Here is a 288,358-nt window from a genome sequence, read left to right on the forward strand (position 1 = left end):
ATTATGGTCCTTTTCATCCCAGGATATTCTATGGTTCTATGATTCTATGAATTGAAACCCACGTTCATCAAAGAGAGCATTGGTTTGAAAATATTGGGTGTTGGTTTCAGTAGTAAAGAAAACAAGCTCAAAATATGATACAGCTGTGCTGATCTCTTTGAGATTATTTTGAAAAGCTGGCTATTTGCCCTCTCTGACATGAACATGGCAAATAATTTAATGTTCATGCCACCCCTATTTTGGCATCATATCTATGAATCATGTGGTCACCACTTTTCAAATTGGTAGGAGATTAGAAAAGAGTTAATGACTGAAGTTTTGGTCATTACTTGTTCCATTGTTCCATAATGAAAAGCATTGTGAAATGAAATATCAAGGCATAAAAGACATTTTCTGTCATGACTCACAAGTCACGGGGGAAGTCTTTCTTAGTACATCTTTAGGACTGTCTTTCTAATTTTGGAAGTTTCCAGTTGAGTTGATCAACTTAGTATCCCTGAGTGTCAGGCATAGTCCAGATATTCATGGCTTTGAGTCCAGAGGCTTCCACACCACTGAGTAATCAGCCATTTGCAATCACTTTGTGTGTCTTAAGTGAATATGCTCAATCATGTTTCATCTGTGTTTCCAAATTTCCTAATTAGAAGGGAGGTTTGCAATTAGATCTTCCTTAAGCCAACAAACATGCACTTATTGTTTGCCTGCATTTTTAAAATTATTATTATTATTATTAATATAAACTAAATATATGTGAAGGGCAGGCCCAGTTAGGTTGCATGGTGAGACACACAAAATCCTGAACATTGCTGCAACAAAAACTGTATGGCCTTCCCAGAGGCCTGGAACCATTTATTTGTGTGTCTCTTTATTACACTTGCACCATTTGTGTTAAACACGTTTGTGTGTGAGAATCCCCTTTGGGAGCAATACTCTTGAACCTAGTCCACCTGGGCACTGTGCTTATCTGCATGTCATTTCAGAGCAAAGCTGATAACCTAATTAGATGACATGCTGGGTAATTCTCAGCACAGCAGTGAGCCTTATCACCTCACTAGTTCCTCTCTGTGAGCCACCTTTATCTCAGAGCATGTGTGTGACCCTAATATCTGGCCCAAGACGAACTTTGTATCACTATTACAAATTGGCTCTGCTAGAGAACTGTGAGCTTGCACCTTTCTGAATTTTAATTTTTGTCCTTTTTTTTTTTTTTTTTTTTTTCCTGACTGAACTTGCACAAGTTAAAAGCAGGGATTTTTGTGGAGATAGAACTGAAATTAGACATAATATCAAGTGAACTTTGAGTTTTCGGGTCAGGGAAAGTCTAAGGGGCAGTGAATGCTAATCCAGCCATGGCAGATATGTCTCATACATTTGAATTGTGCTAGCACATAGGTTATGCATCATGAACTGTGCAGTCCTTTTGCTTGTGTCTGAGAACCTTGTTAAGCTGTAGATATGATAACATTTACAAAGATGGACAGTAAGTGATTGACTACACACACACTAGCATAACATCAAATTTCTCTTTTTATCTGCTCTGCTAAGCAACAGCCATAGTCTTTGTTCTTGATTTCATGGAGAAAAAGAAGGCAGAAAATAGTCACCAGCCTTCCTCTACTCCATGAAAGAGCCACACCACATTTCACACTTGCACTGACAAGCTCACTAGGTGACATATACCAGATTTCTGAAAAGTACTGTGGAAGTTCAAACAAACATTGTCTCATTTTTACTCCAATAGCAGCCTGTTTGTTCCATCCAATAATGCCTCTAGCTTTCTTGCTGTTGTACTGAACACACGCATACACCTGCCATACATTTGGCATCAAAGGCATTGTACAGCTTATGTTGCAGAGCAAACATGCAACTGAGAGAAAAACACAGCAATCAAAAGCAGACAGTGCTTCGATTTGATTTAATGTGAAAAACATGAATTTGTAACAAGTACACTGCTTTTATTTTTGTCTTCTAGTGCTGTACAAGAATATTCTTTTGATGATAATTTGAGCAAACAAGATGTCTGTCAAAACTTCTGTAGCTGGATCAACAGATGTAGGGTAGCATTTTTGCCTTTTTTTTTTTTTTCTAATGTCTGTTTGCATTACAGGTGCAACTGGAAACGCTCATTTTGTCCAAGATAATGTGCAAAGTTGTCAGTGTCTCAGTACCCTCCTCATTGAAGGAAAACACTCTCCTTATCCCGTGACATGTCAAACACTTACAGCCTTGATTTCATATTTGCAAAGCTAGATCCTTTGGATTCTTAATATTATTAATGTTTGGAGAGGCTTAAAATTCTCTTCTCACACTATCCGCATAATACCTGATCTGTCACACCTAATCTACTGCTCTCTAGTTTGCATTCACCTATCATAACTAGGATAAAACAAGGTCCTAGGAAGAAACGTGATCATGAAGTAAGCATTAGAAAGAGTTGAATCAAATGGGACCAGCCTAAAAAATAAGGAGGCAGTTTAGCTTGCCATTTCAGCAAAAGCTATGATTGGAAGTTTAATAAAAGAAGGTAATAATTTGCAGCTGTCATTGAAAAAGTCTTTGAAGTTGTGTTTACATGTTGATTTTTAAAATTCGTTAGTTGACTTTCTTAAGATTTCCATTACAAAATATCTTATTAGGGTGAATCTAGAAAAGAAGGAATCACAATAAAGCAGAGGTATTACGTTTGTGGAATTCATCCCTGTGGAAAATGACATGCCCCGCTGACCTGAGTGAGAAATACTGAAGGGATAAGCTAGTGCTGTCATGGCGGGGGTCTTGAGTATGTCCTGCACACAAATGCCATTCAAGGACTCTAGTATTTTGGGTTTGGGCTCCAGACAGTAATTAGGTGACTCAGATTGCTGTCCAATAGATTAAATGCAATTGATTTCATCTTCAGTATACTTCTTAGTAAATCATTATTGTGTATGAAGTTTTGCACACACACATGAATAAATTAAATTGTAGTCATGTCAACAGCAAATACACTTTTCAAACCTTGGTTATAGAGTAGAAAAATTGGGTGAATTTGTCAGTTAGTAATCAAAACAAAACATAGATAACAAATCATCAATGATTTTTAACAGCAGGATAAAATCTCCAGTGTGGCAAATACGATCTGAATAACTGCTTTTGCTGCACTGTATCACAGCCACTCCTCTTCTGGTGATAGAAGTAGCATACTTGCACACATTTTAGATCTTTGGTTTAAGAAACGTAGTTTAGAAGGTAAGGCACAGACTCACATGGGACTGAATAAAAGACAGTAGATGGCTTATGAACAAACAATTACCACTCGAGGGGAGATATGTTCTTATATAGTTAGTGGCGTAAACGTTCTCAGGAATACTACCAGCTAAATCTGCACTCCTGTGAGTGGCAATATCCATCAGTGGGATTCATAGAAGAAGGAGTTGATTCATTCTGCATCAAGCAACTTATCTTGGTTTTAATGATAAGAAAAGGCAACTGGGAACATAAACTGTAGAAGAACTTAAAAATTAAGAGAAGTATTTTTTGAAAGCAGCAGTAGCAATAAATATTTCTAAAGTTAACAAAAGCATAGGTAATTTATTTTTTTTAGATAAATATTTTAAAATAAATATCAAATAGTTCCTCTTGGTGACTCTTCTTTTTCTTTTTTTTTTTTTTCTTTTCTTTTCTTTTTTTTAATGTTACTTTAGCTTCACTCATTATGTTTATCTATTTTTGTGCTTTTCTTATAACTCACTTTCAAATGAGCAAGTATTATTTACATGAGGCACTAAGTAACATTAGCACTAGATCCCATGTCTTCTTATCACTGCCAAACATTAAAAAAAGACGAAAAAAAAAAAAATTATCTTCAACTCAATACAGCATTTAAAAAAAAAAAAAAAAAAAAAAAAAAAACTTAAAATCAATTTTTCAGCTTTATGTTGGAGCACTGGAACAGGCTGCCCAGGGAGGTTGTGGAGTCTCCTTCTCTGCAGACATTGAAGTCCTGCCTGGATGCCTACTTGTGCGACCTGGTGTAGGGAACCTCAATGATCTCTGGAGGTCCCTTCCAACCCCTATGATTCTGTGATAATATTCATTATTTGCCTCTACAACAAATAACCTCTGAGGTGCTGCCAGATAAGTTCATGCCTTCCCATTGGGACCATCAGTACCATTTATTTTGGTTATGCAATGCCCACAATTTTCACTGTGCCAATTTAGTGCAACTTTTACCCAAGTGACGCTTCATTAGAGGTAGTGACCTCTATGAATATCTTCCCAGGATTTGCAAACAAATTATCTTTTTTTTGAAGTTTTTTTTAGTTTGTAGTGACAGTTTCACCCAAAGAACACCACTTGCAGCCATCTATTCCTGCAGCATATTCTCACCTCATTTCATAAAGTGGTGATGTCTCTTCATCATGTCAAATAGAGTTTTTGGATTCCACCCATTCACCCCAAGTGTTTTTTTATTTTTATGTCAGATCTGACATCCTATTTTTTTTTTTTTTTCCTGCAGAACAAGTACCACATCACATCAGATTCATTGGTAGCATTTCACAACTCAGTCATGCTTGGCATCATTAAGAGTGCTTCTTATTAATACTATTTTATGTTATATCATACTTTATTTTTAATTTTTGGCACTGCTTTCCTGCTAACCTATAACACTAGGATGAATATCAATTAATGGTTGTATTCTAAACCTGTAGTAAAACTACCTAAAATAACACCAGCAAATCTGTGGCGGAATTTGCCATATAATAGGCTTCTAGTATTGTTATAGCGGTTTTAGCAGAAAACAATTTGATACATATGGCTACAGGTTTAGCTGCAGTATTTTTTGCTATAGCCATCTTCAGCGAGTCAGCATTGTATCTTAACACAAGTCTATTTGCCCTTGCCAATTTAAGCAATGCCATCTATGCCTGCTTTCCCTCAAGGGGCTGATTTTCCTTTATCATTGGAATGACTTTATCATTTTCTCACCTACCTCTGGCTCATTGGGAAAGCCCTGCCAGTGTTCTTTATTTTACTATTCACTTTAGGTTGTTATAAAACATTTTTGCCCTTCCTCTAAGGTGTTTTTGGGCTATGAAATGACTTTTATGTATCCTTTTGAATATATATTCCTGTAACACCTTTGCAATTGCCAAGTTGTTTCCTTTAAATAAAACTCAATCTATGACTGAACAGTCCCTTGCAAAACTCTTGGAAAATTCTGATCTTGCTGGTAATATCCCATGCTGGTAATTTTGATGATTTTCTGAAGTCTTACAGCAGCTGTAGCTCTGGCATTCTCTGCCTACCTCTAATCCAAGCCCTGTTAAGTTTGTTCCGGTGTTGACTTCTCCATAGTACTGTAATAGTCATTGTTCTACTGCTTGTTTGCTCAGAGAGTGTTAGCGTAGTTATTAAATTCTTCCCACTTTTATATCAGTTTGTAATTATTAGTTTGTATCTGAAAAAATGATCATTTCCAGGTTCTCAAACACTGGAATTATTTGCCAGATTCCCTAATGATATCACTAAATAATGTCTCACTAACTTCATCTAAAGAAGAGAATTACAAGAAGAGTTAGAAGGAAGGATGTGAAGCTTCTTATTTCTATTTCTTAAGGTCAAAGTCTCCTTCTGAACAGACTGAAATCTAGTTTTGGTTAGTGGTTAGTGTGGTCGAAGTGATGCATGGACCAGCGCTGATCATTTTTCAATCACACTACTGTGAATAGGCTCTGCCAGATCCTCCCTTGGAACTTCCACAGAAAATTTAAACTTTTGCTTACTAGCATAATAACTATGTGCTACTGATTATTTAAATAAATCCATCCATTTCAGATGGATGCTTATGATGCTTCTTAGACCCTTTGACACCATTCAACTTAAGCAGCATGCTTTGTCGCAAATGTCTTTGTATAATTTAGCATTAAGCTTGGGACAGGAAAGACAATGCTTCTTGTATCAGGCATTTTAGCGATGATTTCAGACTCATTTTAATCTGCATATATACCTTGTAGTGTTTAAGTCCCTAGCAGTTGGAATATGTCTATTATATAGAACTTGTATTATCCTTATTCAGATTTTGGCCACAATCTTGGTCTCTTTATAAAATATGAACAGCTCAGGGCTCTTGTTCATCAACATCTAATGTCTTATTTTGTTCATTTTTAAACCAAAATATTGCTTGGGCAGGTCTTACTAGTGTATAGTAAAAATGTACATGTTGCTTTTATATAAACCAGCCACATATATCTCAAAGAGATACTTTATTTAGACCCTAGCCCCTTTGTATGTTTTCTCTGGGTGAAGTCCGTAAGCCAGAAGAATTTTCCAGGTGACTCAGTGGTCCAGGCCTCTACCTTAAACAAGACTCTCTCAGGATTTTCTTTCTGCTATGTCATTTAGTATGTGTATAATGAATGTAACTATTATTTTAGAAGGTCTTTCTAAATCAATTTTTCTCATAAGTGACAGTTTTATTGAGAGTGCATTGTACTTTGGCTCTGTGCTTGTATAATAAATCTGATATTCCTGGGATGAGTGCACAGTGCATCCAGAGAACGACTGGAGAGCACTGATGCCTCTCATTGCCCATTTTTCAGGTGTTGATGCTACATCAGCTCAGTGGTGTCAGAGTCATATATTCAGATGTACCAAAGAAGACAGCAGTTGAATTAGGCAGAGAAAGGCATGAATGCCACCTTCTTGAAAAATGTACTTTGCTTGGCATTATTTGTAAGAGGGTACTGGGGTTGCTCTTCTTTCACTACAAAGTTGATTTTTACTACCCCAAGACAATTTTATAAGGAAAAAATCATCTAAGATTTAGGCAATCAAAATATTTTTAGTTTAGTTACTGAATAGGAACTCAGATGTCCCAGATCATTATTCTGCCAAAGTTAAAAATTCCATATTTATATAAATAATACTCCCCCATCTTTAATTTTTTTTTGCTTTTGCTCATATATACTGTTCAAATTATTTGTGAGTCTCGCTGTGTGGAGCTGGAATATCTTATATTAAGCCAAGTTAAAAACTCCTTCAACTACTTATTCAGCTCCTTTTTTCAACTTTAACTGTACTGGCTCATAGTTAATCCAGATTTCTTTGGCATGTGCATATGGTTCCATGCTCATGAGATCTGGGGTGTACATACATGCAAGATGCATGTTGATCCTGGCAGTCCCAGAAGGTTCTTGGTGGTTGAGAGGCCTTAACTGCTACCCTTAAATTTAGAAGGGACAGGATGGGTTATTTTTCCCTTCTATTGATGACATTTATCAGCACTTTGATCAGTTTTCTAGAGATTTCCTATTATCTTTTCATATAATCTTTTCCTTATTAAATCTACTGCTGTTCTATATGTCAGGTGCATTTTTGAGTGTAAAGAAGATCAGCCTTCTTTTTTGTTTTATTTTATTTTTTATTTTTTGTGCCCATATGTCAGAGCTATTTTCACAAGGAAAATGGATAAAGGATCCATTTGTTTTTCAAAGTGAAGGGATAAGACAACTTTTACTCAAGCAATTAGATTTCCATGTTATACATTATGAATGGCTTCATTAATGCTATTAATGACTGCATTAAAGTCATATTTAGAAATGCCATGCAACAGTAGTATTCCATGCCTCCACTGAATCAACAAACAGTTCACGTAACTTTTGATCTGTGTCTAAAAAGTTGTAACAGAGAGCAAATATTACACATTTTAAACATAGACACTAATGCAGACTGAAAATTATCCAGAAATCTAGCAGCCATTCTCTAATCAAAATAATGATTAAATGTTTACCATTGTTGAAAGACTTTTTTTTTTTTAACTCAGTTCAGCTTCCAAAGTGTGTAGATAGAAGACATTTTATACATTCATTATATAGATATATTAATACAAGATATTTTTTTCATTCTTTAATATTTGTTCAACCATTTTCCATCTCAGACCTGGAGGCTGTTCATCTGTGATCAACAGGAACAGAATAAATGCACAAAACTCTAGAATTATGGTAGAAATGGTGCATCTAGACATGTAGGTTACTCCAAAAGCAATGCCTTTTATTTGTTACTGTGGAAACTAGACAAATACAAAGACAAATAATACTATTTGATACAGCAAATTCTGAGCTACAAAATAATATATATTTTTTTCATGTCACTACAATTAGCTGTGTATTTTCACCAGCAATGACCAAGGCCCTGTGTGCCGCACTCTGCACTCAATCCCACTATTGCAGCTGCCATTGCTTAAATACACCACCCATTGCCTCCCTGTGCTCACATCCACTGTTTGGGCTCCATAAATTCTCATCAAATGTCAGTGGATATCAGTGGGTACATTTTTTTCTGCAGGGAAGAATTCAGTGACGCATCTTTGCTTCATACACACTTCCATGTCAGATGTCTTTCTGTCAGACTGCCCTTCTGCTACCATTTGTCCCAGACAGCAAAATGTAATGGGATATTGGTGGGAAGGTTCAATCTTTACTGCTGTACCACCAACATCTGCCTCTGACATCATGGGCCAACATAATAAAATAGGAGGCATTACTTTCGGAGCTATCTTCATTTTTCCTTTTGTCTGTCATGATCAATCTTCTCATGTTCTAGAAACATCAGAGAAATATCTTTACTGATAAAAATTAGGTGAAAGGGTGTGCGTAAAATCTTCTTCACACACACACAAAAAATAATCAGTGAAGATAATTTTTCAAATGGAATTTATTACTCATTGAAGGATGACATCCTTTTACATACGTAGAAGGAAGCAGAGTGGATGTAGCATGTAGCACTAAGTAAAACAAATCTAGTCTCACTTACTAAGCTTTGCTGTAGAAGGATCATCTTCTGGTAATCTAAGACAATCAGTACGCTTGTACAGTTTTTGCTTCTCCTTTGAGAATTAGCACTGTGTCAGAATTTTTTGTAGACTGAACTGTTATTCCAGGTAAAGTACTGAAAATCCATTAAATGGGGAATGCCCTTTGCCTTGGCAAGATCCCTTACCTAAATGATGGATCTGTAACCTGTATTATTGTCTGTTCTGAGCTGAAGTTTGTGTTACCAATTTATCAGCACTATAGCATTAACCTATCTTGTTCGAGACAATGATGTTGCTCTGGTTTGCAAGTATATAGTGAAGAGTCTCTTCTAACTGATAGGTATCCTGACAGAAATTGCTGAAATGAAGTTACAGCATTTCTACTAACTCCCAACTGCTGTGAAGGAGGCAGAACCCTGCTGTTTTCTCTAACATGATTTTCTTGGTTCCTGAAAAGAGCTTTTGTCTGATACTACCTATGGCAGTAAAAATTCAAAATCGGAAGTGGATCACAGCCAACTCTTCCACTTGTGCTAAGGATAAGTATGCCATTAACCACGTCTCTTAAAGTTATTTATCTCATGAAAGCAAGTGAGTTCAAAGACCTCCATTTACTGTTATATGAATGCAAATATCTGTTATCAGGTCTTTGCTGTTTAAGTTAGGCATTTGGCAGGAATGGAAGTGGAGTTTGCAGTGCAATACAGCCAATGTCTATAGCCTGTTTGTAAAATAATATCTGCTAGATAATAAAAATATATAGGCTCTCTCTTTCTCTCCGTCTTTCTCCCCTGCATATACATATGTACATATATATGTATACATTTATATGTACACATAAAATAAGGTAGAATTTAGAACATTATTGACATCAGCCTTTGCTTTTACATGTATTTGTTTGAATATCTCTCCAGTGAACTTGAGACCTCCCTCCCAGGGACACAAGATGGTCATACATAATTCTCACACTGAACTTTATGGGAAAGTGTCTTCCATCTCTGAATCTCTGTGACTCTCATCTGTTCAACTGTCTCAATTTTTTTTCTCAAGGTACAGCATAAAGATCAGTGTGAACATTAACGCTATTGCTAATCACAATGTTTCCCAGGGATAGCTTTTTTTTCCCCCAAAATGTAAACACTCCCTGAACTAGAATAGAATTATAGAACCATGGAACAGAATGGCTAGTGCTAGAAGGCCCTTAAAGATCACCTAGTTTCAACCCCCTGCATGTCAGGCTGCCCAGAGCCCCATCCAACCTGGCTTTGAACACCTTCAGGGGCATCCACAGGTTCTCTAGAAAGCCTGTGCCAGTGCCACCTGGCACTGTACAGAATTTCCCCTCAACACCTAACCTAAATCTCCCCTCTTTTAGATTAAAACCATTCCCATTGTCCTGTCACTATCAGACCATGTAAAAAGTCCGACCCCTCCTGCTTGTAAGCTTCTCTCAAGTACTTCAAGGACTCATTGATGTCTCTCTGGAGCCTTCTCTTCTCCAAGATGAACAAGCCCAACTCCCTCGATGTTTCTTAATTGGAGAGGTGCTCCAGCCCTGACCATCTTCATGGTTCTTCTCTGGACCCTTTGCAAAAGCTCCACACCTTTTGTGTCCTGGGGGCCCCAGGCCTGGATACAGTAATCTAGTTGGGCCTCACAGGCACAGAGTAGAGGGAGACAATCCCCTCCGTCTCCCTGCTGGCTACCCCTCTTTTGATGCAGCCCATGATATTGTTGGCCTTCTGGGCTGCAAGTGCACTCTGCTGGCTCATGCCAAACTTTTCATCTACCAGGAGCCCCAAGTCCATCTTCACAGGGCTACTCTCAATGATTTATTTTCCAAGCCTGTAGACGTATCTGGGATTGCCCCAACCCAAGTGCAACACCTTGCACTTGAACTTGTTGAACCTCATTAGAATATCGTGAGCCCACATTTCAGATTCATCTGGATGGCATCCCTTCCTTCTACTGTGTCAGCTGAACCGCTCAGCTTGGTGTCATCTGCAAAATTGCTGCGTGCACTTGATCCCAGTTACTTTGAAGAAGAAAGCATTGTTGATGGCCTGGCTGGCAATTCTATTCCCTAGATACTTCCACATCTTGCTTCTACCTCAAAACAGCTTTAATTTGCCTTTAGAAAGCTAATTCACATGAACAAAGATAAAATCTATTTGCAGAAGATACTAAAAGTTTGTTGAGAAAAATTTGTGGTGCTGAAATGTCCTCTCCCAATTTGTCTGCTTGCAGAGAGACAAGTAGGACAGAATTATAAGTAATTTATTTTCTCCAACTTAAAATCCACATTTTTTTCCAGAAGATTTTCAGAAATGGTTGCTGACTTGTCTCAAAATAAAATGTTCTGTGAAAGATATTTTTCATGAAACTCATTATTTAAAAATCAGGTTCTTTTAATTTACTTCAGATGGAGTCACTAAATACACACTTATGAAGATAGTCCACGTTGCACAAGAGCAGATGTGTTAGAGGGAGCTATGTAATATAAATTTCATCTACTAGCATGGATACATTATGACATGACTGTGTGTGACTCCAGTGTTTTAACTTAGCTGATCAGGTAATATGCCTGTTATGTACCAGCTACAGCCATTATAATGTGCAAGTAAGCAAAATGCTTGAAATAATAATAACAGTGGCAACAAGAATAATATCACTTTAGTTGCGTTCATTTCTAATACTAGCAGATAAAGAACTACTCTCCAAAATGGATTCACAATGTTTTATAATGCAACACATATTCAATCAGAGGAAAGTTAAAAGGTCAGATAAGTAAGTTGCAGGAGTTATTCTAGGATGAGAGGAGCACTGCAGGCTGCTGAGGGGCCTTGAGAACATACAGGAGCATGGCTCTGCTCCTCAACAGTTTTCCCTCTGCCTAGGAAGTGGGGCTACTTCCCTTGAGTGCTTGTAAAGAAGTAGAAAAGATCTCAACTGCTCAAGGACAGTTACCTCAGTCAGCAATAAGTCATGCCCCTTCACATGTGAAGTAGAGACAAGGCCACAAACTGGAACAGCCTCTCTAGAGTTATGGTTCCAAGCTTGTCAGAGTTCAAGAAACATCTAGACAAACCTCTCAGGTGGTCCTGTGTGGAGCCAAGAGTTAGATTTGATGATAATTATGAGTCCCTTCCAACTTGGGATATTCTAGGATTCTGTGAGTGAGAATGAAATACCTTGCACAGAAAGTCTGCAAGCTATTTCCCAGTCCGTAGACTTGAAAATCACAGACAAGATGTGGAATTACAGAACCATTTTTATTGCTGCAAAATTACACAGTTTTATTGCTTTCAAACAAACATTGTAGCATATTTCAACTGTGTGCAAAGCAGTGTATTCACTCATGTTACTTTTAACAGAAAATCTCTTGAAAACAAGTTGGGCAAGGAATGTTTGTCATAACTGCTGGCCGAGCAAGTCATGCAAACCCAACTAGATAAATAAGCTCTGTCCTGCCACTTGTAATTTCATCCTCTATTATGTTTCTTCAGAAGGTTCTTAATTTTCATCTAAATGTCTCCATCTTAATGAGAATAAGACTTGCATTTGGCTAGATCAATAACAACAGAAATTATACAAAACTTATCCTTTCTTGTAACTGAACTATAGAACATATATATAACAACTTAAAAACAACCAACCAACCAACCAAAAATATAAGCAAGCAAACAAATTAACAGAGTTAAGTCTCTATTGAAATGTGCCTTTTAAAGATCTGTTCAGGAGTCTTGCAAATCCAGTGAAGAAGCTTTTGAGGAAGTGGATGTTGTATGTACAAAATGTTGGAAGAGATTAGTCACATAGGTTTTGCATTCTTCATGCTGTTTCTACAGGAGATGTGCTGAAAGCCATAAAGATATGCTTCTTTCTCCAACTAATTTATTTCACATATACAATAATTTGCAGTCAATAAATCTAGGATAGATTTCGATGGTATGGCATTGGTGTGGCAAACAGAATGGATAACTTTATTCATAATATGGTTGTGGTATTTTTATAATCCGTTTTGTAATGTGATATCACTGGAGAGTATCATCAACCAGTGTTCAATATTAAACAAAGTTTTCCAAATCAACGCATGCTATATACTAATTCATGTCATCAGGGATCCATCTTATGGTGTAAGAGACTCATCTTGTGTGCACATGGCTTTCAACAAGATGATAGTACTGAGAAATTTACTCATACATTTTTATAGCTGGGCACTCCAGATGGAACATTTTACCATAGTAGGACATTTTACCAAGAGGAAAATAACTCCCTCACCAGTCAGACTTCTCTTGACTTAGAAAAACAAAACTCGTGGAAGGGTGGGAACTTTTGAGCTCTTTAATGAGAAATAATGACTTTAAAATAACAGTCTCAGTGGGGAATATTCAAAGAACCATTGTTTATTTCTTCCACCTGTTGGCTTGTATGTTTGGCTTCTCATAAAAAGCAAAATGTTTAATTTGAGAAAATAATTTCCTTAGAAATATCAATTAAAGAGGAAAATGTGTTCAAATCCAGTCATATAAACAATCAAGAGTTTAATATTTGTAAAAAATAATTTATAGTTCAAATCTCTGTGTAATGGTCTACTTATATTCTAAACTTTGAGAAAATAGAAATCTTGATCCTGCATCTCACTGTGTTAGTCATCAGGCTTAGTTTAGGTGTAGTCTACATTTTTTCAAGTGTTTTCAGCTGTTAGGAAGAGAAGGTTCAGGCTTCCAGCAATCTAATGACCAGTTCCTTCAGATTGCTGCCTTTCCTGAAGGGCCTTCCTTAAAGTCCAAGCTGCGCTAAAAGAATGCAAAATTGGCTCTCTCTGATTCTGGATGTTCTGGATGTACTACTTGTAACATTTCAACACACATAGGCACAGATCCAATAAAACATGTGCAAAGTTTGAAAGCCATGAGTAACTCCAGTTGAACATGCCAAAGATGGTAGGATGAACCGCTGAATTCCAGAGTCAAAATATAGAATGAAACAGGGTCTTCAAACACACAACTGCAAACTTTAGAAGGACAGTTAATCAGTACTTGTCAAGAAGGATGAGAAGGATGTTGCTTTTTAGGTTATTCTCATAAGTCATTATGGTATCTAACTTCATCAAACAATTCCTGAGAAATATATTTGCATTTAATTTTCCTTTTCTTAAGTTTCTGCTTATTATGGCTTTTAACTCCAGTAGGAGATTGGATATTGGACTGAATTGTATAAGTAATATTTTTCTACTTCAGCAAAACCATTAGATTTACATAACCGAGCACTGAGTAGAGACTGGAAATATTTTTAAAGGTCAAATCATAAAACTGTAAACTCCAGAGGGAATTATCTCCAGAGAGTTATATCAAGTGTACCACTCCCCCTGTATGAAAGCTTAATTGATGTCACTTGGTTGAAATTATTATCTCTTGAGCTGTAAGCTGATATGACGTTATGTAAGGTATCAGAGTAAAATGCATTTTCAGATCAGATTTTAAGCCCAGCTTGCGGTATCACAATTGTTCATTGTAAAAAATGATTATTATGTCACAAACAGAGGATTATGATGTCAGGTGGGGAATAAGTGCAGAGCAGATAAATTCTTAAGAAACAACAGCGATTCTGTTTTCATGCACTGTCTTCAGAAAGAAGGAATGGGAGAAAAGGAGTGCAAGGAAATATATTGCACAGAAGAACACTTGTTTCCAAATAAGACATTTCATAAAGTTTTCCATAAGGTGACAGCTGCTTTTTCAAGCACCACATTCTGTTCTCTGTTACATCAGTGCAAATCCAGAGGAACTGCATTTGAATTGTTTTTTGCTAACGATTGACATCAGGGTAACCGAGAGTAAAATTTGGCTTTAATACATTTTCTCAGAAACAGAAACCATTTTTTCCCCTCAAAATAGGGAAGGGGGAATTACCACACATCATATGACATCATGTATCGTTCAACACTTCGGAAGAAAAATGGAGAGCAAGAGCTGTTTGAAGTCTGGGATGTTGCTTTTTTCCCCTCTTCTCCTCCTTCCAATTTTCACAATTTATTGGGAAACACCCCTTTTCTGAAGCACTGTATTGACCTTTTGGACACAGGGGAGCTCTCCCGCAGTTGGTTTTGCCATCACAATAAACCCTTTAAGGACAGTAATTCTAGTCTTCAGCACACCGTTCACTGTCGTTAGCAACATAATGCAAGTAGTTTCAAGGACCCTTAACAGCAGCTAAAAAGGACCGCTTGAAACAAATTTAGACTTGATAAACTTAGGTCTGAGGTCTGGAATATTGCTTTAAGTGGTAAATACTGGTCTTTGTTTGCAATGTCATGTAAAACCATCTTCCTGAAGCCACCAAGCTTTCCATACCTTTGTTCTGTGGTGGGGGAGGAGGAAAGCGAGATTTCAGCTTCTAAAAGCAAATGACAAGTAGTTTCAGAACCTAAATACTAACACACCAACCTGCTGGCTTCATTTGTATTCAACAGATGCTTCGTTTTTTCCCCCTCGCTGCCTAGTCTGTACTGATCAGTATAAACAATGGAATTTTTGTCTTTATGAACATATTCTTGTTCTGTTTCACTCCAAGGTAGAGATAAACATGCAAGAAAAAAAAAAAAAAGAGAAAAAAAAGGAGAAAAGCGACCTTCACGGGCACATATTTATAGCTTTTTTAAGATTGTTATGTAAAGCTTTAAGAAATACTCTGGAATTTGGCTGAGAGATTCATGAAATCAGTATAAGAGGCGTATAAGCTTTAAACAGAAAAATAAAACAACAATAAAAACCTGAGGGATCCATCTGTGAGATATTTTTAAATGCCAGGGAAAATGAAGAAGAAGGCTAATTATGCTAACTTTATGTTACACTATTCATATGCAACGTGTATTGTCTCTCCCTATATGTGTGCATGTATATATATGCTCAGTATGTACATATTTGAGTCCTTTTTTTTTTTTTTTTTTTCCCCCCCCCATAACTGTTGGTACAACATGATATGTGCTGTAATTACACTATTTTTCATGTACAGAACACCTGGCTTATATATATATTTCCTTCCTAGTTTGATCATAAGGTGTTGCTATGTAGCTAATTTTGATTCAGAATTATTATTTTTTTTTTTCATTGTTATGGAAAACATTTACTGTCAGTACCAGCATCTTTGTCTTCTTTCTCCTCTGGCACAGGGAATGGGGCAGGCTATGAAAGAGAAGAAAGCTGCTATATAGTGTCAGCAGATTTCCGTTATCGTATGATCTCCAGCAGGGTGTCAGGCTGCACTCCTCCCCACATCTGGCCATATGTTTCCTTTATCACCTTTACCACTGCTGTTAGTGCTCAGTCACTGGGTGACTGCTTCAGGAAGCTCTGAGTGCTGAAATTGCAGCTTCAACTACTTGGGGAGAGGAATAGAAAGATGGACTGCCACTGCTTGGACTTAGGTTTGGCTGCACATTCACCAAAGCCAAGTGCTTATTAGAGAGTCAAGAATGTGTGTTTTACTACCTGTTGCTCCTTCTATTAATACTTTCTGTACATATATATAAATATCAAAGTAGCAAAATATCTCATATTTGAAGAATTTCTAGAATGTCTGAGAATGCCTGGGAAATAACTAGAATTTCAGCTATTTTCTAGTTCTCTTTAGAACTGCTCAAATGTTATATGTGTGTGCATGTGTGCTGTACACAGTTGCACTACATTTGAATTTCCACCAATAAAGATGTGATCCAGGAAACTGTCACCTTCAACCTTGTATTGTTTCAATAGGTCCTGAAAAGTTTGCATAAAATGTTCTTTCTGATCCCATGTGAGCAGTTATAGGACTCACCTGGCACAAACTTTACAATATTCAAGTGTTGCCACCATCATTTCCAAACATTAAAGCCAATATTCAGGTCTGTACACACAATTCCTTGGTTGTAATCCACCAATTTAAGTAGATGAGCTGATCAGATGGTGCTGAAATGCACCATTCACCACCTCACTGTGCTCACATCCACTATCTGGGCACCATAAGTGGTCAGCAAGTGTCAGTGGGTACAATGTTTTCCACGTGGAGGAATTCAGTGACACACCTTTGCTTCTTCTGCATTTCCACATGAGGTGGCATTTTGTCAGGCTGCCCCTCCACTGCCATTTGTCATACACCAAAATGTAATGAAATATTGGCAGGAAGGTTCAACATCTGCTGGCCTCTGATGTCATGGGCCAACACCAAAAAAAAATAGGAGGCATTACTTTCGGAGCAGACCACATAACTTTGTTTTGGATTTCAAGTCTTCATGAGACAAAAGGAATTTGTCTTTCCTGTATTTATATTCACCTTCTTAAAATACCATATATGATGATATCAGAGAAACAAATAGGAAAACAATGTAGTGGATAGCTTTTCTAAAATGGTTACAAATTCAAACCAGAGAACGGATAAAGTTCCCCTCCCCTTCTGAAACCCCTGTACACTAGGGATTCAGAGAGGGAAAGAGAGAGTTAGTTAATGCTTTCTTAGAGTCTGTTTTTCTTTGAATCTACCCCCTGGCCCCTCCTCTTCTAGCACACACTTTCACATATTGCTGACTCTAAAAGCATTCGCAGAGGTCAAATTATTGAAAGTTCAACCAAGTTTTCCTAAGCTATCATAGTTTACCTTTCATTCCCAGTTTCCGCAGAGTAATGATTAAATAGCTATCAGTTTTGGCATCAGAAGCCATAAGCTGACTCTTTAGACCCTGTTTTGTGTGATATTGTTTGATCTTCTAAAGATGATTTCCACCCACGCACTCTGTTCAACAAAATATGACTTCTAATTTGTCTATGAAAAAACATCCTCATTAAAAAGTTTTCAGTTTAGAAACTCAAATACAGCAGAATATGACAGCCAGTGGTTACAGTTTTGTTGTTTTTATGTCTTTGTCATATACTAATGAACCACTCAGCACAAGGAAGAAAAAAATGAAAAAGTGAAAAAGAGAAGAAACAAAGGTCCAGAAAAGAACAATGATCGTTGCAGATGTTGCATAGCTTTTCCATTTGTGGTTTCTGCATATAACTGCTGCAATTCACCTGGGCTATTTAAAAGCCTGTGATGAATAGGTGGCACAAAAGATAGTGTCATGTCTTTCAAGTCTTTGACAGTTGGCAGGAGAGGTTACTAAGCAAAATCACACAGGGCCAAAAGGTTGGCCATGATGGATCCCAGATACAATAGAACTGGGAATTTTCTGTATACCTAGTGATAAGGAGGGACTTCCAGAGCTGACAGGAAGGACTTGTGTCCTATGATGAATGAAGAGGTAAGGATACTATTGGCATAGTTTAAGAAACACTGGATCAATTTCTTGCCATGTTACTGTCTTAGTGTGTGGCCCTGAACAAATCCCAAAGGATCAGACCTTGAAAGGTGTATAAGGGTCTAAAGATGCAAATCAAAACATAAGGGGACTTTCAAAGACAAGTAGGAAATTCCGAAAGGCATATTTTGATATTGATCTACATCCCTCTAAGGTCATGCCCTTATTTTTCTGAGACACAGCAGTCCTCTGGGTTTTGTGCAGGAAAGCATTTTACTTATTGTCAATTGTTTTTAGGGAAGGGAAGGGAAGGGAAGGGAAGGGAAGGGAAGGGAAGGGAAGGGAAGGGAAGGGAAGGGAAGGGAAGGGAAGGGAAGGGAAGGGAAGGGAAGGGAAGGGAAGGGAAGGGAAGGGAAGGGAAGGGAAGGGAAGGGAAGGGAAGGGAAGGGAAGGGAAGGGAAGGGAAGGGAAGGGAAGGGAAGGGGAAGGGAGGGGAAGGGAAGGGGAAGGGGAAGGGGAAGGGGAAGGGGAAGGGGAAGGGGAAGGGGAAGGGGAAGGGGAAGGGGAAGGGAAGGGAGGTGGATGCTAATGGCTGAAACTGTAAATGAACACCAAAGTAACTGAATCAGTGAAACATTTGTGTGTAAGAGAACTTGCAAGATGGTTTTTCTACCTGCGGTGGGGAAAAGGACAGGACTGCTTTATTATCTGTCTTAGAGCTCTACCAACTATTAAATATATAGGGCTAGAGAAACAAGAATTCTGCAGGCTGTTTGGGAGGAGAACTTCTACCTCGATTACAATTCCCTCAACTAAGGGAAACTTATTCCAGGCCTGGAATATGATTTAAGGGAATTTTTAAGGGAAATTTTCATTGTTGTTCCTTTTTTTCCCTCTTCTTTGTAATTACTTTTCTTAAATTGGCTTTTCTCTGAAGAATTAAAACATTGAATTGGGCTTTGCATTTCCCTCATTCCCTGTAAAAAAAACATATGTCCTTGCCCTTATTTCCTCAATGAAGACCCAGCAGCCAATAAACATAAGAAATCAGAGGAATGGAAGTAGCTGAACTTGAAAGTTAATAGATTTGGAAGTTTTTTTCAATTTGGATGACTACCTATTGGAAACAAATCCATTGGAAACAGAACCTACTGACCCATAACATGAGTTGGGGAAAATAAGCTTTTTGTTACTGCTTTATATATTAATTATATATTAATATTAATATTACATTCTTGGCACTGAGCTATTAAGATGAGTTTCTTACTACGGCTCTGGATATCATAGGTCATGTACACTTGATTATGAAGATGAACATCAAGCAGCTGAGGTCAAGGGAATAGAAAAAGTTTGTTTAGGTTCAAAGAGCTATTTGTAAATGCTGCTGTTCAGACGGACGTATAACCTGTCTACAGAACAGGATGCAAAGAATATTTTTGCAGAATTTGATGAGGTGTTTAATAGACCTGAAAGCATTGTGAATAAAACACATCATACTGATACAGATCCCATTATGCTGCCAAAAGCACAAACATCACATATAGAACAGTCTCATTAGTCCTGAGTATTGAAGAAAAAGTTGATTGTGACAAGATGGCAAGAAGGAGTGCTATTGAAAGAAGGCAGGTACTAACTGACTTGGTTAACAACTTGATCACATGCAATAATCAGAAATGTTACAGGTTTATGTAGATTCAAGAGATTCATATAAGGCTACCAAATGCAATATAGCCCAAGGGAGAGCTGGGGAAAGACATGTCTAGACTTCTAACAGCAAGGATATTTCCAGGTCTAGGTGCTAGCTAGTGATCTTAGCAACTCTAGCTTGATAAAATGTTAACATTTACACCTTTGTCTGCTTTATGCTGCTGCATTTTAAGCAATTTTGCTCCGTGATTACTTCAGAACTGAAAAACTGCCACTTCACGGAATTTCAAATCGTTTAAGATCCAGGTGGAAGAAGCAATTTACATCTTGAACTAGTCTGATAATCATCAACACTGTTAAAGAAAATAATCCAATACTTAGTTCAGCAGATCTGGATATCACAAGTATTTATCTTCACCATACAGGCTTTTTATAGGTTTCTTTTTCTTTTCTTTTCCTTTCTTTTCTTTTTTTTTTTTTTTTTTTTTTTTTCTTTTTCCCTCATTGCATATCAAAGAGAAAAGAGTACCCTTGTCAGCCCAGAGGAGCAATGCTGTCAAATTGTCTCCAGGTTTAGGTTGTTGTCTAACATAGGCAAAGAATTTGAACCTAACTGTAGAGCTTCATCTATGCTGTCTTCAGAAGTGAGGCCAGCATCTACAGTTCTTCTGCATCTCTGCTTACTCAGCTTTTGACCAATGCCTGTTCATAATTCTTTCTGCTGTTAGCTTGCACTGTATCTGCATGAAAAGCAATACCCATGAGGATTATTTTATTATTATTATTATTATTATTATTATTGTCATCATCATCATCATCATGTTTCTGGAATGTCCCCACAGAAATGTCTGTAGCATCCCAAATAAAGAGTGGACATCTGTGACGTAAAAACAGAATATGTTAGCTGAGGTCTGGATCTTCTTAAAATAGGATTTTTTTTCTGAACTCAATGTGTTGCAAAACTGCATCCTGAGCGTCTCACACATCATATGACAAGCACATTTATTTATAATTGAGCTCTAGGCTGAGGCTCCTTTGGGCCAATAATTATTCAGTTATTCTAAAGTGTGTTACAAGTATCATTATGTATACAACTGGAACAATTTCAAAGGGACCCTGTGCAGAATTGTAAATATTCTGCTTATCAAGCAACTCACCTGCTATGGAAAGAAACAGCAAAGAGTATATCTGAGATAGAATTTCACATTTCCTTTGGGAATGTGTCCTATAAAGAGATTTTTAACATTCAAATACAACATGAGGGTTATTTTATTTTTGGTTGTTTTGTTTTGGTTATTTTGTTTCTCTTTTCTCTGATGTTGTCCAGAACATGCATAATAAACCCAAGAAATCTTATATTGCTAGTCAAGTACTGCCTATTGAATTTGGAAGCTGCTAATTCCTATGTGTTTTGAAGAAAAACCTGATTGTATCAATATAAACAAGTAATGACTCATCTGAGATACAGGAAACAATTCTGAAAACATGAGTACATTTTTAAAGCACACTGAAGATGTTCTTAGAGCAGCTAAGATTTTAAGAGCTTCTATGTGTAAAAATGAGAGCAGCAGCAAGAAAATTTGCAGTAATCATGAGTCAAGTAAGACTGTTTCTGTCTAATGAGAAGCATCAAATGATGCCAACTTTGTAAGTGTTTGAAAGAATAATTCTGCACAAATGGTCAATATTAAAAGCCCAGACACATCCAAGAAAAAGTTTTTTTATAGGATTTATCAACATGAACTTGTTGCACATATTAAAAGGCAGTATAAAAATCTCCAAATAATAATGACACACAGAATGAGACCAGAAACATTACACAGAACCCACAGGTGTCTATCTGGATTTTGGGAAGTAAAACACTGTATAGAATGTCATATAAATGCTGTTACAGAAAACAAAAAGCCTGCAACAGCTATGGGAAATGATGGAGAAGAACTGTTGTTTCTTTTGAACTCACAGAGTAATAATGGAATAATTAAGCTAAAAACTGTGGTCTTCTTCAGGGGCAAAGGATATTATTTGAAAAACCAAAGAAAGCTGGGATTTTACTTTCCCCTCCCTCCAAACTCAGCAGTTAGATCACTTTCAAAGGACCAAAGAAAAAAAGGTGAATGGTTTGTCATTTGAAAGTGAGTTGTTGCCGACCCTGAATTCCCAGAGTTGACGTTTCTGGCACTTGCTGTAAGCATGTTGGCCAAATAATTCCTTCCAAGCTGAGCCCAGTTTCGCCTTGGCAGAAGCACCATATGGCAATGGGTGTCTTCGAGATATAAAGCCTCTTCAAACACCACTGAAGTGCTGCCATTGCCCCTCTCCTTTTAAGGGGGTGTAGCATATGCTATCCTGACTAGCTGATTAGCACTACTTAGAGCTAAATAGCAGGAGGACGACCCAGAGGGTCAGATTTTACCCTTCTCTTTGGACTGGCATATTCCACAGAGGAAGGCAAAATGTGAGTTGTCTTACACATAAAGGATGCAAAGAGATAGCATCTCTCATCTCTCTTAAAATGATGTTCTATCTCTAAAAGCACAATCTTTGATAAGTTATGACTCATTGTATTTGATCCACATGTTTTCTGAACAAAATATATATTGGCTGGGGACCATGATTTATTTATTTGGTTGGTGGAAAATAGCCTGGAGTATCACACAGTCATTCTACACTAGAAAGATGCAATTTTATCTTCTTACTCTGTTTTCCTTACGCGAGAAAGAAAAAAAAGAAAGGTAGTTGAGTCTTCTTTATGCAACGAGAAATACATTGAGTGTAACAACATTGTAAAATGATGTGCTTTGTGAAGTCCTGAATATGGTGCACATTTTGTGTTTTGTTTCTAATTGTTTGCTGCCTACAAAAGGATAATTCATTAGGCCAATTCTCCAAATAATCTCAAAGCAACATGAATTCCTTTGCAGAGTGAATGTCTGTAGCAAGTAATCCATGGAAAACAGACAGGCATTCCTTGTCATTTTGGAGCTCTAATCCACTGCCTGGAGCATGAAAATGCTCAGGATAACAAGTGTGGGAATGACCAAAATCAACATTATTTTTGGATTTTATTTTCTTAACAATGCTGTTGGTCAATAGAGTTGCTGAATCTGTCAGATACAATGCCATGGGATTAATGAATTAAGCTTAGGAAGCAGAAGAATTTTTAAAAGAGAGGGGAAAAGCTCCTTCTTTTCCACTGGTGTGTGAATATTAAGGAATGAAAGCAGCAATGCCAGAATTTTCACTCTTGCTTTACCATAGCACCAAGTCTTGTTCTGCATGAGCCTTTACATTTTAATTAGAACCATACTGACACCCGCATTTGCAACTATGAACTTCAGCTTTAAAGTTAGGAATATTTCCTAGGCACTGACTTATTAGCTAGGTTTGACAACAGAAAATAGATGCTGTGTTCTGTAAAATTCAAAGTGTAGTGTGATCACCTTTGGTGGGATCAGACAACTGATTTTTAACCAAAGGAAAAAAAAAAAAAAAAAAAAAAAAAAAAAAAGAAGGGAAGAAATGTCACTTAGATGCTGCAGACATCACAGCACACTGACAGAGTTCTTATGGAAAAGTATAGAGCAAAATAAACAGAGGTCACCCCTCTCTCATGACGATAGTGCTTCGTAAAGGTTGATTTCCAACTTTTCTGTCGTTATTGCATGAGGAATTCAATACATGACATGTTTCAGTATCAGACACTACTTTTCAGATTTCATATTAAATCGACATTCAACTCAGAGAAGAAAATTTAATTAACCATCACTCAGGAAGGGGTTGTTCAGATGTGTGGGAGGGGAGAGTTTCAGTTTGCTTACATGTTTGTATTTACAGCTCTCTAACATTTAGAAGACCTCTGGGGATTTTATATGTCCTTTTGTTTAAACAAACAAAACTCTTTATCTGCCTTTACTGCATAAAAATATAAGGTTAAAATAATCAGAAATTTGAAGGTTTGGAACACTTTTAAGAATGCTTCAGAGAATCCTCCAATGTAATTTATAAGCCCCTCTAGACCTGTGCATGTCTCGAACTGACTGCTGGAGTGGGCTTTGCGAGGAATTTCTTCTGCGGAACCGGAGTAGTGCGGGAGGTGGGGAGGGTGGGAGGGTTGGAGCAACCTTCCCTAACAAGGCTTTAAAAGCTTCAGTGGTAAAGTTATGCTGATGGAATACTTCGTTACTTGTTTCTAGCTGGGAGCGACCCAAAGAGGATTATGTTATGGGCAGGAGATGTTATTTATGTGGGTAGCAACATTGTGGCTTGCGTTGTGCTGTTGTTTTTCAAGGGGGACGAACACCTTTTAATTAGAAGCATAAAATGAAATATTAACAGAAAACAACAACAACAACAACAACAACAACAACAAAAAAAAACTGGACGACGACATAAAATACCTCGTGAAATTTATAGCTCCTTGCTTTTCCCAAGCTCGCTGGAGGTTTCTGTTCCCTCCTCTCATCTCCGCCGCGATTTTTTTTCTTTTTTTTTTTTTCTTTGCATGTGTGCTGTGACAGCAGGGAAGGGGGGGGGGGGAAGAGGGGGGGTCGAGCTTCCCTGCGCTCCCATTGTCAGCCGCTCCTGGGAGCGCGGGGAGAGCCGGTGTCCCCCGCGTCTCTCCCTCCATGTGCGCGGGGAGCGCGGGGCTGCCTCGGCGCCGCGCCCGCCCCTCCCGCCCGGGACCCGCCCGCCGCGCGGGGAGCGGGGCGCCCGCCAGCCCCGGCCCGGCCCGGCCCCGGCCCCGGCCCCTGCCCCCGGCCCGCGCCGCCGCCCGCCCGCCGCCGCCCGCATCATGCCGCCCCCCCGCCCGTACGCCACTCGCGCCCGGGGGCTGCCTCCTTTTCCGGCCCGCGGCGTGTGCGTGAGAGGGGCTTGAAGTTACCCCGGAGGCGGCGGAGGAGAGACGCGGGGCCGGGGCGGCTGTTGGCGGCGGCGGGGCGCGGCGGGGCGCGGCGGGGCGCGGAGCCCACCCCCATCACCTGTTACCTCCGCTCCCCAGGTTGCCTGAAGTTCCCCGGCGGCGCCCGGCAGGACGGGGAGCGCCGCGGCTCCGGCTCGCAGGGACCCTACAGTGGCTGCTGCAGCATGGGCTGGCTCAGGGGGATTGCCTTGCTTTCCTTGGGAGTATTATTAGCAGGAAGAGTGAACTGCCAGCATGTGAAGAATAACGTGCCAAGACTCAAATTATCCTATAAAGGTAAGTCTGTTGTTCTCTCTTATTCTCGGATTCCCGCTCCTCCTTGCCCGGTCACCCTCCCCCCCACCCCGCCCGCTCCTCACCTTCCTCCCGGCTTTCCCTTATCTCTGGAAGGGGAAACTGTTGTATGGAGAAATTTCTGAGAAAACACTTAAAAAGCCACTCCGTGCTCCTATACCCCGCAGTTTGAGCACAAAGAGTTAGTTGCGTTTGCAGACAGGGACTGGGGATCGTGCTGATCCACGAAGAGTGTTTTCTGCCTTGTGCTATTCCATCGGACTTTACTCTTTAAAACGATGAGCCTGGCCGCTCCGCTCATCACTCGTTCTGGGCACGGAGTGCAGCCCCGGTACAGATCTCTTTCAGACAGGAATAGATGAAGCTTTATATTTTCCCTTTTTAGACATGAAGTGGTTAATTTTCAAGTCATGAATATTCAGACTGTACAAATCTGACAATCAGATGCCTAACATAAGCAGTAGATGGTGGGTTTGCCAAGAAACTATAAACTGAAAGGAGCAGATCAGTCCAGAACAGGGGGAAAGGACTGTTATGCACTGGAAAGCACTGCCTGTGGATGTTGAGTGCAGCGCGATTTATTTGATCTGAGGTTGTGTTTGGTGTAGTCTGATGCGTTTCATTAAAGATCACAGAGAAGGTGTAACTGAAGAAAGAGCTCTGAGATTACGTTAATGTGGAAATTGTGTAATACCACTCACGCTGCAATTGTCAGTAATTAACTTTTGTACCATATTGCTAGCATTAAGAGAGGGCTCTGAAGTAGGCAGATTCTTTTCTTCATCAGAGTAGTTCCTCTGTAAATACATTTTCAGGAGAATGCACAAAATCTGAAGAATATGTAACTGGGAAAGAAGACTGAAATGTAGGGGCTGTGGAGCATTGTTATTAAAAGGGTGTGTGTGTGTGTGTGTGTGTGCATTTTTCTCAGTAGAGCTGCCTTCTCATAATTCTCAGATTATTGGAGGTTGGGAGAAGGAGCAGCAGCTCAGATTCTGAGGGAACGGAGGAAAAGTATCACACTACAGTGGAAAAGAGTACATGTGTGTGCATGCCTGGTCAGAGATGTCAATCCTAGTTTACAGTATAGTGGCAGTACATCTCTTGCCAGTAGAAATACATTTCCTATTTTTTTTTTTTCTTTTTTTTTTGCATGCTGCAAATGAGAGGGGGAAAGTCCACTCTGATATGATGTCATTTTAATACTCCAGTTAAAATATATATATATATATATATTAACACCTGCAAAACTTGGATGCATTGTATGCAATAAATACATGTGCACAATTTTATTAAAGAATACTCATATGCATATTTGTGTGTGTTTAAACATGAATGGATTTATCTGAAAAGAAGAGTTAAAGGGATTCAGAATGTGTTTGTTTAGTTTTCATAAGAGAAGCCATTTCTATTTTACACAAAATTGTATATTATGAATAATGTAGACTTCTACATAACTACATGTCAAACAAAATCATTAAAAACCTCTTAATTGCTTCCAAACTTTCACAATCATGCCTAAACTAAGATTAGTCCATAGAAGCATTAATCCTATAAAAATATCCTGTAAAGGGGTTTAATGGCTAATTAATTATTGTTTATTATTTTTCACCCTTTTAAAGTTTATTGATGGATCAGGTCTGCTCCCCCCTCTTGCACAGGCTGATGTTAGAAACCAAAGGATGGCCCAATCTGGTTGGCAGTCGTTTTTTATTCCAATGCTACTGTATCCATATGCAATTTATCAACATTTTGCTACTCCGCTGATTGGTTGCTTTCCAGTTCAAGCCTTACTGGGCAAAAAGGTCTAATTCTCATTTTGCAAGTATATCAGACAACAAATTTTGATATAAAGCCAGTCCTATATGCACACAACAGGAAACAGAAAGAAGCATTGACACTGTTTTTGTAACTGCTGGATCGCTGTAAAAAGATAATGAGTTCAAATGCTGAGCAACCCTGCTTCCTCCCTAGCAAAGAAAGTAAACACATGTTTAATTCAAAGCAAGTTAAAGTTAAGTCTGAAGACTTACAGGAATTCTCACTCTGGCCTTTGATTCATATGTGTACTTAATCACATATTTGACTTAAAACATGTGTAACCCTAAAAATCAAATGAGACCACTCACATGCTTAACGTTAAGTACCAGTGTAAATGCTTGGCCAGGTCAAGAGGAGCGTGTTGCATGTGCTGCTGCATTGATCCCTCAGAATAGGGATATCATTATTAGCCAGGGGAAACTAAGCCTTATCAGCTGGTGCTGTTCAAGACAAATTTTCCTTCCAGCCTAGTGCACAGATAAATGTTAATACTTTGGCTAGGAACAGCTTGGAGAGCTGTAGGTATTGAAAATATGTCTTTCAGGCACTCTCTGAATACCTTACATGCTAATATGCATATCAGGGTATACCTCACTGCTGGGTGGTGCTACATGATTTATCTCTATCCAAGCTCCTTGCCATTAGGATAAGAAACTCCCCAGTCACTGATCAGTTCTGCCTCTCTTTATAGAACTGTGGTTGAGTAAAATAAGACTGAGGATATTAAAAAGAATAGGTGGGGTGTAAAGTATGACCCAAGTGACTTCTCTTTTCAGTGGCTGTCATTGTTCTTTAACATGCGTGCTTGTATTTTTTTTTTTTTTTTTTTTTTTTGTCTAAACAAATACCTTGGAGCTAATTGTGGATGCTTTACTTCAAAAGAAAAGCAAGGATGCATTTTAACTTCTTGTTTTTTTTGACTGCTGGATGTCAAACATGGTTAAAAAGCTCAGGCATTTGCTTTAAAAGTTAGTGAAATGAGTCATGAAGGGTTAAAGCCCTGCCAACCCTGATTTCCTATGGTCACTTGTTTTCAAAGGTCCAGCATTAGCTCTGCCATTTCCCAGGTTGCTGGACAGAAGTTTCGGTGAACTCCCATTTTTGCTTCCTCTTAACTTCTTGTCACTCAGTCTTGTAGCAGATTTAGAAGCATCCTACAGGGCACACTGCAGATAGGAAGGGGAAGGGAAGGTGTGTAAATGCATATATTAAGGCCACGTCTGCGGCCTGAAAAGGTTCTTTCTGTTTATTGTAAAACAGAACTCTGGTTATTTGGCTTACATCACCTTGATTTTGAGGTGTATTAAAGGAAGGAAATTTGAGGAGAGCATTGGGGAAATCCTTGTTCAGCTCAGGTCTGTGGAGAAACTCCTATTCAGTAGCTCCAAGCATTTTCCTCTCAGTGCATGGATTGGGAAGGTTTTACAAAGATGATATGTGTCTCTTTATTTCATTCAAAGAGAATTAATATGATTAAGGGACTGATCCAAAGCTCACTGAAGTCAGTCAGTTCTAGATCATAGCCAAACAGCTATAAAACTGAAAGCTCAACTGAGCCCCTCAACATTAGAGGTCCTCTATATGTGTCCTTCAAAGATTTTGTGTCTTTATTACAGAGTTAACAAGAAGCACTATTGTTGATATGCCAAATGTAATGGAATCTTTCCTTAAAATGTGATGGCTTTTTGTTGTTGTTTTTTTAATTGAATTGGCTTAACTCTCAACACTGTAAGTCTCTATGCTGTGTCACCAGGTCACAGATTGTGTTCGGGAAACTTCTATTGAACAGAGAGTTATCAGAAAGATGGTGACCAAGTCGAGTGTGCAAAGTTTAAAACAATAAATACAGCCTTAACTCCAGATGGATTTTTTTTGCATCGTTTATTGTTTCTTATTTTCTTTTGCTGTCCTCTGCATGGGGGGAGTTAATGTCACAAGCAGAGACAGAACCATTGACAGTAACACTTAAATATAAACATATAAGTCCCAAAAAAAGAGTTTCCATTAACAGTTCCTTGATTTACAGATTTTTCCTTAAGCAGCCCCAGTTTTTGTCTCCACATGAGTAAAACTTGTGAACCCGACTTTCTCAAATCCATCTGTTGCATCCTATTTTTCTGCTGAAAATTACTAAATGCTGTAAGTATGTTTTGTAAGAGTACATGTGTGGTTCTTCTTTGTTATTGTTGCTCAATTGGATACATATTACTTGAGAACAAATAAGTGGAAAAGCATTGCACAGATTTAGCTCTATTAGTCCCTGGCTCCATTTCAAGTCATATTAAAAATAAGTGTTTTGTTTAAAATTGGAGTGATAGTAAGAACTGCTCCTTCCTTGACGTACAGTTGATTTACATCTTTATGTGATGGATTTTTATACGGACGAAATCCTGGCCCCTGCAAGAGAAATGGCAAATCTTCTGCCTGATTCAATCAGTGCAGCACATTGTGACGAGGGAGGAATGACACTGCTCTGAATTACCTGTATGTATGCCAGGGTAAATGTGATATTCGGTTTAGGTTACTGACCTAGTTGGGTTGTAGCTGATGACCTGCTGGTAGGTTTGACTGTGGTTTTTCCTTTCAATCAAACTCTATAAATCACAATTCAGTAACTCCATAAATATGGAGAAAGCAGGGCAGAGTGGGAGAAGGACAAGGGAGAGGAACCTCAGCCAGCACAGGCTATCTTGAGCTGGGACCACTATTTAAGTTTGTCTCAGATTTCAAAGTATCTCTTTAAAAAGCTTCATGCTTAAACTCAGAGATAAAAGCCTCTCTAACATCCTTGAAAAGGAGAAGAAGGGCAGCCTAGATTTGGTAAGAAGACTGGGAAGGAAGGCAAGCAGGAGATGCTGTTAGGCTCATCACACTGCTCAGCTTCCACTACTCCTGCACAGGGTTTCTGCATTGCCTGGCACTCTGTGTCCTTGCCATTATCTCAGTGCAGGCTGGAAGCAATGAAGACATCAGATGCAACCATAGATTTTGTCAGACTTTTTTTTTTTTTTTTTCTTCTTTCCCCATAAATGTTGAGTACTTTGGAGAAGCTCTGTGTGTTGCTCTATCTTGCCTTGCTTGAGTGGGGTCTTTATGAGACATGGGAACTGTTAGGAGAGACCATAGAACAACCCAAATGAATCTTGCCTGCCTCTGTCATGTCCCACACGTTGAATGTAGGGAGAAGCTGATAAAGAAAATGCCTAAGCTCAGATCTTGCCTATATAGGGAAATTTTCAGCTCACTAATTAGGGCCTGTAACACACAGAGTAATTGGAACAAGGAGGGTGAAAACCTAGCCCAACATTTCATTTTGCATTTCCAACTTTCCCATTTCATTCCAGTGGAAAAAGTGGTTTCTGAATTACAGAGCCTCCCTTTTCTGAGAAGCTGAAGTTCTCTATAATTCTTTGTGCTGTAGGGATTGCAAATGACTAAATTGTTCATGGCAGGTGCTGTACTGACAGCAGTGGACAGTCTGCTTTTTAGCTGTGTACAAGGTGTGCAGCACTTACCCCTGCTGTTTATTACAGCAGCTTTAAAACTCTCCTAGCAAACAATTTAAACATCTGTATTTTCACTGAGTTCAATGGATCTGCTGATACATAAAGTGTTTCTAAAAATCTGCTTCTGTGCTTGAAGTCTTTCTGATCAGGACTGAAACATCTACCTGTTTGTTTGCTTGCTTTTTTTTCTTTTTCTTTTTTTTGCATGTATTTATTCCATAAAACTTAGCAAATCAATATTTAAAATAAGAAACCCAGTCTTTGCAGGTTGCTACAATATAAATGGATTATTTATGATAATCTCTTCTGAATATGCATCTACATATACAGAAAGAACTTACATGGAGCTCCATCCAAGAAGAAACCACTGAATGATTTGTATTTTCAGTTCTTTCTTTTTGCTTGGAAGTGTGTTTCAGGCTTTATTTAATGCATGGCTGTAATCTGATCCTTTTATTATGATTTAGGTTTGACTAATCACTGGTTCACTGTACAACCTTTAGTGCCCACAACTGGTATTAAGGAGACATCAATTTATTTACTCCTGGGCCACAGGCTTTTTGTCTTACACATACCTGGAAGATAGCAATAGAAGCACAGGTAATGCAGAGTTGTTCCAATATTTTGAACATTTTCTATATCAGTCGAAGCCTGGCTTGACCCTGAAGGAAAATCATATCTTTACCTGGGGCAGTGCCTGAGTGATGGAGAGGAAAACAAATCCTTTTGAGTGATGTCAATGGTTGTGACATTTTCCAGTTGTTTGAAAGCTAAAAAGGATAAGACTGTCTTCAGGCTCCCACATGTTCTTTTTTTTTTTTTTTTTTTTTTTTTTGAGGAAATATGTGGGGTAGATCCCATCAGTTCTATGTCAAAATTTTAAATGGAAGTTCTGTAGCTCATCCTGGTGCACTTGTTAATTAAGGTTACATGTGAAAGTTGCTGCTGGTGTTGTGCTGCGGCTGGTGGGCGATTCAGCAAATTCCTTCCCTTGCAGGATTAAAGCTCCCTTCAGGAATGTCTGCAAGTTCACGGTCCTCCCACATAAAGCCTTCATATAGGTTAGCTGCTCTCTTGCAGTAACAGCTGTGGATGTTGAGAATAACTGCAGGGATCGTACATTTACTTGACTTTTCCTATTTTTTTCCAAGTGGGACAGTGCCCCAGTGCACAAGAGAAAGGGATGGCCACAGCTGTTTAGAGCATCAAAAATCTTAAGAGTGCTGTAGCCTTTCTCCTGCACAGTAGGAGTTCTCTGCGGTATCTTTCTCTCTCTTTTTGACTGACTATGTCAGTCACATTAAGCTCTTGTTACTGTCAATGGGTGGAGAGGGGAACCTCCAGAGAGCTAATCTTGGGCTAGGCACACTGAATGAGACTTTAAGGGCGCACATCACTCTTCAGTGACTGGAAAGGAAATTAAGCTCCTTGTTCATTCATTTAGGTTTTTTTTCTTACTGAGAGGATATCAAAAGAAGGTACCAGTTAAATGCTGTGGAAGAATTTAGGCTGTTTCTTGATCTCAAAACAGTCAAATTTGAGAATGTGTCTCTGTCTAAATGAACATTTAAAGCTGTTAAAAATCTAACTGCCAAAACCTATGTATGCCCTCAGTCTCTGATCTGGAGGTCACCTGCGATTCGATCTAAATTTGCATCAAGCTTTCAGTCACAGTGAGAAATTTACAGTACTACTAAATTCTTCATTGTTCTTAAAACAATTCCCTAACTTACATTTCCCATGTCTCTCCTCCTTAATAAGCTTGTTCCAAATCTAGTGACACATGTTGCAAGTGACTGTCTGGGGCTGCAGAGCTTTACTAATTTAATAGCTTAATCATTCAGAGCTTTCAATAAGCTGTCCCCTGATCAGTTCCACTACTTTCTGAAGGTTTCTAATCTTTAAATAAAAAATATTTTCAAGACCCAATTTTGTATCAGATGGTTTGTATCAGATGGTTTGTGAATATGCAAACGTGCATGTACAATCTAAAGGACAGGTGCCTGAACACTCAGTCTTCCCTTTTTCAGTTGACCTATTTCATTAGTGAATGCAGGATGAAACCTAATTTAGGTTCATTTCTAAAAATTCTAAGTTTGACTTACACTTTTGGGGATTCTTTTCTCACCTTGGTGACTGCAAATTCTCCTTGAGCTGGACTCATCTATAGAAATCCGTGCAATGCGTGAGCATTACTTTCTGTCACATTTCATTTTCATCCTTTGCTGCTTGATAGCCAAACATGGGAAAGTCAAAAGTTTTTAACATTCTTCTAATGTTTTAAAATTGTTTGACACATGTTGGGCTGCTTGCTTATCTCTCCAGCTGAATGTTGCAGAAACATTAGAAGTGAGCAGTCAAATAAAATTCTCGTCTCTTATAAATATTTTCGTGCAAAGTTGGATCTTGCAGGGAACAATTCGAGGAATGAAGTAGTTATTTGCTTTCAACTTGTGCAAGGAAGAAAAAGAAAATTCTCCTTTACTCTCCACTCTAATGAAGCAAAGCTCATGTTGGTTCTGACGGCCCCTCTTGGCTCCTTTTGAAATTCCAGCCTTGTGTGAGAAAAGGACACAAAAAAGCTCTGTGAGATAATTTAAAGGATTTAGAGCTGCCTTTCAAAGGGGAGGGGTTGGTGGCCTTTTCTAGAGGCAACAGAGGATAAATACAGCTCACAAGCATCCAAAAGAGCTGCAGAGAGTGCAGGATACAGCTTTCATCAGCAGCTGACACCGGAATAGCTATCCTTTGGTATACACAGATCTGACACCTGGCACGGAACATAGTGAGGTCTCTTAAGATGAAGGAAAGATTTGGAGGTGTTAATGTTAGTTTTACTTCCTTTATGGATTTCCCAGTGCAACTTTACTACTTTTTACATAAACATGTAGTCTAAAATGGCTCTGACTCCTGGTAGAGCTCTTTTTCTCCAAACACAACAAAATTCATATCAGCAATGATGAGTATTGGTCTGTAATACCTATAGCTTAAGCTGATCTCATCCCCATCATGCAAGACACTGTATACATCTCTGTTCTGCTAGCCCTATATGATAGCTATAGCATTCTTTCAGTTAATGGGAAGGACAGCAGAAATATCTTTTTGTGGATAACAGCAAGAAAATTTTATCTTCCAGATTACTTTCTCATATTCTTCACTAATACAGCAAATGAACAGCTACATCAAGACTTCTTGTTCCAACACCTTACAAACAACAATATAAATGAATTTTTGAATTGCACAATCAGGAAATCACTTTATTTTTAAATTGCTGATCTTCCAGGATGTATCAGAGACCATCAAGTGAGTGCAAATGTAAATTCAGACATACAGGAAGGCATGTTAACATTTTAAAAGAACCCTTGTTATCACTTATCTGAAATGTCCTAAACATCAACAAGACAGTATTTGAAGGATGTTGGTTGTATGGTTATCAGTATGGTAACCTTTCCCCCACACTGCTGTTCAAAATATGTATTCTCAGTCATACATAATGTAGTCATAATAACTGACCTCAAAGAAATGGGCAAGCAAGATTTCATCTCATGAGCAAAGATTTAGAAATTTGTAAAATTTGAAAGAATATTCCATATAGCTCTTCTTAAAGGAATGTTTTGAAAGTAAAAATAAGAATGACTGTTGGAAATTTTGTTTTTCTTTGCACTCCGGAGTATAGAAAACAAAATTTACATAAATTTATCATTCTAACTTTTCAGATTTTTCCAGACCCTTTTTTCCATCTGTGATGTTTTACTCCGTACAGGGAACAGTAGTCTACTGAGTATTTTACTTCCTTTTCTGACATCCCTTTTCAATTTTGCATCTTTCATCATTCTTCTAACACCCATAGCAACTCTTTAGTGGACAACAGTCATGCAAATTAGGAAAGTTTTTTTAGCCTCACCCACAAGTGGAAGTTGGAGGTTAACAGAAACCCAACACCATGGCCGAAGGTACACAGGAAATCCGTACTGTAACGGGAATGAAAGAAAACACCATAAATGTGAAATCCTATTAATTCTTTGGCTCTTCTCTGTCAGCTTCTTCACCTGCGAAGTGATATTAAGTAATCTCATGAGGAATTGCTCAAGGTCAGAGACTTGCTGTGCTTATTCAGCACTGTATCCACTCTCAGAATAATTTCATTAATATATATATTCAAAATTCAGCCAGAACTTAGTTTTGATCAACATACAAAGACCTTACAGGTATATTAAAGTCATTACAATAATTATATTCACCACTCTGCTTGTTTGTAACATGAAACACATGCCTGTTATCCAGAAAAGCCATATAAATTAATGCAATTTAGATATTCCAGATGATTCTATGTAGGATAACTTCACAATATTTTTTGGAGTTTCTACCTTTATTTCACACTAAATACACTGTGAAGGTGATTACAGATGGCTCCATCTGAAGAAATGTATGTTTAGTCTTTGTAATTCTGTCTACAGAAGTATGTGAGAGCTTGCAAGAACCTGGCCTGGTTCTGTAAGTTCAAACTAGACCTCTCCTTTTTACTTTTGTAACCATAGCAGAAAATCAACTTTAAAAACAAAGGGAGAGTAAGATAATGCTTTTTTTGTGTTTTTTTTTTTTTTTTTTTTTTTTTTTTTGTATGTGTGGGTGTGCTTATCAGACAAAACTAAAAACCTTCAGACACTTCCCTTTCTACTCAGTCCGAACATATCTTAACAGAGGTGCCTAATACTCCTCTGCTCTTACATGCATATGTGCTTACCAAGAGATTCTGGACTCTAAACTTCTTTTTCTTTCCATACACAGCCCTTTTTCTCATTCTCCATGCCCCATGCTTTCCAGCTATCTCCAGGAGAAGAGCATCCCTTCTCTATCACTGGGGAAATATTTGGTAATCAGCTCAGTCAGATATAATTGCCTGTCATTTGTGACTTGCTTATTGGAAAACTATAGCCTAACAGCCTTAGTTCAAATCTCATAATGAGGATTAACTGCTATAATAAATTCATAAAGAGAATTATGCATCTCTATAAGATTCCTAGAATAAATAAGAGATCGCCTGTTCCCCCTGTCATCCTGGCCTCTGTGAAGATAAAATTGGTTGTTCGTATATTCCACATATCTTATATGGGACATGTAAATTTTACCTTTAGTGAACTAACACGAGGAATTTCTTTGCTTTGCTTTTATGTTTTCTCATGCCACTTACATGATGTCATGGATGCTTTGAATAACATTCTTCTTCCACAATACAATACCAATTTTCATGCTATTAATTAAGGAATACAGAAGAGAGACATATATGGTTTTGGTGAGGCAAAATTCTGTAGTCTGTCTTGTTAGACTAAGATATCTTATCAAAGCATGTTTTTTGTGTTGCTTTGGTGATGCTAGAAAAGCTAAATTCAATTCCGGAGGCTGCCATTCAGATCATCAGAAACCAGCACAAAAGATTCAGTTTACTGAAGTAAAGAAACTTTTGCATTTGCTTCTCATTATCAAATCTCATGTGTACTATTAATCTATATTAGAAATTTTAAGCGATCAGCAATTATCCTCATGTAAATCAAATATAACTTCATTAAATGATTGTGTCTGCAGTGGTGCAAGAGAGAAGGGAATTAGACCACTGATACTGCTAATTGACATTGCTCCAAAGAGAATGAGGACAAGACTGAGCAATACACCTTCTATATTCTAACATTATTTGCATAGATGAGTCTATAAGCAGCTTTTTAAAGGACATTTCTCATAATTGCCATTCTCTTAAAACTTTTTTTCTGTCAGTGTGTAGGAATATGACAAATGCTGAATTTTGTTTCACTGAAGGTTCACCACCATTACTATGCATACAAACTATTTTACCTTATGCCAGACATATGGTAGTGATCAATGTATGTAAATTGTATGAGGAGAAGTGAAATATGAATTTTTAGGCTAGGAAGCATGTACTCGTTTCTCGTTATAAGACACTGGAACTTTAATTCTTAAAACAAATTTTCTTTGAAAATAAAAGCTAGTGAGCAGGAAGAGTAGCAATAATTTTTGATAATCACCATGAAAGGACAATATTGTCCTGAGCAGAGCAACTCAGTTAGATTCTTTGGACATCAAGATTTAGCAGAGAATTGCTTGCATGTGCAAGCCAAAAGATGAGCCTTTGGTGTGCAGAGATGAAGAAATGAGCTGCTATGGGACACTTTTTAGTGAGTCCATATGATGGGCAAGTGCTCAGCAGCACAACTCAAGTTTTCCCAAACGTAATGTTTTAACAGAAAGGTATATTCTGTTCACTTTCACCCCTAGACATCATATTCATGCATCCATCATGCAGTGAATTCAACCTATTCTAAAAAATCAGGTTTTCTTGAGAGTCTGATTTGTTTTGTTGGATGCCAACTGATGGAGAAAAAAAACATAGTTTAAATCAGTTCTGCCTTTCAAATACTTTTCAAAATTGCTCTCTCTCAGCCCATCCTTGAGAAACTGATTCCAGTTTTGTGACGATAATGCATTCACTTTGTACTCAAGTTTTTCTATTCCATTCCAAGAAAGTTTTTTTTTCCTCATTGTTTCTTTTTCTTCTTTTTTTTTTTTCTTTTTTTTTTTCTTTTTTTTTTTCTTTCCATATTCAGTACTTCGGAGTAGGAAACTAATCTAGAGTCTGACAGGCCTTTATTCTAAGGTATTGTCATATTTTTCAATCTGAACTGAAAAATGGACAGATCACTGGGTTTCATAAATGTGCTGAGAAGCTGTCAAAGCTCTTATTTGCATGTGAATGGTCAGCCGAGATAGAAAGAGAGATATGTAAATAATTCTGCAGCTAGCTCCTGACAAAGATCGTTGCATTTCAAAGTGCTGTGAAAAGCAGTACCATAAAACTTCAACCTATTCACAGGTATGGAAACTCCCATGCCTTAAATAGATTTATTGTAATGATGACCATTTGGGGAAAAGTGAATCTTACAAAGCAAGATCAAGTCTTCCACAACTATACATTTTCTGCTTCTTTTAATATATATTAAAAAAAAAAAAAAGAAAAAAAAAGAAAAAAAAAAAAAGTATATAAGCTTAAACCTTCTCTTCCTCCCAAAGGGGGAAGGGAGTGGGAAGGGGGAAGAATAGAAAGAAATAATAAAGGAAGAACAAGATCTGAGAGGTAAGCAGATGTAGGCCTTCACTGAAGAACCAGAGGAAGGGTGGAAGGAACATAAAGGATATGAGTATTATTCTGAATCGTGTCTGTCAGTGTCTGTTCCAAGAGACATTCAAAATAATTCATTACTTGAATCTGGTTTACATAGCACTCAGCATTTCACTATTCTCCACTGCTGCACTTCAATATGTGTTTAACTAGGTAGGGTAGGTAGATGGTTTAGTTTAATGCTAAATGTATCCTTCAAAAGATGCAGTTCTTCATGCATGTGGAGGAGCAAAATAAATGAAAATAAACAGTAGAAGAACGAGGAACATGGAGTAAAATAAAAATCTTAATAGGCTCTGTGCCAGACAGTTTTCTATATGTTTTATTGTACTTTATGTCTGCTTAGAATTGGCACGTGTATATATGGAGAGAGAAAGATTTAGTAAGCCTTTCATGCCTGAAACAGCTCCAAAAACTGTGATTAGGCAGGCACAAATGGTTCCAAAGTAAAGTTCACCTCAGAAAGTGATGTGAATTATGTACCTACCTGTTAATCATAAGATAACGTGGGACTGTTGCTGTAGTTTACCTAGCAGTAATCATTTTCCTTGATATTATTTTATAGTTTCCATCTACTTACCTCAAAATACCATGATGTATTTCATTCCAGCTCCATAATTCAGTAAATAGCTTGTGTCACTCCTGTAATCATTTATAGCACACATTCTCTTTCTCAAAAAGATTCTGTGCACTAATTTGATCTGGTTAAATTATGCTGAAAAGGATTCACAGAAACAAAGTTAAATGCAATTTCATTCACTGAATTTAGAAAGGGCAATTATTCAAAGGCTCTGGGATTTGCTAAATCACACTAATATTCCTGTAACAAAATGTGATTTGTCTGAGTACTTATGAGGAGATTAAAAATGAAAATAAAAGAACTGATGTTACAAACTCCTACTCACACGAGTAGTCCCATTGATTTTAATATACATGGCACGCTGGAGTGAAGTGCCCTTTTGGGAGGCTATGTACGTTCTTCTTCACATGTGGAATAATAATCCAGAAAAAAAAAACAAAACAAAACAAACAAAAAAAAGCAATTATTTGGAACACTTGAAATTGTTGAGCTTTGCCCAGTGAATGGGAAGAAATGAGGCAAACACTATTCAATATGTTGTTCTGTTTCCAAATTAAATAGTTTTTATCCAGTAACAGTCTCTCTTGATTCTACTTATCCCATAGATCCACACTGCTCTAAAATACCACAAGAAGAGCATTCTTTGCCTTGCTGTGTTTTGGAGGATCCTCATGTCCAGCGGGACACAAAAATGTCAAGTGAAGTCTCCACAGCAACTCTGGCTCAGTCTGGTGGATCTTTGAGTCATTTTTGGGATGTGTATCAATGTCAATTAATTTTTTTTTTTAAATGTCAAAGCAAGTTTAAACCAAGTTTGTGAGCAATGGAATACATTGTATCTTACTTTATCTCAGTTTTCCCTTCTAAAGGCCTTTCATTTCAAACATTCTACGTAGAATTCTGTCTGTGTACATAACATAGAGCACAAATTAGACGCAAGTCAGCCTTGAAGCTGTTCCACTGATTTTAGCATAGTAACTTTAGATAAGTAATACTTCAGTCTTACAATAGATTTTCCGTAATGAAATTGTTCTGTTTCAGTAACCATTCCCATATCTTTCTGAAGAGGTCACAGCCTTGTGGAAACTTTTGTCTGTTACTGGAGCAGTGCTTACTCACTATAGCTATAGCTTGAGGCACTTTGAGTGAAAGTTGCTTCTGCCTGCTTCTCACATGAGCTAATATGAAAGGACCCAAGAGCTCTTCTCCATAGCGGGAGACTCCAGAGCTGCTTTCCTGCCACTCTAAATAGCTGCTAACACTAGCAGATGGGCGAGGAATCCCTGCTCCTTTTCAAGCTTCAATCTGACGAAGTGGGCCTGCCAGCACGGGCCATGTGCTCCCTCACTCCATACGTATTTTCAGAGGTCTCTTGGAACACTTTGCAGAAGATCAAGAGAAATCTCAACCTCTGAGATTTATCAGATGTATCAGTGAGGATGGTAAGGCACTGGAACAGGTTGCCTGGAGATATGGTGGATGCCCTGTCCCTGAAGGCTTTCAAGGCAAGACTGGATCAGGCCCTGGGCAGCCTTATCTAGCTGTGCATGTCCCTGTTCATTGCAGGGGAATTGGACTAAATGACCTTTAAAGGCCCCTTGCAACTCTAAGGATCCTGTGATTCTATGATTCTATCCATTTATGGAGAATTTCTATTATCCAAAAAATTATTGTGGCCTATGTCATCACATCTTAGGAAAATGCAGAAAATCCCTGCAGTAGAGGGTGGTGGGGCAATAACATTTTTCATGTTTTATAATAGGTACACATTTAAAGAAGGAAATAAAAAGAATGCTTTCTATTAAAAATAGGAGTGGAAACAATTTGTGGCATAAAATCCAATAAGAAAAAACATTTACTTTACTGAACTCTGGTGAAGGCGGCTGTGAAGTTTTTCACTAGGCTGGAACAGGACATCAATTTCATTAGGGTTGTTACTTAAACTGCGTTAGCAATCAGTACAACCCACAGAGTATTTCCTTAGTAAACAGGTATATGCTGCTGTGGAACAGTGGCATCCTAACACTTCTGTAGTGCTAGCTGATATTAGAAGGTAGAAAATGCATTATATAGTAATATACACAAGGAGATCTCAAGGAGATCACTTAATGTGAGAAAGTCTATGATCCTGTTCACTTGATAAATAGAGGATGTGCAGGCATCAGACATGCATGTAACATTGCCAGCCAGCAGCAGGATATGTGGAATATACATGCAACATGAGATACTCCTTCACTTGCCTTCCTGTACTGAAATCAGAAATTTTCTCCCACCCAACTGTTCTGATGGGGTATGGGGCATATCTGAGTTCAGTCTTTCCCTCTGCAGAGCTGAACTAAGGGAACAAAGTTTCTAAAGTGTCTGAATTCTGAATGTGTCCTTAGGTGCATGTATGCATTTACCTACATAACATACACAAACATAAAGATATTTACATAACCCTGCTTGGACCAGATTCATAAACAGTGCAAAATTACACCACACCCTGCTGCAAGTTATTTTTAGCACTTCCTCAATGTAAATGTCTAATTCAACATTAAGTTTCAAAATAATGAATGATGTGTTTTATGTTTCAGTGGGTATAAACGTTTTCATTGCATAGTAGATGATTTAAGCATGAAAGGTCTTGCATTCCTAAAGCTGCTACAGAATGTGGGTGGGAGGTGGATCATTTCTCCTTTGCTCATACCAGGAAGCAAAGAGTATTAGTAGCGTCATGAAGTTTCATTAAGACAGTGTTAACATTACTGGAAGATACACGTGTACGTTGTAGAGAGTGACAGCTTGATTACAGTAAAAATATCAGGTGCTCTGAAAACCAGGACATTGGCTTTAGCTTTTATAAAAGGTGTTAGCAGTGCTGGTATTGAAACTACCCAATCATGAGCCTTCTACAGCAATCAGTGAGGCCAGATATAAAGGAGATCAATTGCCACTTAAAAAAAAAAAAAAAAAACCTTCAGGTGTAACTTGAGAGCTATTAGGAACTATGTCTTCTCTCATCTTCTTTCTTTAATCATCCATAGCTGGTCATCAGTAGTCACTGCATGACACTGGCTTTTGGTCTGGCTGGATATTGCTGTTCTAATGTTCCATCTCCAAGACCAGCCTGGAAATTTCTGCACCGATGTCAAGATTTATATACAGTTCTGTCTCCAGGAATAAGATGATTCCCAGATATACCTGCTAAGGAACAGCAAAACTCAGCCAGTAAGAAATGAGATGACCATAAAGAAAGATTGTTTCTTTTCTTTTCTTGCAGTCTCCCTGTGTTTTAAACTGGAAGCAGAGTGGAATTCTATCCTTACATGCATTAAAAAAAAAAAAATAACAGAACTGTTTCTAACAAAAACATTACTCATGCTAGTATCATAGCCTTAACTTTACATTTATTGGCATAAAGGCTGACTTATAAAGCTGTGTGGATGTTTGCCATATGCAAATCCATCCATCCATAAATCAGCGTACAGTGGAGACTGCACAGCTGAAGAGACTGTAATGGTAAATGAAACCTTTCACCACCAGGTCAAATGCAGTTCAGCATATGTAGTAAATGAAAAGCACTATCATACAGGAATTGATTTGTGGTGTGTATGAAATGAGTGAGTGACCAGTTCATGCTGCTTCACTCACCACCACAACTGGCACTCCAGGTTTGAGCTGGCACGTAAGAACTGAGCTGCAACAGCGAAGTGCTGAAGCAACCTGGCTGATGGTTGCTCTCTCTAAGTCATGCATAAACAGAGAATTTGCCTTGTGGGACTGTCTGGTAGTGTATTACAAGGATTAAGCAGGCGTTTTCCATCAAAATGAATTGTCAATGAAAAAGGAAGTTTCCATTTAATCAAAATTTTCCACCAGTTCTATCCAAATGAAAACATACTTTGGATCATTGCACTGCTTTACGGCATATGATTTTGTACTCATCTGACATTAAACTGTGTGTGAATAGGGTTACAGCAAAGTTTATAAGAACTTCATGTGGTTTAGGCGTTTGCTTTCCCACCTTTTTCTGCATGAGACCAAAACTCCTGTTAAAATCTTTGACACTACCTCAGAAAACAGCATAAGCATTATATGATAGCAGCACAGCTTAAGACATCAGCACAACTTAAGACATACAGTCCAGCCTTGAATCCTGAGTAACTGGTAAGAATCAACAATGAAGTGTTTATCTTTGTATAGGTTAGTATCAGAAGATGCCATGCAAGACAGGACACTCAGAAACATTTCAAGATTTCTCAGTTTGAGGATATAATTTGGCCGTATCTGGGCTGTTTTTTCCCTGTTAGAGCCTAGGAAAGTTAAACATCCAGACCAGAACAGACAGGTGAACTGATCAAAACAAAAAGCTGTACATTCCTGCATTTCATTTTTTTCTAAGTTGTCACTCTGTGAAAAATTCAGCATTTTGACTGTTTGTCTTAATTTTAAAACAGCCGTTGGAATATTGTAATTTCCCTTGAGGCAAAAAAGTTCTTCAGCTTTACTTATTCCTGCTATGAAGCTATATTGTCCCAGAAAAGCAGTGCTTCATGAAGCTCCTGTGTGAGTTGTGAAGCTCCAAACCATCCCAACCTTTACAGCTAAGTGTTAATGTCAAAACATAGTCCTCGACATTCACTGCAACAAAAATAGCATTAAAAAATGTATTTAATTCTTTAATAGCATTTAATACATTAATTAGAGAAAAAATATTGTTATTTGTTACAATATGTTGAACAGAAATATTATGTAAATAAGTTCTAAATTATTTGGTACATTTCATTATTCATTATCCTTCCTTCATAGAAAGCAGATGAGCTGCCTGCTATATTGGATAAAATAAGATTATACCACAGTTGAGAGCTATTGCTCAATTTTTTTTAAGAATAAAGCATTTAAGATTTTGATAGGCTCAGATGTGCGTTTGCCTTCATGCTTCAAGGACATTAATAACATCAGGAAAACTGTGGCTAAAACAGATAGTCTTCAATTTCACGTTCTAACACAAACTTTCTGTGAGACCTCAGATAATACTCCTGTGCCTTGGCCTCCAATGTGTTCTTACACATTTTTTTTATCTTCCAGTGATAGTGAGTATTTTTCAAAGGCAAGAACTGTTTATGCGTAATGGGATTCTACCTGGGCTTTTCAGAACAAGTGGTACAACTGATAAATAATACTACTATTTAGTTCAAGGCTCAATCAAATGCATAAGTACTGAAACAAAAAGCCTTACTCTTCTTTATTTTTACTCTAGTAAGAAAGCCATAGAAAAGACATTTAAATATATACAAAAAGAAATGATGAACAATTCCTTAACAGTATATCCACATTGATTTCACACACTCAGGTTCAAAACACTTCAGTCATTTGAAAAGTACCTTTCTGACTGCCTTGCTTTTGCAGCTGAGAAGTGAAATGCTTTGGAAGACTGTTCATTTTAGACAGTTAAAAAAGGCATTGTTAGTTTAAAAAGTCACTTTTATAGTTTACCCTTGTTCTAAAAGATTATGTAAATGATTATTTCCCATCATGCATTCAAAAGTTGACAATTTCTGTTTTCCAAATTTCTCCCTTGCATCAGGCAATACTCTATATGTGAAGGCTGAAATTTTTTTCAAGTTTGCTACATTCATTCACTTCAGCATGAAAAGACAGATTTGTTTCACAGAATTTCTGTTGAGGAGATGCAATTTCATTTTCGTTCTGATTGATGATGAAATGCTCTGTGCATTTTCTTCTCTCTTTCTTCCTTTCTTCCTTTCTTTCTCTCTTTACATATACATGTACATAATCTGTGGTTTCAGGTGCAGTTTGTTATACTAGTCAGCTGGAATACTCTAGATTATCAGGGGACTTCCAGGTGTCATGCAAGAAAAATGACTGTTTTCCAAAACAAGCTGTGCAGTCCCCTAGGCTCTGGCATAGATGAATATATGAGTGTTATTAAGCACAGAAAACATTTCTGAAAAGTTAATCCCATGTTGTGTTTGAATGTTAAGGAAATCATGTACTCATTCTGAGGGGTTTAACCTTTCTTCAGAAGGTAAGTCTGAAACAAAAGTCCATATTTACAAAAGGTTTTCTTTATTTTCCATAAGGAATACAATAAAAAAAAAGAATTTTTCCTTTGCTAGAATTGCTGTTTCCTTGATGTAAGTACTCATTATCATTGTTGATTTACTCAAATACAGGTTATTACAGTAATAATAAGTGACAAGCTTTGTGTTATTTTGAAATAACACACATTATGGTTCACATCATGTCTTCAGAGACTCAAGCAATGTGTTATTTCATATTGACAAATGCTCCAAAGTGTTTGCTCTTATGAATAAAGATTTCTGCATGTAAATTGACTTTGAAGTGCACACTGTGCAATAGCATTTGGATGTTGGGCCTCACCACATTAATCCTCAACCTCTGTCACCTTCTGCTAGTATTACTACTTTCCATACTCTGGCATTTTTTCAAAGCTAACTGGAAGACATCAGTGGACTTGATTAGTCCTTTAAACTAGTTGTTCCTGCTTGTGAGATTCTGGATAAATTCTTATCTTTAGTATCACTCTATGAAGGTGTAATCTGAAGCCTATTAAATTAATTTATTTAGGTTGCCTACAAATTAGGTCATGGTCTCTGGTTATAGGTGATGTTACGACATTATTTCTCTTTTCAGTCTCAATCCCAACAGCTGGCAGGGCAAAGTACAACCTGAAATTTCTGACAAAATAATTTAAGTGGTATGTCAATGGCACTGAATCTTGCTATGCAAATTAGAAAGTGCTTTAACCTGCAGAACTGGTTAAGGTTAAAGAACCAATTTTTTTCACAGGTACCTACCAGTTTAAAATATTTCTTATAGTCATTGATTTAGTCCTTTGAAACCATACTGTAAATATGTGTTACTGAAGATTAAGAATGCTAACAGAAAGTAACATAGGACCTGATGTTACACAACTTATTCTGGGCCTCAAGGGAGCTGCATTGTGTTCTGTTAGACTGCTCAGATTCTGAAAAAGTCTTCTGGGATGGATAAATCCATGTCCAAGCATGCCCAGTGGAGCCAATTCCATGAGGCTGACAGTGAATTTGCTCTCATAAAAGAAATATCTAAGACTGTTTTGTTGCAAAATCCAGGGGGAAAAAAGGGAAAAAAGAAAAAAAAAAAAAAGAATATGAATTAAATCATCTGAACATCTTTTCCAGTTCCAGTGAATTTTACCTCCTACATAACGTTTCCAATATAGAAAGTATTTCAAGAGGAAAATCTCACATGGATTAATGTTTATTGGTTGCCAAGGCAATAGTTTGGAGACCTCTCTAGCACAAAACAGACATCATAAGCAGAAGTAGGTTAGTATAAGGAGAAAATTTATAGACTATATGGAAGAAAATGTTCCAAGTGTTTGTTGAAAAAAAAAAAGATTTTATTTTTCAGGAATAAAAATAAGTAGCTCTAGCAGCTGCCACTGAGATTGACAGCTGAGAAAAAAAAAAAAAAAAACAACAACACAATTGAAATTTAAAGAAATAAAATAAGTACTGGGAAGTTCTGTATTTACTTCTGTTCAGCGAATAACATCTTTAAACTTTTTGTAATCATAAGAGAGTACCAGTATATTGGGCTTTTCCAAACCAAACACAACTGTGGATCTAAACAAAAGAAGGCATTTAAAACAACATTCACTTTGAATTATTTCAAGCCTAACAAGTATTTTCAAGGGCATTTCTAACAGAAACAGGAGCAGAATTCTGTACAGATCTGTTCCAGCGTACAACTGTACCACATTTTACTAGAAGGGTTCCTCAGGAAGGCCTTCATATAAAGTTTCCCTATCACCATCATAGGCTGCCCATATTATGGAGAGAGCAAGAAGTTACAATTTTCCTTTTAGGGCTGAACACACTGATTAATGCTGTTTTATTTTCAGCCATCTTAAGTCTGCAGATCTTTTTGCAGTTCTAAGCAAAACCAGGAGGACTGAGTGACAATGAATTTTTGGATTCTTTGATAGACTGATTTCAAATTATACGCAGTTTTATCTATACACTTTGATATTTCTAAAGCAGCTCTGAACTTTGTTTTTTCAAAGACAGCTAGTCAGCTGAAGAGTTTAACGTCTTTGAAAATACTGTCTTTTAAGAGACAGGTTGAATCAGAAAAATATTGCTCATTCATTCTTTAAAAGTTATGTGTTCTCATCTCTGGCTCGTGGTATACATTTTTTAATGACATCCATTGTTTGTGGATCACTTTTAATCAGTTGTCAAAATAGTCTCTATACTTTCTAATGTATACATGAACATTCGTATTCTAATATATGTGTACAAATTAAACTAAATATTAATAATACATTGTATTATAGGAAGAATATGTATATAGAAACAAATGGAAAAAAAAGAAGAAAAAGAAATATATTCAACCTTGAAATCCAAACTGTTTAGACTTGGAAACATTACCTATTTTTTTCCTTATGTAGCAGTTTATTGTTCTTAGCATAGTGTTATTTAATGTCCTGAAGAACTAGACCATACTAGTTTCCTGATATTTTTAACTACACTGGATCAGAGGGCTACTCATCTCTATCACCATGAAAACCATAGTTCATACTCTCAGCACATCCTATTTTATTTACATCTCAACTAAGAATTTTCTGCCTTGATCATTTACCTGAGAGATTTTCAGGCACATAAGATCATCTCTCTGTCTTTATCAGAGATATCTCGTAAGATAGCAATACTCTCCAACATCTTTCACGAATGGTGTGCAGTACCTTAACTGAGTAATGAGAGCAAATAAACTTTGATATCTAACTGAGAGCTCAGATATGAGAAGCTTTATTTAAGGACTCAAGATTTTATGAAGATTATTCAGAGCAGTGGTTTCTTAGTTATTCATGGAAGCGGTCACCTACTCAAGTTGTAATGTGCATATGAACAGGTGTTATTTTCTCCTTTTGCTGATGAATGTATTCAACATATACTCTTTTGAGTATGTGTGGCTATTTCTATTTCTATTACAGTTTGTTTCATGGTTTTATTTCATCAATCAGGAACCAGAGTTCCAGTAGCATCAGGGGTAGAAAATGAGCTTAGAAGTTAGTCTGTCTTGCTTGGTAAAGAAACATACAGAGGTATGTTACAACATTTAGTATAGGAATCTTAGAAAATCGTGTATGCCATAGCTCACAGTTCTCTATGATCCACAAAACTCCCAAGAAATATGTGTCTTTATGCCAGATACATTTGATGCATCTGCAAAATGTTTCTGAAGATCAGCTTTTATCTTGCTAAGTTGATTAATGTATTTATAAACAGTTTGCTGCTATATAGTATCATATGCTTTGACCATCTAAAACTGTTCAGGAATGAAATTCACTTGATGTAGGGATCAGCTATAGTGAAAATATTCCATCGTGAGACACACACAATAGGCCCAGAGTTCCTGAAATTATTCCAGTCATGCAGACAATGTCTGTTGTTGAATTCTGATGCAGTAAATGTTGTCTAATGGCCATTGATCACTGCATCTTCTGTGAGGCATGAGGAAATATATCAAGAAACAGAAAGTGTAACCTGGTGATCTGTAACAGGAGACCTAGGTCTAAAATAAAAACAACAATAATAATAAATCCACTCCTATCAATATGAATAAAGTTTATCTAACTGGATATTGGAATAAACAAATTACGTAGAACTGGATAGTGCAAACCTTGGAACCATGGCCCTGTGCTCTAAAAATTCCCAATAGAGTAAAAAGCATTCAGTTATCTCTGTTCAAACATTTTGATATCCTTGTCTTTTACACATGTTTTTCAAAAGCAAATGCAAAACTAACCTATAGGTTTGATAAAGTGATTTTTCTACAGAGTTTAAAGCAGCAAGCTTACTGAAATGCAGTGCAAGGTTTCTTATGGGTTTTCAGGAAGAGGAGCCTAGTTCCCAATCATGATTAAAGCCTTCAGAACCGAATTAAACTTCTTCATGCTTCATCTGTTAAATGGTTACCAAATGGTCTTTAAACCATGCCTGAAGGGCTAGAGGGTGAAAAGTATTGATATTATAAATAATGAATGATAACCATGGACAATAGAAGGAATTTGTCTTCACTAAGTTAGGAGAAGATTATAATTCTGCTGAAGCAATTACCGATACTATACTTCTGTTTATCAAAAACAGTTGAGGTTTGGGAGAATGTTAACTTATAGAAAAAATGAGAGTATTTTGAAAAAGCATCATTTTCATTACATGACAAATAAATGTCTCTACATTTCATATAAAGCCTGTGGCCCTATAAGGATGATTTAGTCACATTAAAATAAAAGGAAGTGTTATTACTGAAGAGTCAAGCTGAGAATTCCTAAAGAGTTATTTATTTCTACTGAAACAAAGAGAGTAGCAGTCACACAAGTTTGGACATTGCAGTTTTGCTTCTGAATATGCTTAAATTTAGCAGCCCTCACAGCAGTTCTTGATTGATCATTTATATGAATGCATCTTAATTTTGTTTTGTTTTGTTTTGTTCTGTTTTCTTAAATGTATTGATTTTCAGCAGTAATAGTTTATAGTTCCTAAAATCTGAGGATATATGCGATAATTTTGGCTCATGTTTGATCCCAGTGAAAACGCTACCTTTGAATCTCTTCTGAATTACCTGGGATTTCTATTTTGAATTCATATTGGACTTGTATTGAATGTAAAACCTATAATAACTAGAAGATAAACCAAAACCTCAATAACAGGAACCTTTTATATTGACTGTGAATGTCTATTTAAAAGGATTTGTGTTCATCATTTTTTATAATTCATTGTGATATTGTATTCCATCACTAGCAGCTTAATTTATTTCTTTCACCATCTGTTATTTTTTTTCTCTTCCATGCCAAAAAAATCAATAGTGCTCAATGAGCAAAATGGAGCTATTCTATTATCCAACTAAACTGGTTTTAAGATATTTTTATTCAAAATATTTTGGCCTATTTCTTACACTGGTTTTATTTATCTAACCAATTCTTTTGTTTTCTAAACCCATAAAACAAGAGAAAATAAATACTGTGTGTGAGCTGTCAGTGCCAGCACGTTAGTAGCCACTACTTTATGAGACGTATATCAAACTGGTTGGATTTTAATTATAGTCAATAGGTAGAGCCTAGTAATAAGTCTGGGCACCCTTGCGATAACTCTATCTAGCTCACTCCTCATATAGAACAGGTTGTGCCATTTTCACAAACACAGACCAGTAGTCAAAACAGTTTCCACTGTAGGCCATGTTAATCTAGTGATATCAAAAAAATGTCCTTGTGTGTTCCCTAAGCCACCAAAATAATTCGCAAGTTTTGTGAGTTCCTAGATTGGCAGCTGTGCTCTCATTTACGATCTGCCCCTATGAAAAGTACATTTAAATCTTGAGACTACAAAGTTTTAGATCAGAACACCTTACTGAATACTGGAGCAAATGAAAACTATAATCACTAGAACAGAAACTCTTTAGGAAGACTAAAATACAGAAATGGCATGGCCCACAAACATTTGTTCATGAATTAGATGTTCATCCATCTGTGGTAGGGTTTCATTACACATACTGCAAGGATAAGATAGTAAATGAGGGTAATGTTATACTGGAACTTCAAAACTGTGACCACTTTCTGATCTAAATAGGAATAAGTTGGACATGGGTGATATAGCTATTTAAGTGCCTTGTCCCAAAAATCACTGCAATATTTAATATGGGTTTAACCTTTCACTTTTAGGGCTAGACATTCCATAATCTTAATTTCTTAAACTATTGGTGTCATTGAGCCCATATTCTTACCTGGCTCTTTCTAAATGACACTCAAATAGTGGGGTGTATGATCAGTCAAAAACTATGGCAGTAAATTTCTCATGGTTTTTAGCATATTAGACCCATGCTCTTCTGCATAAGAAATAAAGGACAACAAGGATTTTGCTGTGAAAAACATAGCTAACTGTACTGAATTCCTTTTTGTATGCAGTTATAGCTTAATACAATTCTTTCTTTCTACTGAATTCTATTACTATAATGCCAGGAATTATGTTGGATTTCAGGTTCATATCCCAACTGTACGATTCAGGATATGCTTCAGACCTGTTTATTCAAATCATTTTATTCAGACTGTGGCTAAAATAAACAGAGAAGCAATTTAAAGAAACTTGACGCAGGTCTTTCTGAAAGCCTAGTAGACATAATGATTAATATTTCCAGGAAGGCTAATGATTAGACAAAATAATGGTATAGAGAAGAGCTTTCAGGAAAAAAAAAAAAAAAGAGGGAGAGAAAGAGCTCTTACTGAAAATTGTTGGTAACCTAAACCACCTGCAAAAATACAGTATTTGCAATAGAAGCCCTTAACGTTAAAATAGGTAAAAATAATACAATTATTAAATTAAATATAATTGAGAGGTAAAATATTCTGATTGATAAGTGGCAATATTGTGCCTGCTGCTTTTGTTTTCAACTTTAAATACAGCATGCTTTTCATAAAATATACATTCAAATGGATTTGATAAAAAAAAAAATAATAGCAGAAAAAATATATTATGATTTTGCACAGTTATCACTACAGGATGTAGCTTTTTGTCAGCTAGCAATTCATCAGCGCTGAGGGTGCTTGCCATACACACCTAAGAACGTCCTCATGTAAGCATTGCTGTTTTCTCATGAAGTCTCATTTATCTTCCTACACAGGTCATTAAATTTTGAACCTTCTTGCTTGAAGTTGTGTCTATGGTTGCCACTTTCTCTGTACATACTCCCACAGAATTTTTGTGCTCCTGAGATCTCTTTATTTCAGTGACACTACCAACAACAAAATACTGGAATTTATGTAGCTAAAAAACCAAGGAAAGATTTTGTTTTACTTTCATCCAAGTTTCTAATTCTAACAGATTGCAATCATTTTCTCGAGCTACAAGATCTCACTTTTAGTCAGACCTGATATGTCTTTGTCTACTGTCAGCCACATAACACAGGATACAAATAAACCACCATTATCTTGAGAATTTCAGCTTGCATAGTAGCACGGTAGTTCTGCTTTAGGTAACAGTGTGCCATTACAGGAAATCCTTATTGGTTTCCTCATAAAACTTGAACTTTTTTCTAGTCCACCCATGATGAGTGTGTATTTTGATTCCATGTTTTTTTTTTTTTTTTTTTTTTTCCTCTTCTGCTACTAGTTATTTGGCTCATGATTGTTCTAGATGATTGCCCATGTGTATTCCACCTCTGGTTCATATACACTATATATGATATCAATTTTTTTTCAGCAGCTACTGGGACTGCATCTGGCTTCTGGGTGATAACATCATTTCCTGCACCCAAATTGGATGGAGTGAAATCAACATTCCCTCAGTTCCCTCATGTAGTCATAGGTCATTTTGACTTCTCAACGTACAACATGATTTTTAATACCAGTACATGAACAGCAGGGTGAATGGAAAGGTTATTCTAACTTGTATTATATTCATGGATGGTTTCTTTCTTTCTTTTTTTTTTTTTTTTTGCATTATTATTTTTTTCAGTTGTACTGCTTAGTTAGGCAAAATGATAATCATAGAATCATAGAATCATAGATTGTTTTAGGCTGGAAGAGACCTTTAAGATCATCTAGTTCCAAGCTCCCTGCAATACGCAGGGACACCTCCTTCCAGACCAGATTGCTCGAAGCCCCATCCAGCCTGGCCTTGAATGTTTCCAGGGAGGGGTCATTCAAAACCTCACTGGGAAACCTGTTCCAAAGAGGTTTGTTTCTTATTCTGCCCTAGAATTGTGGAAATGCTGAAGGAAGGCAGCTTATGTAGACAGACACTCCAGTAAGACAAGAAACTGAACACCTGTAAGAGAAAGAAAAATATTTGTATTCAACAAGGCAGACATAGCAGTGTCGTTCCTTTTTAACCAAATGGTTTCAGAATAATTCAAGTCCATTGCTATATGTTGTATACTTTGGAAAAGTGCGTGGGAGTAATTCAGAGGAATCTGAACAGACAGCTGAGTGTTCTGCTCACCTCCACATCAGCGTTTATTAATTAGAGGTTACCAGAATAGGCAAAATATATGGCAGAATCTAGCTTCTGTGGCATATATCTTTAAATGTGGTAAATAGCAGCTCAGGTTTGCTTTACTAGAGCTCTAAAAATATTATGTACTTAAAACATTCCAAGATTTCTTTGCTTTATGAGACCACAGTTGGCACACATCAAATAGAGGTCAGGCTTTATTTCCTCCTACCTTCATTTGATATCCTTTTTGTTCTTGAACCCAACTAACAATGCACTTCTTTCCTGGAACCACAGTAAAACTTTGTTCTGGTGAAAGAACTTTTAGTCTCTAGCAACTTAGCAACTTGTTCTTTATACCATGGAGTCACTGAAATTTCATTTTCAGTAGGTATAATAATCACTTGAAGAGTTGTGGAGATTCCTGGTTTCTAATGTAATCCTAATGATGAAGTGACACCATAACCACCAGTTCTGTTTTCCATGTACATAAATAAATAAATCACAGATTTTGATCAGGTCACGTATGCTTTTTGCCATACCCTTGGAACTTGTTTCCCATTAAAACATTTTTTAAAAATTAGTTTGAACTAATCAGACTTTACGGGAGCTTCTCCAGACTCTTTATGCAAGTCATGTGAATGCAATACTGATGAATGCAATACTGATGATGTTTGGTTATGTCTAGCCTAGATAAAACAGTTGAGTTAAATAAATTGGGGATAAAAGGGCTCAGACTTTGAGAAGCATCTATTTCTCAAAAATTTTCAGGGGAACTATATGAAAATTAATCTTTTTAGCCTTGCACTGTACCTAATCAGAGGCCACAGGCATTTACAAGGTCTCTCGGCAGCCAGTTCTGTCAGTTGTGAGGTCAATGATTCCTCATCAAGAAAAGCAGCATCCAGGAAAAAATGATAGGACAAGTATTTATTAACCTTGAATAAATCTATTTCTTCAAAACAGCTCTGTCTAATAATAGAGATGAGCCATGGTTCTTCCCCACTGCTACAGAATCTATCTGCAGTCTGAGCTGGCAAAGGAATTTAGGACTGGTTGAGCCTGCTCTTCCCTCTATACCTCTGTGTGTGGGAGTAAGGAGAGGGTGAGATCATTCAGTGCACAACAGAGCCCCAACAAAGACTCCTGACTTGTGAGTCTGAACTCACATTTGTGGGTCTCATATACACCAGAGTAAAACTGCCAGAAACTGCCCAGTCTCAGCTGTTTTTTTGCTATGTAATTCTTCTTTTGCTGTCTCTAAGGTAACTGGAATCTGTGTGCTTTTTATCTTTCAGCACATCAAATGTATCAGATAATAGTTAGAGTTGGAACAATAGAAGATGAGATGCTGTGTCAGCATGTGGGCTGCAAATGGAACAAAAGAGTTTTCTTAAATTCAGTACGTTCTGAAAATACAAAGTTAGTAGCTACGTTCAGCCATGCAGTAACAGGACATAAAAGGAAAATGAGTTACTTTTAATCTTGCAGGCTTTTTTGTCTTTCTATATCAACATCCCCATCTTAAAAAGCCATAAACTATTATGTTAACATAGTATTATTTTTTTTTATTCCGCTCACTAAGTAGCTCTGCTTTTTTTTTCTTTTTCTTTTTTTTTTTTTTTTGTTGTTTTCTTTTTCCCCATGCTATTATTTTGGAAAATAGACCATAAAACAAGTTGTGTTTCTTAAGGCTTACTGTGCTCTTTATGACTGTGGTGCACATGTTGTCCAGCAGCTAGAGTGAGATTTGGAGAATGCTGAAGTCAAAAGAACCAAAATTTGCACTGACATTATTAATTGTCATTAAGATGGTGTTTACCTATGCACCTTTTAATTGATATTCACCGCACTGTTCCATGAAGATTTTTCACAAGGCCCTTAATGTGGTAATTTAATAAAGATGAAGAGCAGCAACAACAGTGAAGTGTACTCTTTCTACCTGAAGACAAAATTCACATGAAAGATATAATGGACTGTTTTTCAAAACACTAATCCACAGAAATTATTGCCTCTTTGTGCTTGCATGATTGTTAAGTAATTTTATTTTAAAGGATATTGTGTTGAAAATATCTGAGAGGAGAATGAATGAAATATGATTAATAGCTGAACATCTACATAGCTTTATGGCAATATACCTGCTATTTTAGAATCTGACCTAAATTGTGTAAGAATTCCTGTATCTGACAAATTTGATATACAAATATTAAAGTACAACTTTGGAGATTTCTGTCCTCTCTCTTTTAATGAAAGCTATGTATCCTCACTTGTCCAAGAATTAGAATTTATGCTCCAGTGCATGTTTTAAGGATTTCCAGTGCTTTACAAGGATTGGCACATGCCACGTCTCCTGTTGTAATTTGGGTTGCTTTCTGCTCCCTCTTATAGTAAAGAAATTGTTACCAACCCTCAGGAACAATCAGCTTTATGAGAGACTCATGAGACTTCTTTTTTTCATGTTTTACCTTCTTTTTTTTTTTTTTTTTTTTTAATTTATTAGGACAAACTTGTCAGTAATGCTCTGTTATTTCTTGTTGGGGCCTAATTTATCAATGCTAAATTAGTAATTTTAAATCACAGGGGAAATAAGTATAGGAAGATACCAGATCAACCTCTTGCTGAAATCAAGGCTGTCTTCAGATTTAGGTGAGGTTGTTTTGTATCTGGTCCAGCCAAGTTTGAATTCCACAGCCTCTCTGAGCATCTCATTTTAGTCAAGACTTCTTTCTTATATCCTATTCAGTATTTCCCCATTGCAATTTGTTATGTTACCTCTTGTCCTTACACTATGCACTTGTGGCAAGAATCTGGTTCTCTTTCCTTTATAAATCCCCCAACAGAGAATTGAAGAAAACAATTAGATCACCCCTTAGAATTACTTTATTTTTCTATACATAATATTTTCTCAGATATTGTAAGTTTAAGTGTTTTGATACTGCATTGGCCTAAAATGGCACTCAGTATTGTGGTTCCCCGGAGTTCAGGTGAGTACAACTTCAGAATTTTCTTGCTTCAATATTATGGACATATTCCACAGCTAGAATAGTAAAAGGAGCTTTAAAGCCTTTATTTCTGTGTTGCAGTACTTCTGCACTGCTCAAGTAGGTGACCAAGAGTGAAACTCAAGTTCTGTTGTTTATTGAAATACGATTAGATCTTTGCATGAAAGGTAAATTGCAATGTAACTGTTTTATTAGCTGTTAAAATTGTATTTACTGAATCAGTATCTAATACACCTGGATGACAAATTATGCTTACTTTCTCTCCCACCAAATTCTTCATATTTACTCTATATGGGTAGTGGCAGTGTAGTTAAACATACAAATGAATCAAACTCTGGAGGGCAAAGACTGAACACAATTACAGTCTTAACATTAGATCATAATTGCTGGCATAGTTAAATTTTGGTTTATTTAAATATAGCCACCAAATTATGATGTGCTCTAATGCATGGGAATGAATTGCACTTTTGTTATGTTCAGTGAATACTTAGCTATATCCTTTATGTAAACATCCTACTCACGGTAATCCAGTAAGGACATAAGGTAGAGTCTGTTTATTTTAAGAGGTAAACCACTCAGGATTATACAGGAATTAGGATGTACATGCAGATATGGAGGTTTCTGATGTAAGAAAACTTCAAGTTGTCCATTTTGCTTTGCTTTTACACCATAGTATAAGTTCAGCTACCTAGAAAATAGTCTATATTCCTGATTTACAGAAACATTTTAATGCTTGTAACCTGAAACAGGACTTCAGTAGAAGCTGAGTGTGTGCTAAATTTTAAGAGTAATAAAAAAGCATGCATTTCTTCATGCTTTTATGGCTATTGAGCATTACTGAAAACATAATTGATATTTTTATGTATACGTAAATCTGAATACTAACTAAGCATGCCTTGTACATCCTGTGATAAATCAATGGCTTTAGCTTCTCATAACCTATAATGATTTGGACTGAAAGTTTGTATGATGAGTGTTCCGGTTCCTGCTGCTTGGAATTTTTTGGCCAACACAATCAATTCTGTATGTGAATATGTGACATAAAACCTGGACAATCACTTGCACTCTGTCTGAATTCCAGAGAGGAAGCCTTGCTCTCATCACTGGAGGATTCAGCAACTCATTTTATATTCATGAACTGAATCGGTCCCATACAACCTTTGATTACACATTTTTTACCTATTATTTCCAAGGGATTTTTGTTTCCCTTGATGTACAGGATGAAAGTGGGTAAAGAAGTAGGATGAGGTCAGAGGTGTTTGTCTATAACACCTCTGCTTCATTTATTGCTGCATCGGGTATCTGTATTAGAGGTAATATGTGAATTAAGGTACTTGATCTCTGTCCTGAATGTATAACCTTGCTGTTCTATCATACTTAAATGATGTGTGAACTGAGAATTCTTTTCTTTTCTGTCTAACTACCTTCCCTGTGGATTGACAGAAGTATTTTTGGGCCTTGCAAAGTATGGGGTTTTGTTCAGAAACAGCATATCTCATCATGCTAAGTTTTCTCAGTGATCATGGCTTGTTGATTCAAGTCGAACACATGATTTTTAGGACACTTCTGTTTTAATCGTCCCTGTGTCTACATAAATCACAATGGCTTCTCTTTTACCAAGTCAATTGATACATACAATTAAAATGCTGCAGTTTAATGTTGATATCTGTTTTGTAGAGATTTAAATATTTAAATTTCTAAATGGGATTTTATTAATTTGTTAAATATAGGCAGATTTGATTTCTTTTGGAGATTATCAGACATACCTCCTGACTACCACTGACCTACGTAACACCTCTTGTAGGCAAACTGCTTCTTGATATAACAGAACTTAGACTCAAGTCAGGTAGCCAAGCTAGGTATAGTACATGCTGTCCATTAATTCAACATTATTCTGAAACAGAGCTCTCATATGTCATAGAGAGCAGCAGAACATGCATATCTTAGAGAGACTTTGAGCCAACACCAAATACCATTTACTAAAGATCACTCTCAACTCATAAGATCTATACTGAGGCAAAATAGAAAACTCTCACTGCTTATATTTTCTCCACAGAGATCATTGTAAAGCATATCAAATTGAACATTTAATCACAAGATAAGAAAAGTATTTGGAGCAGTGTGCATAAGAGTGTAAGCAACTGACCCTGTGTTATCAGGGTCCTGTGTTTTAGCTTAGAGTGCATTCTTTTTTAAAAATGTTTCTGAGGTTATAAGGGTAAATGTTTTGGAGGAAGTTCCTGAAAACACAGGTCCTGTAGGAATCATACCCTTAATCCATTGGCTTGATTCAGTTTTCAACACAGTCAGTAAAATCCCACTGCCTTTGCTTGCCTTTGGATTAGACCTCAAGGGTCATTAACCAGTTGAACTAAGCAGTGGAGCAGATGGAAACTTCCTCAACTTTCTACCAGATTGCTATTCAGACTTGTTAGCATCTGAATCTCAAGAGTGCACTCTAGAATATACATCTGCAGAAAACAGCACATATAGCAAATGTGTAAATTTTTTGTCTTAAGTCTCAAAGCTTATACTTCTGAAAAGAGCAACTGCAACTTTCTCTTTAGGTAACTGGGTACTATATTCATATTTACCTCCAAACTTGAAGACCTTTTTTAGAACCTATTCATATTTAACGATCATAATACTATTTAATTAAGGAATGTACCATTTGAACTGTAGTCATCCGCTACAGTCAGAGTGCTTTTCCTCTGACCACCATGGAGAGTTGGTTGTTATAATTTCATTTGCTCAAATTAGCGTGTTAACTCCCTCTGAAGAGGTAAGTAGTATGGCACAGCTTGAGGCAGGACCTCTGCACACAAATCCTTTTAGTTCATAGCAGGGTTCAGGCAGGCAAATGTTGACATTTAGAAATTGTTTCCCCAGTAGGTCAAATTAGTGCTAGTGGCTACAGAAGGAAAACACTTCTGCCCTGATGCCTTTCATAATTAGACTAGCTAGGAATAAACCTAAATGTTTGCCTTCATACTTGAAGACATGTCCTCTGCTGCTGGAATTATATTTGATTAAGGAAAACAAAACAAAATGCTTTCTCTTGAATACACACTTGTCAGTACATGAAACAGAAATGATTACAATAAATGAACATAACTATGTAGTACATTGATTGTACACAGACCAGTAATGTTCCATGAAAACTCAGCGTTCACTGATTTCAAAGCTGCAAAATACATATTCCTGAAGATCTTCAAATATATATTGAAACCACTTGATCATAAAGACAAGGAATAATTTCCCTAACTATTTTATTAGTAAGAATGTACTCTGCAATAGAATGTCATAATATAGCTTTGTAATGTCCTTCTTTGGTATTACATAGTCTTCAAAATTGATAAACATGTAGAAAGTTTACTGTTGTGGTGATAGTTTATTCCAGATTTAAACAAAATCCTACTGGATAGTGAATTCTACAGAAATACTTAGTAAGCTTAACTTAAATTATGGCAACATCTGCTTTAAATTAATCTGAGTTTATTAAAAGTAACAGTGTAATAGAGCAACAGAGTTGTACCAATTTATATAATCTGAAATTTGTCTCTCTTGAACTCATTTAGAATCACCCAGTAGTGCTTTAATTTGGAAACACTGAATCAGTGTCCTGTTCAATTTTATGTAAATAGGTATTTTAATATAAATATATATATATATTATTATTTTCTAAATATCTAGACTTTTTCATTTACAGAAATGTGTTACTACTATATGAGCATCAAGGAGAAATGTCTGCTCTAATTTCGAGTGGGATTTTTGTGTAAATGCTCCTTATCTATCAAGTGACCTGTGGTATCTTGGGTCAATATGGGCATTTGGAAGACTGTACAGCAGTTGAATATACACTTGAATATTATACTCAAGAGAGTCTTCTTTTGGAGGGAAATTAGCAAAGTAACCAGTGAGCTGTTGGAAATGAGTAACATAATTGGGTCTGGAAGGGTAAATGGAAAATGCTCTGCTTTTTCCCCCAAAAGATTCTTATTTTTAAAGTGTCCTTTACTTAAAACAAGCTTGTACTGAGGCTATACAACCTGCCTAAGCAATTCATTAAACTCATTGGGCAGGCATGGTAACTAAGTGCCAATAACAATTGTTTCACGAGTTCAGGTGAAAAGTTGCCTTGTTTCAAATCACTTGAAGTACTAAGAGATTTAGAATGCAAATCAGTGAACTAAATTAAAATTCCTAGTAGGTTTTACAGAAATTATTAGATTTTAGTAATTTTCATTTTATGTAATCAATAAAAGGTACCATGCTGTGCTTTCCATCTCAATGTGTCTGGGCCATTTCATTAATGCTTGGAGTGTACGGGTAATACTCTGATGGTATTTATTCTATCAGCATCTGAAGAAAATAGGAATTTGATCTCAGATCTTTGTCAATGTAAGGAAAGTGTAGTTTTCATGATTGGAAAGACAAATTATGCACTAAAGTTGCACAAGAGCATCAGAAACAAAACTTTCATTATTTCTTTTTCCTGATGCAAAATTTCACTAAACTTACTTCCTCATGCTAATGCTGAGAATAATTATGCTATTGTGGTGATGCAATACTATCATTTACTTAGATAGTCAAGACACCTAGGATCAGAGATGTGGGCTAGACCTCTAATGTGCTACTGTAATTGAGAGGAAAATAATAATAATAATAATAAAAATTGGCTGGGAAGAGACACATTTGAAGTTTACCAGCTTTGAATCATGCCAGCTTTCCTTTCCCAGCTAATTTCATTGAACAAAATATTGCATGTTTTTGATAGTTTTATAACAGTATTTTTGCTTTTTCAATTGTTGTTTGTGTGCACGTTACCTCCCTCCTCCTAACACGTACTGCAGAATATCAGGGGAGACAGGGCTGGACGTTTTGTATGTATTTAGGTAACTTCAAAAGCAAGGTCTCCTATTTATTTCAATGGAAACTACAAAGGATACAAAGAGCACAGTAACAGTATTTGATAGAACAAATTCTCAACTACAGAACACTCTTTTTCAACATAGTCACCACCATCAGCTTTGCATTTTTGACAGCAATGAACATGAACCTGTTTTATGACCATATGCCATGGTCATAAAAATCTGTACCAGTGGAGATGACCAACTGTTTCACAGCTGCTATGATTACATTGTTGCTAGGAAAATGTTGCCGGCACAGTCCATCAGCCCAAACGAATGTTAGTCAGAATACACCAAGTCCAGACTATATGGTGGGTGTGGGGACAGTACATCCATGATTGGCAGTGTGCTCCACAGTCTTGAAACTGGCATGGGTATAGAAGACTGTCTTCTTCTCTGGCCTGATTCTGGATGTTTGAGCCTTCAGCTTAGTCAGTGTTGTAGTATAAGTTGTCAGAAGTGAAGGAACCTCCCTTTCCTATCCCAAAAGAACACATCACTTTACCTGCTGAGGGCTGCATCTTGAACCTTTTCTTTGATGGGGAATTCCCATATCATCACACATGAACTGCTGTTTTGACTCTGGCTTGTAGTGGTGACACCATGTCTCGTCACCAATAATGATGTGATCCAGGAAACTCATCTTCAGCCTTGTATTAGTTCAAATGATCCTGAAAAACTTGCATATAGTAATCTTTCTTTTCCTGTGTGAGCATTTGTGGGACCCACCTGGCAGAAATTTTGATATGATATTCCAACATTGTTTCCAACACACTGAAGATGATATTCAACTCTGTATACAGCTCTCTGTTTCTAATGCACTGATTCATGTGGATGAACTGATTGAGCGACTCTTCATTTCTTGATGTAAGAGTTGTGCATGGCTGTCCAGGACATGACTTATTTGTCACTGTTACTGGCAGACATTTTGTCAGACTGCCCCTCTGCTACTGTCTGTTGTACAGCAAAAATTGTAATGGAATGTTGGGGAAAAGATTCAACCTCTACTGCCATACCACCAATATCTGCCTCTGATGTTGTGGACCAACATAATGAAATAGGAGGCATTACTTTTAGAGCAGCCCTTGTAGTTCAACCATTTCTGCTAACAACATCCAGCAAGAATCCAATAAGAAGTGGTTCAGCTGACATTGGAGTAAAAACATCCTCAACTACTTTCAATTATCTTTGAAGTCCTTTTGAATGGTGCCCTAAAAGGAGCCTGATGCTTCAGGTGATTTGGTGCTTGAACAAATCCAGTTGTATTTACACTGATATGTCTTTGAGAAATCCAAATCTGGTCATGCATTAAGACCATCCAGACAGCAGGTGTAATGTGAATGCTGATAATCCGCTCCTTTTCCTCTTACTGCTGATGATTCTTTTTGCTGTTTGCTTAAAAGATCAAATACCTACCCATTATTTCAAAACAAAAGATATTTAGAAGAAGTTAGAGGTTGAAATACAGTTGCAGAAAGTAGGTTCAGTCACCCTGAAATGATGCTGTTTCAAAATATTTCCTCTCACCTGGGATGGCCCCGAAGGCTTTGAGGTGAGGCAGAGGGATAAGGAAAGGCCAGGGAGGCTCCATTGGCAGCCACACCACACAGCCCAGGTGAGAAAGGAGTGTCAACTGTTATTTTACACTTAATATCTTGCAGCTTGGCTCTTCTCAAGACCTAAGTCATGGCTGTATTTGTATGCATACACAGTGAGGTGGTAAATATGCTGGCTCCAATCATAGCCACAGCAAACTCATAATAATAGAGATTTATAATAGAGGTTCTTCACAGTGGGAGAAAGTAAAGTTAAGTTAATCACATGGTGTTAGTTCCCCAGAATACTCTTTAAACCTCTGACAGCTTGAAGTTCAGGAACTCTGAGCTAGAATCAGTACCTAAATTAATTAAACTTTTACTCTCTATATTATATAACACTGACCTTTGAAATTATGAACAAATACTAACATCTACACCAGTCCATGTCAAGAAACTCCACAGCTTAACTGTGTTTTGTGCAAAGTGGATTAAGACATTTTTGAGGGAACATTGAATTATCTAAATCACTTTACGCTATAATTTCTTGGTGGTATCACAGTTAAAATTTCATGTTTGTTTGTGTGCCATGAAATTTTAGGTGAAAACCCACCCCTCTCAGCCTTTTTGGACTATACTTGGAATCCAGAAAATTGATGTGAAATTTAATTTAATTTTTTTTTTCTTTTGCATTTTGATTCTAGATGTTTCTTTGAAATTCCTTGTTTTTCCTTTGGTTGTGTAATCACTGCAAAAACAATGAGAATAGAATGAGTTTTGGTCATTTAGAAAGAAATTTAAAACACTGATGGATAGAAGAGCATTAAACGTGAAATGAATTAGGCATCATCTCTTAGTCTGTTTGGCACAGAATTATGTTCAAGGAGTGTCAGTAGTAGAAGCCCCTCCTTCTGTCTGCTTTGATTAAATTGCATTAGCAGAGCTGTGTTGGTCTGTATGCGAGCTACACAGACTGTTTAACTGCACTCAGTGCTTTCATGCTCTTGCTGAAACTCATCCAAATCCTCACCTGAACATTAGAGGAAACGAGCTATCAGTAGAGAGAAGGATGTAAAATGTGGATTTTACTCATGCATTATAATATGAAAAGACAATTCCTGAAAGTGCTGGATATGTGATCAAAGTGAAGAGTGGATTCCATTCCATAAAAACAAATTTTAACAGAAGGAGTGTTGATAGCTATGTCTGAAATAGAAAATTTGTACCCATATAAGAAAGGCTGGATGTAGTCCATCTAAGCCAGCTGCTATATAAAATAAAATTATTTACCTACAAGTATAACTGGCCCCAAATCTATTTGCTTTTTTTTTTTTTTTTTTTTAATCACAGAACTGTGAAGAGTTTTTGTACATATTGACTAGTTCAGCTTACTAAATAATTTATGCAGTTATATATTGTGAACTCAATTATTAAAAATGCAATAGAATTAAATGAAAAGGGACTGAATCTCTGCTGTATTTCCCCATACATCACAATATTTTAAGCTGTAGAAAAACACTGTCTCACGCAGTCTCCTTTATCACAGACAATTATGTCTGAGTTTTCAATTGTCATGCTAAATTATTAGGAATATAGAATAAAGCATAGTCCTATTAAGGGATGAATGAGAAAAATAAGCTGGCCTTGTCTTGGCCCAACCTCTCAGAATTTTTTCTCAAACATCATGTCATTCTAAGTAGTTTGTTGCTTGACTGTCATCAAACAACTTGTCTGGTTTTGATATTACATTAGAAATAATAATTAAAAAAAAATAAAAATTATAAGCTTAAAGCTTGCCTGCTTAGCCTGCAGCGGCACCCTTGATGCTTAATGGAGGCAAATTAAGATGAGGAGCAAAATCAGTCTTTTACAGACAATGTTATTAGACACTACAGGTATACAAGTGAGTTTAAAGCTAGCTCAGGTGTATTTACATTGCATTATGATCAATATTTTGAGCAAATAGAAACTGTTCCTTTCTTGCTTTGCTTTTTTCTCTGAGGAAAAAAAGAAAAACAAAAAACAAGTCCATGAACTGGTAATCTCTATCTTGCTTTTTTTACAGGGAACAGCCAGTGAACAAAATATGTGCTCTGTACAATAGTTGGACCCAACTTACATACAGGCCATAGACCCTAGAAGATATGACAGTCTTCCAGTCACATTCCCATGTGCCTTTGTGCCATGGGAAAACAACTGTCTTTCTATGCTGTTAGTCATTGAAAAGGCATTCATAACTCTGTGATATTTATTTGTGATATTTATTGAGACAATAATGAATTATTTATAATAAGGTAATCCTCAAAGAAACAACTAAACCATTTCACTTTCTTGATAACCAGTACCAGTTCTGCTTGTTGAAGCATAGCTTGTTGGTACCAGCAGTATCACACAAATGGCTGAGAAGTGGTGAACTAATAACTAGATTGGAGATAGTTAATGAGTGGGATTTAGCTGGTCACTTATCAGTACCAGCTGATGATGCAATTTAAGGTTATATAGTGTCACGTTAAACTAACCAAGCACATTCAAGATACTTTACTCAAGGTATAGTGCTGAGTTAGTGTTCCTAAAGTGTTTCTCCTATTTGAGTTGAATCATGGAAACAGAATCACAGAACCATAGAATGATTTGGATTGGAAGAGACCTTTAAGATCATTTAGTTCCAACCCCTCATTATAAGCAGGGTCACCTTCCATTAGACCATGTTGTTCAAAGTTTGGGTTGAAAGGAACCTTTAAAAATCATGTAATTCATTTCCCCTTGTGGGGACTGTCCAAGTCACTTCCAACCTGATCTTGAGCACTTCTAGGGATGAGACATCCACAGTTTCTCTGGGCAACCTATTCCAGTACCGCACCACCCTCATAGTAAAGAATTTCTTCCTTATATCTAATCTAAAGTTTAAAACCATTATCCCTTGTGGTTTCACTACATGGTCTTATGAAAAGTCTATCTTTGTTTTCCTCATAAGATTCTTCCAAAGTACTGAAAGGCTGTATAATAAGTTCTTTCCCAAGTCTTCTCCAGGCTGAACAAGCCCAGATTTCTCAGCCTTTCTTCATAGGAGAGGTGCTCCAGCCCTCAGACCATCTTCATGGGCCTCCTCTGGACCTACTCCATAGCTCTATATCTTTCTTGTGCTGCAGGGCCGCAAGCCTGGACACAGTAGTCCAGATGAGGCTTCACAAGAGCTGAGTGGAATGGGAGGATCACCTCCCTTAACCTGTTGGTCATGCTTCTTTTGATGCAGCCCAGAATATATTTGGATTTTTGAGCTGCAAGTGTACTGTGCAGGCTCTTGTCCAATTTTTCATCCACTGATGAAAAATCCGACTCCTTTTCTAGAGGGCTACTCCAAGTCTACTCATCTCTTATTCTGTACTAATGTATGGGATTGCCCTGACCTAGGTGCAGCATCTTACACTTGGCCTTGTCAAACTGCATGAGGGTCATGGAGGCTCACCTCTCAAACCTGCTGAGATCTCTCTGGAACTACTGTTTTGTCAGCTGCACCACTCAACTTGATGTCATCTGCAAACTTGCTGAGAATGCACTGACTGTGTCATTAATTAAGGTATTAAACAGTACCAGACTCAATATGGACCCAAGAGACACTACTCATCTTTAATCTCCACCTGGACAAAGAAACACTGACTGTAATTCCCTGATGTGGTCATCCAGATAATTCCTTTTCCACAAGATAAGAAATGTTTGTTAGCAATTTTCATTAGCTCATTATTTTATTGTATTATTTTGCCATATCTTAGAAAACCTTAAGGGTTACAGAAGTCGCCCTTAATACCTATAGGTTCATTAGAACACAAATGGGAAGTAGTGAAGATGTTACCTACTCAGACATTAAGCTAGACAAGTTTTCCCTTAGGCAGAAATCTGTTTAGTTAAATCAGATTCAATGAAAAAAAAGAAAGGGTATAGATAATATTTTTATTTCCAATTTTATAATGTAGTGCTTAACTCCTTATAAAGTTCACAGGTAAATATATACCAAAACCTTGAGCACAAAATCAAATTCATGATATAAGATATTACAAATAACTTTACAAATATCATTGTTTAGTTCAGAGGTTAATATTTCTTATGTTTTATAAGAAAACAACTCTGAGCAATAAGGATAACCTGGATTCATTTTCAGAGGCAAAAAAAATGTGGAACTAATAAAAGGCAAACAGGTTAGCTTTTGAAATCTAAATGTTTTATGTCTTTAAAATGTCATGTGACTCCTTCAATTATTCAAATCAAGAACACTCTAAGGGCTGTCATGTAGCTAAATAGTGCTGACATTAATGAACTAAAATCTACTCTCAGTTTTACAGTATAAAAAACATATGCATCTGTATTTTGAAGTCAAAGGAGTCCATGCTTATGCCGGTGCAACTGAAACAAAACATTGGTGCAACATTCCTCTTTTCAAGTATCTGGTTTTAATCAAACTGTACTCATGGCTCTCAGTTTTTCTTTGCTCTAGTGGAAGGTAAGCAGGAGTGTTTCATTTAAAATTCTTGGATTGCATCATGAGCATGCTAAAAACTGTATATCTTGTCCTAGCTACTTTCAATTGATAAATTGTAATGAAAACATAATTCCCAGAATGATGTTCAGTTCTGTTCCCTGAACTATGTTTCCAACTACCTGTTCAGAAACAAAAGTATTACAACAAAAATAATGATTCTGTTTTTCTTTTACTCCTTCCAGTAGAGTTCAGTGAAATCAGGTGATTGGCAACTGTTATGATAAGGTAGATGAAGAGGATGAAAGCTAGGATAGATTGAACAGCTGTGAGAGGCTCTGTTCCAATTGTATTTTGATTACCGATAAGATAACCCTCCCTTTTCTGCCTGCAATTTATCTCATTCAAACTACAATAACACAGAATTGCCATTAACAGCATATGCTGTGTAGTCTCAAGTTTATTGGGCTCATACTATACAAAAAAAAAATTGAAGGTACTGATTGCAAAATTTTTCTTTTTATATTACTAAAAATGGGTAAGCAGCCTGTTTCACTGTGTGAGCTCATGCATCTGCATGTGTTTTGTTTCAATTCAGATAAAATGATTACTTTTTGATATTCTCAAGTAACATAATTCTAAAATTATGTGAAATTATACGTTTTTGAGGTTTGGGCATTTTGTTGTTGTTTTTTGTGTGTTTTTGTGTGTGTGTGTGTATTTTTTTTTTTATCTTTTGTTGATAGTTTGATGAGTTAAAGACATACCAAAACAAAACTTTCCTTGCTAAGGGCCTGATCCTAAGTTCCCAGTGATATTTGAGGAGGTGTAGGTGAAAAAAATAAACCAAATCTTGCCTCCTCAACCTCCCACCCCACCAAAACAACAACAAACAAATAATAACAAAACAAATTATCCAAAAATATTGGATGTGTGTGTCACTCAGGATCAGACTTGGGATGCAGACAAGCTCATCTGACTTCAGATATCTCACAAGCACCCAAGTCAGTTCCTGTCAGTGTTTGTAATATAGGAATATGTCACTGAAACCTCTCTATGTGCACCACAGCTGTTGTCTGATTGGGACCTTTCCCCTGTTCTATCCCTGGTTTTGCCAAGCAGTCTCTGCTGGCTAATGCCTTGCAGGAAGCCGTCCTACTTTTCCTTGACTTTTTGACAGGGGCAGATTTCACCACTGACATTCATAACAATAAATATGGAGGCTATAGAAGAGGTTAGAATTTAGACTATCCACTCCTTTCTTTGCACAGTAGAATTGGTATCTTAGAAATCAGCAAATAATCACTCAGAGAGTAATGACTAATTTATATCTGGGACTATTTAGACAGATATACAAGCTGTTATAAAGTACAGGCAAATATGCATGTGTAAGCAACAAATGCATGTGCAAACATGCAGCCACCTGATATTCTGTAGCCAAGGTAAAAGCCTGGCGAGAGAAGAAGGAAATGTTCTAGCATGACGTTGTGGGAGGCACTGCTCACAATTCAGCAAAATCCCTGTTTGATGGCATAATACGCATTGACTCATCTTTTATCTACTGCTAGGAGATATACAATGAGATCTTATCATTCCAGGCAAAGGAATGAAGGTTGAGAATTTTGTGCAACCAACAACCCACTCATTTGATTTTCAAGCATGTTATGACAAGCAGAACTGACTGCGTAATACAGTCACTGCAGAGTCACCAGTAATAGGCCAGGGCCAGATCTGAATCCTTGTGAAGAAACTTGGATTTTTATAGCTATGGATATAAGTTTTTGATTTTTAATTCTTATCAAAAAAAGTCTTGACTGACATGTTGTGAAGACTATAAGCGGATCGCAAACCAAAGCTCATGAGTGTTCTCGTTTGAAACACAGAAAAAGTCTGCACACTAAAAAGATATTTGCCTGGTCATAGATAAATTTAAAAAATAAGAGTATTTATTTTTTTTTGCTCTTCATTTGACAAACTCCACTGAAGGAACACAGACATAAACCAAGGTTTACAGTGAAATACCAACCATGGATAAAACAAACCTCAGGATCTGCCTGACTGTATTCATATTATCTATAGTTGTGGTTTTCTGGCTTATTCCTTAATGACAAAATTGTCATAAAAATAAACCAAATCTACATTCCTTCTGCATGCATATTTCCATTGATTTCACTTTAGGAATTTGATCATCTTTGTGTATACATACTATTAAATTGCAGTTCCATTAGCAAATTAAATAATCATATATTAAAAGGAAGGAAAAATTGAAGGACTGGTTTTCTTGTGTAAATTTGCGAGGTTGATCTGGCAAAGTATGTGTTCTGACACAAGTCGCACTGGATCAACAGAAATGTCAGTTAAAAAAGAAAGACCACAGAAAGACTACAGAGAGACACACAGAAATAAGGTCAAATACCAGAAAGCTTGGACACTAGTAGAGAAGAGAGAATAAAGTAGAACAAGCAAAGCAGTTGGGACTGTGAATTTTAGGTTGTTAAAGTGCTCATTATCAAAAGCTGGCCCACAAATCTTGAGAAACTCAAACTCCAGTTGGTTTCAGTGATCATCACAACTGAAATTTTATTATAATACAATGTGTTTTTTTTAACAGATGGTGCATTTCAAGCTGTTAGTTTGGGTCACCTGCAACACTCTTAATGAATGTGGGTATCAAGCACTAATAACAAAAGCGATGAAGTCTTTATTACATTCAAAATATCATCACTCATTCTAGATTTACTTCTTATATCATTTTATAGATGATAGTAAAGTCATAATGTGCAGCTGTTAGCTTTATAGGGAAAAATAAAAAGCAACAAAAATGATGATAGTTGAGGATGTGTCAGAAAGAAATAAAAAATGCTCTCTGAGTAATCATTGAATTAATGGTTCTTTACTGCAACAGTTGGTGGGACAATGTTATAATCTTTACAGTAAAAATAACTGGAAAAAGCATAAAAGAATTCAAAAAATGACTAAAGGACTTTTAATATAGGCAACCATTGTATATCTGCACAGGTCATAGATTTGCCAAACTTCAAGATGAACAATAAGAAAAATGGAAAAGAATTAGAGTATCCGTAGTAGACAGCATTAGTTTCATTGACTTATTGAGGACATTCATCATTTTTTTCTTGTCATTGCAATGCAATCTTTGTTGTAAATCTTGGTTTATTTTAGCACTGATCAGCCATGTACGTTGCCAACATGACTGATCGACACTTAACAGAATTGATGGATATCAGTGACCTTTTGGGAATGTGCCCTCTCACTGCTGTTTCTGTCATTGTCTCAGCAATAGTCTCTGGTTGGTTACTGAAAAGACACTAGATGGTAAACACTTTGAAACTAATTAATCTGAGGAAATTGAATACTTGATTTGTATTGATTGTGCAAATGTCATTGCTTTGTTCTTCAAGAGCACTTTGCAGAATGTCATATAAAGTTATATTAATCACTGAAGAAATACATGTACTTTAGAATAAACAGTAGAGGAAATACAGACATTATTTAGGTTTTCATCTCTTAGTTTTGTTGTAACCATATTCTAATGAAATTATCAGTGAATGAGAATCAACAGCACCCAAATGTAATTTTTCTCCATAACATATTCTCTGTTTGATTCCTGAGAAGGAGAAACCTGATTTTAACATTATTTAAACTATACTGCCTTGTATATGATGAGGCCTAACTTTTTTTTCTTTTTTTCATTGAAAATTGCGAAACGACAATATTTCCTGAATCAATATACAGTTTCCAGGAGAAATGTCCTACTTTTAAGGAAAGTAATTTTTTTTTTTTTTTTTTTTAAATCCAGAGCCACAAAAGGCAGAATCATACCTCTATGAGTTCAAACTAAGAGAGATGAAAAAATTACAAAGGCTTCTGACAGCTATATTATAAAAAAAAAAAAAAAAAAAAAAAAAAGATCAGATACAGATGACAGCAAAGCATTTCTAGCCAAGAGAGTTCTAAGACAAGTTAGGCAGTCAATCATTTGCATCACTCGCTATTCAGAAAGTCGACATTCAACATCTGAATCAGTCATTACAATGTAAAGAGAATTAGTAAAGTCTAACAAAATGCAAATAAGTGAACTAGAGGACAATACAGTCAAATTCTAAAACTTGGCAGGAAGCCAGAAGAATTATTTTGACAAGAATGCTTGGGATTATTTGATTTCTTCTTGTTACCTCAAAAAAAAAAAAAAAAAAAGAAAAAAAAAAAGTCTCAAGCAGTACAAATTTTATAGAGTGAAAATGTATAGTTATATTTAGCCAGTTAAAAACTAAGAGAATGAGGAACAAAATTTATTGTGTGATCTGATATGTTGCTCCACTTTAACATCAGTGAACTATTTGATTCTAGAGGGAGGTTTTTTACAATAGTGGGGCAAATCTGGGCTGAAGAATGAACATTCTTATGGTTATATTCATCGAATGTGTTGCCTTTTAATTCTCTCCACATTAGCCTTTATAGAATATCTGCTTCAAAATCCACCTGATATATGCAAATGTGAAAAATAGATTTAACATCTCTGGGATTACTGAGCTGGAGATGGTGAAATTCTGTGAAACAATCTTCAACTAACAACTTTGTTGTCCTGGTTACAGTAAAAGAAGGGGAAAAAAGAATAATAATTCTGAAAAAAATATTAATCAAAAGCTTCTTCTATAACAGCAGCTTCACCTTCATTTTTATCTGCATAGAGTATGTTATCATTTACTCAATAAGTAATTGAATCAGTGGTGGAAAATTGAAGTGAACTTGTTGAAAACTAAGAAGTCACAGCAGGTAGCTGCACCACTAGGCAGAAGCTAGACATTTAACAGCTGCTCTTAAGTAGAAAGACAGACGTCTTTGCCTTGGCAGAGCTTGGTCATGACGCATATGTTAGCTGCCTGGAGGTCTGACCATGTCCTCTCTTGGAGTGCTCCAAGCCCTTGGATTCAAATGTATCTGATTCCTCTCATCTGTCCCCATGGGTGTTGTGTGAGGAGATGTTTTGGCATCGATGCAACTGCTTCTGTGCCTAAAACTGTACTTGGTTCTGTGTATCACAAGGCCAGGGCTTGAACCATGTAGGATTTCTCATCATGGAGAAAGTTTCTTATCAGTATCTTACATGACTTGAAATGATAAAGTTGACTTTGGTCCCAATATAATGTAGGTAGACAGGACTGAAGAAAGAGTGCTTTCATGAAAGATTATACTAGTACATTCTGCATTATTGTATTGGAAAATATTTTACAGCACTTTCAGGCAAATGAATTTATCTTTGTTAATCCTTTTGTATAGCCCAGAGGAATCCTGTGGATTCTTGCACTTAAATTAATCCTGTTCTTGGCATGTTCTGGGAGGAGTATGAGGACTAGAAAATTATTCTTAAGTTTAAAAAGAAGTAACATTAACTTATCTAGTTTTATTCCTGTGATGGATAAGTACACAACTCCCATTATCACTAAGCTGAGATGATAGTAATACACAGAAAAAGATTGTGTGTGTCTTCTTAACTCATCAGGTAGTCTTTCTTATCCTCTTTCTCATAACTTACAGATGTGTGAAGCAGATCTGTATGTTAGAATTATGAGACTTCATGTTTAAATGTGTTTTTTATCAGCTGATCATCCTCAGCTTCGTGCTTGTAAATCTCACTGATTGAACAAAGCTGAATTTTGTCCAGCAGTTGATTAGTAACATGGATAGAATTTTGACTATCTAAAATCTCATACACAATTTTAATTAATTTATGACCTTTGTTTGTGTAGAGCTGAATCTCAGTAGCAGTCTGAGTGCGAATACTTGAGATAATAATAATACTCACAGGTCCAAGCATATAATACTTTCACAGATTTTCATTCCGTAATAATAAATTAAAAAAAATAATAATCCATACAAGTCAAAATATAAGTCTGTATTCTATTTGACCAGATTAAAATAGAAAACTTTATCTTTATCTTGCAGAAATGTTGGAATCCAATAATATAGTCAATTTCAATGGACTGGCTAATAGTTCCAGTTATCATACTTTCCTCTTGGATGAAGAACGAAGTCGGCTGTATGTTGGAGCAAAAGACCACATATTTTCTTTCAACCTGGTTAACATCAAGGAATATCAAAAGGTACAGTTAGTCATGTTTTATATGTCTTATATGTTTTATATGTTTCACAGTTTTGTATAGAACTATATGACTTACGTAGTAATTGTCTGTATATCAGGAATACTACTATGGCTAAACAGCCAAACATTTGTCAACTCTATGAAGAGAAACATTATGAGCCTTTAAGTGTTGAATCATTTTTATTTTCCCAAACTATGAAAATTTAAATCATAAATGAATAATCCAGCTAATTCGCAAACAAGATATACTTTGTCTTTGTTTAAAACCAAACAAAAATACAATTATTAAAGTCTACAAAAAAGGCCTAATTTCTTCATTTGCAGATAGAAATATTCTATTCATGAGTCTGTGTTGTATTTTTATCTTTAATCCAGCACTTTAAAGCACTTTGCTCCTGCTGCTCACTAACCAAAATAGATTAAGTATTAAAAAAAAGAGAAATAGATTTGTACAAGCTTGGCATTCTTGAAGAGAAGTATAATTTTACAGTAAAAGTTGGAGACATTAAAATCTGACAAATATTTTAGCCATGTTCTGGAATATGCTTCCTTGGGGCCTAAATAAAACATTTTCGTTTCTTATTTACTTTAATGTTACAAAATACTAAAAAGGTAAACAATGGGACAGAAGTTTGATTTGTTATATTTAAGCATTTTGAAGGCACATTTTCAAATACAGGGAGTACTCTTTTATGAGAGATATATTGCTTCAATACCGGGGGATTTTTTTCTTGGTGTTCCTGACCTTTTGCCCGTTCCACTATTAGCTTCCTAAGGTGATAGCAATAAATACCTTGTGTTTTTTGTTCATAGAGAAGACAGGTTATTCATTTGTATTCTCTAAGGAGAAAGGATAAAAGGAAAACTGTGTATTTTCTTTTCTATTCTCTTTAGAGCAGCTATAAAGGAAACTAGCTATTTATTTGAATTCTCTGAGGGATTCATAGTTTAATGTGCAAAACATATGGAGTAATTAAAGGAAACAAGGTGTTTCCATTGCAGAAAACTGTTCTGTAGAACGACAGGGGTTGTATTTTACTTACTTTGCTATTCAGATATGTTTAGAACACTATTTGAAATTCTATACAAATATTATTGTATTATATAAAGAATTGCTGTTGATTATATGGAACTTAAATAAGAGACAGACTTTAGATTTAAGAATAAACAAAATTCTTCAAAAATTTTGGGGTCTGCTTATTGAGGACAGGAGGGACACTGAAGAAACTTCAATCAAAGTAACAACTAAGTTGGTACTGCAATTAAATTTCATCTTTCAGCATATTAAAATTAAGTCCAATCCAACCAGGCATTGAACAGTTCCAGGGATGGGACATCCATGACTTCCTTTGACAACCTCTTCTGGTGCCTATAAGGACTAAGGAATTTATTCCCTATATATAATCTAATTCTACCCTCTTTGTGATTAAAGATGTTACCCCTTGTACTATCAATACTTACCCTTGTAAAATGTCCCTTTCCAGCTTGCTTGTAAGTAACTTAATGTCTTCCCAGAGTCTTTCTCTTCTTCAGTTTGAACAACCCTAACTCACCCTGTCTTTATAGGAGAGGTGCTCCAGCCATCTTTGTGGCCCTTCCTCTCAACTCTCGATTTCCTTCCAGGCTATCTGTCCTTGCTTCCAGCCTCTGCAGGTTTCTGTTTTGTGCTTGAGTATGTCCTTGTTCATCCATGCAGTCCTCCTGGAGTTGCCCGACTTCCTTCCATTGCTTAAAAATGGTTCAATTTTGCTGACATTTAAACCAGAATAGAGAAAATTCCATGGTGTAAGAATCGGGGAAAAAGAACAGCTAACCATTCATTTAATAGATTAAAATATTGCTTTAATTAACATAAGAATCTTTGCCCAAAACTTGATCTGAACTTGACCTGGTCCTTCTGGGGGATCTGAGAAATTTTGTTAATGTTTTTTCAACCTAGTAAATTTTTATTTTTACATCTCTTTGTATTTTAAGCTGGGCATAGAAACAGGAAGTAGAAGGAATCCTTGGAGAGACAATGTGCTTATAGAATTTTCAACATTATTGTATAGACCTCAGACAATCAATTTCTGTTTTCTGATTTTATTATATTTTAAGAAAATTCCAGATTTAAAAACACAGTTGGAAACTGTATTTTTGAATGACACATATAACATCTTCTTCATCCTCTTTTGTCACTCATATCCATTATTTTTCTGTTTCTATTTTGTTTCTTTTTGAATACTTTCCTTTTTACTTTCTTTTCACAAACACTATTGAACACCATGATTGTAATTCAGACTTATGGCCATTTATATTGCATTATCTGAGACTCCCAAATGAGCAGCCTGCCATTTTATGTGAAGATCATGTTTTATTCTATATGTAATTCCTAAAAGCTTTTCAAAACAAAACAAAACAAACAAACAAACAAACAAAAACCCCAAAATAATAATAATTAAAAAAAAACAACAAAGCCTTGAATAATTGACTGTGAGGGGTCTCCATTTTCTCCATTTTCTGCAAAGCAAACACTACAGTAAACCTATGTTTAAGTTTTTGCATATTTGAGTAGCTCAGTTTGAACAGAATAAACATTTCTGTTTCAATGGTGTGATACTTTTCAAATATCACAGCTTTTTTTTATTATTTAATTAACTAAATCAAGAAAAATACAGAACTAGTAATGACACTGAAGAGGCCAATGTCTCATTTACAATGCTGTAGCTGTAATCTGAGATTGTATTTCACATAGATCAGATTTACTTCTAGGAACTATCTGAAATTTTTGGCTCTGAGTCTCCATTTCATTATGTCAGATTTAAAAGTGGAAGAATACTCACTTAATAGAGTCAACTCTCTATTCATATTCAAGATTTGCTGCTGAGGTCATAATATAGATTATATTTCAAGATTGTTTTTACTGTGATTCTTATCATCTCTATTTTGCTCCTATCATTTCAATTCTTTGTTGACAAATTTTGTCAAAGTAGAGGAAATAAGAATGAACAGAAGACAAAATGAGTGAAGACACTCTGTAACACTTGGTCTGCAGTTTGTGATAACTGAAGCATGAAATAACGTGATTTTTTGCTCTATGTCTTTAGATTACTTGGCCTGTATCTCATTCCCGAAGGGATGAGTGCAAGTGGGCTGGAAAAGATATTCTGGTAAGTACAAATCTCTTTAGCATTTTTTTTTCTTTTATAAAACATTCTAAATGTTTTATTAGATTTTATTGTGTTCATTCTTAAACTGTAAGGCCGCATATCTGAGCTACTTCAAACTTCTTAATTCTATACAATTAAATTTTACCTTTATGACTAGAGGCAAGTTTCTAAGTGGAAATCATAGGAATGAAATTAAGTTTTGTAAGGAAAAACGAAAGTTTATTCTCAAGAAAAAGAAGGGAAAGGAGACATCAGCATGAGAAATATTAACCCTTGCATAATGTTCTTCTGATCTCAGGTTACTGACGTTCTGCTTTATTTTTGTATTCATGAAGGTTTCAAACCCACAATGATTCCCAAGCACTTCTTTCTCTTTCTGGCATCCCACTGTCTCACTGAAGTCAGCAGTTTTCCCTAAAATCTTTTTTTTTTTTTTTTTTTTTTTTTTTGCATTGAGTACTTAGCAAGATCATGATCAAAATGGTTTTAATATTCTGTATTTGGTACCCCCGGATAGACACAGTTACACTAGACACAATTTTCTGTACATTTTCCCACATTCCTCTGTATGTCTGTATGTCTTATTCCCTGTATTTTATGAGGTAGGACAGGAATAGCCAATGTCCTCTAAATAATACTCATTCCTCACTGAGAATAACTGTTGCCTTTATAACAAATGTATGGGAAATGGGAAGACAGGGCTGGAAAGAAAGGAAAATGGAAGAAAATAAACCAAATAAATACTTGCATAGCATACTCAAATGAGAAATCACTGTGATTGCCAACAACTGAGAGTAGAAGTTGGCCTTGTGTGTATATGCTATTGGCCTGATTTTCAGGGATGATTCTGTAAAATATTCATAATGCCATCCACATGCCTCTAGAGAGCTCCATCTGAATAATTTCCTAGGTCACAATAAACATAATTTCATCATTCTTTACCTAAGACAGAGGGGACACTGTCTTCATTAAAAGCTATTTGGGAACAGTAGAGGATCTAGGTAAAAAGCTAAGAACTGTGGGATAAACTATATATGTGAAAGGGCAACTGCAGTGTCTGATACTCAAGTTACCTCATTTGATAGAAATAAAATGTTTAAATTAATTCTACTTAGTGTTAAATTATTTTCAGACCATTAAAAATGAGGACTAGACTGTCTAATTTTCAAGGTTAAAAAAAAGGTTAATGTTAAATATTTAAAAATAAGGTAAAAATTCTGGACAAATTAACTAACCTTGCATCTTGATCTTATTCTAAATATTACGATATTACATGAAGTAGATTTTTTTTATAGCTTTTGGTGAAATCTAGAAAAGTAACAAGAGATTCCCATTCTCCTACTGCTGTAAGAATGGGAGGTCTATTTATACTGTAACTAATTTACCCATCTTTAATCTTTTGCATCCTATGGTGTTAAGGCAGCTGCATCCACTAATCATAAGTAAAAGTGGTAGCCAATACGTTACCATAATGCTGTGTATGACCTGGCACATTATCTGCCTGCTATGAACCTATGCAGTAGAAGCAGCACACTCACGAGTTGATGGAAGAGGATAATGAAAAACATGAGCACAGCACTGAGGAAAAAATGTGAGATAATAGTAGCACAGCAGTACAGAAAACTATTGGAAGAACCAGATAATTCATTTTGGAAAATACTTTTCACATACTTGGGTTGTTAGGGATGATGTTTTTTGTTTTTTGTTTTTTGTTTTTTGTTTTGTTTTGTTTTGTTTTTGCTACTGGTATTTTTATTTATTTTTATTTATTATTTTCATTAGGTCTGCTCCAAAAGTAATGCCTCCTATTTTATTATGTTGACCCACAATGTCAGAGTCTTACATTGGTGGTGTGGCACTAGATGTTGAACATTTCCACCAATATTCCATTACATTTTATTGCCATATGACAGATGGTAGCTGAAGCATAGTCTGACAGAATGGTGCCGGACATGAAAGTGCATATGAAGAAAAGGTGCGTAATGTAATTCCTCCATGCAGAAAAAATTGCACTCATTGACATCCATGGACTCTTGATGAAGATTTGTGGAGCCCAACCAGTGGATGTGGGCACAGTGAGGCAATGAGTGGAGCATTTCTTCAGTGGCAACAGTGAAAGAAAGAGAAACCACATTCCGGATGGTGATGCTCTCACATCACTAAATGAAGGGTGTCTTGATCAACCCATTCATGTGAATTGGCAGATAACAACCAGGGAAGTTGAATATGAAATCAAATACTGGCTTCATTGTATTGGAAAGTGTATGGTAGCAATGTTGGAATATCACAAAGCTTGTACCAGATGAGTCCAATGAATGCACACACGGAAACAGAAAGAACACTGTATGCAAGTCCATCAGGGCCTATTGAGCCAAAATGAGGATGGAGGTGACAGTCTCCTGGGTTGCACCATTACTGATGACAAGGTGTGGTGCCGCCACCACAAATCAGTGTCAAAATGACAGTCCATAGAGTCGTGATATGTGAATTCCCCATCCAAGAAAAAGTTTAAGATGCAGCCCTCAGCAGCTAGAAGTGATGTGCACTATTTTTTTGAATAGGAAAAGGGTGATTTTTCTGGATTTCCTGGAACCTGAAACAACCATCAACTCTGACCACTACATCATGACACTGACAAAGCTGAAGGCTCAAACATCCAGAGTCAGTCCAGAGAAGAGAACCTTTTACTTGCAACATGAGCCTAGGCTCCTTGCCAGTTTGAGGACTGTGGATCACATGGTCAATCATGGCAGAACTGTCATACCACACATTCCATACTGTCCATTTTTTGTGCCTTCTGATTTCCATGTTTAGGCTGATGAAAAATGGACTGTGTGGGCAACATTTTCCTAGCAACTGTGAAACAGTGGGTCACCTCTGATGGCTTTTGGCTTTTACAAAACATGGCATGCAGTCTCTTGTTCATTGCTAGTGAAAATGCATATCTAACGGTGGTGGCTGTGTTGAAAAAAAATGTTTTGAGGTTGAGAACTTGCTCTATCAAGTAGTGTTACTGTGCTCTTTGTATCTGTTGTAGTTTCCACGGAAATAGATAAGAGGCATTACTTATAGAGTGACCTACGTATATTTTGGTCTGCTCAGGTCATCATCTTGGAATATTTACAGCTTCCTTTTATTGCTATAATACAATATACTACTAATAAAGTATTTAGAATAACTTCTTCAGCTGTAATTAGAGATAAAGCTTCAGCTGTAATTAGAGATAAAGACCATATAAGGAACTTATTATTCCTTCATTTATTCCTTAAAACCATTGTCAGTGCCTTGGGAGTGTGAAATATAAAGGCCATAAAAATAACTCAACAGTCTCTCATTAGTGAGAACAAGAGAAATAGAGGACAAATTAAGTGCCCTATGAAAGATGCTTGATTTAACATTGCTTTCAGCAACGTACCACTGCTAAGATATTAAATACTCCTCACTTGTGATGGTTCAAAACTTTTCAAATGACAGTCTGTACTTTTGCGTTGAGATACTTTAAAAAAAAAAAAAAATTATTGATCTCCAGGGGAAACGAGTGGTGAAAATGCAAGTCCTCACTAATAGGCCAGGTGCACTGCAGCAGCTGCAGTGCAAGTACAACCTTGTCTCTGCCCTGCTCCTAACCTCGGCTCTGACCTCAGAGATTTCCTCTCATAATTATAAGAGGTAATTTACCATCATTTTTACTCCTTCAGAGGGATTCCTTGCACTGACACTGTCGGTCATGTTGATCTGGGTGCAGCAGACTTGCAGTACAGGCAGCTGGCTTGGGATTCAAGGAGGGTGGCCTACTTGAACTGCTCTCGTGCTTCTGGACTCTGTTCCTCAAGAAGTCTTTCTCGTTCTTATTTCTTAGCTGCTATTTATTAAAGGGCTTAGTGTATGTTAATTAATTAAGTTTTGCTCACTATATAGATAAATATTTTTAAAATATGCTTTGGATTTCTTTCCCTGTAAGGGAGAAAGAAAGCTGAAAGATTTAGCCCAACTATGCAATAGATCAGGACTTCTCTGATAGAAGTTAACTCTTAACTTTTCACAAATTATAAATTAAAAATAACAAAAGCAGAAAAGTAATATTGCTTATGAGAAATTAAAAGCTCTAAATAACAAGTATAATGTTTGCTTATGTAATCCAACTAAATGAGCAGTTCTTTGAGGATTTCTCACTGCTCTGGAACTCAGTCTCTCATTTGATCTATTCACCTATTCTAGTTTTTTTTAAGTCCTGTAACTATTTCCAATGATTCCTGACTAGACGTTGGTACTGATTAAAGAAGACAGGATGTCTACGGGATGTTTCTCAGTTCAACTTTTATGCTGAAACTTACGAGTGTGGACATGCTCATAGTCACATCCCTCCCTAGTGAGCCTCAATACTTTTTTGTCAAGATCTAACAGGCACCTGTGATCCAGCACGAACACATGGCAACCCCTGTATTACATATGGGTTAAATAATTGGAAACCTTGAAAACCTTGAATATGTGTATCTGAAGTGCACATTAGGATGTTGTTTTCAAGAGTGATTTGTCTATCTAATTTATTTAACTGTCCTTATATATCCCAGCCTAAATTAAATTTTGAAATGGTACCATACCTAAATCTTTAAATTTCAATGGATACTTTAAGAAAGTCATGTAGGACAAACTAGATGATGATAGATACTTTGCATTCAGTATGATTTTTCTAGTGAGAATTGGATATTGGTATACAATGAGATACAAAGAGTACCAAGCTATTTTACTTTGCACTAGCAAGATTCCTCATGCATTCTCTCAAATGAACAGCTATATTTGTACCGAGAGTTAGATTTCGATGTCACTGAATGCAATAGCTAAGCTGTGTCAGCACAGTTGTGTGTATTAACACTGACTATATTATAATTTGTATGAGGCTGATATCTACTTGAGCTGTTTAATTGTCATTAGACTTCAACTATTTAACAGTTACATGAATTCAGCTGTGATCAGCTTTTATTATTGATAGCGTTTTAGGCAGTATTTTAGAAGACCTTCAAATCAGAACCATTTTCCTATTAAAGGTGCAGTAGACTCTTTACAGGACATACAGTATAGCTATATTCTATGTCTGCATCTCTGCATTTTAGTGTGGTATAATCATTGAGTTATCATTATGATTCATGTACATAGAATCACATAACTGTAATTTAGTTCACCATGTCTTTCATAAAGATAATACTCAAGTCAAAATGTTCATGTATCACCTAAGTTTTTGCATTCTTTAAAGTTTTTCAGATATTCCCTAAATCTTAGGAAAACAAACAGTTCTAAAGCCATCATTGTGCAACAACTTGATTGAAAAAGGAAAGAAAAAGTAAAATAACATGATGTTCAACTTAACAAGTGTTCCTCATATCTCATGATACTTTGGAATAATTAAGTTGGCAACGAATGAGCACTTTTCCCTTTAACTCATTTTATTACTGTTGTTGCTTTAGGGAAAATAGAAGAACATGGAAGCAGAAAGCTAAAATAATTCTTTTCATATGTTATTGTAAACAAAGATCAGAAGAGGAAATCTGAAAATTAAATACACAGTTCTGCCTAGATCTAGAAAGCTTGCTGCTAAATTCATCTGATAGTTGTTTATCAGGTCAATTTACTGCTGGCCCTTGGGGTCTGCAAAAGAACAGTTTGTCTCTTTATTCAGTCTTGTTCCTTTGGAGAGCATTCAGTCAGATTTCCAACTTTTCTATCACCGAACTTTGTCACCATGAGCGTTTTCTTTCTGACTCTATCTCCAGCATGACACTGAAATCCCTTCATAGACTCAGGACATGCGTATGGAGAAAGTGCATGTTTTCTGGGAGTAGTAAGAGATAAGGCGGGCAACAGATCCAAAGTGATGGACCACCAGTGCGGATAAGGACAGGATTTTCTCTTCTCATTAACTTCTATAAGAAGAAATGTGACTTCTGAAATGCTAGTAGACAAACAGTGCCACTGCACTTGTCCATTCTACTGCCTGTTCCAAGTAGTAAACCTGGAAGAAATTATTATTTTGCAGTCTTCTCACTCATTGACCTTGTCCATAATCTTTAATGTGTTCATGATTTCCTACCAATGCATTTCTTACCATTTGGGAGAGGAGGGAACAAGGCATCTTGTAGGTTGTATGCTGCTTTAATATTGCCACTGCGTGGAACTGTTTTGTATAGAATGCACACAACACAGAAGGACAGATAGGGAAAAAATAAAACAATCCTACAGCTCCTTCTCATAGAAGAAGTGAGCTGAGCATGGTGAAAACAAAGTATATTACACCAGTGCCTTTCAAAGTCATGTGGAGCTTTCTAACATAATTTTCTCTGCAAAGAAATTCTATCTGCACCAGCTCCAGTTCTGGAACACTTGCTGGCATAATGTCTCATCTATGGCTCAGAATCTATTCAGGAGTTGAGCCTACAGCTTGTGTTCATTTAGGCTTTTGCGTATACTTTTTTAGTACAGTCAGTTACCGTAAAGTAATAGCTTGTGTACTGATATAGTTGGAAGGACTGAGTTGTCAGTTGTTCATAGTTTACCTATTTACATATCACGCAAAGTCATTTACATCTTTGACTGTAGGGATCAAATTGATACAGATCAAAGAGAAAACTGATTTTCCAATATCTGGATTATTTTTTTGTTGTTGTTTATAGGTGTGACTTTAGAAGGAAGGAAGGAAATTTTATATTCATTAGATATCCTGAAGAAATGGCTTTTTTGTCTTTCAAGTATGAATTCACAGAAGCAGAGAAGGGTAAATTAAAGGAGAAATGAAGGAAAATTTGTTCCCAAATTATAGGTTTTAGTTTCTGAGCAGTATTTTTTCCTCATGAACTCTAGTTTGGCCTTGACAAAACTACTGCTGTTTAAAAATGACTTTGGGTAATTCCTTGCTGTGATTTATTGCATCCCACAATGGTCAGAGTAAATTTGTCCTTTTTACATTTCTTTCCAGAGAAAAAACATTAACTTGATAACTATTGGAAGTCATAGATGTGTTCAGTACTGGTTTTCTTTCAGAGGGTTTCAGGGTGAAGCTCATATAGTCAGAGAAGAGCATTTTCCTTGGTGCCATTCACATCTCTTTCCCTCTCCCTTTCTCTCTCTCTTTTTTCCCTGAATTTGTGTCAGGTTCTTTCTTTCTTGGCTAACAGACATATGTTTAGGTTTTTGTTGCTTTAATGAAAGGAAGTGTAATGTAAAATTGAAGGATAGCTCAAAGATCACAGTTCCTTACTGAATGTGCACTATTTCCCTATTAAATTAGTCTACAAAAAAATTTCTTACTTTTGTTCTGTTACATGCATCTACCACACAATAGTTTAACTAAATTCATCCTTTCGTGATACAAATCTAATATTATCTGCCTAACTAAAAGAGCTAAATACTAGTTAATGTTCTTAAAATAACCTTGGGGATGATACATAATTATTTCATATGTCAAAGCTAATATTTTAGCTTTGACATCCACATCTTCATGTCAACAAATATTCTTTGAATAAGCCTTATTATTGTAGAGAGAATTTTGGATTCTGAAGATGGCAGGACAAGAAAACTAAGAATACTAAATAAAGAAAGAAATGTCTCCCCCCTCCTTTTTTTTTTCTTTTTTTTTTCTTCTTCTGACTGTTCAAGGTGATCTGTGTCGACACAGCTCATCTGTTGATTTTCCCTTGCTGATCGACATATTCCAAATCTTTAGGTTACTATACCTGTATCATGAATTGCCCCCCAACGCCCTAAAAAAAACAAAAAAACAAAACCATGTGGCACCAAATTTTTACTGACTGGGAATTCAGAATAGTTTAATTTCCAAATCCAAATGTAAGGGATCCCACAGTAAGTAACATATAACTTCAGAGTCTGTCTTGCAGAGTATATTTATTTACTGGCCTACATATTGCTAAGCAACAGTCACAAGGATGCCACAGTCTTTTGCTTTCTTTCAGCACTTCACACATTTACATTTACTTTCAACACAGAAGTTTTGAGTATATTTATCTTAGGTGTCTGTGAATGGCAGCCATTACAAGATATGCCTAATGCTGAATAAAGGCAAGCTGACTGATACAGAGTCCAAGTGGCTTATGTGCACATAATAGACTTGGCAACCTGTTTGTCTGAAGTACTCCACCCAATTAGCAGGTGTTGATCCCTTTCGGAAAGGTGGAATGTAATCTGATTTCTCCAGGAGACAGGTGATCACCCCACCCAGATAGAAAAGATAAATGGGAGAGACTCCTTAGATCTAGACTGTGGTCGCAACTTAAACTGTTGCTGGGCTTGGTGATACTACTTGAGTTGAAACCAAATGGCATAGTTCATTGCTTTGCTAATAGAGCCATGTCCCAAATGTGGAACAGCTTTAACCTGTAGAGCAAAAACAATCTTGTTCTAAAGTTATAGTCAGAAAAGAATCATCTGCCACTTGGCCTCAAAACTCTGTAATGCTTTGAGTTATTTCTGAAATGTTTTTCTGTTCCTTACGTAAATTAATTCTGTAAGAAATAAATACTACTGAAGAACATAACAATTCAAAATAAATGAAGTTTTTTAATAAAGCTCCTGGAAAGGTTCAGTGTACAACAATCAATTTTGCAATTGTCACTGCAAAATCCTGAAAATCAATTCTGGATTTATATACAATGCTGGACTGTATTCACAAAAGGCTTTCGTTTATCTTGTTAACTACACATTAACCAGATGTACAAAAATATGGACTGATCCTTAAAATTGGTATTTTGTGTTGCAGCCTTGGCCTCCCTTTAGCAAGTCCAGAACAGTTATTATCTGCATCTACTCAATGAAGATTTATGGACAAAGTACATCTCCAAATTTAGACATTCCAAAGGCAGAACAAATCTGTAGAAACTTTGCTTCTTAAGACCTCAGACTAGGCTAGATGATTGTTGCTAACAACAAAGATTCCCTGATTTCACTGATGTCACTGAAGTGTTTTGTTCTTGGAGTCAAAGTGCCAGTATTGACCAACAGATTTACAGGAAGGCAGGCAGGCAGGCAGAGAAACAATTTTGTTTCATCCTTACTAACACAAAGCAGGAAGCAAAGGAGCTTTCCATCTGCTGTGCAAGTGTTTTGATGATAAAACTATTTGCTAATATGGCATGCAGCTTTGTGGCTTGAAGGAATCAGGATATATCTGACTGTTTTTCAGTAGGTTTTTCTTTTAATCACATGCTTTGTTAGTTGGCTTCTTGTTTCTTGTCTTGATGTTTTCATGGTTTAAATTCAAGCAGACATTCTGCAACTTGAGTAAATTATACATTTTAAATATTCTCATGAACTGTTATCATATGAAAAAAATCAGACAGATAACAGGCATAACTTAATTGGGAAGATAACTATGGAAGTACAGTAAGATGCACTAAGCAACCAAGAATGTCTTATCAATCCTCATCAGCACACTCAGTCAGAATTTTCTGAGGGCACATCTCAAGAGCGGAGGAAAATCTAGTTATGGAATTAATCAAGTACTTATCTGTAATGTTGGCTGTGGTGACCAAGTCTAAGAGAGTAGCGTAATTTCTGACATCTTGGGAGGTTTTGAGTAGTTCACAGTGGCCACTGGATATCAGGATCTGCCACCCTTTTCAAAGCTCAAAGTTAGTGGATGCTTTTAAAGTAGGATTAGAATTCAGTTAAAAACAAAACAAAACAAAACAAAACAAAACAAAACAAAACAAAAAAACCACCATAGATTTATAGAAATGACGAGATATTTTGTTTGCCTAAAAGTATTCAAGCTTTCTTTTGGATAATATATATATATTTTTTTTTTTTTAAGAATATTATTTATTTATCTGTTTATTTGATGAACTAACGGAGATGTAATCCCTAAGAACTAAGTTTAATAGAAATTCTGTAACACAGACCCCAATAAGTAAGCTGCTCAACTAACTTCACTCAGCAATGCAAACTGACTTTCAGAGGTTAGGACCATAAAACATTGAACTTCTGACTGCAAGATGCAGTAATGAGAAAACAGGAATAGAAATGAAGTTATTGATCCAAGCTCCAAGAAGTACACCGCAGTAAGTCACTGCTTGCAAATGTTTTCATGCCAGCTGTGTGCAATGCTGGCCTCCCCCGCTCTAAAATCATACACCTGCTTAGTCAGGTTCAGTTGGAAGGTTATCTCCTGGAGTACAGGTGCCAGGCATAATTTACCCACCTGTCAGACTCTGTGAAAATTGTATATTACTGGGAAACATTCCCATTGCTGCCAATGCAGCACTTAGAATAATGGCTTTGCAGCAGTGTTACCAATTAGGTTACTCCAATAAAATGAAATTTAAAAAAGATAATCTCATTTTAACAGGACTGAAATCATTTGCTTTGTTCCCTGCCTACTTCAGGCCTGTTTAAGCAGACTGTGCTCTTTGATCAATGTTTTTAAGTGCTACTGTAATTCAGAGAGGGAAGCAGTAAAAAATCTTAAATAATTTTACTGCATTTAAAAAAACTTGCACACAAGCAGCAATAGCTATGAAAGCATATTCATTGTAGAGTTCACTCCAAAGAGGGCCTCCTTGCACATGCTAATGTGCTGATGTGTTTGCAGAATCTAGTTGATCCTAATACTCTGTGTACAAGTTACAAATATACATGTATTGCTCTGTCACTCCAGAAATATTTTCCCTGAAACAGTGCTGTTGCATACTGAAAAAAATGCTGTGCCAATACAAACTGAACTGATTGCAGCTGGCAGTAGCCCACTAGGAAAAGAGAGGAGCAAAAAAGCTCCCTGATAACTTGGGAACATCTTTCAACAGTGTGATAAATTTGAATGACAGCAGTAATATGAGGAATTACTTACTCTCCATGGATACCCCTGACCTTGCCACTTGAGAATTCAACTAATTAGACAGAAGGAAAAAAAAAAAAAGTAAACATACTAATTAAACTCATGCATAGGACTTAATATGGAAACTGTCCATCCACTTTGATTTGAGAGACAAAACACGTATTTGTTTTGTTTGTCCAGCTGTTAGATTATAGCTTTAAATCCCCTTGTCGATCCAATTTAGACAAAACCTTCTGATATTTTAATCACTTGGCTATGAGGGAAGGTTCAAATAAAGGAAGAATGTTTTACAGGGTCTGATCCTTATCTGGATTAAATCAGCAGAAAACTGTTGAAGATAGTGGATTATTTTGTCTTCTACATAGTGTCCCCATAATCTGGTCCTTCATTTTTTGCAGTAATATCTGTGAAGCAGTATAATCATAAATGATATTTTTCTTGAAAGCAAAAAAGGAAAATCTTTAAAATGAGGAAAAAAAAGTCTAGATGTTTGTTGGTCATGTGGATTTACCCCTTAAACTTCCACCTAAAAAGATGTCATTGAAAACTCTTTGCTGCATCAGTAATCCAGACAGAAGGACGTAAGTTCCTGGTTTTTGAGGAAGAGATAATTACTGGAAACTCGTAAAACCCACCTAAATTCAGTTTTAATTTTCATATGTAGAGCAGATGTTTTGACAGATGGATGGACTTTATTTTTATATGTGTCCGGGAAAAGTCGGCAAAACACAGCCTAATCAGTGTTATATATCTGTGGTGTTTGTTTTTCAGTTTTTCTGCTTTTGACTTCCATGCTTTGGTTGCAGACATTTTCTTTGTAATTTATTTTTTCAGGCTAATCTCTCTCTTCATAATCCCTTCTATCAATTTGATACAAAAATATTGGAAATCTCTTAAAAATTAAATGTGTATGTTTGGTTAGTGTCAGGCATATTGATCTTCATATGGTGGATGTCTTGCTGGAAAGCTTAATTAACACTTTATCTTCTCTTAAAGACAGGCCCTCTGTCCTTACATATAATATATAATATTTGGTATTGGAATTTAGATTTCAGATCTCTGTCCAGACACATTGAACCTCACTGACTTTAATTCACACTCTGAATTTGTGACAGTTTCTCAACTTGTACTACAAATAGGATTTTAGTACAGAAGGATTTGCAGTAAAAATTGTTTTGCTTCAGTATCTTAACATGATGGAAAAGATTTTAGCTACTTTTAATTTTTATTTTAATAAACTCTCAGTGCTGCACGTAGCATAGTCAGGACAAATTACAGTGCCTTTATTTGTCTGTGCTTTAGAGAATATTGGCAATCATGTCTCATAGTGTGGTTAGTTTACAAAGGCGGATCCAGTATTTACATGGTGAAAATTTTATAAAGGTAGCAATCTAAAGAGTTTTGCTCTGTGAGGGCAGAAAATGAGAGACCTCATAGGTTACGCTAAGAGGTTCCAGACGATGCTGGGGCTTAGCTGCTTAGATTTAAAGATAGAGATGCTTCAGAACAAGGCCAAAGGCATAGCCTAGAGCTCTCAGGGAAACTTTATACTATTTATTGAAATAGAAATGAAGATTAATCCTCTACAGAGCTAGGCAAGACAAATGAATGGGGGTTTTCAGGACTGCTGTAACTCCCACATGGTACACCTAATTTTCTCTTTGAATGTCTACCTCAATTATTCTGTACCATATGAAAACATTTATGCTTTCTGCTGTATATATGTATAAATACATTGAATCTTTAAGATGAAAACCTGTATTTAGCTATATACAGAAAGAAAAATTTCCTAATATGAAATTGCCCGTTATAAGAAATAGGACTACTTGGTGGAAAAATTTATAATGATTCACTATGGTGATTCCAATGTTCTTTTTAAAAATGTATTGCCATTAATTATCCAAGTTGTATGTTCCTGTCTACAAAGAAATCTGCAAACTTTTCATTCATTTTCATTTGTATTAATCTAAAAATATTTTCCACCTTCACTCCACCCATGATTTCCGCTTTGAAAGTCTAATTTTCTTTCTAAAACTGTTTTACTTAAAGAAAAACATTCAAAAGTTATGAATATGTATAGAATATGGAACATTTAAACAACATTCTCTTCCTGGGAAAAGCAAAAGTGGATTCAGAGTTCCTTGGAGAGTGAACAGAGATGCGGACAGTAGTTAAGTTCCCTGATAATTTGACTATTATAGCTTCTGGCTCTTGGTTCCTTTCATAGAATAGAATCATAGAATTGCTCAGGTTGAAAAAGACCTTAAAGATCATTGAGTCCAACCACAACCTAACCATTGTACCCTAACTATTAACAACATTCCACTAAATCATGCCCATGGATGAGCACCACATCCAAATGGTTTGTAAACATTCAGAGATGGTGACTCAACCACCTCCCGGGGAGCCTATTCTAGTGCTTAAAACCCTTTCTGAAAAGAAGATTTTCCTGATATCCAACCTAAACTTACACTGGTGCAGCTTGGGCCATTTCCCCTCATCCTGTGAGAAGAGACCAACCCTGCTCTCACTGTAAGCACTTTTCAGATATTGGAAGAGAGCAATAAGGTCTCCCCTTAGCCTGCTTTTCCCCAGACTGAACAGCCCCAGTTCCTTCAGTCTTTCCATAGGGCATATTTCCAAGCCCTTCACAAGCCTTGTTGCCCTTCTTTGGACCTGCTCCAGCACCTCAATGTCCTTTCTGTTCTGAGGTGCCCAAAACTGAACACAGTACTTGAGATGATGCCTCACCAGGGCTGAGTACCGAGGTACCTTCTGTACCTCCAGTGGATATTTTCTCCTATCTGCTAGATGCCAGGATGCTACATTCCTTTTTTAGTCTTTGCTTCCTTTTCAGTACCTTGTGCTCTGAGAGCATGTAGTGAAATGCCTCCTTTTGCTGGCTTGGACCTTCATGCCAACAGTACAGTGCTGGCCTGAAGGCCCGGCTGCAGGAGATGCAGCTGCCAAGTGGGACAAGTCCAGTTAGAGGCAACCACGTAATTCTGGGCCTCCAGCCAAGTGGGTTGGTTGTTGCTTTGTAGTTGAACTGATGTAGCCACCAGTGTTGGGACCAGCAGAACTGTGTGCCAGGTTTCACAACTGAATACCAATGCAACCAGGGAAAGAATGAGGAAACAGATCCTGGCCACTTGAGTCAGGTCACCCAAATCTCCTGTAGGGGTAGGTCCAAGTCTTCTCAAGGCACATGCATTTTCCCTGATAGTACTGTCTTCAGCATACATGCATGCTGAGATTTGGAGTTTAAATAAATCATTCAGACCAGTTAAAATTGTTATAGTATAGATTTATTTTTATTTTTTCTTCCCAGAGTCACATAAATGGGGAAAATTAAATATTCATCATCATGGAGCAGATTCTTGCTCAACTCAGGGTATCACTCACAAACTCACAGGTACAATGACGTTTCCACACATCATAGTATATCTGTGCAGTTGAACTTAAGCACGGTTAGACAAAGGAAGGACTCCGATTATGCTGCAATTGAAATCAATGAGGCTGTTACTATTGTTCCAGCAAGAATAGCAGTCTCTCAGGGAGGGAGGAAACTTCACTTTGAGCTTCCTGAGTTGACAAGGGCTTAAATCAGAACTATAACTTTACTTTGATGTCATTTATTGTGGTTTAATACCCCTCTTTATTTATTTTTTTACAATCATGTAAAACATATAAAGAAATCTAATCTGTTAGGGAGGTGTATGAGAATTTACTGAATAGACCTTAATGGTTCCTTTATGCAGCTATAAAACACAGGGAAGCTATATGAGCAGTCTGAGCAGGACTGGGAACTTTAAATGTTATATAAATTTATTTGTTATTGCCAAAGGTTTATTGTTCTAAGTATTTACCTTCCCCCCTGTTTAACTAGATTGTGTCTTTCTCAGACATCTACTGTAAAATAATGTGTTGCATAATGAAATAAAGAGAGCTTGAAAGCAGGGATGAATAAGCCGAATTTTTATAATATAAGCAATTTTTATATAAATATAATATATTTCTGGTTTAACTCTACCAATAATAACACAGTTCCGCTACAATCCTGAACAGTTGAAGCAAAAGTATAGCTATCATAAAGCTAAATTCTTCCTTCCTTCCTTCCTTTCTTCCTTCCTTCCTTCCTTCCTTCCTTCCTTCCTTCCTTCCTTCCTTCCTTTCTTTTTCTTTTTCTTTTTCTTTTTCTTTTTCTTTTTCTTTTTCTTTTTCTTTTTCTTTTTCTTTTTCTTTTTCTTTTTCTTTTTCTTTTTCTTTTTCTTTTTCTTTTTCTTTTTCTTTTTCTTTCTTTTTCTTTTTCTTTTTCTTTTTCTTTTTCTTTTCTTTTCCTTTTCCTTTTCCTTTTCCTTTTCCTTTTTCTTTTTCTTTTTCTTTTTCCTTTTCTTTTCTTTTTTCCTTTTCTTTTTTTTTCTTTTCTTTTTCCTTTTCTTTTTATTTCAGTCTTTCTCCCATAGGCTAATCTGGAATAATTCAATGCAGCTCTGCTCCCAAACCATGGAGGGTTTTCCATCTCATCTTTAAAACAGTAGCTATCTAAAACCTTTTGCTTTATGTCATAGGCAGCTGACTGATTGTATATAATGTCACAGCTACCATGTTGCTGTAAATCAGAATAGCTCCATTGAAACCTGTTTAAATCCACGCTGGATGTAGATCTAGCTTTTTGTAAAGATGTATGACCATTGGCACCTGATATTTCATTTTCTCCAGGCAAGCAATTATTAAAAACTTTTTTAAAACATAGTAGATCATAAAGATATTTCTAAAATCATAAAAATAAAATCAGGAAAATCAAGGCATAATGCTACTGAAACAGTAATGTAATTAAATTTGTCCAGATCCAAATTGAAACGAAGAAAATTCTGGTTTCTTTAGTAATGCACAATTTGCTGGTCAGTTTTAAATTAAGCAGAGTCAATGTTAGATGCTTCAGCTGGAGCATGGAATATCAGAGCTTAAATAAAGATCTGCTTCAGTTTTGTTTATTGTAATGTTTTGTGAATTTACAGTAGTTGCTCATTTTTACTCTTGCAGGCATTGAATTATTAATATATTTACACAGTTTCTCCATATTTCCTTTATTGAAAAGAACTAAGGAAAATAACATTAAGAACAATATAGAAATACAATGTAATTTAAATGATTTATGCCAAGTATTTGCTTAATACTCTATACTATTCTACCAGTGCAAAGCAGTTTGTGATTTGATAAGATAAATGTATTTTTGTGTTTATATATATGTGGGAGGAAGAATATGCATGCACTAGAGTTTGTGTGTTGTTTCATTAAGAAAGGTCAGAATGGAAAGAATTAAGAGAGTCCTCTGTAACATCCATCTCTATCTCTTTCAATTTCCTGTTGGATTACCTTAACTATCTTTATGTTTTTTCTTCCATCTCAGTTGGAAAGATATCTTAAGTTGTCAGCAGTAGACCAAAGACATAGTATGATTTTGTATACTTTTCTCTGGGGTACTCTTTTTAATACATCTCCATTATCTGTTATGCAAATAAAGAGTAACATTTGAAGAGCGATGTCATTTTAGTGCAGTGCATTATGAGAAGCAGAGAATCAGTATTTTATCTAAGTTTGTTGCTTGTCCAAGTAGTAGCCTAAGGCATGCTTCAAATTGCACATGCATTTTCATGGCAGAGACATCATTTTCTGTTTGAGATTATCTAGTTAAATTAGCAAGCAAGTTATAGAGAGGGAGGATGCCAGTCGATGAGATCTTTGCAAAGGTGGTTATCACCACTGCACTGAGTACTGTTAGCAGAAGTAGAAAATGGAGAGTATAGCAACAGAGATGGATGAGCAAGCCCTTTTGGGGCTGAACCCAAATGCTGATGCAAACTTCAGACAAATAGAAAATATATACATACTCCTCTTTTTTTTTTTTTTTTTTTTTAACATAAACTTTCCTGGAAATTGCTATTTTATTTCATTTTTCTTTTTTCCTATTTGAAATTCATTATTTATAATTGTTTTAGTAGACTGATTCACAGGCATTAATGTTTATTTTCATTGTTAGACCTGATTGAAATGAAAATATTAAATAAACAGAAAAAAAAAGTCCATCTTGACTATCAAGTTAGATATTTCCATTTTAATACCATTAGGGCATTAATGATGAGATTTTTGCTAACAGATAACAGATTATGTTTGTGCTAGGGACTGTTAGTACTTTTTATGGGTGCTGAGAACTAAAATCACTCATGATGGATAATTTGGTCAGGTAGAAAATGTAAAGTCCAAGTCTTGCATAGCTTACATTCCAGGAGTCATACACAGTTTCAATAAAGCTAAATGCATGTATTCATCCTTTCAGAACTGTTTGCTAAGCATAGACAATGGAAATGAGGCAGCATTTGTATTGTTAGAAATGTTATATTAATGATTTGTTTTTCATCAACTCTTTCCATCTGGCCCATCTTTTTTTTTTCTAACTGTTACTTAATTGAATACAAACAGTTGGTCCATTTTTCTTCATTATTTCATTCTGACACTTTTCTATAAATGGGCTTTGTCTTACAAACATGGCAGTGCCATAAATTACAGAGATGAAAAGTGTCTGAAAAAAAAATGAAGAAAATTTGTTGTGTAATTTTTTCTTCAGGGCTGGACACTTTATTAAATGACAACCAAAGATATTTAAATGAGATCCTAAATCAGGCTATTTATTAAGTACTTCATTCTAAACATGCTTATAAACAGCTTGAAATAATCACACCTTTAAAATCTGCTCATTCAGACGTATATCCACAACTCAGAAACACTCCTATTAGTCATAATCACTGAATTAACTTTGTGGATAAATGTTTTTTTTTTCATTTTCTTTGCAGAGAGAATGTGCTAATTTCATCAAGGTGCTTAAGACGTACAACCAAACACACTTGTATGCCTGTGGAACGGGGGCTTTTCATCCCGTGTGCACTTATATTGAAGTTGGAAGCCATCCTGAGGTAAATTATCTTAAAACAATATTTCTCTTTTCCCTCATTTAATCTTTATTGGTGTTTAGCCATGAGGCACACTCCCTTGTTTCTGTGGCTCAGGGAACAGATCTGGTAGAACCTGCTTCTGCCTCTGGTGCTGATGTGCTGATGGATGGATCACAACTGAATCTATGCTTTTCTCCCACACACACAGCATCCTTTCCCCCAGGGTCTTAAATAAATACCAATAAGCCCATTCTGCCTACTTCATAGTTGAGCCAGTGCTTTTAATCTGAGACCAGCTTTGTCTTTTAATGTTTTACTAGTTGGTACAGTCTGACACCACAGTAGATTTCTTCCAGCTAGGATTTAAAACAGTGTTACATATTCATAAATACCACTTCTCAGGTTTGACCTGACATAGCAACTGCATTTCGTATACAACCTAAGTTTTGTTTCCTCACAAAATAAATCATTTTCCCTCTCTTTTCCTCATTTTTTTAAACCTTTATTTTGCTGACTTTTGCTTAGTCCTGCAAAAAGCATAGAGTAGCTCTTGCACTGTTTTGTCAGTGATTGTGATAACTAAATAGATAAACACGGTCTTTTCCTGTGAAAAATAGTGTCATCCACAAAAAGCAATAGATCCATGCTTATTTCTCTGGCTGAAAATTATACTAAAATGTCTCTGTGCTCCTGCAGTTAATTCCATTTCAATCCTTTTCCTTTTAGGAAAGCCAATATATATATATATATATATTCTTTTTTTTTTTTTTTCTTTTTTCTATTAATCTGAGTACATGATATCAGTAAATCCACTTTTAATTTTTTTTCATTCTGACTTAACTGAGTGTTGCTCCATAGACTGTTTCAGTTTAGCAGCCAGATTCCTGATGTATTTTCAGCAATCACTCACTACATTTAAGGATATATTTTATTGGTGAACCTATAGTCATGTTACTGGTAGCTTCAGTGATCTCCGAAGAACAACTCTTTCAACTTACCTGATGGTTTTGCAATTCGGGTTTTCAGATTTCTGTGACAAGAAAGACATCACTGTTAACTGAATGAGGACTCAATTATTTAAAAACCAGAAATTCTTCTTGTAGAAAAGCTAATAGATTTTTTGAGTGTTAACTTTATAGTTTGAAAACTATTCTTCTCTATAAAAATGTCTTTTGATATTTGAAACATGAGTCTTATAAACATAAGGTTTTGAAGGAATAAAGGAGCTGCAGTGTAGAAGGGTTTTGTGTGGTTTTTTTTTTTTTTTTTTTTTTTTTTTTTCCTATATACATATATATATTAGTTAATGTTTTATTCCAGAATGCATTTTTGGCAATTAGTGATTGTATCTTGACCACACACAGTATGTCATTGCTTACTGCATTAAACAGATTCTCTGCTTCCTGAGATCCATTTGGGAATTGGTAGACATATTAATTAACTCTAGTTCCGTAAGATGTGTGTCAATCAATCCTTGGCTATCTGCCAAGTGAATCTATCTGCAGAGAGATAGCTGGTATGAGGTCATTTACTTCTGCGTTTGGCTATTTTATGACTGTGTCATAAAAATAACACACAGTTTATCAAGAATTTATAGGAAGGATGATCTGAGATGTGAGGCCAGATCCAACCTTGGTTTAACATTCTGTGTTTTGAAAGACTTGGGTCAATGATGCATTTGGCCCAGGAGCTGAAAGAAGATGTTTGTTTTAGCTTTCTTCTAGCAGTTCATAACAATCAACAAAATATAAATCACTGCTTTTTTTGGTCAGTTTGTTAGCACCCAGTGCTGGAATCATTTTCATGGACTGTGGTTTCAGCTTCCCAAGCCAGAGAAAGGAGGATCTTCCTCTGAACTGCCATTGTCACTGTTAGCTTCTGATTTCATATTTAAACTGTGAATGAAATTATCCTCATCTTCTGCTTCTGTATTCTCTGGATTACTGTGCAGGAGGAGTCACTTCCTTTTCAGTCCATCTCTATCTGTGCTAAGAGAAACTGGGACGAGAAGGAGGCAGCTGTACCCACCTAATACCAGGCTTTCACAAATGTGATAGTCAGCCTATGACCTGTGTCTTGATAAAGCGAGAATGGGTTGAGTTAGGTTTGCCACGAGAAATATTCTCGACTGCCTCTCTCTGAGTTAGAGCTTTTTCTTTTACACAGCGGCCTAGGCAGAAATTACAAATGTGCACCTTCTGCAGGAGCAGGGGCAAGAGGAGTGTGTTTGACTGACAGCAGCTATTCCAGAGCGGGGGGATGCAATCTTAGCCCTGCACTCTGCATCTTTAGGAGCCAGCTGGTTTATGTGTTGATGTCAAACAGCAGCTATGGACATGTCAAAGAGCCATGCTTCTGTATCATAAACAGTTTATGCCTTCATAACACGCTAAAAAAGGTAAAAAGTAAAAATGACAGTGAGGGATTGATTTTGAGTAAAAAAAATTGCTATCTAAAATACTTCCTGAAGATTCATTTTTGGCCACAAACTTGTGGAAAATTAACGAAACTTCACCATCTGCTTATTTTAAAGCACTTAGAGAGGTAAATGTGAACAGATTAGAGGAATAGTTGGCGAATGTACCTACTGTCTAATAAAATTGCTTGTTTATGTGACGGCAGAATAGAACCCACCTGTCTGAGATTGCTGGAGGAGAGGAAATTAGTGTGTGTCAAACTGAAGAGGATGGAAAAAATGTAATTTAAAGAAAAGAGTGGGAAGTGATAGAGGAGACACTGGAAACAATTGGCATAGGCTGCAAGAGACTGGAATATGGTACAACTCTTATGTCTAGGGAAAGGAAATAAATTACTTTGTGTGACAGTCATAAAGTAATGGGGAATATGATTTGTTAAGTCTGTTAAATATCTCTTCTATATGAAACAGTATTACAGCCCTATTCCATACTTGAAGAAAGCCATTTTTAGTGATGAAACTAGGCAGATATAATTGAGTTTGATGAACTACAGTATAGGAAATAATAATAAAAAGGTAAAAGGATATGAACAGCATGCTGTGCATCTGATTAAAAATGATCTGTGCAAATGTATACAGCCTAATATGTTGTGAATTACACTGCATTCTAAGGAGTAAAGCAGACTAATCTGCGCTTAAATCCATTCCAGATGTGGGAGTGAATAACCACAGTATTTAGAGAGAAGAATAAAGCTAATGTTTGAATAGACTTTAAGCACGTAAGCCATGAGTAAGCAGGAAAGAACATATTTAGACAGAACATAACATGTGTGTGTGCAGAATACCTGAGAAGAACCTAATTTAAACCTTGAGGTCATCCATGGGAGAGGCTATATTTGTACCTTCACTGAATGCGGCAAACTGGCTTGTATGCAAATATCTATACTGTATGTGTCTGAATTTAAGTAAGATGACCTAATACAGACACCTACATCAGCTCTGGAGACCTAAAGTTGGGCAACATGCAACATTCTCTCCAGCTAATGCAATATAGTACAAGAAAGCAATTACTACAAAATATAAGAAAATGATTAGCTGAGCTATGCTTTACTCCCACTGACTTCTGTGGAAACAGTACCAAATGTGCAGAAATGATATCCTTATGGCTGCAAAATTGCAGAAGTCAGATCTGCACTTGAAAGGAACACATACAACTGCGGGGAGACACAGAGGTGCATTAAACTCACTAGAAAAGCACAACAGGATGCAGAATGCACCTGCTTGTGCATGCCTGAGCAGGGGGAGCAGCCCTGCTCCATTTCCCTAGGGCTCCCTTTGGGGTAGTTTGCATGAACAAGTGGGGAACAGTCCTGTTTAAGGAAAGAACAGAATTTTCCATTTACTTAACCCTTACATACAGGTGGAAGTATAGAGTACACTTTTTTTAACACTCGAGGCAGGAACTGCAAAGAGCTGTACAAAACTGTTTGCCAGATCCTCAGCATGAAAACATTGGAATTTCTTCAGTGGAGGTAATTCAATAGATGCTGTCTGAAGAACTAACCCATCTTCTTTTATTGTCTCCTAATTCCAAATTTCTTGTCAGTGTCTCACAGATTAAAACTCATTTTTAACTGGATGAACTTAAAAGGTCTGAGATCCCTTTAGTTGCAGTTTACTTCTTATTCGTAATCAATAAAGAAGCTCTAAGTTTAGTTCAGATTTATGATGTACATAAAACATTAAGTTATTGCATATGAAGTTATATAATGCTACCACCTGTAATGTATTTACTTTTTCCGGTCTCTGTGTATTTTAAAAATTTTTAGTTCAACTCATAAAATTTTGCTGAATTATACCTTCTTCTTTTTTTTTCCTCCTTCTGTACTTTACATTAGAAGCAGTCTAGAGTGCATTTTCTAAGTAATGGACATCCTGTTCTTATATATTTATGCATCTGCTTTTTTCAACCGTCTCTACGTATATGTGTTGGTACATATTACACAAATATATGAATATAGTGATAGAAAAAGTTTTTTGTTTTTTGTTTTTTTTTTCTTAAAAGAATGACTTTGCAGAGACACTTTGCATGAAGAACCAGTGGTACTGTTGAAACAAAATGTTGTGTAACGTGTAGGAGGCCTACTGGAAAGCTGGGGAGGGACTTTTTAGAAGGTAGTGACAGGATGAGGGGAAATGGTTTTGAACTGGAAAAGGTTAGGTTTAGACTAGATACTGGGAAAAAAAATTTTACTGTGAGGGTTGTGAGACACTGGAACAGGTTGCACAGAGAGGTTGTGGATCCCCCCCCCCCCTCCCTGGAAGCATTCAAGGCCTGGCTGGATGGGGCTTTGAGCAATCTGGTCTAGAGGCAGGTGTTCCTGCCTATAGTAGGGGAGTTGGAAATAGATGATCTTAAAGATCCCTTCCGACCTGAATCATTCTATGATTCTATGATTACATTCTATCATTCATTTCCTACTATAAAATCCACAGTGAAATATTGATTTCTCTAGCAGCAGATGTGGCATAAATAGGCCCAACTTTATTGAAGACAGTAGAGTAGACTACATCAGTTAAGAATCTGATCTACTGTTTTTAAGTGAAACATTTGAGCAAATGATTTTTTAGGTTAAGAATCAACTGAGGTTAATTGACTTCCCATCTAATTTATTATACCTTTATGTAGTTATTATATGCTTAACAAATATATATTAAAAATATGAATGGAAGAGATACTCTTAAAGGATGACCCTTATTTGTGATGATGGTACGTCATGTTGATGTAGTAACTATGTGATACTACTGTTTTTTATTACATACCAATTCTAAGCACAACTGTAGTGATAGAGAAATGTTGATAAAATAATATCTAGTTTACAGGCAATAAGAGCTTATTTCAGTCTGGAGACGATGTACTTTTCAGGCTAGTTCAGATCCAGTCAGTACACATGAAAATAAAGATCTCCAGCTTGTGTAAGCACTTTTTAAAGCATTGCTTTCAGTCTTCTGGTTGATTTTGCCCTGGAAAAACAATTATTTCTTTATGCTTTCTGCTATATTAGAAAAGTGCAGGTACTGGATTTTTTTTGCTGCAGTTCAGGCTTGCAGAAAGAGTAGTCATCATTAAGCTCACATCAGTCCAGGTATCTCACAGGACCAATGGCTAAAATCACAAAATAAAGGGCCTTGATTCCTCTGGAGGCTGATGGATCTACAAAACATTACTTCTACTAATCCATATTGATTTCCAGTCCTTTAGGCTACCCTACATGAAGACTGCATGAAATCAGGCTTTTCACATGTGTACAGTTTACCTCCACTTGTCAAGAAGAGTAAATCTTGGCATGTGTGTAATCTTCCTAGCGTTTAGGAAGTATATAGTTTTATATGCAGTTATATGTAGCTGTATATAGTATGTAGTATTTTTTGCAAGCCTTAATTGACTGTATTATTGATTGGGAAGGGATATGTCAGAGAACTTTCCCTTGACTCAAAGACAATATTTACAGGAGTACAGGAAGGGAACAGAGAGCATCTCGATCCTTTGTCATAGCACAAACTAGGTGAGCAGTTTATTCTGGTAATCCTTGACAAACACTTCCATAAGAAAACCAGGATGTGTTGTTGGACGATCAACATATTGATAAGCACCATCATGCAGCAGTATTTATTTCTTATTTCCCAAATGGCTTCTCTTGTTACATGGTATGATCTTGTGATAAAGTTACAGAAGTAGGAGATCAACATGCAAAGATAACTTGAACCCCTTTTAAAAGACTTTTTGAAAAACTCCATAAACCTCTTTGTAAACAAATATGAATCAGGCTGATAGTTAAAGCCTATTATTTATGAAGGCCTCTCTTTGAATACATTGTAGATCTCCTTTGACTTTAGTTGCATTTTGAATACTTGTCTGGTAAATGATATGATAACAAAATTCAGATTTTTCAAAACCCCATTCTGTCACTGTGAAACAAAAGATAAGTCCAATAAAAATTTATTTCCAGAGTAGTTGTTTTAAAGTGAGGCTATTATTCTTAATACGTTAATTTAGCCATTGGAATAGGTTAATTTATGAGCTAAACTTCATTAAATTGAGTAAAACACATGGCAACAGTGGCTGAAATCACTCCTACCCCTCACTGTTATGTAAGTCTACACAGCTGCTACAGAGGTTTTATCCTAAGCACAGAGAGATACTGAAGAAAATAATATTGTGATTTTTTTTTTTCAAAGTATCCGATTTTAACAGGATAAGAATTGATTTCTTAATAATATTATAATAGTTACTAAACTTTTGGAGTAAACCACAAAGTTAAATGTATAATCATTTAAATTTGCAGGCAGTGTTCATTTTCCTGACATAGTCAATCGAGAAGGATGAGCCTTTATGGCAGTGGAATATTTGAGAACCAACTGATCCACTTCTTCCATTTATCAGCAAAAAGATACAATTGTAAAAATAGGACTACTCCAAATTATATACGTGCAAAGAATCTGGTTCAGTATCTTGAAATTCAGATAGAATGAAAATACCATTTGGGGGGAAAATATTTAGCAGAGTCGTGCTTTACCCGTTTACAGGAAATGTGAACATTGTAGGTTTTCAGTTGTCTTTTAATGCATTCAGTTCTGCCCTTGTATATTTCATAATTACACCTACGCAATTTGGAATCTATTTATGTCTGAAGTGACAGAAAGTCAGTAATTATGTCTGAGATTCACTTGGAGACTTACAACTTGAACATTTACAAGCTGGAAATAAAATCAAATTTTAAAACTGTCATGAGTCAAAACAGTATGTTGAATTATTTTATTTTTACACCTTTATTTCAAAGACCACAGACTTAATTGACTTAAGCAAAATGAAAGCACAGTTCTTCATTAAGTCATATAGAGAAGAGGTCTGAGATATGATAAGAAGCAGAACAAAGACATGAAATTTATAACCGCAATGGCTATTTGTTGCACAGCAGAAAACACTAATGAATCCCCTATAATTATTAAAGTCTGATTAGTTCAGCTATTTAGCAAATAACTTTTGTTTAGAACTTGATAAATATATCTAAATTGTTATGGCAGATCTCTTGAGTCCATTCGTAAACAATGTATATAGATATAGAGAGATATTAATAATTTAAGTCTAATAACTCTAAATTCACTTTACTGTATATATATGTTTCAAAGAAAATGTAAATTAAAGTCACGCTGCAGGTGATTTTCTAGCACTCTGCAGTTTGGTTTAATTGAAAACTTCCATGAGATGAAAGAGCACTGATAAGAATGAGTTCTGTAGGATGCACCGGTGTTTCTGTGGATTTGGTTTGATCAATAGAGGCTTCTCATGCCACTGAATGAAATTTGGTAGTACCAAAATCCTGTATTTTATTCTGATATTCCAAAAAAAAAATTACCTCACACAAAGTAACAAAAAAAAAATCTAGATTTTCTTAATGCAAAAAAGAGCATAGCATGAAGGGTAGCACTGATTTTGAACCCATCGTCTCCTAATGAGTGAAATCTATGCGCTAGCACGCTTCCACTGAGATAACTAAAAAGACCATTGTTTCCCCAATGTACCAAGCTTTTGGCCTTCTGTTACTGAGAAATGCTGGTTGATTGCAGTGGAGAACTGTATACAGTATGCCACAGCTGAATGACTTCCATGAATGAGAAACTAAAGCCAGTCGACATATTCATTAGGTTCAAAGAAATGTGTCTCAGAACTGTGGGAAAACTTTTGTTTATTCTGCTAGAGGGGAGGAAAAAAAAAAAAAAAGAAAAAGAAAAAAGAAAAAGAAAAAGAAAAAAAAAAAGATAGAAAGAGACCTCCATGGAAGGAAATTCATGGAATGGAGTGTGTGCACGTGCACATACGGGATTGCTAAGTGGATTTTCACTTCTAAGATATGTACTATTTTACTTTATGAATCTATGCCTTAAAATCATGTCACAGAAAGGATGAGTAACACTGAGTATGTTCAGATAATGCATGATTCAAGTTAAAGGAACTCTTAGGAGCTTGTTCTAATATCTGTTTTATTTTAAAATCTGGCGTGCTTTTTTCATGAAACAATTTTCTTCAGTGGAGCCCTGTATCAGTGTAACAGACTGATGTTTACTTGTTTGTATAATTAGAGAAAAAGCATGATTTTCTAGCATTATTAGAGGAATGACTCAGAGTTTTGTGATTGCTTTAAAAATATTAATTGTAATGATTGCTACTAGTGATGCTGAGAATACATCCACTATTTGCAAGTGGATATTAATTATTTTTTCTATCAATTAAAGGATGTTATGATAAGTTATTTATTTCCAGAATGTAAATATTCCCACTGGCACATGATTACCTAATTTTGCCCTGAGATAATACAATTACTCATTACAAACTTAGATTGTTTTATTTAGAGAGATGACAGTCAGATTAAGATGTAGATCCAGTTTTCTGTCTGCGATTACTGTGTTCATCCATGAGTAGAGTCCATAGTGTTCCTAATAACACAGAAGCTCAGCATTTGCCTCTTGTTAGAGTAACAATTTAAAGCATTAACCCAGCTTCACAGTCATGAAACATATGCAAAATTTCATCCACTCACCTTCTGAAATAAAAGATAAGTATGGCTGAATCCTTTGATCTTTCAACCAACACAAGGGAGAAAAGAAATAACAAACCACCATCTGTTGAGAAAACAATTTAATAAAAACAATGGAAAGCCAGCATATAGTGTAGACAGCTTTAATTGAGGAAATGATTTATAAATAGAATTATTTCTTGATTTAGAGGTGCAGAAAGAAGCAAAACTGAAAGAAGTCATTACGAAGCACAGATTTTGATAGATCAGCATCAAAGCAACAATTTTTATTGTGTGATCTTTGTCACAAATCTCCATTTGACATGGCCTGACCTCATGGAGAAGAATCACATGTTAAGTGTGATTTCTACAGCTGAAGGAAGTGACTGTATTTTGTTTCTAGCTCAGTACAAACATCTTGTCAAATAGGCTTTAAACAGTCAAGGTCACAATGCAGCAGGTTTCAGCTGTGGGTGATGCTCCACATTCAGGCCATGGAGCTGTGAAATGCACAACTACAAACTAATGGGAGAATATCATAAATATGCAGATGCAAGGAGATAACCAAGATCCTGCTGACATTAACTGACTTTGCTGGACTTTGTCTAAAATTTTATGAGCTAATCTGTTGTGAAATACTTTTCAGATTTGAGTTTTAAAGGCTGTGGGATCTTTCAACTCTCAGAACTTAAACGTACCATTTAAAAAGTGAGTCTGAAAACATCACTTATTTCCATACTTTGAGACCAACCTCACACATACCCCTTTTGCATCCTCTCATTGTCTGTTCTGCACAGTGGCAGGCCTCTGGTCATTCCCTGAAAGGCCCAGGCTGTTTGTGGCAGAAGTATGGCCTTCTTGGTGGCCATGGCTAAGTTTCTCTACAAAAACATCCTCCTGCTACATCTGGTTCTAAGAGACTCACTCACTCAGAATACCCAGAAAAGGAGCATTTCTCCAGTGCGAAGATGAGAGTACTCATGGATTTAAAAGTAATTTTTCAGACAGATTCAGGAAATAAAAAAAAGTAGTTTTCCAACAATTGGAGGCTCCCTTGGTATGCTTCCAAGCACCCTATTCTTCCTTTCATTAACAGCTGCGTTTGGCATGACAAAACTGGCTTCTCCACAATGATTAAATCTTATTTCTCCTTTGACAAAAAGCAGAGTAGCTGCAGGTGAAGCTACTATTTCTGTGAGTAAAGACCAGTGCATAGGTATTTCCAGTGGTTGCCTGATGGAACACTACATAATTGTTCTTCTCTTGCTATCTTGACCATCCTCTTTTTATGGACAGACTTATATTTATGTGAAAATGTTTCCATAATACTTTCCAGATGCCTTCTTGCTTTTACAAGATTCATATATTGAATTTCTTCTCTGCCTTGTGTTGTACAAAGAACATCTCAAATATGTTACTATCAAAATAAGTTCGAAAAGTACAACTATTCCATGTTCAATAAGAAAATAATGGTAAATATAGATGCTTTGATTAATGATTAGTACTTTGCTTGTTAAAGAGAATATAAGAATAAAATTAATAAATAAGAATTAATATATAAATATATGTAAATAAGAATTAATCTCATATATGAATATAAGCCATGGAGAATACGCCTGCAAAAGGTAACATCTCTCCAAAATATGAGCAGATAGTTTAACCAAGACACCACTTTCTAAATTTAAAAAATACCTTTATAAACTGAAAGACAATGTTTTTTATTTGTTTGTTTGTTTTGTTTTTGTTTTTGTTTTTGTTTTTGTTTTTAGTATACAATCTTTCATCCTTTTTCATCACTTTTTTTTTCTGGTATAAGATGACACAGATTAACCATCAAGTATTTCAAGATCTCAAAAGTCTGACTGGACTCCTCCATCCTTAAACAGTACCTTTTTGGGAATACGAGGCCCAGTACAGCAATGAATGTTTGATTGCTGCAATAGTACATTGCACTAGAAGGAAATCTAGATTTAGGAGTGGGAAATGGATAAGAGATTGTGTTTTTTGCAGAGAAGGAACAAAGGACTGTTTATAAAAGTATCTAAAAAAATCAGATATAGAAACAGGGTATGAGCATGGAATCATAGACTCCTTAGAGTTGGAAGGACTGGTGAAGGCCATAAATAATCATTTTTCATGTAAGTAAGTCCTTATGTCTTTTGCTGTGAAGAATTAATCAATTTACTGCTGGATGTCTGTGGGATATTAGGAATAGTAACTAGCAAGAATAGTAATGAAATAGGCAATATATTAAATGTTTGTGCTAGTCCCATATGCCTACTGCTTATGTGATGTTGGAAATCAATCTAAGGGATCACGGCAGCTCTTTCCATCCTACAAATCTAAGAATAAAACCTCTTGAAGTCAGAGGGGGAAAGAAAAGTATTTACTCTTCCATTCATTTTCAGTTCTAGTTTACATAGTTTGTAACAACTTGCTTTCTGTTTGTGGCACTCAGTAAATCTGTTTGGAAATGTGCTGGCTCCTCTTTGAGCTCTTCAGCATAAACTAGACTGAATCTCTGTATCTTCTTTCAAATATCGTTCATATGAGAGAAATGTACTGTGCCCCTCTGTTCCTTCCTTCACCTCTCCCTCGTTTATGTAAGACAGATGATTTAGTGACTATGACTTGACTCAGAAGGAATACATGCCTGAGACTTCTACGTGCCCCTGTGGACTTTGAGTAAATTAGTTATTTCCTAAGTAACTTATTTCACTGGAAAAGGGTGAGTAACTTTCCACTATTACTTGGGAACTCAAGCAAAGACAATTTAATACCTTTTTTTTTTTTTTTTTTTTTCAGCTTCTAAGTTATTTGTTTTTATTTACTTCCTAAAGGAAATTTTATTTTTTAAAATGAATATGAGGAACAGACTAGATGAGAAACCAGTCAGTTGCCAGTGGAAAACATAGATAAAAAAAAAAAAAGTAGTATGTAGAATAAATAAATATACTGTGGTGAATTCATGCCTGTAAGAACTTCAGGTGACTTATGGCATCTAATCTGTTCTAATTTGTTTACATCTGGAATTTTCTATAAGTTTGGACTGTCTTCTCTCCTAGTGATATAATTCACAACTAGCAATTATTGCAGTACAGTAGTAATTTGCAATTTGATTCTTTTTCAAATACTTTACATCTATTTATAATCATATATATTGTCCAGTTCTAAGCAACTATCTTCTTTTTACTTTGTGCATCAATCAGCTCTAGAAGAGCTGTCATGTGACTTTTCTAACATTTTCATGTATTTTACTAAATAAATATTACCTGATTTGTGAAAATCTGTGGATTCCTTTGAGTTGCAACGTGATCACACTCAGGGAGATACGTTAATAAATGTTTGCAAGTACCTAATCAGATGAGAGCGCAATACTCTCCATTAGTGAAATATGATCCATAGTGAATCTTTTATGGGAGTGCTAATAACTATCTTTAGGTTAAAGTGCTCTGATGTCATTGTATAACGGTATATGTCTTTAGATGTGCATCATTACAGCAATGTAATTAAAGATTATTTAGTTATTAAATGGTTAGCTTTGAGGAATCCTTGAATAATATGGCTTCAAACATGCCTTTGGAAAGAAATTAATCAAGGAAATTAAAAATCAGTTTAAATGCAGAATATCTGGCAAAATATGCTTGGTGGCAGAAAGCTGAGGAAGATATGTCCAGTTATTTTTAAACATAAAATAATCTTGGTTGTCCTTGTATGTAAGACAAAGTTTAGGCTGTTGATTAAAAAGAACAATGGCAAAATGGCTGAATAAAAATGCAGTGTCAAAATTATCGCTGTCCTGTTTCAAGTACTGCTTGAATGTAGAGCTCAAGTAACACTCTGGATGGGAGAAATATCAAAATTTGCTTGATCCTTTTCACACCTCTTCTCTACATGGAGTTAAAATTCTGGAAATGAGTGACTAGAGTTTTACCAACAGCTCTATCTGACTCATCAGAAAGATGCTTTCAGGAATTGTTAGCCCAGTGCTTTCTTCTGTGCTTAATATAAACCATACCAGGAATGTTGAGCAAGTGGCTTGATCTGGGTGTAAACATTTCTGAGCACTGTTCAAGTGGGAATATGACACGGGTGACACCCTTGACAGAGTGGGGCACTACAGAAGTGAGAGAAATTTATTTTTCCTCATAATTTCTGAGCTGGATTGAAAGTTCATAGATGTTCATAGATGTTGACTTAAAAATCATTTCCTAGTTTTATGCAACCAGCAGTGACAAATGTACAGTATATTTTGCTTTTCTCTTTGTTTAAATAGAAACAATCCATTAGGTAAACAGAATCATCTAAGACCTTTTCACATGTACACAAGAAGTTATAAAGTTCAAATCACTGCTGTCCTCCTGAAGCACTGGCTTTGCTCCAGGCATTGACATTGTTCACATACCTTAAGTTTTATCCTTATTTAAATGTTTTGCCTGATCATGTCTCTTAACAAAAGAGGGAGAAAAAAAGAAATCTCTCATACTGCCAAAAGTTTTGCTCATGACGTGGTTAGAAAAGTATTGTAAAAAATAATAATGAAAAAAAGAGTTAGTTTCTGGATATAAATTTGCATCTTTCATGCTATGATTTGTATTTTCAAATCAGTGAGATAAATTAGCACTAGTGGCACCATCTTATCAACCATATGCAAAGCTACTGCACAATTTCATTGGAGGATGATACCAGTATTATAGATTCTCCCTCAGACCTCAGGCTTCTCAGGAGGCCAAGAGGTTTGGCCTTAATTGGGTTTACACTCTACAATTGAGATTTCTTGAAAGATGAGGCTTCAGTCATTGTTATGTGAAAATGATCCCAGGCCCCCAGGCCAGAAAAAACCTCCTCCAGACAAGCTAAAATAATCCTGGTGGAGTGTCTGCACAGTGAATAAGCTTCAGATGTCCTTCAAAGACCCTCTACACACATAATGACCTAGCTTCCAAAATATATAAAGTTATAATATGTAAGAGTGAAAATAATAATAGTAATAATAATTATTAATACTAATAATAAAACATTTAATATAAGGAGTCTAATAGAATTGGCCTTTCCATTCTACAGTTTCTTAGATACCACAGATTTTTACTTCTTGAGCAGAGTAGAAAGAGTAGAAGTATATATATTAGTTGTTGAAGGGAAATTAAGAAGGAAAAAAAAAGTCTGAGAGAGTAAGACTCTATCCCAAGGAATTATTTTCCCCTGATGTATAATTTATTTTTTCTAATTATGAGTCAATATATGAGTAATCAAAAAACAAATGGCACTGATTACTTTTTCAAAGCAGTAAATCAAATCATTTCATTCTTTACTTCCAGGTTGTTTGAAGTATGGAAACAGCACAAAATCTGAAAAAGTTTACAAAACATTACTTTCTGAAGCTAACATTTATTTATCAGCTTGCAAAGGGTTTCATAAGAGATATGACTGCACCTACAATACAAACCATGTGTCAAACAGCAGAAAACTGGAGCAAAAATACTGTTTTTTTTTTTTTTTTTTTTTCTTTTTCATGACTTGAGTCAGGTTTCATTTTCTACTTGGCTAAGCATCAGTGATCGTGAAGGTGCTGTATCAACAATAGTCATGGTGGCACATTCAATTTAACTCTAGCTGGTTGAAGTGCTTAACTTCATTTACTTTTTCTGAACAACAATTTGTTTTATTCTGTTTTAACAAACCTTTCTATTTATGCATTTTATCATCTTGAGTTATAGGAATTGCAGATCTGTTTTCATTACTCAAGTGTGGGAGTAAGGAAAGAGTAACACCCTTCATCAGCTTATGGTCGCTATGCCAAAGATCTTTTCCTGGAATACATACTGGATAACAAATCTCTCGAAGTTTGCAGACTTTAATCTAGATTAAGAATTTTGGTTCCTCGTTGAAAAATCTGTTAAACTCATACTGAATTTAGGACATGAAAAGTTTACACATCACTTAATATGGAACAAGATCACAAAAATACTTCAATCTGATACATCTACTAAATTGATGTATTCTCTGAAAAATTAGTGGGGACATACATAAAAGTGGGAAAAAGTAGTAGGGAGGGAACCAGAAAATGAGAGTCTGAACAAGGCAGTCGGGGTTTGGATTGTGAAAGACTTCTCTGCATGACTTAAGCCTTGTCCATAAGTAAACCTGTGAATGTCTCACTAAGGTAGTGCAAATCCCTGTACAGACATTCTCATTTCAGTTTAAGTATTATTTCAGATCTGCTTTTAGCTGCCTGCAAGTGACTGAAATAAGCTGTTCTTAAACTAAGCTCAGTGTACAGTCACAGAGTACATCTGTTTACAGGAGCCTCATTACATTCAAACATACTGATACAGCTCTGAAGATTAGTGCTTGGATTGAAACGGCTATTTAGCCTTTCAAAGGATTTTGCAGGAAAGCAAGCTGGGGTACAAGCTCTCTCTGCTTGTCATTTGTACGTTTGTGAATTTGGCTTTTATTTCTTTGTGAAAATGTGTTTTGATGCTGACACTGAAAAGCCATGACCCACTGTAAAAAGGATTAACTTGAAGGGAGATAGTAAGAATGCATTGTAAACAATGGTTAATACCGAAATTTTAAATCTGTCTGTAAAAAATTATAGCATGATAAATTTTTTTATCGCAAGATAATTTCCTGACATTATAAAAACAGTGATGTATCAGAAACACAAAATAAAAGTCTTAAAGAGAAAGCTAAAGGAAAGTAAATATCTGGGTTTTTTTCTTCTTTTTTTTTCTTTTCTTTTCTTTTTTTTTTTTTTCTTTTCTTTTTTTTCCGTTTAAGAATGATAGGGAATCCTTTGATTTATTTTAACTGACATTACAAGAAGTAGTTTAGATAACACTTAAGGACTTAGACTCATTTATTTATTTATTTATTTATTTATTTATTTATTTATTTATTTATATCAGTATATTTCATAGAGTATTAATGATAATAAATAATGAAATACTTTAAAACAGATAATAGAAGACAGAAAAGCTGGAGATTTCAGTTGCATATAAAAAGCCTGGCATTACACTCATTCCAAGTGCAGACTTACTCTCATGAGCCATGTTAATGATTTGAGTAAAAGGAATTAAAACCTGATCTAAAATGATTCATTTGATAGGGGAAAAATAAGAAAGAAATAAAATATAGGGAGTGGTGACTTTTTAAAGCTATACCCACACCTTTATTATTATTATTTTTTTAACTTCATTTATCTGGTTGAGCAACAAAACAGAAACAAATCCAGACTTAGTCCTTTTAAAACGTCAGAAACAAATGTTAACGTGGTTTTGAATTACTGCAGGAGATAAACTGGAGCAAAAAAACAATATATATATTTTTTTAATTGATGGCTCACCATTTTTGACTGATCTCCATTAAGGAAAATATATTTGCAATACTTCTGTGGAATTGAGAATATGTGATTAAATGTTGTGCCTTAACAACATTGTATTAAAAAAGGAAAGGAAAAGAAAAGAAAAGGAAAGGAAAGGAAAGGAAAGGAAAGGAAAGGAAAGGAAAGGAAAGGAAAGGAAAGGAAAGGAAAGGAAAGGAAAGGAAAGGAAAGGAAAGGAAAGGAAAGGAAAGGAAAGGAAAGGAAAGGAAAGGAAAGGAAAGGAAAGGAAAGGAAAGGAAGAAGAAAGGAAATCCTAATTCTAAGAATTTTTAAGAAATCATTATTTCAGATGAACATAACTTATTTCAAATTTATGATGTTGAAATTACATCAGTATATTCAAAATATTATCTTCTGAAGGCAAAATTCACTAATGACAAATGTCTATTAAGTACATATTTGGAAAGAAATCCATATTATAATTATGATTGAATAACTGCATTGGCTAGTTCAAGTTTCCCTGACCACTTTTTATGAGTCTACTGCTTCCAAGTTAACAGGACTGAAGTAAAATTTGAAGACAATAAGAGAAACGGCAACCAAAATTCAAGCAGAATCCTTATTGAAAACCAAAAGCAATGCTACAATACTGCAATAAAAGGCAGTATTTTAAGAAGAGAAATAAAGCATGTGAAAATTAGTGTCTATTGTAAGAAGAGAGATTTTAAATGTACTAACCCTTTGATAAGAGCTGAGGAGAGCTGTAAAAGTAAGCATAAAGAACTATCATTATCATTACACAAATGAAGGAATGAAGCAATGCTGAATTTAGTCACAATAATAACTGTTCAACTAACTTCCGTTAAAAAGAGATTGCTGTTTTTTTTTTTTTTTTTTTTTTCCCAAGCAATTTCAGTGAATGATTTAAGACAAAGAACTTTGGAGCTGAATATTTGTTTGAAAAGTTGTTTCTAAAGCCAACTCTCTTGTGCTCTGTGATCACCATCTACTCGTTTATATCTATACAGCTAGGATTAGGCTCTATATGCCAGTCTGTCAAACTTGGGCATTAATGACCTATGTACATAATTGCACACTGAAGTGCTTTTATAAAAGCAGCCTCAAAACCCCATTCAGAACTAACCTGAGCAAATGATTTCATTGTTTCCAGGGAGATTACTCTAATATGTAAATTAAAACCAAATCTAAAACCTTTATGCATTTAGGTACTTCTTACGGACAAACTGTTATTAAGTCTCAGTTCTTGATAGTTAGAGAGTAATATAGACATTCTGAAGGTGAAAGGAGAGAGATTTGGAGTTTTTGAAGTGCCAAGGAACAATAGTTTATGAAATGGACAGCAGTAGGAAACTATGCATGAGGATCTGAGACTTGTATTTGGTCTTTCCTGGCTTTTGTAAGTTACTCCTTCACAATTTAGTTTACAGACTAATTTCAAACAGTGGAAGGTATTTTACTTTATCTTAATCTTCTGAAGTATAGTCAACTACTATAGTTACCTAGCCTTATATCTTGTAAATATAGAGAGCTATGCAACTTCAGAAATCATGCATCTGTTATAATATCACAGATACTCATTTCCATGAAATAAAAAATATAAGATAAGCAGAAATACAGAAACAATACATTTCAGAAAAGTTCCTGGATATCTGTTTACAATTTTCTGAACTAGAAAGAATGATGTTACACAAATTGAATGTAAGAAAGGAACTCGGGTAGCAGTATGAAATTTCAGATAAAATTTAATTGTATAAGAGCAGAAGCAAATTAGTATCCAACTGGAAACAGCTCACAGTATCCTTCAGAAAAATATCAACGTAGATTTTAATGTTCAGAATATTTGAAATGTAGGAGTGCACATATACGTGTCTGTTAGAATCATTTGGCTTTCTTCCTTAGATACTACCATCTAAGACGGTAGGTCAAATCCCCATGTTGAAAATTATTTTGGTGTATTCAATTATAAATGCCTAAAAGCTAATGTGATGGAAAGGTAGAGGTGGTAGACAGGTAGGAATGCAGCTGAAGGAGAAAAGCATCTGGACACTATAAGACAGAGCAAGTCTGGTCTATTTTACATCCTGTTATTGTCACTTTGTTTTATGTTTGCAGCTTACACATACTAATTTTTCAACAAGACTCTTCTACTGACCATTAGCTGTTCTATGTAGGGACATATTGTACAAACCTGCCATAGCATCATCATCATGATTTTGTTTTGTTTTGTTTTGTTTTGTTTGTTTTTTTTTGTTTCTCATATCAGTTAAGAATATTAACAGTGCAGTATTTAAAACTTGTGACCAAAAATTAATAAAATGACTTAAAATGAATTGCATTTAAGATAGAAAGAGACTTCTGAATACTGAAAGACGAAATCCAGACAGTAGGAAAATAAGGTTAAATGTATTCTATCTGAAGCCATTTCACAAGAAGTAGAGGAAATGTATGACATATGGTATCAAGTACAGCACTTGGAGTTGAGTCTAAAAATGTTTCAAAAGACAGCTGTAAGTTTGCATGATTAAAAGGGGAAATGAAGGATATGATGATATATCAAGAAACAAGGAAGAGTTATGAAACCAGAGGTGGACTTGTGGGATGTTTGTTTGCTTTTCTTATCCACTAGTTTCTAATGTTTTTACTGAATTTATCTTCAAACTCAACCTGCACCTCTGTCTTCCGTTCTGTTTCTCCCAGTGACATCAGTGCTGGCTATTAACACATAAACTGGGTGGATCTTTGAACCTTGAAACCAAATCAAAGAACAATTTAGGGAAAAAGATAATTGCATATCAGCTCTTCTTCCTTCCAATATGTTTAAACAGATTAGATTATTTTAATAAATGTTGAACGTGGTGGAAACATTTTTGAGTAGTATTGTCATGTGAATATCCAGTGCCTGTATTTGAATCATAAAACTAGTTCAAACAAAATAAAAAAAAATAAAAACATAAAAAAACAACTTATCTCTCTCTATAGAATCGTGTAGTATTCTTTGAGAACCAAACAGAGATATTCCTTGGGAATCACAGGAAGACTAAAGAAGCTAACTGGGCAGAAAGACTGATGCACTTTCCCCATCACAAGTGATCCTTACTAATTTTACTTGGCAGACTGTGCATAGCTTTGTGTGCGCTGAGTAAGCGAAGTTGCCATTAGCTTTACTAGGATTTGAAACAAGACTATATGCTTTTGTTTATGGTGCTGGACAAGGCTCAGGAACTAGAACATTAGCTTTTTGCTTTGGCACAGATTTCCTGACTAAATTACCTAATTTCTCTCTGCCTCATTTCATAAGAACAGTCAAATCTGTTCAAACCAAAGGCTCATTTAGCCCAGTACCTTGGTTCTCACAAGGGCCAATAATGGATGCCAGTGGAAGAGAATAAGAAGGCAAGCATGCAGCAGTGCTTAGTGATATAGTCTCCCAGGCTCAAGCACTCGTTGTTCAGGGATTTCCTGAATCACGGGTGGAATCTCTGTGTTTAATGCTTTTCAATGACTTGTTTTTGATGAATTAGTTCTGGCGATTCTTGAGCTCATATATCTTTTAAGTATCCACAACATCCCATGCCCTACAAATGGTAACATGTGAGGAGCAACCTTGTATTTTGTTTCCTTTAATCCTTCTACCTGCCACTTCCTCATTTTAGAACAAAATGAGAACAATCTTCTTTTCTTTGTCTTTCTTCCGGTTTGCTGTATATTTTTTTAAGTCAAACGGCTATGGCTTAACGAAGTACTGAAAAGCCCAAGAGTACCATAGATTTAGAGAAATAAAAATGGTGGTTTTATTCTTTATTTCTTTCTTTGAAACTTCTAACAGTAATTTTTTTTTCAATTGTTATTAATGGCATTCACTGAAAGAAAGAAAGGAAAAGAGAAAAAAAGAAGCAAAGAGAAGGAAAGAAAGAAAGAAAAAAAGAAAAAGGAAGGAAGGAAGGAAGGAAGGAAGGAAGGAAGGAAGGAAGGAAGGAAGGAAGGAAGAGAAAGAAAGAAAGAAAGAAAGAAAGAAAGAAAGAAAGAAAGAAAGAAAGAAAGAAAGAAAGAAAGAAAGAAAGAAAGAAAGAAAGAAAGAAAGAAAGAAAGAAAGAAAAAGGAAGGAAGGAAGGAAGGGAGAAAGAAAGAGAGAAAGAAAAAGGAAGGAAGGAAGGAAGGAAGGGAGAAAGAAAGAGAGAAAGAAAGAGAGAAAGAAAGAAAGAAAGAAAGAAAGAAAGAAAGAAAGAAAGAAAGAAAGAAAGAAAGAAAGAAAGAATAAAGCTATTGTGATTTTAAGACCTTTTTCTTGATCTAAAGATGAGGTACTGAAATATTGTTTTCAGAACTGCTTTTTCTGGAAAGATGAAGAAGGAAATGGCTATACACAAAGTGTCAAAAAGTCCTTGAAGCAAATGCATAAACTCTTCCAATATATTCCAACTGCCTTTAGTCAGTAATATGAGATTTTACTTCTAGCACTGACAGATAAAACATTTTCAGACAGAAATATAATTTTAAATCTCCCCTTCTTTATACAAAAAGAGATGCTTCCTTTGGTCATTTGAGGCCTTAATCAGCACCTAGTGAAAGCTGAGATGAGAGTGCCACAGGCTGAACTGGAGCAGATGCTTAGTCATTGGTATGAGAATAGAATGCAAATCCTGCAATTTGACTTTTCTGATACCACTAACACCTCCTGAAACAGGAAGACAGCTGGGCTATTATATTTCAGATTCCATTTGTAAGTGTTAATTTTATTGCCTGCATACAAAAGGAAAGGAATAGGGCAATTATACTTCATTTACACTGTTTTTCAATGCCTCTCTAAAAATGGGCTGGTGGATCTTGCTAGCCTTTGTGTGATTTGTCTTACAAGAAACTCCAGTAGATGTTTGGTCATTTCTCATACAAGGCCATGCTTCTAAGGTCTTCACTTTCCATGGGACTTATGCTTGGACAGGAACCAATTAGAGTTGACAATGTTTCAAAAACACACTCTAATTTCTCAGGAGCCTATAATCAGTTTTCAAATCTTAAGTAAACAAAGCTTCATCTATGAAGAAAGTATAAGCTCAGAGGAGTTCAGAGGGTGCCTCCAACAGCACAAACACCCCCTCCTGTTGAAAAGTTTACATCCAAAGTGACAGAAACCTGAGCAGCATTATCTTGCAGATAATCTGGGCAGATTTTTATAAATAAATAAATAAATAAATAGACATGTATTTTCTCCTACCAATTGGGATCGATTGTTCTGGACTCAGGACTAACTTACAGTAAGGAAACTCTCTAGTTTTAAATCTGTGACATTAGTTTAGAAATAACTCAATATCTTTAAAAAAATAAGCAAACAACATTTAGAATGTGGATGTGCAAAAAAAGAAAAAAATCAAACAAAAAGCAGACCCTCTGATATTTGTCCTACTTGATAATCTCAAAAGTTGTTTTTTTCTTTTAATTCCATTGTCTTTTACTGGAGTTGCACAAGTGTAGCTGTGGAGACAACTCAACTGAATGTCTAAATATGCTATTATTTATGAATAACAAATTAAATGGACAATTTGACACAGCAGGTGAGACAGTATTTCAGGTCTCACTATTTTTAGTTGTACATATATTTGTTTGTGTGTGATTGTATATTTCAATGATCAAGAGCTAAGTGCGGTTAAACATTTACCTGCATAAATGCAAATGAAGTTTTCATTTCCACTGGATATTCTAAAACAAGTAATCAGTATGAATTAGGAACATGTAATTTTTCTTCTTGGTGTTTATTGCCATTACTTTAACGATAAGAAAAAGCAGAAGGGTAATTGTGCAGATGCAGGTTTAAAAGTTGTATATTCATCAGTTCAAACCCTTTAAATTGATAGTGATGGAGCACAACTGTTCTAATTCCCAGTCATTTGGAAGGATTTGCTGTGACCCCAACTTAACATGTAAACATGGCAAGGGATATGAGTACAATTCCTCTGGCGTTCACTGAACTTGAGGGGAATCTTTATTTGACTGCTATAGGCTTCAGGATGAGACTCCAACAGAGAGCAGAATTTGAGAAGATATGCATGATGGTCTCAGGGACAACACCTCTCTTGGGATGGCACTCACCCTCAGTTGCATTCTATAGAATCTATTCTTACAGACCTTAACCCTCATCTTACCATAATGACAAATCCTGCCTATCCTAATGCATGAACACTCCACACTTTGGCTGTGATCTTTATTCACCAGAGTGAATAAAAAAATAATCATTTAGATTCCAATAAAACTGGCTACAGAAACTTATCCCATAAGTCTACAGAACTCAAAGGAGAATAGCTTATTTTCTGTGTGAAATTGATGCATTTGCTAGTTCAATTTAATCTGCAAAATTCAAAGATGATCTATATTGTATTATATTGTACTGTACCATATTGTACATTAAAATACAATACAATATCATACAATACTATACTATGATCTTTGCAGATGGGATTTTGAGTCAAAGTTCTGTTAAAGAAAAGGCAACATATCTTTTTTCAAAAATATATATATCAGCAGTTATGCTAATGAGAGTTACCAACTCTGTGCATTCCTGTTTATGAGTGTACATGTAGAAGTGTAAATATGAGCTGAGTGCTTATTTTCTTTGTCAGCTTCATTAACTCTCTTCCCTTCTGGGAGCGCTTGGATCCTAGAAAAGCAGGCAAGGTAAAGAAGCAGGCAAAGAAGAGAATTTTAATATATATGTTTTGGTCATCTTGAATCAAAAACACTTAAATTCATCTGTTTTTTTTTATGTCAGCGAAGTTTTTGTTGCACTGGGAAAATATCAAACATTCTCAACTTTTCTAATAAAAAAACCCCTCAACCTGCATGAAAAATGTAATTTTCTTAAACACAGTACCGTGAGGAATAATTGCAACTTGTCACGGAGACTGGTTATAATTATGTCTACTGTTAGTTATGTCTCCTTGTGAAGTTAGCTTTTCAACTATATTGTTGTCTAATGCAACACCAGTTATTAACATGTTGAAGATATTATTTTTTGATAATGAAGAAGAATAAAATGAGTCTGCATAGTAGGGTGAAGGGTACAAAGACAAAATAAGTGCTTATTGCAAAGATTTTAAATCTAGGTTTTCCCTTACTGAAGAAAGAAATAGACTACACAAAGGGCCAGCTTGCTTATTCCAGACCTTGATTAGTTTGTTGTTTTGTTTTCATTTAACCTGAATGCTTATCAGACACAGGGCTAGACCTGACACTTTACAGGCTTCTCTGAGTGAAATATTGCTGTTAGTTGACAATACTTCAAATAAAAAAAAAGCTTAGTAGTTGCTCCAGCAATTTCTAAGAATATAATTCTTTGTTGCTCTGTAATTTCTTACACAAATTCTTTGAAAGCACATTCAGTACATCTTATTGTATTTGGGAAGGAGAAAAAAAAGGAGTTCATAATTTTTTTTTTTTTTTTTTTAATTTTTAGTTTTTCTTCTCATTCCGTCACTCACAGTCAAGTTTTTGAAACCTTTAGTGAGGACTTGGGCTCACAGAGAATGTTTCCAGGCTGGGATCTGAAAAACAGGCTAAAAAGCAATGCAGACATGTCAGTAAATTTTTCAGAAGTGACTAATAGTTTCAAGTATCAGAATTTTAAACTGCCCAGAAGGTATTCTGTGAAAATCAGAGTCCTTGAGTAAGTCTTAAATTGGGTGCTCGACTTGGGGGCATGCAAAATCACTTGGGAAATCAGACAATCTTGGCCATATGCTTAATATGTTAACTCCACTTGACTAGGTCCTTTCTATACATTGCTTCCCCAATTTGCAGTTGTTTTTGTGTTGTAAATAAGATACCCTCGACAAAACCCAACACAGACATGAAAGTTCCCCAGGAAAACTGAAGAACCTTTCTCTTGTTAAACGGCACCCTAATTATGGAGGCAGTTTTACAAACAGTCCCCTGGGGGAAACATTTTCGTTCTCATCAGGAAGGCTCTTGAATAAAATAACACCTTTGCTAACTTCATTTATTTACAACAGGACATAAGAATGAGATTGGGTTAGATTTATTGCCATTACATCACGGATGCTCAGTAATTCATAAAACATTGAGTCTAGGAGTTAGCACTGCTGTTATTTCCTCTGATGCCTGACCTCACCACAGTCTAATAACATACAGGAAATCCAGAAGACAAAGGGGGAAAGAAGTGGTCTTGAATGCTAAAAATAACCATAGAAAACTAGTACAATCATGTAATAGACTTTGGCCCAATAATTTATTTAACATAATAGTAGAATCTGCTAAAGCAATTAGAATCTGTTCCAAATGTTTTTAACGGAAAATATGTTGGGGGTAAGAATAAGAATACTAAAAGAGTTGAGACTTTTAGTTTCTTGTACTGGTTTTAGTTTTGTGTATCTTATTGCTTACATATGCAGACCACTTAATAACTAGACTAGAACAGACAGTCATTGTATGGTAGTTATATTTTCAGAGGTCATCCTATACGAGTCAGACGGTGATCTCAGGTGATGTATTACACTTGACAACCCAGAAAGTTGCAGTACAAAGACATTCTAATTCACAGTGTCCTCTGAGAATTGTTCAATATCCTTCATTGTATCTAGACTCTGGTATGCTATCGGGATGGCATTTTTGGTGTCTTTACTAATCACTCAAGGTTAGCATGTCATTCATATTAACAGTGCTGTTTTTGGTTGGTTGTTTTTATGTGTGTGAATGTTTTGAAAGTTTTGCTAAAGGGATAATGACTCTAAAATGAAATACTGTTCATGTCTACTCATTTATTTGTGTTATCCAGAATTAGAACAATATTTTGCCTAATGTACTAATTTAGTTGGTATTTTAGACTTACTGCAAATGGGTAAATAGCTTCTCAGAAAAACAAAAGGGAACCCAACTTGCACATATGTTAGATAAGACTGGCTCACAAACACATTCTTCTTTTTTGAACAGGGCTCACAAACATATACTTCTTTTTTGAATAGCTGTTCGGTTTGGCTAGGCCTGCCCTCTTATGCTGCACAGTTGTTTGAAAGATGCTATTCTTCATGTAACTACCAATATAAGTATTCAGACTGGGATGTCAGGTGTGAATAAGTCTTCACTATTTGACAGTATCACTTTCTTTGTCTTCCAGTTAGAGACAGAAGGAATCAAACTAGAGATAATGAATAGATTAAAATAGCTGTTTCTGAACAGCCCATTCGGCTGTTTTCCCTTTCATTAAATTAACTGAATTACAATAATGTAGATAGATAATTAAATAGATTGATAGATGGATGACAGACAGATATAAAACACTTCCCTCTTTGCAAAGGTTTCTGATAACTTAATGAATATTAATTCATTTAATTTCAAAAAGTAGCAGAGAAGTATGGGACTTCCTATATTTTATTCAACCAGAGCTATTGAGAGTTGTCTAAATTCAGTTCAGTCTAGGTAGACAAGTTTTCTGATCTTTACCCAAGATGACTACTATATTTTAATATATATTTTGAATACTGTAAGCCAGAAAAACTTGTAAGTATGAATGACACATTGAGGTAAAAGGAGACACAGAAATCTAGAGCTCTGTACTGTTTTCATTAATCTACAAAAGGAAGCATGGAGGTAAAGGTGATTGCTACAGCTCAGTATCAAAAATAACATTTTCAGCTATCCAAATTTTAGTGAATTCTGATAGTGTGGTTGAGTGCAGAGAGTGTTTTGGGATCTGAAAAGGAAGAGAGAGATTAGCTGATGGACTCTTGGAGAGGAGCTGAGTGATCAAGAATCTGGGCAAGCTTTTTGAGAACAAGCACAGAGAGGTGGGCAGATACTCACCATCAGTTTTGCAGTTTCTTTCTTCAACAAAGATCCTTCTCAATTGCCATTATTATAGCATAGAAAACCAAGAGGCAGGTCCTACAGAAGCTGGAGACCTTTTCTTAGGAACAGCATTTTACTAAAAATTCTCACTTAAGAGTGATTTCCCACAGGGTTTTAAATCTGGTTTCCGATAGCTTGATTCTGCTGAGCCCCAAGTTGGAAAACAAAATATAATAAAGGTGTTCCAGAGTCCAGTATCCTCCAAACATGTGCAAGTAAAACAAATGGAGACTAAATAATGAAAGTCAGACACTCATTGTACTTCTTCCCCCCTCCCCCCCCCCCCCCCTTTTATTTTAATAATTAATAGCTTGAAATAGTTGCATTATTGCTCCAGTCACTTTTCACCTATTTCCCCAGTGGCTACCACTTTCCTCAAAGTTTACAATTGTTTTAATATTTCTATTTTTTGCATAATTTCTCACATTATATTTATTTACACTTGCACTTTTTAAAAAATAAGGTCATTCCTCTGGGATGACTTTAATAAAAGTTTCTTATTAAAAGTTCCATAACAGTGTGGTTCCCAAACCTGAAACCAAAGTCCTCAGATTTAACAGTTTTCATGATTCAATAGATTAAGTGTGAAATAGGAAATATAATAACAACATAGCCATATCCCACACAGTTGTTCCACTTAAAATTCTTCTTGAAAAGTAACAGAATTCATAAATAAATCACTTCTCATAGACTGAAAGGTACTTAAAAGTCTCTGTGAAATATCTTTCATATAGTCATAAAATATATGCTCAGAAAGTTGTACTAGAGGAAAATAATGAAAAAACGATATTACTATATTGAAGAGGAGAAAAAAAAAATAAAGGAAAAAAATGTAAAATCATCAGCCTGTGTTCTCAAAGTCACATGTATCCTATCAGCTGTCTCAGCAGTATTCTATGGGCTATGTCCTGTTTGCTCAGACCTAAATTCATATAAAGCATCTTCTATAGTCAATGAAGAGTGACCTTGCCTTTGGGAGTTGCTGTTCTTGATTGGGCTGACTCGTCATTCACAGGTACTTGTTGCTTTCTGCTGACTGTGATTTGGGCAGCAAATTTATCATGTGCAGTTAATGCCTCTGTGTAGAAGAGATAAATCCAAACCTTTTCTATAGTCTTTTTTTCTCTGAGCAGGAAGTGAGGCTTTTCCCTTTGTTCTCACTGATGCTGAGAACAGATTTAACTGCCAGCAACTTCTGTCTCAGCTAAGAGACATTACCGTCTGCCTTTAAGTCCTTCAAAAGTCCTTCTCCATGTATTGTCATACTCCAGGCAGGTTATTTTGTTTTTTCAATTTTGTTCTTCCCTTCCCTTCCCTTCCCTTCCCTTCCCTTCCCTTCCCTTCCCTTCCCTTCCCTTCCCTTCCCTTCCCTTCCCTTCCCTTCCCTTCCCTTCCCTTCCCTTCCCTTCCCTTCCCTTCCCTTCCCTTCCCTTCTTTCCTTCCTCTCTTCCTCTCTTTCTTTCCACAATCTGTTTCTTATATAAAAGTCTTCATATTAGTACAACAGAATCTGTGAGAATAGCCAGGGAAATATTAACCTCAGTAGTGCTCATAGGTGTGGCCAAAACTACCTTTTCTAGTTAAACAAAAGAGGTGTTATTTCCGAAGTCTCCTGGCAACTTGAATGTTTCTGGACCATCCCATGATTGTTTATCAGCTTGTCATGATGATCAACTAGCCTTTGTAGGTGCCTTGGAGATATGCTCCTTGGTATTTATGGTTTAAGGGTTACAAGAGTAAGGATATGAGTTCCTTCAATTGCACTAACACAGCTGAGGAGCATCACTGCAGTCAAATCCTTTTATATCTTCCATACCTTATAAGCTAAGCCTGCAATACCTCTTTTCTGACTGTATGCATTCCATCAACATAGCTTCTTCAGATCATCTACTTGTTCTGCATTAATTCATCATTGGCCAGCAGTGGTTTTGTTGTATTAAATTCTGCACTTCTGCAACAGTTTCTGTGTGAATTGCACAAGAAGAAAAATTGTCTTTTCTCTAATAATCACCAGTTTTCTTACAAGTCATAAACAGTACAAAACTAGGAAAGAATATTTAAAATATAATAACAAAAAGCAGTTAGTGTGTGCTGTTATCTTTCTTCTCCTTGCTTTATTGAGAGAGTTCTGGACTGGGTGGCAGCTGAAATAGATGCAAAGAAAAGACATTAAAAGTTTTAATACTGTGTATACATACAGAGTTATGTATATGTGGATATATATGTGGATTTTCATTTATGTGTACGTATATATGGTTGCAACAAAAGTTATGCCTCCTTCTTATTTCCATGAAAACTACAACCCTTAACAGATACAAAGAGCACAATAACACTATTTCATAGAGTAAATTCCAGCTACAAAATACTGATTTTCATCATGGTCACCACCATTACCTATGCATTTTCATCAGCTATGAACAAGAGCCTGTACGCTGCAATCATAAAAATCTGCACCAATGGAGATGATTTGCTGTAGCTGTCACCACCGCTGAAACATACCACCACCACCTCACTGTGCCACATCCACTGTTTGGTGTCCATACACTCATAGCAAGCATCAGTGAATGCCAATGGGTGTAATTTTTTCCACATGGAGAATCTCAGTGACACACTTTTGCTTCATAAATACTTCCATGTCAAACGCCATTTTGTCAGACTTCCCTTTTGCTGTCATCTGTCACATGGTGACAAAACATAGCAAAATATTGTTGGGAAGCTTCGACCTCTTGTGTCATACCACCAACATCCGCCTCTGATGTCATGGGCCATAACTAAATAGGAGGCATTAGTTTTGGACCAGCCCTTGTGTGTGTCTAGCATTAAATGAGAAGGTTGGTGGCCCTGCATGTGGCAGGGGGGTTGGAGATTCATGATCCTTGAGGTCTCTTCCAACTCTGGCGATTCTGTGATTCTGTGTGTGCGTGTGTGTGTAATGTTTTATATATATATATATTTAAAGCATTATATATAGAGAGAAAGCATTATGTATATATATATAACTTTAGGTTGGTATGGTACTGGCTGGCTGAATTCTATTGCTAGTTATGAAATAAGTCTTGTCAAGTAGCAATGTCTTGTCACCACTCATTATCATGACATAGGAAATTTATTCCAGACATGTTTCAGATGTTCGAAAGTGAATCACAATAGCCTGTAAAATAGTGGAGTAAAAGAATGGCAATCATCAGAACTTTTACATTTATTTCAAGGTCTGAATGAAATATATTTCTTTCTGTCCAAGTCTTGACATCTATCAAACTGTGCGCTACAGGAAAGCACATATTTCAAGAAGCCAGCTACAGAAATGTATCAGTGAGATGAGGACAGGCTGAGAGAGTTGGGACTATTCAGCTTGGAGAAAGTAAAGCTCTGAGAAGACCAGAGGGTGGTCTTTCAGTATCTAAAGAGGGACTACAGGAAAGAAGCAGACAGACCCTTTACCAGAGTCTGTTGTGACAGGACAAGGGAAAATGGTTTCAAATTTAAAGAGAGGAGATTTACACTGGGTATAAGGAAAAAGCTTTTTATGTAAGTAAAAGTGAAGCACTGGAATAGATTGCCCAGAGATGGGTCTCATGTCTCACCCTCGAAACATGCAAAGTTAGGCTGAATGGAGCTCTGAACAACCTGATATAGCTGTGAATGTCCCTGTTCATTGAAGGACTGTTGGACTAGAAAGGGCCTTATAATAAGTAAGGCCTTATTTAAGAGTCCCTTCCAACGCAAAACATTTTATGATTCTATGGTATCACTTACAATCTAAGCTTTCTAGGCTTCCACTTGAGGTCAGGGGGAGATGGGACAGGGATAAGTACATAGGAAAGGTTTTATTTCTCTGTTGACTGTATTTTTGGTGTACAGACAGAGATGGTTTGACTTCAATACTCTAAAAGGTATTTGGGCATATTGCCCTATTTGTGATAGGTTAGACTTCCCATAGTATGTTTATCAAAACTCTCTGGGGCTTCAGGCTATCCAAGATACATTCATTTGACACTTAACAGTGATATATTTATAGTTATTAGCCACTGATACATTTGGAAACTTATTATATATAATGTGTGCCTACATTGCATTTTAACTGAAATATGAAAACACTGTGGGATTTCCCTGTCATACCTCCTATTTTAAATGGTTTATTCTATAATCACAAAGAAAAGGGTAGATCATTTTTGACTTAGGCTGACCCAGTATCCACTCTTTTTTGCTCACTACATACCAATATCAGTGAAGTTACAGTGACATAAACCAGAGGAATATAGTCAAAAATCAGATCCTTCCTATATCAAATCACTTTCCACATCTGTTTCCTATTTGTCTCGTAATGACAAATGGAATAATCTTGGGAATATCTTCTGCTCTAACTGTCCTGCCACTGACTTTATAGCCTTATCAAATATCCATTGGTGTGCATGTTGAGCAATTATCATCTACTAAGAAGAAATCCCAAGTAAATGTAGATTGTTAATAACATTTTTCAATAATGGCTTGTAGCATTAGTGCCTTTTTATATTACTGTAGTTGAAGTAGAGCATTCTCCTGAATTTACTGCTTTTATTTATTGTGCAAGTTCTATATATGTACATGCAGCATTTAAAAAAAAAAATAAATCTTTTTCATTATTAAATCATTTCTGTTCAGGAGTAAAGTCAGAAAATTGCATAGAAGTGAGGAATGTGTCTGGACTATTAAAAAGTAGAAAGGACAAAAGGAAAGTAATAAATTTAATATTGTGCAAGATATTACAGATACAGGTTGACTGTATAGATATAATCAAGCAGGCTACATCTACAAGATTGTTCTAGGATTAAATTTCAGAAAGTTTTTGTTGTTGCTGTTGTTTTTAAGAGAGGGAAAAAAAAAAGCTTTCATTAAGGGTGCAATGGAAGCTCTTCAGGACTTGTTTCGATAAAACTAAAGCTGAGTATAGTCTGTGCTGGCAGTAGTCTTCTCTCAAATGGAAGCTACATATTTCTATACATTGTAATATTTTCTCAGTTGATTTATTCTATGAATACATATATTTTAGTCATATTCCGCTCTACTTATTTTTGTTTCTTTTCTTAAAACAGATAATTATCTCTGATCAGACAGCAAGAAATTTGTATTTAATTTATATTTATTAAAGGACTACCTTCATTGTCTACCTCAAAGAATTTTTAGGTATTAGCGACTGAGAACTGGGTGCATAGAATAATTCCCAGAATTATTGCCGGAGTGTGTCCTGGCTTTGGAGTTCCATGATTTAGTTAGATGTCAATGGCAATTAACCACAGTGCAGATGGGAAAATGGAAATTTTAGCTTTTACTGTGCCCTATGCAATTCTTCTATCAACATAATGTCTACTATGCAAAAAGCATTTATTATTCTGGTTTTACCCTTAGTGTAAAACATAAAGTAAACAAACTATTATGTTTGATTGGCAGATTTGGTCCCCCAGTTAAAATTAAAATCATTAAATGTACTGAAAAGCCAATTGCTTTGGATTTACTGATCTTGATTTGAGTTAGTGTTGACTGAGGCCCTTTTTAATCTTGTTTTATAACCCCATGCACTGTTCCCCCAACTGCCATTTTGTAAAAGTTGCGTTGCACATTACTGAAAAACAGCTTTGCTGATGAAGTTAAAATTGTATTTGATCATGCAAAACCAGTAGGTCACTAAGAACTCAAGTTCAGGTTTAACATCCTGTAATGCATTAATCTACGCTTTCATTTTTGCGGACAAAACATTGAAATTCCAGCTTCTTCAGTTAAAATTAAACAGCCATATTCTTTGTGAAAGCACAGACAGTTCAATGAAAGCAGATAAAGTGTATGTGAAGTAGACTAGATGAGGCACAAGCTGTGTTTATTTGTGCTTTTGAGTACCATCAGCACAATATTGATTAGAAATGGGGACTTTTTCCAGATATTCTCCTAGTGTAATTTCACTTCTCTTGAGCCAAAAAAACCCCCACCAAACAGTATGAATTACATATGCTGTACTCTATTTAATTCAACCTATTTTTAGCGTCATTTCATCAAATAAAATGATTTTTTTCTTTCTTTTTTCCACTCCACAGGACAACATTTTTAGGATGGAAGATTCACATTTTGAAAACGGCCGAGGGAAAAGCCCTTATGATCCTAAATTGCTGACAGCTTCTCTTTTAGTAGGTAGGTGCCAGAACATAAGTTCAATGAGATGTTCATTCACTGCCAGTTCCCTGCCATTTTTATTTGTTTATTTATTTATTTTTGCTCTTCACAGCACCTATGGTACAACTTTGTTTTTTGTGTTTTCTGTCTAAGCTGAAGTAGTCATTAGTCATTCCAGTTTCATTTTTCAATACGGTTGGCCCAGCCGTCATGACAGCAGAGTTTGTGTAAGACAAGATTCCAGTATCACACTAACTGCTTTACCCCTATGTGACATCTTGTTTCTTCAGACTCAGAACTAGGTGACTCTGGAGGTATTTTAACTGCCCACTTTACAGTGTGTCCTCACAGGTGGTTGCACCAGCACATCTGGGAGCAAAGTGAGAACAGGAATAAGCAATTCTTTGTATCAGTACTGTAGTCAAGTAAAGTCCATCACCAGGTTGTACTCACATCTGAGCTGAAGATATACAAACATTCACAGGTCCAGGCCTTAAAATGATGTTTCAGTTGAAGAGATGTATCTGACTGTGAATGCAATTAAAGTCTTATCCAGAATAGCGAGATTTCAATAAATTAAGTATATTTGAGTTAGTAATACTTAGTTTCATAGAATATGTATGTATGGAGCACCTGGCATATGTTAATCTAATTGAACTAATCTAATCGATTTAATTTATATAATTGATTTAATTTATGTAATTGAATTGTGTTTGTTGTTTTTCCTTCTTCCTTCACAAAAAATGCTTTGTGAGATGAAATTAAGAGAAGAAGAAATTGAAAGCAAAACAAATTTGATTCTTATTTCTGTAAGATCTCTGCCTAAGAGTAGCCACTTTATTCTTAACGTGTAACTTTCTGGCACTTAATCACAACTTCAAATACAAGGGGACAGCAGTAGTCTCAGAAGCCTGCAGATTTTCTTATCACAGAAGCCTTTGGAAAATGACACATAACGAGATACACTGTGTTCCCTGGGACTACATATGTCTAGTATTGCTTAGTGACTACAAATTTTATTTGCATTGTATTTAAAAGTGAAACTATTCAAAAGAGGCAACAACAAAAATTTAATCTTCAGCGTACCTCATTTCCTGATCTTCGAAGTTCCTAATGTTCACAGGTGATGGGCTACCCTGGGGACATGCACTTTTTGAAAGGAAAAACAAGAAAGGCTTCCACATCTTGCCCCAACTTGTATCCTGAACAAACAGAAAGAAAGAAAGAAAAAAACAGTATGTGTAAAAGTCCAGTGTATAAATTAGCGCCTGGAGCAACTTGAATTTGTGTCAAAGCTACTCTCAAGGGATTGGCTTTACTATTTACTTTAATGTACAATAAAGAAAGAGAATGATGACAAGCCAGTATTACACGGTATACCCGGTATGCAACTGCACAAAGTCAACAGTGTCTAACTTTTCACATTCCTTTTTTTTCTACTCAGTTATGCACAAATATGATTGTCTTATTTCCCTTGGCTTAGATTTCAAGTCTTTAAAGCATCTTTGTTTTCTTGAGTCCACTCCCTATCTCAATAATTTTCACTCCATGTACTATTCCTCCTAATAAACAGTAGACTGAGCATCATATTTTGTTTTAAATCAGACTTCCATTAGAGTCATGGTTGTATTAACACTGTAGAAAATGGCACAAATTCAACATTCAATGCCAGTGACTAATTGAGCTCCAGTGACTTACAAGATTCATGTTGAAGCTAAAATTAACATTCCTGCATCCTGAATGTGAACAGTCTTTCTGCTCCTAGCTACCTCACAGTTATATTGTGTCATTGATTATAATGTTGCAGTTGTTTAAATATTTTAGTGAAGAAGTTCCACTGATATTTAAGAAACTGTACAGCAGATTCACTCTGGTTCACGATGACTTAATCTCATCTTTGCCAAAATGCATAAAATTTATGTCAAAATTATAACCATAGGTAATTTTGTGTCCTCAAGTTAGGAGGTGAGAAGCCAGCCTTTCAGTACTCTGGAGGTGAGAGCATTGCCTGTATGAAGGGATGTGGTGCAACTGTTCTTTGAAGCAGTGAATGGGACTATGAAGGCCAGAAAAACCTCTTTATAACAAATACCTTACACCAAAAAGAATATGGATAGATGCCTTCTTCCCTTCTGAGCTGAGAGATAGCTCCTGGCCCTTGTCTGCTGTTATCAGTATTCACAAGCAACTAAGGGTTATCTTAGGTTCAAGAGAGCAAATGTAAAAAAAATTATTCAGCACTCATTAAAATGCAATATTATAATTAGTAACAAACTGTAGCTATAGCAAAAAAGAAAGAAGGCTGAGAAGAGTAAGTAATTTGTATGGTTAAATGTGGGAGGAAAAAAATAACTTCTGTTCTTCATCAAAAACACTAAAGAGAACTTTTTACTAAGTGGGGAAAAAAAAGAGTACATTCTTGACTCTCTAACTAGAAGGTAAATCTTAGGTAAGTGATATGTAATTACCTAGGCTGGAATTTGGTCAAAACACCAAGGTTAGTTTGCAAAAAGTAATTTAGGATTTTTAATAGCCCTTAGTACTCAAGGTTCTTATTTTACATTTCAGCTGAAACTCTTATTACTGTTAAAGGATCTTCATTGTTTCTTCTCTCCTAATAAAATTCAGTATTTGCAAAACAAACAAAAAACAAAAAACAAAAAAATTAAAAAAAACAACAACAGAAGTTCACCTTATTCAAACTGTTCCAGTATTTTTCTAATATTCTTTCTTTTCCTCATCCACCTGCAAACATTTTTTCATTATTTTTTTAAGAGTTGTTCATTAAAAGTAGTTATTGTTACTCTACTCTTAAGTAAACACCAGCTGGGAACATGATACAACTAGTTCCTAGTAATATCAGACATTATTCAGCCATTCCCATCTGTATACTGGTAATGAAACAATCCCCATTTGAGTGGGCTAATGCACGAATATGTAGAGACTAAGCAGTCTCTGGGCAATACACTGCAAGTGTGTATTCCAGGGCAGGATCAAAATGAGAGGAGCATGGTATTTGAAAAAAAAAAAAAAAAAATCACAGGAGAAAATTATTACTGAATGTGTTAGTCTAAAGCAATAGTATTGGGACAGTTGAAAATAACTCAGGGAAGGAGACAGCCATTGTTCCATTATTGGTCAGCTGCTGTTTAGCAAATGTTCCTTTGGGATTTTCAAAAGCTCTGATTATCCAGAACCCTCAAGGCTATTTATGGTTCTGTGTCTCACTGGTTTAAAAGAAAAAAAAGAATATCTCGATGTATCTATATATCTATCTATCAATCTATCTATCTTCACATTGTTTTAGATGCCTTTGTATTTTCAAATATGAATTAATGTGATCTGAAATTCATTAGACTCTTACAAAGCAAGAATTTGCTATCACTGTATTACAAATTAGCTATTAAGTACATCTGAGTTTCAGGATTTTAGAGTTTATTTTAGTTTCAGGGGTGTTTGGGATTTTGTCTTTAACAGGAGTGACTTCAAGGCACTACTATGTGCTTCTGAAAATCTTAACTTCAGTTATATGAATAAACATACAATAAAAAAAGACTACAGAGACAGAGAATCATAGAATGGCTTAAGCTGGTAGAGACCTCAAAGATCATCCCGTTCCTACCACCCTACTGCAGGCAGGGTTGCCATCTACTAGATCAGGCTCCCCAGTACCCCATCCAATCTGACCTTGGGATGGGGCATCCACAGCTTCTCTGTGCAACTTATTTCATTGCCTCAACATTATCTGAGTAATAAATGAGGAGTAAATTCCTCCTAATATCTAATTTAAATTTCTCCTCTTTTAGTTTAAAACAATTTCCCCTTGTTCTATCACTCTCAAATCATATAAAAAGTCCGTCTCCCTCCTGTTTGTAAGCTCCATTTAGATACTGGAAGGCCACAAGGTGATTGCCCCAGAACCTTCTGTTCTCCAAACTAAACAAGCCCAGATCCCTCAAATTTTCTTCATAGGAGAGGTGCTCCGGCCTTCTGGTGATCTTTCTGAGTCTTCTCTGAACCAAGTCCAACACCTCCGTGTCTCTCTTGTGCTGCATTTTAAGAATGCAGTCTTCTTTAAGAGCTTAATGGAAAAAAAAAATTGGCAAATAAATGCATACTGTTTAGCTTTTAGCATATTAACTTGGTGATGAACTTGGAGAGATGCTGGGAGAAGAGCCCTCCACTTCTATGACTCTTCTGTTCAATATGTGGGAAAAATTGTTCTTCTCCCTTAAATTAATAACCAGTAAACTTAATAGGTATATTTGCATGCATATGTTAAAATGCTGCTTCTTTAGCATGCAACAATTTGTATCCAATATATAGTGTTTTCTTTCTATGCAAACAACTGAGGGCCATCAGTTTGCTCTGTACAGGAAGCCATAGTCCTTGTTTTATGCTGTTGGACTGGAGATACAAAGTGGCAACTTTTTTTTTGTTGTTGTTTCATTCTCTCTGCCTGGGAGATGTTTGTCAGTTTTCTATTTAGTTCCGTTTCCTTCTTAAAGCCAATGAAGACTGCTTTGAAAACTACTACCAATGGAAATAGCACAGCAAAACTATCAGTGACATAGAAGAATAAATTCCTAGCATATCAATGAGCAAATATCAGCTGAAAAGATGGTCTGCATATGGAAGCAAAGATTAGCCTTCTTTTAACTATAAGAGAAGGTAAAAATTGTAGAATCATAGAATCACAAGGTTGGAAAGGACCTACAAGATCATCTAATCCAACCATTCTCCTATCACCATAACTACGCACTAAGCTACTAAATCATATCTTGTTGCACCTCTTAAACACCACCAGGGATGGCGACTCCACCACCTCTCTGGGCAGCCTATTACAATCCCTGACCACTCTTTGAGAGAAAAAGCTTTTCCTTATGTCTAATCTAAATCTCCCCTGGCATAACTTGTGGCCATTCTCTCAGGTCCTATTTGTTGTCTGGGAGAAGAGGCCAACCCCCTCCTCATCACAACCTCCCTTCAGGAAGTTGTAAAGTGCAGTGAGGTCTCCCCTGAGCCTCCTCCGGACTAAACAGTCCCAGCTCCCTCAGCCATTCCTCATAAGACTTGTGCTCTAGCCCACTCACATTAAATCTTAAGTAGTTTATCAACTGTTCTAACTCAAAGGATGTGCATATCTGAGGTATAAAATATTGAATCTTGTTGTTGTTTTAATTGACCTATTTCCTTATAAATAGTAAGTAAAATAGGGCTTGTTACTTTTTTTTTCTTCCCCTTTGATGTATATTGATTTATCCTAACTCACTTGGGAGTGGAAGAGAAGCAAATGAAGATAAGGTTGAAGATAAGGTTAAAGAAAGGTTAAGCATAGCATCAAAGCTATTTTCTCAAGCAAAAAGGTTTTACTTTCTTTAAATACTTAGCTGCATACCCTGTACATAATAATCACTATAATTAAGTGATTGCCTGTCCTTTAAAAACTTGAAAATGACATAGAAGAATGATAAATTGTTAATTAAGGATATGCTGTTCTGTTTCAATTCTGATTACACCTCCTGCTGGGCACGACTGATCTATTTTAATCTCTGCTGTGAATTCATTCAATTCCATGCCTTTCTGCTATCATATTTTCAGCCTTCCTGACTTTCATGGCTACCATATGGTACAGAGCCTCAGTAGGTTCAACAGATAATTTCATGGTATCAGTGTTCTGGGGAAAAGATGCCACTGATATCCAATAGGCATGCTTGGACATGGTTGTCCTATCATGCAAATATCTAAAATTGCCATTAAAAATGATAAACTCATTCTTAAATTGTGTGTTAAAATAAAGATAGAGTTCATCATGACCATGAGAAATGTATTACTTTAACTTAAAGAAATGGTTATTTCATCCTTAAGCTTCTCTTTCTCACAGGAAACTCATTTAAAATGAGTGACCTGAAAATAGCAGTTAGAAGCAATAATAATCTTTAACTCCATATTAGAAGTATAGAAGAGAGTATCTCATTTCCTATTTAGGCATAAAAGGGCAGAGTCCTGAAAAAGCATTTCTACCAATTTCATATGCAAGCTCTAATATTAATACTGGAAAAATACATGATAAATACTTGATTTTTTATTTTTATTATTATTATTTTTTAATGCCTGGATATCTTCTGTAAGTCTAGTTATTATGTATTTATTATTTTTATTTTCTCTACCAGTTGGCATGTATTTAATTTGATCTGGTCCATTGCGTTTAGACTATGTTTGTCTCCTCCAGAATTCTAGCTACTTCAAGAGACGAACATGGAGACTCTAATATTATGAGTTTCCTCTCCAGCTGGGCTATGTATGTGCCATTTAGGGGCTGAAGTATCACAGGTCAATTTCTAATCCTCTTGTTCACTGTGGTGTGCTTGGGGTTGAGGTAGTAGCAGACGATCTCATTTGCTCTCTCCCTTAGCTGCTGCACTTTGCCAGTCTCAGTTATAAAAGTAGCAGAAGCTGAAAACCATGTTCTGTCTTCTCTGAAGAAAATCCCTTTTTTAAGAGGATTTGCTGTTTAAAAAAAAAAAAAAAAAAAAGATGTTTCTGCATGAAAAAGCAAAGAGGTATGATGACTTTCTGAACAGCAAGTCAACGAGCCTCTCTCCACTTCTAAACACAGAATAACAAAACCCCTGCAGTGTGGGTAAAAAAATTCTGGAGGTCTCCAGTCAAAACTTCTGTTCAAAAGTTCAAAATAGAGTAACTTTATAGCTGAATAGATTTTGAGGAGTATTTTGTTTTTGTGTGTTGCTGTCTTCAAGGTATAGATGTACAGTCTCTCTCTATTCCAGCCTAAGTATACAAACATATCTTGGTAAAGTGTCTGCAATTGGTGGGTTCAGCTCATTTGAGAGGTTACAGTTAAGTTCTGCAGTGAAAAAGTGGGTCTAATCATATATTTTCAATGACAATAAATTGCATATGGTTTATTGCTTTGTAATTTTCTCATTACCCCCATTAGTATAATATAAACAAAGGACTGACAACTTTCTCTTACTTACCATGACTGGAAATTTGAGAAATGTTTCTTACAGTTACATCCTCCCACAGATGGAGAATTGTACTCTGGCACAGCAGCAGACTTCATGGGCAGAGACTTTGCCATTTTCCGAACTCTGGGGCATCACCATCCAATCAGAACAGAGCAGCATGACTCCCGGTGGCTAAATGGTATGTAAAATGTACATTTATCCAGTTACATTCATCTAGCTATTAAAGACTAGCACACGGCTTTGTTCCAACAACATCTGTGCCATATACACTCCTCCTTTATTTGGAGCAGAATTTTCTCTTAAACTAGTTAAACTAATCAAAAGTGATTTATAAAGAAGAATTTTTGTTTTAATTACATTGAGATTTGTGGAGTGTGATTAAATTTAAAACATATACAGAAACTAAGTTAACACAATTAAGCCACAGGAGCTGATTGCTGTAGGGTGTAAGTTGGACAGAAGCTCAAGGCCTGTGGAGGCATCAGCCACACGTCAACACAAAGTAGCTACAGAGCCTTGGGCAGGACTATGTTCTGTACAAGCTTTAAATTTTTACTGGATTGAAAGGAATCTGACACTGGCCACCAAGTCCAACAGAAAGTGAATCCACTGACTTTTCTGAGCAGTCCAGAGTTGTCAGTGGGTTGGAAAAAATGAAAGGAATCTTGGCTATTCCAAGTTATCGCATTTCAAAATATTCAGCAGCCCAAAAAAGAAAAAATATATATAATATGGATATTACTAAGCAAGCCTGTGGCTGCTTGTTCATCTGTATAGGGCGAGAGGAGAGGGATAGTTTCAGTGAAAATCTTGTTTTGACTTCATGTACCAAAATACTTTAAAATGTGTTTGGGTTCTCTATCCAATTTTAATGAAGTCTGAGGAGCTACAAGTTATGGTTTAGTAGCTTGTGGTAGCAATGGTAATGGGAGGACGGTTGGACTAGATGATCTTGTAAATCCTTTCCAATCTTTGATTGGATTCTATGATTCTATGAAACTTTCACTAACTAAAATGGATTTACACCAGAATTATGAGAATTTTGGAAATGAATATTCATCATTTAAAAAAGCTGCCATTTCATTTAAGTGGGCAAGTAATCTAGCTGTAGTTAATCTGTGTTAATTTATATTTTAATATTGAAAACTTGATTAGCTACTTTTTCTGTACGTGCTACTTGCATCTGCCAGACCTGCACTCCCGTGAAAAAATTGTGTTTAGATAGTTTTCACCTCTAACCATATTATTTATGTCTGTGCTAAGGTCTGGGTTTTCTTACATGATTCTGCAATTCAGTGCAAAGTGATCATGCAAAATTTTAGTATGTAACAGCAGCCAGTCTTTTAACAACGGTTTCTTTTCATTTAAAGTAAGGAAGTTCTCTGTCATTTATTATATTACATTTATGTACGATTAATAACATAATTTAAATATCATGGTTAAAATTATAAAGTTCTTTTGGAGGTTGGATGAACAAAACTATTTAAGATATGTAGGCTGCTCTGAAAGTAATGCCTCCTTTTTATTTCTGTGGAAACAACAGATGCAAAAAGAACAATAATGCTACTTGATAGAGAAAATTTTCAGCTACAAAATACTATTTTTCAACATAGTCATCACCTTTAGCTATGCATTTTCGTCAGCCTTGAACAAAAGACTTTTTGCCACATAAAACTGCCTCACTGTGCTCATACCTATAGTTTAGTTTCCATAAACATTTAGCAAGCATTGATGAATGTCAATAAGTGCAATTATTTTCTGTAGGAAATGAAGGAATTCAGTGGCACACGTTTGCTTCACATGCACTTCTATGTCAGACATCACTTTGGTAGACTGCCTCTATCCTGTCATCTGTTGCATGGCAACAAAATGTAATGGAATATTGGTGGGAAGATTCAGCCTCTACTGACATTCCACCAACATTCGCCTCTCATGTCGTGGACCAACGTAACAAAATAGAAGGCATTACTTTCAGAGCAGCCCTCATATATACACTGCATGTATTATCAGATAACCACATATGTGTATGCGTGTGTACATAGGTGTGTTTTTATCATGATGAGTTGAATGAATTTGACTTTTGTCCTGTTAAATTTAGTGTAGTCATAACAGCCATACAACTGTCAGGTCAGTTGATACTTGCCCAGTAAACCAGCAATATTGTTTATTAGTATATTTTTTTTACAGTAATAGAGAAGATAGCTGTACTTCAGAAAACATTACAGTACAATGTTACAGATATATCCATCTGTCTCAGAAACTGTCAGAGTAAAAATATATTCAATATAACGCATTGTTCATTTTCATTGTGATAGTTGTGATGACATAGAATACAGTCCTGCAAGCAAAATCTGCTTTTGTGCTCTAGATTTGCACAATGACAGCTGAGTCAGGAGCATTTATATGTTGGGAAAGCACAGCCACTGTCCACAGTTCCTGTACTTCATTGCTGAAAATGTGTCATTCCTTTGTGGATTCAGTTATCAGTCTTTCAGCACTAAATGTGAGAACTACTTTTCCCAAATTAGCACTAAGGTTACATTTGACAGAGTAGAAACCACAACCGCTTTATGCAAGATGGGAAGGTGAAGACATTTGCATATAAAGAACCGATGAATGTCAGGCTCTTAAGAATTTAAATATCGTCCAAAAGAAGCACAGAAGTAGAAAGGCAGTATTTACCATAACACACAGTGAAGATTATTTTCAACACTAAGTGTAGTTCTTAAACTTTCTTCCTGTATGGAAATACAAATTTAAGCTGGTTTAAAAATGCAAGAATCAAACAAAGGCTTTTAGAATTTATTCTCATAGCTCTATATAATTTAATAGACAATGATCCATAAGTACATTTTTGAAATCTGTCTCTCCCTTGTAAGTCAATGAAGTTGCATTACTAAGAGGCAAAATTTGACTTAAAGTCTGCACTACAGTGCTCCTATTAAAGGTTCTAAAACTCTACTGTTAATTTCCCAATGGTAATATCCTGGCAGCCTTTCTGCACAGGACTCCTCCTTTCAGCATCCAGCAAGGAAGTCCAAAAATGATAACCATTTGGATTTCAAACTCTTCAGACTTTGACTTTTTAATTTTTATATATTTATTTTTACTTTGGTCATTTGTCTATTTTTTAATGCAATTTAAAAGTTTTTTGATTGCATGTATTTAAGGTGAGTATCTTTTTAATAAAACATATTTGCATTGAAGGATGAGGTGTACTTAACATTCCTAAACATTTGTACGAACTAATTTTGAACCCTTGGTTTGCAGACATCTACACATTTTTTAGTAAAAACATGGATTGCTATGTAGTGATGGGTTTGCTTTTTCAGTTACTGTTCAGAATATGCTTATCCTCAGGTTAAAAACCACTATTGTAATGGACAGACACTGAAAACTTGATAAGGACTGCAATTATGACCAAAAAATGAACTCCTCATCCTCACAAAGCTTAAAAGATAGGTGGTGAGACAGCCAGTTGTAAGTCTTCTTGTACACTTGCAGGGATGGTGACTCAACCACCTCCCAGGGCAGCCTGTTCCAGAGCCTGATCACTGTCTCAGAGAAGTATTTCCTCACATCCAACCTGAATCTCCTCTGGTACAACTAGCAGCCATGTTCTTCTAGTCCTATCACTAGTCATGCAGGAAAATAGGCTGACCTCCACCTCACCACAACCTCCCTTCTGGCAGTTGTAGAATGCTCTAAAGTCTCCCCTGAGCCTCCTCTTCTCCAGACTAAACAATCCCAGTTCCCTCAGCTGCTCACAAGAACTGTGCTCAAGACCCCTCACCAGTTTTGTTGCCTTTCTCTGGATGTGTTCCAGGGCCTTGCTATCCTTCTTGTAGTGAAGGGCCCAAAGCTGAACACAGTACTGAAGGTGTAGCCTCACCGGAGCTGAGTACAGGGAGATGATCACTTCTCTGCTCCTTCAGGTTACACTGTTTCTGATACAAACCAGGCTGCTGTTGGTCTTTTTGGCCACCTGGGCACACTATTAGCTCATATTCAGCTGAGCGCCAACCAACACCCCCAGGTCCATTTCTTCCATACAGTCTTCCAACCACTCTGCTCCATGCCTGTAGCGTTACCTGGAGTGGCCAAAGTGCAGGACCTGGCACTTTATCTTGTTGAACATCATTCCATTATCCTCAGCCCAGTGATCCAGCAAAGTTCTTGCTCATGTTTACTTTGTTCAAAACAGAGATTTGAAAATGCTTTCTCCATATTAAAACTAAGGTCAGAGTGCAGAGAGTACAGCTTCTTGGTAACAAAAATGGAATGAAGGGGATACTTGTGCATGAGATTACAAATTTTCCCAGAATTTAAATATCATCTGGAACTGAACAACATACACAAGAAGTTTTCAGATTAAAGTATGAACACAGAGTTTCTACAGAGATTGCAGAATCACTTGTTGGAGATGTTCCACCTCTCATAATAAGACTAGTGCTGCTGGGAAGAGGGGTTTTAACTGTGCACAGCCCAAGGGAAGGTGCTGACCAGCAGCTCTTAAATATTTTTAAGTCTTTTAAAAATTTTAAATTCTGTTAGGCTTCCAAAGACATTTCATTTTGCATAAAAAATTAAATAGTGGCCAAGCCAAATAAAGCAAGGGAGACTGTAGTCAGGGCATTCATCTAGAATGTAGAGAACAATGCATCAGTCACTGTAGCAGTGTATATTTAATTATTGATACAGAGTTGGCCAGAAGTGACATAGAGGCATTTGCAAAAACACAGTAAAATATGTCCATGCTCAGGGAAGTTGACTTGGATATGAAAAGCCACTGTTCAGTGCCCCACACCAAATCATGCATTTTGTTATAAGCCATGTGCTTATAACTTCTGGCTCCTTGAGCAAGTGCATAGTATTTCTCTGCACAAAAAAGCTTTGACAGTCTGGGCTGGTCTCAGTGAGGATTAAGAATAGATTTGGACCCTCTGAAAAAGTCTTGAAATTAAACAAACAAACAAAACAATCACATGTTCACCATTACTATAAGGACTAATGGCTTTGATGTTGTTTCCCAGAGTTCTGCCTATAGACAAAAAACATGTTTTTCTTTATGTGTGCCATTACACTGTATAGTTCAGATCCATCAGAAACCAACGTTATTTCAAGGAAGTGTAGATCAGATCCTGCTTCTGTGAACTGTTTCAGCAATAACACGAGATGAGTAGTCGTGTGCAGGCTGAAGTAGCTTCCCCTGGTACTAGAGAGTTCTCCTGTGAGCTAAATGAAGAGTTTGCTCTACATCTTTTGCTCCCTTTTCTTAAGCTTCAGAAGCACTCATGCAAGGGCTGAGGGCATGGCTAGAGGCAATAAAACAGAAATGGTGCAATGTAACAAAGCAAATGCTAAGCAACACAATGAAGACATTTTTCAAGTTGAATATTAAGGTAGTGGAAGGAAAGCTTTAAGCCACCCTCATTTTCCTTGACCCAAGCACAGGGGATCTTGCCTTAAATTGTTAACATTTCATAAAATGAATGACCATAAACATTTATTTTAAAATCAAAACAAACTTTGGATGCACTTTGAGAGGAAATGAAATCACAAAATCCACATTAAGGTAGTATTATGAATGTGATTTGCACTCCAAGTAGTGAGGGAACACTGGCCTCATTCATTCTCTTTACTAGTCCTGGAGTTAAGGCAGACAGTCAGGATGGATTTCCAGCCATAGTGTGGAATTTCCTTGCTTTTTGTGGATTTAAATCCGCTCTATGATGTTATTTTATCATACTTTCCATGGCTTAATTTTTAAAATGGGGTAGCAGTTGTACTTAGTCCCCTGGGGTTATTGTCCTTGATAATCTTTATTTTATAGTTACATAAACAGCTGAGAATTGTAGAAGCTGAGTGACTATTCAATAAAAATGTTCTCTTAAATTTCACAGGCTCCATTTTTGGAAACAAGGGCTTGATACTATCCTGGCATTAACACAGAACCTTAGCCATCACTGTATGTTGTTTTTGTTTATGGCATTTTGTAGGGTGTCCCAACACTGGCAACTTACACACCTCATTTTGATTCTATATGAATTGCAAGAGAAGAACAAGATTTCAATTTGTTTATAAGATATTTTCTCATCTAATAAAGATGTAGTAAATGTGTTGAGCCTTTATTCTCTTCCAGCTACTCTTGTTGAGGCTTATATGCTTTCATTTACTGCATTCTTGATCTATAATTCTAATCTGATCAACCAAACCATACTCTTTTTCCATCTATAGGTATCCATTCACATACCTCTCTTCTATGCCTCTCCCTGCTCCCTAAATGCCTTCCTAGTTTCTCACTTTCCAGCCCACCTCCTACACATTGACAATCCAGACATACAGAAAGTGATAAAATACATGCCAGTAAAGGTAAGCAGACAGAAAATGGATAACCTTCCATCACAGACAGGACTAAACCATCCTAGTTTATTCTAGGAAGGCTATTTCCTAAAATTTGTCTGAGATGTTCTTGGAGAAAAGAGGTGATGGATGCTATAAATACAATATATCTCCATCAAGAAAGGAACTATTTAAATGAAGGACCTTTGAAAAAGTTGGATATAAGTTGGATATGACCAAATTTAATTTTCAAATCTTTAGTCAGTGGGTCAGCCTAGCAGGTTTGAAGAGGAACTTTAATAACATTTTATGTGCTCTTAGATAGTATTCTTGCCTGACACTGTGAGGAACTGAAGTAAATAGACTCCAGTCTGTGTTCACGTAGATACACAAGGAAATATTTAAACAATCTTACTAGTGAAAACAGTGAGGTTTATTTTTCAAGGATATCATTCATTTAAAGTATGCATTTATATCTTTGAACAAAATTAGTTAGCTGATATCTCCTATCATGCAGGCTGCAGCGTGGAACCAAGCCCAGCACTTTCCCACCACTACTCATGCAGACAAGAACAACTCCAAGCCTTGCAGGAACAAAACATGTCCATATAAGCAAGTCTCATTTCTCACTTAATACACCCTCCCACCCCCGTTCCCCTTAGCTTCCTTGCTAAGAATAGCAATAAATAATTACACAGTGATAAATTCCATGTGTGACAAATGCTAATGTCACCTAACACAGTGCTAGGAAGTATTCAGAAACTATGGTGACGGTGGCATAATAATGTGAACAGAATGGAACACAAACTCTTTTTTTTCTTCCTTAAGTATCTAGATCCAAATTCGAGAGAATGAATAAGATTTTCAAATTACTTTTCTCATTGCAAGCTAACATGTCTTTTCTGAATATATTTTATTATAACTCATTCTATTTCTCCTGGAAGAAATGTTGAATTTCTGGAAGCACAAAGATGCACTTCTTTCTTACTGTTATTACGCGGTGTTCAACCTAAAATGGTTACAACACAGGGAGCCATAAGCTCAACCAAGTATTTTATCGGAAGGTAACAACATAGTTGAATCCAGGAACTCATCTTGACTGATAGTCCTTGCCTGTATCCTTATACAAAGTAAATAAAAGGCTCTAATTTGGAAACTGAAAGCCAAGTAGCAATTAAAGAATGCATAGTTGCTTTACACTGCCTCTGGATATGAGAAAGATCATGAAGATGGTGGGTAAAAAAGAATCACAAAAATCACTCCCAAAAAGTGACCTGAACAAAATTATTTAAAATACTCATAGCAAATTGATTTATTTCCTACTCTCCTCTCCTCCCTCTGCTTTCCCTCCCCTCCCTCCTTTCTCCTCATCTTCCCTACTTTCTCCTCCTCTCCTCCCCTTTCCTCTCCTCCCCTCCCCTCTCCTCTTGCTATTGCCTATTATTGCATCATTTTTTTTCATTCACCTTAAGGGCTATAAATGAGATTTTGTTCCAGTTAGGTATGAAAAATTGATAAAGCCAAAAGATGAGTTTTGAGGCTGGCATGGATTCAGAGAGTAGGAAAGAAAAACAAAAGAGGACATCCCCGTGGTTCTGACCACACATTTTGAGAACTTCCTGACACCCTAGAGAATATGAACTACAGAAAAATACTTGTATCAGTAAATATATTGGTTTGTGTTATAGACACAGTATGCTTGATGAAGTTAGGATACACATTAGTTTAGCAACACCTGATTTAGGATATGTGTATATCTTATGGTTAACCAGGTTCTCATTCATGAGTGTTAGCTTGGTCAGTCTTATTATTCACACCAAAAAATAATAGCTGGGAGTGTAGATTAGGAACCTTGTTTTGTGGTAACTTGTGCTGTGATTCATCCTCTTTATAGAGCATATATGATGAAAAATAATGAGAGAGCTCAGAGCTCAAAGCATGGTTTTCACAGGAGCCAGATAAGCTTTTCTGCTGCACACAGTACAGTTTTTAGGAAATAAGTTTATAGCTCTCTAAACAAGCATTGTGAGATATGACCTCAGTCCCTAAAAGATCATTGTGCAGTTTCTTTCTAAACAGAGAAAAGGAAGTGATTGCCAGCTTTGGGATATGTGCTTACACATGTACATTGAATTGATCCTGTTGGTAATATGTTAGAAATACTAGTTTTGTTTTTTTTTTAATTGTAATGTTTACATTACTGGTGAGTACACTATCACGTCAACAATCCAGTAAATCCTGGTAAGCATCATGTCAGCGTTAGACCTAAGAATATTGCCCTTTCCTTCAGCCATTCTCTGAAATGGCTGATGAGGAGGAAATTGAATAACTGAGCCAGAACAAGCTCTGTCTAGGTCTGGCTTGATGTGAATAAGTCAGTATACCTGGCTGTACTAAACAAATTGAGTGATCTTGCTTGGGTGGTCAGAATCAAGTTTTAATGACCCAGGTGAGTTTCACATTACAGACATAGAAGAACAAACCTGAGTCTCAGTTGCCACCTCCAAATGTAGGCACTGTGCAAAAATTCAGCTGCAGGAGTACACCCCAGGAACAATGGTCTCTATGTTTCCAGCTCTTAATTTACTATATTTATATTTATATTTATATTTATATTTATATTTATTTATATTTATATTTATATTTATATTTATATTTATATTTATATTTATATTTATATTTATATTTATTTGACAATAAAGGGTTGTTTTTTTATATAGAATCATAGAACCATACAATTGTTCAGGTTGGAAAAGACCGTAAGGGTCATCAAGTCCAACCACAACCTAACCATACTACTCTAACAACCCTCCACTAAATCAGAGGTAATGATATGATATCTATATGATGATATTATATTTATATGATGATATTTATATGATATTTATTACTTAATATGTAATAAACATGTATCAGCTTCAGTGGGTAATTTCTGCAGTTGACAGTGGGCAGCTTTGTGTACTTCTTTCAGTGAATATATGATTAAAAGGAACGTGCATGCATATCTATACATAAAAAGATCTATACATGTATGCATAAATATAAGCACGTTACCTTCATGCTCCAGTTAATTGTCAGTAAGTGTTATTGAAAATTCTTATCCTGGAATTCTTACCCTATTTTTCGATAGGAAAATTAAAGAAATAAAAATAAAATAGGAAAGATAATTTACCTGAAACAGGTGTAATGTTCAGGTTCTATGACTGCACTTTGTTTTGCTTTTTGGGTAGGCCTCACTTCAAGTTACACAACCTGATTTTCTTTGTAATTATTATTTTTACAAAGATGTAAATCAGATTAAGGTGGCCTGATGCCAAAGGCACTACATGTGTACTCAAACTCAACTAGATTTCCCATGAGCTCTCAGATCTCTGTGAGGGCTCACCACTTCTCTGGTGCTTGAAAAGCCGTGACTTTCAGGTACCAAATTCTGCCTTCTTTCTTGTTAACAAACAACCAGCCAGTTATTCAAGAAAAGTTAAGCAGAAATCTGCTGGTAGGGAATCACACCGCAGAATACTAAGTGATTTCAACAAAGTGAGAAGGGGTCTGTTACAGCCCCCTTCATTGAGATATGACACGCATCTGATGTTTTTTGTATGTTCTTGTGCCTTTTCTTCCCTACTGCTCTAGCAATCAATTTAATGAGTGTTGACCCTGTCAATACCAATTTCCTCTTCTCAGGACACCACATTTAGAGTTTGGTGGGCATTCAATAGAAATTTACTGTTGACTGGGTAATTTGAGTTCATGTGTGTGGTGAAAAATTAGTGAGGAGAATTACCCAGAAAAGTGGATGCCATGACAATGCATGTCACCATGGTGTGACCAGCTCTGCTGACATAGGTTTCAAAAGCTCTCCCCCTGTGAAAATGGGGCCTGTTTGCAAATTAATTAGTTTCTGGCAGCAGCTTGATTGTTGACCCAAAGTTTGTAGAGTGGAAAAACAATCAGATTAGTGTGTTCAATATAAAGGCCCAGTGCGGCACTCGAGTGCAGTTTGCCAAACTGTTGAAGCCGTGAATAGAGTGAAACAAATTCTTTTTTGAGAAGCCAAGGCAAAGGTTAAGTGTGATGTGACTGGAGCACGCTGGCTGCCACGGGGGGGTGGAGAATTAGAGGTTTCAGCCATACAAGAATGGAGAGCACTAAGCAAGTTGCATTGAATTTAATGAAATTCACAGCTTCAGACCAAAGTGTTTGGCAGAGTCTGTTTTAAAAGGAGAAATAAGATGGCTTTGTTTTGAGAAGTTTTCTTTATACAATCTTGTTGGAGTTTGGGGACTGAGCCTTTAAAGACTATTAGGAACACTTCCTGAGCCTCCATACTGTTTCTAGGCACCTGCAGACTTTGAGGTTCATACCAACTCTTCACCATCCCTGCCACATATAAACTCTCTTTATCTGCACTGATTCTACCCAAGTCTCCCATTCATCACCTCTGTGTTTCGGCAGGTTTCTTTTAAATTGTGTTGGTTCTGCAACTCACAAGCAGGCATATCAGAAATCAACTTCCATGAATAGATAGACTAGTTAAAATGTGTTATTCAGGTACAGACACAAAAAGTAGATACTACAAAAATGCCACAGTCCAAATATTTAGCTGATAATAAAGTAAACTATCTACACTGCATCCAAGAAAAATCTACTAATTTCTGCTCACTGCAGTGCTCAGTTCATGTAATTCACAGTATACCTTACTTATTATTTTTATAAAAAATCTGCTTCTTAAAATTCTTTATGTCATTTGCTGTTTTTAATGCTTTTACATCGTTGTAGAAATATACATTTTTATTATTAATTTCCAGTTATGAAAATAGAAAAGGTAAATGCCACACATATGGAGGACACATATTTATGATGTATTCTCTTCTACCAGTATCTTGGCTCTGTTTGCCTAGTTCAGAAAACATAATAGAACTAAGCAGAGAGAGAACAAAGAAGCTGGGCTGAGAAGCTGAAGGGCTCCACCACAAATCCATCAAGTAACTGAGCTGCCCTGCACATTTAGCAGAGCAAATGGTGGAAGCTCTGTCCTTGGAGATGTTCAAGGTCAGACTGGATCAGCTCTGAGTAACCAGATCTAGCTGTAGATTTCCCTGTTCATTGAATTGGAGTTGGATTAGATGACCTTAAAGAGTCCTTTCCAGCTCACAAGATTCAATGATTCTATGATTCTGTAAGAGGACACAACATGTGAGTCTGTTCCAACCTCTTTCCTTCATTCCGTAAAATCAGGAGTGTTACTTTGCAGCTCACATAGACTTTGTGATTTGTTCTTAATAATGGGCTGAACCTAACTCTTTACACTAACATTCCTGAACCGTGAATTTCTTGTCCCAAAAGGCATTCAGTGTTGCTTGCAATTAACACAACTGATTGCTCAAAGCCAGCACCTGATGTGGCATGTAGCCAGCGGTAACATAATTGGCTCCTTAAACAGGCAAACATCCACTTCAGAGTGGAATTTGTGATGAAGGAATTCACAGTTCAAAGTAAGTCAGGTATTTGAATACCTGGTCTATACATTAAAACCTCAACTAGCATTAGACACATCTGAATTATGTTGCAGACTCAAAGCCTCTCTTTCTCTCTGTCTCCACAACTTCCCCTTCTCTTTGTTCATGAAACTGTGTAAATTCCAGTCTGAATGCTTGTAAGGTTAAGTAATTGCTTTTGTTCTTTGGGTTATTTAATTACAAATCTCAGTAGATGACAGGTCCTCTGCACTAAAGGAAGACATCACATTTGCACAGTTACTGTATCCCAGCACAAATGTGTGTGGCAAATCAGTGACTGCAGATTTATTCATGCCCTCTGGGACCTGCACTGCCTTTTCAGCTTAGCGTGCAATATGATTTAAATTACAGCTTGTGCAGAGCTGTGCCTTGGGATTACACTCCATGTTTCCAACTGTTTGTAGTTCAGTGAGCTTTAACCTCTGTGATTCTGAAAATTAAATAATGTCATGGCTGATATCAAACTGATGGCTGGTACTAGATTGCTAAGTACTGTCTTGTATTAAAATACTATTTTTACAGCAAAGTGGAAACATTGATGTATTTTAAAATGATAATACATTCAGATAATTCAAGAACACAATTCAGAAGTCACACTAGCAAAGAGCAGCAAGGCTAATATTAAGCTCAATTCTCAAGGATAAATTCTTCTACTGTATTTAGCATTTATGGCTACTGACTGTACGTACTAGAGTAGGACATGGCCTAATACTTTGTGGTCAGACAGACACAGAGCATGCAAGATTGAAAAATGTAGCTGAAGGATCTGTTGTAATTAAATTCAGATCTGTTAATTCATTGCAGACTTTAATTATTTGTTAAATACTACCATAGATCAAATTTTATGTCTTGAAGACCCTTCTGTGCTGTAACTGTAAGACATTTTGATATTTTTATAACCTGTCAATAGAAGAGCAACAAAAACACCTGGTTACAAAACTGTATATTTCAGTTTGGCATGTAATTTCCCAGCAGATCAGTTTTCATCTTTTTTCAGTATTTTAATCGATACAACAGCTTTTAGCAAGTTTTATTTGTTTAGCCCTGCAAACCCAGTGTGTCCAGGACAGATTCTGTTCCAGTTCTGCTTAAACCACTTCACTGGGTTCCTCTCCAGGTTCCACCAGAGAACACCTGTGAAAGAAAAGGGTGGAACAGATGTCACCATCAGCATAATTTAGCCCTTACAGCCTTATTCATGACAGTGGTGTAAGGAAGAGAGAACAGAAGGGGAGAAGGACAAATGGGAGAGACAAATGGAATACTATTTTTTCACTTGTAAAGGTAGCATGTTTGAACAAATAAGTAAAATAAACAAAGCAGATCCAAATTCCTCATTCACAGAATGAATGATGGACAGATCAGAAAGAAAAGACTTGACAAATGGATTCTCATTTGATGTCTAATTTTTTTGTCAGTGCAGTAGATCATGAATAGCCTATTTTACAGCAATGCTAAATTGGATTTTTCATAGTCAGCTGTAGAGCATCATATATTACTTAACTCAGGCTACAGCATCTAGCTTTTAGGTTTCAAAGTGGTGTCAAATGTACCCCATCCCTTGCTCATTTATAGGATTACATGGGTGTACATCAATACACACTTGCTGGATAGCTGTCTATTAAATTTCATTCTTTAATAAGCATGTAAGGTATGTCATTTTGCACGCTATGCAATAAAAAAGAAAAAAAGAAGAAAAAGGTATTGAGTTCTAAAAACTAATCTGCCAGCTAATAACTAACACTCAGAAAAAGTGAACACCTCAGATGATGTGTTAGTAAACAAAAAAAGGACCGTATTATTGAAATGTGATAGTACTGTGGTTAAGAATTTTAAAAGCAACACTGTTCTCTGGAAGTTTCACTATCCAAAAGCCTGCCTGAGACTAAGCCACCAGAAATGACTCCATCTTTTTGAACACTTTTTGTCTCAGTACTAAAATCTGTATCACTATAAGCTGAATACTTCATGTGTTAGATGAGATTTCCTGTAGTATTATCAAGTTTTGACATTGTTATACTCTAAAACTTTGGAACTACTGTTTCCTTTATAGTATCAAGCAAAATTTGATGTTCCTGGGCTATTTAGAGCTTCCACAAGCATACTAAGTAAACAATGAAAAAGACAGTTCCCCTTTTGACTTATGTTTTAAAGAAATAGGTTGCCCCATATTTTTATTAGTATCCTGGATTATGGAAAAAATATTTTTAACATATGTTTATGTGTATACATTTCCTTTCCTGTTGATATGTAAAGATTTCTGTTCAGATAAATGCAGCAAAATTTGCAGAAAGGTCTTATTAGATAAATTAGATAAAGAAGAAACCAGACAAACTTTCAGGGACTGAGATCTTTTTTTTCAGATTGATGTTCAAAAAAATAGAAAAAAAAAAAGCTATTTTAAAAACCATGTTTCACATTTTGCCCTTATGAAATATTTGAAAGTATTCAGTTGCAATATGTTATCTGTAAACATAGCCATATATCTGAAAATTGGTGTTTATTATTTTATTGCTATTTCAGTAAAATTCAAGTTGCCTGATAAATATTTAGTGTTCCATGGCAATGAGATTAAACTAGGCCCTCTGCAGACATGAAGTATTTGTGCTTATGCACAGAAACATTGTAGTTACAATTCAGACTTCTTAAATCCTGGAACTTGAAAGAAAAATAGGTAGAAAACACTGGGTGTTAAATTTACAAGGGATTTTTCCTGGAGATAACATGAGTTACCAATAAGACAAATAAAACAAAAAATTCTTTTTAAGTGCTGGAAACTGACGGCTCCTTGCGAGCAGAAGGCAATGTAGAATAAAGGCACGAGGTGCAAAATTCAAGTTTCATAGTGCCCACAACAGAAAATAATAAGTTTTTTAAGACTGGGAATTTGAACAGTGGACAAATGTAATGTTTACAGCAGATAACTGAGTGTCTCTTATTAATTTTATGCATTGAACACAGGATGTACAAAACTGAGGAAAACAGACAAATAATAACAGATAATCATCAATACATAAGTTATGCTGAAGGAAACAGAGAGAACTGTCTTTTGTCAAATTCAGGAATTCTTGGTTTCTCATGTGATTTCAGTGACTTTTACAATAAGACTTATACATCTGATAGACAAGCTTCAAAACTCATATGGATCGGTACAAGCATGTATTAAAACCAATGGTTTGTAGTGTCCAGTACAAACATATAAACATACATATAAAAACCCATGTTTGCATCTTAGAAAAAATTACAAGTTCCAAATATGATTGAGAAAAGGGAAGAAAATATAGGAGACCTTATTCCTAACTACCAGTTATTCTTCTCATGTGTGGAAGTGGTGGCTCAGTATTGTGGTAGTACATCCAGTCGAACTGCCACTGTCTGCATTTTATAAGTAATTACAGGTCTTAAAAGCATAGTGGTAATTCCCAAACCACATACGAATAACCAACCAAGTGAACAAAATAGTAAACAAAAATGTTTTAGGTTGTTTTTTGTTGTTGTTGTTGTTCTTGTTTGTTTTTTGTATTTTGTATTTCCTGATTCCTGTGATAGTGTTTTACGCACTGTGAAAGCTCAGTCACAGCGCACAGCTCTCATCGCTCACTCACTCCTTCAACCTCTGTTTCCTATTCTTCTGCTTCTCACATGCTAAAGACAGAAAAAGCTTCATGAGAGGGAAAGGTGCAAAGCCATTTTCCATGAACCAGTGAATCATCTCAAGACTGTAAAATGGCTTGTCATTGCTAATATTCAGTTCTGCTCCATATTTGACATACTTCTGAACTGTAATGTGGTTTTTTGTTTTTTTTGTTTTTTTGTTTTTTTTGGCAGACCTCTACTGGAAGAAACCATTACTTAAACATATTCCACAGTTTCCTGTTCATTACTGAATATCTTTTCCTACATTTCATTCTTTTATTACTATTTAAATACTTTTGCTAAACTTCCTGCTAATTCTTCTCCCTGCTGTTTACGTATCACAAACATGTGTGCTGCAATCCTTCCCTCACTGCCTTTAAAAATACTGAAATTGTGAGACTGATACAATTTCACACCAAGAAGGTTTTCATTCTTACAAATTACGGTAATTGGATCAAATATTTCTGAAATGCTATCAGGGAATTTAAAATAAAAAAAAAAAAAAAAAAAAGGAGAGAGGGGGTTTACTTTTATGGAATAAAAGTACGAAAGTACATACCAATCAAACAGAATTTGAAGAGAACAACTTTCTTACAAAGCAAATGGTAACTTTGCACATTCTTGCTATTTCAAGCATCTCCATGGTTTTAAGCACACATACGCTACCAAATATTTTGTCTTCTTTGTTCATTTGTTGTTTTTGTTTGTTGTTTGTTTACTTTGATAATAGATCTAAGTTTCATGTCATTGATAAATTAGTACATTACTTCAGTATACATGCTGTTAATTCCTTATGTTGACTGAAGCTAAACTGGAATCACTTATTTTTCTCACATGACTGTGAGTGAAAAAGATTGTCATAAGTGATGTTATCACACTGAATACCTCAGATTGTTCTGAAGGGTTTTGCTTCCACTTACAAACGCCTTGCTGCATTTCACATTGCTATACTGCGCTGACAGATCAATTAAAAACAGTCATTCACCCAGTACTTCTTCCAGTCTTTGCTGCCATCCCTCATTAATCTTACGTTAAAGGATTTTATGGCAAGTTGCTTTGCACTAGCTGTGAAAGTTAGCTTCAACAACAAAATCTTTTTCATAGTTTGACAAAAATGACCTTAGTTCTGTGGTCACATCTAAAGAATTTAACTAAGAAATCAAATTTTAGGAGATTGGAAAGGTAGGAAATGGCTACAGGAACATTCTCTGCTGGATTACTGCTTCAGAACTGGCTCTGGCTGAGGATCATTTCCTGATGACTGATTGTCCCTCACTGTGAGAGGAGATGATGGCAGAGTCCTGTCTAGTTTTTTGAAATGACGTCTGGGAAGAGATTGTTTTTACAGTTATGAGATCCCTTTCTCACACTTCAAATTGAACCTGGCAGTACAGATTCTGGATGTTTTCTTCCTATTTTGAAAATGTATTATTTTTGACATAAAGGCCATGTCAACCCATAGGGGTTCAAGATGTCAGCAGAAAAATAAAGAAATGTATATGTGGATGAATGGTGCTGCTGGCAGCAGAGAAGACCAGTGCACAGAGCTGACATTTTAAGACTTTAAGCCCAAGGAGACATACAGAGGCTAAAGACATTCTTGTCAAGTTTCTGGTGTTCAGTTTAAGGTTTCATGCTTTCTCAGTTGTGCTGATGATGGCTGTCCAACTTTCTCTTCAGTGAAATGTGATTGCCTTGTTAATTCCCAGCTATTCCTCACATAGAACCAGGGTGAACATCCAGAGGAGGGTCACAAAAACAGTCCAAGGGATGGAACACCTCCTCTATGATGACAATCTGAGAGAGCTGGGGGTGTTCAGGCTGGAGAAGGTTCTGGGGAGACCTGAGAGTGGCCTTTCAATATCTAAAGGATGGCTATAAAAAAGAGAGGACAGACTCATTAGTAGGGTCTGCTGTGACAGAACAAGGGAAATAGTTTCAAATGAAAAGAGAGAGATTTATGTTGGATATAATGAAAAAGTTTTTTTACATTAAGGGTGGTGAAGCGTTGGAACAGGTTGCCCAGAGATGTGGTGGATGCCCTGTCCTCCTTTGGAGACACTCAAGGTCAAGCTGGATGAAGCTCTGAACATCCTGAACTAGATGTAGATGTCCCTACATGTTCATTGCAAGGGAGCTGGACCAGATGACTTTTAAGTGTCCTTTCCAACTCAGATGATTCTATGATTCTATGACTTGGCTCCTGCATCATCCTGTGCTAGGAGCTAGGCTCATAATGCAGCAGCATGCTCCCTCGGCCCTCAGGACATTTTCCTGCAACTTCTAATTTCCAAGTTATGAAGGGAAAGGTTTTTGCATCAAGACTTAATCACATATCTTGCAATATTTAAGAAGGCCTGAGAAAATAATGAGTGCAATGAAACAGGTTTGTTGTCTTCAGTTTGGGTCATTTACCATAAACTGCTCGGGCATCCACAGTGATTTGTGCTCTGGTGAATCCTCAGATTTTACAAAAGACAGAGCCATTGCAACTGATAGCCAAAGTGTGTGACACTCAAATTAGAAAAATCTTTTTCCTTCATTTTCTCCTTACTCCACTTGCTCCTGTAATATATTATTTCTTTACATAAAGTCTATAGTTATTGTCACTAAGCCAGAGCTCAGAAGATGGAGGTTACACATTTAAAACACAGGCTTTCCAGTATTTTAATTTCCAAGTGTCAACGTTAAGAAAAGAAAAATAACTGACAGGGAAGAAACAAGTTTTTAGCTGAAAATCTCATCATTTTCTCTTCTAACATTATCTAACTCATTTTTTCAACAGAGAAGCTAGGAGATGCAGAAAAGTCAGATTAAATTATTTGTACATGAAGACAATATGCTGCAAATCTTTCTGTTCTGTGAAGGGCAGTAGTTTTCTCAGTTTCCCAATTATTTTCTGTGGGGGACAAGTACAACAGTTTAAAATTAACGGTGATGACAGATATATAACACCTCAATACATAGTCAGCAATGGAAAAGAGGTGTTAATTTTGGTTGCTGTTCTGTAAGGAGATAATAATCACCTATTTTAAACTAAATAGGGTGGGTAGATCATAACTATTGTTTTGTGAGAAATCTAATTTATGTTGAGAATTAGGCTATAATTTTACTGAACTTTTGCATTCACTTTTCTTCACCATATAATTAAGCATTCCAGGGATTCAAAGTCATTGTTGTCTCTTTAGAACAAAGGCTTCAGAAACTGATCATTGCATCAGAGTTCAATATTTTCTTCTTCCTCCATCTTGTGTAAGCTAAAATATTAGTCACAAGGAATATTATACGTAGATTTCGGAGTAGTAGCACTGGCTGGTGACTTAAGCCTTGGCTGGTACTCAAGGCCTCATTTATACAACATGGAGATGCTAAGTACCCTAAATTAAAACTACGCTCTTCTTGAAATCACTTCACACAGTAGCAGTGGTGACACTCACAGTCAAAGCAGTGAGAAGCCATAAGGACCAGATTCCTGGTGCTGAATTTGCACGAGTAAAAGCATCACACATATTTATTTATTTATTTGTTTGTTTGTTTGTTTGTTTGTTTGTTTATTTATTTATTTATTATGTGCACCTTTTAGATAGCTCCTGTATCCTGTATCCTGTTTCATAATAAATAAATAAATATGTAAATAAATTGAAATTACAGGAAGCCTTAGCTCAATCTTTAACTTCTTAGCCCACACGATAATCCAACTGTGTCATCATAAATATTTTCACTAGGCAGTGTTTTTTGTTTGTTTGTTTGTTTTTTAAAAAAAAGAAGGGCATTCAAATCTATTACAGATAATAGCATCAGCAGTATTAGAAGACTGTTGTTCTTAACTATTAGTCAGGCTTGACTCAGAGAAAAAAGTACCACTTGATAAATGTTAGGAATCTTTAAAACTTTCTGATGAGAATTTCTATTGCAACACAAATTAGTAACTATAGTGTTTCTTACCCTGTAGAAGATGATACGATCTCAGTCATGGATGATCGGAGTGCCACCTCCACCTGCCCATGGCTTTGGGAGTAGGTTATTTAAATCACATTTGTTTTGTGGTGTCTCCCTGCTTCTATCTTCATTGTCAGCATCTGAATGCAAGTTACCACAAAGCCCTACTATTAGCTCCATAGCAGCCTGAAGTTATCCGTTGTGCAGAGAGCATTCCCACTTTGAGGATGTGGTCTGATGCCAGCACCATTGTTGAGGAGTTCTGTTCTAAACTGTGAATCTATAAGATCTCAGCTGTGTTTGCCTGACGCGTTGCTTACAAGAGATATGTGAAAGTAGAAGAATTAAAATGAGCAGGCTTTGGAAGAAGAGCTTTGGTTGCTTTAGTGTTTTGTATACTACAGTTGAGTGACTAAAACCTCAAAGCAATTTAGTTCTCTCATCAACGTGTATCAAAAGCTTTGTCCTCTAGTGAACTTACCCATGGCTCTGTTAAGCACATCTGTGACTGATGCTGTAAGTCCTCCTCTCTGTGGGTAGCGGAGCTTGCTATGATTACAAGATCATATTTTCTGAGGACAATGTTTGTTTCTCTGACTTTGCTGGGTCTCAGTGGAGAGGCACTGTAACTATTTATGAAGTCCTGAGGAAATGTCTATTTCTTTTTTTTTGTTGTTGTTAAATTTTTAATTTCAGACTCCCTAGCACTGTTTTTCTCCTCCAGGTCCTAGTCACCCTCCAGTAATTTTCATTAAATTATAGCAATTTCAATTTTACTGAGCATAAAATTTCCCTAGTTTCTTGCTGTGAAATGGTAAATTAGTCATTTTGACCATAACTATACAATAATAAGGGCATCCAGTTCAAACTCTTTACAAAACATTTCCTGAGAGAACTGACCTTTTGTTCCTGCCAAATGATGAAGAGATGACCTGAGCTTCTGTTCCCTCAGCTGGCTCAATCTTGACAGTTAAAAGCAATTTCTATGCCTTCCAGTTTATATATCTTCATTAAAATGCTAATACAATTCTATTAGCAATCCAATTTCTGATTTTTGTTGTTTCTTCCTATTGGTGTGTGTGTGTGTCTGCATTATTGTTGCTGCTGAAGAGTAACATTTATAAAAGAACAGATGCAATTCGATTTTCCTTAGCTTTATCTGAACCCGAAGTGCTGAAACAAGCAAAACACATTTTCATTACTTAACTAAGCAAACAATGGCTTATAAATCATAGAGGCAGCTGGACCAAGGTGTCGTTTTCATAAAGAGCCAGATTTTTCATGAAGGACAGTTTAATGGGCTGCTGCCAATGAAATGTCTGCAGAACTGGTAATTGCAGAAGGGCACAGAAAAAGTGGCGCTAGGAAGGTGTCATGTGGGAGCTGAGAAATAGCTCCACAGTCAGGACATTTGGTTAAAGGAGTCTGAGAAAGGTGTGTGCTTTAATAATCTGCTTCTTGATGCTGATTGCTTTAAATCAAAATACAAGTTTTTATTTTTAGCTTGTTCACATTGGCTACAAGATCAGAGAAGTGCTTTTAGCTGCAATTTTAGTTTGATCATGTTTATGCCACAGCTTTGTTTCTCCTTTGATCATGCTTAAACATGTTTCAGACATGTTTGTTTGATGTATGCTATTTTTTAAAGCACTCTTCCACATTATATGGTTATGTGTTTTTTAAAGCAATGAGTCACTGCAAATTATTTGCTGTCAAATTATTTCTTAAATCCATTTTAACAAAACATGCTTTCTAGACTTCTAGCCTATAGGACAATCATTTTAAGCAAGAACATGTTGAAATATTGTGATGGCTTTTCTGAGTGTTCCACTGATTTGAGGCAGTTTTAGAGTCTCAAAATATCTTATAGTTAATGAACAGAAATTTGAAGTCATCCTATTTATCCACAACACCTGCAGTGCGCTGAGTTTGCAGTTGTCATCACTGGTTTTGAATCAAAGTCCCACTTTTTATTCAATAAAATTTGCTTGAAGTTTATTCCAGTACTTCTTAGGTAGTTATGTTGTATGTATGAAATAGGTCAGCCCTGACAGGACCATTTTAAAATTCCCATGGGGAGCTCCTGATACTGAACTTGTTTAATTTTGCAATGTAAGGACACGCAGTCTCAATATTTGAACATATACCCTCATGGATAACATTCTTTCTTCTGCTGCATGGTTGAGCAATTAGGAGAGTCAAGCATAAGTCTCTCATTTGTGGACATCTCCCTTCCCTTCATTAAAGAAGAGCAATTCAAAAACACTACACAGTCCATGGAGAGTACTATGTTGCGTGACTGCCAGCCATCTGGCTGATTGATTCATCGTGGCCCTAAACAGTTGTAAGCATGGTCTGAAGACCCAGAGTTAAATGCCAGTGTGCATCAAGCCTCAGGCAGATCAAGCAGATTCTCAGCCAGTGAAACAGTAGAGAGCATGCTACAGATCACTAGCTTACACCACCCCACGTCTCAGCTGAAGAAACTACTAAATTCCCTCTGAAAACATATACACACACAATCATTTCTTATATGATCATTATATTCATTCTGAACAGAAGTTAATCTATGTTTATATACCTATAGCCTGCTCTCCCTTTATTTGATTCTTTACATAGGCACAAGATGTAAAATGGAAGAGGGAAAAAAAAGAACAAACAAACAAAAAACTAAGGAACAAGAACAAAGTTTGTATTACATGAAGAACCATTCTTTTATTGACTAAAACATATTGATTGAACTGGATGGAAATGCAACTTGAAGTTTGCACACTAAGAAACACAAGAAACACAGAAAATGTTCCATGATGTACTATAGATATGTTCTAATATGTGGCTGTATGAGCATTCTATTTTAAAAGATGTAGTTAGGTTTACTAATCACTAACTGAAAATCTGAATTCCTCCCAGTTGACCATTGCTAAGCAATATATACAAAGCGTATTCACACATGCTGTGAATATGACCTTAATTATATCTGCCTTCTTCACAGCCCCCTTCTTCTGCTACCACTCTGCTAGATGCATATTTTCAATCTCTTGATATTTTTTCTATAATTCTCGTATTTCTGTAACACTAGGCTTTCTTACTGTTCTAGTTTCATTTGTAAAATTATGAGACAGAAAGAAAATAATAATAATATGCTAACCCAGGACAAGTTTATATAACCCTTACTATATCAGCAATAGTATTGACTCAAATGAGACTCCCCATGGGCTCATCACAAGGCAGTGTAAAGTTAGAATTTTGATGCCTGATAACATAGTGATTTATGTTAGAATTTGATATCTTGTGATTTACAAAACCCATTGTGCTGGAGACAAATCATTCAAACATTTGGGGAATGCATTTGGATTTTGTTTGAATGTATTTTTTACCTCTTTCACTAAGACCTTAAGATTGTAAAAGTAACCATGTGTGTTCAGGAGTTCTTCATATTCAGTAGACCAGACCAATGTCTGGGTCTGGGTGCTTTTTTCTTTGATGAATCCTTACTCAGGCTGTGAGGTAGAGATTTTAGGAATGTAGATGTACGTTTCTTGTGATAGATCACATGAAAAATAATAATGATATTAACCACATTACAATGATTCAATTCATCTTAAGCCTTTTATCAGTGTAAACTGAAAACCACTAAGTAAGCTAAAATTAAATAAAGGAAATTTAGTAGCTTGAGTTCTTGTCTGTGGGATGCAGAGTGTAAGCTGATTACAGATTTTTGTTGCTTTTATTTGTCCAAAAATGTTTATTTTAATAGAAAATAGGTAATAGATGCAATTCCACAGAGGTCTGCTCTGTGACCTCTGTTGTTCAACGTGTTCATAAATAACCTGAAAAAGGGATTGAACAGCAAGATGAGAAAGTTTTCACGCGAAACTAAGTTATTCAGCACAGTGAGACAAAGGAAGTCTGTGACGAATTACAAAAGGATCTTATGCAACTGGGTAGCTAAGCAATCAAATGACAAATTAAATTATTCTTGATGAATGATGTAGTGAAAAACCATGAGGAAAACTATGAGGAAAACAGACCTATCTTCACATTTAAAATGATCACCTGTGAACTGAACATTACCATAGAACAGTGAAATTCTAGGGTTATGGCACATATTGTTCCATGAAAATTTCAACTTACTGCTTAGAAGCAGTCAAATCCATATTGAATTTTAGGAATTAATAAAAAAGAATCATAGAATCATAGAATGGCTTGAGTTGGAAGAGACCTCAAAGATGATCTGGTTCCAACCCTCTGCTATGGACATCAGTGCCAGCCACTAGTCCAGATAGTCCAGGGCCCCATCCAGACTGACCTTGAGCACCCGCAGGGATGGGGCAACTTCCCTAGGCATAACAGGGAATTCAGCAAAGAGCACTGTTTATGCTGTCTGTAGGAATTCAACTGACTCTTATCTTGAACATTCAAGATATTTCCAGTGTAGTAATTATATAAATATATAAAAGAAAAAGTATGACCCAATTGTATAATAGACACAGCTAAACACATGCATATATATATATAAATATATAAAATATGTTGCTTACAAACACTGCCATCCTTATTAAGGCATGAGGTTCATTGGACTGATAGGGCAAACTGGCAAAACAAAGTTCATTATTTCCATGATTATATGGCAATAAACATACACTATAAAGATGTTAATGCATGATGCTAAAATAGCTTATAATTTCACAGAGAAACAGGGTTCTTTGAGTAGTTAAATATAGTTCATACTTAATTATCCCAGCATGATGTAAAATGACTATAAAACAGATTGGTAAATCTGTTGGATATTGGATATGCCTTCTTTTTTCCAAATATAGTGAAAGATACCAGCTGAAGTATCTCTATAAAATACAATGATGAATCAGATCCACCAGTGGTATGAATTTTCATTTATGAGTTCTATAAACTTTTCTCCCAAAACTGCTGACTTTTTTCTTTTTAAATAACTCATCAGTGTGTGCATCTTATGTATGTTCATTTGTTGATGTATTTTTATCCCAGTTTTTGAACATTAAGATATTAATATTTTTTTTGATATAAGTTAGGAACATCACACTGTCTCAATATTGTTCTTTTTGGTTACTGATCAAAAATCAAAATATTCAAATAAACAACAAAAAATATCAGGAATATATAAATAAAATTAGGAAGCCATACCATACCACAGTTTTTAAAGAGATTCCACAGATGTTTAGTTACTCTAATGATAAGGTTAAGGTCTGCTCATTAAATGTCTGTAGTGAACTTTTCCATGTTTTAGAGGTAAGAGAAATATAAAAACCTGTCACCTCGTAAAGGTAAGGATGTACTTTATCTAGATGTACTTATATGACACAAAGATTGATTCTTGGAAAGTAAAGTCACACAGTTCATGTAAAGAAGGCAAGTGATTTAATTCATGGAATAGTAACATGAATAATGGCACTGTCTTTCAGATCCCAGATTTATTAGTGCTCACCTGATACCTGAAAGTGATAATCCAGAAGATGACAAAATCTATTTCTTCTTTCGTGAAAATGCGATTGATGGAGAGCACACTGGAAAAGCCACTCATGCCAGAATAGGGCAGATCTGTAAGGTAAAATGATGACTTCTTTGTGTGATGAGGCACTCTGAGAATTTGCTTGTCTGTAAACTATTTAGTGTTATCCTTTACACTACAATGAGAGAGAGATCATCCAGACTGATAGTCACTTAGTTTTTAAAAAAAATCATGCTCGTCTTCTGAAGTTCAGAATGTTTCTGCAAAAGGTAAAATCTATTACAGGAAAAGGAATAATTCTAGATTGGCCAACAACATTTGAAGAGTTTAATTTTAAATAAATATTAATACCTTTCAATTTCCATATTAATGAAAACTCTTAAAACAAAAGTAAAGGAAGATTTAACATAATAACTGTTTAATTTAGCTGTAGAAATGGGCAGCAATCCAGAAGACTCTTAAGGATTGCACATTGAATCATCCATCCACGCTGATAAATGTCCAAATATTTTCTGACAGACTTTAAAAAAGATTACTACAAATTAAATGATATTCATAAACGTGGTAGCTTTGGCATGTAGAAAGTTCGTAGTAAAATTCTATGCTAATCATTAGGCGGAATTTCAATTTATCCCTCAAACCCATAAATAGCTGCTTGAAAACCATTTCCTCCATAATTATGAGGTCCTTGGTGTGCCTCTACTCAGAAGTTTTGCAGCTATGCAGCTGGTCCCACCATACTGGGATCTATTTTGTTCACATGGAAGTAGTATATCTACTATTTGTGTAACTTGGTTAAGAATACAAAACCCCACAGGATTTACCAAGACATGGCAGCCTAGGAGTTGCCTGTATTTTTCCATTGCCATATATACAACATATATATATATATATATATATATATATATATATATATAAAATTTTTTAAATAATGAGAACTATAAAGTGATACATTGTAAAATAAATGTAATTTAGAATTAATGTCATTGGCAACATTATAATGCTCTTACATGTAAACGTTGAATTATTTCCTCTGTTTTCTATAGGTAGTATCTTGCAATTGTTTAATATATTTTCCCTGCCTTCTATTCATTCTTCACACAAAGATTGTTACAAGATATTAATCCAAAATACTTTCATTATTAGAATGACTTTGGTGGACACAGGAGCCTTGTTAACAAATGGACAACTTTCCTCAAAGCACGTCTGATTTGTTCTGTGCCAGGACCCAATGGTATTGACACACACTTTGATGAATTACGTAAGTGTCAGAAATGGCTTTGAATAAAAAACATTTTCTGGCATTGTCCATATAGAATTTCACTCATTTTTCTTTTCCATCTCTTGTTATTGTTTACAGAAGACGTGTTCCTAATGAACTCGAAGGACCCTAAAAATCCAATAGTATATGGAGTGTTTACAACTTCCAGGTACAGAATGTATTATTTTACTTGCATAGAAATTTGATGGCTGCTTGTTTTAAAGAGGTCCCTTCGTTAAAAATTTTCTTAACCTTTGAACTGAGATGTCAGTGGCAGTAAGAAGTAATGAATTAGGTTTCTTTTTTTATGGATAATGTACATCATTGCTCTAAAGCGAATAACACAAAGACTACCAGTTTCTCAGACTGTTCTTTCTGTTGAACTGCCTTTTAATAGTGGAGATCAGAACTGGGCTCCTCAGTTGGAGAAAGATGGGGAACTTCTAGAGAGAGTAGAATGGAGTTGAGTCGGGGCCTGGAGAATCTCTCTTGTGAGGAAAGGCTGGTGAAGACTGAAGGAGAAATGCTTATAAACATTTAAATGATGAGACTCAAGTGGCCCTTTTCAGTGGTGTCAATGATAGGACAAGGGGCAATAGGTAAAAACTATAATGTAGGAAATTCCATATGAACATGAGGAAAAACTTCTTTACATAGAGGGTTACAGAGCACTGGAACAATATGACCTGAGAAGTTGTGGATTCTCCTTGCTTGGAGACATTCAGAACCTTCCTGCATGCTTTCCTGTATAACTAATTGAAGGGAACTTGATTTAACAGAGGGGTAGGACTTGATCTTCTGAGGTCCCTCCCAACCATTATGTTTCTATCATTCTTTGATTTGTAGCCACACAAACTTGAAAAATAACATTAGCATCAATAAGATTGTTTGGGGGAAGAGTTATGTAGGAAATCTGTGGTGTGAGAAACTGACTTCTTGGGAAGGTATTAGTAAGAAGTATTGTTTAAATCTGAAAAGTTTAAAAAATTTTGCAAGTTCTGTTATTGAATCATGTAAACTGTGACTTGGCTGTTTTGGTTTCATTGTGCTTTCATCAGGAACAAAATTTCATTTGTAGCTTTAGCCTGGGGAAGGTTTGCAGTATTGGGAGCACAGAGCATTACCACATTTACCTGTGAAGGACAGACTTTCAGTCTCTAAACTGAAAGAATGTTGCTAGTGATAACCAGGCATAGAAAAGAGATTTACAAGTACTTGCTGTCTCCTGTAAGAAATTTCAAGGTAAGAAACAACACGGAGGTTTGCATGTGTACTGCCCAAATGATGAAAGCAACTTCAAAAACAAAATTGAAAAATGAGAATTCTATAAAAGAACTGAACAGACCTATATTGTCAGCCACAATAACTGGGGCTTTGGCCTTGTGGGAGCAATATATTTTTAAATAGTGGAATAACAGCCATCAGCTTAGCACTGTGTCTGGGAGATCATCAGTTTTGCTGAACTTTCACAAGAGGTGAGTTAAAATTGTTCCAAGAGCAAGTCAGAGTTTTGATAATCAGCACATGCTGATTAGAAAGCAGTGAGCTACTATCTCATAGTTTACCACTTGATTAATCTAACTGATAAATTAAAGAATCTGATTTGATTTTTTCTCCCCTTATTTTTAGTAATATCTTCAAGGGATCAGCAGTATGTATGTACAGCATGACAGATGTGAGGAGGGTATTTCTTGGCCCCTATGCCCACCGAGATGGCCCAAACTACCAGTGGGTTCCCTACCAGGGGCGAGTTCCATATCCACGGCCAGGAACTGTAAGTACCCTAGAAATCTAGCGATCTAAAAAGAGAAAACTATGGAAAATATTTTTACAGATTATATGGCCCTTGAGCTGAGAACAAGGTAAAAATTGAAAAAGATTATGACCCAGTGGCAGAAGGAGAAGGGAAAGTTAACCATTCCTCTAGGTCCAAAATTTACCGGTTTTCTAGTAAATTATGAAGCCACAATATCTGTAGTCTAGTTTCATTTGGGTTTTCATTTTGGCTTCTGTATTAATTTCAACATAACCTTGAGCAATAGCTGCAGAAATTTGCTGAAAGTCAAATGTGTAATAAATTTCTCTGCATTATTCTGTCCTTGGAATTTTTGCTTGCTCCAAATACTGGCTGAACCATTCTTGGTGAGACTGAATAGAAAACAGAACATCCGCCTGGCTATTAGGAAATATTAACTTGTTTGCAACATTCAGTCTGGTAGAGTAAGACATTTCTGAAATGGATATTAGAGAGACGACGAAAATTTCATAACTTCCACTGAAATTTCTTTTCATTCCATGTTCTACATGCTTCTCTTTACAGTTAATGAATGACTGAAATATTGGTGTATATAAGGCATACGTATTTAGAACTCCAAACTGATGTAATCACATTCTAGAAATATTTCACTGCCCCTAAGTTGCAACTAACCTACAAAGATAGGGCATTTATGAGAGAAACATTAATTGTATACACTGGGATACACTGGGATGGCTACTTAGCTGCTATCAATCAGTTTGACCTATTTAAATTCTGGAACACCATTATTGTAGATAAAATATAATATGCATGAAAGTATAAGTAGAAATAAAAAAAAAAATATGTAAAATTTCTTAAAAACTGTTCTTAAATTCACTTCTGGCAGAAAACAATCCAGGAATAGCTTTGATTTTTTTTTTTTTAATTATTATTATTATTATTACTTTTTAATAATCTGCCTTCTATTTTTGTCTGGTATTTTTTAAGATTGCTATTTCAAACCTGATCCTTCAACTGATTTCCAACATTTAGACAATACATACACTTGGACTAATGAAAATGACTTCCTAAGTAAAAGAAAGCAGTGACTCCCTGACAGCCAGATTACCTAGCTCTCATCATTCCTTCTGCTAAAGTGTTTACTAATTCTTTCCAGAGTTAAAAGATAAGCTCTGCAGAATAAGAGAAGTTTTATTTCTTAGGATGGATTTCATCCTTATAATTTCGCTGTAACATGTCTATACTAGTATTCACCAAGAGCATGTAGATATGTTGAGATTTCCTTATAAACAATTTTCTTACCTAAAGGTGAATGAAATGCCCAAGTTCTACATAGTCCTGTAGTCACATCTTGTACAGCTAGAATAATACTGTAAATGATGCTAAAAATAGTGGCTGAGACAACCAGTTTCTAGGGTTAGTGACTCTAATCCTGTTGCGTAACATTTTGAAAAAGAGTTTTTATTTTTTTATTTTTTATTTTTTTTTATTTGTAGTCACTGAAATCATTCCCTTGTATTAGCACAACAAAACTGAACTTGAAATGGGAGATGTCTTACTGAAGAGTTTTTTGTTGTTGTGTTTTTTGTTTGTTTTTTTTTTTTGCTTAAACTGATAAAATTCAATTTACTTTTGATGGCTTTGAACATCTGTTGAGAATAGAGAAGAAAGATTTTTTTAAATTTTTTAAATGTCAGATTTGCAGCTTCGTTTCCAAGAAAAAGGCAAATGGAAGGGAGGAACAGTACATGAGCTACTTAGAGTGTTTCATCTACAGATCTCACTTTAGTTAAACTGTGCTAAATTATCTGAGGAATTTCATAGGTGATGTGCCAAGAAACTTCCTGAGCATCTGGTGATTTGCCCACTATGAGTAAAGAAAAAGAAAATGAAAGGTTCCTTTGAAAAGGTAGAAAACTTTGTAAACAATTTTACATCAGCTTCATATTTAACACAGAAGCTGCCAGGATTTTTCCTTTAAACTCTACAGAATGTTATTTATCTATTTAATCTTTTGTTATTATTTGGTAGATGAGGGAAGATTTTTATATATACCAAATCATCTCATGAATTAATATTACTTTTATGTGAATTCAGATGCAAAGCTCAAATTTTCTCTGCTTTATGGTGCCAAGAGTCTATCTTCTCTCTTGGTTTTGGAACTGTTTTGATTTCTACTAAGATGTGCTTTTTTCTTTAGTCTTTTGGTTTTTCTAATAAGTCGGTTAGGGTATAACCTCGTCCACTTTTTCTAGCTTATCAAAATGACTGACATAGCGTATTTGGGTAGCTGGACACTGATACTAAATCCTACAGTTCATTGATTCCAAGATCAATCTCATTTCTCCAACCTTTATCAGGACAAATGTATTTATGAATAATTCTAGTTAGACTCACTGCTGTCAAAAAACAATCTTGTCATTAGCATCAAAGATCATGTCTTTTCTGTTTATCCTGGTTTTCTGACCACAACTTAAGTAAATTGTGGATATCTCCTCCATTGGAGGTGTTCAAGGCCAGCCTAGATGTGGCTTTCAGCAACATGGTCTAGTGGGAGCTGCCCTGCCCATGGCAGGAAGGCCAGCACAAGATGGTCTCTAAGGTCCTTTCCAACCCAAATCATTCCATGATTCTATGATTCTAAGATAGACAAGACATGACTTTCCTCTTCAGATGTTGTGTGGGCTGAGATTCGTCTGCAAGCAATCTGGACTCTGAAGAGGTTAAATCGCCTATTGATTGTGTTCATTTCACTCTATTGGCAAAAGAAGGATTACAGCAAATAAATATATATATTTTTTCATTTCAGCCAGTTTCCTTATGTATGATGGAATTAATGTTCAGTGTAGATAATGTACTTTAGAAATAAAGACACAAAGCTTTTCTTTTTTATTCTCATGAAAGAAGAGCATTGAAGCAATAAACTGGCTCTCATAATGGAGAATCTTATTTAAACATACAGAATTATGACATTAATGTTAGGTTTATGTGATTTTTCTGCATAAAATACACCTCGTTCAGGATTGCTGCTGGTGAAATCCTTTGTTAGAAAGTGGGCCAGAAAATATTCAATGAATTGAAACACAGCTGAACTGGATTTATTTAAAATCGAAATGAATATTCATTTACTGATTTTTTCACTGTTTTTCCCAGCTGCAGTTAACAATACTTAGTTCTCGTGTAGTGATTTTTATCCTTAGAGCACTTTCAATATATTATCCAATTAATCATTATCTAATTAAGCTGAGTAATTAGCACTGAATTGCATTTAGAATATTAATTAAGATGTAAAGCAAACTTAGAATTGAAGTGTAGAATTTCAAACTTAATTTTTCAGACATGCAAATGTTTGGCCAATGATTATAAAGAGCATATCTAATTTTATTTCAGTAATATTTCAGCAGAAAGAAAGAACATATAATAATAACAAAAAGGCTGTCAAATGTTGATGAAATATAATAGATAACTAACCTACTTTCTGCTTAGTCTGTGTCATATGTGTTAATCAAATATCCTGTGTTCCTTTCATACCAGATAGTGGAATAGAATGCTGCAATTTGCTTTCTAATAAATACGCCAAAAAGGGACAATGCTACATGCTTGAAGCATTGCTTGGCTGAGTATAACTACTCTTTTTGACAACATTGATTTTTTAATTTCATTTCTGATTAATTATTAATAATTTGGATAAGGTGATAGTAAAAACAATTGATTTCTTCTGGTGAGCATCTGAAAGGTCTAAATTCTGGTTTAATGAGGTCATCCTTTAGGTTTTCAGTTTAATTGAAGCACATTCTATACGAACATATTGAAGTATCTAGATCTGCTGTTTGTATTTCAAGTGCATATGCACTTTTAGTATAATCATTGTCAATGGGGTTTCAAAGTCGTATATATCTTAAATATAAATTTGTGGAAAGATTAGCAGTAGGAGACAGTAAGTTGTTTGCTGGGTATCTTCAAATTAGTGATGTAATATAATTGTGGCTCATTTTCTTCATCCTTTCAACAATACTAGCACATTATTAAATGGTTACTTTGAAGTAACCTCTAATTACACATAAAATACTTACAAATTTTACAGAAGAGACAGGGATGAGTGGTGGTGATTAGCCACCATCCTCAAGTATTACCACGGGAAAATGAGGTGGGAATAAATTTTACCTATGCTCTCCAATAAATGGAACCCAGTCTGTGTAGCTCATTTATAGATACGTGTACTTTTGATGTCACATTTAGTCAGATTAGTCAAACCCTATGCTAACTGCACTAATAAGAATATCTGTAGAGAGAACAGGATCCATTTTATCATAACTACATGGATTACACAAACTTGCTGAGGTGGACAACCAGGAATTTGAAGTTCAGCATTTGAGAGCAAGATTTCTAAGAGAAGAAATGATTTCCATCAACTTAAGAAGAGAATGCTCTGAAACTAAATAGTGACAAAAATTATTAGTTATCTATAGCATAGATAACCAATACTGAAATAGCTTGTTTTAGACTGCATAATTTTAGAAAATACAGGATTTGTTCCTTCTGCCAAATAAAGATTAACACAAATCAGTAAATGAGTAAAAATCTGTTTACACCTGATAGTGGAAAAGAAAATTATGTGTGAAGTTCATTTATATTCCATTAACTATACTGCTTTAAATCCAAAATGAAAAAAAAAAAAAAAAAAATCACAGACTTTAAATGGCAAAATTAACTCTTGCTGTCAAGAGACAATTAGATCCCTCGGCATGCTTGTTTAAAAAATGAAAATGTTGGAATGATTGTGACAAAATGGATTTTCATATCTTAATATTCTTCAGTTTTAAACTGAAAAACACTTCCTTTTTATTTTCAGTGTCCCAGTAAAACATTTGGCGGCTTTGACTCTACCAAGGACCTTCCTGATGAAGTTATAACATTTGCAAGAAGTCATCCAGCAATGTACAACCCAGTATTCCCCATCAACAACCGTCCAATCATGATTAAAACGGATGTAGATTACCAGTTCACACAGATAGTAGTAGATCGAGTGGATGCAGAAGATGGTCAATATGATGTTATGTTCATTGGCACAGGTGAGAAGTTTTGAAACTATGCTGGGTGTTCCTCCAGGCCTTGCAAAGGCATAGATCAGATATAATTTCATATTCTGAAAGACAGAATGCTGGATTGTTCCAGTGTTTACCCATGAAAATCTGGGGCAAGACTCAAAACTGTGTGGGGAGGCCTTTGTTAAATGCATTTGTTACAGGTTCAGACTGTGTTGCTTAATTCTTTAGGAGCATTGCCAGCTGGAGTAAGATCAAACCACTCTTTCCAACTACTTTTATTAGGGAATTTTATTAGAAATATTTTGCCTTACTAATTATAATTTAGTATTAAAATGGAGTTTTTGAGGTACCCATTTTGAAGCACATCATAAGAAACATTAATGAATGAGGAATGTTTCCAAGTAAGAAAAATGTCTTGTGTGCCATTTAAGTATTTTAACTATTGCTTTAAGATGCCCAGTTCTTTAGCCAGTAGAATAGATCATTTTACCTAAGATGCAAATATCTGGCACATAAAAAGTGTTTTAAGAGGAGGTAGTATTTAAATAGAAACATGATATCCTTTCCCAAGCCTTGTAGAATGATACATCTTGGGCACTTTGTCAAAAGTAGAAATATGCATTCAGAGAATACAATTTTCCCAGAAAGGTAATAATGAGAATAACAGTGGTCAGGAATTAGCTGGTGTGCATTTGCTTAATTTCAGTGGCTTCCATAGACCTTTGCTGATTCATATTTGTGGATCTGAACTGGCTGACTGGCAGAGCACAGAGGGTTGTCATTGGCGGTGCAGAGTCTGGTTGGAGACCTGTAACCAGCGGTGTTCCCCAGGGGTCGGTGCTGGGACCGGTCCTGTTCAACATCTTCATCAATGACCTTGATGAGGGGGTAGTGGCCACCCTCAGCAAGTTTGCTGATGATACGAAGTTGGGAGGATTGGCTGACACGCCCGAAGGCTGTGCTGCCATTCAGCGAGACCTGGACAGGCTGGAGAGCTGGGCAGTAAGGAACCAGATGAAGTTTAACAAAAGCAAGTGTAGAGTCTTGCACCTAGGGAGGAATAATTCCATGCACCGGTACAGGTTGGGGGATGACCTGCTGGAGAGGAGCTCTGCAGAGAGGGACCTGGGTGTCCTGGTGGACGACAGGTTGGCCATGAGCCAGCAGTGTGCCCTTGTGGCCAAAAAGGCCAATGGCATTCTGGGGTGCATTAAAAGGAGTGTGGCCAGCAGGTCGAGGGAGGTGATCCTCCCCCTCTACTCTGCCCTGGTAAGGCCTCATCTGGAGTACTGTGTCCAGTTCTGGGCTCCCCAGTACAAAAAAGACAGGGATCTCTTGGAAAGAGTCCAGCGGAGAGCCACAAAGATGGTGAAGGGCCTGGAGCATCTCCCCTATGAGGAAAGGCTAAGTGAGCTGGGTCTGTTTAGCCTTGAGAAGAGAAGACTGAGAGGGGACCTGATCCAGGTCTATAAATATCTAAGGTGTGGGGGGCAAAGTGGCGAGGCCAGACTCTTTTCAGCAGTGTGCGGAGACAGGACAAGGGGAAATGGCCAGAAGCTGGAGCATAGGAAGTTCCGCACCAATGTGCGCAAGAACTTCTTTACGGTGAGGGTGACGGAGCACTGGAACAGGCTGCCCAGGGAGGCTGTGGAGTCTCCTTCTCTGGAGATATTCAAGACCCGCCTGGACGCCTACCTGTGCGACCTGGTGTAGGGATCCTGCTTTGGCAGGGGGGTTGGACTCGATGATCTCTGGAGGTCCCTTCCAACCCCTACGATTCTGTGATTCTGTGATTCTGTGATCTCCTTCTTCACCTGTGAAAATGTTCCATTAATTGGCTAATGTTTCAGTTATGTTGAATAGAAGTATTTCAAACTTTTATTGAACATAATTGCTAATAATTAGACATTAATATCATGAATTCAAACAAAAACAATCCTCAAAGCAACTGTTTCTTTTCAGCTTTGACCTAAAAAATATCTGTCTTGCTCTCTGTCTTATAACAGTCAATTTCTAATTTTCATACAGTTCTGATACTCTAGACCTGGGGTCAGATTTCCAAAGCAATAAATCTCAAGATCTCTTTCATGTTGATGTCTGAAATATATTATGAGAAAACTGAGATCTGATGAAGCTTTGTGTACTAAAGACACTATATGTGTAGCAATTCAGAACATGTATTGCAGGATGTGCAGCTCTACAGAAAGAGCTCCAGCTCTTTAAAGCTAGGAACTGAGTTATCAGATACCAGTGTTACAATATGTTCTTGCATAAAACATTGAAAAGTAGTTTCATATGATTTTACACAATTCTTACATTTTTCTATCACACACTAAATGGTTTAATGCAATCTACAATTGGCAGTGTGTCATGCCTTTCAACAAGTCTTCTATGACACAATTCAGCCCCCAGAAATATTAATGGCAATACTCCCCTTAGCTGTGGCATGAGGAAACAAGCCCTTCAACATCAAGGCTAAGACACTAAAAAAACATAAGGAGCTGATTTATGTCTGCATCTTGAGCACAAGAAGTGGCATTTATCTCAAAAAGAACTGGCATTCTGTCTAAGAAAGATGTCTTGGTTTCTGCAAATGAGAGATAAGTACTTGCAGAGGGAGGTTCATTGTACTCTCATAGAGACCTCTATCAGACTAAGACAAGCAGTTATGCAGGAGTTCTCGTCTGTTTTCAGACAGTGCAAGAATACTTACTTAAACCTGAGATATAACTTTTGGACAGTTATGTATGACTGTTCTTATCTAAATCAGCCAGGCAAAGTCTCTCTGTAAAGAAGCTTCAATATCTAGCTCTTGACTTTGAGTTGGGAATTTAGGCACTTAGTTCTCTAAACCACCAGTGTTCAGATGTGTGATGAGTCTTCTGGATCCCATCCAACTGCTGCTATTTGTATCCAAGAATTCTAAGAAAAATATTGAAAAGTTATTACTTGCACTTACCAAAAGAGATTTCTGCACCAAAAACACAGCTTTGTGACAGTGCTATTACTTCCTGAAATACCATCTTTGGTCATCAAAACTGCTCTTTTTCCAGCAGGCTTCACTCTCATGGGAAAAGAATAGGCATTAAAATACCCATGCTTAGAGCTGAGGTACAAAGGATGTTCTCAGTAAACTGGCCCTTTTGCAGTTTTCAGACTGAGTAAAGGACATGTTCCATGCAGAGGCTAAATGAAAGAGACAGAACTAAGGCCCTGTCTTCTTATTTGCACTGGTCTGAACTGAACTGGCTGCTCAAATTGAAACCAGAAACAGATACACAATCAGTACATATTGCATTTTCCCCAAACAAACCAAACAGATCAGGGACCCGAGTCACAATGCAATTTTGTATCTGATGACCTGAAACTATGGCAAAAATAAAGTTAAGCTCTCTGGGATATGGCTGGAATTTTTCTATGTAAGTCTCTCCCATCAGATTAGGTACTTACATTCTTCGTATTTTCCCAATGCCCTGGCAGAAATCTACATTATTCCCACATGCTGCTGAATTTCAGCATGTTGAGGAAATACTTTTATTTTACTTTTCTTTTTGTTGAACAACTGATGATAATTGAACATAACATAATTAATAGTCATCCAGTGTGGTCACATTTTCCTTTCCTGTGGGTGAAAACTTCAACCAAGCAGTTTCTTTCCCACCGTGATTGTACCAGTGTTTCACAAAGGAAATAAAATCATATCGGAATGCTTGAAATTATATCAGAAAAACAGGATTTAAGATATGCACTTAATGCATATCCTGAGCGTCTGATGTGTGGGATCATTTGGCACAGTCAAGATATATCTGTCAGTAAAGCAAATTAATAAGAGTAATCTTATCTTACTCAGCAGAGCCTATTGATCCTAAAGGAGAAGCTTGATTCCATTTGTGTGAAATTGTTTGAAACACTACTCAGGAAAACTTGATCAGGAACTGAGATAAAGCTCCACTTTGGTACCTGTGGCCTGACCAGAGTTGCTATAGGGATTAACTTTGACCTCAGAGGATTTCTCTAGCGTTAAGTGCCTTTAATTGTTGCAGAATCCACTTAAAACAGACTTCTTTTTTGAAACAACAACTTATGTCTATTCAGTGCCAACTCAGGTCCATAACTTCAGTTGTGCTATTTTTTTCAAAAATGCACCTATATTTCTGTAATCTAGAATTTGAAGGATTGCAACTGAGAACAGCCATAACCCAACTGAGCATACAGGCATGATAAATTAGTACACTGTTATGTGTATTAAAGCACAATTCTCTCTTTTACCCGTACAATATATTTTCCTCAAAACCACAGCCATCAAATTATCAAGGTAATTAAGGAAATGAATGCATCCATAACATTACAAATGTAACTAACATTAAATTATCTGTTCTACGTTAATCTGTTGTAGAAATGGTGCTGGTTTTGATGTTCATATTGCATTTGCTCTGTAGTCTTCTCACTGCTTCTAAAATTAAATATATTCAATTTGTGGCAGTAACCATAATGAAAACCACTTCCAAAACAACTTATCAAGTATCTCTTACTAGCTTAATTTGCACATTCATCTGTCTAAATAGAAAATGTGGTTTTTTCTTTGTTTTTTCTTTTTTTTTTTTTTTTTAGATAGAACCCTTTGAGTTGTTTTTTTTGTTTGTTTCTTTGTTTCCCCTTTTTAAAACAAGAACTATGAATTTATGATAAATGAATGAAAACAGAGATGGAGATATTTTGTGATGTGTGAAAAAAAAAATAAATTCTGAAAATAAAATATTTCCTATGAAGAATATGAAATAGCAGAACTTTCTCATGAAAGTGGCTTTTAAGTTGCTCAACTTACAAAGACAAACAAATAAATAAATAAATAAATAAATAAATAAATAAACCATGCCATTTAATCTGCTTCAATTTTACCTGTATTTTTAATTTTAAAAACAGTGAGAAAACAATGAGTTATCATTCGTTTTTTTTTAATCAGAAGTTTCAACAGATACACATATATGTATAAATTTGTGCTTTTATATCTCAATGCTTTTTTATTTTGAGAATGCTGATGTTTACAGTTCTGTTATTTCAAGTATTTTATCAATTTTAAAATGCTTTATATTTTCCCAGAATACATATTATCAAACATCCACAGAGATTTTTCTTATATTTACACGTTACAACACTTCGCTGGTTAAAAAGAGAAGTAACACGCAGAGTTGTTTACATTTCAGTGAGTCTCAGTGATGTGTACCAACCTAGAAATGATCTTTTTCTTTTTTTCCCCTTGCAGATTCTGTTAATAAAAACAAATAAATAAATCACAGATGCAGAAGCAGTAAAACAGAGGTGGCCCTAAGTTACAAGCAATTTCACAAAACCAGAGGCTGTAGCTCTGAAACTTCAAGTCTTGGCCTTGTTCATGTTAAAGGCAATTGCAAAACCCCCAGAAATGTAGATGGATATAGTGTGAAACTTCTGTCACACACCTATTTCTGATACTGAAGATACAAGTTGCATTGCTTTTTATTCCTCAGTGAAGACTAGTATCTAAGTCACAGAGAAATATAGATGCCTTAAGGAGCTTATACATCTTAGGTACTTTGTTTGACACAGGGATGATAGTATGTACTTAGGAGATCTAACATCTTCATCTGTCTAACAGCATTTATCCAGATGTTTTTGTATCTATACTAAGCCTTTTGACAGCATCTTCACATGCATTTTAAGAATGACAAACATACTTCAAAATGGACAATAAAACATTGCTGGGTGAATTTAGTGCTTTTCCTTCCTCAATTAAATGACTGAAACATCTGTCATTGTATACTGTCATTAATGTCTTGCCCATTTTGGGAGTGATAGAATACTATTTGTCTTCTTGTTACTTTTGCAGAATTTTGATATTTAAAAAATTTCAATCAAATGCTCTATTGAAAATCAGTGTTTTTCCAGAGTATTTTAAATAGCAGTTGGCATTTGAAAACAAGTGTGCAGTGGTATGTGGCTTCACAATCTTTATATGTGAAATAATTACATACAAGAGATTCTGACTGCTTTGAAGTAGAAGTATGCTTCTTAAGCACCTGAAAACACTTTTTTTTTTTCTTTTTTTTTTTCCCCCTTTTCAAGATATTGGAACAGTTCTTAAAGTGGTTTCAATTCCTAAGGAGACTTGGCATGAATTAGAAGAAGTCTTGCTGGAAGAAATGACCGTCTTTCGGGTAAGTGCAGCTAAATTTCAAGTGTCAGGTTGTAGATTTCTCAGTGGACAGCTGCAAACTGAACTTCTTGCAGTCTAGCCAAGGAATAACCTGGCATAACCCTCTAATTAGCTTGTCACTTACAAATGCAGATGCTAGTCAAAATAAACCTTGAAACTGTCAGTGCTAGCTGAAGGTTAATGATAAAGAAATGGTATTCTAGGCTCTTGTTTTGTTGTTGAAACACAATTTTGTATCAGTGAATCTTACGGACGTTACATGCTGTAGATACATGCACAAGTTTGGCAATAATGCCTGTCTCTTTTCTTCCACAGAGATACACAATAGAAGAATTGTATAGATGCATAAAAACTCAGTTTAGATAATCCACATAACATAACTGTAGGAAAATGTCTCAGGAAAAACACTGATCTTCACCATTATCTTATGTTTAATAATCTCAGAAACAAAGTGTTCATATTTTCAAAGGCAATTGAGAGCCTTATTTTCAGAGTTTCACAGAAGACACCATAAACGCTCCCTAATTGTTAACACTTTTTTGTGAAAATAAGTTTCTTCCAGCTTTCTAGTCTGAGCTACTTAAAAAATATGGCATCATGCAGGCATTCCTGTAAGTTGAGGCCAAGTAAACCTTTCAAACACTTTGCAGACAGATCCCAGGGATGTCTTGTGTTTTGTACTCAACAACAAATCATTTACATTCCCTACATTATTCTTTTAGTCAGTGCTGTTTTATGTCACTTTTTAAAATGCCCCAGGCTTTAGTGGGCTGATACCTGGCCAAGAGCACCAAGTTGGTCTGACAAGCATGAAGATTACATGTACATGGTGGGTGAGCCCCCACATTGTGTGGTGTCACTGCAGCTGTTCTGTCGAGGGCCATACTCAGAAGCAGCCACTATGTACTTATTATAATCAGTTGCCATCACTTTATCTTTGGCTTCTGAGCAGATACAACATACCAAAAAAGAGCATATTAAAATGTATGGGTTTTTTTTTTTCTCCCCATGATTTTCTCTCTTTCTTTCTTTCTTTCTTTCTTTCTTTCTTTCTTTCTTTCTTTCTTTCTTTCTATCTATCTATCTATCTACCTACCTACCTACCTACCTGCATTGTATTGGCCTTTACTTCACTGAATCATAGGATCATAGAATCATAGAATCATAGAATGGCCTGTGTTGAAAAGGACCACAGTGATCATCTACTTTCAACTCTCCTGCCACGGGCAGTGTCGCCAACCACCAGATCAGGCTGCCCAGAGCCACATCCAGCCTGGCCTTGAATGCCTCCAGGGATGGGGCATCCACAACCTCCTTGGGCAACCTGTTCCAGAGCTTCACCACCCTCTGCGTGAAAAATTTCCTCCTAATATTGAACCTGAATCTCCCTTATCTCAGTTTAAAGCCATTCCCCCTTGTCCTATCACTCCCACCCTTGTAAACAGCCATTCCTCCTCCTGTTTATATGCTCCTTTCAAATATTGGAAGGCTTCAGTGAGATCTCCCCGGAGCCTTCTCTTCTCCAAGCTAAACAAGCCCAGTTCCCTCAACCAGTCTTCATAGGAGAGGTGATCCTATGTGGTCCTCCTTTGGACTTGTTCAAAGTGCTCCATATCCTTCCTACACTGGGGGCCCTAGGCCTGGATGCAGTATTCCAGATAGGGCCTCACAAGACCCAAGTACAGGGGGACGATCACCTTCCTCTCCCTACTGGCCACTCTTCTTTTAATGCAGCTCAGGATATTGTTGGCCTTTCAGGCCGCAAGAGTACACTGCTGGCTCGTGTCCAGCTTGTACCAACCTTACACAAAGACCATTGTGTTGAGTCCTGAAAGGATGGGTATCTCTGTTTCTAAGATTGGGTTTTCCTGAGGGCAATTTTTTTTTTCTTCCTTCCTCCTTTCCTCTCTTCCTTTCTTCCTTCTTCCCTTCCATTCTTCCTTTCCTTCTTTCCCTCTTTCTCTCTTTCTTTTCTAAACGCCAACTATGAACAGATAACGAGACAAGTAATTTGTGGCTCCCAGCTTTTTTGTTTCTTGTACATGTAAAAGTCATTACATTAATGCAAGGTAATTTGGCAATTGTTGATAATGTATGAGTCTCTTCCCTAAATCAAATAAAAGTGCCAAGCTAAAGGAGATTAAAGAAATATAAAAGTGAAAGAAAGGAGATAAATGGAATGAAAGTTTTATTTCAGACAGTCTTTAGAGAAATGCTATGGATAATGGCAATGTCAGATTTGTTATTTTACTTTATGTATGTATTTATTCACTACACAAAAAGATTTTGGTGTTCTGATTTTCTTGAAATCTCATATTTATCATTTGGCATACATTTAAACCTTAAAGAGATCATTAACATACTTTGGTGCAATAAACAGAATTTGTGTGCATAAGATATATATCTTTCAATAGGGAATTGCAATTGATTTTAAATATATTTTAACCAAATTTAAGTTTTCTTTAGTTGCAAAAGAGTCTTACATTGCAATTTGTTGAATACAATGCTTTTCATTTATAACTCCACCAAACCTAGTCTTCCATATCTGTTACATTGATAACAAATTCCTCTTTTAACCCATCTGTGCAATATTTCTCTGAACAGCTGAACAAACAAACCCATGAGTTCAATTTTCATACAAAAGTTACACTTAATTGATGCTTTCTAATGTAAGCTCTATTAACCTATTTGGAAAGGCAGACCCACATGTTTAACATCCACCAACCCATATCAAATTCTCTCTGGATAAGCAAGTTAAAAGCTACACAAGTGTGAAAGCTTAGTGAGAATGTTATTAATTTACATAATGAAAAGCATGATATGCCAATAGTAAGTTTTTAGATGAAATAATATTCATATAGCACTGACTTGAAGTCATAGAGTACCAAATGATGTCACTTTTACTCCCGGGAGTAAATTCATACAAGCAGCCAGGCCTAAAACATAGAAATAGTATACTTTTAAGCAGATCTAAATATACTTTCTGTATTAAGTACGTGTTACAGCCTCTTATTTAAGAAAGTAGCTATTGGTTTGACATCTGACTAATACAGGTGACTATAATTAACAGTAGATGCAGCTAGGAGTGGAGTAATAATAGGTATTTGAACACTAAAAAAACCTCTGGCCTATTTTTGCTCTGAATCCTGCAAATATCAGTAACTCATTTTGTATGAGAATAGTGCAGCACAGTTAACAATATTAGGCTTGTGATTATGGTTTGATCTTACAAATAAGATTTTGCAGGAAAGTTTTTTTCCCCCTTTGTATGGTTAAAGGGCATTGTATATTTCAGTGTTACAATCTACAATGTGTTTTGATACATTATTATTTTCATATTTTCTGAGACATTCTTTAAATAAGCTTAAATTTTAATAGCAGAATTTAATTTCAAAATGAGAAATAAGTAATCACTTTAAGAGTTTGGAGACTGTAAAAATCATATGAAATGATACTTCTACAATCATAATTACAGAGATGTATATGGACATGTATATTCTAATTCACTTACGAGTAGAAAATATACCATGGCAAAAGACAACAAGAATCATCATTACTAAGAAGCACCACTACTAATTACAGCTTTTCTAAGTTACGCCAATTCTGGCAGAATTTATGTATTTAAATAGCTCATTTTATACTTTAAATCTTTTTTTTTTTTTCTTTTTCTCTCTCTCTTAGGAACCCACTGTTATTTCAGCAATGAAGATTTCCACAAAACAGGTACTGTATCCACAAACTTTAAATCACTTTTAAATATTTATTGGTCTCTGTCTTTTAGACAGTAACTTGGCAGTCAGTGGAGATATACATTAGTTACAGTAGCAGTACCCCTTTCCTTTACATAAACAGCAATATTTTCTCAGAAGAATGTAACACATAAATCCAGTAGGAAAAACCTAGCTTGTGTTGCCTACTAGTAAGGTGTAAACTAAACAAACTAACCTTCTGTCTGGAGGCTCTCAAGAAAAAATTGCACATTACTGAATTTTCTTATGACTGAAAATCTTCTAAAAGAGTGGCTAAGCTTGGTACCTTGCTTTAATGGGGCTAGTGTCTACTGTCTGTACTATTAGTAGCAAATTTTACTAACTCCAATGCTATAAATAAAGATTCAGTTCATGTGACAGGTCCCTGGCTCTGGATAGGCATGGAAGTAGTATTGGAAGAAAGTATCACCAGAAAAATAATCACCAGAACCACTTCTGCTGCCACTAGAAAAGAGGTTGAGGAATATGAATAAGCACAGGATAAGCAGTAGGATGAATAGCGTGCAGAATGGCTTCCCTGTGAGGAGACACTAAGTAAACGAAGACTTTTCAGTCTGTAAAATGGTGCAGTCTACAAACAGGCAGAGACATAATGCAAAGGACTATATAATACAGTATGGCAAAATCATGAGATGCCTGGCTTCTGTTCTCCCCAGAGGCTAATTAGCTATACAAAATAAGCAAAAGAAGATACATATCAACAGAACATTCTCTGTGGAACTGATCATGGCATACAGTTTTGCAGATACTTCAGTGGCTGAAAAAAGGGATTAGAATCATGGATTAAAGTATACCAGGCAGCACTGAGGATAACCATGCTACTTCTACTTTAGGAAGCCCTTAAGATATTGTTTGTTGTAGACTAGGACACTCTAGCCTACTTAAGCTAGATGTATATCACTTCCATTCAAAACAAACAAGTAAACAAATGAAGAAATATTCTGTAATAATCCACTACAGCAATTTGTTCACACGCATTAATTTTACATTGTCATTGTCAGTATTAAAGAGATTTGGTAATACATGCTCAATTGGATGCTTTAATAGTTGTATGTATTCTAAATAAGACTTAATTAACTCATTTACCTGTCTTTCTACATTACTGAACAGAGCCCAGTATTCTGTTTGAAATGCTGCCTATTTGACTCAGAATATACTGTATATAGGAAAGTTGTCTGAATAAATTCATGTATTTGACAGAAAACATTTTGTTTGGGGCCACTTTTCTAACATCGTTTATCAACTAGAACAGTAAAAACGGCTGGACAAAAAAAAAAAAAAAAAAAAAAGTACTATTGAATATTGAAATATCTGAAAACAAACCTGTCAGGTTGTATATATACATACGTATGTTCACTCCATACCAAAATGGTCTGCTTTGGATTATTTGTATAAGTACATTCCCTTCAAGCAGCCAATCATGTCTGATAATAGGACTTGCATTTTAGTGTAATCGCTTCTTCAAAGCATCCTTAGTTATTCAGGAGAGATTATGATTTTTCCCAAGTCTTTTGAAAACAAATGTACACTGCTAAAATTGTCTAAATCTAAAAAAGAATGTAAAACACAGGTTAAACAGGCAAAGTTAAGCTCATGAAAAGTCAACCAGCCACAGGCTAAAAATGACAGCATTGAAAAGCTTTTGGCACTGTCTGTATGTATCAAACAAGTATTTGGCAACATGTTTTCATTATATATTTTTGATTTCAAAATACTGTAGTTTTACTATTCAAACACTTTACTCATTTTGTTTCAATTAGCAGGGTGTTTTTCATATAAATGGCACAATAATTCTGTGCTGCGCAGAAAGCAGGAGTATAAAATTTAAACAGTGGAACTAGCATGTCTTACTAATACTTTCAAAAATATCACTTTATTTTCTTCACTAACATATCATGAAGTTTCTTCTTATTTTTGAATATCTTACTACACTAGATGTTCAAAGCTACCTCTTTTGCTATCATGTCAAAATTATATATTACAAGAGAACCTTCTTCCTAATAACCAAATCCTTCAAGTTCTTCAGGATAATTTAGTTGAAGATTTAAATGATATAAAGCTCTAAGGCTTCCATGCCTCTGTAAGTAAGTATAAATTCTGATCCTTGAGAAAGAGTGACTTTCAGCAATTCAGATATAAGCCTTCTAAGGTCTGCTGTCTTTAACTAACTAGAATTATATTTACATTTTTTCACTGAAGCTACATATTCCTCCTGAGTACATACTTCATGTAGCATTATTACTTGAATGACTTATGCATTTACTAGTAGACACAGACTTTATTAAGACAGCATCCTCTAATACTCTACAGCCTCTAAAATTCACAGTTCTGTGAGAGCCAGGCCTCAAGCAAGCCCCGGGCTGCACTTGGCCCTGAGTCTGTCCAGGAAGACTCCATAGTTTTTCATTACATTAAAAAAAAACAACGTGGACGTAGGGAGCGTATGGAAAGGGCCAGTTGATAATGCTTCTATCACTTAACAATTTTTTGAACTCCTCCGCATCAGATAGTTCTATTTCAAGACATAAAACAAAATTCAGTGGGATTTGAGCGTCCTGTTCTCTAAAGTTTTTTTTTTTTTTAATTGTGCTTAAGTTCTTCGTTTTAAACATTCACATTTTTCATCTCTTACTAACTTTTGATTTGTTAACTGCAGATGGAGAATTCTCAGCTCCGTCTTCCTTCTAACACTAGGGAAGAATAGCATTTTGGGCAGCACATGGGGTAGAGAGATCACTAGATTGCTTAAAATATTAATCTCCTCAAGTTTTCTGGAGTTCTGATATTTCTTCAAGGATTTTCAGAGGGCTACTTTCTTTTCAGTCTTTTTTAGTCTTTTTGTTTTTTGGCTTAGTTTTTTGTTGTTGTTGTTGTTTTTTCTCTAGTTAGATCTGATAATCAACTGATTTATTAAATTGAAAACCTCTTGCGAGAGACTCCTTGCCCAAAAGGCAGTTTGTCTATATATGGCAAAGTGAGGTCAGACCACTGATACAAATCATTCTATTGCAACTTTCCAAATTTGAATTTATATATTATTATGTCCAGAATAATGATCACCAGCTGGAATCTAAAACTGATGAGAAGAAGAGCAAACGGCAGAAGCCTGCAGGCTGTGGAGCACCTGAAACATAGGCTATAGTTCAGTGAATGAACTTTATGAACTTACCTAAAAGAAATAGATTCTTTAAGTAACCATATTTTGGCTTCTCTCTCCTTCTCTCTCTCTCTCTTTTTTTTTCTTTATGCATTTTTTTGTCCTCAAATTCTAAAGACATTTATTAGAAATCAGGTAGGTATTTTGGCAAAGTGAAATTAGTTACAGAGATATGTAGGAAACTATTACACCACACTTCTTTATTTTCCAAAATACATTCTCCAGGTTCATTGGTTCATTTTTATATTGGCTGCAACACATGTTGCTACACACACACATGCACATGTATATATTAATGCCCCAATTACATAGGACTCAGATCAATACCATCTGGACATTTAAGATGCTTAAGTGAAGCTTTAATTTGACCTATGCTGCCTCTATACTCAGTAAAGAGAAAAAGCATCCCTTGAGAAATATTTAGGTCACCTGAGATTTGAATTACTGCTCTTTTTACTACAGAATGTATCCCTAAGCTGGGAACTTCATTAAGTAGCTTAAGTTAGGCAGAATCAGCCCATCATGCCCATTGCCTGTCATCTACTTGTCAACGATACAACTCTAGCTGGGGACTGTTATGTACACTGAAGGCTTTGTGAGGAGCTCTGTGTGGTCAGAGATTTTTGCCCAGAAGAATGTGGTTTTACAGTCCAGCTAAAGCACTGTAATAGATGGAAGCAGCTGCTTAGATAGGTCTTAGTTTTCTATTTACCAAAGCATTCGTTTTCTTTTGGGTACTTTACTTGTCATATTTTCCTTTAGAAATTACTGAAGTTTATGTGAAATAATGGGATGTTTGTGTTATAACTAATATGTCTGTAAAAACTGCCAAGCTGCTGTCTTTCAAAGAAACTAAAACAACACCTTTTTGGAGCACTTTTGTGTTTTCTTTCTCCTGCTATGCAGTGCACATCCTTTTCAGCACATAGTTAACTTCAGCCACCTTCCATTCCAGGATTCTGTAGAAGTGATACCTCTGGGGCATCACAGTGCAAAAGATGAAGAATTTTGATAGAATTTCTTGAAAGCCTATTTTTCACACCAACCTCATGTTTTCTAAGATTGAAAAATAAGTACAAATATCCAGTTTTACAGTATGACTGCTCAGTGAGACCTCCAAAAAAAAAAAAAAAAGTCATTTAATTTTTATAAATCTATTTATTTTATTTTCCCCTCGTTTACTATCTCAGAGTGAATTCTATTTGCTTACTACACTCACACTTGTTTTCTTTGCAAATTAGCCCTAAGCTGAAATATCTCTCTTCAGAATTTCACATAGGATCAGTAGTTCAAGTTTCCTCTTGTCTCTCTTGGGATCGACTTCCCTAATGGACCACCTGAATTTGAGATCAGAGAGGAAAATGACAAGTTATTCTATTATGATGCCAGAAAAGCTGTACCTTATTTTGTTTGCATCTCTTTTTTTCTTCATGGTTCTTTTCCACTTTTGAAATCCATCTCTCAAACACTGTTCCTTATCCAAAATAAAGTATGCCTTTCTCCTTCATTAAATATATGTTTCAATTGCAGTGTATAATCTGCAGAACATACTATGAAACTTCAGAATTATCAGACATGCAAGTATGGCAACTATTGCAAGCTTAAATTTCTCCATTATGGTCTGAAATCATTTCCTTTAAGACCCACCCAAACAAATCCAAGTCATATATAAGAAACTGAAGTTAAAGTTGTTTTCCTTTTTATTTAAAGTCACAGTTATATTCTCTACTGTTTTATGTCAATGACTGTAGCATTGTGCCAGTGTGGGGGTCTGAATACAAAGAAAAAAAATGAAAAGAAGAATTTTTCTTTTCTCTTTTCTCAGAAACAACTGAGAACTTCATACCAAAATGAAAGTTGTTCTTGTTTCGTTTTTACGCAGAAGACAATTTTATTTTCATTTATTTAGTGTACATCAGGGTCATGATTCCTTATTGCATTTCTAATGGCCTTAACATATTAATTTATATTTTAGGCTTTCCTAGCAAAACAAAAACAAACAAACAAAAAAAAGATTTTATTTTACTTTTTCACTTTTGTAACAGCAACAGCTCTACATTGGCTCAGCCACCGGAGTTTCCCAGCTTCCTTTACACCGCTGTGATATCTATGGAAAAGCATGTGCCGAGTGTTGTCTTGCAAGAGACCCTTACTGCGCCTGGGATGGTTCGTCTTGCTCACGTTACTTTCCCACTGCTAAGAGGTAGGGACAGTTTCAGATGTCTACATGGTTTACTATTTGTTTTTACTGATGATCTAAATGTGACCAGAGGGCTTTGGAGATTTTTCATGGGATGGTTAGCTGGAGCCCATTCTTTTCCAAAGAAAACATAATTGTGGGAGCTACAGTCAATATGAAGCCTTGGTGGATTTAGAGGGAACACTGCTACTTCTTGGAGCGGATTTAAAAACTATTGGAAGCAAAACAAAGCAAAACAAAAAAACCCAGAGAAGAATAGTTTGTGAAATGGAGTCATAATTTTTTATTCGGTAATAAGCAGGAAGACGTAAAATTTCTTTTTCTTTCATATGTATTGATGAGTGACTAAATGCTCTCAGATCAGAACAACTGCTATTTTACTATCACTCTGCATTGGTGTTGAAGGTTTTGCAATGCAGAGGTTAGGAGAAATTGCAGAAAATGCAATTAAAAATACTTTTTAAATAAGAATTTACAAGTCTTATTGCTTGATCTGAAAATTTAAAATCATATTTTCTTTTTTTCCCTTTATATAAATTCTTTTTCTTAAAGCATACAAATTAGTTACTGAACTGCTGTTAGATATTGAAGGAGAAAATAGGAATAACTGAATTGATAAATGCTTTCAAATAAGAATGGCCATTGCTGTAACATCAAGATTCTTGTGATACATTGGCTAAAATGTATGTAAATGTGTTAACATTGAAGCAAATATGCCAAATAACCTATATTTATGAAGAAACAAGGTGCACAAGGATTTATATGCAAAAGGGCCCTTTATCTTGAAATTAAGGTTTATAAATACTTGATTGGGAATTTCAGGACTCCAGATTCCAGGTTTGGATTGGTTGTGTTAGGCAGTGGTGGTAGGGAGTGGGAAGTAGCATTTGTTTCAGGTTTTCAGATGGAGGGCATAAAGTTTCACTTTAGTGAAACTGTAGTTCACTACAATGCATCCTAAACAACTACTGATGACAAAAGAAAAAGCTGCTAATGAGATGCACATCAGATTCTTTTTTTTTTTTTTTTTTCCAACAGGAAGGGGTTAATCTGAGTTTTTCTGATATTCATTAGAATAAAAAAGGAGAAACCAATCTTATGCCAAAAGCAGAACAGTCAAGTTTTCTCAGCTGCAGGGGCTAGTTTCTAATTTGTGGTGGGAGGACAGCAGTAGTAGTAGAGAAGGAAGGAGAGTGACAAGAATATTTTCAAGGGGAGTCTGAGAGATCATACTGATCTGAAAGTTTGGATGACAGACTTCAGCATGGTTTAGTATTGCCTTTCAGTTGAGAGAGATGTTAGTAAGGAATCTCTTCTCTGTTACCTCCCAGCTAGTTCTATCCCTAAACCTCATCCTTCCTTCACATACCCTATCACCTGTCCTTCTTCCTAGCCTGTCTCAAAACTCACAGATCATATCATCCTGTTGTTCATCTTCTTACACTGAAAAAAAAAAAAAAAAGAAAAAGAAAAGAAAAGAAAATAGAGCTTTTCATCTTTCCTTATCCCTTTCTCCAATACCTTAATTATCAGTCTGAGCTCATGTTTGCCATCAAAGGTAAGGGGACAGGGGCCTCTTCATACTGGGATTAAGGGGCAGGGTTACTGCTAAACCAGCTGTAGAAAAACCTTGTGGTGCAGAAGTTACAATTCCTGAAGTCACTGCAAAAGAAAAGTTCTTTGAGGCTGGGGTCCTGACACTGCCTTCAGAAGGAGCCACTGTCCCCTGCAACTTTCTGTGCTGGTAGTGGAGAGGATCTGCTGTTTAACAGGTACTTTTTGTACCCACTGCCTCAATCCAGTTTAGAATGTATCTGTGACATTGTGGGAAACAGTTTAAATGTCAGCATTTTCCAAATAATGGATCTCTAATTTCAGGCTCCTGAAATATTGGGAAAACTGAGTTCTCAAGCATTTGCACAGATGCTTTGCTAACAGTGCTTTTTATTCTTTCTTTTTTTAAAAAAGGAGCTTTTATGAGCCATGATTTTACTTTACTTTTATTTGTATATTTAAGAAGTCTAAATGGCAATTCACAGCTCCTGTGATATGACCACTTAACTCTGCCTCATGCACAGGTGTTCTGGTTCATATTTCATAAATCATGTTGATACAATAGTGATATATGCAACATTTTCCTGAGATTCTAACTAAACATCAAATCCAAATTTCATTGACAGTGATATGAGTCTTTCCGCAGATTTTTTTTTTCCTACAAATAGTATGCTATAACTGTGCTGCCTTTCCAAATTAAGGATGGAGTAAAAAAAAACTTGTACAGTTCCTTATGTCTTGGGGGTATTTTTATTCTTGAGTAATGACTAAGAAAAAGACGATATCTGAAATTAGCATCAGTGCATTTTTTGAATCATATGTCAATCAACAAAAGTTTCCTTCTTATTGAAGTGTCCTAAGATGCCCTGATTTGCTAGAAACATTCTTTGTAGTTTTTACTCAGAACGATATCAGGAATGCACATTCTGCATTTAAAATAAAATAAAATAAAATAAAAAATTATGTACACTTCTTGTACATAATTTCAGCTATAACATTTCAATAGGTTTTAATAGAAGAAAAGAAATAATCTAAAATCTTTCAGCCAAGAAGAGTCAGCTGTGCAGTTGATGGTGCCGCTGTGAAAGCCCTCAGTACGAATTGATGCTGATCTCCTAAAGCCTGGGGAGGGAACAGAAGAGAGATGGTCTCTGTGCTGCACAACAATGGCTTTTTAAAAATGTGGGCTGTTGTCACAAGGGAGTGACCAACAGTGCTTTTTACAAGGCTACTTGACTTTTGCATATCCGTTGCTGGATGCCATAATCTGAAATCACAGCATTGTTCGGCAGCTTAATCCTCTTTGTTCTCCTCTAATTTTGCAAGCCCTTAGGCTTTCTCTGATTCCCAGACTAAAAAGATTGCACTTGAAACACATCTTTGTTTGCCTTATTCTTCTTTCCTTTTCAAGAACTCTTTTCTGTGGCTCAGTTGAATTTTGTGTAACAGCTATTTAAATAAAAATAAGAGCAGACAAAGAGAGAGCAACTAATGCAAAATTAAATTGTATTTAAAAGCTTTTCCTGTGAAATACAAAATTTTAAGCACAGATGAGTTTATTTGCAGAAAGAGCAAATGGAAATCAAATAGGAGAAACACTTAAACATCATTTTTAATTCTTTCTGTGAAAGTGTTTTATTCAGTTTATATTAAAGACAATGCCATTTGCAATACATACTGAAAAGGATGTATCAGCAGTGTTTCAGTGAGGTGTGTGGTGGCTGAGATGTTCTACTTAATTTACTTCAAACTCTGTAGAAAATACAACAATTTGACATTCTAAATAATGCCAAGATACTTGAAGTATTCTGTGTTTGCAGAAAAGCTAACAGATTCTTCATGTTTTTAGAACATGCTGAGCTGTACTGTTTATGCTTTGATACCTTAGCAGTCCCTGTATCTGTGAGTCGTCATGAATTTTTCTCTGATAAACATCACTAACAAAGTTAAAATAAACTTCCTAGGCTCCACACAAAAGGCATGTATTTACCAGTTGCTGAATACTTTAAAGACTGATGCTGCAAACTATAATGAATAATGAATAGAATATAGTAGGAATATGATTTCCTTCATACTATTGTTTAGATGCATTTGTGATCCAAGTTACTGTACATGTATTCCATTTGTTGGCAAAAATGAATGCTGGCTAGTGGGAAGGTTGCTAACAGTTTTCAAATTCAATATTTGCAGACGTACTAGGCGACAAGACATCAGAAATGGAGATCCCCTCACTCACTGCTCAGACCTGCAGCATCATGGTGAGTTATGGATATGGCTTACAAACATAGCATGAGGAGAGTAGGAAGTGCACAAATGGTTTATTGGTGAAATTGTCTTGAACTTTTAGTACAGATGAATACAGAGATACATTGTTGTCTTGTTTACTGCCATTGCAGTGGCCTGAAGCAGAAAATAAAGAATATTATTTTTGTTTTTCCTCAGTTAACCAATTCAATCATTTTATTTTCTCTGCTTTGTGTGTTATAATATCACATTCTTGGGCTAGGTGTATTACGTCAGAAAAAAACACATTGCCTTCAGAACATCAAGAACTATGAGAATGTTACTTTGTATCATTTGAATGTAATGAAGACCAAGCAAAAATTTTATCCACCTTTGCTAAATATGAAATGACCTTTACTGTAGGTGCCACACAAACAACCCTTATTATCAGGATGCTCATTGCAATAGGCCTGCCCTTTGTGCCTTCAGTATGAGTTTTGTTTGTCATCTTTTGCTTTTGCTGGTCATTTAATTTTCACATAATATATAGACCATATCTTCCCTTCTTGAATATCTTTCTGATAAACTTTCCTTGGTTACCAAAGTTATCAAAATCTTCAAAAGTTATTGACTAAGAAAATGAAAAATGTTCATTTTGCCTTATGTGTAGAGAATACTTGGGCAACACTTCCCTCTGCTGGAAAAAAACGGTAACTCATCTTTCTGTTATTTCTGTAGTAATAGCCAATCCACTGATGGATTTCTGGGATAAGTAAAACAGAGGTGGCTGAATCTGGAGATATCTCAGAATCCTGATGTTCTTCAAGTCCTTTTAACAGTAACAATGATTAATAGCCTGTTTGTACTTTTGTGTCAGCTATAGAATCACAGTATCAGAGAATGGCCAGGGTTGGAAGGGACCTCAAGGATCATGAATCTCCAACCCCCCCTGCCACATGCAGGGCCAATAACCTCCGCATTTAATGCTAGACCAGGCTGCCCAGGGCCCCATCCAATCTGGCCTTGAACACCTCTAGGGACGGTGCATCCAAACCTCTCTGGGAAGCCTATTCCAGTACCTCACCACTCTCTCTGTAAAGAACTTCCCCCTGACATCCAACCTGAATCTTCCCTCCCTCAACTTAAAACCATTTCCCCTTGTCCTGCCATTATCTAACCTTTCAAAAAGTCGATTCCCCTCCTGTCTGTACATTCCCTTTAGATACTGAAAGGCTGCAGTGAGGTGATATAATACAATATGTTTCATTAATATTTTTCTCTATATATTTCTTTATATTTCTTTAATCATTTGCAAAGCATAGCTAAACTTAATGTAGCTTTTCTTTTTACTTCATAAAACTCAGGGCAAGCTACTCATAGAGAAGAGCTTGGAATAGTGCATGAATGGACTGTGATCAATATGCGATTTGAAAACTCATGAATGCACAAGTAATTTCATTTGGTTTTGTCAGCAAAGACCTGTACAAAGTTCACAATTTTTCAGTTGCGTGAAATCTAGATATACGTTCACAGTGTGGGTGAGACAATATTGCTAATCGATGGTGAGATGTCATTTTCAGTTCCCTGAAATGAAATTGCACCAGGCACTACATGTGGATGTTATTTGTGGAAGCAACATGTCTTAGACATTACCTTCACCTTTTTCCTGTCTCTATCATAAAAACTACTCACGATGAGGTAGACTACCAAAAGTCCAGAGGTTTTTTTTTTTTTTTTTTTTCTTTAATTTTCTCTTCCTCTTGTTAGCTGTGTGTTATATAACCTTAGGTCTGTTCCTTATCTTTAGGTATAAAAAAAACAAAAGAATTTCAAAACATTTTGCTTTTTTTATACCTTCCCTTAGGAAACATATTTGTCTGATATCTTCTGTCCAAAGTAAATAGAGTCATCTGGGAAATTTTTAATGACAAAAATCATGAGAATTCAGGGTTAGGAAAAAGCTATCTTGTGCTATGGCTGACCACAAGGAGATTTAATGCAGACTTGTTAAAATAGGCAAAGCAATGAAGTACGAGATATCTCTTAAATATTGTACTTAGTGGTGAAATGAAGATGGACTGATAGAAAAAAACAGTAAAAAATAAACCTGAGGAACTAGAGTTCTGAGTCCTAAATTTTAAGGATTTATTATCAAAATACTTAACACAATGAATGCTTTAGATTATTATAGAATTAAAATTTCTCTATATTATTTCTAAGTTTTATATCTATATTTTTTTTCCTACATTTGACATTTTCCTATGGAAATATGCACCATGCATTATACAGAGAACTACATGCTCCATAAACTCACTTTGCCAACTTATACTAACTTTTTTTTCTTGGCTATGACTAGTATTTTACTGGACAATGCATGTAGAATTGGATTTTCTATAGCCAAGAACAAACTCCAGCTTCTTTACACATTCTTCTGCAGTAACTGTCAGTTGTTTTCCCATGCAAACCTACAGAAATAAGAAAAAAGAACAATCTCTTAGTGTTTAACTTACTTACAAATGCATTGCAGAAATTTACCTAGGCTTCAGTCTGAAACAGTAACGCCTTTAATAGTGCTTAGTTTGCTCTGTCAATTGTCCTTTTGTGCAAATGTGTAATAAATAGAAAAGTACAGAATGATTACACAGCAACAACAGAGGAAGCTGAGGATCCTTATCTGCACAGGTGTTTGGGCTTGAATTTAAAAGCTTGATTCCTTTGTTCTAGCCAAGGAGCAAATTAATTTCAGTCATGCAGTAGTAATGCTATCAATAATTTATTAAGTTTGTTATTGTTGTCATTGGTTATGTTGTTTTTTTTTTTTGAACACCTTGTAAATGGAGAGGAATCTTAGATGAGTTATCCCAGAGGGAGCTCAAGGAATCACTTTCAATTCCTTTATACAGTCAGGTGCATTTATCTGCAAAGTAATCTTGGTAAACCTAGTCTTTCATACTTCTCTTGTTATGTCAGAAATTATGTATTTATCAGGGTAGTAAACTGATATTACTGTTGGGTTCATTTGGGGAACTACATCTCTCAGACAGGATTTTGGGTTGAATTTTACAACCAACTTTGTGACTTCTACAGTTTTCCAATTCTTCCAGCTGCTCTTCCAAACTTCCCAGATTTTCATTTTACTTCCTACTCTCTTTATCTTCTCCCTCACTCCAAAGCTGTTCTCTGATCCTGTGATTATGCCCTATTTCTATTTTACTTTCTTACACTCCATGTGTTCAATGTTACATGAATTCCTTAACCATTTCTGGACCTACCTTCTGCTCCCTTAAATCATAGAATTGGAATTTGAAGGATATCTTAAATTCTTCTTGCCTCATTGCATGACTGTCACTTATACTACATTTTCTAGAGCTGTGAACGAATTTAAAGGGGTCTACTGCCAAATTCCATGGCTTGAATGCAGTGGACCCTATCCACAAAGAATTTTCAAATGATCAGAGCACTCGCCTTCAAGCAAACTTCCACAAACGCTATGACTAGCTTCTTAGATACTAAGGATATTCTAGGTATCTATTTTTTTCCTGAAGGAACATATTTTCGTACTTAAAATTACACTACTGCTCATCTACAGTAGGATCTTTGCCAAAGAAAGGATCCTAGGCTAAGTAAATTTCCTATTGGTTGTCCAGTGTGCTTCATCCCCGCATGTGCTGTCTTTTGAACCCAAGCTTAGCTAACAAGTTGCTTCTTGTTGTCTGTTTGAGGACTCGTGGCTTCCTTCTTACCCATGTGAATTCTGTTCCCAAATCAGAGGACCTAACTTGAATCAAAAGACGCAGGACACCTAGATCATGCTCTTGAATCTATACTCATGAGTTCATACTTAATCATTTCCATTTGCAATCTTTATCTTATCACTTTTAGTTACATTAGTTAATCTCTTAATATTTTTCTACTTCCTCTATTTTGCTGGCACAAATTTGCTCATGCTTCAGCTCAGATTTTTCCACTGTACATTCAGCTACGCTCACTTCCAGCCCGTTCCTTGCTGCTTTACTTTCTATTGCTTGCCATCTTCCTGGTTTGAGGATCCACTGACATTATTAAAAGGCATGTGGTTTCTGAGAAATGTCAGTAAAAAATTGCTTCAATTGCTTGTTTATTGTACCTCATTTACTTGCTGGAAAGGTTCACAATCCAACAGAGGAAAGAAAGCTAGCTCATTCCCTATTTGTTTAGTGTTTATAGGCCATTTGTTGCTTCCTTACTGAGAACTGGATAAGCACCAGTTAGTTTTCTGTCCCCCATCCCTCCTCCTATCCTCTATCCAGGCTGCAAGTCATAATGGAAAGACATGTAATTACTGTGTCAACATAAACCAGGAGCAAGATTTTATTTTTACCTTACAGCCCATGTTTGCTAAACATGACCAGTATGATAAAGTCAGAGTGAAAGCAAACACACCTTGACAGTGGACTTTTTGGATTTTAATTAGACATCATTTTCCTGTTAAATTGCATCAAAGGAAGTTGCTTGAAGATTTCCAGTACTACAGATCAAAAATGAGAAATTCAAATAATGACAAAGAAAGACAGAGACAGAAAACCCCTTAAGATCAACACAGTGTAAAATAGTTTACCAACTCCTTCCTCCCCATTTACTCTGTAGGATAATTGTACTGTTGCCATTTAAGTTCATAACAGCTTTTTAAAGAGCTAGGTGGAGAGCTGAAATACGATGCCTTACAGTCTCTGCGGTATTGGAGAAGAATCAAATATCATATAAGTCCTATGGCTAAGTGATATTTCCAGCAAGTTGATGAATATCTTGAAACATTGTTACAAAAGGAAGTAATTTGTTTAACTCTCTTTTTCCCCTCCCATAATGTCTGGTATATTAACCTCATTACATTTCCATAAATTAAATCAGTATGAGAGGAAATGATTAATTGAAAATTGTTTCCTCAAAAACATTATTCCTGGTCATTAACAACTTCAGCAATCTGTAGTGCCTTATAATCTAAACACATTATAGTATTTTTAAATAGTCTAATGTTTTATTACTTTTCTCTAAAACAGTACAATCATAGAGCCCAGGAGACATCATTACAGGCATTCTGCAACTACACCCTGAGTTTTCCCACTACTTACAATTGGCTATTAAAAAATCTTATCATGTCCTAGTTATCTTCCTTGATGAATAATAACAAAGTTTGAAGAAAATTTCATAATGAAATTAACTTCATATATTGAGATGTTAGCAGCTGTGAGGGTTTAAAACACACACACACACACACACACAAACCAACTACCAGGGATTGTTACACAGATAAAGATAATAATGGAGAATTTCCAACAGCATGCTGATATGAAAAAGTTTGTCATTTAATTTTTTTTTTATAATGAAAACCTTAAGAGAGCCCAATTTGTAAACAAATGAATTTATTTTATAATTAAGACTTCTTTTCTCTTTCTTGGTCATTCCAATTTATTTATTCATTTATTTTTCCTTTACAGATAACCCAAGTGGTCAGACCCTGGAGGAAAAGATTATTTATGGAGTAGAGAATAGCAGCACTTTTCTTGAGTGCAGTCCAAAATCTCAACGTGCCATAGTCTACTGGCAATTCCAGAAGCAAAATGATGACCACAAAGTTGAGGTACAGCAGAAAAAATTAAGAGATGTAACTAGTCTTTTACATGAAGACATACTTGAATGTCAGCCCTTCCCAGAATGATTCCTATCTATATTTCAGTTTGAAGAAGTTTTTCAGGAATCTTTTAAAGTCTCCAAGGAGATTTGCAGACTTAGATTAGAAAATGTTCATACACTATCCCTGGTCACATTCCCTGAAAAACACACTGTTTTTCATTCAAATATTTCAGATTTACTCATGTTTCCTTTCACAGATGGTCCATGCTAACATGCCATGTTGAATTTAAATATTGCAAAGACCTGAAAACCAATTCTGGAAGAAAAAACAAACAAACAAACAAAAAACACAAAAAAGCATCCCTGTAATTACTAATTATTCTGTTTGACTTTGTGAAAGGTAGTTTAACAGGAGCATTCTCTGTGCTCTACTTGCTCTAAAACTGAACTACAGGTAATACAGAGTCAGAAAGAGGAATTGGGAAATGTAGCCCACTCAAGGGAATGAAAACTTGTACACCTTTTTCATCAAAAGCAATATTCATAGCGGCAAAAATACGGACTTTCTATGCTTGCATTACTCAAAGCTAATAATTTATTTTCCTCCTTCTCTTGTCACCAGCATTCTTACATTATTACTCACCCAGGTTCTCAAGTCATCTTAGTGTCAAGCTAGGTCACACATGTCTTAAGAGAATAATCTACTCTGGTATGAAGAGAAATCAAGTTAGGAAACAAAAGCTTGTGTGTTGCATTACAGTTTTTGGAAATATACACAGACTACACTCTTTTTTAAAACATCTACTAACTACTTAGTTAAATCAAAAGATTTATATACTTTTGCTTAATACTTTATTTGCATGAATAGAAAATTATCTAGAATTTATTCTTTGTGGAGACAGCAGCTAATAGGTTTTATGCCTTTTTTATTTACAACTCCACATGGATTAGTAAAAAGAGGATATTTTCCTAGATGTCAATTCACTCAGAAATATAAAATATTTTGGAAGACTGCTTGTTGAATATTCAACATTTTAGATTTAATCTTTACTGTTCCTTTGTAAATTCTCCACTTATCCAGAATCCCTTTCCATTAATAAGTGCTTCTATTGTGAGGAACAATAGAATGAGAGGTGAGCTTTCCCACATACATATTTGTGCTTAAGTAAAATATAATGGTAAATGTGGCCTATATAATTAAGTCAAAGGAATCCATGCTGGATCTGCTTATTATGGGTTTGCATTTTCTCTGATCTAACTAACAAGTCCATCTAACAGAAATGCTATTGAATTTTATTGAGTAGCAACTGGGACAAATGAGTGAGTTCTTCATACTCTATGCTTTTTTTCCAACACATGAATAGTTGTCCAGGGTATTGGATCCTTCTACAAGTACAGACTAAAAGGTTTCTATTCTTGTGCTTTTGGGTCTTTTTTAGCCAAGTTTTAGAAACTGAAATGAACAATACTGAGAAACTAGTATGATTAGAGGATAACTTTGGAGATAACTTTGAAGGATAACTGTTGAAATTGCCATATTTTTCTGATACAGATAAAAGTGGATGATCGAATGATCCGGACAGAACAGGGCCTATTGCTACGAAGTCTTCAACGGAGAGACTCTGGTATTTATTTTTGTCATGCTGTGGAGCATGGCTTCATGCAAACTTTGCTCAAAGTGACCCTGGAAGTAATTGATACTGACCATTTGGAAGAGCTGCTCCATAAGGAAGAAGATGGTGATGCCTCCAAGACCAAGGATGCTACCAATAGCATGACTCCCAGTCAAAAGATCTGGTATAGAGACTTCATGCAGTTAATCAATCACCCTAATCTCAACACAATGGATGAGTTCTGTGAGCAGGTTTGGAAAAGAGACCGCAAGCAGCGCCGGCAAAGGCCTGCCAATGCGCAGGTGAACACGAATAAGTGGAAGCACCTACAAGAGAATAAAAAAGGTAGGAACAGGAGGACCCATGAATTTGAGAGGGCACCACGGAGTGTCTGAGCTACATTACCTCTAGGAACCTCATCTAAGTAGAAACTTGTATAGACAGATAACTGGAAAAAAAAAATGCAATATACATGAACTTTTTCATGGCATTAAGTGGATGTTTACAAGAGTTGAAAGCTCAAACAATTTCCACCGGGTTTAAATAAAATATATTTCTAACTTTCCTAGTAAGTCCTTCGTCTCCGCTCTGATTCTAAGACCAGATGGACCAGAGTTTCAAGAACTCTCAGCCGGACATAGCTTACTGCTCAAAAAGTTCTACAAGAGTTCAGCAGGCAGGTTTTGCTTTCTCTGTTGCCTGAGATATAAATGAAATGTTGTATTTCATGCTGTCATCTTAAAGAAAAACAAAACCCATTTTTCATCATCAGCACCACCATTCCTAGACTATGTATAAAACTGCATGAACTCATCAAGCTGATGAATGTCTAAACACGTGATTGGACACAAGGATTTGTTCTTGTTTTGTCTACCAGTTCTCCTGTTTATGAGTACTAGAAGAGGAAAAATAATGCTGAATGAGATTGTGGAAATCTGAACAACATAAGCCATTCATCATCTGGAAGAACAAAAAAACTGTGGAGTACACTGGCCTACTACTGATGACTTCTTTCAGCTTTGATCTAAAGATGTATTTTATTAAAACTATAATTTAAATATACCATGAAAAATATGCAGCAAACATTAGCTCTTTTCTAAAATAGATTAGCCTCTTTGTCTTAGAAATATTGTACTTCCTAATTATTACCATAGAAGAAAAAAAAAAAAAAAAGACAACTTCCAATTATGAGCTACTTTACTCTTTTGTTTGGAAAATTTTCCAGGGGAACTGGTCACAATGCAGTTAATCTCCTCCCCACTATTCTAGCAATCTTTATGACATGTAACTTCAAAGCAATTTAAAAACTAAGCTATTTTAACATGAAAGTCACTGTGTAGCATGGAAGTCTTCTACATTCTTTTCTACAAGTATGGTATTTGAATTGACTCAACTTGTATAATACCTTGCTGTAGACTGAACCAATGAAGAGGAGAGCATTGATTTTCAGTTGTATATTTTTTTAATTAAATAAATAAAAAAAAAAGGTAAATAGCATTAAAATACCCTTTACTAATTACACACTTGCTTTCTTGGTTAGTAAATATTTGGGAATGCTAATATTTAAATGATGTGGCTAATAGACTGTCATGTATCCTTGAACAAGCTCTACATTCAGTTTAAATGGTATGGTTCCCAATTCAGTGGTAGAAAATGTGTCCACACTACTGATCCCCAGTGTTTCATTCTTTCTGTGGGCCAGATCACCCAAAGCAAAGAACTAGACCAAATGCATCCAAATGCTCTGGGCCATGACCTCAAAACCAGCTCTCTGTTTTAAAATCTAAGGGACTGTTTTATCTGGGAGTGATGTCTGCTGCAGTAGTAAATTGGTGCAGTTCAGCTTAAGACTATTTTATATTAACAGATAATTTGGTCCTGCGCTTCTGTCTTATTCTGTGTACAGGAGAGAAACAGGGTAAAACAGACAATGCACTTACACCATAAGTGTAAGTTTAGGGATACAAGTAGTTGATTTATTCACCTCAGCACAGATGTGCCTTTGGTCTCCAGTTCTATGTTGTCCAGTTCTTGTGAGGTCATCTTCCTCCAGCCTCTCATATTTTATCTTAATAGAGTCAGTAAATGGTATAATTTCAAGTAATGTCATTGTGGGGAAAGTCCTTAGTTTGCTGAAGTAGCTTTTATATAAAAGTGTGTCTGCATTGATGACTGATCTGTTTTGCTGTTATTCACTCCAGATTATTTAATTTATCAATCACAACACTACTAGCCTTATCATAAACAGTATAACGCAACTGCTGTGAAAGCAGCTCTCACAATATGTCCCAGTCCCCTTGCCTCTCGCTAATTAAAGTATCCTTCTGATTAGTGAAAACTTAGCTTCTTGCTTGTATAACAATCTGGTTTTAAGTAAAGATCTGATCACTTCAGTCTCCTTTGAATCTTTTGCAGGTGATGAAATTGAAAGTTTTTTACTGTTTAATTCTTTAGGACAAAAAAAAAATCATTGAATTGAGCAAGACAAGACTGTGAGGCCATGAAAAGTGTTTGGGAATTTAGTTTTGAAGCAACTTTAAATCTCTCCTATATTTACTTTGACTCCAGTGATAATTTATTTTCACTCCTGTGAACAATAATGTGGTGTCAAATACCCTTGTTTTTGTGATGTGCTGAATAGGGATAGATTAAAACACAGGTTCAACTGCATTCCTTCCTGTATAGAAGTATTAATTTTCAGCTCAGCCTATGATTAATTTGTGAGCATTGTTGTCAGCTAAACTATTTATTTGTAATCACTCTTTAGCCTTTTGTGTAGGGCTATTGTGTGCCATTGAGTCTTTAGAATACTCACTGTTACAAAAGGAAACAGTTTTAAAATTAGCCTCAAGAGAATTCAGTGGAAAAATGCAGGTTGACTTCAACAAAACATAAAGACTTAAAAGACTTAAATCTTAATGATATTGTGATCTTTTTTTTTTCTGTACTGTACTCATTTTTATAGCAACTTACTGTCAAAAAATATCAAATCCATACCAACCTCTTCGACCACTCCTTAAGGAAAAAAAAAAAAAAGATTAAGTTAATTCTTTGATATGTTTTTCTGTATATGAAACAACAACAACAACAACAAAAAACCGCAACAACAAAATGTCATTAATGGGAACAAAATTGCAAAAGCTCTGTTGTTTTTACCATGACCTGGCAGTTTAATTGGATAATAGATCATCAGAGGTCTTATTAACCTTGGTCCACTCCTCACTGACGTGAGTAGTTATCTTGTTTATGTCTTTGTATTCACTCATATAAATAAGAGGGCAGATAATTAAACCAGCAGTGGATATGGTTGATTTTCCTGTTCATATTATGATCAAATTAAAACAACATTTAATACTGATGTGAAATGAACTTTTTTCTAAAGATTATAGGCCTTAATAAATTAATGGATAGAAATATGCCCTGCAGCTTCATTAAAGCTCATACCCCCATTTCTGTCATTATTTTCTAAAGCATCTAAGGATTGAAAATAAAGGTAAAATCAGTGTTTCTGTAAATCATCAGTAAAACCCACTAAACCTAGAGAGTTGAGAAAAAGTAAGAAGTTGTGTTTATGTGGGAGAGAAATAAAGTATTTCATTTGTAACCATAAAACTTGAGGGTTTTTTTCCAATATATATTTTGGAAAGGAACATCAAATCTGGTTTGCTTACACTTTGCACTTGCATGATCACTGAAGATGGGAATTTGTTCAATGACTCCTAAAAACTGTATGATTAAGTTTAGTTATAACATCAAATTGAGAAAATGTGCATCTTTGCAGAACAGAACTAAATCTTCATGTCCCACTAAAGTCACAATGTAAAAATAAATTAAATTAAATGCATGTGAATGCGCATTTACTGATCCTTTTTATGTATTATTTAGTGAATATCAATGGTATGTGTTTAATAGTTCGGTTTTTGCTACCTACACATTAGCCAAAAGAGGTGTAAATATTTTTGACTAGATAAGGAGGTACAGTGTAAAGTACTGTTATCTAGAGGTACTCCATTTCAGTGTGTTCAGCATAATACTAAAATTCAAGATTTTGCCACACAGCTGATAAAGTGTTTATTTGCTATATCAGTGCCAAAATAATGTGCTTATTCTTTAAGCACATTCCTCACTGCATAGTAAATAATTCTGCTTCAGTATCTATCACTTCAATTCAGATGGGAACTAGAAAACTGGAGAGAAAAAAAATGTAATTAAACTGCTGCTGTAAATTATTTCTTTTAGCATGTATTCAGTTGTTAAATAAACATTTCTTCCAAATATTTGAAGTTCATTGTCTTGACTGTTTACACAGAAATCTGCCCTGTAACCTTCATGAGCATGTGGAGTGCACTGTTGCCAATATAAAGCTATCAATGTATATATAAGTTCTGTTTAGTAGGCCAGAAAGGCTGCAATTTTTATTAATGGTGTTTATTGTTTATTTTTGAAGAGTACAAAGTAGTAATGTCTAAAATGAAAACTTCAAAGTTATCTTCAGCCTATCTTTTGGCACAATCTCATGAACTTGTGCTGGTAAAGTTGCACATGTCCACATCACTTTACTCTGCCCATGAACAAAGCCTGGATTAGTATATGGCTATGCTTCTTCCATTTGGAAGCTAGCTTTCATAGATATCAAATAGAATAAATCAATTTCTGTCTGTTATCCGCATACCTTGTAGGAAAATTTTGAAGCTGTTTAAGAAGACTTGTTTATTGCAGAGGAGTTGGACTTTAAAAGTCCCTTGATTCTATGATTCTATGATTCTGTGAACGTACCATATCAGTCATTTGAGACAGTAAGTCTTAGCATGCAATATAGGGACTGATGTCAAGCTGAAATCTAAAATAAAAGAATCTTCAACAAAATATGAGGAAAGTCCTACTCCATATTACACTATGCTGCTACAGGACTTACAGTCTGTGAACTGGAGCCTGGCATTTTCAGGTAGATAGGCTCACCCTTGACCATCTGCAGTTATTTCTCTTCCAAATGCAGATATCTCTCTTTCTGAAATAACCAATCAGTAATAACAATGCTTCTCTGATATAGTTTAGTTGACCTTATTTAGTTGACATAGAAAAGCAGAAAAAAAACTACAAAAATATACACCTAAACTATTCCTAATAATTAATGTGCATGAAATCATGACCTTTCTTCTCTGAGCAAAGAAGACCTCATGAGAAATAAAAGTTATGCCTTCATGCAGTGTGCAAGCTTGCCATGTCTACTAATACGCTAACATGTACCACTGAGCTGCATCTGAGGTACATTGAACTGGTTTTGAAGCATGAGTCTTGCTTTGGTTAAAGATCCAATGCTTTTTTTGGGCCACTGCATCTTACAGAATTGTGTAAATTAAATCTGATTATCTGTCCTGTAAGCAGAACTCATCATTACGTTTCTCAGAATGGGGTGTTCCTGGATCCTGCAATACTTTTATGCTTCATGCAGATATATTGTACTCCTTGCAGCAAGAGTTTCAAAATCATCTTTTTTCATAAGTGCGTTAGAATGAATTATGAGTGTTTATGCAGAGGTAAATAGAGATGCATGTTTCTACATGGTGACACAATAAAGTAGTCATGGTAATTCTACTAGATATTCCAGTACATCTCATAAATATAAGTATACATTTTTATTTCTCATCTATTTCTGTAACTGGAGGCAGGAGAGGAAAAGAGAAGACAAAAGAACTGTAGTCATTTCAACTATGTTTTGCAATGACCAATCCCTTAGGCCCTTCAATCTCACGTCAACTTTTTTCTTGGTTTGCAGAACTATACAGAAAAAATCATTCCTATAAACTTTGCTTTCACTGAATAATACCACATTGAATAGCTAAATAAACCAGAACAAACAGACAGACTGTGAAAGTTCCTCTGAAGAAAGCTTAACTTTCCTCTTCTGTTTGCTATTTTATCATTACAGTAAGACCACTGGTGCTCATTTTGTTAGGTTTTTGTCAGCACTTCTATTATAAAGCCTGATTTTTGGGGATTTATATTGTTGTCTAAGTCAATTCCAAAGGTTTTAAAGACTAAAGGTTTTAAATACTAACTTTTAATCCAGAAATGGTTTTACAGAAGAAAATTGTTAAAATGTGATGAGTTCAGTTTTGAAAACATTAAAAAAAAAAAAAATACAATTTTAGTTATGTCTGATGGTTGTTTCAGAGACTGTGCTGCAAAAGAAATGGGGAGCTGAGTAGAGCACAGGGAGCATAACAAAAAGCTTGTCATCTCACTGGGCTTTGAGTTTGTTTTTAAAGCATCTGCATGCTGATCAGAAATCTTAAATCAGACAACCACTTAAGCACATTTTTCCATGCTCTTTCATGACTTAAGGATACAATGCTGTTCTTACCGTGATATCTGCAGGAGTAATTTCATGCAAGTCACTTCATGTCAGTCAGTACAATTTGACTTTTAATTTCTAGTCTATGTAAACTCAACTTTTACTCCTGTCTAATAGCTGTTTGGCTTCCACTGTAGAGGAAATAAAATTTCTTCTATTTTTCATACTAGATAATTAGGGAGAAATATTTTTTTGTTCTGATATAATTGAAATTTAAAGGATGCAACTGACTTAGGTCTATTAGAACACTGCAGAATTCTCACTACATTTTCTATTATTAATGTAACTATATGCAAATACCACTGTTATAAGCATTCCAATGCTTCTAGAAATTGATCAGTTGAATTTGTTGTCTTTAATGCTAACCAGCATGCTTTGCTAAATCCTCGCCCAAATAAATAAAGCTGTGTTCCACCACCTTTTTTATTGACTGAAATGTATCAAATGTTCATGGTACTGAAATGTATCTCTCAATTCCTGTGCTATTTGCTATGGTTCAAAATGTTATGTATGAAAGCTAAACAGTTAAATGCCAGTGTAAAGCAGTAAAATATAACAAGACTTCAAATTATGATAAATATTTCACACATTATAGATCTCTGTTATCTTCATTAGCTAGAGGGTTTGAATGTAGAAGTATTAAACTATTTATAGTTAAGTCCACTGTTGCATGTCAAAATAGCAGACAAAACACAGTTAAAAAATTCCAATTTGGACAGAGTAGATCATGTGCATGCTCAGCAAATAGTGGTCATTCATTATCTAAAAATTCTCCAATTTGATATTCATTGTGATTTGACTATAAGTTTGTAATTGTACATACTGTTGCCTGTTAGAAAACTATTTCTGCAAATATTAGGAATTGGTTAACCCTGAATCCTGTTTTGTAGTTTCTGCATCTGTAAGAAATGAAAACTTGAATAAGGTTCCACAGATACTTGCAGGTATGGCACTAAATTTTAAGCCAACTATTTTGAGTCTGGGTTTTCTTTTTTTTCTGCATCTTTCCTGAAATTATGATTTATAAAAATAAATGAACATAGAAAATGCAATACTGGCCTACAAAATTGATATGTGTTAGTACCGTATTTCAGAAGATAGGAAGTACCAACTGCCTCAGAGGATGGTGTAGACATTTCTTCAATCAACAGTAATGATTGAACCTGCTCCCAAAACTTTGTTCCTTGTATTCATTATTTAGAAGATACCTTATGCATTCAGTTTTCAGAAACAATTGCTCTCTCTTTTCCTCAGGAGTAAGAAAAGCCATGTTTTTTGAAAGCATTTGGGACTGTTGTTCAATTATAGGCAAACATAATCATGATAGTGTTTTGGTGGGCTGGAATATAATTGCAGTACTAGAAATACTAGCTTGCAGCTCATTACCAAGGTTGTAAACCAGATTCCTTGTGATTCACTGGATAATTTCATACATAAAATGGAAAATTTCTGTCCTGAAGTGTCTTTATTTATCTGTTTCATCTTGTGCTCATAGTTTCTTGCTGACACAAATATAAAAGAGATTTTAGTGAATATTGCCAAAAGTAAATAGCAAGCACTGGGGAAAGAACAGAACTGAAAAGGAGTATGTAAGGAAAGCATTAGTCATGGGTTGGAGGTGCTGAACATTGAAAGCAAACAGGCAGCTGAATTCAGTCCTCATGAAGGGAATCTAGAATCCAGATTTCACAAGTGTATGTAGAAAATACAGTGCAAATGCTTTCCTTTTGAATCTATACTCTTAAACCCAAAGGATAGGGGTGGGAACATTATCTGTCATTGTCAATCTGGAATATCTAGGAGTAGAAATTCAATCAGAGTTTGTCATAGTGTTTCTTTAAGGGTCAGAGCTGCTGTAAATGTGAAAAAGAACCTGCAGATCTAATTCTACTTTGATCTGATACAGACCTTTATTAAAGGAGAAAAGTATCTTCACATTTCAGAAGAAAAAACAATTATTCCCACTCTTCACATACTATACTTTAACCTTACCCAAATACTTTGTCATTGGGGTAGAAATTTTATGATCCATTTTTTGTTTGTTTTCAGTTACTATTTTTGCTCTTACAGAGTTCCCATTTTCAAAGAGGCAAGTTTTCCCAAATTTGATATTAAAGAATCTGTTTTTGCTATGTGCAGCTGACAAGGGGACAGAAAATTACTGCTGTCATGAGCATTCATATTTTCTTATGAAACTCATTTTTAAGGCCCAAGAATTTGATTATATTCTAGTAGCCTATAAATGGAGGTGTCTTAGATAAACTCTCAAAGAACAGGACTCATTATCCTTTAGGAGACTTAGTCTCTTAAAGCTCTCAGGTACTCAGTTGAAGAATGTGTAATCATTAATTTTTTATAACATAAGAACATGTCTTCACAAGTATGATGGGCGAGACCAGAAATCCATCTTATCATTCTGCAACACTGGACAAAATCACTGTATATATACATCTATAACAAAGAAAAAGCAATGATAGTGATAATTTATCAGAATAATCATCTCCTACCTTGCAACAGTATGGAGCCCAGGAACCTCCTAGTCCAGAGGTCGATTCTGTGCAACTCTACTTGTGCAGTCCTCAGTGGATTTCTTTTCCATGAACTTTTCCAACCTTTATGAAAATACTTACAATCTACAGTATCTTTTTGTTATGTAGTTTCATATCTTTAACCTATTGTGTAAAGGATGGTACTTTATAATGCGTATTCTGAACTTGTTACATGCAAAATTAATTTAATGTCACAGAATCCCCACCCACAAATTTATACTAGAGTAGTCCCTGAGTAATCAGTCTATAATCACCATCTGCATGTCCTTTAAATAATTACAGTAGAATATTTATTCATTCATAGTTTTCTGTCACAGAAGTGTTTTCCAAAATGTAATTGCTTTTAAAATTTGATAATTACATTTTGTGCGCTTTCTACCTAGGTTAAATAAGACTTTGATTCTTGTTGTAATAAAAAATATTGCCTTTAGCAGTTCAACAAGAACTCTGTTTCAGTGTGAAAAATTTAATTCCTGATTATGAAAATTTAAGCTACAGTCTGCATTTTGAGACAGGTGAACAGATCAGACTACTAAATCTTAGAATTATAGAATGATTTGGATTGAAAGTGACCTTCAGGAGCATATAGTTTTAATCACCCCTGCGATGGGCAGGAATGTCTTCCTCAAGATCAGGCTGCCCAAAGCTCCATCCAACCTGAATTCCTTAACACCTCCAGGGGCATGTTAGAGTTAGGGTAGTACGGTTAGGTTGTGGTTGGACTCCATGATCTTTAAGGTCTTTTCCAACCTGAGTGATTCTATGATTCTATGATCCACACCTTCTCTGAGCAACTTGTTACAGTGACTCACCATCCATTTTAAAGCTGCTACCTCTTGTCCTATCACAATAGTTCCTGAAAAAGTGTCCCCATCTCTCCACAAGCCTCCTTTAAATAGGCTGTAAGGAGCCACCTTCTTCTCTAGACTAAATAATCCCATCGTTCTCAGCCTTCTTTCACAACAGAGGTGCTTCAGCCTCTCTGATCATGGTCATGGACCTCCTCTGGATCCAGGTTTATGTCTTTCTTATGTTGTGGGACCCACAGAAGAATGCAGTACTCCAAATAGTATTTCACAAGAGAGAAATATGTATATAACTTCATGTATATATAGCTCCAGTTAGTTAGACAATAAAGATCATAGAATCATTTAATTTGGACTGGATGATCTTGTAGGTTTTTTTTTTTCCTTGGTGTTTTTGTGATTAAATATCCCAAGGTGAAAGGGACTCACGGTCACAGAGTTAACTAGATCAATCTACGCCCATGACAAAGAGGGGCAGCAGGCTCCTAGGCCCCCCCTGGCCCCACAAAATGGGAAGGAAAATGAAAAAGGGATAGGGAGATGGGAGCTGGGAAGGGAAAAAAACAATGGCAATGATCTATGGAGGAAAAATTATTTTACTTATTATGATATCGGAATGCAAGATAACGCAATATAATACAATCTAATTGAAATTGAGACTTATAAATCAAAATAAAATAGGAGAGAGAGAGAGTTCCTGAGACTGAGTCAAACCTGAAAAGCTTGGTACGGATGGAAGGAAAACACCCTTCAACACCCTCTGCAAGGCATTAAGAGACCACTCAACCCAGAAGGGCCAGATCCCATGACTGCCGTGACATACAGGGACAGTTATCCAGATTTGGAGCATTAACACTTTAACTTCTAGTGTACTACATGATGTTATGATGTGGAACACCAAAAACCAAAAATCACAAACCATGACACTCACAAGGATCACTGATGACAAAAAAAAAAAAAAGAAAAAAAAGAAAAAAAAATCTGTATGAGTTTAAAAGACTAAAAACTCTGTGGTCCCTAGAGAGGTATTTTAATATAGTACTGTTTAATTACTGGTGCATATCATGAAGGTGGAAAGAAGTCTTGTGAATTACCATATTTAATCATATTATTCACAAATAAGATGACCTGTACAAAAAGTGTGATTGCAGCCAAAGGCAAGGAGGTCAATGTGGTAGTCAGCTGGAAAGAATCTCCAGACAATAGTGAGATACTAGCGATTGGTCTAATAGGGAACTGTTAACACAACAACTAACTGATTGTCAAGTACTGTCATAATAAAAGAGAAAAATGAGAAAGATGTTTTAACTGAAGACTGTGTGAGAAAACTGATTGCCCAGCTGAACTCAGAACAATGCAAAAAATAGCAGCATATTTCTTCTATCATTATCCACTTTGTTTTCATAAGCATCATGGGAAACTAATTATGATGACATCTGTGATAAGTCATCATTTATAATAGTACTGATTATCATTTGTTTCTGATTAGTCATATGAGGAATAACTAAAAAGAAAAATAAACCTGATCCCACATGTGAATCACAACCTAGTGTCTTCATAAACCAATCTAAGTGCTCTTTAAAAACAAATTAATTCAATAAATTTCAGAAAACTATATCGATAAGAAACAACTTTGCTTCTAGAAACACTACTTGTATCCATTGAAGGATCAGGATCATTTTATGCTGCTTGTAATATGCATTATGCTTCCTACTTAAGGAACTTTCAAAATACTTTCAGGACTTCATCGTTTAGTGTGTGAACTTTTCTATCAACCAAAGCATGTGTGGAGGTTGGAGTAGATGTCAGTGTATATATGTGAACATTTAGCACATTGCCCACAATCAGAATTCACCACTGGAGTAGAATACCAGATGACTGAAAGAGGAAAGACATCTGTATACATTTGAAACTTCAATTTCAATGACTATTTATCTTGGCATTTGTTCATAACTGTTAGATTAGAAGTTAGATTAAAACCATTAGATTGAATTGCAGGATTATTTATTCAATCTTCATCAAACATTAACCTTTCTACTGCATTGTAGAAACAGGCAAAGTGTCTTCAATGTTTAATTAAAAGCATGTATTTTTCTAATCATTTCTTTTATGAGTTGTCTTTCTCTTTGTGGGCTGCCTTGGATATCACAATAAATGGTACAGCTCTTTGTTGGGAAAGAATCATCCACTAAAATGACTTTTTAAAGCACCTGGATTTCCTTTAGAAGTTTTTATGCTAATCAAACTTTCAGGGTTTAGAACTATCAGAATCTTAACGCAAGTTTTTATTAGTCCAAGCAATCTTTACAGTTTTTTCAAGCATACATTCAGAATGTGATCTATTAGGCACTTAGATAACTTACATTGTCACATCTTCATTAACATATTTCTTTTTTTCTTTACAATACATATAGGAAATAGTGCTCATACTACTTCACAGCTGCGAACTTAGCCTGAGGATAAAAATTGCAGTTCAGTAATATTACCTGAATGCCTCAGTCAGAAAAGTCTGAAGCCACAAGGCTATGCACCCTTCCTAAATAAATAGACTTGCATTATGCATTTCTACATTCTTTGTCTTTGTACTGTCCCAGAATTATTTGCAACATATATGACATATATTAAATAACCCAAGTTCCATACTACAATTTTTGTCTGAAATGAAACCTTTTTTTGTGTAAAAACTGTAAAAACATTTCAATCTTTTTTCATATTCTCCCTCATTTTAAAACATATCTTGTTTCAGAGTTGATACATGCTGTGACTTCAAGCCAGCTCTGTATAAACTGCATGGTATCTTTCAAACATATGAAATATATTTGATCAGCTATCTGGAAAACATGATTTTTCCATATGGGTTAGTTTTCACACAGGGAGTTTTGTATTTCTATGGAGAACATAATATACTCAGACAAATATAATAGGTAAGGAGTTGCAAACCACTGAGTGGGAGAAGCAGGTGTCCAACTGGATTTTCACATAGAAAGGTCTTAAAGGTCACTGATGGTGATGAGGTCTGAAAGATTCCCAAATCCTCATAAAACTTTTCCTTCCTTTCCCAATACACTAATCTCCTGCTGCTCTTGATAATCCAGTGACTCAGAATGTAAGACCTGTTTTATTTTCTTTTGCTTGTCAGAAGTAGATTAAATGACAATTTACTGAATTACCATTTTTTAAGACAAAATGAATATTCACAAAGGTCTTCACCCAGTAGAATAACCTTGCACTGATGTGTCAATATTTGTCTTTCTAATGTCAGACTAGAATCTCCAAGGAACAAAAATACAATGGTAGTAAAATTTACAGCCAGGTATGGCTTTTCCCACTCTCCTAAGGTGGGAGAGCAGACAATTTGATATTCTTGTCCAGCAGAGAACTGTGTGATGTCAACCCTTTATAAAGGGAATACTTGATGGTTACTTCCTTCTGCTTTACATTTCCCAAAGTGATGGCTTCCATCCAGATGAGTTAGTTGATCTTTGCCTTTATCGTCTCTTACTCTTTTTTTTTAATATATATATTTGATTTAGTTTTGGTTATGATTTGTAAGAATTTCCTTGGTGTTTTTGTCCACTTGGAGATCTTGGTGTAAATTATTCTTCATCCTCTGATGTTCTCAGTTCCCATCAGTTAAAAATTGTTTCCACAAAAGAGAAAGAAGACACTGCAGGGAATTATCTGAGTGAAAAGATGTAGAGAATATTTATACAAAAGAGAAAGAAGACACTGCATGGAATGATCTGAGTGAGAAGATGATAAAATCATAGAATGGTTTGGGTTGAAAATGATCTTTAAGTTCATCTGGTTCCAATCCACTGCCATGGACAAGATTATCACCCCCCAGCTCAGCTGCCCATGGTCCCATCCAACCTCGCCTTGAGCACCTCCAGGAATGGGGCATCCACAGCTTCTCTGTAAAACCTGTTCCACTTCCTCACCACCTCTGAATAGAAGGATTTGTTCTTATATCTAATCTAAATCTACTCTCTTTTAGTTTTAAAACATTAACCCTTGTCCTATCACTATGCTGCCTGATAGACAATACCTTTCCAGCTTTGTTGTTGGCCTCTTCTTAGGCACAGAAAGCCAGCAATGAGGTCTCCCAAGCCTTCTCTTTTCCAGGTTGAACCACTCCTATCTTCCTCAGCATTTCTTCACAGGACATGTGCTCCAGCTCTTTGACCATCCTCTGCTTTCATACCAACAGATCTATCTAGTTCTTAAACTGAGGGCCCCAGAGCTACAGTACCCCACAAGAGGTCTCATGATAGTGGTGCAGAGAGAAAAAATTACCTCCCTTGCCTATTTGACCAGGCTTCTGTTGATACAGCCCAGGATATTGTTAGCAAGTGTGCAGTGTTGGCTCACACTGAGCATTTCATCAGCCAGCATCCCTTGAGCCCTACTCATGGCACCCCTGAATTCATTCTCTGCCTACTCTATATTCATGCTTGGAATTGCCCTAACCCAGGTATAGGACCTTGAACTTTGTTGAACTTCATGAGGTTTGCATGGGTCAAACTCTAAAGCCTGTTAAAGTCCCTCTGGATGACATACTTTCCCTCCAGTGTGCTGAAGGCATCATACAGCTTGGTGTTATTCATAAACTTGCAGAGGGTGCACTCAATCCCATTGTCTATGTCCCTGGTAAGAATAAATAACATCAGTCCCAATACAGGTCCCTAAGGAAGATCTCTTATCACTGGACAACCTGTAAACAAACAAACAAACAAACAAAATAACAATGAGCCAAAAAAAAAAAAAAAAAACCAACCTTTTTTGATCATTTTACTGCTATTGTTTCTCTATCTTAATGCAGCAGACCTGGGGTAACTTATGAAGATTAATGAATACTGAATTTACATTGTTAGTCAAGCACATTTCTTTGGGAACATAGAGGTAATATATCAAGAACACTACACAGAAGCACAGTGGTTTTCAGACACCCCTCTCAGTTAACCGTATAAGCATTTGGCAGGCTTAGATTTTTTTTTTTTTTTTTTTTTTAAATTTAGCCTGCAGCAAATCTACATCTGTTTTGTCACCAAAAAAAAAAAAAAAAAAAAAGGCTAAGAGGAATTGTAGAAGAACAGTGAATATATTTTCTCACATATAATAAGATAACCCACATCCTTCCAGAAGTATTGCTCTTTGAAAGTAAGATGAGAAGATAACCACAACTCAAATCAAATTTAATGTGAGAAATCATAAGTGAGTAAAATGTTGAAGGAGAGAGAACAGGACCAGGATATAAGAAGCAGCAAGACGCTTCAGTAAATATCTTATGCATTGGTTGAATATGCATGTAATTCACGGAGCGTTGTTAAAATGTTCTGCTGTTAAGCAGATCTAAATGCCTAAGACTGAAAGTACAACATCAAGTTCAAAATCACTTTCAGCCTCAAAACAGAAAAGAGCCAAAGTGGAACAGATTGGCAACTAGATCCCAGTAAGGGAGGAAACTTCGCTGATGGGGGCCTTTGTGTTGGCAGGACTCAAGGCAGATATGCAAGAAAACATTTTCTTTCTCAGAATAGTTACTCACTTTCACATTTTGCTACAGGATGAGTATAGTAATTTGCTATCACTTATCATAACTATAAATTACAGGGAAATTAGTACACTTGAACAGTGGAAACAATCATAAGTTCCACACCATAAAGAGTAGAGGTACAAGCTGCTGCCCCAAATGATGACATTTTAATTTCATCCTGTGTTTTCAAGTACGACTTTTTAAAGTTTGTGTGCTTATGAGGAAAAATCATCAGAAAAAAAATAAATAGAAGAGCATAAAAAGTTAAATAAGAAAAAATGCTTAAATATTCAGAATGTGACTCTGAGAAATGTTGTGGGAAATACTAATGTAAGTGTTTTACAGGCTGCTTCATCTTGGTTCTGTGACTAGCAGTGCAAGGGGACCCACAGACCCACACCCCAGGAAAGGGAAAAAGGGAAAAAGGGTAGAGAGATGGGTCTAAAAACAAAGCAGCAGCAATGATCTGAGGAGGAACAAACTAATTTACTAAATAAGATATCAGAATGCAAGATAACACACTATAATACAATATAATTAGAATTCAAGCTAACAAATCAAAGAAAATGAGAAAACTGAAGGCCTCAGTATATTGCTGTCACAAGATGGCATCCGCAATGGAGACGAGCCAGGCAATCGAAAAGAGAGAAAGTAATCTGTGAACAGCTTTTTATCTTTTTCCTCTGAACAGAATACAGAAACACAAATAACACAAAGTTCTTAGGGCTATGTAGTATGTAGTTCCTCTTCTCAGCTGGGACAGGTACCCTGAACTGGAGCATTAACTTTTTAACAGCCAGTGCACTACATGATGTTAAGATGTGGAATACCAATAACCAAAAATCACAAAACCATGATAGCTAACTAGTTTCATTGCTGCCTGGAAAGAAGTTCAATTTTTAAGCACAATTGTTAATATTTTGTTTATTTTTCTAGCCATCTGACTCCTATTCTTTTGAGAAGAACAAATCCTTGAATATTTTTTTGTAAATAATAATAAAAAAGATTAAGAAAATATTCAACATTCTGCCTTATTCAAAATTTTCCTCTACATGGAAAATGCATGAGTCCTAAATTTGCTTAAATACTTGAAAAAGAAAGGATAATAAAGTAATGATTTGGGGTGTCATAAAATCATAGAATGACCTGGGTTGAAAAGGACCACAATGATCATCCAGTTTCAAGCCTGCTGCTATGTGCAGGGTTGCCAACCACTAGACCAAGCTGCCCAGGCCACATCCAGGATGGCCTTGAATGCTTCCAGGAATAGGCCATCCACAGCTTCCTCAGGCAACCTGTTCCAGAGCTTTACCACCCTCTGAGTGAAAAACGTCCTCCTAATAGCGAACCTAAACCTCCCCTGTCTCAGCTTAAAACCATTCCCCTTGTTCTATCACAATCCACCCTCATAAACAGCTGTTCCCCCTCCTGTTCATATGCTCCCTTCAAGTACTGGAAGGCCGCAATGAGGTCTCCCTGGAGCCTTCTCTTCTCCAAGCTAAACAAGCCCATTCCTGCAACCTTTCCTCACAGGAGAGGTGCTCCAGCCCTCTGATCATCTTAGTGGCCTTCCTCTGGACCTGTTCCAAGAGCTCCACGTCCTTCCTGTGCTGGGGGCCCCAGGCCTGGATGCAGTACTCCAGATGGGGCCTCAAAAGAGCTGGGTAGAGGGGGACAATCACCTCCCTCTCTCTGCTGGCCGCCCCTTTTTTAATACAGCCCAGAACACAGTTGGCCTTTTGGGCTGCAAGAGCACGCTGCTGGCTCATGTCCAGCTTCTCATCCACCAGGACCCCCAAGTCCTCCTCCATAGGGCTGCTCTCAAGGAGATCTATAAATACCTGGGATTGCCCTGACCCAATTGCAGCACCCTGCACTTGGCCTTATTGAACCTCATTAGGTTTTCATGGGCCTACTTCTCCAGCCTGTTCAAGTCCCTCTGGATGGCTTCCCTTCCTTCCAACTCCTTCCAACTCCTTCCAAGACCACTCAGCTTGGTGTCACCCGCAAACTTGCTGAGGGTGCACTCGATGCCATCATCTATGTTATATATGACAATGTTGAAGAGCACTGGTCCCTAGACCAACCCCTGAGGGACACTGCTTGTGACTGGCCTCTACCCTGACACAGAACCACTAATCACAACCCTTTGGTTGGTCCAGCCAACCAATTTTGTATCCATCAAACTGTCCATCCTTCAAATCCTTACCTCTCCAATTTAGAGAGAAGGATGTGGTGAGGGACCATGTCAAAGGCTTTGCAGAAGTCCAGGTAGATGATATCCATCGCCCTTCCCCTATCCACCAAAGCTGTCACTCCATCATAGAAAGCCACCAGATTGGTCAGGCAAGATCTGCCGTTGGTGAAGCCATGTTGACTGTCTAGAACCACTCTTTGTATTGGGTATGTTGGTCACTATGTCTACTTTTACAGAACAGAATAAATATTCCGATTGTAGATTGTATTACTACTGATCTTGGGGAATGAGAAACACCGTGGTACCTGCCATACAGATGAACTTTCTCCTCTCAACATCCAAATTGTCTATTGGGAACAACATCTTCTATTCCCCAATCTATTCCTTTAGATATAGAGAGCAATAGTTCACATGGGGCAAAACTGTAAGATGTCATACATTAGCAACTAGACATGAGTGTGTGTATAAACCCTACCTCTGCTTCAATGCTTATGAGTTCCATGAGTCATAGGCTCTTGAAGAGAAGAACTCTAGTTTCCTATCCAAGTTTGGCTGAACAGAATGAGAGCAAATGAGACACAGCCTCCTCTATTTTTTAAGCAGATAGTTAAACCCTTTCAATAGTGAAAAGATATGAAATTTAATTTTGAAATGTTCTCCATTACAGCATTCCAATTTGAGAGCATATACAAAAAGGAAAATAAAAACTTTTTTTTTTTTTAATGTATGTTTGAAAAAGAAAACTGAAGGTATGAACACTGATTCCAGTCAAGTATCCATCAAGTCTCCTTCATAGGTCCTAGGCACAACAAGGGAAAGTTTAAATAAGAATCTCTTCACAAAATGGAAATTCTTATATTCTACAAGATATCTGTTGTAAACATACTTTATTATGTGAGTAAGAAAAACAAGACCAAAAGTTACAACTCCTAATAATAAAATCTATCATATGAATATCTATTTACCTAGTTGTGTGTCCTTTTTAGACTTCATAATTCCACAGGCTGAGTATACTATTTGCTGATGTTACACAAATTCAAGAGCATTGTAATTCTTTTGTAACTATTTTTAAATTTTGCTACTATGTAATTATGTAAATGATTTTACATATGAACCCATTTGAATTATGGGTTTGCTATAAGGCAATGGCAGATAAGATCTACTGACTTTTTTAGCCTCAGGAGGCTACAGAGTGGACAATAGGATTCCGTCTGTCAACAAAGACACTAAGAATATGGACATCTTTCACCAAGCACTATAGGCAAATCCTGAAACAGGGACAATGATTCAGACTTCCTTTAGTGCTTCTACAGCTCCTTATTTTCTGATGTGATGAATACATGGAAAGAGGTTGGTATGTATTTTGGATATGGCTCAGTGGATAGTTGCTGCTGTCTGGGGATATATTTCAGATGCGGTAATTGCTCTGTAAGATGTGTATTTTTGTACTTCACTAATGCAGAGTTAGCCTCCGGGGTGGTTTGCATTCAGATTGCACTGATAAAGCAAAAAAGGATTGTTTGCTCTCAGTTTCAGTTGTGCAGAAGTGTCATAGCAACTTGTTGTGGAGGATTTTATCAACTGATTGTGTTTTCTGTTGAGGCTCCCTCTGGAGCAGCAGAGGTGATAGTTGCATATTCTACAAGCAGATCAAAATTCTTGAGAGGCAGCCATCTGGTAGGGCTTGAATTTTTGAACGTTACATTTGCAGTTGAGCTTGTTATTTTGCCATGTGCAAAACAAATGCACAGGAACAAGAAAATCAATAAGTATCACAGAAATATGCAGTATGATTTGGATAGAAACATTCAGATCTTGACATCTTAATAAAATATGTGTAAAAGGAAATATTCTTCACACTGAGGCTTTAGGCATTTAATTTAGGCAAGTGAACGATACCCTAGGCTCTCTTCTCCACTCAGCAGAGCTCCCTGTCACCAGTTCACCAATTCAAGCACCTCATCTACATGGTTCAGCTGAAATAGTGTGAATTCTTTACTCTGTCTCAGCTCTGTTTAGGAGCTATTAGGTATGGGATGAGGAATATGCTTTTAAAATTGCAGTGGCTCTTTCCAAGTGGTAGAAATTTTTATTACAGACTGAAGTGAAGGATGAATATGCTTGTAAGGTGCACACACATAATTTTCTAGTAAGATTATTCTACTAAGAACTGTGCTCCTGTGCTCCTTTAAACTAAGACAGTATGTATGCAATAATTTCTTAACCACATTGATGCTTGGTTGCCTGCATACTAATTCATTTATTAATGCAGATTCTCCTTTACTTGAAACAGTAGAAACAACGCTTTTGAAGCAAAACTTTTCCAGATGTTCATAAACAAGCAGTGAAAGCCCTGCTTAGAGCTCTTCCTGAGGTTCGCTAAGTGATGTGGTACTGGCCTGGTAATACGAGCATCAGATCCGACATTATCAGTGGTATCATGATTTCTGATGAATTTTTTTAATGCAACATATGCAAATAAAGAAGAGCCAAGAGCTCATTCAGAAGCAGTTCAGCTGTTCCTTCTTTGTTTCAGTATCTAAAGAGGGGCTAAAAGAAAGTAAGAGACGATCTCTTTTGCAGAGCCAGAAACAGCAGAACAAGGGGAAATGGTTTCAAACCAAAAGAGGGGAGATTCACATTGGATAGGAGGAAGAAATTTTTTACAGTAAGTATGGTGAAACATTGGAACAGGTTGCCCAGAGATGTGATGGATGCTTGATCCCTGGAGATGTTCAAGGTCAGGTTGAACCAGGCTCTGAGCAACATGATCTAGCTGTAGGTGTCCCTGTTCATTGCAGAGGGATTGGACCAAATGACCTTTACAGAATGCCCCAAGTTGGAATGGACTGCAAGGATTATGAATCTCCAACCTCCCCCCCTGCCACAGGCAGGGCCAACAACCTCTCCATTTAATACTAGATCAGGCTGCCCAGGGCCCCATCCAATCTGGCCTTGAACACCTCTAGGGACGCGGTATCCACAACGTCACTGGGCAGCCTGTTCTAGCACCTCACCACTCTCATAGTAAAGAACTTCCCCCTGGCATCCAACCTAAATCTTCCCTCCCTCAACTTAAAACCATTTCTCCTTGTCCTGCTGTTATCTACCCTTTCAAAGAGTTGACTGTCCTGTCTTGTAGGCTCCCTTTAGGTATAGAAAGGCTGCAATGAAGTCACCCGCAGCCTTCTTTTCTCAAGGCTGAACAAGCCCAGCTCCCTCAGCCTGTCTTCTTAGGGAAAGTGCTCCAGCCCCCTGATAATCTTTCTAGCTCTCCTCTGGACCCTCAACAACCTCCAACAACCTCAACAACCCCCAACAGCTCTCTGACCTTTAAGGGTCCCCTCCAACTCAAACAACTCTATGATTTGGCGGGAGATGAATGTGAAGGGAAATCAGCAGTCTCCCTACTCATCCTCACTGGTCAGCAGGGCCCTTGTTCTGTTTCTGCTGTGAAGCTCTGGCCAAACAATAACAAGCAGAAATGCTTACTGACCATGGACTTACCGTAGTATTACATAGAGATGAGAAGGCTTAGAAATAATCAATACTTCTGCAAGGCTGAAATGCCACACAGCAAAAAGTCAGCAAACAGTGTGGTAAATCACAGTGGTAACACTGCTAGTTATAATAAATACAGCAAGGAAAGCCTTTGTGCTCGCTGGCAGGAGCAGGTTATTGAAGAGGGAGATGATGGCCTTGGCAGGGATGTGGCAGAGGAAAACAATGACAGAGTGGTAATTCAATCTGCTTTGTAACCAAGGCATTCGAGATGCAATTTCTTCAGCTGTAATCTTACTGACAATCCAGAAACTGAACCAAAATCACTTTTAGTGCTGAGGCACCTGGATCCTACAAAAGGTTTGTATTTGCATTATGTTAAACTACCTGCTCCAACCTATCTTACTGTTTTGGTTTATCCATCTGGAGAAAGACATCTTATAGAAACATGACCAAATATAACTGTTGTAGAAGCAGAGGATTCTGTTAAAAACCTGGTATGGTAAAATTTCCAATTACTGTCAGCAGGTTTAAGAGAACATCTGCAATAGTACACAGGTTACCTTGGCAAAACTCTCCAGTTGTTTTAAGGAGAAATGGAATTGTACAAGGGACTGTTGGTCAGCTTTTTGCAAGAAGCCTGGAGAGCGTATTCCCACCTGGGGGAACTTTCTCCTACCAACTAATTTGGAGAACAGGAAAAAGGAAATTGCACACTGGCGGGGTTTTTGCTAGACAATGAAGCAATCTCCTTATTGCTTAAACATGCAGGCTGCATACCTTTTGCTCTACCTCTCTTTTGTTGTGGTAGTCCCCTCCCTCTCCCACAAAGCTGAATCAACATGAAAGATCAGCAGGCATACTATGTTTTAAACAACAGAGAGTGGCTTTTATAGGGCTTTGTTACATCTTGAAAAGATTAAGTGCACCTGCAAGTGAAGAATCCCTATCCCTCTGAATAATCAGGCAAAGGCACCTCCTTCAGCAGGGCACAAGCAAAGAACACGCTTGGGCTGCAGTCTGTAACAAGCCTTGTTTAACCAAGAATGGGTGCTACAATTTGCGAGAAGCAATGCTGCCATCCAGCGGATCTTCTCCAGTATAAAAACGAATTTAACAGCAGTAGGATAGAGAACATTCTCAAAGGGAAATCTGCATTTTTCTTGGTATAAGTGAGAATCTGATTATCTTGTAAGCTTTTTCTTTTCCTGTTTATTTTGAACATTTAAATTAGACGACACACTTCAGCTGTGAACTGTACTTCGATGTAAAGTATATTAGTTCATTTTAAATAACCTGTAACTATTGTTTAAATAGATTTGGATTTCGTGTGTATAACTTGATAATAATTCTTCTTACATGAGCATGAAGATGCTGTACTTTAAAATAAATGTGTCCTAGATGAAATAGTACTCTTCTGTTAAGCTACACGTCAAATTTTAAAGCAGAAGACATATTTATAAGCTTAATTTAAAGCTCCTGAGGACTGTTTTGTCATTCAACAGGCTTGGGATCAGGCCCTATTTGAACAAAAAGGAAATTTGAAGTTATGCAATCTGGTTGAAAATTATCATGCATATTGCATATATTCATCCCTAGGGATTGACAGATCAACAGGTAGCATTACAACGAAATTTCCTGATATATATCCCCTGCAAATTCCATTCAGGCATAAATGTTTTTATGTACTGAAAAGGCGAAGCTCAATCTGGTGCATAAGGCAGAATGATAATCTGCTCCTGAGGCGAATCACATAAATTCCCTTTGCTTCCATTTCCCTCTGTCTAAAACAGGGATAATCTACTTTGCAGGCAAAATGTGAGCTTCAATACATTGTGAATTAGTAATGATTTTGAGCTCTTCAGAAAAAAGAGAATATTTGTGTACTTCTTGATAGTGTTTGTACAAGACATAAATCTATCAAAGGTTTGAAGGAGTTCACATTACCCCACTCCTTCCAGCCCTCCTCTTCCCAGCTAACAGCTCTTAGTAGTCCCTTTGGCTCCCAGGGTATCCATGAAGATGGAATCATCCTTTTGAAGGGTTATTAAGCTGAAGTACTCTTGTTGCAGCAAACTCTCTAAGAAGGACAAATCAATCTGTGTAACTTAACCAAAAGAATGCAAAGGGATCTTTTCACCACAACTCACTGTTTTTTTACTGGAAGGCAAGGTTCAGTTAAGAAGAAAGAGCTCTGAAGCACAGGCTAAAAAATTTTAGTGAGATTCAGTTCCTCAAGATGGCATGAGATAAATTCAGATGCAAATGAGAGCATGAATGTCAGCAGCATTAATGTTTAAGAAGCAGTTTAGCAAGAGTTGTGGTACAGTCAGAATCAGGGCAAACTTTTAAGCCAAATTAAGGTATTTTTCTGGCAATCATTTGTTTGGAGTGTAAGTTTGTTGATAGAAATCAGGCTGTTCTACCCCCAAACCAGGGATTATCAGGTTTTCTCTGACTTGCAAGTGATTGAATTTATAGAATCCTTTGTAAAAAAATTGTTAGGGATACTTGCTAGAAATAGCAGAAACAGTTACAGTTGGTGAAAGGGAAGAAGAAAAGCATTTGAAGTGTGTTTAAAAATGGGAATACTATATGGGGAACATCTGTTCACTTACTGGAAAATACAAGAATGCTTACATCGAAAATGTCTTACATGAAATGTCAAAATATCTCAATCAGAATTAGGAATTAGGAATATTTTGGGGGGAAACATCTACCTCTAAACATAATTATGATTTAAAAAATTATATATCCCTTAAGTCTACAGACTGTTTTTCCATATTGTGTTTCTTCATACATAGTTACAATGACCAAAATCCATCATTTTCTGTTTAGAGTGAGCAATAATTTTCTCTCATTCCCTCCATCCTCTATTTGAGCTCTTTAGATGGACTATTCTGATCAGAGATCTACAACACTAACTAAAATGAACACAGTCTTTGGATTTCTGATATTAGGAGGACAAGCACTCATTCTGGGATTCAGTCATTAACTGCTTCACTTCAGACATTTAAAAATCAGACATTGAAATACATGGCAGTTACCCTGGAAGGTTCTTTAACTCATTTATCTTAGATACTTACACTAAGATGAGTTGAATCACCCTCTGAAGGTGTATATTTATCTTCTTGACTACATGAAGAGCTCAGCAGGACTAGCTCAGTTTTAATTGTCCAACTTTTAGATGTCTATATTTGACAAATGAATCTTGTCTTCTGTTTCTAAAGAAGGACCACCTAGGAAGAACAGAAGTCCCTTTCTTTCTTAACCCCGAAGAAATGTGATTATTATTTTTAAAGGTTTTTTTTGTCCATTCTTATTCAAATCCATGCACAACACTCCACTAACGCCTTTTTAAAAACACATCACAGTTATTAAAGATCAAAGCAAAAAAAAAAAAAAAAAAAAAGCATTTTACTTCTGGTCAGCTGCTGATATCAAAATTATGTCCATCTTCATTGAAATGGCAGGTTTTTTTTAAGAACTTGTATGAGGCTGTCAAGATAAGGTGCCTGCAGAAGTCTGTAATATATAGGAAAATTTAAGCCAGAAGAATGAAGCAGCTGCATTTTACATGTAAACTCTGAAGTGTACTACTGAAGATTTACATAAACTATTACAATCAGAAAGTAATGCTTTTATTCTCTAAATCAGACAGTAAGTACCTATGTAAGTTACAAAACACCATTGCTGCTCTTAATTTTGAAACATAATTTATGTCCTTAAACACAAAAACATATCTAATAATATACTTTTATGTTTGCATTTATAATACACTGTTTGTATTACAGTTCCTTAAAATTAACAAATTATTTGAAATACATCGTGTTTAAGATTATAAGGCATATTCAGCAAAAAATGCCATAGGTACAAGATAACAAATAATCAAAACAAACAAACTAAAAAGAAATAAAGAAATAAAGAAAAAATAGAAGTCAAGTGAAAAAAGGGAAGGGAAAAGAAAAAGGAAAAGGAAAAGGAAAAGGTAAAGGAAAAGGAAAAGGAAAAGGAAAAGGAAAAGGAAAAGGAAAAGGAAAAGGAAAAGGAAAAAGCAGAAGATGAAACAAAAATCCAAATCACTCCTGGTCTCTGCACTCTAAAAGAAGTGCAGATGATCTTCCTTCTGTGAAAGCCAAAATGACAATAAGATCATAAGATTAATCTCATTTTCCTTCTATATTTCCAGAAAGTGTCAAACATCGCAATATCTGCCTATTCCAGATGGGCTCAGAAAAGAAAAGAAGGCTGTGTGCTTGAGTAAGGACAGCTATCAGTAGACTTTATTTTAATGGTATCTAGGGCTTTAGCTGCTTCACAGAAGCTTGGATATTTTCATTCACTACTTTTTTTTCTTTTTTTTTCTTTTTTTTCATTGCCTGAGACTGTGCCTGGTGTGAGATTGAGATCAGCTGGACAAAACAGCAAGGATACCCTCTAGTGGTAAATTGGAGCCCAGCTAACTCTGTGCTTCTGTTTCACAGTCTTCTTTTGTTAAACTTTATTTCTCATGCTGGTGCAGCTGGAGTTGTTTGTAGGCACAAGAGATACTAAATCTTCCCTGCTTAAGCTCACAGCCTTTCACCCTGCTCTGTGGTTCCATACAGCTCGGACTGTATCTCACACATGTATTATGACACCATGACATTCCAGATTTACCAACTTTCCTGAGTACGTCTACTATCGGGAGTCATGAATCAAGGAAGATGTGATTGATATACTCTCCTGTAGCTGGAAACTACACTGCCTAGTAGTCCTCTATGCTCAAAAGAAGCCCCCTGGAAGATGTTTGTTCTTTTTTGCAGCCTAGAACTGTGCTTTTTATCTACTGTATGACCTAATATTGAAGTTTCATAGAATCGCAGAATCAAATAATGGCTTGGGTTGGAAGGAACCCCAAGGAACCCCAAGGATCATCAAGTTCCAACTTGCCGCAGACAGGGGCACCAACCTCTAGACCTTGGTACTAGACCAGATTGTCCAGGACCTCACCCAACCTGGCCTTGGACACATCCAGGGACAGAGCATTCGCAAACTCTCCGGGCAGCCTGTTCCAGCACCTCACCAACCAATTCCTTATCCACCAAATAATCCACCCTTCAAATACATATCTCTCCAATTTACAGATAAGGATGTGGTGGGGAACCATGTCAAAGGCCTTGTGCAAGTTCAGGTAGACAACACTGGCCTTTCCTTTGTCCACTGACGTCATCACTACATCATAGAAGGCCACCAGATTGGTCAGGCACAACCTTCCATTCGTGAAGCCTTGCTGACTCTCTGTTGTCACCTACTTATATCTCATGTGCCTTAACTTCCCAGGCACAGAGGTGTAACTCACTAGCCTGTACTTCTCTGAGGAGTGATGTTTCCCTCTTTTCCAGTCCCTGAGGACTTTTCCCAACTAACACGTCTTTTCAAATATGATGGAGAGTGGCTCAGCACCACATCAGTCAGCACATTTAGGATCCTGGGATGCATGTCATTTGGCCCCATAGACTGGTACATATTGTGCATAGACTGGTAGAGGCGGTCTGGGACTTGCTCTACCCTTATAGCAGGGGAAGATTTATACCCCCAGTTCCCACCTAGAGGCTCAAGGATGTGAGTTTCAGGGATGTGAGAAATATGAATCCTGGATGCCAGTGAAGACCAAGAAAAGAACTCATTTAGTATCTCAGCCTTCTCCCTATCTTTGTAGCCAGATCTCCTTTCTTGTTTACCAAAGCAGTTTCTCACTTATGACATGACAACTTCATGAAAGTTAATATAATAGAAAAGTGGATATTTAAGATTTCTTGGATCACAGATTTCAAAGAACCAAAGGTGGTGAACCAAGTCAGATCTGCAGAAATAGTTCAGATGTCAGATATTTATTCTGAAAGCCCAATTTGTAAATCTTAAAAATAGCTTATTTCTTTCATAGGCTTGCTAGCAAAATGTTACTGGAAGAGATATATGATATATAGGCAAAAGAACATGGATATCTGAGAGGATTTTCCTATCCTATTGGATTTTTAAGTGTTTGAGTGTTTAATAATGTTGATTCTATACTACCATCTCTCTTCTGGTTTTCTCTTAGTTCTCCTCATTGAAATGGCAAGAGTCCCCAGGTGAATTGGAAGGAAATTCCACACATCAAAAAAAAGTTGAGAGAAAAACCACGTGGGGTAGTATATTTGAAACAATCAAATTCTGTTTGAAATGTAAAGTTATTCCAATACATATAAGTGACAATAAAAGAACTGCTTACCTTTGGATAAGAAGAGCAGCTGTAAAAACACTGGCTTTTCTCAACAGGGATTTCTTCCAGGTGAGCTCAGTGATTATCCGTAAGTGTATCAGTACTGAACATTTATTTTTTTGAGATTTATCAAGTAATTCCTGTTGCTACTATTTATTATTTTTAGACCTATTTGATTTTTAGATTTTTTAAAGTGCCAAAAATTATTATTATTTTTTAATTTAAATAGAGAATCACATTTTGTAAGGAATGGAGTTTGTCTGTTTTTATAAATTTTTCAGCAAACTATCTTAAGAAGAAATTAAAATTTATTTAATTATTCCTTTGAGTATATTTTTTAGTTGTCAGAAATACAGACAAGATTATGGCACCTCAGAACTTTCCATCAATACAGGTACTTTCTTGTGAAGAAAATGCTCATTTTCAGTAAAAAGGTGTTTTTTTTAAATTATGATCAACTTTACCAACTCTAATTTTATTTACCTTCTTTTTCTTTTTTTTTTTCTTAAGGGATCTTGGCTAAATTATACAAAGGAATATATCAGTTTACAGTCAATCATCCACTTCCAAAAGAAAAACAAACAAAAAAAAAAACAACAAAAAAACAAAAATCAATCCAACTACAGCAAAAAAAAAAAAAAAAAAAAAAATCCCTATCAATATGAATAGGCATGAAGGCATGATATATAATGCATAAAAGAAGAGGGAGTTGTATAGTTATTTCGGAAAAAGGCTATAAAAACAGTGCATTCTGATTTTTCAGTACTTTTAAGTACACATAAATCTCACAGATGCAGAATAGAAAAATATATGTTGAAAATTAACACATGGAATTTATCCAGTCTTTGATAGAACATATGTCTAATTTGAAACTTAAGTGTCCCTAAAAAAAGATCAACGCTCTATAAGGATTTAGCTTACAGTTTGGCCTGATTCTATTTTGTACACTGCTACTCTGTTAGTTTAGGTTCTTACTACTTTTTCATTACCACATGGTGCTTAATTTTGCCCAATACTGTAGGCTTGTTGAAATTAAATTTTGTGTTAGTGTCCTGAAGAGTTTTACTTTTCTTTCTCCTGGTTTCCAAGCATACTGTGAAGAAGAGAAGGAAAGAAACTGAATGCCACCTGTCTTTTCAATGTCTCCAGAGCTTTTATCTGTTCATCCAGATGGCTCCATTTGCATTGACAGTTTTTGTGGCCACTTCAATTAGTTTAAGCTGCTTCATGGTGCATCTAATTATTCTTGTATATATTAAAAAAAGAACCTTTAATTCAGCAACAGATTTTAAATCAAATGTTGAAAGAAAAAAAAGAAAATAGCAATCCCTGCACCCCAAACATTAAAATATGTGGAAATCAATTCTGAATCCTGGATAATGTTATAAGAAGTTTTAATTTATTTTCATATTGAGCTTTTTATGATATTGAAAGTTTCATTTGCATTCTTATTTCTTTTCTAATAGGAAAACAAACTAGAATTTTCCAACTACATTTTGAGGGTCAACCAAATCCCAAACGCTATCAAATATATATATATTTTTTAAAAAGGAAATTCTTTCACATGGAAAAAAATAACAGAAGGAAGTTTTGTTTCGGATTAGATGGCTTTGGAAGAAAATAATTCATTTTTAATATATCTGAAAAAAATATATGTGTAGGTTGCTCCAAAAGTAATGTTTCCTATTTATTTCCACAGAAACTACAAGTGATACAAAGGGCACAGTAACACTGATAGAGCAAATTCTCAGCTACCATACATAACTTTTTAACATAGTGACCACCACTCACTATGCATTTTCACCAGAGATGAACAAGAGACTGCATGCCATGATTGTAAAAATCTGCATGGCTCTGCATGAAAGACAATGCAATTTGTCTTTCATGTCTCTGTCTCCACTGCTGAAATGCACCACCCATCAACTCACTGTGCTCACATTCACTGTTTAGACTCAATAAACATTCAGTAATTTTTGACGAATGTCAGTGGGTGCAAGTTTTTCCACATGGAATTTACTTTTTTCTTCCCATTTGATCAGACTGCCCCTCTGCTGCAGCCTGTTGTATAGCAACAAAATATAATGTAATACTGGTGGAAAGGTTCTACTTCTAGTGCCATACCACCAACATCCTCTTCTGCTGTCATGGGCCAACATAATAAAATAGCAAGTATTACTTTTGGAGAAGACCTTGTATTCTTGGCGTACCCTACATACCAAATTTATTTTCAGCCTGACTACTCCATTCACACTTGCCAACATTAACCAACACTGCAATTGTTAAAATTGGTCAAACATAAACCATGTCTAATGTACTGCGTATGTGCATCTGATCCATATCACAGGTCTATCATATCCTGGAAGCTTCAGATATAATACACATGTCACTTAACCAATTCAGGGAGTTATGCAGATGTTTTTTCTGAAGATGTGATCACCACCTGCTAAAGATTTCTTCCCAAACTGTAGCCCACAATGTGAATTACTAGAGTTGTTATGTTGTTTCCTTGACAATGTAACTTCAGTGAAAAATTCCACAATTTCTTGTTTTATTTTCATATTTCTATTACAGCTTACTACTTGACTGTGTGGCAGGACAAGAGGCAACAGGCTCAAACTACAACACAGGAAGTTCCATCTGCACATGAGAAAAAAACTTCTTCACTGTGAGGGTGACTGAGTATGGGACAGGCTGCCCAGAGAGTTTGTAGTTGTAGTTGTAGTTGTAGTTGTAGTCTCCTTCTCTGGAGATGCTCAAAACCTGCCTGGATGTGATCCTGGTCAGTGTGTTCTAGGTGACCCTGCTTGAAGCAGAGAAGTTGGACTAAATGATTCCAAGTGGTGCCATCCAACCTCACTCATTCCCTGATTCTGTGGTTCTGTGAACAGTAATCCTGTTTTATTCCCCTTTTAGTATGTGTTTATCCAAACAAACAAACAAACACATAAATAAATAAATAAGTTAAAAACCAACAAAACAAACAAATGTGAAAATGCTCAATTTCATTGAAGCTACTTGATGTTTTGTTACATAAGCTGAGAACACAAGCAATTGCAATGGCCCAACAAATCAATGGTCCAGAAACCTATAGAGCAATGGTATTTTGCATGTTTGTTTCTCATTGATTCTAAGTTGTTTTCCTTTCTGCCCTTTCCTTTCAGCTGTGTTCAATTTTGCGATTTTTCTATGCTATACTTTTATTCTACAGATTTTTATTTTTTTTTCCATACAAGGTCTTCAGTGCCCTTTTTCAAAATTTCTGTGTTTTTTTTAACAGTGTTAGTCACAGAAGCAGACTAAAGAAGGCCATGTCTTACATAGAAAATTGGAAAAGATCCCAGAATACAGAAATATTAAATAGAGCAGAAGAAAAGTCAACATATGGATGCTATTGATGCAGAAGGAAAATAGCCAACTCTACAGTAGAAATTCCCAATCGGAAGAGATACAAGAAATGAGTGTTTGTTTAGCTCACACTGTTGCCAATGCAAAGAACCATCATGACCCATAAAGCAAATCCAGGAGGTGGAAAGATTGTCTCATGAAGGGAAAGACAAATGTCAGAAATTCAGTTTTAATTGTGACCAAATGTACATGAAAAATGTATTACAAATTTTGAGATCTCTCAGTGCTACCCTTGGGAGACTACACAGTCAGCTCTAGGTTCAGCTATTTCTCATGGTTATGAGGCATCCTTAGTGACAGAGATCCTCTACCTAGAATGAACTTCTGGAGTAATCAGCTGTTCAGATGGTAAAGTTGGATCACTTTGGACTGAAAGAAAGATCTGCACACTTAAAAAACAGCAGTTAACCATAATGAACTGCCATATGAATAGCCATCATTAAACATATTTTCAGAATATTGTGCAGTTGCATGTCTGCAGAGATCAACATTGATGACATTTCTTGTATATGGTAGATAAAAACTTTATATAAAATGTACTAGTGAAACATATAAATGATCTCTGAAAAAATCACAGTAAGTTGCATCTGTGAGATAAAATATTATTTCATCAAGACTTTCTTGGTACCTAGTAGACTTGAATGGAAAACAGAGCTTGGACTTTCAATTAAAAAATAAAAAACAAAAAGGAGGAAAAAATAATTCAGAGAAAAAGAGCGAAATTTTAACAGCCTGTGAAGCTTATGATTAAAGAAGACCTAATCTTTGACAATGCTTTACCTGAGAATGTAAGGTCCAGAGGGAGGCCATGAAGATGATCAGAGGGTAAAACACCTTCCCTATGATGACAGGCTTAGAGTGCTGGGGCTCATCAGCCTGGAGAAGAGAAGGCTTCAGGGAGACATTATTGTGGCCTTCCAGTACCTGAAGGGAACCTACAGGAAAGCTGGGGAGGGAGATTTTATAATGGCAGGTAGCAACAAGATGAGGGAAAACGGTTTTAAACTGGAAGAAGGTAGATTTAGACTTGATATTAGGAAGAAATTCTTTTCTGTGTGGGTGGTGAGACACTCTAGCAGGTTGCGTAGTGTTGCCGCTCTCTCTGCAACATTCGTTTTCCACCCCATAAGATGCTGCTTTGCCAGCGAAACCGACCCCATACCAGGTCGGGGCCAAATGCTCACACAGACCCCAAGTATAGGTGAAGCAAAATGGCGTTTATTAAAATGTAGCAGGCACTTAAATATTCTTGTCCCGCTTTGTCTACACCCCTGCCCTATCGTGGGACAGCACCTGGCAAGCCCTGAGCATAGGGAACCTGACCCCGTCACACACCGTCTCCTCGCCACGCCTACTACATCTCCCCCTCCCTATGCTCAGTAATATCCCGTAACAGCGCGAACGCAAACGCTACAATTGTTCCCGATACCTGTGATACTCTATACTCTATGCATTGGTCCATAAGCTACTACATAATCCTTAGCAAGCAATTCTGAAAGCACATAATCACACACGGCAGAATAGCGGCAATACACACAATTACTAAGAGTGCTAATACTATGCCCTTAACGATCTTCGCAATCCAACTCCCGAAGTTGCCAAACGTCTTCTTGAACCAGTCTCCGATGGGGTCGTCGTCCACCTGGATCCTCTCCGTATGGTCTCGCAGGGCTTTCAGCGCTTTATGGATGGATACGCTGTGGTCGCTAAGATTGAAGCAACACATTCCTTCTAGGTCTTCACATTCATGCCCCTGTGCCAGGAGCAAGAAGTAGATGGCTGCTTTGTTTTGCAGCACCGCATGCCGAATGCTGTTTGTGTCCTCTAGCATCGCATTCAATACTAATGTTGTTAAATTCGCCTGCTTAACTGACCAACATGCTAGGCGTTCTATCTGAGCCAAGCTCTGTGCTGCAGCAACCCCAGGGTCGTTCAGAGATTTTATCAAACATGCCGTTTGGCTAGCTAGATCGGTGTTGTTACGGCAGCTGGAATGGTTTGTAGTGTACCTCGCAAAGGCTTCTAACGTGTATTGAGGGATGCCCATTAGGCAAGTGCAAAAGAGTGAGGTTGCCGATTGCAAGCTAAAGCAAAAGTCGTTTTGGCTCGTCTTATTTACCTAAGTAACCCATAAATTCCCTGACAGTGACAAAAGGTGAATTCCCTCGCTCCCTGTGATAAAGCAATAACCACCACACACACTAAACATAGCATTTGCCTGTTAGAAACGCGTTTTCTCGTTGGCAGCAACGGTTGAGTTTCCTCCACGCTTCTCCCGGCCTTCTTTTGGGGTTCCTGGGCTGTCTCCTTCTTCGGCGTTCACAGGAGCCATACCTGCAAAACTCAGAGTCCCTCGTTACTGTTCTCTTTCTTCAGATCTGGTTTGACCTTTCTCGCCGGGATCCACATGACACTTCCCGTATTGACATGTTTTACAGCAGCATACCCTCTACCCCATACTAGAATCCTCCATCCTGGCTCCCATATTCCTGCCTCCGTTCTTATTTTGACTAGAGGGCCTTCCTCTAGAATTCTGGGTCGCCAGTGCTTTTCTACTGGTGCCCTGCTGGCATCCCCTCTTTCATAGTGATTTAAGGCAAACTGAGCTTTGGCCAGTATCTCTCCTTGTCTTGCTATTGGGATTCTGTCGTTATATCCCTCCCCCTCCCCAAGAACATAGATCTTTTCTTTGAGGAGGCGGTTGGCTCTTTCAACAATGGCCTGTCCTTGTGAGTTTCCCGGAATACCCGTAGTATGCTGAATTCCCCAGGCCTCTAACCAATCCTTGGTGGACCGTGATGTAAAACATGAGCCGTTGTCCGTTTTAATTTGCACTGGCAAGCCAAGGACCGCAATAGCTACAGCCCAGTGGGCCTGGGCCGAGGTAGAATTAGCTTTTCCGTGTTGGGTAGCCACGATCATCGTGGAGGCTGTGTCAACAGTAACTGCCAACCACGACCGAGGTGACATTCGCGGCTCCCACGTAAAGTCCGTCTGCCATATTTGCAGCGGCCCTAAGCCGCGGGGGTTGACCCCCGCCCCAATAGCAGGAGCTGAATTACAATGAGGGCAGGCCTGCACCACATCCCTTGCAGCTGTAATGGAAATACCACAGGCTCGAGCGAGTGCCCGGGCGCCTATGTGAAGCGTGGAGTGGAGGTCTCTGGCCTTCCGGATCGTCAGGACACGGGACCCTGCAGCCGCATCTGCGGCTGCGTTGCCCTCTGAAAAGAATCCTGGTACATCCGAATGACTTCTTACATGTAAAATTGCTACAGGCTCTACTCGGGTGCACAAAGCATCTTCTAAGATAAGCGCTGCTTCCGTACTAGGGATGCCTTCTTGGCCCATTTTCAAAGCGAGCTTAGCTGCAAAAGCAGAATCTGTGACTATGTTACAGGGAAGGGAGGGCCAATAAACAATCGCCATCGCAACAGCCCTGACCTCGAGCATCTGAACGCTGGCGCCCGGATCTGTGAAGATTATGGAATCCCAGCGACCATTTGTTTCCCACACTACTGCCCCTTGCCCCGTTGATGATGATGCATCGGTAAACAGGGTAGGCCCTTCCACGGGCGAGTCTTGCACCCTGCACCGTAACGACAGCTGCAATGGTCTCGCCAGTTCGAAAATAGGGAGCGAGTCCGCAAATGTGAGGGAAGCTGACGTCCCTTCCACAGCAAGCAAGATGGGCTCTGGGAGCGGTAAAGAATCACGAAATGATGTAGGGAGATAGATAATAGAAGGTTCTTGTCCAAAGGTTCTGACAGCCGTATGACGGCACTTACGAAGAAGCCTAGCCAATATTTCCAGCCAGGAGGAGTACGCACGCGTGGGCTGAACGGAAAAATGCCACCACAATGGTTGCGGTTTGGCTCCCAAGTCATGGCCTATAACAGCAGCCGCCCCACTCTCGCATTTACAGGCAGCCACTTCCAGCTCCCTTCCAGGATCATATCGAGACAGAGCCGATTGACAACAGGATTCTGTTATTTCCTTCCATGCCTCTGCCATTTCGGGCGTGATGGAACGCGCCTCGTTCGGATCCGAGCCCTTAAGCTGCTCATAAAATGGCTGCATGAGGCGAGGAGGGATCCCCAGTGCCCCTCGAATCCGTTGTAGGGCTCCTACTAGCTTCTGCACATCCCATAGCGTGCGTATCCGGGGTTTGATGTCAACCCCGACTGGGTGGACAGTTTTGTCTCCCAGCCGATATCCTAAAAACTGGACCCCCGATCCTCTCTGGATCTTTTCAGCAGAAATAGTGAAGCCGGCTGATGTCAGGAGCGTCACCACTTGGGCTTCTAATGACTGGAGCCCCGATGGGGTCGGGGATGATAGCAGTAGATCATCCATATAGTGCAGCAGGAGGAACTGCCTAGGAGACTGTCGGACCGGACTCAGAACTCTGTCAATCACTATCTGACAGATCGTGGGAGAGCACGCCATCCCTTGTGGGAGCACTCGCCAGTGATACCGACGAGCCGGGCCTTGGTTATTACGGACAGGAACCGTAAAGGCAAAAGCCTCCCTGTCTTGCTCAGCCAGGGGTATGGAGAAAAAGCAATCCTTCAAATCGATAACAACAACCCCCCAGCCTGCAGGCACGGCGGATAGTACGGGCGCACCCTGCTGAACTACACCAAAAGGCACTAACTGAGCGTTAACTGCGCGCAAGTCGTGCAGCAAGCGATAGGATCCTGACCGCTTCTTTATCACAAATACAGGAGTGTTCCATTGACTAAGAGAGGGTTCTATATGACCTAAGCGAAGCTCTTGCTGTACTAATGCGTGAAGCGCTACAAGCTTTTCTGTCGGTAAGGGCCACTGATCCACCCAGACAGGTCGCACTTCCTGTCTCCAGCGCAGTGGGATCGCATACTGCTCTGACAATTGGCAGATCGTGGCCCTCACTATAAATTGTTATGCCTGCTGCCACACTCCGCAGAAAGTTCCTCCCCAAGAGGGTTCCTGGCACCTGCGCCACTAACGGGGTAAGCAGAACAGGCCTTTCCAGGGAACCATCCCTGCTGATTACGATAATCTCAACCATCTGGGCGGACCTCCGGGTGGGCGTTGTTCCTCCCACTCCCGCTATCATCTGTGCCGCCCCTGTAGGCCATGTAGAGGGCCAATCGGATTCCGCAATAACCCGATGCGATAGAGAAAGCGCCTGTGTTTGCAGGGCTAACTATAAACGCAGCTGGATTCGCTACGCCCTTTTCTTTCGCTTTCTCTTTAACTTTAGCCCAGTCAGTAACCAGGCCCCCCCCCGGCCGCGGGCTCCCCCCCGGCCGCGGGCTCCCCCGCCCCGCTCCGCCCACCGCCCTATCGCGTTCTTCAAGGGGCGGTTCTGGCTGAGACGTTTTGTCCAAAGAAGGGCATAAAGACGGGGCAGGGTAAGGTGGGGGCGGGGCTGTCGGCTCACATGACTGACTCGGCGACTCCTTCTTCTCCGTCTCTCCGCCTCCGTTCTCCGCCGTCGGCGCCATCTTTGCCTCGCTGGATCTATAAGAAAGCAAAGACCCGCTCCCGGCAGCCCCCGTCACGCTCCGGTCCTCCCCGAACCCTCCTTCTGCCTTTGCCGCTTTAAGAGCCTCAAGTATCAAGCCCCACGTTTTAAGCTCTGAGGCTTTTTGGTCGGACATGGCGCTCTGGCACAGCGCCGAAGTAAGTGAGTCCCACCGATTTGAATCGAGCACGTGTTGAGGGGAGTCCAGCTCACCCTCCTTTTCTAGCCGCGATAACACGGCCGCGATCTCCTTCTTAGAAGGAACGGTCTTACCGCAATAACTTTTACAGAAATGTAAAAATACCTTAATTTTAGTTACACACGCGACCTGCCGCCACCTCACAGGTTCCACCGCAGTGTGTCTTCCGTAGGCGACCTGCCGCCACCTCACAGGTTCCACCGCCTTACAGGCACGCCGGGCAGCTACTACTCACAGGGCAGATCACGTCGGGGTCACCACTTGTTGCCGCTCTCTCTGCAACATTCGTTTTCCACCCCATAAGATGCTGCTTTGCCAGCGAAACCGACCCCATACCAGGTCGGGGCCAAATGCTCACACAGACCCCAAGTATAGGTGAAGCAAAATGGCATTTATTAAAATGTAGCAGGCACTTAAATATTCTTGTCCCGCTTTGTCTACACCCCTGCCCTATCGTGGGACAGCACCTGGCAAGCCCTGAGCATAGGGAACCTGACCCCGTCACACACCGTCTCCTCGCCACGCCTACTACAGCGTAGATTGCTTGTGAATGCTCCCTCCCTGGAAGCATTCATAGCCAGGCTGGATAGGAGTCTCAGCAACCTATTATTCTCTGCACTTCTCTGTAATGAAAAACATCCATGGAGAGATGTAAAGTCCAAAAGGACTCAAAAGCACAAGCACACTGCCCCATTCTGCCTTGTAGGGTCCTGCAATCCACAAACTATTTCTGCTGAGTGGGACAAGTCTGAAAACATTTACATGTTGTGTTAAAGATCAGGCATTATATGAAACTTTGTCATGGGGGTTCGGGCTGCTTCTGAAGTAGTTGGTACTGAAACACAGCTCCTTCTGGCACCTCGACTGCCAGTGCTGAACTGGATGTTCAAGGGAAAGGTTTCTTCCACCCATCATGCTACTGATGCCACTTGGAGTAAGTGGATTGTGTTGAATACGCAGCGAGCTCGGATGGGGAACCTCAGCCGTCCAGGGATCCTAGAGGTGATCATGGATTGGCCTGAAGGCAAAAAGTTTGGAACACCACCAGCAGAAGAGGTATCACGTGCTAAAGAGGCCCCACCATACAATGAACTACCAGAAAATGAAAAGACACATGCCCTGTTCACTGATGGATCGTGTCGTATTGTGGGGAAACATCGCAGATGGAAAGCTGCTGTGTGGAGCCCCACACGACAAGTTGCAGAGGCCACCGAAGGGAAAGGAGAATCAAGCCAATTTGCAGAGGTAAAGGCTGTCCAACTGGCCTTAGATGTTGCTGAACGGGAGAGGTGGCCAATGCTTTATCTTTACACTGACTCATGGATGGTGGCAAATGCTTTATGGGGGTGGTTACAGCAGTGGGAACAGAACAACTGGCAAAGAAGGGGTAAACCCATTTGGGCTGCTGAACTGTGAAAAGACATTGCTGCCCGAATAAAGAATATTGTTGTAAAGGTGCGCCATGTAGATGCTCATGTGCCCAAGAGTCGGGCTACTGAAGAACAGCAAAATAACCACCAGGTAGATCGAGCTGCCAAAATTGAGGTGGCTCAAGTAGACCTGGATTGGCAGAACAAGGGTGAATTATTTCTAGCTCGGTGGGCCCATGAGACCTCGGGTCATCAAGGAAGAGATGCAACATACAAGTGGGCTAGAGACCGAGGGGTGGACTTAACTATGGATGCTATTTCACAGGTTATCCATGACTGTGACACATGCGCCACAATTAAACAAGCCAAGAGGATGAAACCTCTCTGGGAGGAACAGCGATGGCAAAAGTATAAATATGGGGAGGCATGGCAGGTTGATTATATCACCTTGCCACGATCTCGCAGTGGTAAGCGTTATGTACTTACTATGGTAGAGGCAACCACTGAGTGGCTTGAAACATATGCAGTACCCCATGCCACCGCCCGAAACACCATACTGGGTCTTGAGAAACAAGTCCTGTGGCGACATGGCACCCCAGAAAGAATTGAGTCAGATAATGGGACTCATTTCAAAAATTCTCTTGTAAATACTTGGGCCAAGGATCATGGCATTGGGTGGATTTATCATATCCCCTATCATGCACCAGCCTCTGGTAAAATTGAACGCTACAATGGGTTGTTAAAAACCATGTTGAAAGCAATAGGTGGCGGAACATTTAAGCACTGGGAGAAGCATTTGGCAGAAGCCACCTGGTTGGTCAATACTAGAGGATCTATCAATCGTGATGGTCCTGCTAGCTCCCTACATACTGTCAAGGGAGATAAGGTCCCTGTAGTACATGTAAAGAACATGCTGGGAAAAGAGGTTTGGGTCTTTCCAGCTTCTGGGAAGGGCAAACCTCTTCGTGGAACTGTTTTTGCCCAGGGACCTGGGTCCACTTGGTGGGTGATGCAGAAAAACGGGGATGTTCAATGTGTACCACAAGGGAATTTGATGTTGGGGGAGTGCAGTCAGTAATTCCATGTATATATACAGGTTTGTGTGTGCATGTGTTTAGTGTTTGGTAATTATATTTTGTTTGTGTATGTTAAGCATGATGTAGTGATGTAGAATAAGGGGTGGAATGTCATGGTTTTGTGATTTTTGGTTTTCGGTATTCCACATTATAACATCATGTGGGGCAGTGGGAGTTTAACTGTTGGTGCTCAAGCTCTGGGTACCTGCCTGGAAGAGAAGAAGAACTACATTCCCCAGGGGACTTTGCGGTCACAGAGAGTCTCGAGATACAACTCCCTGCAAGGTCACCTGATGCGCTCTTCTTAGCCTGCTCTTCGTCGGCTCTCCTCCCTTTTTCTCCCTGCTGCTCAACTGGACTGCACATCTCACCTCAGCTCTCCGCGTTGTGGTGAGGCCTATCCACCTTTCGGACATTCTCTCTCTCATTACATTTGATTTATTAGCTTCAGATTTAATTATATTGTATTATAGTGTGTTATCTTGCATTCCGATACTATATTTAGTAAATTAGTTTGTTTCTCCTCAGATCGTTGCTGCTGTTATTAATTATTTTGGGGTCCCCTGTTCCCTTTTTTTCTGGAGGCGCGGATCTGCGGATCCCTCCGCCCCGCTAGTCACGGAACTGGGCTGAACCAGCCCGTAGACTGTTGACAAACTTAAAAAATATAAAATCCAAAACACGACTAAACGGAAAGATAATATAATTCATTCTTTAGTATTAAAAGTCTTCAGAGTTGAGGAATTATTTTGTTAAAATTTAAGCAGAAATCATTTACCTTTTCATAGTTTTCAGAAATGTTACTATATATAAAAACTGCAAGTAAATGAATCAGCAGATCCATAATAAATGGAGTATTGATTAACTTTATTTGGCAAGAATAGAATACAAGCAATCTACAGATAGATTTAAAAGCACAACAATTTAGATAGTACCAGTTCTATCTGTCAGCTTTAAACCAGCGTTATTATTTACTAAAATTTCTACTGTTTCAATGTAAGTTCGTGATTAGAATGTCTCCATGCCTAAGAGAAGCATTATAATCCAAATACTCAGTGGTTGAGGAAAATAATGAAGTTGGAATATTTTAATAGGTTACGCAGGTAGTGTGACTACTATACATCCTTTCTTCTACTTTCTTCTTTCTTCTAATGAACTGTATTAAATTGTAATTTAACTCATTTCCTGAGGTTTAAATTATTCATCTTAACATTTTTTTTTCTATATTCTCAAATTAATTCAATATAAAATATTAATTCTATTCAAAATATGTAAAAATCAGTTTCCAGTTTTTCAGAAATTGAAAATAAACTGATTAATTTAGGTTATTCTAGAAATAATAACTTCATTTCCTGGAGATATGCTTAAGTCCTTGCATGAGTAGTTCTAAGTTCTTCTGAAATCAAGTAGGGAAAGTTACTGTGGCTTCTTTGGCAATATGATTTAAATAAATGCTAATGTTTGAGGAAATTTATCTCATGTCCTTTCTGTTAGCTGGAAGTCAAGAAAGCCAACAGTTCTTTGAAAGATGAGATTTAGAAGCTGCTAAAGTTTAAATGGTTCTGGGTTCATATTCTTTATTATTTGAGACAGGAATATAGATCATTTAAACATACATGTTAAAGCTGTAATAATTGTGATATCTGAATAATGATCAGTTTCATCTGAAAATCTTACTCCATTTTATAAAGTAAAATTTACTGATCGATTGAAAACAAAGTAAATTTCACACCTTTCCAAACATATCTATAATTATAATACACAGAATACTGCCCCAAATCTATTTTTACCAAGCCACTTAAGACTCCTAGTTTGTTCTTGAGTTCTGACAACTGTTTCCCATTATGATTCAAACAACTACTTCCAAAAATCTCCTTAGGAAGAAACACACGCACACACACACCAAAAGCAAAACAATAATATTTTGAACAAAATCCTTCAAGACTTTGAAAACATTTCTGACTTTCTGAAAAGCTCTAACTTTTATGCTTTTTCATGACAAAGAGGTTTTATTAAATTTCTCTAAAGAAATGTAACCACATATTCAAACAAATTAAGATAAAATTTGGTATCTAATTGAAACTTACTGCATACAGATAATTGGTCAAAATAGTAAAAGAAATTATTAGTCTTAATTCCACTGCCTAAGGATCACCTTTCTTCTACATTCTGCATAGTTGTTAACCTCTTTGCAATACAGTGGTAGAAGTTCTGTTTTGTTAAAATATAATTTGATGAAATTTTACATTTGTATAATTGATGGAAATTGTAGAATATAAATGGGCTTTGAGTTCAATATTCTCAAATGGGAAATGTATTCCCAAGGTATTTGTCAATCAGTGAGTTTGAAATTTCCTTCAGTGTGGCTTCAATGATTTTATTCATCTATTTGGAAACAAACCTATCCAAGATCTCAATTGTTGTTGGAAAAGGTTGTTTTTGTTTTTGTTTTTTTTTTTCTCCTATTTCTTGCAGTACTGTAATCCGTGACTCAAATGTTTTCTCCCTTAATTACTGTCCAACAGCTGTCTGTCCTCTGCTAAGCTAGAAAAGTAGTCTTCTTTCTTTCTTCCTTTATTCCTTTCTTCCTTCATTATTTTTTATTAGTTCTTTATACAGTGAAGCACAGAGAATTAGCTTAGATCATTGAGTGTCCTTTTAGCAGAGTAAATCTCCACTACCTTATTGCTAAGAGAATAATATCTTTGTTACCATATTTTTCACAGATATATTGTCAGAGAAGGCCTAAAACCAAGGCAAACATCAGAATAGGAAAGCCCAGTACAGATGCCTGTCAGCAACTCTGTCTTGAAGCTATTAAATGTATGTCTGACTTTTATACTTAAATTAATCTTTCAAGTTGACCATTGCCATTAGTCAAACAGAACTTCCTTCCATCAGGTTATTTCCCATTCAAAAAGCTCCTCAGAGCAATAATAAACACATTGGTTTGAAGCCAGATTTTCTATTTTTCTATTTTGAAGGATTGAGAAAGAATGAAATGAAGGAGATTGTTTTGTTTGCTTTATTTCTCTCTAAAAGTCATATTCAGTTTAAATAAGAATATTGTATGTTAGGAAGAAGTATACACTATCACAGTACATCCTTGTAGCTTGATAATCTGTTCTTGTCAAAGTCCGTGGAAATAAAGTGCAGCATTTAGTGATGCACGCATTCACTTCATTTTTATGACACTTACAAACCTTTGATCTATTAGTTCACCTATCAGTACAGTGAAAAGGTATTAGTTTCTAAATATATGTAGTTTGAATCTCTCTTTTATTATTAATTAAAAATTCATTTTCCTTCCAGTCACCAGGCTCTTTTTTTGATTCTAATTGACTCTTGCAGAGCAGTAAAAATGTTAACACAAGAAATATGTCATTCTGCAAATAATATTTTGTAATCCATTCGAAGCTTTTTCTTTACTGTGTTTTGTTGTTGGTGGTGGTTGTTGTGATTGTTTTGTTTTGTTTTTTTCCCCCCAGTTCCACTTCATATGAAATGAAACTCACAATGTGAAAGCATAAGACAAAGAATGATAAATCATTTCCCCATATAAATGTTATATTTAAAATTCTGGCTTAGGTGGTTGGTCACAGGTTTTGTTTATCTGTTAATGGAAAAGAAGAACCATAAGCAAATTTGAATCTGCTAGCTCACCAAAGACTTTGAGATCCATTTCTTCCAAATGATAGCAATTAGAAAAATGTGTATGATAAAAAGCAATTTATGACTGTGTATTCAATAAAAAGTACGAAGCTCAAAAAATCACCGGATGTGGAAAAAATGCTTAGGAAACTATCCTTGGTATACTATACCCTGAAAATAACATTTTTGTGAACAAAACAGTACCATATTTGTTCTTAATTGTCTTTCATTTTTGGTTGGTTTTGGGCTAAAAGTATTGATTTTGTGGAGTAGACTGTATGAATTAGATTTCTGACTATACTCTAAGCAAATCACTTAAGGGATAAAAATTGAACAATTATTAACTAATCTTTTTTCCATGATGACTGCAAGATACCTACCTTTTTTTATACCTTTGCAAGTCACTCCTTATATCTGTATATCTCTTGATTATCGATAATTTGGAGCACCAACATTTTCCACCTAATCAAATGAATGTTGTTTAGGACCTGAAATGAGAATCATTTTGTCTGTCATTTTACTGTTACTTTCTAGTCTCTTCTAGTAATAGACATAATTTTTGATGTATTGGAATTTTCTGGGGATCACCAAATGGGCAGTTCAGTCAACCTCTGATATCTTGCGATAGCGAGTTCCCTCTCCTGTAATGCCAAGGAGCACAGCAGTAGACATTGAATGGTTTCAACAGCTTCATGACTGCTAGGATATTTTCCTTTCGTAAAAGTTATTTAGAGAAAAATTATGTTTCTTTTAGGTAGTCTTCTTTCTTGAAGTAGTCACCAGACGGAAATACATATTCTCCTACACAAAATGGAGAATTTAGTAAGCAAAGGTTCAGGTCACAAAGGAGTCCTGATAATGAAACAGACTTGCAGGCCAGTTTGCCAAGAGGGGACTTTTTCAAACTATGTTAGTTGCTGACGAGAGTCAGAGTTATGAGGTGCTATAGATGACATGCTGGGCGATGCAGTGAAGGTGCAGAAAGTTTCCAGCTCCCATCTTAGGAGAAGAGGATCTCACACCTGAATTTAATGATCTGAGCTCAAGAAATTCCTTTTAATTATGGAGAGACCATATTTAGCAATTGTCCAGATGAGGATCCAACAGTACTGAAGAAAGAGTTGTTGTACAGCTGGTCATTCTTTGTAGATTTGCAGGGGTTATTCTTTCTCTGCCAGCCTCTAGATGAAAAGTAATACCATTTCCTACTGAGTGCCTGTGTTTGGATATATGCAAAGCACGAGTTTGTCACATTTGCTTGATGGCAGTGTGTTTTATTATGCTTTCTCATGGAGATGTATGGGAAGTGGCTGGATAACACATGTACTGAAGATGTCAGCTGGTTCAACCAGATGCTGTTTCAGAGCATCAGACAGCTGTGTAGCATATGCTGTGCACTGAATAATCCAGGTGTCTGGACCTTTTTATTTTGACCTCTGGCAGACACACATCTTTTGATTTGTGAAGAAAGAAATGAATAACTCACATTTACCTGGCATTTTCTGATATGTCACTGTAAATAGCAATTTTTTTTTTTTTTTTTTTTTTTTTTTTTTTGTCTGTTAGACTCGAGGGGCTTTTCATTGTAGATTCCTCTTTTTTTTTTTTTTTTCCCCACTTTTAACTTTTTTTTTTTTAAGATTGTACCTAAGCAACTGAGTATTGAATCCATCAGAGAAACAAGTTTGCATCACCAAGTCAAAATACGTAATAAAATACAGCTTTCTCTTGAAACCAGAGTGCAAAATGAGTCAGCTTTTTTACACTCATATTTTTTTAGTTTAGATGACCCTTCTTGTTTTGCAGAGACAACTCTGTTTTTGCCTGTTAAAAATAAGTTAACAACAAACAAGATCTAAACAAACAGGCAGTGACATTCAAAAAAAGAAGACATGGTCTGAGTGAGTAAAGTGGAGGTAGGCTCACACTGTCCAGGAAGACATCCCTCTGCTTTTCTCATAAACCAGTTAGAAACAGAGAAATGATAGAGCTGTAGGGAACATTAATAGAAATAGCAGCTTTTCAGATGGTCTTCATAAGTGTACCATAGTGTAAGATGTGAGTATAATGTGTATAGCTATATATATGCATAACTGCGCATCCCTTCAGATACAATGCATAGTCAATCTATATATAACACTTAGTATACATCTCCATTAAAATTAATAGAGACTATTTGTGCAAGTAGTTGTGACAAGTCAGCAACATATTTCAGTTTAGCTAAAGATGTTATATCTAGCAGAACTCCCGACGGGTAGAAAAGGGTGAACATTTATTGAATAAGAAAGCATTCATAAGACTTTTTAATGCAGTTAACCTTCCCTTTACTTTTTATTGTTTCCAGTTTCCTTATACTGATTTATGTCCTTAGTGACTCTCATTTGGTACAAATCAGTTATTTCTTGCTGTAGTTGTAATTTTCCAGGAACCTTGTTGCACATCTTACATATTGGGTGATTTTTCCAAATTGTCTATACACTTCATATTAAAGTCATGCCAGTCAAAGAGCAGGATACATGGGAAATAGATTTCAGGACTTAAAAATATCTTTGCATATCTGTCATTCCACATATCTGTCATGTTGATTTATCTGATGATTTATTCCAAACGCAGTGATTCGTCAGCTTGCAAAATTTTTCTTCATAAGGTAACTCAGCTTGATAACCCAGAAATCTCTGGCTGTTTTCACTAAAAAAGGCATAAGATGTTCCAAAGAATCTTGGGGAACAGCAGGAAATTGTGAACTTTACAACTTTTAACATTTGACTTTGATAGAGTTAGCAATCAAACAGCTTGGATAAATATATGAACTAGTATAACATCTTGAGTTAGCGAAGTGAGGGTGGAAATCTCCATTTTCAAGCTTTCTCAAAACATTTTTATCTCTTTGTTCTGTTTCTGACAGAAAATTGTAAAAGAATGAATTCCATTCATGCAAATGAGAAGGCATCTGTAATTTTTTTGTTACAAAATATTATTGAAGCCAAAATATTAGATGATTCAAGACTGGACATTTATATACAAACCAGAAAAGCAAGCTTCAGAAAAGTTTATAAAAAATAAATTCTAAATTTAATCTTTTATTTGATACTTGATTTGTAATTATGAAGTCCAAAGGAGTTGGATAAACAATTCAACTTTTAGAATTTACAGGCAAGAAAGAAAAAGCAGGGGTAAACACAGAATTGTTAGCATTGCTTTTCTTTAACCGGAGTCAACAAAGAAACTAACTTTGATGACTCAGGCTTAGAATCTCTGTGTATTTTAGGCAGTAATTTAGACCTAAATCATCACTTAGATTCTGTACTGTGTTGAGACAGATTTCACTGGAGAAAACTGTTTCTTGTGCCACTTTCCACCAGTGGCTCCCAGTAAGTGGCTGCTAGCAACACAAGACTGGTTGTTCTGCAGAGAAGCCTCTACATGGAGTAGTGCTGTAGAAAGCTGCAAACAGAAAGCTGGCCATTGAGCCAGCTCATTCTTTAACTATAGGTATCACAAAAGTATTAGCATTTGTCCTGCTTGATGGCATCCAATGGCACATTTGGTGCATTTACCTGAAATAAAGCCATTATTTCTGAGAAATTCAAGCATTTATTGGACCTGAATAGAAAACTGTTCATTAGTGCTGTCGAATTGAGGCTTTAGACAGACCTGGATGCAGCAAAGGGATCTGCACACAGTATTCATTTTCATGTTAGACATTTTGTTTCAACTTTTTTTCTTCCCCTTCTTTGATTGTTACTCTACAATAAAAGTTCTGGTTGATTTAAAAATGTAATGGGATTAATTTAAGAACATAAAGATGTGAGATTAACATGCAGAAAAGCTACTGAGAGCAAATCAAGTGATCAGCAAAGTCTCCCAAGTGAAGCTGTAGAAGCTCTGCTACTGGGGACTCTTAAGTTAAAAAGTACTCTGGGGAACAGTTTTGGGAGATGGTACTGATAACTTACTAGGACTTTCCAATTATTAAAGCCTGTAAAGACAATCATTATCACCAAGAGTAGGATCACAATTCATTAAAGTTTATAAGAAAAGCTGAAATACTCACTGACATGAAAGCTGATGAAACAAAAAATAATATAAACACAAATAGACACAGAGGGAACCTGAACTGTCCCTTCAAACTGGAAGGTAGAATGATGTAATGTGAAGTCTTATTCTTTTCATTGATCCATGTGATATCTGCACACCTCACATATAACTTGGCAAGAAGGTCCCATTCACCTTAGAGAGTGCACAAGACCTCACGTTTACATCATTATATTTCTATATTCCTTAAAAATCTAAACATATTTTATACCATAGATTAATATTCAACTCATTAGGTAGTAGGACACACTGCAAAAAAAATAGTAAAGCTAAAAAATGTCTGTTATCAAAGCAACTCAGTAAATTAAAGTGATAAAGTAGTCATTTATGTAATTTTTTAAAATTTACATGGCACATAATTGCTCTGCTGTAGCATCTCTTCTTCAGATTTCGGTATTCTCATCCAGGACAACTGAAACTAGCTTGATGTCAGATGACAAAGACAATGGAAAGGCCCAGTTTCCAAACAGAAATCCTTTTTTTTTTTTTTCTTTTTTTTTTTCCCCCCATTTTAAAATACTCTGCTGTATTTCTGGACTAAGAAAAGTGGTTAGGACATCTGCTTAGCATTCAGGTTAATACACCCTCTCAAATCTTTTATATGAGACCACATAAATTATTGAAGTATTTAAAACAGAAGTAGCAGGCTAACAAATTGAAGGGTTTAATATTAGTTTCTTTGTGCTTGATCTCCTTCTATGATTGGTTGACCCACCTGGTTAATGAGGGAAAGGCTGTTGACATACTCTACCTAGACTTCAGCAAAGCCTTCAATACTGTCTCCCACAGTATCCTGCTAGATAAGCTGCCTATCTGTGGCTTGTACAGATACACTTTTTTTCTGGGTAAAGAACTGGCTGGACAGCCAGGCCCATAGTGTGGTCATAAAATGGAGGCACATTTATCTGACAACTGGTCACTATTGTTGTTTCCCAGGGGTTGGTATTGGAGCATGTGCTGTTCAGTATCTTACAGATGATCTGGAAGAGGAGATTGAGTGTACCCTCAGAAAGTTTGCAGATGACACCAAATTAGCAAGAAATGTTGATCTGCCTAGGAGTAGGAAGGCACTACAGAGCAATCTGGATAGACTGGATAGCTGGGCTGAGGCCAATGGGATGAAGTTCAATAAGACCAAGTGCTGGGTACTGCACTTTGGCCACAACAACCCTAGGCAATGCTACAGGTTTGGCTGGAAGACTGTGTAGAAGAAACCTGGAGATTTGATCTATGTTTGGATGAAAATGAGCCAGCAGGTTGCCCAGGTGGCCAAGAAGGCCAATGCTATCCTGGCTTGGACCAGAAATAGTGTTGCCAGAAGGAACAGGGAAGTGATTATCCCTCTGTACTCAGCACTGGTGAGGCCGCACCTTGATTACTGCTTTCAGTTTTGAGCCCCTCACTACAAGAAAGACACTGAGGCCCTGGAGCATGTTCAGAGAAGGGCAATGAAGCTGATGAAGGGTCTGGAGCACAAGTGTTATGAGGAGCAGCTGAGGGAGCTGGGATTATTTAGTCTGGAGGAGAGGAAGCTCAGGGGATACATTATTACTCTCTACAACTACCTGAAGGAAGGTTGTGATGAGCTGGGGATAAGCCTCTTTTCCCATGTAACTGGCAACAAGACAAGAGAGAATGGCCTCAAGTTGTGCCAGAGGAGATTCAGATTAGACATTAGGAAATACTTGTTCTCCACGAGAGTGGACAGACTCTGAAATGGGCTGCCCAGGGAGGTGGTGGAGTCACCATCTTTGGAGGTGTTCAAGAAATGCTTAGATGTTGTACTAAGGGTCATAATAGGGTTTAGTGGGAAATACTGGTGATGGGTGGATGGTTGGACTGAATGACCTTGGACGTCTTTTCCAACCTCCATGATTCTATGAATCAGTATGTGCAAATAGCCACTTCACAGGATATAAATGAGTCAAGATTACGATTTCCAGCACTATGTCAATAACATCCCTAAACTAGTTAGGTAGTTTAGCACACACTGACAGTAACCCACCAGGAGCTCTAGCCCAGTGACTCTAATTCTGCGTTGCGTGTTGTGATAACAGGCTCATTTAACTCAGGGAGAATTTTACTGCAGTACTGTCATGTACTTATCATACTAGAGAAATATTAAGAAAGTCTTAAAGAAGATTTAAAAGCAGAAAATTTTGATTTTTTTGTGAATAATTTAAAAAATAAAAAATGACTAAAATGTCTTAATGAGTTAGCCATTGCTGAATTCTGCTCTAATCTGTAATTATATCTACCTTTCAACTGCAAATTCTTTAGTATCCAGGTACTGTTTATAAAGTATTTTAAATCTACTTCTGACTTGATAATTTCATTTTCCCCTTAATGATATTGGACAGGGTTAATCTGACAGTTAGAAAGCTCTGTGTGCAACATTTTTATGTAGGGGATTTAACTAAATCTAGGGGATGGTGTTTTAATTTGCAACATGAGATTTACTTGAGTTGGAACTTCTTAGATTGACTGCTGCCAGGAGCTGTGTGTCTGCTGCCAGGAGCTATATGGCTTTTGAGTTGTTATCAGTTAAGAAGAGCGTGATACTTGTTTCAGACCAAAACCTCATTGAAAGTAACTTGAAGATCTGTGCAATGTTGGTTCAATACTTGCACCTAAAAAAAATCTAACTATGTAAGGTTTTCCTTGTTAGTGGGACCCACTTCAGTGAATGAACAAGAGAACAAGAGAAGGGAGCTTTGGCATATAACTATATGACCATTTGTATGCCAAGTGGCACACTCCCAAACAATGTCCACACAAGATTTAGGATACAGCTCACACTAGAGACTATTTGTTATATGCAACATGGAAAAATCTACTATGCTGTTTTTGGCTGAAGGAAGCACATCCGTGGCCTGAAGGGTGGATCACGCATGGGTGTGATCTTTGCTTTATTGCTTGCTCGCAGATACAGATAACCGTTCTTGGCCCATTGTCATTACTACCATGAATGAACTTCTTGTTCAACTATCTGACTCCTGTCTCCTCTTCAGCAGACATGGAAAAGGGTTGATGACAGTAAGTGCATGCTGTTGACTGAACCTGGCTCAAGAGGGAGCTTGGCAATTGAGGAGAAAAAACTGACAGAAGCTACAGCCTTGATTTTGCTGCCTTCATCCTTTCAGGAAGACAAAGACTGGGAGACATCCCGACTGTCCTAAGGTTCTCACAGTGTGTCTGTAGGACCTTGCTGTTCCTCCTGGGTATGTTACTCCTCATTTTTCCAGTAGATCTATGGCACTACAGGCTTTGTTCTTGGAGATCTCACAGAAGCCTAATGCAAGTGTATTTATGCCCCGTCACTCCTAGGGACTTCTAAAATCTACTCCATTTCACAGTTCTTCAGCAAGAAACAGGGAAACTGGAAGACAAGTCAATCATTTTTAATAATTGTCCAGTTTTTTGTTTGTTTGTTTGTTTGTTTGTTTTTAATAGTCGTTTAACAGTTCTATCTCAAGTTAAGGTGACATACTTTAATATACTTAGCTTATCAGGGCACTTATCTGCTATTATCAGGTGTGTTTTTAGGGTGAAACTTGATAACAAAACTTTTAGTTGCTACTTATTAAATTTCCATTGAGAGTCTTGACATGATGACAAAAGCTGAATTTTACACCCACCAACAAATGCAAAAGGAAGCTTTTTTGAACTTATTATCCAGGTATTCCCTTGTTCAGGAAACATCCTTCTGTGAATTGTAAAGTCCCATTTTAAATCACTCTGTGCAATTGCAAAAAGGAAATTCATCCAGAAAAAAACTTCAGAGTGTGGACTGATGCAGAAACAAACTTTGCAGCCTTATTAATTTCTTCTGCCATCACTGTAGATTTTATATTTCTGGTCTAATATTTAGTGGAGAGATTTCTAATTTCCAAGTACATAGGAAGAAAATTAGGGAGTCAGTAAATAATACTTCAACATTTTATGCAGTAGACACTAAGTAAGCAAGTTTCTCATATTCGCCTTTCAGAAAATATAGATCTTGACTGCAAAATATAAGAAAAGAACGCATGGGAAATATTTTAAAAAGCATTTCCCTGATGGCATAGCTAAAGTTACTTTGAATGATCACATTCTTCCTATGCAAAATTATACTGTAATTTAGTTATTTTTCATTACTTTTAATTTCCTTTCCTAAATATGGTATGCAAGGCCGATGGCAGTGAGGAGATGTCACAGTTACTATCCATATCAATATGGAGAGATACATAAAAATTTGTGAAGCAATTTATGGCTCTATAGAGTGAAAGGTAGGTAATAAAAATAAGGTACTGTATTTTGATGTGATTCTCACAAAATGCCACTTCCAGGAATATTTCATTTTCTTAGCGAGAAGATCTTGGCTGACCTGCTAATGACATTTCTGGAAATCCTGAAGTTAAGTAAAAATTTACAAAAGGACAAAAAATCAGCAATTCAATAGTTTTGTGACAAAGTAGATAGGGCACACGTAATTCCAGCCAATCTGCCAGATATTAAGTCATACTGGTGTTAGGTAAGTTACAACAATTAATTTTATACTCTTTGCTTCATGTGATTGTTTCTGCACTTTTGTCTTTGTATCATCTGTGTATGTTTTTTTATGATAGGCTAAGTTATTGTGGAAAATGTTGTAATGACCACAACAGATATCAGTAGCAAATACTGCTGAATTTAGACAGCTCTGAATTGAGTTTTCTATTCTACAATGAAGCAAAGATGTTTAGGAACATAATTCTGTGGTATGTTTTTGTGTTTGCACTTTATTTAGGATCTGCAGCTCTGAGTAAGACTCTTAAGTTTGCATGCAGTTTGTATTAGAAATAATAATAATAATGATATTGTTGGAATAGCCAAGGTGTTCCTGTTCTTATCACAGATTGCTTGCTTTTGTTGGCAATATGGAAAAAGTTCTACAATGAATAATATTTAATAATGTAACAATTAAGATTCTTTTTTTTAACTGGTTTCAAGTAGTTTACTGAAAGTTTAAAGAGGGTACCCTGCTTCTTCATCTACTTGGCTTTCACATTATCTTATCTAAATAAATAAATATATATATCGCTATATAATACATTTTGACTTTATTACTTGGATTTGTTCCACCAGAACTTAGTAGGAATAATGTAAATGCTCAGATTTTGGAGACATATCTGAGAGATATTCAGCTGTAGCTTGAGGCCTTATTTTTATTAGAAAACGTTTTTTGTTACTATTTGAAGAAGGTCTTTTTCTTACCACTTGCTTTGGAAGTTTCATATTGTTCTGTTATATTGAAAGTATAATGGTTTTTATTATTATTGTTATTCAAAATAACATTATGAGAAATTCTCAGCATGAAGACAATCTTATTTACAAGGCAATAACATTACTACTTGTTTGAAATTCTGAGCTCTTGTGTAAGATTCTCGCTCACCTAAAAAAATCTCCTTTGTGGAGATTATGTCTGATCTATATTAAGGAAAGGATGCTGGGGAAAAAACAAACAAACAAACAAACAAACAAAAACCACTTTATTTGCCTAAAAAACAGATCTGACGTAAAGTTTTCTGCAGAGTTGGAGTGACAGGTCAGTGTTTTCAAGTGACCCTTTCCAGAAGTCCTTTCAATATTTTTCCCACTGTCTCCCCAGAACTTTCTGCAGGACTCTCCATCCCAGGTCTTGGCTTTTGTCTTTAATACTCTAATCTCCAGGTGAAACTGGACCATCACATACAGTACTCCTATCTCAGAATGACTTCTGTCTTCCATTCTCTGCAGATAAGCAGTGGATCACGAGGGCAGACAGTACACCTTTCCACCTTACTCCAGAGGGTAGGCAGTATATCGTTCAGTATGGCTATACCATCAGATGTTGCTGGACACTGATACTACATAGTGACAATAAGCAGATTCTGCCCAGCAGTTCTTAATTCTTTGGGGTATTTTCTGCAATAAATCACTTTTTCTACTAAAAGTCTAGCTGAAAATTCAAACTGACATGTAGCAGCATGATGCTGTAGATAATCAGAGAGAGCAATAAAACACTGGAACAAGCTGTCCAGGGAAGTCATGGAATCCCCATCACTGGAGGTGTTTAAGAGATGTGTGACATTAAAGAACATGATGGGACTTGGTAGATCAAGCTGATGGTTGGACTTTGTCGTCTTTTCCAACCTAAATGATTCTATGATTCTATTTATCCCTAAATAACTCTACTCATTAGAGCACAGCAAAAATAATATGTCATGGCAGCCAGATTTTGCTTTCTATCTGCGAACAATAGTGTAGGAAAAAGTTTTAGGTCCCTAACCTTGACTGAATACAACACAAGTCAACCAAGAAAGGCTTGACTTCTACTTCCCTGGTGAATGACTCACTGGGGAGTTAAAGCTGACCTTGTACAATCTACTTTGAAAAACAAGTGAAAAATTGCTATGGAGAAAAGTTGCATCATTTTCCTAGAGAGATAAATTATCTTCTAAAAGTAGATCATAGTGTGACACTGTTAGCAGTCATTGTTTTCAAGAGAAAATGTGAAAAACATGTCTTCACAGTTATTAATCTTGTGCTTTAATCTCATTGAATCTCGTTTGTTGCTTAGATTTCCTTTTCTTACAACAGTCAGAAAGGTTCAGAGCTTTAACATTAAAATATTGCCACCTTGATCAAGACCTAAGAAGCCTCACATTCCTTTCCTTTCAGTCTTTCTTTGTACAAGTGTCTCCGTCTTTCATGCCATTCTCGATCCTGACCTTGTTTCAACCATACGAGTAAAACAGGACTCCTAGTCCTTCAGAAAATCATACCTAAGTGTCTGGCAGCCGCAGAACCCTAATTTAGGTACCAGACCTAGGGCAGTAGCAGCTGCTGTTTGTTTCTGGGCTACTCTTTTCTACATCATAAACATCAGTATCCTAAGTCCAGGTATCATCTCTGAAACAATCTCATTTTCCTAGGCAACATCTATGACAACATAGATGTTTGAAGACATCAGCAGGAGTATTGACTTTTTGGTCAAACATCTCCTCTGAGATGTTCAATAAACTGAGAAATACATCTTGTGAATTGGACATGATCCTTATATCATTAGCTGGATCACTTCAAATTATGTAGTAATTTAGGTTATGAGACCAAATTTCCTAAACAACTTTAAAAAATCTTTCAAATGAAGAATAAACATAAATAAACTTCCAAAATATGGAGTATCACAGTGGTTAGAAATGAAACTAAATCAAATAATTGGCTTTGACAAGGCAACAAAAAGAAGAGTACAGCAGTCCTCCAATAAATTAATTGTTGTTAGTGCAGGTAATCTCTTTTGTGGATGTAATTTGCCTTGTTGTCAGGTAAAGAGTAAGCCTTCTCACTGAAAGGGCCCAGTATAGAGCTACATTTCTTGTGTGGTAGAGAATTAAGTGCACATGGATTTAATCTTGCTGCCAAACTTAGTGTGCGCCTATATCAAATGTTAATGTAATTTACCGTATCGATTCAGAATCCCCCAAAGTAAGTTCCCCATGAAAACTTAATATTATTTTCCCTTTATGCCTTATTTTCCCCCTTCCTCTTCAATGATTTTTGTCTGCCTCAGATTTCAACACCTCTTTCAAGCAATCCACAGTGTTTCAAGTTTAATATCATTTTATATTTCAAATATAACTGCAGAGGAGTGATGTACTGGGATTAGCTCACTAGGCCTATCTGATGCATGTGACTGTAACTTTGTAAGTTAACCAACAGCAATTCCAAATGAGGGAGATTGTGGGTTATTTATTGATCAGTTTAAGAAAAAAAAAAAAGAGGGAAAAATATTCTTGCATGTAAATGTGTTCATGTACAGTCTTCTCTGATTTTCTGAACTCTACAAAGAGGGATTATGCATTGAAGTCCAAATACTCAGTTTTATTCCTGGCCGTGCCACCAAGTACTAGAGCACCAAGTACTAGTGCTGCACAGTACTAGAGAAGTCATTCTGTACCTGAGTTTCCATCTGAAATGGAGTGTCCTTGACTATAATAAGCCCATTTGACTTGACTATGAAGTTCATAAGGAAGGGCCATCTTCATTGCTGGGTGTCCTGGGGTCCTTAGTTTCTCTAAAAATAATAAGCCTTGTTGTAGATAAGCAAAAAATTGTCATTAGTGACTGCATATGAAGGGACAGGGAGTTTTTAAAATAAGTATTTATTATTTCTTCAACATGAGAATGGATTGATTGATTTAGTTAAAAGAAAGAACATGGCTTGCTGATTTCCATAGAAATGTTATAAATCCAAAAGCCTTCTATTAAAAACAAACAAACAAACAAACAAACAAAAACTTTTAAAGCCTTCAGTTAATTTTCACAGAATGATTTATATTTATACTTTGCTATATGCAGGAACTCAAGTTTCAAACTGCCAAGAACTCAGGATGGGATCATGTGGTTATTGGCTGATCTACCCTGCAGCACAACAAAGTAGTCATTGAGGCATTTACTTTTGAAATGGCTCAGTGTATGCACATTGACCAATGCTGGTTAATGGAAATGACCCAGCCTGCCCACACACAAAATTCCAGACACAGTTCCAGTTCCTCCCTTTCTAATACTGTACTTGGCATTTTTCATGAGATTGTATTTATTTAATAATTTGTTAAGGAATAAAATTCAAAAGAGAAAAAGTATGCTGCTTCTTTGTTGGTGTTACATTTGTCAAGAAAGTAAAAAGTCTAAACAAAAGTATAAATAGTTTCAAAAGGCATCCAATATACAATAATGCATCCTTACAAATATTTTTCTAAGCACTTTTGGCAAATGCTTAGAAATGTGTTTCAGATTTGAGAGATTTTACTTTTATGCAGAATTTTTTTTTATGATTTTGGCAAATTATTTAATAATGAAAAGCAAATATATAGATATGAATATAAAACTGAAAGACTATAGTGCAATATGATGAAGTGAGAACAATATCAAAAACTACAATATGCTTGTCACAAAAATAATGTAATAGTTATTCTAATACCTCACGCCATATTGAAGATTGTGTAATAAGCAAATGCAAATATTAAAGATTAGCACTGGGCAGCTATTTCAGTACAATTTCTTACAAAATTGGTGGAAATAAAATGTTTTGCATCTTTAAGATTTTCTGCTGTCTTTAAGGGGAAAAAAGGCTCAAAGAGAGGCTCAGAGAAGAAACCTACTTTTTAGAGTCTTAAAGTGAAATTAATTAAAATCCACCTAAAATGTTCTCCTTGCTCATAAATAGGGAAAAGGCCAATGGAAAGTATCGTGAGTTGCCGTTTGTAATTGTCCTGCATGGAGTTGACAAAAAACACAGACTTTATATACTTGTGCTGATAAAAATTCCTTTAAAAGATTTTGAGATGCTATCCTGATGCTGATGAAATGCTTTAAATAGAAGAAATGTTACTAGAGAAAAAAATCAATGATAAGAAGCTCTAAATTCTGCTTGATACAGCTTGTGTCTTATTTCAACATTTCGTGATACATCACTGTTGCAATTCTCACATTTACTGTTTTATTCTAAGTATCGTAATGTTTTGTGACAACATACTTGGTTCTTAGGGACTGAGAATGTATCTTCCTATTTTATATGAAACATCATGTAATTAAAATTGTTGTACTAGAGAAAATGTACAAGGCAGCTGGAGTGGTCCCATGCAGTTTCTCCTAAAATTTTCTCTCTAACAGAATGTATCTGCAGGCTCTAGCATACAAACTCGCTTCATCCAATCCTGCAACTTTCAAGAGAGGTGCAGGAACTTCCTTTAATATGCCAGGAGGCTTCCTTCCAGGCTTTATCCAGATCTCCAGCCAACTGCAGCTATCCCAGCTGGTCTGATCTGTGAAGAGAACTGCTATTTCATCAACCTGACCTTTTTTTTTTTTTTTTTTTTTTTTCCCCAAAGCAGTTTAAAGAGCTCTTAAAGAGTAGATCTTTTCCAGTCTAAAAGTCTTTGTGTTTTTGTGTTGTTTGAAATGAGTTAATTCAGTAGGCAATCCCATAGAACAAATAAAGGACTAAAGTGACGATAAGCAAATGGGAACAGAGTAAAAGGAATGTCTTTTCAGGTACAGTGGGTGAAACTGGAAAATAGGAGCAAGCTTTTGCTAATTACTGGCTTCAGCAAAACTCTGCAACTCTGTCCCACTCATCTTCATCCAGGCAGAGAAATCAGCAGTGATTCTGGCAACATAAAGTCCCAGATGGATATTCACTGTAAATATCTACCCTCTTACTTTTATTCTCAGTGGAATCAGTGTTGAACTGCTACATAGAATCATAGAATCATAGAACTGCTCAGGTTTGAAAAGACCTGAAAAGATAATTGAGTACAACCACAGCCTAACCATACTATCCTAACTCTAACAACCCTCCGCTAAATCATCTCCCTGAGCACCACATCCAAACAGTTTTTAAACACATCCAGGGATGCTGACTCAACCACCTCCCTGGGGAGCCTATTCCAGTGCTCAACCACCCTTTCTGTAAAGGAGTTTTTCCTGATATCCAACCTAAACCTCCCTTGGCACAACTTGAGGTCATTTCCCCTCATCCTGCCACCTGTCACAAGTGAGAAGAGACCAACCACGCTCTCGCTGTAAGCACCTTTCAGATATTGGAAGAGAGCAATAAGGTCTCATCTCAGCCTCCTTTTCCCCTTACTAAACAGCCCCAGTTCCTTCAGTCTCTCCCCATAGGGCATATTCTCCAAGCCCTTCATAAGCTTTGTTGCCCTTCTTTGGACCTTCTCTAGCACCTCAATGTCCTTTCTGTACTGAGGTGCCCAAAACTGAACACAGTACTCAAGGTGAGGCCTCACCAATGCTGAGTACAGGGGCAGGATGACTTCCCTAGTCCTGCTCACCACACCATTCCTGATACAAGCCAGGATGTCACTGGCCTTCTTGGCTACCTGGGCACACCGCTGGCTCATATTCAGCCGCCTGTCCATCAGTACACCAAGGTCTCTTTCTATCAGTCAGCTTTCCAGCCACTCCTCCCCAAGCCTGTAGGGTTGCCTGGGGTTGTTGTGGCCAAAAGTGCAGGGATGCATTGGCAGAATCATTGCAGAGATAGCTATTCCTTTGGCAATTTCAGAACATGACCTCCATGTAAAGGGAAATGTTGCTGATATATGGTGAAGGGTTCTGTAAATTCCAAAAAATTTTATCCACTCATTTTCAATGATCTCCTTCTGCTATGTGCATTTTCAATCCTTTCTAGAAGTATAATATCGACTCATCTTTCATTTAGTGATGATCAGTTCTTGTGACATACATAGGCCTTCGAAAGCCTCTACAGGATTAGAAACACAATTTGAAGATTTTTGAAACAAGCACAGAGAAATTATTGATTTCTAATGTAAGTCAGTTCATTAACATATTCTCAGAACTAAGGTCTGAAATGCTTATATTTCAATTGAATGCCTTCTACTTTTTTGGGGGATTACATTTCTTTTTAAATAAATTGTTGAATGTCCCTTGGTTATTATTCTAAATTCAACAGATGTACAGAAATAAAGAAAAATGATAGTTAGCTGCCAGCCACAGGAAAGCTTTGAGGCCTATTTTATTTAAAAATGCTGCAAAAAATCTCTAAGAACATCAACTGTAACCCAGAATATGTCTGGGAACTGTGTCATATCAGTAACGTTTTCCACAAACTATTCTGTGACATTTTCATGGCTATTTTCTGATTAGCAAAACATTTTTGTCCTAAAAATTAATTCAACTTTCACTAAGCGTGAGATTTTTTGCTTCGTTTATTGCCAGACTGGAAATATACTTCATTTTTTACAGTATGAGATGATGTCATTTGGAATCAGAAGTGGATTGGCATTTTCTTAGCCCTGTCCATCTCTAAGATGATTCCTAGTCACAAAGTTCTACATATGCATATACATATGACATTATTTCTTGATTCAAAGAGTAAAAGATTTCCTACACAGTCCAAACATAGTACATGACTCAGAATCAATTTATAGAAGACAAAAATATTGCCTGTTGCCACTTTAATTTGTTCATTCTGGCCATCCAGCCCATTCAGAATATCCAGGTTTGTGTTGACCTAAGCATCATTCTTACTCACTTCAATGTGTTTGAAAGGATAGCTATGATAACCTGCAGGGTACTTCTTTATCCCAAGTCTGAATTGTGGAAATGTTTGGTCAGCCACAAAGTGACCATTCACTGGTCTAAAAGTTGATTCTCTTCTTACAGTTCTGTAATGGCTCGTAGCTATATGAAGGTCTTGGAAGTTAGCAAAAGTAAAAATAATTCAAAAGTAGTCAGCTGTTCACATTTCACTTGGAAATGTATTTCAGCATTTTGTAGAGGATGCTGCATGTCTGGGGGGAAAATATCTTGGTATCCTGGAAATTAAACTATTTTGAACTACTCTAGTCAGTCAGTCTACAGTCAACGTGTGAAATTAGAGGTAATTTGTTCTATACCTAAATTTATGGCAGAGCTTCAGAGTAACTTCTAAGGGAAATAAACACTCTTCTCTTTTATATATAGTATTTTTCTGTCATATTTTTAATACACAAAGTGCTCCTTCAGGCCTTCTACAAGACAAAGTTCTACAAAACATTTCTAAAAGTATCTCCCTTACCTCATAACTATGGATAAATTGAATGCATAGAATATCAGGTCTCTGTCATAGATTATTAATCTAATCTTTAGCAGCTTACTGAAAATAATCCTCTCCCAACTTGGCTTTTATTTTAATAGAGTCATATAATCACCAAAATGTGGAAAAGACCCACAGGATCACCCAGTACAATTATCCACCCATCACCGATAGTTCTCACAAAACCATGTCCATCAACCCAGCATCCAAAATTTTGCCATATGAGATGTAGTTGACTCAATATTTCATGATGTATGATAGTAGAAACTGACCTACTGGAATATAATAAGTGATTTCAACTTCATTTATCTTACATAACAGGTGATTTTATATTACCTAAGTAGGAAGCTGCTAAATATGAGATTCATAATTTATGGCAAAGACCTGTATTCTGAAGTGGAATCTAAATACTTATATTTGTCAAGGAAACAAGATATATATTAATTGGAAAACAATTCTAACCAGTTTTGATGAGGCTAAATGAGTTTGTTCTTCACATAGTGCATAGGTGCAAGATAAATAATAATAATAATAATAATAATAAAAAAAATAAGGAAGATATACTTCTAAATTTGCCTTGGTTGAGAATAAGAAATAAGAAATTTTTGACATGTAGTCAGAGTCAGTACTATAGTACTATGCTTAAGAGACATTGAATGAAGACTGAACATTTTGCTGAAATACTGTAATTTTCTTCTCCCTTGCAGATAAAGGTAAAAATGAGTGGAACCAGAGGTGTCATATAGTTAACCAGAAACTGATGTATGAATGTTTTTACCATTCTTCTTGCTGCTTCTTTGGTGAATGTACTCTAGTTCTGAAAAGAATTTCTTTTTTTTTTTTTTTTTTTTTTGGAGCCACTCACAGAGTTAATGTGTTTAAAGGAGAAAGAGACTTGTGTTAACTTAAGCGGGTAATAAGGGCTGCTACATTGGATCTTCTCCAAAATTAGATTGCAGTATTGAAAAAGTGCAATCATGCTGTGAGAGGAGTGAAGGAAATCTGTCACACTAGGCAGCATCAGGAGGATTAAATGGGATCTCCAGAAAAACTCAGTAAATGTTTCATTTCTTGGTTCACCAGATTCAATCTCAAAAAAGAAAATACATCAGTTTGTTTTGGCCTCTGCCCAAAATATTTCTCTTTCTCACAAAAAAAAAAAAAAAAAAAAAAAAAAAAAAGTGTATTTCTGGTTAAACTAAACACGTAAGACAAATTCCCTAGCATACTGAAGAACTAACCTTCTTTCCATCTTTTCTAAACTTGGTTCTTTACTTCACTTAATGAGGAGTGTGTGTCATCAAGAACCTGGGTAGCCTTACTGGAGAAGAGGGGATTGGAGGACTGGACAAGATTCCCTACAGAGATGTCTTCCAACTTCAACTGGAAACTCAGGAGAACTATCGCAGTGGAACTGAGATATTCAAGTATGAACATCCAGTTTAGCTATCTTAGTCTTCTACCAGAAAGGATATATTTCTCCTTTAAATCCTGTATCCCAAATCATGTCCTGAACAGACGTCTTAGTATACTGTGTTATCATTGGCTGCACTCAACAGCTTCATTACCCAACTTCAGTATCACTTACACTAGCCAACATTGTAGCATCATTTTTTATCTCCCTCACCTTAGTCTGTATCTAATAAGTATTCAAATTAAACAAGTAGAACAGGAAGATAAGGGCAATTATCATCAAAAAGTTGACAGAACCAGTTACTTGAATATATCTATCATTAACTTTTCTCCATTTTAATCTTAAAAATCAGTCGTGGTTGAAGTAGATTTTTTGATGACAGACAAGAGTGAAAGAATGGTCTAAAGTTCCAAGAGGTCTTCTTCTCCACTGTGTAAGAATAACTGGCTTACATTCAGAATTCTGCACTTAATTATATTCATTTTCATTTTCCAACAACTTTACTACCTATCTTTCCAAACTTTACTTCAAACTGGAGGTACCCGAAAATACTGAAAAATCCTGATGCTATTTGAATTTCTTACTTCTACAGAAGAGAGATCTAACAATCTTTCAACAAAGTTTTCTGACAAATGACAATTTCTCTCACATTTAATATATCTTTATACAAAATATTACATATATATAATTACTATATATAATATATATTTAATATATTATATATATATATACACATATATATTTCTGTAGCTAGTTGGTAAACAAGGTTATATTCTACCTGATGTTCTTTCTCTTTTTCTGAGCATGCTGTATAAAATACTGATTAGTAGAATATTCATATTGACACCACAGGATTTAATGTTACTTATGTGTAACTTCATTTATTATTATTTTAAAGATAAAGTACCATCTTGAAACCTCAGTACAAAAAATATTGCATTGTGCAACACATTTTGCAGTTCCTGAAACCTTATATTATCATTATCTTTGCAGTTAATTCTGAATGCATTTTCTTCATTTAATTCTTTGAGTATTTTTTATTTCATAATAGACTTCTGCAGGAAAAAAAAAAAATCACATTGCATAGAACTGAGTGAAATTAGCCTATCATTGAAAAATGAACAGATTGCTAAAATAAAATGTCTCAAAGGCTGTTTTTTTGTTTTTTGGTTTGTTTTTTGGTGTTTTTTTTTTTTTTTTTTTTTTTTTTTTGGTCAAAATCTTCTGGGGGTTTTCCCATTTTAACTTTCTTCTACTTCCTATCCTGCCAGGACCAATTCCAGAGATGTATACAAGAACAGTCTGAAGTGATATTGCTATTACAGTACAAAGTTAGTTTTTCTCCATTATCAATGTAAAGCAAGTCTAAAAATAAGTGCTACTCTCATATTGCTCAAATATACTTCATCTTTTCATAGACTCATTGCAATTATCATGCAATTTCATAAAGCTTTGTTTCAAAAGATTTTTGAATAGTATCTATGAAATTCACAAATTTCTGAAAAAACAACGCAACACCTATGATCTTAACAACCTGCCTTGATATCTGTATAGAATGTTTTAATTCAGATTAAATTTAGTTGTAACTCCAGATGTAAATTTGCTTCTTAAATCATATATGCAGCATTAAATGAACTGTTATTGATGTTTTCTTAGAACCAAGTAATTGTTAACCGTCAGCAATGCAGACAGTCAGTAGATTGGATGTAGGCTGTCTGTTGGAGCTCTTGTGTTAAATGGTGAAGTTAATCTTACGACTGGATCTTCTCAAGTGATAATAGTACCATGAATCAGGTGTAAATCTAGTAAAAGTACTAAACTTAGCTCTGATTTAAGCTAAATTAAGCTTCAACACCTATTTACACCTCTATGAATCCTGAGCATTTAAATATTGACTTTGAATTTAGACTTTTTTCTGCATTGTCCTATTCAACCTCCTCTGTCATTCATTTCTTAAATAAAAAACTACTTTAAAATAGTTATTTATTTCTTTTCCTTCTTTTTATTCAAAATGCCAAAAGCTCACTACATTTGGGGGAAAAAAAAAAAAGAACAAGAAAAAGAAAGAAAGAAAGAAACCTGAAGTAAGTAGTCTGGGGAAAAGAAGGAAATGTCATTAACTGATGCATAAAAAATAAAGTAAAACAGACATCTAAAAAGCTACTGCCAGAAGTGGAAGAAATTGCTTTTGCCTGAGGCAGAATTTTCTGTTTAAAGTTTTCTTCCTCCATCATTTCATTTGGAAAGTGAAGATTACTTTGCCATCAAAATTAACACATAGTGTGTGATTTTCCATTTTCGGGATTTTGGAATAGATCTTTTACTACACTACCTTCATGGCTTTTAGTGTGATGCTTTTTTTTCTTTTTTTCTTTTTTTTTTCCCCCCCTTATAGTTCTGAACATTTCTCAGTAGAATGAGTTTCTTTTCTAGAGATTTTGTGTGACACATAACACAAAATAGTAATGTAAAGATGTGAGATCTTTCATTATTTATCTTGGTAGTTTGATGTGTAATATTTTCTGGAGGTGCTCTGAATATCTTATAATCTAATTTCTTACTTTTTCTTGATATTTCAATTAACAAAGCAGCTCATCTGCCCCAACAAACTTCCATTAGATTTGCATATTTGGCCAACTTTGGCAAACTTTGTCCCAAAGCAGGATTCGTTCTACCACCTTAGAATTCCACAGATGAAAATTATTACCCAAGACCAACACCCCAGAATGCCTTCTTCATTAAAGGAGAGAAGTGGGGATCTCCAGGGAGGATTCAACTTTTATGCTAAAATAGTCAGTACAAAATTAGCTCTGGAGCTGCTTCTTTCTCTTCCTAATACCCTCTGGTCCTCAAATTTTTGTCTACACAAATTCATATTGGAAGCATGTTCTGGCACTTCTAGGGTGCGACTTATCTGATCTGTCTTAGATGTCTCCTGCAGGCTGAAATGAACCATAACCTACAAGTATCTAGTTCACTCAATTGACTAAAAACAAGATCTAAATGACTCCTTCTGTATGCAGCTACGTTTGGCCAGATGATTCCCACATACCGTCTAATGTAGAGCATATAGCTGGAGGCACAGTTAGATCATTTTGAAATAATGAATATCCCCAGTGTTTTATATGCACCCTCTGGGGCTATATTTAACTACACGTTTGTTGAAGATTTTCTAATATATGTTAGCAGCCAAATTGGCATCAAGATCAAGGGAGAGCAGAGATACCATAAACCACATTTCATATTTCTAATTCTGGCCAGTCTTGAGAAAAGGTCACATTTACTGAATCCATACTTTTCAAGATAAGCATCTAAACAAAAGACAAAACCCTATCCAAATATATACTTTTTCACAGGTTAAATTCAATATTGTGTGCCAAAGCTAAATTTGATACTATTCCAGTCTGTAGAATAAGGATGATTTTATGCAAGTTCAGTCAAGCTAGATTTGAAAGTGTAGACAGTATAAATGTAACATATAAGGTTGTGGTACTTTGTGAGATAATGAGGTAATGTGAGATAATGAAAAAATTTTTAGGGGAAATCTGATTGTCTTTTTGAAGAACTGCTTTTGAAAACAATGAATATTAAGCAATTTGTTACTTATTTTGGTGACAGTAAGCTATTAAGGAAGCTGGAGACTCTAATTCTTATCAGGTTTTCTTTTTTTATTGTTTTTTTTTTTAGTTTATTTGTTTGTTTTATCACCCCTCATTAACTTCATCCACTGATCCTAAAGCAGCATAAGAGAGTGTTATCATTTTCATATAACATAGATGGAAAACAGAAGGTATCAGTGTGTTTCCTAAGGATAAGCAATAGACCACTGGAAAATTCAGGAACCTGTTTTTTTAAGCTCTACCTCAGGCTCCTTTACATGAAACAGCACTCTTACACTGGAGCTAATAAAAAGCATGTGCACATGCATTCAAGCAAGTCTAAATCATCAGGATGCTGACATGACAGTATTTAATTTTCCAGACTAAATTATATTCCATTTCCAGTGCATAGTGCCTTAAAAACAGATAGAATATGTTCTCAGTCGATATAGAGACTAAATATGTTCCCCAAAGTTGTCTGTTACAAGGGCAAGTGAATCCCAATACTGTTGCTTGTCCCAATTTATTAGTGTATTGTTCAACTCAATGCTCATTATTCATGAACATGTCAGAATTCAATATTTTAGGCTACATCTTGCATAGTATTTCTTTGACATTACATATATAAAAACAGATACAAAATAAACTGGTGTTGTAACTTGGCTCTTCATTTTAAATAGCAATATTCAGAAGCAGAGGGATAGAGAATGAAAATCTTACTAGACTGAAGTGCTTAGAAATGAATAGTTAATAAAGAAGCAAATGGTGGACCAGCTGAAGGCAAGTTTCATTACAAACAAGTAGAAAGAGAATTATTTTCTGAAGAATAAAATAATTTGAAGAATAAATATGAGTTATGAATAATGTCGTACTATGTTAATAAACTCTGAAGATTCCTCAATAAAAGAATAGACCTGTTTTGTATTTACTGGGCTTCAATGCTTTGTACTTAAGAGCTTCGTATTTTAGTTTTAGTGACTGTTGAACTAGTTAAAAGAAAGTTTGAAAAAACATATTCGAAGAGCATTTAAAAACTGAGAGCTTGTATATGCCAAACATTATTCCACAGAGACTTGAAAAGGCCTAGAAATAGATTCTTCAGAGGCCACCTTGCGCAGTGCCCACAGGCGCTGCACACAATCCAGGCACTGTCACTGACAGCTCCACCAGTTCTGGTGAAAGAGTAATGTGAACTTTTTTAGTCTGGGGTTGTAATGTTTCATTGTTACCATGGTTTCTCTTGTTTGAGATACAGTAAAGAAATCAGGAGATGTGAATTGTATTTCACTTGCCTATGTGCCCTGAAGGAGTTCACAGAGAATGCGCAGAGGATCTCCAGGTTCTCATATACCTTCTATATTACAAGGCTGCCACTAGAAAGTAATTCTGGCTAAGGTAACTTAAGATACACCTACACTGTCCTTAAATTTGGCTAGTTTACACTCCAGATTTGTTTTGGGATTTTAGAACTAAGTGACTTAAATGTACATACATTCTGTAGGGCTGAGATTTGACAGAGGCATTTTTGACTTTTCCAGACTACAGTATGCTATACAGGCAATGGAGTAATGATGAATTTGTACTTGAATGTGAGCTGGAGGTGTAAACTAACATGATACTGTGTGTTCTTAATTCCTGAATACCTATCCCTTTTGGTGTATATGTACGTACATTGTTTATGGAAGGAAAATTTCAAAATCATACATTTTTCATATGAAAATTTTAGCTACACTCTTCACCAGAGTTAAAACATTCTAATTCTGCACATATATATAATAGATAGGAATGTATTTTATGTCTTTGTGTTGTGTGTTGTAGCATTAATCTCTTCTGCCTAAATCAAAAAGAGCTTTGGTCTATGTCAGCTTTAGACACATACCTAAAGCAGATAAATATGTAGTCTCTCATTTTCTCCCACACCAATGATGTCATCCTTAATAGCTTGTTCATCTATATTTGCAGTTTCTCCAACATTGGCTCATATATGCTGCACTCTGCAAATCTATCCACAAAAGCATTTTCTTTTCTTCTCTAAAGCTGTTCAGACACTTCTACTGAAAACTTTAATGTCTCCAAATTGCTTCCCTTACTCAGTTATGCCACACACAAATTACTGTAGAAAGGGTACATAAAAGTATCGGTGTTTTTCCTGCCTGGTTCTCCATCCTTTCTGTATTACTTGCTATCCTTTTTTATTTATGTTAATCTTCTAAAGATGAAATATTGTGTCATTTACAGCACTGTTGACCTCAGGCACTCGAAAGGAATGTGTTAGCCTATGAATAATAATGAGCTTGGTTTCAAAAAATATATTTGCATGATCATATGTAAAATTTTATTTGCCTTCTGCAACTTTACTTCAGACTTTACAGCAAGCATTTCCCAATCTTCTTTACAACCATGAGTGCCAAGCTTTTTTTTTAATATGAAAGCTGAGATTCATATATACAAATATTACTCTAGAAGCTGAAGTGTTAGAGAAAATATCAGATATCCCAAAAGCTGTGATTAAACTGAAATGTAGCATTTACTTCTGTTGGGAATACATCTGTTTGAATAGCAGAATTTTACTGCACTGTTGTTTATCTTCCTGGATCCTAGACATCAGAGCTCTCCTTTTGGATGGATTCTTTGCTGATCAACAGAAAAAGATCGATAAATGCTGAACGTCTGATGAAGTTTTCTCTTCCCTTTGAGTAAGAAGAAAGAAAGTCAGGATTATCTTTCTTTTGATGTTATCATGTACTGTAGCAATTAGTTATCAGAGGAAGAGTTCACAGTAATCCATTAGTCTTTTAGCCACTTTTCTTAAAAGCTGAAGTAGGATCTTGAAGCTGAATGTACAGAGAATGAGAAAAAGGATTACCAGCTAAATCTGAAGTTTGTTGCAGGAAAATCCTGTGATACAGATCTCAGAAGGAAGACCAAGATGTAATTCTGAACTTTCAACATGATATGAAGGTATGTATCTGGAAAGAATGAGAGTAAATGGAAGAGCAGTATTCATACATTGCTGTGTTATACAGCAAAAGTGATATAGAGCTATAAATTGGATGTTTCCAAATAAAGGTAAATATGTATATTTGGTGAAAATTCTTAAATCTACCCCAAGCTGTTTGAGTACTGTGTAGGCAGCTCTGGCAGAAGAACCTACACATCATTCTGCATGATAAGTAGTGAAGAGAGGTGCAGTGGTAGACAGAATAACTTTATTTAATTTTCAGATATGAATGGCTAGCTGATGTTTTAAATGATAATACGAAAACATGATTAGATAGAAGATAAGTAGGTGGAAGTTACACCACCGTCTGGCACTGGAATGCAGTAGAATGCAGTTTGTCTTCAGCAGCAGTGCTTTTGCAAGATTTGACCAAAGGGCAGTAAATGAAAAAGTTAAAGTTCAAAGCATGGTGAACCACATCTGTGGGAAGCACATGGATGAAGTCTCACTGGATGAGCAGTATCTGTTTTTCCCATTTTTTTTAATGTCCTTTCATTCCATTCAAAATACAGCTGCAAAGATTTTCTATCTCGCTCTGTCCTTATTTCCTTACATCTGAAATCCAAGCTTCTCTTCCTCACTTTCAAAACACTTCACAGGTCCACTCCTGATTACACCGCTGCCCTCCTCACCTCTTCCTGCTCTCTGCAGCCTGCCAGCTCTCCTTTTTCTGACTGCTTTCTTTGTGTTCCAAACTCACTGAGCATTTTGCACCTCTTTCACTGTGCCACCCTGTAGGTCTGGAACAGCCTTCTGATTATTCCAGGCCAAGCTCAGTTTCTCTGCTGCCATCAAAACCTTTAAAAAATCATCACATTGCTGTGTTGCTATGTCAGGAAAGAGACTTTCTTCCTTTGATTTGATGTATAGAGGGATAATTTCCACATGTAATTTCTGGCAGCCCATATCTACAGCTGAAAGAAGAGGAGATAATACACCATATGTCATGAATGAAGGGATCTCAGTACTTAGCAAACCACCACTACTCAGGAATTAAGACAACTACAAGATTTAATCTATAAGGAGTTAAAAACAAGCTGGGAGAATACGGAGAAATTCTTACTGTTTGTTTCAGACTTGATTTTAGTTAGTTTAAGCCATAGCTTTGAAGCCAACATAATCCTCCCTGATCAATATGAAGGTGACATGCAGCAGCTTGCATTCATTACTGTGTTATTCTTTTTAAGCATGTTTCATCCATGCATCTGTAAGCACTTCACAGGGGAGATGTTTGGACTGTTCCCACTTTGAAGAAGGAGTGACTGATGTACAATAGAGATCTATTCCGCAGAACAGAAAAGTCAGTAGCCAAGAAATAGAAATAAATCCAGACCTTCCCTACTGCAGTTTTGAGGTCTATCTGCAACCATATGCTTGCCGCATCCTAATTCCTGGTAAGATCTCATAGCTGTGAAAGTTAATCAGAGAACAAATTTCAGTGGCCAAATCATGCAGTGAGTTTTCCTGTCAGGTTATAGGACACTTACGAACTGAGCCATAAGGTTCAGAGTGGATTTCCAAAGTAAAGCACAGAAATGCTTTTGCTTTATTTTTGTTTCCAACTAACTGAATTCACATTTTTGTTACAACTGGGTAAGTAACTCCTTTAAATAGTTTATTTTCTTTTAGAATGAAGGAATATTACAGAAAACATTTCCTTATAAAATGTGAAAAAACACATTCCATCTTCTTCAAGGACAAAGACTTGCTGCCACCTCTTAGTAATTCACTCCCAGTGCTTTCTAGTTTAACTATTTGAGTTCGGTAAAATAAAACCAAACAAAACAAAACAGTTTTGATTTGGCTCTCTTGCTGTAATTAGGAATAGAAATCTCACTGGAAAATGATAAAATCAGCTAATGCTTAGTTTGTGCTCTCATGATCATTTATGAATTCTGGTAACAACAAATAAAGCTGAAATAAAAGCACTCATTTTAGCCAGCTATAAATAAACTGAAAATGCAGTCCTGCTGACAGACAGAGCTCATGAGGCTCTCTATTTTCAGTTTGCTACTGTAGAGAATTCCTTTGCCTTTCACAGATGCTTTACAATGAACTTGTGTTCATGCTAGATAGTGATAGAAGGTCAATGCATTTATTTGGAAAACAAAACTCATGGAAGACATGAACAATTTCCTTTGTTTAATACTGAAGGCTGTATTAGGATATCCTAAGAGGATGTATTGGTGGCTTGATCCAGAAAATGAATAAAAAAAAGATCTTTCAAGAACCAAAGGTTGATCTAACAAAATGGCATCCAGAGAAGATGTAATAACTACTCAGAAGCTCGTTGGAACAGCCTGAGGCAGTAAGTCCCAAAGAGTGAATAAAGTCCAGCTAGGATAAAAACATTTTATTTCTCATAGAATATTTATTTATTTATTTATTTATTTATATTTATTTATTAATTTTCTACCTTGTGTGTTGGCTTTAAATCAAAATTACATATGCTTTCAGCAAGTGGCATGTAAGTTCTCTGCCCAGGTTTCCCAGGTTCTCTAGCACTCTCAGAGCAAAAGGCAGCCATTCTGCAAGTTCCGGATTTTTTATTAAAATGAAAAGGAACATGTATCAATAGATACATTCAACCTTGTGGTTTTTATTTTGATGTCAAAGACATAGTTATTGCTTTTTTGCTGTTAGCAATTTGTAGAATATGCAATTTGTACTGTAATTCACGTAGAGTAGCGTGTAAAGTTCCTGTAAAAATTGTGCAAGTAAGAGCACAAGTTCAACACTAAACTCAGCGGAAAATATTTTAAATTATATTTTAATTAAAATTTAAAATTACTGAAAGCTTGTGATTCTGAAACAAAGCATAATAACAGTGGTTTTTGTAGTGTGATGATGCCAGCTAGGAATATGCTTTTGCTTAATAAGCAAGCAGAGAATGTAAATCAAGACTGTGTACAGTTTCCACAGACACTTCTTAAAACTGTGCAGATAGTTATTTACATATGATTTTTAGGGCATTCTGAAGGTTTACTTTGTAATCATAGATTATTTATTATTATTATTATTATTATTATTATTTTATTATTTTATTATTTTATTATTATTATTTTGTACAAATTTCCTATAAAGATAAATTATTCTACTGCAGAGTCTTAGAATACTGATGATTTGTTCAAGATCTTATGAATATAGAACAGAGGACCATCTATATAACAGGCTGTACAACAGGGTAAGTAGGTAGTTTTAAAATGACTATAATACAGTTTTATGTTCTGGAATTTTCTGAGTAAAAATGTTATGAAACTTAAGATCCCATATGAATCGAAGATTAAAAAAATATAATCAAAAAGTACCTCAAGCTAACATTGAATTATACTTATGCACTAAGACTTCACATCTACCTGTTTCTTGTACTTCTCTTCATATCCAAACCTGAAACATGTTGATAAGAAATATTTGGTAGGTTGCTGTAGTACTTGCCCTGTGTCTTTCCTATCAGTCCATAATGATTTCTTACTTCCACCATAAGTCATGTAAACATGTATTACTCACAGGAGGATTCTTATGGTTCCTTACTGAAATGGATCTGACAATGTCAACAAGTTACCTAATTATGATTTTAAAAATAGAAAATAAAAATCAACATACATTCTATATCTGTCCAGCAACATTTTGCAAGCTATTCTATTAATTAGAAATCCAGTAGTTTCCAGTCAGTAATTTCTTCACAATGTTGCGTTTCATAGCTAGAATGTTTCCATCACTGCATGAGTTACCTCCATCTGAAAGAGTGCATTCTTAGTTCTTTGACCGTCTTCCAGTTCTTGTGGCATTTTTAGGAAGTGTTGCTATGGACAGTGATGTAAAAGAAGAATGTTGTTAGAATGATTAAACCCTAAGCTGAGGAACAGATGTTTGTTCACTGAAAAATGCTTAATCATTTGGGCTTATGGTAAGCCAATTATTTTACTTTCAGTTTTGGCTTGACTGCGGTTCTTCATGAAACTGTGATTAGTCTTTCTATGTTATATTAGTAAAATCTTTACTTCCTGACGGATGTTGATAAGAAGTCTGATTCATAGTAAAAGTGATGAATTATCACTGGCTGCTTTAGGCACATCTCTTTAAATCAGCTTCTCTAAAAACTACTTAAAACAGTATTGGTGAATGTAATTAAAAAAAAAAAAAAAAAAAAAAAAAGGCTAAACAGCTGCAGTATGCATTTGATTTGCATGATTGTTAGAATTTAATTTCTCAGTGCCCAAGTATAGTAATGCAAATTATTTCCAGTAGCTTTCTCCATTTACAAAAACAACAACAACAACAAAACACAACAGCAACAAAACAAACAACAAACCAAAAAGTATATTTAGGCTCTTTAATATGCAACAATGTTAATATAATGATGTATATCACAATTGCAGACTTTGCCCCTGCAAAAAATTTATGTATATAACTTCTAAAAGAATTCAAATGACTCTTGGCTGACAAAATTGAAATAAAGTATTGCTAAAGATGAGCAGTGTGAATTATTGAGAAAGAAACTCATCCATTTTTATTTTAACTAATGTAGAAATGTATACTGGCATATAATAGGGAAACACTGTAAACTTGGAAACATAAAAATTGCAGGCTGTCTAACAAAACAGACAATGGGGATAAAAAGAACTGGTGGAAATAGGGATAATTTCATTAGTAGATTTCTATATTACTAACAATCTGAAACCTTTTTCTGAGTTTCATTGTAAATGTTGTAGGTCTCTACCAAACTTTATGCTGTATGAAACCTGTAGCATATAGTTGAAATATGTATCATTCTGTCAGATTTAGATAAAAGTGGTCGATGTATTCAGAATTATTAAGAAAACACATAGGAAGGAAAACACATCAATATATTTCTTACCTTCTTTAGAAATCAGAATAAAAGCAGAAGCTGAATATGACAAACTAAATCGTTCTCTATAAAAAATACTTGAGTAGACTTCTTTAAAAGTAATGTGATTATTGGGGATAAAAGGTAAGAAACATTTCTGAAACTATCAAACATCTAACCTTAAAGAAAGTCTCTGTTTGCCATCCATATTTAAAGAACTAAACCTATCAGTACTATCAATTTAATTACCTAGAATTTATTTTACTGTTGCTACCTTAAATTGCACAGATTATCAGATCACTTTTGTCTTCTTTTTTCCCTGGGACTCCTGAAACAATATTTACTTCAATTTTCAATAGGATCTGTCAATTTGATATAGATTATTGTGCTTTCTTTACTGTTATATCAACAAATAATTTACATTAACTTTACATACAAAAAAACCTCATCAAACAACAGTATGATTTGATGAATCAAACAACAGAGTGACTTTCGAGAAAAACATATTAGGATAAAATCACTTGTATTTGTCTTAAGAAAAGTTCTGCCACTTGTTTCTCTCTGAAATTAAGATAAAGATAAAAGATTTCTCTCTAATATGCATTGGGATTTATGTATAAAGTACAATAAAGAAGAGTAATTCATGATTGTAAACTTGCTTATTTAAATGTGTTCTGCTTAACGTTCAAAGAATTTATAGAAGATGTCATGAATAGAAGTCAGTCTCTTTTACCAGCAGCAGCATCATAGACACATCCAGACTCAACAAGCTTTTTTTAAAAAATAAAGAATCAAATACAAGAAGGTATTGCATTGCACTATTTTGTGAAGATTAAAACATTGGGTACGCTGAGTAGATAGAAAAGTTATTTAATATTCTGATATAATTACTCTTTACACATATGTTCTATTGAAACTGCAAAGAAAACACAAGTAGCCTGACTGGAATAAGCTTTGATTAGTCATACTGATAAATTGGAATAGATCTGAATTCTGTGTGAATGTAAGATGGAAGGTTAATACTTTTACCATATGGTTTGGATACACTATTACCCTTACAGTCTCAGATGTTGGTCTCATGTGATCATTACGTTTGTGCAACATATACTATTCCCTGTGGCCCATTAATTGTCTTATAGAACAATTTACAGGTTACAGAGATAACTGAACTGCTATTAAAATAAAAGATTTGAAAATTGCCCAAGTAACAGCAAAAGGAGAAATCTAGAAGGAGTAAGAAGTGGCTTCTGACAGAACTGGTAATGGGATCTAACAACTTGTGAACTGTTAAAAGGAATCATATTCTCTGCTAAGAAAACAAGTGGGAACAATTTTCCACAATTTGGCAAACCATCATTAATTATACAGAAGAGGCAGGAAATATAAAGAACTGACTTTTAGCTGTATGTGGCTTACACTGTGATAGCTTAAGTTCAAATTGTTTTAGTAACTTTAATACTTGTAACATAATGAAATAGGAAGAAAAGAGTTTGTACACAGGTTAAATGACATCACAGAATGCTGGAGCCTCTCCTAGCTTTTCAAATTTTCAGACTTGCAAAAGGGAATATAAAAAGATTTTTCTGATGCAGTAATGTCTTGGCAGATGACTATTAGGAGATTTTATATCTATATTGTTAGACATTCTCCACTTACTAATTTCCTATTGCAATACAAGTAGAAAAGCTAACAAAGGCTGTGTATTATAAGCAACTACACCATCTTCAAAACTGAACTGAGTATATATGAACAGTAGAATAGCAGATATCAGAGATGTAATGAATAGTTCTACATTTAATTTAGCTGTCTTCTGGTTTTTGGAATAGAATTGACCTTCCATTCCAAGCTTAAATTTTCTTCACATTTGACTTCAAAGAAGTTTTTATTAAAAAAAAAAAATAATAATAAAATCCAGTAGTACAGAATAATAATGGTTTAAATGAAAGACAATCTTTTCAACTGCTTTGGAAAGTAGTATTATTTTAAGTGTCGTATGTTTCTGAAGATGTAAAAGAGAATAAAGCCTATTAAGTAAGACTGAGAAAGAAGGACTGTGTGCAAAATAAATACATGCTTTTTTAGTGAATTATTTCAAAAAGCTTTCTTGCAAGTTTGCAAACTAAGGAATTCACTAATCTTCTTTCTTATCTACAAAGGTAAACATTATCATAAATACTTGCAGCATCACAGGAATTTATGTAATAACTGGAAAAACTCTCTCAAACACTCTAGAAAAACAAACCACAGAGCAGAAAACAATCTGAGGTAAGAATTCTTAAAACACTCATAAAACATTCCATACATTTCAAGGATTATACATGGAATTTATTTCGTACACATGCAAAACATGCCACAATAAAGTCACAAAAAATTACACCTTTCCTGCTCAAATGAGTACATTTATCAGTAATGTTTCCTTTAAATCAATTACCTTGATTCGTAGTTACCTTGATTTGTGATTGAAAGCTGTATCCTGGAATAATGTTAAGATACAACCACAAGATGGGTACTGGGCAAACATAAACTAATTGAAGTTCCACTCAGTAATAATAGCATTACTGTCATTTTTATCTAATTAAGTTTAGGCACTTAACTGAAAAGTTTAAATTAGGACTTGAGTTTCCTAATGTTTCTATAATCAGTGAAGAATAAGAATGCTTTACATGAGAATTCAGATTGAATTTCTGGTAGTGCACTAAATTCAGCTGTTAGTGGTTCTCCCTTCCTGGAGTGCCCATTTCTGTTCCCTGAGCATAGATGAAAGTTGGTCAGACAGGATGTTAATTTAGCACCTGCAGTGGGAGGAATTAACCTTTCCTGGTGTGAGACTCCGAATGTGAGGGATAGAGACAGTAGGTAATTGTCTCATGGACTGTTTAGTTGAAAGACTCTTTTCCTCACATTTTTCCCACTAAGCTATTTAGACAAAATGGCAATGATGTATCACATGGACATGATGTATCTGCATCCAGGAAAGAAAATTCTTCCTATTTTGCTGATTTCCAGAAGATTTTTCTGCTTTAGGGACATTCATGTTTCCAGAAAAAAACATTTGTCCCATCCTTAGCATAGGGGCTATGTTTCCCTGCCCATTCAAGGGATGATTAGGACAATTTTTTTGAAAAAAAGTAGATTGTATTTGCTTTTAGTAGTCTGCTAAGTGTTTTAGATAAACAGTAGATTGAAGAACGTGTTGTGTACAGCTGAGTTGCTAAATCAACTTAAAACTGTTCTACTTACTATTATTTCTTAAAGATATATATGCCTGCTGCCTCTCAGACTTCCATTCATCTACAGTAGGATATTTCAGCATGTGATTTTAGACAACCCAGATGCAAGTGAATTATATCAAGTCTCAAAAACTGGGAGTAAATTTTTGAAAAATTATTTTTATTTTATAAAACTAACAGTGAGTTTTAGATGCTTTTAAAACATGGCTTTGCCTTCTGTGAGTGTTCGAGTATTGCAAAAATAAAATACTGTTTGAGTGGGTCAGCTTTCAGTCTGTACAACTTTGAAAAACTTATATTTTTGAATGTTGGCAACTTGTAACGACAATTAATAGAGCTCGTTGAAAGATGTGGAAAAATAATGAAATATAAGTGCCAAGCTTGTTTTGAAGAAAGAACTATTAATATATCAGAAACTTTATTGTACAAAATAATGATTATACTGTTCTGATTCTCTGGACACAGTAAGATTTGAAAAGACAGTTATTCTTGTGTTTGGTTTTTCTGTGCCCCTTCAAAGTCTCACTGCCTCTCTTTGTACAGAAAATTGTACCTAAATGAGGGATTTCTGTCAGACTTGTTGCCCTAACTTAGGACACAGAACTTCAGCTAGAGTCAAGAATATTACAAAGAATAAAGCATTCATGTCAGTATTAGATGCAGTGAGCTTAAATTGTCAGTGGAAATTTTTTGGGACTGTAGCTCACTTCCTTAGCTGTCACATTCTGACCGGCAGCCATTTTTGTATGATTTTGATTGAGGGTGAATTTAAAGACTATTTGGAACATATTTTCATTTCAGGGAAAAATAGCCTCTTGTTTTATACAAGCTGCATTAAATGTGAATTTAACTAAACTATTAATTAAATTTTAAATCTTCTGGACATTTATAACTGGAGGGAAATGACACGATTCATGCAGCTACATTTGCCATTATAACAAAGTGCCTCTAAAGTCCTTTTATATCTTTCAAATTTATTGACTTGTGCGTACCAAATTATGTGCCTTGTAACACTACATGAGAATTTCTGCTCTTTATCTTTATATAGAACAGAACAAACTTAATATAACCATGTAATTATTAGTTATGCTAATATGTGTGAACTTGATCCAAGGAACAAATATCTCCAATGTTTGCACAACAAATAAACATCTCTAGCCTGTCTGAATCCATTTAAAAAACCACCTCTCTTTCATTCCTTTTATATTTTTTTAAATCCCCTGTAAATCTTGGTTAATTACCTTCATAGTGTGGGGTAGATCCACAGCTGAGGCAACAGCCATCACAACCTAAAGTGTATGTACACACTGAACTGTATACTTTCAGTGCTGGTGATATTTCAAAGACAGTGTTGGCCAGTAGGGAAATAGGGAAGTAGGGAGCAGGGAAAACTGGTGGGCAGAGAAGACCGAAGATCTTCAATTAGAGGAAGCATATACAGCCTTGACTCTTTGAAATCTGCGACAAATTGTATAAAGTTGGTATTGAGGAGTTGGCATGAGATGCATACTGTCAAATATGAAAGGTACAGGCATATGGTAAGCACTCAAATATCTGCTGCTTAAGGGTATGGAAAACAGCTATGTGAAATTGTTAGCAGATGTTCCTTCAGGATGCATGGATTTAGGTTCTGTGGAAAGACCCACAGCTTTAATGGCAACAACTAACATTTATGCAATGCAAATTTCTATACATCCTATCTATACATCTATACCTCACCTGTAGAGCTTTTGAAGAAATTCAGGAACATCTCAAAATAATCTTGCCCTTTCTGTGGACTTCTATGAAAAAGATCTATGAAGACAAGACTTCTATAAAAAAGATCTTGAAGCAGATCAAATACTCTGTCTAAAATTATGTTTCTTAATTTAAAACTTGTCTGACTTCATTAAAATTACATTTCTTTGAATTTTTATTTCTCTAAAATAAAATAAAATAAAATAGTGACAAGGATATTGAAAAAGAGATTGGGAACTTTAGAAAGTCCTTTCAGGTAAAATTCTTTCAGTCAGGAAAGTATCCTATGTAGAAATAAAATTATTACAAAACTCCAATGGGATTTCAGAATGTTCCCTTTACAGAAATGCAGACATAAACAATCAATCTTTTTTCATTCATTTTACACTTTTATTTCTATATACATAATTCTTTTTCTATTCATGGCATAAGTATTTTTTTTTTTTTGTAAGTGTTCAATATACTCCATATAATTTCCATATCTTGTTTTCTTAGTAGCCCTATTTCATTGTTCCTTTCTGAAAAGGAGAATTTATTTAAGAGGAGGTCAATGATGACTGGAATTGAAACATAGCTAGAAACTATTCTAGAAAAAGAACTATTCTAGAAAAAGAACTTTTCCTCCCCTCCCCTCCCCTCCCCTCCCATCCCCTCCCCTCCCCTCCCCTCCCCTCCCCTCCCCTCCCCTTTCCTCCCCTCTCCTCTCCTCTCCTCTCCTCTCCTTTCCTCTCCTTTCCTTTCCTTTCCTTTCCTTTCCTTTCCTTTCCTTTCCTTTCCTTTCCTTTCCTTTCCTTTCCTTTCCTTTCCTTTCCTTTCCTTTCCTTTCCTTTCCTTTCCTTTCCTTTCCTTTCCTTTCCTTTCCTTTCCTTTCCTTTCCTTTCCTTTCCTTTCCTTTCCTTTCCTTTCCTTTCCTTTCCTTTCCTTTCCTTTCCTTTCTTTTTTTCCTTAAAACAGTAGGATACATCATGCAAGTTTTACTAGCCAGCCTTAAATGGAATGATAATAATTTGCATCCAGATGTGAAATGATATGAGGACAGGTTAGGGTAGAATTACAGACTTAAAAAGAGGAAAAAAAGGGTGAGAGACAAGCAAGAAATAAGATTCTGATTTGGGACTGTGGTGATGTTTTGTATAGAACAGCAGTTCATTTATTTGAAAAGCTTTGGACAGACAGCTGAACTAAATTGCTAGACCCAAAAGTATAAAAAAAATATTTCCATAAACACAGGAAAATATCCCTAAATTGATGTATCTTAGTTTGATAACTGATATAATTCCATGCCATGGCAAAAGTCTCTGCAAAATTCTTTCAAATAAATTGAAAGATTCATAATGATTTCAGTGACGCTGTACTGAGGTCACCATCAGATTGCTGTAGGGTGGTCTACATCACAAAATTTTTCTCCTCAGTTATCCAATATCAACAAGTTTTTCAGAGGCTGTATCTCCTTTATTTCCCACACTTCTCCTTTATTTCCCCACTACTTCAAATACTTGCATATTTTCTTCCAGAACTGTCTTTGTCTACCTTAACCAGTACTTGAAAATTTTCTTGGTTTATTCCCTTGATATGGCTCACATCACAACTTTTTCTGTATCTCTTGCTCAATAGTTCTGCTGCCTTTCTGAATCTTAAACAAATGATTAATTAATTCATGTATATATAAAGATCTGACCTCCAAAACACGAGCTGTTCTAGTCTTATTTCTGTTGCATATATAGTGGTTAGCAACAAATGCAGAATTGAAAAAAAAAATCACAAAAGAACAAATAGAAATTATACATATTTAAAAATATATTTAAGTAAGAAAGCTGGGGGGAAGAGGGGAAAAGATGTTCTATTTGGCCAACATTCATGCTGTGATTTACTTCCCTCTCTATTTACTTTACTTTCCTCTCTATTTACTTTTTTTTTTTTTTTTTTTTTTTTTTAATTATGAGCAAAATCCTGTTCTGCCCAACACATCCATGCTTATTCCTTTTCTGAACACAATACTCATTAAACATCTTGTGCTACTGAAGAAAGAGACAGAAAGGAATACAATTTCTAATGTTTCCTAATTCAAGTGTTTCCAATTCAGCTTATAGGTGATAACATCTCTACTGAGATATGTAGTGCATGTTAGACAATAAGTATCTTGTTATTTCTTGTACTTGCAACATTTCCCCTTGTCTGATGATAATCCACATGCCTTATACCTGAAGACGATCCAGAATGTCCTGTTCTCCCCAAATTCAGTGACTCTAAAAAGAAAAAAATAAAATAAAGGATGTAAACAAACAAAACAGGATTCGATATGTAGATTTTTTCTCCTATAAACACACCAGGATTGAATCCCTATTATCCAGAGATTCTCAAGGAAATAACATTTCTCCACAGATCCAATTGGCCAACATTAAAAATAAGAACTCAAGAGAAAAAGGGAATAATTTCTTAATTGGGATAAAAAGCGTTACTATGAATTCCAGGAAATTGTTCTATATTTCATAGCTGTATAGATGTTTTGGCATCTCATATCTTTTGTGCTGTATCCTCCCATGTTAGTCTCTTATTTGAAGTTCTGACTTAAACAAATAAGTTCAGAGGTCAGAGCGATGCATTCCTATTTCAGTCACACATTTATCTTTCAATAATACTCAGTTCAATTTGTCCGCAATTCATTGTTAACATCCAGTTGATCTTTGGTCTTGCGCAAAGTCAGCTTTATGTCTCCAGCACAAGCAGATTGCAAAGACTAAAAAGACAAAAGTTGCCAGGGGATTAAAAAATAGTTATAGCCTCTGATTAAGGGATTCACAACAGTTCTCATTGCTTTGCACAGCACATACTTCCCTCAGAAGAAGTGATTATTTGTAGGTTTTTACTTAAAATACTAATACTAATAATTATTAATAATAATAATAATAATTGCTACTTGTGGAAATAAATAGACAGAAAGAAACTTGTAGCTCCTTGAAAATACAATGATGTATTCTCATCCTTCCTTACTGCTACATTATTTGCCTTTTTCACTACCAGACATTGAAAAAAAAAAAAAATTATATTGGGCAGGGATAGATATTTGAAGATAATTGTTGTTCTCATTTGTGGCACTGATTTTTTACTTTATATTTTCTCATTTGGGTTATTGAGATCCATGCCTCCTTTCTTCCATTTAAGCATTTTACTATGATCTGACTGTATTAGTGACACAGCTGCTCGCAGCCAGAGGGCCCTCTGTACATAAGATAGCCAACAAGGATTTCTGTAATTCACCTTCCTCTTTGTGCCTCAGCCACATGCTGTAGTACTTTGATTCCTCCTAAGAAACAGAACATATCAGTTCTAGTTCTAGTCCAGAATTTCTGTCAATTCAGACATAAAAACACAACCACCTATACACTGACTTAAAAATAAATATTTGCTACAACTTTTCTTCCTTGAATTTTCAGCAAGGGCATAAGCATCAAAACAACTGTGTCACTTGTGCTCATTGGGTCAGAGGTAGGAGGGTTGGCTTGTTAGGTCTGTGCACAAAGGAATTCAAATGATGTGTTTGCTACCCCATGCCTCACCCTACTCTTTCTTTGTAGCAGCAGTGGGCTTTTATCCTAGGGTGGACCAACAGGATTCATTAAAAAACCTTCCTCTTAGCATAACAGTGTTTTTTCTGTCAATAGGAAGCCAAAGACTAAACGAAACCCCGTTTTAAATTAAATGCATCTCAATAAACTACACCTTTATGAATGATTTGCTGATGTACCTCTACAGTTTAGGATTAGTTTGAAAGGAAATAGAAAGGATTGTAGTGGTATGATTTCTGTAACAAGTAATAGCAATGTAAAGGAAGTTCAATAATTAGTCTGGTTTAGATACTGTACAGTATAAGTAATGAAGTAACAGTTCTAATATTCTTCATCTAGTTATTTTCCTAATGCTATTTTTGGCCTTCGTATATGTAATTAATTCCCCTGGGATCAGTTAGGCATCTCTGACACACTACAAATGTTAATGAAAATACTTTTAAAACAATCTGTGAAGTGTGGAAGTATTATTAATTCCCACTTTAGAGGTGAGTTTTAAGGCCCAGAAAAAAAAGAAAAAAGAAAAGAAAAAGAAATTACAGAGTCAAGAAATTTGTGACAGTGCTGAAAAGCAAGGGGAGCTTACACTTTTTTCCTTTTTTTCTCAATTTTGTAGCCACTGGGAATCAATTTTAATGATAAGAAAGTTGAGCAAAACTTTTTAAACACTAAATAAAACATTATTCTTTTTTTCTTCAGAAAATTTAATAAAGTCATGTTGAGTGAATGTCTAGTTTAGTTTAGCCATCCCTTTCCCTCCCTGGAAACGTGATCGAACAGCTTGTTCTGGATGCCATCTCCAGGCAATTGGAAGAAGGTTATCAGCAGTCAGCATTGTCCACCAGGGGGAGGTCATGCTTGACCAATCTGGCAGCCTTCCATGATGTCACTGGCTGGGTGGATGAAGGGAGAGCAGTGAATGTAGTCTACTTGATTTCAGCAAGGCATTTGACACAATCTCTCACAACATCCTTAAAATGAAGCTGAGGAAGTGTGGAATAGTGTGGATGGTGAGATGGGTTGACTGGCAGAGATCAGCAGGTTGTGATCAGTGGCGCAGAATCCAGTTGGAGGTCTGTATTTAGTGGTGTTCCTCAGGGGTTGGTGCTGAGTTCAGTCTTGTTCAACATCTTCATCAATGACCTCGATGAGGGGATAGTGTCCACCCTCGGCAAACTTGCTGATGATATGAAGCTGGCAGGAATGGCTGACACTGGAAGGCTGTGCTGCCATTCAGAGAGACCTGGACAGGATGGAAAGTTGGGCAGAGAGGAAGCAGTTGAGGTTTAACAGGAGCACATTTAGAGTTTTGCACCTAGGGAGGAATAACTGCATGCACCAGTACATGCTGGGGGATGACCTGTTGAAGAGGAGCTCTGCAGAGAGGGACTTGGTGGACAACAGGTTGGCCGTGAGGCAGCAGTGTGCCTGGTAGCCAAGAAGGCCAATGGCATCCCGGGTTTCACTCAAAGGAATGTGGCCAGCTTGTCAAGGGAGGTGATTCTCCCCCTCTACTCTGTCCTGGTGAGGCCTCACCTGGAGTATTATGTCCAGTTCCGGGCTCTCTGGCACAAAAAAAAGACAGAGATCCCCTGGACAGAGTCCAGTGGAGGGCCAAAAAAGATGATAGAGGGCCTGAAGCACCTATCTTATTAGGAGAGGCTAAGCGACCTGAGTCTGTTCAGCCTCAAGAAAAGAAGACTTGGAGGGGATCTGATCAATGTCTATAAATATCTAAGGTGTGGGAGGTTAAAAGAATGAGACCAGACTCGACTCTTTTCAGTGGCACATGATGATAGGACAAGGGGAAATGGCCACAAACTGAAGCACAGGAAGTTCAGAAACAAATGTGCATAAGGCTGCCTAGAGAGGTTGTGGAGTCTTCTCTGCAGATGTTCAGACCCACCTGGATGCCAACCTGTGCAACCTGGTCTATGGAGCCTGCTTTGGCAGGGGGGTTGGACTAGATGATCTCTAGAGGTCCCTTCCAGCTCCGACAATTCTGTGATTCTGTGATTATGCATTGCCATTATATTCCATGTGCACTGCAACCTGTTGTAGTCCATGATTCATACTATTCAGATGTGGGCAGCATCTCCAAGAGGGTCAGAGCTGATCCCACTAATGGTGTCACTAGACAAGAAGCCTCTTGCCCTGCTCTCTCAAGCAAAGAGGAATGAGAATGTGTCTTCACAAGGATGTTGGAGATTCTTTCTTTACAGTAGAAAAAGTCCATATGCATGGATATGTATTTCTCTCTTTTCAATAAAAGAGAAACTTCTAATGGAAAGGATAAGAAAAAGTGGCTGAGCAGACCTTGGTGCTCTCCAGTTTGCCAAGTAAAGACGTGGCAAAGAGTCTCTTTCTATCTTAACTTGGTTTTCCATATTTTCACCTGTCAAAAAGCAGCTTCTAAGTTGGGCAGCCACAATAACTTGCAGCGATCAATAAAAGAAGCTGAGCCTCAGAACATAATTATCTCACAAGATGTACAATGTTCCTGAAACAATTATCTTTCTATTAGATAAAGGGAAAACATAGTTCCAAATAACTTATAAGAACAATTTTGCTGAATTGAAATAGAAATTGTTTAGATGGAACAAACTCAGTGAATGTACTACTCTTATTGCGTTAATCATCATCACAATTAAGATATATGATTCACATGTTATGAATAGTATCTTCATCTGTTTGTCTTTTGTATTAACGTGCTCTTAAAGAGATAATGGCTGACGTATTTAGCTGGAAGATTTATGGAAATAACTTTTCCTTTTTTTTTTTTTTTTTCCAAATAAAGCAGAACACAATTATATTTCAGTACTTTTATGCCTTGAACATTGCTTGCTATGGTTCATTTATTTAAGAAAATAAAAACAATAAAAATGCATTCTGCTTCAGTACTGCAAATGATCAGGACAAACATAAAAAACAAGAAGTAGGGGTTTCCAACATTCTGTTAGACTAATGAAGAGTGATGTCTTATAGATCTGTGTTCTTTAGCATGCAGATCTTCTTATATCAGCAATCACTGCAGTACACATTAACCATTGGAAGAGATTCAGTGTGCTGCAGATAATCCAGAAGTACACGTGCTCTTTGTTGGCCATGTTAGCAGGCCAGACATCTGGCTGAATGCAGCACGTAGTTCTATCTGCCTGAACTATGAGTTTTATCTATATTACTTTGATCTGTTTTTCCCATAATGGGACCATTAATTCAAATCTCTTTCCCATAGACTGATAATTTTCACAAAACTTGTAGGAATTAAATGACATTTTTAACTTTCTTTCTCTTTCAGATATGTTTGTAATATTCAAATGTAATTAGAAAAAGGATGAGAGGTACAAATAAACAGATGGATATGGAGGCAGCTAATGCAAATGCCCATACATTGCTTCCTGGAAAAAAAGCAGCAGTTCAGCAATAGTAACAGAATTACCAGTCAATCAGAGAAATTCCCAGATTTGTCCACTTCCTCTCTTTGAAAGTATTCTTCACAATGATGTCAAAGGATTAAGATGTAGAAGTGGTTTGCCCTTTGTTGGATGTAGCCTGGATAATAATGTCTTGATAAAAAGAGATTCTTTAGAAAGAAAAATCAGTTTCATGCCCCAGAGTCCCCAGTGTAGAGAACTATGCAAAAACAGTCCTTACAGCAAGGGGGGTCATTTGAATTACTGTTGATTAGACAATTGTGTTTTTGACTGGACCTCTAAGAAAGGTGGATAGTGAGAACATATTTTTTGTATACAAATAGACAACTTCCATACATGGTTTTTCCTTATGAGAACCCCTAGTAATCCACCAAACTTGAAGAGAGAATGTTCTTGTCCATGAAAAGAAATTTACTGATCTTTCACAGTAAAAAGCCTTTGTACTGTCCCTGTATCCTGAGGCAACCAGCTCTGAATTCTTTAGATTGTAATGTAGGTATGCAAAGTTATTTAGCTGTCCATAAGATGGTGGCTTTTAAGTCACTTTAGTGGCATTAAGTTGCATCTTACCATTAATGTGACTACTGCTTTGGCTGTTAAAATAAAAATTTAGTAAAAATTTCCAGTCCTTGTCATTTAAGTAAAGCATTACATATATTTCTCTGTGTAGCTCAAGCACACAGGATATATTTATTTATAAAAAGTTACTCCATCTTTTCCACTCATGGTTTTTGTTTTTAATCTTCTATTTATTCATTTATTTATTTATTTATTTATTTATTTATTTATTTATTTATTTATTTATTACAGTTTGATGACTAATAGACGATCTAGAATTAAGTTACAAGGTAGAGGCTCACACAGAATTTTTCTGTCAGATTCTTTTTTTCTGTATTCATCAGTCCTTGCTGTCAGTCATTTCTTAATGTTTTCGTGGTTTCTGTATCTTATTAACACTGTAACATTTTATTGAAATCAGTTTTCTTATTATATTTCATGAAATAAGATAGTTAGTAGACATAATAAATATAAATTTCATTACAGATTATGTTGAAAACTTCTTTTAAAATGCTAGGTGAATTCAATCAGTTAAAAAAAATGCTGCAGTAATATATCATTTTCTAATAAAATGCAGGCTGGAAAACATGTATCTGTTGTCTTCAGTTTCGTAGCTGTTAATAAGCAGAATTTCTCCTTTAGTTCACAGTCCTCAACTATATTTCTATTGTTTCAATTGTTTTCTGCTGTATCTGTGGTAAATGAAAGTAGTTGATTTACATTATAACCACTTACTTTCTTTTTATCCAAAGATTCAAAACAGAAAATATTTCATTGGTGCAGTAGGGTACATTATTCATTCTGCAGCTCAGACTACTTGGTACAAGCACTTGCTGCTAATTAAAAACAATTTGGCAAAATCCTATGCCTGCTGAAACCAAGGTTTAAACATCAGAACATGATTTAGCATAGTAAGGAATGAGTTTCTTAACATGAAATATAGTTTAGACAGAATCCCTCTAATTCATAATCAAAATACCTCAACAGAAGTTTGATAAACCATATGATAGATGCAAACAATTGAATTTCTTCTAACACAATCTGAATTTCTTTGGTAAGCTACATGCCACTACATACTCTTTCCTGGTATAAGTTTATATTGTCCCTTTTGCTCTAAGAGGGATACTGTGATTTATGCCTTTTGAAGTCTGGTGGTGAATATTGGCACTAGACATGCTAGTTCTGATGACTCACCAAGGCTGCTGGTAAATTTGGAATCTTTTGAGGGAGAGAGAATGAAGAGGAAAGACTGAAAATTTTTCAAGTAAAAGTCCTAAGAGTTTTCACATCTGAAGAAAAGAATTTATCTGTATATTCTTCATTGTTATCATAGACAAATCCATGCCAAGGAAGGCAGAAATTCTGTAATGAGAAGATTTTATGTTAAAGCATATTGGAAAGATGGTTACTCAGGCAGAGTCCATAAGAAATCTATCCAATTCCGAAGTCCTATTTTTGCAGTGTTATGTTGAGTTCAATGTGGTATCTGAAATACAAAAACAATGAACAGGAATTCATAACCAGTTACCATACGCTCTCATTTGAAATGCTCTCTGACCAGTCTTTAGTATTCTGTAGTCACTGAATGTACTTATGCACCATGAAAAGTAAGAGTTGTGCTGGGCTGTTGTTCTTGGTTTTGATCTTCTCATCCAAATGAGAACAATACATGGCTTACAAGTTGCATATTTTTATTCAAAACTAACATATGTAAGCATTATCAATTTGTTAACTGGTTCAACACTCCTCTCGATTAGAGACCCAAATTACAGACGTCTGCGTATATAGCTGGTAGAAGCTAACAATGTATTTGTAAGGAATTCATCAAGTGTAGTGCAGATGAAATTTTAGAATTCCTTGGATACTCTTTCTTGCAATTTCTCAAATATTGGACTTGCAGACCAACAGATGATATCATATTTAAAATCCAAATGCAAAGACAGACAAGTTAAAATCTTCAGCTTAAATATATACCTACTTTTAACCAATTAAAAAATCTTGCATCCTGATAATACAGAAAGAATCTGTTCAGATGAATTTTGGTCCTTGTAACACAAGCTAATATTGTTCTATTTTTCAAAACATCCTTCGGAATGATAAGTTAAATCTCTCTCTCAAGCCTCTAGACTTCTTAATGAGATATATCTATTAGCAGTTTCACAGCATCGTTTGTATTTTAATGTAGCTGAATTGAAATGTATGCTACCAGCTGTGTCAGAGCAAAGGATAATGGGTTAATAAAGTATTTCCTATACGTGTAAGCCATTACACATGGCAATTAATATTTTCTTTTCCACAAAGGAGAGAGGAATTGTCTTAAGGGAGAATTTATGGTGATTTTTTTAGGCTTTGTTCCTCATGACAAATTTCTGTGGACTCAGGTGCTGATCTCTTTTATAGTTCTAGTCATAGAGTTCCAGTAATAGAGTTCCTGGAGAATGCTGTGCAAAATATTGATGTTTTTTTCTAACTAAAAGCTTTCATAAGTTGGCATTCTGAGTTCCAGATCTGTCTAAGATCCAGATATGTCTTCAAGATATTTAAAAAAAAAAAAAAAATGCTTTACTTATTTTGCAGAAAGTAGTGTTTTGAACCATCATTTGGATATTTCTGGATATAACTGTTTTTTTTTAAAAAATAACATATATCTCACTATGGATGTAACTCAGTTCAGATGTATTCCTCTAATGTATTTAAATCTGTTGCTTTTCCTGATATAACCTTTTTTTTTAATGTGATATTCGGAATGTCTAAGAACTATTTCTTATGATAGCTTCAAACAATAAGTTCAAATAAGGAAATAAGTTTACCAATATCTCATTGTTTTTCATCTCTCAGGAAATATTTGCTGCTCCATTATTTTTTTGTACTTTATAGAAATAATTTCCATCTGTCATTAGTCTCTGTCTCTTACAGAAAGATTAATGATTCTACAACTGCGAAACCTTCTTAACGAGATCAGTTCTCATTAGAGGTCAATCAGAAGTCAAACCAAACATTTTTTAAGCAATTGAATAGGAAAATATTCCATTATAGATGTCAGGATGAAATGTGACTAATGTCAGAGAAGTTAAAGGTTAGGGGCTAATCTACTGAGAAGTCATTCATGGATCATATTTAAATTGTTTCAGTCTCTTTTAAAAAGTGCATTATCTCATAAGATTTCTACTGCCTTTCAGGAGTTGCCACCATATGTATAAGTTCCCTTACTATACTTGTTAGTGTTTAAATTAATGAACTGATATTTTCCTTAGAAATAGAAGGACCTTTCCAATCTATTAAAAGACATTAATTTAGTAAGAAAAATATTTTTTTTAATTTAGTAAGAAAAATATATTTACTCTTCCTAGAAAATCTACTGAGTTAGGAAGAAAACCCATTGAAGTGAACAGAATTCTGAGTGTTAATACATTACACCAATTCTACAGGACTTCTCTGAAAGTAATGCCTCCTATTTTCTTATGTTGGCCCATGATGTCAGAGGTGGATGTTGGTAACTGAACCTTCCTGCCAATATTCCATTACATTTTGTTACCATGTGACAGAAAGCAGCAGAAGGGCAGTTTAATAGAATGATGTCTGACATGGAAAAGTATATGAAGCAAAGATGTGTCATTTAATTCCTTCATATGCAAAAAATTAGTAGCTTAGTGGCAATAATGGTGATAGGGATAGAAGGATGGTTGGACTAGATGATCTTGTAGGTCCTTTTCAACCCTGTGATTCTATGATTCTATGAATTACACCCTTTGACATTTAATGATGTCTCCTGAACATTTACGGAGATCAAACAGTGGATGTGAGCATTGGAGGTGGTGAGGGATGTGATTCAGCAGTGGCAAAAGTGATGTGAAAGACAAGCCATGCACCAGATGGCCATACAGATTTTTATGAGCATTGTACTCAAGCTCTTGTTAATCACTGGCAAAAATGCATAACTAATGATGGTGACTATAGACTAAAAAAACCACAGTATTTTGCAGATGAGAATTTGCTGCATCAAACCATGTTATTACAGTCTTTGTACCTGTTGCAGTTTCCATGGAGTTATATAAGAGGCACTGCTTTCAGAGTGACCTAGGAATATAGACATGGATAGAGAAGAAAATATATATAGACATAATATATAGACATATAACTACCAGTCTAAAACATGAAATGACATTAATTAAACTGGAAGTGTCTATGCCTTGATACCTTCCCCTATGCAGGAAAACTTTCAGCAGACACGACTAAGTGATTCAGTTGTCTTTCTACAATTTAATCAAACAGAGATTCACTTTCCTTAGCAAAAATATCTCATAAAATCCTTCAGACATAAAACTTCAGGAAGAAGAGCAGGGTTTAGCTCCCAGTGAATATCCTGTGTATCTTAAAGACCTTGGAAACTGTTGGGTTTGATCTGAGCAAAAAAGAAAATGTCACTATGATTTATTACTGTTATGTCTACCCAAAAAGATATACACTGATATTTCATATCTCAGATACATGTTTTGAGGAACATCTCCAGAGATTCAATTTGCGAAGATACAAAAACTACTTCTTATATTTTCTGTATTCCCCTCATTTTTTTGTACTTCAAAAAGTATTCTGAATCTATTTACATGCAAAAGGTTTGAGATTAACTTCTAGGAGGACAAGTAAACTAAATAAAATGCTTATGCAATAAGAGTTCTGTGAATTTGTTTTGGAAAGGAGGGCACAGTCTCTGTTTTTTTTTGTTTTGTTTTGTTATGCTTTGTTTTTGAACAGCTAACTTGACTATTATTTGTGACCGTTTGAAACTAAACTGCTGGCTTTTCCTGTTGCCTTTCAGACGTATTGTCAAATACAAGTTTATGGCTTTTTCATCTTCAGTCCCAAATTATGTCACATCAGTGTTGGCAGTTGTTCTGATTTTCAGAGGATCATGATGCTTGGTGATTTATATCAAGTTCACTGAATAAAATACTTTTGCATAATCCTTATTTATGACAGTTTTTAACTATTGCTCCTACAGACATTTAATCAAAGGTTGGAAAGACCCGTTGAAGGTTATCAAGTCAGCCCCAACACTCAAAGCCAAGCTAATTTTAAACTGTATAGCTCAAGATTACAATAAGATATCCTTTCTGTCTATTCCTAATGCTGAACAAGTGCTGTTCTCTGAGCTTCTTCTCACTCATTATATCCTTCAATCTCTGAATCATTGTAGTGGCCTACCCCCAGACTCGTTCATTTACAAGCAAGAAGAAAATAAGCAAAACTGCCTGCTTTCTCTGTATCTTAGATGTAAGCTGGGTGGGGCAGTTTCTTTGTTGCATGGATTTTAATTTCAATGTACTTAGCTCTTACTTTTGGAATTTCATTACTTCTCCGAAATGGAAAAAGTGATTCCTGAATGAATCTGAATGAAAACATATTTCTTCACATATCCTCTTTGTGATCCCATGCATTTCTTGTGCTTTTCACTTGCACTGCAACACTTCAGGGTCAGGATTATTTTGTTCTCTAAACAGATTTTAATATAATGAAGCCATGTTCTTGATGTACAGATCTTGATACTGCAGCACTGCTTTTTCTCTGCCTTGCTCCTTTCTGCAGACAGAAGAGGTGATGCCTCAGAAACATATCCCTTCAGCTACAGTGTCTCCAGAAGCTCTCTTGGCTTCCATGCCACACATCCAAGTGCCTTAACGAACTCCCAAGCCCCAGCATACAATTAATAGTTGTCTACAGATCCTGCTAAAAACAATTACTAAATCTCTTTACTCAAAATATTCTCTGTTCAGCTGTAGCACCCCACTCAGATTTTATTAAGACTTGGCTCTGTTATCATCTGTTTCCCAGCCAGGAACTATGAGAGTTATGACACAGGAGGAAAACTAAAAAAGCAGAACTGACATTGATTTCCATGTGTGCATTATCTTGCTCCAAAGACTAGTAACATAGCAACAAGGGTTGGATTTCTCCTCCTCTTTTTTTTTTTTTTTCCTCATCTGTGAATCACTATTCACCTTTCTTTGACTATGGTTTACATTTTATGCTTCCTTTAGGGCATTTTGGTTATAGTTAAAATAGAAGATGAATTCACAATACCTTGTTCACAGTATTCACTTCCAAAGGTATTATGCTTGTGATAGTTAAACCCTGAAGTATCATCTGGTTTTGATAGAGTTTCTGTTTTTATTCACTAATGCTGCTGGCCTAACCAGGTCACAATGTGTGACTTCATCTGATATCAAACAGTATGAGTTAGTTAGTTTATTTTACATACAAACCTCAGCATCTCCATTTCACTTCTTACAGCTGTATTGTAACTTCCTCCAGGAACATCAATCAAGAGCAAGCTGATTTTAAGTAATGCATTTTATTTTAACTCTCCATTCATGTTCCCTTTTTGTGTCAATACATTATTATCCTCTCTTAACTTTAGAAGTGGAGCAGAGCTATCAAGTTATATATGAGCATTAAGACAGTTATGTAACATGACAATAGTGAAGTCTCAGCCAGATTTTAGGTAACCTTCTCCCTGAACACTTACGTACTCTGGTTAGACATGGAGTCTCATAAGCTTGTGCATGAGGATACTGTGCATTCCAGCAGGGATTTTGCAGGTAGCTTTGTGTTCAGGAAATCGAACAGTCAGAAATGATAAAGAAGCATATGGTGGTTTAACATTTATCCTGCACACAGAGTTAAGGGACCCGTCTCATCTTAGAATTCAAAGCTATGATCCCTGTCAAAATTTTCTTTTTCCAGCAAGAGAAAGTGAATATCATTTCCTTGACGAGATACGATTTTCTTCTCAGAACAAGTGTTCACTACATTTCCAGATCATGAAGCTGAGGCTGAAGTCCTTTATTACCAGGGAAAATTCTACCTTGTATACATTTTTAATCATCTAACTTTACTAACAATACTAATCACCTTTTACTGTGGGAAAAAAAAAAAAAAGAAAAAAAAAAAGAGGGAATTAATAAGAGCAGGAACCTAGTTTTATATTGACCTAATAACTCACAGTGATTTTGGAATCTGCTTATGAAAAATATGAGGCTGAAAAAAAGAAAAAAAAATGCAAAAAACCTAACAACCAACTGTAAGTTTGCATGCATCAGTACCGTTTAGGGCATGATCTGCTGGAGAAGAGCTCTGAAGAGAAGCACCTGGGTGTCCCGGTGGACGATAGGTTGGCCATGAGTCAGCTGTGTGTCCTTGTGGCCAAGAAGGCCAGTGGTATTCTGTGGTGTATTACAGACACCATGGCCAGAAGGTTGAGGTAGGTGATGTTCCTCTTCTATTCTGCCCTAGAGAGGCCACATTTATAATAATGTGTCCAGTTCAAAAAAGACAGGGATCTCCTAAAAGAAGTCCAACAGAGGGCCACAAAGACGGTTAAGGGTCTGGAGCATCTCCTGTATAAGCAAAGGCTGAGTAACCTTCTGGGTCTGTTCAACCTGGGGAAAAGAAGACTGAGGGATAATACAATTAATGTTTATAAATATCTAAAGGAAGGTGGGAGGGAAATGGATGAGGCCATGCTCTTCTTGGTGTTGTGTGACAGGACAAGGAGTAATAGCCTAAAACTTGAACATAGGAAGTTCCATAAAAACATGCAGAAGAATCTTTTTATGATAAGGGTGATGGAGCAATGGAACTGGTTGCCCAGAGAGGTTGCGGAGGCCCTTTCCAACCCCTGTGATTCCATGATTCTGTGGTTCTGTAAGTGCTCTGTCAAGCCATACTTACATGAAATATCTGCTGAGACAAAGTTTAAAGTCCTGATGTCAAACCAAGGTCTCTTGGCAGCGCTGTGCCCTGCCATGCCATGGCTTGCATTGCCTTGCCTTGCCTTGCCCTGCCTGCCTCTCCCCCTCAACAAAGTTTCTAGGAGGCATTTATGAGGACCAGGTGATCTTCAAACTATTATTTGATCCCCCATCTCAAATGTACAGTTGGGAGTCAGTGGATTAGTTGCAGATGTAGCAGGATTAAATGTTAAGAACTTTAAGAGCTACCACCATTTTTGGTACCTAATGTCAAATTCTGACAAAGTGCAAAGATCATTTCTTTGATCTCCAGATGCACGTATGTTCAGAAATGCTTATTTTCATAGTTTTAACTATCTGAGAAAGTTTTCCTGAGCATGAGCAATGTTCAAAAAGCTCCCAGTCAGCTTAATGATGCCAAGGTATAAGAAACAGAGAACAAAAAATACAGTGGACACTAGATTTCACTGTTATTGAATGTCAGGAATTTCAGTTGTTAAACAAGATTCTCAGCAGTAAGAAGTGATCACAAAATCATCTTTCTGCAAGTTAGCACCCATTAAAAGAAAAGGTTTTGTGTTTTTAACTATTTATGAATCACTTTTAAAAACAAAGTAGAAATTACTAGAATTTGCAGGTAGCATTCCTATCAGTGTCAATCTGTCCCTAAGGGGATGGAATATATGAAGACTTCTTTGAACCTGCATATTTGACAGGTAACTTCTGCTATTTTGAAGAAATGGACAAATGGTAAAACTGATGAAACTTGAATAACTTGTTTCTTTTAAAATTTTGTTGTTGTTCACTGCTTTTGACAGAAATTTTGTTACTGAAGCCAAAGATTATGTTGCTTGTTATTAATTAAAAACATATTTAAAGAGTTCTACTATGATTTTTTTTCTGGGAAACCAGAATGGAAAGAGCTACGAATAAGATACTGATAAATTTAAAAAGACATTTTAATGTTCTAAATAATTTATTGATATGTAGAAAGGAAAAGATAAATACACAGGTGGCTAATTTTTAATGTGAGCCTCTCAATGATTTACTAAGAACATCTGCTGGTTGGTTTATATGTGTTCTGTGAGGTTCTTAGATGCTCATAAAGAAACAGTCCTGAAGGAATGAGAGAAGTGCTTCAGAGCAGAGATGATGTATATAGTGCAACTCACATGCCAGTGCCGATAGAGAGATTAAGTTTCTCTCAAGAACTGTGAAGAACAAATGGACTTTTTTCTACTTTTAGTCATGTTAAAGTTTAGTCAGATTGTGAAAGATGCAGAGAAATGATTTGATGAAGATTTTAAGCAGACAGAAATTGTATGAGCACATGGATGTAAAGATTTTAATGAGCTACTAAAACTTTCTTCAAGAATCTGTTGTAATTTCAGGAAGGTATCTTTAGTATGGAGTTTACTTTGACAGCATACTTAGTTTCACAAATTTCACCTGAACTTAAATACAGCTCATGAATTAATTTAGCCTGTGCTGGAAGTCAAATGAGGTTGCAATGCTAAGTATACGTGACTTGGATGATTCTTATGGAAACAGCATGTGCACACTAATGTGACTATAATAGAGTAGAACTGAGCCGTCAGTACATTCATGTGCCACTAAAGTCAGTTTTCACCATGACGTGGTCTTGCAGTGAATTACAGCTGTCACGTGTCAGTATCTTCTAGCAGATCACATTATTAAAGCTAACTCTAGGGGCAAGTGCACTCTGAAATGCAGTTGCTTGATGCAGCTATCCTGTAGGATGGCAAAAGAGTACTACAAAAGAGCACTTTAATAACTTAGCTTAAAGTTCACTGACTTCCAAGGGAGCTCTTCCATACGCTGAGCAACCATGCTTCACTGCTTTGCTGTTCCAAGGCAAGAATACCCAATCTCTGAATCTTTAAAATTGAACTTTTATCTTCCTCTTTGGATGATTATTTGGACAGAGCAGCCTAAGTCACAGTACTGTACATGATTATTCAATTACTTCATTTGATATCTTTCTACAACTAAAACATAGTAGCATTTCTCTATAATATTCCTATGCTTAAGTCCCACAAAGATACTTCAGAAAAGAATAATGTAGCGATACTTAAAATAACCAAAAGATTCCAAAGCATTGTCATGAATCTATTACTACTTAATGGCTTCCATATTTTGCATTATTTTTTCTTTTATGAGCAAAAGAACTTCTCTTGACCCTGTATATAAAATCAATATTTTATATTATTGTACCAAAAGTACCAATGTACTACTATTTGCTAAATCTATGCACTAAGCAAAAGAGACTGTTTTCCTTGTGTATTATAAGGCAGGACTCAATTCATCTCACTCTTCTGTTTCTTTTGCCTAACTCACTTGAATTTAAAAAGATACATTTATTTATATCATTATGTCAAGTAGATTTCACTTGTTACAAATTGAGACTGAAACCTTTGAAAGCAAAGATGAAGAATTTAAACACTTCTCAGGATTCAGACCACTAAGCTCTCCTGTGTAACCATATCATTTGTGTATAGCTTTAAATGGCTGATAGACTCTGGAATACCTTCAGAACAGTAGGGAAAGCACACAAAAAATAAGTTAGCACCCTTTCACACAAGATTATTTTCCTCTCCATTCTAAAAATCCACTCAAAATTTCCTTACATTAAAAAAGAACTGTGAAGATAGAAGACTGAAAACAATCAAAAATGAAAGGTGTTTGTCATCTATCTTTTGCCAGTTTAAGCCTACAGCTATTTACTTGAGTAAAAGAAACCAAAGATACTACGCTTATCTCTCCATCTTCTCACAAGTGTTCTTTAGGAAGATATCTCAAGTGAAATCATACACAGCTAACTGGGGATGAAAGGATTATATAAATAGGACATAAGTACTGTGCTTTTGCTATCTAAGAGTCTTCTTATTCTAACCTGTTTCATTTGGTCTCCAAGTGGCCTATTGTCTTTCACATTTTTTCACATCTTTTATCTGTACTTACTGTCACCTTGAAAAGCAAACAAAATAACACATAGTGTCAGGTATGGAATAAAGCTGTGGAATAAAGGGAAAAATACAGTGTGGGCATGCAGATAAACAATGACTTAAAATGCTCCTACCTTGTATAAATAAATCAAAGCAAGAAAGTTTAAACTCTCTATTGGCCCTCAACAGCTCTACAGCAGGTGAAACATTTTAAAATTGTCTTTAACATTCTTTGAAATAAAGCCTTCAGAAAAACAGGCCTCCCCACCTCTAAAGCTGAAGCGGAATAAATAAAAAGCCATTTAATGGAAGCTCTTAATGCTTTTTGACATAGTACGTAGTGGCTAATTCAGTGTTAAAAGGCTAATTAAAATCAGTGTAAGGACAATACATGGAAAATACATCTTTGGCTTTTTATTGTATGACTGCGTCATGAAATCTTGAGAAGCTCTTATCGGCCAATAAATTAGGATAAAAAAAAAAAAAAGTTTGTCAAGATTGCATTGACTTTGAGACTGTCATTTGACTTTGAGTCATCAAAGCACTTAATCAAAGCCCTAACTTTAAGCATGGAGCTGGTAAGATTTTTCAAAGCCAGCTTGACACTGCATTTTGTTAAACAGGAAACAGATTACCAGATAGAATGATGTGATCTGTCACAATTTCTAAGTTAAGGTATGAGGTATTTCTAAGAGTATGAGGTATTTTCACCTTCTTTGTATTAGTGGTAAACAACTGTCCAACTCATTCTTCACACCAGAAATATCACCTGACAGAAGTGTCAATAGACAGGAAGAAAAGTAACACTTTGTACTTCAGCCAATGTGTCTCTCCCATCCCTCGGTGCTTTCACTTATCACTCTGTTGATAGAACTACCAGGTTGATCCAACTTTTGAATTGTCTGCCTTACAGTTAAAGATCTAATTTCAGGACATATATGTATAATGGAAAAGGTATAAATCAGTTGTCTCAAGTACTAACAGTCATGAGCTTGTAGCAGCTCAAAATAGCAAAAGCAGTGAGTTGCAGAAGAAATACTGAAGGTCTAAGAGCACGTTTCATGACTCACATGTACAATGAAACCAATTAGAGGTAGTTTTGTGTACATTTCAATACATTTCCAAGCCAAAGAATATACATATTCTCATTATATACTATTAAATAGGATTGGGGAACAAACTACTATTTGTAGATGACAAATATGAACTGCAGGAATGGAAATCACATCTTAAAGAATACCAACCTGTTGCAGGCCCAATCCAGCATCCTTTCTCTACAAAGAATCTCTGCCAAAGTCAATGGGAGAGCTCGCCTTTAAAAATATGGAAAGATCATGCCAGTTCCTTCCAATAATAGTCATTACTCTTTACAAAATATATAAGGAGTAATAAAAAAAAAAACAAACTCTATTTGAAAGCTAGTGTTACTTTTACCCCTGGTATAGGAAGTCTGAATGCTGTATATTTTTCCAAGTAATAAAAATCTATTTTTTTTTTTTTTTCCACTCTGTGAAATAATTTAATCACT

General features: G+C 36.2%; 2 protein-coding genes and 1 long non-coding RNA gene across 4 annotated transcripts; all 3 read left to right on the plus strand.

The window, feature by feature from the left end:
- The first annotated feature begins 24,495 nt into the window (after positions 1–24,495).
- Positions 24,496–195,907, plus strand: SEMA3A (semaphorin 3A). The gene is made up of 17 exons (XM_031591157.2): positions 24,496–24,915; positions 71,912–72,069; positions 75,155–75,217; positions 92,909–93,028; positions 125,264–125,357; positions 132,390–132,509; positions 157,206–157,348; positions 158,399–158,513; positions 158,613–158,682; positions 160,143–160,287; positions 165,122–165,341; positions 171,420–171,511; positions 175,192–175,233; positions 180,483–180,640; positions 184,382–184,449; positions 189,889–190,031; positions 191,577–195,907. The coding sequence occupies exons 1-17, from the start codon at positions 24,804–24,806 to the stop codon at positions 192,030–192,032; spliced, it is 2,319 nt and encodes a 772-aa protein (XP_031447017.1). The 5' UTR covers positions 24,496–24,803; the 3' UTR covers positions 192,033–195,907.
- A 21,890-nt stretch (positions 195,908–217,797) lies between these two features.
- On the plus strand, positions 217,798–222,677 carry LOC149919389 (uncharacterized). Of its 2 annotated transcripts, XR_016463561.1 has the most exons (4): positions 217,798–218,083; positions 218,664–218,894; positions 221,397–221,496; positions 222,103–222,677. It is a non-coding gene; the product is annotated as an uncharacterized LOC149919389 (long non-coding RNA). The 2 variants fall into 2 exon arrangements; XR_016463560.1 differs by lacking the exon at positions 222,103–222,677 and having other exon boundaries at positions 221,397–222,081.
- Positions 222,678–228,875: 6,198 nt separating this feature from the next.
- LOC149919390 (uncharacterized) lies at positions 228,876–230,678 on the plus strand. Its single transcript, XM_090134397.1, has 2 exons — positions 228,876–229,186; positions 229,637–230,678. The coding sequence occupies exons 1-2, from the start codon at positions 228,911–228,913 to the stop codon at positions 230,387–230,389; spliced, it is 1,029 nt and encodes a 342-aa protein (XP_089990523.1). The 5' UTR covers positions 228,876–228,910; the 3' UTR covers positions 230,390–230,678.
- Positions 230,679–288,358: the final 57,680 nt, after the last annotated feature.

Source organism: Phasianus colchicus, chromosome 1 (genome assembly GCF_987193195.1).
Source record: "Phasianus colchicus chromosome 1, bPhaCol1.hap1.1, whole genome shotgun sequence".
In the NCBI taxonomy this organism is placed as follows: domain Eukaryota; kingdom Metazoa; phylum Chordata; class Aves; order Galliformes; family Phasianidae; genus Phasianus; species Phasianus colchicus.

What these genes read in the sequence shown, in the direction of transcription:
- SEMA3A (XM_031591157.2), top strand. Translation starts at nt 24,804, where the DNA reads ATGGGCTGGCTCAGGGGGATTGCCTTGCTTTCCTTGGGAGTATTATTA. An exon ending in ACTCAAATTATCCTATAAAG is followed by an intron (nt 24,916 to 71,911) that starts GTAAGTCTGTTG and finishes TTTATCTTGCAG; the next exon opens with AAATGTTGGAATCCAATAAT. An exon ending in AAGAAATGACCGTCTTTCGG is followed by an intron (nt 171,512 to 175,191) that starts GTAAGTGCAGCT and finishes TCTCTCTCTTAG; the next exon opens with GAACCCACTGTTATTTCAGC.
- LOC149919390 (XM_090134397.1), top strand. Translation starts at nt 228,911, where the DNA reads ATGGGGAACCTCAGCCGTCCAGGGATCCTAGAGGTGATCATGGATTGG. An exon ending in AATCAAGCCAATTTGCAGAG is followed by an intron (nt 229,187 to 229,636) that starts GTAAAGGCTGTC and finishes GCTATTTCACAG; the next exon opens with GTTATCCATGACTGTGACAC.